Genomic DNA, 288358 nt, shown 5'->3' on the forward strand with positions numbered 1-288358 from the left:
CTGTTATAAACGCACTCAGGAGGTTAGAGCTGGCCAGTCCTAGCCACACCCATTCTTACCAGTCAGACTATCCGCTGAACAAGAACAATCATAATTCAGAATCCTAGAACTTTAGAGTGAGAGGGACCCTAGAAGAGGGTTTCTATCCTCGGCACTATTGACACTGAGGTCTAATAACTCTGTCTCTGGGGGACCACCCTGTGCCCTGTAGGATGTTTAGCAGCATCCTTGGCATTTCACCAGCAGCCAGCGGGCAGCTCCACAGTGGTGACAAGCAAAAATGTCTCCAGACATTGTCAGATGTCCCCCAGGTGAAAAAAATCACCCCCAGTTGAAAACTACTACCCTAGGCCACTGTACCCAACTCTCTCACCTCTCACACCCATAGAAAATGAAGATATTTGAATAGGACAAGGAGTAAATGAGACAGGATCTGAAAATAGCTATGTAAAGCTTGGTGAAAAAATGTATTGCACTTTATATATTTATAGGAAAAATAAATACAAAATTTTTAGGAAAATAATACATATTAAATTTACATAAAAATTCTAAATAAAATTATTTTTGAAAATTTAAATGAGAAATTTGAACTTACTTTCACTGACATACCTTTTTATAAACAGATTATGTTCAAAAGGCTACATGCAACTCTGATCAAAACTTTTTGATGGGGCTCCTGGGTGGCTCAGTCGGTTAAGCGACTGCCTTCGGCTCAGGTCATGATCCTGGAGTCCTGGGATTGAGTCCCGCATCAGGCTCCCTGCTCAGCGGGGAGTCTGCTTCTCCCTCTGACCCTCCTCCCTCTCATGCTCTCTGTCTCTCATTCTCTCTCGCAAATAAATAAATAAAATCTTAAAAAAAAAAAAAATTTTTAAAAATAAAAAAAAAACTTTTTGATGATGATCACTTCAAGTCCTTAGTGATCTCTATCAATAAGAAACTTCATTTGTACAAGTAGATGATAAAAATTTTAAAACCATTGTCTACAGTCACTTGAAGATTTGTAACTTTTGAAATTAAAAAAAACTACTAGTTTATTCTTCTCTTATACTGACAAACCAGTGTTTAAATTTCTTATGATAAAGCAAAATATTTCAAATTCAAACTTCTACATATCTTGTATTTCAAAATAATAATCAAAAGCTAATTAAATACATTGTAAATGCATTATAAAAACAGTTGTCCTGCAGCTAGCATGGAAATCCCCAAACGGGTTTCTTGTCCATCAGCTGCACATGGACAGGAGAATCTGATGCATGTAAAGACAAGAGATTCTGGGCTACCATTTATTGCTGGGCAGACCAGAAAGCCCCACCATATCTCCCCCTGATCTATTCCCCCAGTGGCTGCATCTTGGGCTGAGCTCCAATCCCTGGGCACTTGGCAACAAACTCCATACTGGTCCTCAGACTTTGTCTAGGATGGTTAGTGGTATGCCCTGAAGCTGGCGGCTGAGATGCCCAGGCCATCAAGCACCTTATTGGCTGCACTCAGGGCATCAGATAGAACGATGCATGGTAAATATGGCTCATTGTGTTTTCCCTGGGAACTATGAGGGTGGCCCTTAGACTCCTGCACTGTTCAGATCACTCCCCCAAAACCTGTGATGAGACTTCTCTTGGTTCGAGACACCCAACCCCAGAGCCTCAGCCATTCCACACACAGAGCGTTCTGAGTGTTGAGAGACTCACTAATTCAGAGCATCCTTAGAATCCATTTGTGGCACACGGTTGTGATATGGCACGTAGGCTGGGAAGCTCTGCCTGGTCCTGGTTGAGTGTCCTGTGGCCCAGAGAAGAGGTGTGACTCATTCCAGGTCCCCCACTAAGTTAATGACAGAGCAGGGACTGGAACTTCACTCTACTGGTTCCTGGCACCACAACCAGTGAGATCCTTCATTTCTTGTCCTTATTTTTTCTCCCCTTCTCTTCCTTCTTCCCACTGACTCACTCACCACAAATTCCTCATGTGCCTAGTCTAGTAGTCATAAACATTGGCTTGTACCACAGAGAGGGCAGTGTTTCTTAAGCTTTAGTGTGCATAAGAATAAAACTTCAAGAATGGGTGTATTTTACTGCTGTATCTTTGTGAAGAAAGTTGAAGCAAGGAGAAGGGTGAAGATTCACAGTAGGAAGCATGAGGCAGTATTTCCATTATATTCCATCTAAGTTCTTTGGTTGAGTCTTATGCCAAACACTAGATCTCGGTGACTTCTAAGGAGAGATAGTGACCTAAAGTCTACAAATATGTAAGAATTAAAAATAACAGATTAGCTTATTTGATGAAAGTCCAAATACCTGCTAAGGCTTCCCTTGTTTTGGACAACCTGATTGGATTTACTTGTGCCAGCCCCCTACTCTCTGTACTCAGAAAAGGTGATGTGGGTAGACATAATGTGCTAGTGGGCACCCTTCTGCACGTAGGGTGTGGAGGGCTTGGAGCACCTCTCACCAGTGACAGCAGAAGGGTTGCCCTAGGAAACCACATGGTAGAGTCCATCATTGTCGGCCCAGAAGTGGGCTCATAAACACATTTTTACCCTGAGTTAACCCTTTATCCTTTTCTCCTCAAAACTCTTTTACATGAGTCTTATGTGTGTATGTGTGTGTGTCATATTATATTACTATACATGTGTTACGTGAGTGTGTTTGTATGAATGATTGCTACCATTCTACCAATGTGAAAAGCAAAGATTAAGAGTTCCTGGCATTCACATCGAATACTGTGATGTATTTATATATATTTTTTATTTGATCCTCATAAAAGCTTAATAAGGAAGGTAGAGTTGATATTATTTATTTATTTATTTATTTATTTTAAAAATATTTTATTTATTTATTTGACAGAGAGAGACACAGCGAGAGAGGGAACACAAGCAGGGGGAATGGGAGAGGGAGAAGCAGGCTTCCCGCAGAGCAGAGAGCCCGATGCAGGGCTCGATCCCAGAACCCTGGGATCATGACCTGAGCCAAAGGCAGATGCTTAATGACTGAGCCACCCAGGCGCCCCGATATTATTTTTTAAAATATTTGTTTCTTTGTTTATTTTTATTTGAGTATAGTTGAGACACAACATTACATTAGTTTTAGGTGTACAACTTAGTGATTTAACAAGTTCATACATTATGCTATTTTCATCACAATTATAGCTACAAGCTATCTTGATACATCACTATTATAATATTGACTACATTCTCTATGCTGTGCCTTTTATTCCCATGACTTATTCATTCCATAACTGGAAGTCTGTATCTCCCACTGCCCTTCACCCATTTTACCCATCCCCCCCACTTCCCCTCTGGAAACCATTAGTTTGTTCTCTGTATTTATAGGTCTAATTCTGCTTTTTGTTTATTTATTCATTTTTTAGGGTTCTACTTATAAGTGGAATCATATGGTATTTGTCTTTCTCAATCTTGCTTATTTCACTTAGCATAATATCCTTTAGGTAGGTCTATCCATGTTGTTTCAAATGGCAGGAGTTCATCATTTGATGACTCTGTAATATTCCATTATTTGCATATGTGTGTGTGTGTGTCTACACATACACCACATCTTTCTTATCCATTCATCTATTGACAGACATTTTAAGGAAATGCAGTTTCAGAGAGTGAATATGTTGTGTAACTTTGAACAAATTATTTTTCTCTTCTGAGCTTCTGGATTTTTTTTTTTTTTTTTGACCTATAAAATAGGGGGATTGGCATGGTCAATCTCGTGGTAACAATATATCATAATTGGCCCAAATTACACAGCTAGAAAAGGACTTTAACCCAGGTCTTCTTTCTCTAAATTCAGCATAAGTCTTCTAAATACCATGGCTTATCAAAGAGGATGACACTCAGAGCAGGTAACCAAACTCTTATAAATCTTGCTCTATGTGGGGTAATAAGTCAAGAAATACTCCTACACTGCTGTCCCTCTGAGAGCCAGGATTGGCTGTGTGGACCAAATCTCCCCCATATGATCATGTGTTAGGGCCACTCTGAGGAGGTCATCTGGCCCTGGATATTCCCTTGAGCCCACATGCTCAGAGTTTGAGAGTCAAGCCACAGAGCAACAGCCTCCCTGGGGGATGGTCCTCTAGGCCATAGCAGGTCAACATGAGCTTGCTGGAATTTCAAACCAACCACATCTGCATCCACTAGGTTTTAGTTCCAGTTTTTCTGCCTCACTACTTTGAAAATGAGCAAACAGTGCCTTCTTTGCAACACCCAACTGCCAGATATCAATCTTGGAGGGCATGGCAGAACAAGTCAAGCCTGTGAGTTAGAAGCCCTCATCCTAGTTCCAGATAGCTGTGTGACCTTGGGAAAGTGATGTGACCTCTTTGAACCCTGGTTTCCCATCTTGAAAACAAATACGGTTGGTCAAATAATCTCTGAGGCAGGTATTCTCAAACTTGTAACAGGCATTAAAAGTCACTTGGGGGAGCTTATTAAAATGCATGCTTGTAGGGCTCCTGGTCCCAGTGATTCTTATTTAGTAGGTTGAAACAGGACACAGGAATCTGAATTTTTAACAAGCACCCTAAGTGATTCTGCTGGAGTTGGTCTGTCGACAACACTTTCAGAAATACTGCAGGGCTGAGGGTCCTTCTATCTTGTGCTGTGTGGATTATCCATCTCCCATCGTAGCTAGCTAATCACTAAGTGCTGGTGATTATTCAAGACAAATGTCTGCTTCATTCGCCCCTTCCTTTCAATCCCACAGCAATGCCAATTTTAGGTCAGGATGTTGGCAATGACTTCTGATTTGAATTCCTGCCTCTGTTATTCTACCCTTCATGCTCTCCCATTACAGTCTGCTTATATTCCTAAAATCTTCTCATCGAAACCATGCGGTGGCTGTTAGTTGTCTGGAGGATGAAATCGAACCCCTTGATCTAACAGTTGTCTCCAAATCCTTATCTTCTCTGCATCCCTCATAAGAACTTACTGCACGCAGAGTTTGGCTGCTGGAGGTCTCCTGAATGAGCATGTGTCTTCACCACCATGCCCTTTGTTGATAGCTTGTCTACCTTCTGATGCTTTTCCCTTGACCCTTCTATACCCACTGTCTAAATTCTACTCATTTTTTGAAGCCGAGCTTTAAAGCTTACCTCCTTTATAATGTCTTCTCAGACCAGCCCTCTGGACTGTGAGCTCTTCTTTATTCCTGTAAATCTAGACCAATACCACAACATGACCACTTTAACTTTTCTGCCTACACTGTGTGTTTGTTTATCTCAGTAGCTTCACCTCGAGCACCGTGGTGTCCGTTAGTGGTTACGCATTTCTGTGTTTTCTGAAAGCCTTTGCACAGAGTAGGTATCCAATCAGATTTACTGCACAGTCTTCTCTCACAGAAAGCCTTAACTAGTTAAGCAACAAAATGAATACACGCTTGAAGGAGTTAATTAACTTCTGACATTTTTCTCTGTTTGCAAAATAGAAGAACCAAAACAGGATGCTCCTCATCCCAGGATGTTATAAGAAACCATTTTTAAAAATGAAAAAATGTTGACTAAGAAACAGAATGAATGGGTGCACCTGTCTGCTCAGATTAAGAATGCTTCCTTTAAGTAATAAGCCTTTTTCCCTCTGTGAAGGATTTCCTGACATCCTCAGACATGCTTGTTATTGTTTATAATAATGGCATGTATTGAACGTTTCAAAGAATCAGTCTTTAGTACTTCATATATGTGATTTTATGTAATTTTCACAACCACCCTATTAGTAATGATTAACTTTATTTTATAGGTGAGGAAATTGAAGCATAAAAGATGAAATAATTTAGCAAAAATCACCAGCGAGTGTCAGAACTGGAACTTGCACCTAGGTCAGTCTGATCCCAAAGCTTAGGCATGTAGTCATTGCATTATCCTGCTAACCTAACATCCTGCTGACCTGACATCACAGACCCTTTCAGTTGTTGCTTGTAGGCTAGTCATCTGGGTAGACGGTAAATTCTTTGGAAATGAGCTGTGTCTTTAATGTCTGACACATCATAGGCGCTCGGTGAAAGCTGAATGAATGCAGACTGGAAGGGAAGATAAGAATGAGGCAGAGCCTACAATATGTCCCAGCCAGGCGATCATGACAAGTGTTAATAAGCAGCATCAACCATATGGGAGGCTGAGGAGGGAGGGAGCCCCTCCAGCTGCCATAAGGAAAGGCTGTGTGGAGAGGTGACCTTTGAGATAGTAAGATCCCTTACCCTAGCGTCCCTTCCTTGATACTTTTGACCTGAACAAGCCCTTGATCAATAATCAATATGGTATTCACAGCACAGGGTCCTAAACCACTTAATTCAGATGATCTGTAGTCACTTGGGTTTTTAGTTGCAAACACAGAGCTCACCCTAACTAATTTAAGCAGAAAAGGAACTTACTAAGGATCTTAGGGAACTCACAGAATCTCCAAGGAGAGCCAGAGAATCCGGGTTAGGGGCTATTCAACTAGAAACAATGCCCCAGACCTTTTGTGGACAAGGTATTCCCACCACTGCCACTACTGGAAACAAACACCTTGGCTCACATTGATGATACCAGACTGAGACTGTCTGAATCTCAGCCAACACTGTCCCTCAAAGCTGGACACTGCAGCCACCCTCTTCATTAAAAGATGGTGTTAATGGGATGCCTGCCTCACCACCTTGCTCTCTCCCTAATCAAAGAGCATGAAGTTGCCGGGGGAAGCACAGCTTTTAGTACCGACCTCTGGACTTCATGAAACGCTGGGAAAGAGACTTTGGGCGTTTAACTCAGGTGCAGCAGAATTCAAAATGTAAACCATTCTCCCAAATGTGGGAAGGTAGTTCAAAAGACGTTGAGGGGTTCCATGAGGTAGAACAGATGTTAGTCTATTGTAACAGCACTAGTAGCTGAGACCTACAGAGCATTTACTATGTGCCAGGCATTCTCCATACATCTCCTTCCTTCCTTGCAAAAAATCACACAAATGCTAATACTAAAACCAAGAACACCTTTGCACACAGGCAGATTCTAGGCCCTGGAGAGGTTAGCTTTTAAGGCCCTACATCGAAGGTGTTAAATTCTATACCAAATTATATTAGGGGTCTCTGCTACTTCCCTGAACTTTCTCTATCATAACACTCTTCTTATTTTATTGTTCTTAAATATTTGGTGACTGCCGTTTTGGCTAAATGCCGTGAGCATACAGACCTGCCTGTCTTGTGCACTGTTCTCTCCCCAGCACCTGTTATATTATTCATTCAGTTAGCAGACACTCAAGGTGCACTATGTGTCTGACACATTCAAGCATTCACCCAACAACAATGCTTTGCATTTGTCTAAGGTGCCAAGCACTGTCACTAGGTGTCAAGGGTCCCGTGGGAACAAGGCAGGCAAGACTGCCTCGGGGAGTTCACAGTCTGCCTGAGGGAGACAGACAATCCACAAATAAACAAGCGTATAAAATAACTCAACACGGAGGCGCCTGGGTGGCTCAGTTGGTTAAGCATCTGCCTTCGGCTCAGGTCATGATCCCGGGGTCCTGCGATCGAGCCCCGCATCGGGCTCCTTGCTCTGCAGGAAGCCTGCTTCTCCCTCTCCCTCTGCTGTTCCCCCTGCTTGTGTTCCCTCTCTCTCTCTCTGTCAAATAAATAAATAAAATCTTAAAAAAAAAAAAAACCTCAACACGATAAGTGCTATGCAGAAAAAGAAAGTAAAGGAGGGGATAGAGAGTAACGGGGTGTGGTGATGAGGAAGGCCTCTTTGAAGAGATGGCATGGAGGAGAGGATGATCCTTAATGAAGATCTGGGGGGCCATGCGCAGGTGGTGGGAGTAGCAAGTGCAAAGTCCCTCGGTGGGAGTCAACTTGGCCTGTTCTGGGAACAGTAAGGTCAGTAAAGCTAGAGCACAATGATTGAAGGGGAAAGTGCTTAAGGATGAGTTCAGAGAGAGTCCGGGCCAGGTCACATACAACCCTGAAGCCACTCCCTGATAGGAAATTTGGGTTTTATTCAAGACAAGGACAGCACTGGAGGGTTCTGAGCAAGAAAGTGCCATGATCTAGTTTCAACCAGATTACCGCAGAGGCTGAGTGGAGATCAGCCTGGGAGGAGGGCTAGATTCAAAACAGGGAACTTGTGTAGGTTATTTTAGCAGTAGAACAGGGGAGAGAGAACTTGCAGTGTGCTGATGGTATAGGAAAGAAGTGGCTGGGTTTGGGGGTCTGTTTCCAAGCTAGAGCAGAAAGGTTTCCTAATGTCTTCAACTGGGGCGGGAAAAGAAAACTGACTTGAGTAGCTGGGTAAATGGAGGTCCATGTCCTGTGATGCAGTAGATTGGGACAGAAGAAGCTTTGGAAGAAAAACCTAGACTTCATGTTACTTTGGACTTGAACACTTTGAGAGGCTTATCGGACATCTGAGTGGGGATGGATGTTCGGAGGCACTGGGTATATAAATTGGGATGCCAGGGGCGAGGTCAGGACCAGATATGTGAACTTGGGAGATGTGAGTATTCAGGTAATGTTTCAAGTCTTGAGACTAGATTGGATCACCTAAGTTAGAGTTCAAGAAACACTTGTTAAGTATTGAATGGGTATTTAGTAACAGAGATCAGGCTGAAACATAGGTCTGATTCAAAGCCCTTGGACAATGCTTTTTCTGAGCTTTAGGACAGGAAGAGGAAACAACTCTACTGAAAGGAGAGAGCGACTGATAGAGGGATAGAGCCACTGAGAAAAAAGGAGTAGAAAGAGGAGTGCCAGAGAGAGCAAAACACAGGAAAGGGAGAGGACAACAGGGTAGTGGGGAAAAGAGGGAAAGAGCCTACAGTTCTGGCTGGGGCTCCTTTCATCCTCCATTTCTGTACTTAGAATCACCCTCTGCCCATTGAATGCTTTCTTTGGTTTTGTGGACTGCATTTTCTAAAATTATTCACGGAACTCACTCTATACATCCTCTTGGGAGCCATTTATTTTTATTTGGTATCAAAAATAGCTATCTTTTCTTGAGAAATTTAAAACGAATCCTGAGAAATCTAGGAATCCCATAACTGATCAGGCTTCTTTTTATGTGTCGGTACTGGGAATCTTAGAGCCTCGTGAGTGGTATTTTTGTATGACCCTCATTCCAACTCTATTTTATGCCTCAGTCATGTTTGTCTTTTTTATTTATATGTGCTTCTTGTTTAAGTTTCTTTGCTGTCTTTAAATATCCCTGACAGCTATATTAACTGCTTATATGGAGCAAGGCAGGAAATAACGAACAAATTCAGCATCTTAAAGAAACTTCATTTCAAATCATCTGTTCCATTGCCCTTATAAACTCACTTGTCAGACATGTGTCTCAACTTCTGGTAGAGAAATTATGTCACTCAGATCCATCAAGGGACTGTGCCCCAAGTTTCTGCTTTTTCTTCCTTTTCCCAGAGGAGGGAGAAAATGAGCTCAGTTCTCCTCCCTCCAGGCATCCGATGAATGAGGAGTAGGGTTAGCTTAACTATTTATACCATAAATAAAAGAAAACCAAATGTTGCCAGCACACTTATCATCACCAGATTGTCAAATCTAGGCAAACTCCACTTTTATCTGGGAAAAAAAAAAAAAAAAAAGGCCAATGCAGTTGCTTGCTTTAGCTTTGTAGCAGGGATCTCAGCTTGATAGTTTAAGTTGTACTTGTCCTAGGATACAGTTCCAAACACATATGGAGAGCAGGTGGTTTGGCCTCGAAATGGTATGTCTACATGAAGGAACACCTCCTGAGCCGAAGTCAACTCACATCTGGAATGGAGAGGTCACCATGCTCCAGAAGCAAAGTCATGTCATGGAGTCTTTGGCATTGGCCAAGACAGAAGACATCACTGCTACAAGGCTTAATGAGAAAAGAGGACAATGGTAGCCAAGAGTGCTACTGAAGGTGGCCACTGCCTGGGGACTCCCAGAATGAGCAAGGGAGAAGCTGGAGGTGGCCAGAATTATTGCAGTAGCAGGTGGGAGAAGAGTCCAAGGAATGCTGTTTTGATACAGAGTTGTTGAGACCCAAGTTGATTTAGCCTGGAGAAATTCTAGTTAAAGGCTATTTTTAGAAAGGGTTGAACTATTAATGGCTTAGAGAATGTTTATCTAAATCTACTTCTGTTAGCGTCCATGAATACTAGAGTAAATTTCCTTATAATGCAAAAGAAGCCTTATGAACTCACTGTTGGGAATGCTTAAGTGTATACAGGAGAAGGGAGATGCTATTTCCAGTCATTGATCAGTCATTTGTGAACATTTATTAGGAATTGATTACAAGCTTCCACTGTGCTTGGGGCAGATCTACTTACAGAGAAAAAGGCGGTTGTCATGGAAACTGCAGATAGCTACAATCCCCTTTGGACCCGAATGAAGAGTTAAAGCCCTCTGACCAAATTATTGTCCCTAGCCAAAAAGCCTAGAGGCTTCAAGACTATTCTAATACTAGACTTCTGGTTTTGTGCATAACTCTCCCACTCTAGTTCTGAAATGTGCTGTGAAATCAGGCCCTTCTGATAAAGAGGAAGATCATGACTCAAGCAGGCGACACAGCCTTCAAGGTCTGTGCTGCCTTTTCGGAGCGTGCAAATCCACTCTTGTCTTTGCATTTGCCTTAGCCCAGCGTCTGCAACAGAGAGAGCAAGGGTATAAGGATAGAGGCATCTGATACATCAGATGGACTAGGGTGAGTTGATCGTGTAATACTTCTCTGTTTGGTTTGCACTAGTCACCTAACCAGATCCAGAATCTCACAGATGGATGGCAGAGACTAAGGAAAATGAGCTTGCCTTTCCCTAAAGTTCCTGCCATCTCAAATTCCAGTGCCACTACTTAGTGATGCTTTGACATGAGGCAAATCCTGAAGCCTCCAGAGCCTCAGATGCCTCCCATGTTAAATGGGGATATCAGTTATTAGATCACAGAGTTATTTGAAGAACAAATAAGAAACTGCATGTGAAAAGTTTGGGTTTTTTTTCTTTTGAATATTAGGAATTAATGGTGCCTTCATTTAGTTTCATGGAAAGAGGTTAGTATCCAGTTTGGGGCTATGTTGCATTTTTAGAGCTTTGTGTGCTCAGATTCTGGCATAGAGCCTGGTTTACTGTAGGGATTTAGTAAATGTTTGTTGTTGAAAAAATGAGAAAAGGTTGCAATTGCTTTGCCTGGAATCTCTTTGATAGTTGATTCCAAGAATTGGAAGGGAAGACTTGAGGTCATCTGGTCCATGCCTCTGCCTCTGACCATATAAGAGAGGGAGTTCAGTATAGAATGAAAGTCATGGAGACAAAAAGTAGAGCATAGGAAATATAGTCAATAACATTATAATAACGTTGTATGGTGGCAGATGTTGACTACACTTATCATGGTGAGCACTGAATAATATAAAGAATTGTTGAATCAATATGTTGCAAACCTGAAGTTAATATCGTAATGTATATTAATTATACTTCAATTTAAAAAGGAGAACCAACGAATGTGTGTGATGGGCATCTAAGGCACATATGGCAAATATTGCCATTTTAACTGATCTTTAAGGTAATTAAAAATTTCAAAGCATGGTTACCTTAATTTTCTCATGTAACTCTCATGACAATTGAAGTAGTCAAAGAGGATCATGGACATCATGTCAAAGTTTCAAGTGAAGAAAATGAGGCCCAGAGCAGTCAACTGGTTTCTTGACCATCACTCAGATCTTATGTACCAAGAGTGGTGCCAGAGTTTATTTCCTTTGACTCCTAACTGGGTACTCTATTTATCAGATTCTGCTGCCTCTCAGACTTGGACAACCTGCCAAACAACACAATGACAATGAAATAAACATCATGCTGGCAGTCTTCTTATATGATGCTCTCACCGTGCAGTAAGAGCATTGTTACTGAATAACACTGTGGCATTGTGCTAAATAACAGAAACATTTTGTCCCTTATTATCACTTGTATTCTACAGATGTGGGAAAGGGGTGGTGGAGGTGAAGGGGTAAATAATGCGCCCATACTCCTGCAAAGATGGAGCACGGACTCCAGGCCCGATCTGTCTGCTGTCAGTCTGGGCGTCCTCGGAACTCTTATACTAAAGACTCTCCGGTTTGGAAGGATCTTAAAAGTAGTTTGGCATAACCATCCATTTAGTCCTTCTCCCATGTGCCCCTAAATGGCTCTTTGTGTGTTTTGCTTACAAAAAGAAATCAATCACCCTATTTCCATGGGCAGCCTGCTCCATTTCAGGGCAGTTCTCATGGCTATATCACCAAAGGGAGAGATCTTTATTCTTTCAGCAGCAGATACAAGAACATTTTCACAGGAAAACATGTTGATAGCCTCACTTGAGGCCAATCTAAGCCTCTCAAGTTCTGGGAGTTGGCTGGTGCCGCTTTAGTGAAAAGGACCAGGGGATTGCATAAGAGGGGATGAGTTGTTACTCCCTGCCAGGAGAATGAGAATATCAAAAAGGGGGAAAGGAGGGAGGGAGGGTAAGTAAAATGGTGGCATGCTGTGTGCTCCTTCATATATCCCCTCTTTATTCATACCTTCCCCCCCCCCCCAAAAAAAAAATCTGCGAAGTTTATAAAACCCTAAAACATGTGTTTGGATTTTTATGGAAACCTTTGAAAAGGTTGGCCTGGGGGACTCCCAAAGGAATAGAGACAGTTTTTATACTCAGGGGAGCTGCCGATATGAGTGTAATGCCCACAGAACTGGCAAATGACTCTGGGAATTAGGCTCTCCTAGATGGTCGAATGGGAGGGTGTGTGAGCTCTAGCTAGATCTCAAAATCCAGGGAGGCCTCAGCTGATGCTCGTGTCACAGTTAGAAGACTTCTCCAGATCATTGCACTCATGATTTTTCTTTCAGCTGGATTGTTCCAAGTAGAGAAGAGGCAAATTAGTTCAGTAGACTCCTGACACGCAAAGGAGATACTTCTCAAGTCCTCATCTTCATGAATATTACCATAGCTCATGATCTGTAAAGTGAGCATAATAATAGCTCCTCAACAGAGCTCTTTGTGAGGATTATGTGAAATCATGTATTAAAACTCCATAGAGAATCTGATAACTTGCTTTTCATAGGGTTATCCAAATTGGTGCCTCAGTGAAATTTAAAAATGGTGGCATGACATGGTCTTTGGAGGGTAGCTTGAAAATAACGGAAATGTCACATATGAACATTTCTAGTGCCAAGATTCACCTGTGTCAAACAACTTATTCCAAGTATCTTCCATATTCCCTGGGTTTTAAACCCTCAGGTCTTGGCATGTCAGCTATCAGTTTCACACTTAAAAAGACGAATGATCCCGAATAATGGTGCCATTTTTTTCCTGCCAGCTTTTTCTTCCAGCTAATAACGATCTCATCTCTGGAGCCAAATTCCCCCTCCTACTAATTACTATTCAGGAGCAGGTGGTAACCATGATTACATCCCCACTCCTTGCATTTGTTGTCAACGGCAGAGCTAAAAAGGGATGTCTCACTGTAGCTGCAATGGTGTTGAGGACCAAGGGAAGAGCTGGGATAAGAGATCAAAGCTTGGCTGGATGCCAGGTTTGTGAACAAAGATCATCTTGTTTTTGTCTCCAGGGGATTTGTGAGAGGTAAGAGCTTCTCTTGTTTGATCAGAGAACATGAATCTTACCAGTAGAGAGAATGAGGGAGATTGGGATCACAAATAAATCAGGGGAATGACAGGGTGGTCGCAATCACATTGTAAGCATCCATTGGTGAGCTGGAATTTCGAGTCTGCCCATTTATACCATTTACATGAGCCCCTGACCTCTCAGCATGGGACGATGGACTCTCCTTGGAAAGTGACCAGTTCAGGTCCCCTAGCCCTCTGAAGATAAGACAGGGGAAGTGATGACAAGAGGGGAGAGGCTGAGAAATTGCATTCCCAGGATGATCAGAGAGGATTAGCCGAAAGGCTTGGGAATGTTATTTCTTGCAGGAAAGACATTGCATTATCTCAGAGCCATCTGGTGGCAGCAGGAATGAGAAGGGGGAAGAAGGCTCTGAGCAGTCGTCACGTAGCCATGTCTTACTGCTTACAGACGCCCACGATCAACCTATTTCCTGACAGAAGTGGGTCAGCTAATAGCCTTGGCTCAGGAAAGAATGGAGCTTCAAGGAATAAGGGAGCGGCTCTGCAGAGGCCGTAGGATTCCTCTAGCAGGAAAACTTAGGAGACACTACTCGAAGCTTCCTGTAACGTGGGCCAGGTCTCCAGACCTGCGGAGAGTGTAGGGTGCCCTTGACCTTACAGTGCGAGACTGATCTGGACTCAGGGGGGCTGATCGTCTGGGAACCTGAGCGTAAGATGGCATTCGCGGTAAGCCAGGTTTCAATCTGGCCTGCATATGCCTTTTGTTTGACCCACAGTGATGATTATAGGATGGTTGGATTAGTTCCCAACTCTTAAATACCAAGATATTTCATATAAGATGCAGATTTCTGGCTGCTCTTGCAGAATGGGAAATCTGGCAGCCCTGGGCACACGTTTTCACATGGCTGTATTTGGCTGGAGCTGTGTAGCCACTGGCCACAGAAGCCAGGGAATCACCCTCCCCTCCCACATAGTCTCCACGCATTCACTTCACTCCAAGCCCCTGTAGACATTTGTATTTGTGACTCCTGCTTTAACATGCAACATCAATGAAGACAAGGAATGGGAGCATTTGTCCCTATTGGAGCTCTGTCCCTAGCACATGTCTGCACAGTGCTGGGCAGTGCACAGGAAATTGATACATATTTATTTACTAACAGTGAATGAATACAGCCCTGTGGAAGCAAAGCAGATCTGCATTTAAATCCAGGCTGTGTGGTCTTGGGTGAGTGATTGAACTTTCTGAGCGTCTGTTTTCCTCATTTATAAATTAGGGATAAAAACACTGACCTCATTGGGCAGTCCGAGAGAAAATGTGAAATGCTTAGCGTGTTGCCAGCACATAGTAAGCATCCACTAAATATTTGCTAAATGGCTGAAACAATGTTTAGTCACAAGGTTTGACCCATGGGCTTCCTTTGTTGGATAAAGTAGAAATTCATTTCATTAAGCATGCATGGGAATTGCGATGGGCAAGAATCTCAGATGATGACCAAAATAGCAGTTCCCATGGGGTGAGGGGTTGCTGTGCAGGAAAGATAACTTGTTCCTCAATTTCATTGTTGATGATCAGAGCTGCAGCGTGATTTGCAGCCGTGCGGAGGAAGCTGCCGGGTGAATTATAGGGATGGAGGTGGGGGTTGTGACTACAGGCTTTGGAGACCAAGAGGTGTGTCATATGTGCCAGGTGCTTGGCTAGGCTACTAACTATGTTTGAAACCTCTGTTTCCTCCATTAGAAAATGAAGGTTCTAATACCCCCTGTATGGGGTTTGATCTGATTAGTTAGTGTAAGACTCCATGTAACATGCGTAACACATTGGCTAGCACCCAGGAGATGTTCAGCAAATGATATATTTATTGGTATGAAAGGGAAAACACTTTGAGGCTTATAGCCCCGAGTACTGTATTTGTTCCATAGCCTTACTGTGTGATCCAGAGCCATCTACCTTCCTTCCCTAGGACTCTGTATCCTGCAATGTGAGAGAGTTAGCTTGTGTAGTGGATGCTGTGGAGTACCACCCAAAGCCCCCTTCAGAAGAAAGGCTCTCAGTACCCCCCGGTGGCTGGGAGGGTTGGCCACACATGGACAGCTGATGACTGACTTCCTCTTGGAGAATTACTCTCAGCCAAAGGTAACTACCTCATCCGAACCTACAGGCTCCCCCCCCACCCGGGCCATGTAGAGGTACAAAGTACAGAGAGGCTAATTTAGGACCCCTCTGAAAGACCAGCCCAGCTTCAGACTCTCACGTGAGATCAGGTGGATCCTCTGTTTCACTGTAATTCTACCTCTCCCCCTGCTCAGTTCCACTTCTCTCATTCCCTTATAGATGTTGCTCCATGAGCACTCTCCAAGAAACATCTGGGTACAAATCCGCCTCACAGAGGCTGTTTCCAGGTGACCTGACCAATGGCAATTTGGGTGATCTTAGTCAGTTTCTCTGAGCTCAACATTTTTTGTCTTGCTGTATTTGGGTTAGATGACAAGAAACTGGGATATATTACAGAGGAAGATCAAGGTTATCAGGAAATCTTTAATATAGACTCTAGAGAATTCTCTATGAAAATCTCAAAAATAATGTGGGAGTAAGGCAAATATTTTCTAGAAGGACATGAGGATTCAAGTAAGTGGCAGACCTCATCTCGTGCAGCTGATGTGAGATTTTGGAGCTTGAGGGACACATAGTGCAGATATGTCTCTATCAGATATGCCTCTCCGAGGTCTACATAGAAACACGGAAGAAAATTCCTGCCTCAAGCCTAGAGGATTGATCAAGGTTTCTTCTCCAAAATGCTATGTGTAGGTTCTGCTAAGACTGTACCGTCTTGCCAGCAGGAGATACAGGCTTTGGTAGGTGCTGCCTCCAATCCAGAGAGAGGAGACTGTGAGAATCATCTGGAATGGGAGAGCCTGCCCAATCCAGCAGCACTAACACTTGCTGTCTGTTCTCTCCCTAACATGAGGCATTTCTACACCAGGAATGGTGGGGGGAGCCTGGTTTTTTTCTGCGGAGGAGTAGGCATCTTGACCCATGCAGGATGATCCCCAGATGTCATTTCAGTACCCAAAAGGGGAGAGTGTGCTCAGCCCCTCCAAGAACAGTGTGTGCAAAAGAAGCCACAGCTGCGTCTGGTATTTACACATACTGTCGCTAGGGACCCAGTGCTCAGAGTCATGAGCCCTCTGTGTGCTGCAGAAGCCAAGGTGTGGAGCCAGAAAGCTAAATTCGTCCTTCACAAAGACTCCCAGGAGAGGGAAAACACCCTGACTCAAGTCCTGGGAGGCCAAGGGATGGGGATGGTTTTTGAGTCAGAGCAAATGAGCAGAGGAGGAAGCCCTTCCTGCAGGACTGGATAGAGAGTATCTGCCAGAGATTTCTGAGGTGTCCAAAGGAGTTAAGGACATGTCTTGGAATCGGAAAACTGACTCGGCCTTGGGCGTGCTCTTTAACTCCTTTGAATGTTTCTTTCCCTTTCTGTAAAATTGGCATGATAGTAAGAGTTTTGGCTTCACAGGTTGCTGTGTGGCCTAAGTGAGGTCACGTATCTAGAGGATTTAGCTCAGGCCCTAACCCTCATCCCATACCCCCTTAGCAACTGCGATCTTTATCCCCGTTCTCCCAGCTGGCTAGAGCTGAGAGGTGGAGGTGGAGGAGTCTGGGGTCTCGGGGCTTTCAGGTCAAGTGTCCAAGGAGTCAGCTGAGGAGCCCCTGTAACATGCAGCGACTCATGCCTGGGAATGCTCTGGCTTCCTGACAGGGTAATCCTCCTACATTTAAAGTCTGAATCAGCATCATTGACAGAAAAGGACTATCTTTCATTTTCAGTATTCCAAACTAGCTTCTACTAGTCCCTCTTGATTCCTGTGGGCATCTAGGTTAAGTTGGCAGAAAAAACCAGCAGAGTTGCTTTTCTCCAATATTGATGCTAATATTACAACACTTTTATTTGTTGGGTGCTTGCTATGTATCATTTCATTGTTTTGTGTCTTTTTTTTTAAAGTAAGCTCTGTGCTCAACATAGGGCTTGAACTCAGTACCCTGAGATCAAGAGTCTCATGCTCTACCAACTGAGTCAGCCAGGTGTCCCCATCTAATTTTTAAAATATAATCTTGATGTATTCCTAAAATGTTATAACAGATATTTATTTATCACAATACACTTATTTTATGGGTAAGAAGTGAAGGAGGAAAAAAGAAGCAGCAATACCAACTCTTAAACCATAACTGTGTGTCTGGTGTTGTATCATCTCCTTTAATTCCCGTGCTCACTTCCTCACATGGACTGAAATCCCATGGAATGGAGATGCTGGAACAGAAGAAGAAAATTAGGGTAGAAGCAATGTGGTGGCAAATAAAACTTGTTCATGAGTACATGCAGGAAACTACCTGGGGACTCCGAGTCACTGGAACACGCTCTCTGGGACCTAGAGGTCCTCATGAGCAAGTGGAGGCAAGAGCTAGCCATGATGTATATTAGAGAATCCTTCTGAACTCTCTCCTTGTCAAATGTTTGGTGTTTTGTTATAAAACACCTTCTATGTCCTTCTCCATATCTCCGGGCCAGGATTCTCCCATGCCAATGAAAACAAACTTCAACTCCTGCCATTGACGTGTCCTTGATGTGGGAGCTCACCTCTTTAAATACAGGTACGGGGCTGTGAAGAGAAGGACCACCCTTAGGGTGGTCTCAGGATGGCAGTGAAAAATCCAGCATTGCCTGTGAGAATCCAGAAGGACCTCTTTGTGAGCATTTCTCAGGCAATTCCTGGGGGGTTTCCAGAGCCTGAACTCCCTACTAATGCATTCCATTTCTGTGGGATAAGCCAGGACTTTCTCAGATTTCTCTTGCTCTGGAGAGGGCCCTAATTACCTGCCTGCCTCTCTTCCTTTCTCCCTCCTCCTCCTCCTTATTTTTCTTTTTCTTCCTCTTTTCTTCTTTTTTTCTTCTCCTCTTCCTCCTCCTCCTCCTTCTCTTTCTTCTTCTTCAAACACACTTACCTCCAAGTCCTGGCTTTACCACTTTCTATGTGCCCTTGTGCAGGTTAACCTGTCTGAACCTCAGTTTCCCTTTCTAAAATGTGTGGAGTAATTTCCAGCACCCCTTTAAGCCCTAAAATCAAATTTAACACCAACAAAAGTTAGTTGGGCTGGAAAGGTGCACTTTCTTTGGGCCTCAGTCTTTCCAACATGGAGATAGTACTGACCTCATAGGGTAAGAGGATTGGATGGAATAGCTGCCCTGAGCACACCAACCATGTGCCCAATTCCGCTGTAAGCTCTTTACATGTGTTAACTCACTGTATTCACACAGTATCTCTGTAACAAGACATTTTATTTTCTTAGTGTCTTTACTGATTTTTCTAACTTACTGACAGTTTTTATTTGCTTATTTTAAACTAAATTCTATCACTTCCTATTTTTGACTTATCGACAGCTGCAACACAGGTGGCTTCTCAGTCTTCATTCAATATATTCCTTAAAAATATATTGTAAAGGCTATGGCCAAAAATAGAACACTGATGGTGCTAAATCTTCGTACATTAGAACATGAGGGAGGCTTTGAAATATATGAATGACTGATGTCCACTCCACACAAATGAAACCTGAATCTCTGAGGGTAGGGCCACATACTGATGTGTTTTAAAAGTTCCTCCGTTTATCCTAACAGTTGGCCAGGACTGAGAACCACAACCCTACATCATGAGTCTAGGGATACTTGTCTAGACTAATAAGCCCTGAATGACAGTGAGTAAGGTGGTTATCAGCTATGACCCTGTCTTATCATTGTGCCCACCCTCCTGCAATGAACCGAGATGTCCAATCTCCCCCTAAATTCAGTAAACATTATTTCTGGCATGTTCCTGATCGGGCTACTCCGATAACCCTATCAGACAAGTTCTGGTTGCTAGCGAGCACTGTTTTCATGCCAGAACGTTTAGAAATATGCTCTTGGGCTTTGCCCATATTAATGGCACAGGTTTATCATTTCTGAAGCTCAGCTTTTTGAAAATAAGAAGTGTTGCCTCTTTTTCAGTTTTCTAGGACCTTGCTCCCTACTTGTCAGAGATTATTAAAAAAAAATCATACCTGTGAGCTTTCTCAGCCCTGTGGGTTCTGATTAATATGTATTTGGGGGCTCAAGACTCATTAAAAATTCTTTATGCTCCTTTCCTGTATTTCTTGTCTGTTCCAGGTTATATTCATGTGTCATAAGTTATCCGTTCCACAACTGCTTGTTGAATAGCAATTCTGGGCCTGGCACCGTGCCAGAATGCCGCAAGCCACACTAACCTTGGGAGGACCTGGTGTGGGAAGCCCACTCAGCTCTCTCTGAAGAAGTCCTCCTCACAAATCCTCTCTTCCTCTTCAACATCCCAACCCTCTTACCCTCTCGGTGTGTTTGAGTCAACCCATCGGCTCCTGATCCCTGCCTTTCTGCCAGCCCCCTGGGTGGACACTGCAGGGTCTAATGTCTGTCGGGTCAATCTTGCCTCAGTTTATGTCCTCTTACTGCTGAGGTGAACGGGCCACTAGCCCATTTATTAAACACGGTAAATGAAGGAGGAACACACACCAGCCCACTTGGTCGCTTCCATAAAAGGCACTGCACAGCATTCATTCCTGAAGCCAAGTTGTCTTCTCCAAAACATTGCTCTGTGCCCTGGAAGTGTGAGTCAATGGAGCCTACGTGTGGGCTGTCAGCTCCCCGTGCTGTATTTGAACAGTACGCAGAAACCGGGTCACAAATCTGTCGTGAAAAGGTGAAGTAAATTGCCCTTTCTGTAGTTTCCTTCCTATTCACTTTAAGGTAAATTTCAATTTTTGTCATTCCACAAGTATGCTTCCAAATTTCCTTTACATGCTAAGGAAGTTTATTATTATGGAGTCTGTAATGTGCTGGATTGTTTACCATTTTAATTCCTAGAATCCTCACAAACCCCTTTAGGAAGATACTGCTATGTCTATTTTACAGCTTGGGAAGCTGAGATTCTGACTTATTAAATAAACTGCCTAAGTTCTGACAGAAAGCAAGTTGCGATCCAAACCCGGGTGAGTCTGGAGTCTGAGCCACTGTGCTTTCTGCGGCCTCAGTCGGAACAGCTAGCTCCAGGCCATCCTAGGCCTACGTCATTAATGGACAGTGATACTTATTCCCACTGGATCCAGATACACCCACAAAGTCCTCAGCACCTTATTCCCATGGCCACTAATTACCCTTCAGAGTTGGCAGGCAAGTTGAAGACTATGTGTCATCCTTTCATGATATGATGGATACTGTTGTAGTAACCATATCCTAAACAGAATTTTTACAGCATCTATCAAAACTCTTAATTTTTAAAACTAAATCCCTTTCCATTTTCTTAGAACTAAGACAGATGCTATGTGCTCACCAGTGTTTTATATACTCTGGTTCCTTCCTTTCTTTACAACTTCAACGTGAATCCCTATCTCCCTCTTTTTCTGTCCTCTACACACAGTGGGAAACTTTTAGTTCCTTAAATCGTCGATTCTCCCTTCTCCCTCAGGGCCTTTGCACATGCCGTTCCTTCTCTGTAATATTTATCCCCTCCTTCCTTACCTGGTTAACTTCTCTCCTTCCTTTAGACCTCTTGAGCCCCAGTTAGATCAAGCCAGACCCTCATCTATCCCTTTGGCATTATAGAACTTTCTTTCATGGAGCTTATCATGGTTTGGGAATGTGCATTCATTGTGTCAATATGTAATCAATTCTATCACGTCTCCATTTACTTCCATAGCCCCAGTGTGTGGTACAACGTGGGCAAACAAATAAACAACCTAATTAAGTACAGACCAATGTCTTGAAGTTTCAAATCAGTACAGGAGTCCCCTGAATTTCCAGCTTTCTTTATATTTAAAATACAAAATTTGAAATATTAACCATAATAAATGTGCAGAGAACCTGTCAGGAAATAATGCATTTGTGAAATGAGGCAACACTAGTCAGATGGCATCTCCCCCTTCCCTGACTTGCCCCATGTCACATGCACGCACACATGTGCTCTCTTGCTGGGCTGCTCCATTTCCCGAAAGGCGGTGGGCAGAGAGATGAAGGAGAAGGTAAAGTGCTGGAGTCAGGCTGGGGTTTGAATCCCAGCCCCAATACTCTGTTGCTATGCAACGTTTGTCCTGTGACTTAACTTCTCTGTCCTTCAATGTCCTTGTTTGTAAAATCCCTCACTCATAAGATTGCTGTGGAGATACAGGAGGATAAGTGAATCTGAGGCACCTGCCTAGCAAGGACACTGCCTTGTATAGGAATTCTTCCTTCCCCCAGAGTACAGTACATACTTGGTAAAACAACAGTGCATTTCTTCACTCAAGTTATATGATTAAAATAGCTGATATTATGTCATGGCACATGGTTCTAAACATTCCTCCCATATGAGCCCATTTAAACTCGCAAGAGCCCTAGAAAGCAAGTTCTAGGACTGTCAGCCTCATTTTACATACGAGGAAACGGAGTGTCAGAGAGATCAAGTAACTTACCCGAAGTCACACAGCTCATCCTTCCTGGGACAGGACTTAGACCCAAACAGTTGCTTTAAGCTCTTAGACCATACACGATAGCATCTCTTGGCCAGAGAATTAGCAAGAAATCATAGGCAGTGAGAAGATCTTGGGCTTTGAAAAGAAAAAAAAAAAAAAAAAAAAAAAAAAACTCCCGGTTTCACTATTCGCCGGGTGACCTTGGCCAACTCAATTCTTTCTTGTCTGAAACAGGGATAACCCCCCCTGCCTCCGGGGTGAGAGCCAAGACGGATAAGGAATGTAAAAACCCCTGCACACACTGAGCTAAGACCAATGTTGGCTCTTTCCTCTCATGACAACCAGGCTGGGCAATTTCTCTTTCTTTTATAAAAGTGAAACCTTTGAGTTTCCTCACCAGTAACCTGGGCACAGTAAAGAGAACTTTGGCGCTTGAGCTCTCGAGTTTATCGGACAAACCTTTGTTGACATTGAGCCCACACAAAGCTGGAAACTCCCAGAGGCATAACTGCACAAGCTCTGACCTGGCACAGATTTCCCCTGAATTCTACAGAGTTTCAACACAGCTGAGGCTCTTGGAGAGCAAAGCTCAAGGTTCCGGAAATGCAGAGCCCAGCCCAGGGGAGGGGGGCTCTGTTCCTTTGAGTGGGAGAGGGTCTCGGTGATTGAGTTTAGCGAACAGAGCCCAGCCGTGCTGCCCCTGCCCTTCAGAACCATCATGAATGTCTCTCTGGGAACCTCCTCATACAGCATCATCCCGAGTGCTGGTTTTCTTTCTTTCTTTTCTTTCTTTCTTTCTTTCTTTCTTTCTTTCTTTCTTTCTTTCTTTCTTTCTTTCTTTCTTTCTTTCTTTCTTTTTTTTAAAGATTTTATTCATTTATTTGAGAGAGAATGAGATAGAGAGAGCATGAGAGGGGAGAGGGTCAGCGGGAGAAGCAGACTCCCTGCCGAGCAGGGAGCCCGATGCGGGACTCGATGCCGGGACTCCAGGATCATGACCTGAGCCGAAGGCAGTCGCTTAACCAACTGAGCCACCCAGGCGCCCCCGAGTGCTGGTTTTCAAAAGAACAAAAGAAATTTCCAACATTGGCCCTTTGATTGCCAAGAGTCGCCTTGCTCTGTAAAGGAGAAGGATCTGCCCAAGGTGGCCTCAGGACATAGACGGAGCACTCTGAGCCCTACCAGAAGGGGTTTGAGTCTGCAGAGTGCCTCCGTCTCATCCCCGAGAGAAAAGAAAGAACGGCTTCCACGTCCTATGATGGTTCTGCGGATGCGGTGGGATGGTGAGTGTTTGGAGCTCCAGACAGGGCCGGTCCTTTGTCAGCACTCAGTCGGTGGGAGCGGTAGCTGTGCTCTGCCAGGAGTGAAGCCATTTGCCCTCATCACTCAGCAACCTAAGTAAATAAACTGGAATTGGAACTAAAATCTCCAAGCATGGCAAGCCCAGCTCTATCCTGTCATATCTGGCATGTGTGAGCCTCAGTTTCCTACCCTGTAGAGTAAAAAGGCTGAGCCATGTCAGAGTGTGGTAGGATGCGCCGTGTGAGGAAGCCCCCGCCTTCCGATTCACTCCACCCCATGTGATCTGACCTCGTTAAAATAGTTCCCAGCCCCTCATCCCTCTGGATTCTTTATACCCTGACAGGCTTCCTCCAACCCCAGAAAATCCCTAGGGGATAGACTCACACACAGATTTTTCTGATCAGTATTTTCCCCTGAGTTGCCATGTTTTGCTGGGCAGGGGACCCTGGGCGTGGCATCTAATGGGTGCCTGTGACCCACAACAGTCCTGAGCCCAGGGGTGGTACATCTGGCTGTGTCCTGGTCTGGGTCACCATGGCCAGTAAAACAAGGGCTATGTTCCAGGTCTGCAACGACGGAGGGGCGAGGACCCCTGTTCCCATGTCAGCATGTGTTTAGGTGAGGGAGGCTCTGAGCTTGTGGAGATTGGGGCTGGGGACTGCAACACAGGCTGGTGGGACAGACAGGAATTTTGGAGGCGAACAGAATTCTTTTTCTGCCTCAAGTTAGTTTAGCATCTCACACAAGTGACTTCACTTCCCTGAGTTACAACTTATCTGCCAGTGAGAGACCTTAATGCCCTCCTGGGGCACCTTGGGGAAGACTGAGAGGGTAATTAGTGCAAAGCATGAAGCAGAGACTCACAAAGCAGCTGTTTCCTTACCCTTTTCCTCACTCTTTTAATATAAATGCAAATAATGGATCTGGGTCCCAAGTAGATGCAAAGAGAAGGAAGAGTTCATAATAATTCAGTGATATTTGTGCTCTACGCAATATATCCTTTTATCTTCTCCATAACCCTGTGAGGTAGGCACTGCTCATCCCCATTTTACATGTGAGAAAACCGAGTCTTGGCAAAGATAAGGATCTTGCCCATGACCGCTAGGAGGTGGTGGAGTGGGACGTGAACGAAGGCTCCCCACCACCCAGGCGGGTCCGTCATCCATGAACTGAGCTGGCAGCTGTGCACCAGGCCTCCTTTCAGCATTTCTGGAAGACTTTTCTCACAGCTGAAGTCTCTTCTCAGCAAAGTTCTGCTACTTCCTCTCCAGGGTTAGCTTTAGCTCAGCCTCAGCCTCACCCTTTTCGTTTGAAACCATAGATCTCCTGTTAGCTGCCCACTGTCCGTCACATGAGAGGAAATGGACAGCAAGGGCAGGAATATGGTCCCGGCAATCCAGACGCTCCCACAGAGGAGGTCCAGGCTGGCTGGGCCTGGGCCTGGGGGCAGCGAAGGAATCTGGCTCTGGTCCCCTCCAGGGTGAGCTTCTAATTCTCTGCTGGGCCAGCTCGCCCTACTCTTGGTCATTGCTCATCCTGTCAGGGGCTAGGCCCTGCTTTGCTCAGTTCCTGCTCCTTCCTTCCCATTGCCTACTCTGCTCTTGACTTCCCACAGCCCCCCTCTGCACCGTCTTTAGGGCATTCTGTAGTCCAGGCACGCTGGATGCCATCACCTCCCACCCTCAGGCATCCCATGCTGCTGGACTACTCATCGTGCACGTCAAAACTCTGGGCCTTCCCACACACACTTCTCTGTTTGCCAAGCCTTCCCATTGCTGCCCTCTCTAAATGGCACACTCCACGTCCATCCAGACCACAGCCACCACACAGCATGACTCTGCCGTCCCCATTGTAGCCTACGGAAATGACACCACCACCTCCACCCACAACACATACTTTTGGTATCAGGGCAGAAGTGGAGGACCATGGTCTATTTGGATGTGAGATGGGTAGACTTCCCAGGTTCCCTCAGTTCCTTCAATTCTGAAATATGTAGGGAGCCTCCCAGGTTCTGGGCAGAGGAATTCAGAATCTGCTTAAGGATTTTGGCAGGTGAGGGTTGCCGTCTTGGGCAGCAAAGCCTCCACTCTCTAAAGCAGAAATGGCCAGAGCTGAAGATGAGTGGAAGAATTGCCATTGGCCTTCCAAGTCCCCAAGAGTACCATAGGCAGGTGGGTCCTCCTTTTGCATGACTGCAAAGGGATCCTCTGAGATAGTCCGGGGTTTGGACCCACAGCTGCTGGCCTTACAAAGAACACTTGGCCTTTCCAATCGGCTAGCCTTTTGGGGTTTTGTTTTCTTTATCTGAAAAACAAAGGAAATGGGTCAGGTTCTCGCTAGTGCTCTTTCAAGTGTTGACATCCTAGGAGCTGGGGATGAAGTCTCTTAAGCATGTTTTTTATTCTTTTTTCTTTTGTGATTATAAAGTAATGTGTTCTAATGGTGGAGTATGTGGGAAAGTGCAAAACACAAGCCAGTCAAAATATGTTTTACATATTTATTACATACTTTTCAATAAATATAACCCAACTAGCATATATAATTAAATATTATTCAAAAAATTATTTTAATGGCATCGTAAAAGCCCATCGTTTGTCCTTATGTTGTTGGACATTGAGACTGTTTTAAGCTTTTTTTTGCCAATATAATTAATACTATAGTGACTATTTACCTATAAACCTACGTGTATACTTAAATCATTTCCTTCCTCAATTTCAGTTAAAAATAGAATTACTAAATTAAAGAATTAGAATCATTTTTAGGCTTTTGCAGTATAGTACCCAAATCACTTTCAGAAGACTTGTATTAGTTGATACTTCTCCCAGAAGTGAGTATGTGAGAATGTGAACGTGAATGTCACTGGAGTATTAGGTTTGATTTTTTAAGATAATTTTGTCCACTTGAGAAATGGTTTCTCACTGTTACTTTAATTTGCATTTCTTTTGTTAAGCTAATATTTTTACATAATAATTGGCCACTTAATTTCTTTTTTAAATAAACTCTCTATGAGCCTCACTAATTTTTTTGAATACCCATCTTTTCCCTTTCTTATTGATTTTTGAGAACCTTTATTGATTTTGGGGAAGCCTATCATAGAAGGTATTATATTCCTCTCTTTTCATATATGTGGCCTATATTTTCTACATTTATTGCTTCCTTTACCTTGGTTTATGGTGACTTTTAACACACATATTTTAATATTTATGGAGAAAAACTGATCAATCTTTTCTTTGAAGTTTCTTTCTTTGTTTTTATGCTTAGAAAATCTATCTCTACCTAGAGATAAGGTAGTCTCCCATAATTTCATATAATTCACTTCTACCTTTAACTCTATAACCAATTTAAATTTATTTGTAAACAATATAAAATGAGAATCTATTTTTCTCTAATAATAAATACCTCTAGGTTTGAACAATATTAATCAAGCCTTCTTTTTAAAGATGATTTGATATGATATATATGACACCACACATTAAAGACCCATATATAGGAAGTTCAGTTTCTAGGCTTTCTGTCTATTACATCTGTCCATCTTCTTATCCTGTAACACTGTCCTGTGCCACACTTATAGCTTTACAATTAATTTTAATTACGTGGAAGTTCATGTTATCCATAATTTGTTCTTTCAAAAGATCTTCAGCTGTTCTCATTGTTTTGATTATTTATTTATTTATCTTTTAAAGATGATATTTATTTATTTGAGAGAGAGAGAGCCAGGGTGAGGAGAAGAGGGAGAGGGACAAGCAGACTCCGTGCTGAGTGTCGAGTCTGATGTGGGGTTCAATCCCAGGACCCCGAGATCATGACCTGAACTGAAACCAAGAGTTGGTCACTCAACTGACTAAGCCACCCAGGTGCCCCTACTTTGCTCTTTTAGATGAATTTTGAAATCAGTTTGTTAAATTCCCCCCCAAAACTAGCATTGATTCTTTTTTGAAATTACATTAAGTTCATTTGTGAATCTGAGGTTAATTTATATCACTGGGATATTGAGTCTTTCCACCCAGGAGTAGAGTCTGCATTGCCACTCGGGAAACTCTATCTTTATGCCCTTAAGTCTCTGTTTTTCTTATAGTTCCGGCCTGTTTTCTCTTGTCTGTTTCTATGTTTAAAAATTTTTTTTTGCAGGCGCCTGGGTGGCTCAGTCGTTAAGCGTCTGCCTTCGGCTCAGGTCATGATCCCAGGGTCCTGGGATCGAGTCCCACATTGGGCTCCCTGCTCGGCAGGAAGCCTGCTTCTCGCTCTCCCACTCCCCCTGCTTGTGTTCCTGCTCTCGCTATCTCTCTCTCTGTCAAATAAATAAATAAAATCTTTAAAAAAAAAATTTTTTTTTGCTATGTATTTTTAAATATTTTGCAATGTGATCATATTTTTTATTACACTTTTTCACTGGTTATAATTTCATACTGATTACTTAGCATTAAATAATCAGTCAATGATATTGATTTAGCTTTTGGTGATAGCAGACAAATCAAGTGTATATAGCATTTCTTTCTTAGTGGTGCTGGGAAGCAAGAAATACACTTTATTCTTGTTCTTCAACCACATCCACTCAGCATGCAACACTATTCATTCCTACATATACTGAGTACCTCCAGTTTGCTCTGTGCTGTGCTTCACAGTGGGGCTCAGAAACTTTCACCTCACACTCACCTTTCAGAGTTTGTCCTTCAGAGTCCTCTGCCCCCCTTCCACCAGAGTGAGAGGTTGGGTGTGTGTATTAATAACACTTCCTGGCAGCCCCATGATGCTTATTTGGAGGCTTCCCAGAATTGGCAACGTGGGTTTCCATTTTAATTAGCTTCTCAGGAGGTGTTTGCACAGCTCCTAAGACAAATAAGCCTGCTTTGGAAGCGGGAAGCCCAGTGCATAGCGAGCCTCGTCTCCTGAGTAAAGCTCCCTGGAGCAATGTTTCTGGGAAGGGGGATTGAAATTGTGACTGGGGAAATGGAGGATTTGGCTCAGCTCATCCTTACTACAGATCAGAGGCATGGGCTATTGCTGGAATGGAGTGAAATGCTAAGCCATAGTGGAGACCTAAAAGGAAACAAAATCGATAATACTGATCCTGTTTTTATTTGAAATTTCATATGTTTGCAGCTTTTACTTTCTGCCTTAATTTTGACTTTTTGAAATATTTGGTTAAAATAATTATTTTTATTATTTATTTTGTATTATTAATTTGTTATTTACTTATATTACTAGGGATTTTTTGGCACTCCCTTAAACTTTGCACCTGAGTCGAGTGCCTCACTCTCCTCACCCTAGTCCTGACCCTGCTGGAGATGCCTCTGTCGCGAATTGAATTGTGGCCCCCAAAAGATAGGCCCACCTTCTCGCACTCAGAATCGGTGGGTATGCCCTTACTTGGAAAAAGAGTCTTTACAGATATCATTAAGGAATTCAAGATGACGGTCTATCGGGGTTGGGCCCTAAATCTATTGACAGACATCTTTAGGCAGAAGAGGAGATGACACAGACACACAGAAGAGACAGCCTCGTGAAGACGGAAATAGAGATGAAGTTATGCAACCACAAGCCGAGTAGTGACCAGAAGCTGGAAGAAGCAAGGAAGATCCTTCCTCAGAGCCTTTGGAAGGAACATCGCCCTGCCAACCACTTGACTTTAGCAGTCAGGCGTCCAGTCTGTGAGAGAGTAAGTTTCTGTTGTTATAAGCCACCACGTTTGCGATCCCTGGTTCCGGCAGCCCTTGGAAACTGTTACAGCCCCAAAGTCACATGTGTTGGTGGAAAGGTTTGTAAGCCAGACTGAGGAGAAACCTCCACCCTTGGGTCCCAGCTGGAGAAGCTGCAGGTGTTCCAAAGTTTGGAGAGAGAAATACAGGCACAAAATAAAAAGTTAAAGACAGTTTCTGGTGGGTTAAATGTGTGTGTGTGTGCGTGTGTTTAAATTCTTGTTGATTTCTCAAATATCTGAGTACTCTCTATTTGTCAGCCCCTTGTGTTAGGCAGTGTGGGGCTCATGCACACATGAGCCCATGCTTGCCAAGCACAGACGTGATGACTTAGATCAAATATTAAAAGACAGAACTAAATTGTGAAGCAACTGCAAAATTCTAATCAGCTTTTCCCAGAATTCTCACCATATTTCTCCCATCTCTCAAAGAAACCTAGAAAAAGCTCTCTGTGATTTCGTAATACCCTCTGTTTTCTGCCAGCATGGTACTTTCCCCACTGGGTGGTAATAACACATTCTTTTTATTTTTTTTTTTAAGATTTATTTATTTATTTTAGAGAGGGAGTGCATGGGGCAGGGTAATGGGGGAGGGGGCAGAGGGAAAGGGAAAGAGAGTCTGAAGCAGACTCTGGGCTCAATGCAGAGCCCAACACAGGGCTCAGTCTCATGGCCCTGAGATCAGGACCCAAGCCAAAACCAAGAATCCAAAGCTTAACTGACTGAGCCACCCAGTGCCCTGGTCATTACATTCTTACCTGCCTCCTTCCCCCATGAACAGTGGGCTCTGTAAAGTTAAATATTGTCTTTACAAATCTCTATTTCTCCAGGAACTTCTCTTTCAGTCTCTCTCTTAGTCCCTCTCTCCCTCCCTCTCCCTCTCTATATCTATATATATCTATATATAGCTGTTTTTTAGAACAGACTCCAAATGATTTTTGAGGAAAACAATCAAGGCACCCATCCTTGGATATGCCCAGTGAGACCACAAAAATTTTAACTTCGAAGATTTTAAAAGCAGAAATTCTCAGAAAACAACAACAAAACCAGGTAAACAAAAAGAGAGGGTAGTGTGGGTAGTGGCTAAGCTCACAGACACTCCACGTTCTTTTGTTGAAAGGACTGAACTCCTGGGTTTGTGTCCTGTCTCTATTCTGTATTAGCTCATCCCCTAGCTCATTCTTCTATAAAATCAGGCTCATAGAAGACCTGTCTCAATGGGCTTAGATGGGTTATTAGATGGGTAACTATATGTAAAGCTTCAATACATTTTAGTTATTATTATTATTCATTGAATATAAAACTTTGAGCAATGTAGTATCCTCATGCATTCTCCAAAATGCATTGGTAACAAAATGTACTTCTGGAGAAAGGTGTTGAAATGATACAAAAAGTTGTTAGCTTTAAGCTGGATGAATGTCAAAGGTTTGCCGCCCAAAAGGATGACATTGGTTCTATATGAATTGATCTGAAGATTTTTTTAATACACACATGTAACAAAAAGCCATATAATAACACGCTTCCATTTCTTCACTTTCAATATTTGTACTATAGCTGTCATTCATTTTACTTTTACATATCTTATAAGCTCCATGCTATATTATTTTCAGTTTTGCCTAAAGAGTCTGTTATCTTTTAAAAAGGTTTTTTTTAATAAGAAAGAAGTATGTATTTAATGGTTTAGTTACCATTTCTTGTGTTCTTCATTTCTTGCTATAGGTCCAAGTTTCCATCTGTTTTCCTTTCTCTTTTGCTGGAGAGCTTCGTTTAACATTTCTTATAGTGGGAGTCCATTGGCCATGCTTTCTGCCACCTTTTGTATGTCTGAAAAAGCTTTGGTTTCTCCTTCATTTTTGAAAGATATTTTCACTCGGTACAGGAATCTTGGTTAAGAGTTTTTCTTTCAGTACTTTAATGATGTTGTTCTATTGCTTTCTTGCTTCCATTATTTCTGACAATAAATCTGTTGATATGTTTAATCTTTGTTCCTCTGTACATAACATGATTCCTTGCCCTGTCCATCACTCCCTTGGCTGCTTTTAAGATTTTTTTTGAATCACTGGCTTTAAGCAATTTGATTGTGATGTGCTTTGATATAGTTTTCTTCAAGTTTCTTGTTCTTGGGCTTCATTGAGTTTCTTAAATTTTAGAAGGGTTTTTTGTGGGTTTATCATTTTCATCAAATTTGGAAATTTTCCAGCATTTATTTTTTAAAAGATTTTAATAAACCTCTCCCCCTCCCTCAGGGACTCTCACTACACATTATTAGCTCCCTCGAGTTTGTCTCAAAGGACAATGTGACTTGTTCATTTCTTCTTTTTTTTATTCTCCTTTCTTTGTGTTTCATTTTGAATACTTTCTATCACTATATGTTTAAGTTCACTAATCTTTTATTTTATAATGTCTAATCTGTTATTAATCCTACTTACTGTATTTTCATATCTTTTTTATTTTTCCTTACAGTTCAAACATTTGGAATATAGAATATAGCTCCAACAGTATTTGGAATATAGCTCCAACAGTATTCCTACCTCCTAATTCTAACATTTCTGTCAGGTCAGAGTCAATTTTACTTGACTGATTTTTCTCCTAATTATGGGTCATATTCTCTTACTTATTTCCACGTCTGATAAATTAGATGCCATACATTTTGAATTTTACCTTGTCAGGTGCTAGATAATTTGTGTTCCTAGAAATATACCCAAGCTTTATTCTGTGATGCAGTTAAGTTACTCAGAAACAGTTTGACCCTTTTGGTCTTGCTTTTAAGATTTATTAGGTGAGACTATAGCAGTGCTCATTCTGGGCTGATTATTTCTTCCCTGAGGCATTGCCTTCTGAGTACTCTAATACCCCATGAATCATAAGATTTTCTAGTCTGGATGGTAGGTACAGGCACTCTTTCTAGCTCTATGTGAGCACAAGACACTGTCATCTCATCCATTCTAGTACTTATTACCCTTTTCTTGGGTTGTTTTCTCATAGATGTGTGCTCATCAGTACTCTGCCATATACTTACGGGAGGCTTTCTGTGGACCTCTGGAGTTTTCTCTCTGTGCTGCTCCCTCCTTCCTGGTGCTCCACCCTGAGAACTCTAGTTGCCTTGTTCTTCTCTGACTCTCAGCTCAGAGAGTTGGCTGGGCTCTGCTTGGGTTACTGTTCTCTATGCCATAACTTGGAAATTCTCTCAGGAAAGTTTGTTGGGCTCATCTCACTTGTTTCCTGTTTCTCAGAGATCATTTTCCTTTGTTGACTAATGTCTAGTGTCTTGAAAAACATTGTATCCTATTTTGTCAGGTTTTATTATTTTTTTTCTTTTGGTTGTGTTAGGCAGGATAGTAAACCCAGTTCCTATTTTTTTCATATTAGCTGGGAGTCTGAGACTGATTTTTCAATTTTCATATGTCCCAGCCCCCTGCTAAAATCTGATTCAGAATCTGTATTCTGGAAAAGCAAGATGTTTTGATGTATACTCCTAGATATAAACCAGAGAACTAGATCTTTGCTATTCAAAGTGTAGTCCATGTATTAGCAGCATCAACACCATCTGGGAGCTTGCCAAAATTGCAGAATTTCAGATCTCATTCAAGACCTACTAATTCAGAATCTACATTTTAATAAGATACCCAGTTGATCTGTATGTATGTTAAAGTTTGAGAAGTGCTAGACTGCCCAATTTCAAAGTTCCCTTCTTGCTCTGAGTCCTGTGTGCCTCTGAAATGCATTACATGGCTTCTAAGAGAGCAAGGTACACTGTGGAAAAGTTGTAGTATGGTAAAAGTATAAGTTTATAGAGTAGGTTTGTCATATGAACTGCAAGAAATCTAACAAAGGGGAAAATGAAAGTCCTAACAAAGGGCAAAAAAGAACAAATACTTAACCTACACTATTTTTGCAATTATTTGATTAATTTCTCTCTATATGGATTATATATTTCTTTTTTACTAATCTATATTAAGAGCCTAGACAGTGCTTGGCATATGTCAAGCACTCCGTAGTTTTTGATTGACTGACCAGCAGACTGAAAGGTTAGATGCACCGTCAAAGTGGGTATTTATATGCCTCTGAGGACAATTTAGACACAGAGAGCTCAAAAGGGGAAGAATAACTTGACTCAGAGGAGATGGTTCAGACTACCTAAGAAACATTAGAATTCATGAGAATTTGGAAAAGGAGGGTCTCAGAAAGTTTAGTCAGTAATTCATAAGCAGTCTTTATAATTGGGGAAGTGACTAAAGGAACTGTAATTCCACATAATTACCACCAAAGAGGAAGAGCATGTTGAGGAGATAACAGGTGATTTTGGAGAAAGTGATTATGCCAACTCCAAATTTACAATAGCTGAGGAAACAAGCCCTGGGGAAGCAGCTTTATATATAAAAAGAGCCTGCATTTTAGGATTGTGCAGATCTCAGTTTGAGTCTCTGCTTTTAGACTGTGCAGTGCAATGACTTGAAGCACTTTCTTAGTCTTCTCTGGACCCCTATCTTTAAAACAGAGTTGGAGATGATTATGATGGTGATGATGAGCAGTAGGGTTGCTGCTGGGCTGGTGGCACAGAACTTGCATGTCGAGGAGTCCTTTGATAATCAATTGCAGTGATGACTACAAATGGATGCTATAACATCTATAAAGTGCTACACAAATGACCATTACTCCTGGATCCTAGGAAGGAAATGAGAAAAACTCATGTGACTGCACAAAGATGTGCTCTGAAAAGCTCAGGTAGTAAAATAATAGGTATAAAAATGGTACGAAGAGGAACGGCTTCCCAGAGGGAATGCAAAAGTTTGGGACCATTAACAAAAGAGGCGGGAAGGCCACTTGATGAATGTGAGTGTATACTTAGTAAGAAAACAATAAAAATAAGGTAGGTGAAAAACTGCTGAGGACAACAGAGGCTGTATTCACAACTCTGATGGAAATCAAGTCAAAACACACACACACACACACACACAAGCAAAAAAAAAAAGAAAACATCAAGGAAGGACAGGAAAGTCTTACAGCCAATAGTGTAGAAGTAAAAATTCACAGGAAAACTCTACCCATAATGTTCACTTCCTATCATCTCTTTTTTTCCTATCTTTCCATCTTTCTATCTTTTCAGGGAGAATAAGGTTCAAGATGAAGAGAGGGAGAACAAATGGCCTTCAAGCTGTAAAGGGGAGAAAAAACAGTCAAATAGAACTCCCAACATCCAGCCTCCCATCTCTTGCTTGAATTTCCCCCTTTACATCAGCCCAACAAGTAAAATTTTTAAACAAACTCTAGTATCTGAGGATTCACCACATCTTTAATCAGATCGTTTCTTCTTTGCACAATAAGAACAGTTAAAAAATCTAGTTTGTGTAAATGCTGAGTCCAAACAAATCTTCCCATATCTTCCATCGGCCTGGGTCCCACCCTTAGTGTAATTAGGATCAAACAAATTTTCTTTTTATGTAAAAATTACTTCCATATTCAAAGATTGCTACCATTTCCCTTCTCCAAGGAGAGCTATCACTTCTTCAGGCTTAGCACTCTTATTTTCCTATAACAGTTGGATAGTTGAATTTCTTTAGCATCCTCTGAAAGTGTTTTCACTTGATTTTAAGCAAATGTTCTTCCTAGTTAAAAGAAATGGTGAGTGAGAAAGGGCCAATGCTCTTTGGTTAAAAGAAAATCAAAGATATCAGAAGGAATTCTTTGAACTTCCCTCTACCGAATCCACTTAAACCCGTTCCCCTCCTTTTCTGGTATATTGGAGAAAGCGACCTTTCTTCTAAGGAGAATTCTACTAGTGCTTTGCACCACACCACTTCTGCCTTCCCAGGCAGACATTATCAGTGATCCCACAGTCTTTCTTCCCTCAGTCTCTCTCAACCTTCCTCTTCATAACTGAGTTTCTCGTCTGTTCTTACTGCCTCCATTTTTCACCTCCCCTTACCCTTTATTCACTGAAAACTGGCTATTGGGCCATCATTTTACTGGAAATGATCTAAGTTCACCAGTAATATCCATATTTCTAACTAAAGTAAGTGTTTTTTCTTTTTAATTTTACTTCATCTCTCAACAGGATTTATTATAGAATACTTCTTTCTTAAAATATTTTCTTCCTTTAGCCTTCTTAGACACCAGATTCTCTTGGCACACTCCTAGTTCCTTTACTTTGGCTTTCTTAATCTCCTTTATAGGCCCAACCTTTTTATATTCTCTCATTAAATAACAGAGATCCTCAAGGGTTAATCGTACCCCCAACCCTCTTTTCTCCCTAGATAGCTAGACTAGATCCCATGGCGTTAAGTACCATGTGTATGATCTATGGATACCTCCCAGCCCAGGCTTCTTTGCATTCCGGACTATCATATTCAGTTGTCTCTTTCACATCTGCTTGGATGTCACAAAGACATCTAAAAATCAACATATCCAAAACTGGAATCATGCTCCCTCCCCCTTCCCCAACTAGTAGCTCCCTGGTATTCCTTTTTTTTCCCCCAGAAACTGACTTCACCACTTTCCACTTGTGCGAGCCAAAAACTTGGGATTTATTCTTTAGTATTTTTTTTCCTTTTTTCTTCTCTAAATCATCCATCACCAAGATCTGTAAAGGTAACACCTAAATAATTCCACATCCATGCATTTCTCTCCATCTTCACGGTCCCACCTTAGTTCATATCATTCTGGCTGGACTACTGCAATCACATGCTAACTTGTCTTCCACAATTTTTATCGTCCTCTCAGGATCTGCCCTCCACACCGTAATTAGAATGACCTCTCTAAAATTCAAGTGTGATCTTATCACTTCCCTGCTTAAAATGTTTGGGGGGTTCTCATTGTATAAGTAAGAGCAAAATTCTTAAAATTCCCTGTGAGTTATAGCTTGTGCCTGCCTCACCAGGCTCATTTCTTATTATACCATAATCTCCAGTCAAACTGGCCCTCTCTCAGTCCCTCCTAGGTGCTTTGCTCCTTCCTGCTACAGGACTTTGGCAAACATGGTTTTTATAGTCATAAAATGCTGCCTTCTCTCTTTCCTTATAAATTGTCTGAGGTGACTTCTTCTAATTATTCTCATGTAACTATATTCCCATCCTTTGGAGAAATTCTATCAGTACCGAATAACACATTCACTTTTTAAAACTTTAATTCTTATCTGTCTCTAACTGCAACTTAATTCAATGAGAGTAGAGCTTTTCTCTGTTTGCATATCTCTGTATCCCCGATGTCTAGGAGAGTACCTGGCCCACAGTATGTACTCAATCAATGCTTGTGGAATACATGAACATCCGGATGGGCCTCAACAATACCCTTTCATAGCTCTATGTGTTCTTTTCACGTGTTCTTCCTTTCTCCTGGAATACAGCCCTTCCTGCCCTTCTTCTCCTGATCCTTTTGGTCTGTTGACTGCTCTTATATCCTTAAAGACTCAAACTTGAATACTCAACCTGGTCTTCCTAAGAGAAGTGCGTCTGTTATTCCCCTCCAAAAGGAGAGTGATGTGCTCTGGCCTTTGTGTTCTTTATGCATATCTTTACTTTAGCATTTCTTACAATGCTTGAATATTTTATTTGCATATCTGTTTTCCTATATCCTCCAGTACATAAGGAGCAAGAACTATGTCTTAGAAGAGTGTCTGCAAAATATTAGGGACTCAATACATGTTTACTGAATTAAACAATGGTAGGTGCTCAAGAACCATTATTTGAAATAGTAGATAGGGTCCCTTGTCCTCCTTGACTGCTCTATTGACATCCTTTCTGAAATTGTATATTTGGTGGAAAAGGGCAGTTTTCTTCAGCTAGAAGGAGATAGGCCCTTAACCAAGAATACACAAGTACCATGCTCTTCTGCTAGACTTGCCAAATAAAGCAAAGAGGTGTTAGGAGAGCATCTCTATTCTTTAAGTGGTTTCATGTTTCTAGGCATATTATTTACCAGTGTACTGAAAGGACTTACCAATGTGTTTTTTATTCATAATTGCTGATCTTTGAGAAATCAGAGAGAACAAAAAATATGTCATAAATCTGGGTGTGTGTGATAGACAAATATTATCCCAACCATTAGAAAGAAAGATAGAATCTAGTACAGATTGTCAAGCATGACATCAATTGTCTGAGAAATTCTAAAACAGATTATTAAGGTATGGTTTGTAGGTCATTTGGCAGAGGAGTTTTCTAAGATCGAGTCATGCTATAATGGTCTCTTTTCTCAGTTAGGGTTAGTAGATTGTACCACGTAGGCAAGTGCTTTAGACATGATATGTCTCAATTTCACAAAAGCTTTTGATCATGTTTTTCCTGATATGTTGGTGCACATAGGTGAATTTATAGTTGGGGCACACGGATTTATAATGGACTCACTGCCATTGCCCATGGAACACTGACTAATGGACTGATGCTGATCTGGAAGGCTGCTGGTGACTTAATACATTTCTATTCCTTGTCTTGTCCTGGTTAACATTTTACTAACAATGTAAACGAAAATATAGAATACATGATAATCAAAGATTTAGGTAACAGATCCTAGGGGGTGGGTCAAAGCTAATGAATTATTGGAATCATAATTTAAAATTATTTTTAGGCTAAAAACAATGTATATTTTAGAATTAAAATGAAAAATATAAAGATTTTTCCCATACATATGCATTGATTTACTAGCCTTTCATTGCATGCCTGAATGTGCTAGACACTTTGCATAAATTATGTCACTTAGTCTTTCTTAATAATCATTTGATATGGATATCATTCCTCCATTTTACAGAAAAGAAAACTGAAAATCAAACAAAGTGCTTTCTGTAAAGGTCTTAAAAGTGGTGCTGCAGCTGGTATTTACACACAGGTCAGTCTGACACCCCAGCTGAAAATGCTCTTCCCTATACTCCACTGGTTTTTCAGATGAAATGTATCAGTAAAGTGTAAATGCTACACTTAGTTGAAGAAACCCAATGCTGTGAGTGCAGAATGGAGGAGATGTGGTTTCACAGTCGTTCGTGTGAAAAGGTGTGAAGGGTTTGTTTGCCTGCAAGCACCTTATGAATCATCAGGGTGAGTCACTGACTTCTCCCCAAATGAATAAAATCTTGGGCTATGCAACAGTGCTCAGAACAAAGAAGGGCAAGAGTCATATTGTGCTCTACCATGACTGAAATATGGTGCTTGCTTCTGGGACACTCAGGATATCCTAAGAAGGCACTGTTAATGTGAGCAAGTCCAGGATAATTTGACCAGAATGACAAATTTAAGTCAAATGAAATATGGTTGAAGAAACTACAATGTAGCAAGCATGTTACCTCTAGCTATATATAGTTAACATCTGCTAATGTGTACTGGAGGCCAGACGCTAATCTAGAAGTTTTCAGCCATAATTCATTTAATCCTCAAAATAATTTTGACATAGCTTTTGTTATCATCACTTCTGTTTTACAGATAAAGAAACTGAGACACAGAGTGGTTATATCATGCTTCCTGGGGTCACATAGTCACAAACTCTGAAAGTTTGGCTCCTATCTTAAACTGGAACAAGAAATTAGAAGAGGAATTATATACATTATTTGGCTACAGAAAAAAAAAAGTAAACGAGAGAGAATGCTCTAGAAGAGCACAGTTGGATTCCATCTCAAAAATATTGTTTTACAATATCTCAAAAGAATTTTGCTGAGTTCTCTATTAGTAGAAGCTTTCAGTCAGGCATATTTTTGAGGGATTTGCTGCACTGGAGCAGTGTAGGCTAATATGATCTACATGTTTCCTTCTGTTTCCTTGAGCTTATTGGTGTCAGCATGGCCCCATATTGATGGAGTGGAATGTGAGCATTTATCTCCCTGGAATCTTGAGGTATATGTAGAAAAATCTAGATTAACTAGAGCAAAATTTACAGAACCCTAAATTAATCAAAAGATATTGCTACATTACGCTTTTCAAAGACAGAGGTGATTTTTTATAAAGATTTTATTTATTTATTTGACAGAGAGAGAGAGCACAAGCAGGGGGAGTGACAGGCAAAGGGAGAGGGAGAAGCAGACTCCCCGCTGAGCAGGGAGCCCGATGTGGGGCTCGATCCCAGCACCCTGGGATCATGACCTGAGCCGAAGGCAGACACTTAACCAACTGAGCCACCCAAGCGCCCTGACAGAGGTGATTTTTTTAAAAAGTATTTTAATATTCATTTATCCTTTCATCCATAAGAATATACATCCAGACTATAGAGTACGTACCATATGTAATGCTTTAATCTGATCCCATCTTTAGTTGTCTATTGCTCATTCCATTTAATTATGAGAAAATTTAGGCTCAGAAAATTTAAGCGATGACCAAATGCCCGCAATTGGGAAGGGGCAGAACAAGGCCTGTAACATGGATTTATCAAAGCTTGCCTCCCCCAGCATACTCTATTCCTTCCCCAGGAAAATCAAGTGGATGGATATAGTTCACAAATAATTTCAATAACATGGTTTTCTTCCTTGTTTCTTCAGTCATTCCCTCAACAAACATCACTGGCCACTCCTTTCACTTAGGGCCAGCATGGTGTCGTTGGTGGTGAGGAACACAAAGATTAAAAAAGAAACAAAATGAAAAACATTGTCCTAGCTTGGAGGGGCTCAGTGTTGAGAGGGAGACAGATTTGGAAACAGATCATTGCAATCCAGTGAGAGAAATTAAGAGTCAACTTGCCTGGAATGTACATTCTTTTCATCTTCCTATTAACTGGGTCTTCCTGTAATCAACATCCATGTTTATTCAACAAATGTTTGAGCATCAACTCTGTGCCAGGCATGGTGCTAGGCATTCTGGAAACAGAGACCAAAGCACCAGACCTGCTCCCTGCCCTCACAGAGGTTACAGTCGCTTGGTTTCGGGCACTCTGGCCAGGCTCTTCTTGAGATTTCCATGTAGGAAGCTAGAGAACATGGAGACACATCTTACTTGAAAGTTAGGCTAGAAGTTGATGAAAAAGACAATAATAGAATAAAAACAAAATTAGTATTGAAAATAGCTATACTGGACATGACATACTGTATCCCAAAGCATCCAGAATGGCCACTTTTGTTCTTTCCCCCTGTGTTGTAACAAACCACTTTTTATTTATTTTTATTTGTGTGTCTCCACCCACGCGCACTCCAGAGCCTGCACTCAGGACACTGAGCTACAGAGAGATGTGAGAGCTGCGTTGGGTAAAGCAGGAGATGCAAAGAGGATTCTCAAGCACCAAAAGGGCCTGGTAGAATTGTTCTATCAAAGACATGGAGAGGAGTTCATGCCCTTGAAGTGATGGGGTGAAATTTGAGGGGAAGGCAAAAACAGGAGATAAGATCATTACCCGAGAGCCCAAGTCCTAACCACTGAGCAAAGTTAAGCATCAGTGCAAATCTGGCAAAGGACATGGGCAGGGTTGAACCATGAGGTAGGGAAGGCATGGGAGCCATAAGGAAACCCTTGAGCTTTGCTTTCTCTTCACTTACCTCTCCGAAAGTTTGTGAGTGAGACCTCCCATTTTTACTGGGGGAAGAGAGAATAAGATGGAGAAAGGTTCTTATATCTGAATTTCTCTTGGGAGAGCAATGTATATAATTGCATAAAGAACATATCAAGAAGCTCTGTGGTTTTGAAGGGAGAGTTCCCCAAGTCATACCCCATCAACAAAAGATGAATGCTAAGTGTGGTGCAACTGCCAGGAAAAATAACTGGTTTTGCTCCTGAGAGGGTGGTTCAGTGGGTCTGAGGACAGAGTGAAGGGAGAACAGGGAAAAGGGCAGCTGTGCAGCCCAGAGAGCAGCGTGTTGTTGACAGCGACCTCCCCAGACCCAACTGCTGCTTCTGTAAAATTCTATAAAATTACAAAATGCTTGGTGTGGGCAGATCTCTTGAAGAACCTCCTGAAGAGGCCACATTTTGGGTCAGGGGTGATTTGGGATAAAACAGATTTAGTCCACATAGACAATTAGATAGGGAGCCTACTCACTGATAAGTTTAGTAGGACTTTCATGACCTCTGCCCTGAACTTCAGACTCATATACCTAATTGCCTCCACAATACCTCCACTTGGGTGACCAAAAAGCACCTCCAACCCACCCAAATCTGTTCCCCTCCAAATGCCCCCCATCAGAGGAAATATTCCTACCGTTCAAAGGGCTGCCCAGGCCACACTCTTGGGATCTTTCTCACTCCTTTTCCTGTGCTTCCATTTTCAAATCCATCAGCAAGTCCTGTTGGCCCGCCTTGAAAATATATCTCAAATCTTCCAACTCTCAACTACCTCTACCACTGCTAATCTTGTCGAGTTCCTGTCACTTCAGAGGATGACAGCAGCAACCTCCTAACTGGTTTCTCTGATTCGGTGTTTGCCTCAGTATAGTTTGTTCTCCTCACAGAGTAATCTTTAAGAAATGCAGGTCTGATCATGTCAATCTTGTGCTCGAAGCCATCCGATGACTTGGCGAAGTCCTTACAAAAGCCTTACAATTCTCTGTGACCTGGCCACCAACTTCAGTGTCCACTCCTCTGCCTTACCTGGCGTTCCTTCTGCTCTTTGAAGTTGACAGGCACACTTTGTGTTTGCTGTACCCGGGTCTGCACCATTAGCAAAGAGTGAGGCTGGGACTCTAACCTGGGCTATGGAACTCCAGAGCCATTGTTCTTAAACTACTGTCACTTGCCAACCCCGTGGCACATATCACACTACCCAGTAATGTAGTATTTATCTTCTTGTTTCCTTGGGGTCTTTCTCTCCCACTAAAAAGACAAATTTCATAAGGGCAGGGACTTTGTGTGTTTTGCTCATCATACTGTGCCTGGCACATAATTGGTGTTCTATAAATATTTGTGGAAGGAATGAAGTCTTAGCTGATATCCATATATAATGGCTGACAGTGAGGCACTTTTTATGCATTGTCCACTAGGCTTCATAGCAACCTCATCAAAAGGTCACTATTATGTTCCTCATTTTAATGAGGAGGGAACTGTGGCTTGAAGAGGTTAACTGTTTGCCCCACGTTACACAGCTAGGAAGTGGAAGAGCAGGGATTTGAACTGGGGTCTGTTCACCTTCAGAGCCTAAGCTCTTAACCCTTGGGCTATGTTTTTCCTACTACCCTAAGCTTCTTTCTCTTCTCCATGTGACACCTAGTTACACCAAGGAAATAATTAATAATTAAATAATTAATATGTTTGAAGAACTCAGAAAGACCTTAAGAAAACAAAAATGCCTTGGTATAAAGCATTAAACTTTTTATAACTGGGTAGCACCTGTTAAGACATATAGGCTCTTCCTCTATTTTAGAGAGAAGTTTGAGGTGCAGAGAAGTTGAATGGGTGTCTAAGGTCCCCAAACTCCATGATGTTGACAAAAGACACCTGAGTAAGGAATTGGGAACTCTTCTGGTGAGTAACTGTGTATTATGGCTTGAATTATATCCTCCCTCAGATTTCTATGTTGAAGTCCTAACCCCCAGTACCTCAGAATGTGACTTTATTTGGAAATAGATGCAATTAGTTAATTAGATGTAATTAGTTAAAATGAGGTCATACTGGAGTAGGGTGGGCCCTTAACCCAATATGACTGGTGTCCTTATAGAAAGGGGAAATTTGGATGCAGGCATACAAACACAGAGAACGCTGCATAAACATGAAGGAAGAGATTAGGGTGCTGCATCTACAAGCCAAGAATGTCAAAGGTTGCCCCAAATTATCAGAAATTAGGGGAGAGGCATGAACAGATTCTCATAGCCCTCAGAAGGAACTGTCCCTGACCCCACCATAACCTTGCACTTCTAGCCTCCAGGACTGTGAGATAGTAAATTTCCACTGTTTAACACCCCCCAACTCCCTCACCCTCCCCACCCTGGTTTGCAGTACTAGTTTATGGCGGCTCTACAACATTAATACACTGTGTGATCTCAGGCAGGTCACTGGCCATGTCTGAGCCTCAGTTCCTTTGTTTATAAAAATAAAGGGGTAGACCAGATGATCTCTGAGGAATCTTTGGTTCTAAAAGTAGATGGTTTCCGGGACACCTGGGTGGTTCAGTCGTTAAGCGTCTGCCTTCGGCTCAGGTCATGATCCCAGGGTCCTGGGATCGAGTCCCACATCGGGCTCTCTGCTCCTTGGGAGCCTGCTTCTCCCTCTGCCTCTCTCTCTCTCTGTCTCTCATGAATAAATAAATAAAATCTTTAAAAAAAAAATTACATGATTTCCTTATTCCAGGACTCAGAAACCAATACATTTTTTTAAATTAATTCATTAGTTAATTAATTAATATAAGAGAGAGAGAATCTCAAACAGACTCCCAGCTGGACACAGAGCCAGATGCAGGACTCAATCTCATGATCCTGAGATCATGACCTGAGCCGAAATCAAGAGTCAGACACTTAACTGACTCAGCCACCCAGGTGCCCCTTCCAACACCTTTTTTTTTTTGGTTTAAAAGGCTTTAGGCATGGGGTTGCATTTTACCCTTGCATAAAACCACTTGATTCAGTTCAGTTTGACAAATGTGTATTTGTTCTAGATATTGGATTGGGCATTGGAGATTCAACAGGGAATAAGATCCAGCTTCTGACTTCAATGAGTTACAGTCTTTTGGAAAAGACATAAACCCAACTTCAACATATAGCAGGTGTTAATAATTATAATATTTCTCAGAACTTTATGTATATCAACTCATGTAATTCTTGCATAACCTGCTATAATCTTGGTATTACTATAATTATCTTTATTCTACAGATGATAAAGCTGAGGCACAGGAGAGTTAAGTGACTTGCCCAAGGTTACACAGCTAATTACACAGGTAAAGCACAGGATGTTCTAGGAGCTCAAGTAAGAGTCTTTATCCCAACCTTGGGGATCAGGGAAACTTCCTGTAGGAGGATACCTGATCCAAATCTTGAGGAATGTGGGAGAGAACCAGCTTGGAGAATTCTTCACAAGGGGTACAGGATGCATACAATGTGGGTTTATAAAAGGAATTTGCTAGCTTTCCTGCCCCACCTGGGTTTTACAGGTTTTAAAGCTCATGATCATTGATTTAATCAATCACTAAGACACAGGCTCGGGCTCGGAGAAGTAGCAGTGGAATGGTGGAAAAGGCCTGGGATTATTACCTCCACCTGACAAATTAATAATCCCCATTTTGCTGAAGCCCAAAGAGTAGGTGAATTGTCTAAAGTCGTATGGTTAGTAAATGGAGGAGAGAGGATTTAAACCCAGGCCACTTGGCTCCAGAATCCATGCAATAAACCACCCTCCTTCACCTGAACCCCATTAGGCTTTGTTCAGTGGACAAGAACGTCCCAGACTTCCAACTCATGTCAAAATAAGCCTGTGGGAAAAGGTCAAGTGAAGGCCATCTTCTGGAACTCTGACAGTTCCTGACTCTGTAAGTCAGCCTTAGGCTCCTACACATTTTGTTAAGTACTAAGCTATCACACTCAGCCTTGGCAGAGATGCCACAGTAATTTCTGCTTCTGCAGTAGTTCCCTGCCACTAGGAACACTGATATGCCATCATAGATACGAGAATGGTTACACTTATGGCCTATGTTATAGAACCAGATGATTAACTTTCTTTTAGATTTATCTTCGTTGTGGTTTTCCTGAGAACAAAATTATGATTTTGTGGTCTCTAGGGCAGATGGTGAGCAACACAGCAGACTGCAAGCTCCTGGACTATAGAGCTCTATCTTACTCATCTCTAAGGCCTGGTCTCATCTCTGTACCTGAACCAGCACCTGGCCATGGTGGGTGGACAATATCTGAAGACAGTCATAGTGAAAGAGATTTGCTGTGGCCTGAATGTTTGTGTCCCTTCCCAAATTCATCTGTTGAAATTCTAACTCCCAAAGATGATGGTAATAGGAAGAGAGGCCTCTGGGAAGTGTTTAAATCATGAGGGTGGGGGCTTCATGAATGGGATTACTGCCTTATAATAAAAGGGTCCAGAGAGATCTCTAGCCATTTCCACCAAGTGAGGAGTCTATTTCTACCAGTTATGATCCAGGAAGTGGGCCCTCACCAGAACGTGACTATGCTGGTACCTTAATCTTAGACTTCCCAGCCTCCGGAATTGTGAGAAATAAATTCCTGTTGTTTTTAAGCTGCCCAGTCTGTGGTGCTTTACCATAGCAGCCTGAACGTACTGACAAAAGCCTTAGCTCCAAGCATGACTCTCTCTTCAGGAGCGATAGCTCTCCACTCAAATTGCACCTGGGGAAAATTTTTAAAATCTGGTCCCCAGGGCTCTTGGGAATTCAAACAGAATCTAGGGGACCCAAACATTAATAATTTTTTTAAAAATTTATTCTCCAGGTGATTCTTATTTGCAGCAAGGATTAAAAAACATTTCCCTGTAGAAAACATACCTGCACATATTTATAAATATTTATAGCTGTAGACTTTATAAAAGTCACACCTGTGACTATGCTAACCAATTCACTTTGTCACTTAATCTGTAAGAGCTCAGGGATGGGGGTGGAATCAGAAATCAGGGATGGTAGCTAAGTACCGTAAACATCAGCTCTACAACCGGCAGGCAGACTGGTTCCGCAATGTTGGCTCATCTTGTCTTTGTAAAGAAATTCAGGAAATTTAGTTTCTTGAGTGGAATTCTTCTAGAGCAGACCCACTTACTAGTTCACAAACATTTCCCTGTGGTTAAAATATTACGTTACCTGCTGATTCTTGTTTGTGGCCTTTCACCACACACACACACACTTCTTAGGATAACATTTTTTATTTTATTTTTTTAAGATTTTATTTATTTATTTGACAGAGAAAGACACAGCGAGAGAGGGAACACAAGCAGGGGGAGTGGGAGAGGGAGAGGCAGGCTTCCCGCAAAACAGGGAGCCCAATGCGGGACTTGATCCCAGGACCCTGGGATCATGACCTGAGCAGAAGGCAGACACTTAACGACTGAGCTACCTAGGTGCCCCAGGATAACATTTTTTAAAGCTGATTTTAAAACTTCAACAGAGCATTTAAGTATTCTGCCTATGAAATTTATAAAGCTCTTTCCAGAAAGAAAAGCATAACCATATGACCATTAGGAGACTCCATGAATCATCGAAAAGACCATGAACCAGTGCTCTGTCAATGGTGCTTGAAGATGACTCTTTGGACCTCAGATTCTTCATGTGTCAACTGAATCAGTGGGACCATTTGACTACATGAAGCTAATGTTCTGTGATGCTATGATTCATTTTTCTGGAGGACCCAGCCAAGTTGGAGATTCCCTTGGTTTATCTAGTGGATTAAACTTTTCAGATTCTTACAGTGGTTTTGTTTGCTTTTCTTTAACCACCTCCCGCATCACTGAGCTGTGTGGATATTTGCTAAGAACATGTGAAACGTTCCAAGCTAGGGGACTTTTTGGACACAGATTCTGAAACTTCAGTTGAGAGGTTGGCCAGGCAAAGTGGTTGGTTTTCTCTGTGGGGTAGGGTAGGAGAGAAGAGAAAGAAATATCTGCTTTTAATAGGTCAGAACTAACCACAAAATAATTGGGCCTACAGTCTAATCTAATCATGCTTTTGTTTATTCACTTCATATAAAAGTCTCTTACGAATGCATCTGAGCACAATATATAATAATAATACTATAACATACATTGTGAGAAACTTTTGAAAACAATAAAATGTCCACCTGAAATATGCAGTGTAAATAGACATACAAACCCATTGGTCATGCACATTTGTGCCATTTCTTTAACTAGTGAGTTACAATGCTGAACTGAAAGCTTGGAATATATTTTACAAATGGGAGACGGAAGCCAATGAGAGGCCTAACAAGTGTTATCAGAAGCTTCACATTTGCATAATTTACTATATCAGTTCACATTTTATTATAAAATTCACATTGTTTTATTGTTTGGTTGTTTTTTTTTTGTAATTAATTGGAACATGACATTCCTGCTTAACGGCTGGCAGGAGGCTTTTGCTTCAAAATCAGTAGTTTGGGAACACTTAGAAGAACCGTCTGTGAGCAAATGTAGTGTTGCTGTTTAAACCAAAGCCACAATGAGAGTAGAACCCAGTTATAACCCAACTCACGCGGACACAGATTTGGATAGAACATGGGTGAAAACTACATCCCCTTGCCCCCTACCCCTATCAAACTATACAAAAGTAAAAGCTCAGTATAAACCATTTAGTATCGAATGTGAGAATCCTATTTCCAAAACTGGTTCACAAAGGGGTTGTGCAGTATGAGCAACTCCGACAGGGAAGAGGGCAGACCTTCTGAATAAAAGCCCACAGATGTCCTCACCGGGGAGGGGGTCGTATGTCTCTCTTAAGCGATTTCCAGGTTATATAATACACCATACAAAATGTTACAAGAAAAGTCGCAACTCTTAGGCAGAGTTTTCTACACAAATGTAACACCACCATTGGCAGGCAATGTTAGATATATAAATTAATAACTTACAAAACATTACATTATATACATGAAGTAATAAATATACTGTTATAAACAGAAATGGAGGTGTTAGCGCAGAAGGCAGTTCAAGAGAAAGACGGCAGCATCGAATTGGAAACGGTGTGTCACTGGGTAGAGAACGAGGGGGGAGGGGACAGGATGGGGTGTGTGTGCGGGGCCCAGTGGCTCAGGGCTACGGGACACAACATGGCGCACTGCCTCATCGAGCTGAATTTTACACAGACTGTTATTGGGAATGACATGACTACCCCTTCCTACCTCTTAGTTTGTTCACTTTTATTCTGTTTGCAGCACAAAAAGTGAAGTTCTAAGAGGAGAAAAAAAATACTGCTGTAAGCAGGCAGACAGAGATAAGTTATACGGGCAACTGTGAAGCTGGATGGGACCATAGGGGAAGGAAGTAGAATGTGGTTAGAAGCGTATCCTTTCTATTTGCAAAAGTAACTGTAGTAAAGTGAAAGATATTGCCCAAGAAAGAAGGAAGACCATTTTCTTTCCTTTTTTTTCCCCCAGAAAGAGTCAAAAAAGTTTATGTCAACTTTGAACGCTTATCTGTGTAGAAGTTGATACTAAACTCTAGGTATTCAACAGGCATTTTAAAGACGTGAAAATGTTTTACAAAAAAGGCACACAGGTTGGCAGACAAGGGGACAGGTGAGCAGGTTCATAAATGAAGTTATTAATCAGTCAGTTCAGTCACTAGGGGGGACAGATTCCCAAAATTTAGTGCAGAAAAAAATCTCTCAGTTTTGTGTCTTCCATTTTCAAGCCATTTACTCAGGATCTGACCTTGGCCTCCAGTACCAGATAAAGCTTCAGCTCTCCACTAAGCTTGCAAACAAGGCAAGTCAACCGTGGGATTTTCTGAACTGCTGTTTGCTTCATGGTCTCGCATTCTGGCTCCCAACTCAAGTAACTGGAAAGGCCACATGGCCCTTGTCCCGTGCAGGCCTACGCCCCCATGATGGGCTGGCCCTACTGTCCAGCTGGCATGCTTGGTAAAGGTGGAATGTTCATCTCCACACGGAGAAGGCAATTATGTGTCAGTCGGGGACTTGTCTTCTGCCCCAGTGTCTCCATCAGTCTCTCCTAGCGAATCCCTATGGTCAGGGTCAATCACACAAAGTGTCTTTGTGCTGCTGAAATAATTGTGACCCTCTCCCTCTTTGTCAGGGCCTTCGGAATCCTCCTCTTCAAGGGTCAGTTCAAACTGAAACTTCTCCATCAGACCTTGACAGTCTCTGTTCTGCTCGTCCAGCGGTGGGGAGGGACTCTGGGGTATCATGCTCTGATACCAGTTCCTGTTATCTTCTAATGTATCCAGAATGTCCTGGGCGTCAGGCTGCACCAGATCTGCCCAGGTCTCCCACAGTGGATGCACGATGTAGTCAATGAAACCAACCTGGAAAAAAATAAGGTTACATGTCGATTATTATGACGGGCTCTTGAAAACCAAACAAGTTGTTCTGGTTTCTAGGCAAAGAAAGAGGCACAACAAGCTAAGAGAGATCAATAATGATGGATTCCCCTATTTGAGCACATACTATACGGTACACCATGCCCTGGATGTAATATATACATTATTGCTCTTACGTCCGCAAGGTAAGTATTGTTACCCACCCTTTACAAAGGAGGAAGCTAAGACTCATTGAGATGAAATATCTTGTCAGAGATTATAGAGCCGGTAAGTGGTAGAGCTGGGACTTGGACCCAGCTCCGTCTGATTCCCAAGCCTGTGTTTGTCTCACTATAACTGACTACTTTTCATCTTCTGTGTGCCAGATAAGAAGTCTGGATGTAACTCTGGTTGGGAATGACTTTGTCACTACTTGGATTCTGTGAGTCATTCTCCGAAGAAGGAAGCTCCAGGTCTAATGATTTCTGACTCAAGATTCTTTCCCTGATAGATTTAAAATATGCTGCCATTCCAAAATGAAGAGGAGACAGCCCCTGATGACTGAAATTTCTCAAGTTCCGTGGAATGCTTTTGTTTGTAGACGACTTTGGTAAAACATCTGAATATACTTCCAGTGCCTAAACAAACAAATTTCCCCTCTGTGGACATGTCTGCAATTGTCTTAGATCCACAGGGTACGGTCACTTCCATCAGGAGAAAGGAGGGAAAATAAAAACAATTAAGCAGTTCCTTTGCTAGTGTTCCTGTGAATAAATACGAGGCTTATGGCTCTGTTATGGTTTACACAGGGGCTATGCATCCTGCATGAGCTGGCTCTGTGGCCTTATGCTGACCTCTCCATTGTCAGACAAACAGGAAACACTGGGGGTGGGGGCAGGTTGTGAAAAAGAATAGGCACTAGTTGAATGAGGGAATGGAATTCCCCTGTCCTGGTCTGGGGGACTGGAGAGATGCTGGGTCCGGATGCAGAGGTAAATGAGCAAGAGCAACGTATATGCATCCATGGGACATGATACAGCTCTCTTTCCACACTACTGGAAACCTTACCTTTTTTTTTTTTTTTTAAGATTTTATTTATTTAATTAATTAACAGAGACAGAGAGACAGCAAGAGAGGGAATACAAGCAAGGGGAGTGGGAGAGGGAGAAGCAGGCTTCCCGCCAAGCAGGGAGCCCGATGTGGGGCTCGATCCCAGGGCCCTGAGATCATGACCTGAGCTGAAGGCAGTCGCTTAACCAACTGAGCCACCCAGGCACCCCTGGAAACCTTTCCTTTAACAACATTCTGGTTTTTGGCAAATCATTTTTTTTTTTTTGGCAAATCATTTAATACATCAAAGTTCATATGTGACTCTTTTATATCTGTATCTACCTGTATCTATATATTTATATCTATCATCTATCCATCTATCTATCACCTATCTATTGACCTATCTATCGTCTATCTTCTCCTCCCTGGTGCTTCCCTAGTCTTAACATAACTCACACCAAAGTCAGGGACATCTCTGATCTGCACTGGAACTTGACTGCAGATGATTCAGATATTTCTCTTGCTTCCACCCACTCCCTTTTCCTTCTTTATGTGTATTTAATGGATTTGAGAGACTATTTTCAAGGTGTTTTCCAGGGACCTGAAAAAACAAGCTCAAGGCAATGGAGAAAATGGAATGAGATGAACACCGTGCAATCATTTCCTTTCTTCATTTGCTTTGCTTCTGCTAAATGCTCAGAACTTTTTTGAACGGTAGCCTCTAGTTGCTTATTTGCTGGGCCCTGGGATGAGAGAGCTCTACAAATCCTAACAGCACCTAGTCAAGGGCTTTATTGCCAGATGACTCAGACAATGCTTGCCAGAGCCCATCTGCGGGAAACACCAGAATGGACCATGATGTCATGGCAACAGGGAGACCTGCTACAGTGATGGAGAGGGAAGAGCTCTGGGCAGAGGGCAGCTGGGTCACTTGGGAGCTGGTGAAATGAGCTAAGGGGACAGCTTCTCCACCTGATGCATGGGGAAAATAGCTGTTGTGTCTATCTCACAAAGCTGTGTGGGGGTTCAAACAGGACAAGTTCTGGGAAAATGTGTGGAAAACCACATAGAACACCATATAAATATACAACATCACTGTTGATAATAACTGGGCATTATTTTAATTAATTAATTAACTAACTAATTGTTCAAATTAAGGCTTTAGGGGATTTGAATTGGCCCTGACAACTGAATGCTAGCATGCATTTTTATAGCATATTAGACTTTTAGAGCACTTTCACAGATTTTAAACTCATTTGACTGGGTTCCTTTAAAAAAAACAATAAAATAATAACTGCAAGGGCACTTGGGTGGCTCAGTCAGTTAAGCGTCTGCCTTGGGCTCAGGTCATGATCCCAGGGTCCTGGGATCGAGCCCCGCATCAGGCTCCCTGCTCAGCGGGAAGCCTGCTTCTCCCTCTCCCACACCCCCCGCTTGTGTTTCCTCTCTAGCTGTCTCTCTCTGTCAAATAAATAAATAAATAAATCTTTAAAATCATAACTGCAAGGGTACTTTGCATTGATATTATAAGTATATGTAAGTTTGGGGGTAGCAGGTAGCAGGGAAAGAGGATAAACACTAACAAAAAGCCCTCCTCATGCTTTTGTGATAAAGACCTGGAATAGCCTATAGACCCTCTCAATCAGGACTATATGTTGCCCTGAAAAAAAAATAACATTTCAGCAGGCCCTGAAGCCTTTGTAGGGCTATCGATACTTTCCAGTATCAGCTAGAAGTATCTGAGGCATTTCTGCATCCCCCTGCCTCCAGCATATTGTCCCCAGTCCTCGGCACGCAGGGAATTTGTAGCTTTGGACACAACCCAAAGATGTCAGTGTGTCCTCAGAGGTAGAGAAGCAACCTTGGAAGGGGACACGGGAAAGGGCGTCGACTGTGAGGTAGAAGAGGTATGCAGGATGAGATTCACCCTTGGCCGTGCACTTGATTATGGAGAGACAACAGACACAGGGCGGAGGAAGCAAGGATGAAGAGTTGAGCTCCTGGATAAGGACAGGGATAAGAGAAATCTGGAGGGATGGGGAGGAGGCAGCAGCTCTGAGTTCAGTCAGCTGGATTTGCTAAGGTCATAGGCAACTCTCTTAAACTGCTTGAGAATACAGAGACCAAACTTCGATGAGTTTCTGAGTACGGCTTTGCCTCCACCCTGTGAAATTTAGTGTAATGGAGAAGGCAAATGAGTCACAAGTAGAATGGAACTAAATGGGTCGTTGCTTCCTTATAACCTCAGGAATTAGCTAGAACCCTCCAGTTCTAGAATCAGCAGAGCTCACAGAAACTTTGAAAATTTCATATTAGATACCTGGGATTTTTCCACAGAAGCCGTGTGCTTGTCGCACATTGGGCTAATCTCCATTCCCCTCTCCCGCTCTTTGTCGCCCTGCTGGAAAAATTCCTCCATGATGCGGTCTGTCCACTGCCGATACAATTCCAAGGACTTGGTGGGGTTGCTCAGGTCTGCACAGTGTACCATGTTGCGAAGGACCTGGAATCATCGAGTTTTGAAAATCCCATAAAAGACAGTGTAAATACTACCAGAACATCTGATGCCTCTTGTACTAGTACATTTGGTACCAAACCCAGGAACATTTTAGTTGCATTATAATTGTGGTGTGCGCACCAAAAAATGGAATTACAGTGACGCTGGCCAGACTTGCTTATTTACCATTACAGGAGTCCTGCAAGGGAAAATGTGTGTCTTCTCAGATTGACAGTCATTGAATGTAAAAATTGGAAGGGACATTAGAGGTCAAATGCTACCATCGTTTCCCTTTCCCAGTTTGGAAAAAATGCAAAGAATTACTCAAAGTAGATGTCTTCATATTTTCCACTTGTGGAAAGAGACCAGCTGATGGCAGTTTGTATAATCAAAACAGACCTAACAGTCTTCAAGTCAATGGGATTTATATCCAAACACGAGCTTTGGGGACCAGCAGTCACGTATCCCCTATTACAAATGAATTTTGCCATTTATTTTTAGAACTCAGCAATTCAATAAATAGGGTTATGTTTTTCTTGATAAATTCGAGGATAAACTTGAATGTCCATTTTCCTTAGCTTGTTCTGAAAATAAGCCCAAGTTGTAATAATAACCAGATATGAGACTAACTGGACTGATGTTTGTTTTCATTTTTTAACTGTTGCTTGGTTTAGTTTGGTTTGGCTTTGTGGTAAATCAAAGGCTTTCATCAAATACCTGTATACGATCCGTGTAGTTGTCCAGGAGAAGAACACCTGAACTTGTAACTTTCTTTGTTTCTACCATTGTCTTCAGATCTGCCAGCAGACTCATATGTTTGGACATATCCGTTGCTAACACCTAGGGTAAAAGGAAAATGAAACTCTCAGGAAACTCAGTTTATCAGAGAGAATGGTGTTTCTCCTCCTGAGAAGGGAAAGGTAAGTGAAGGATGTCGAAAGGAAGTCTTACCATGTCGATAACCATTTTCCTGAGCGTCTGGCGTTGCTTCTTGCTGAGATTCTGGAAGATGTCACAGTGTTCTTCCTGCAGCAGTTTGAAACCCACAGCAAGGTGATGGTTTTCCAACACAGATTCATCATTATACATCAAAGCGAGTTCTGAATCTGATAAACAAGGAAAAATGATGACTTAATAAGGAAGGGCTATAATTCCAATGCTGGCATGACTTCAGTGTGAAATCAGATCCAGTTCTCTCCAAATGATGTCAGGAACCAAGATTCACATGTCATTTCTCATCAGAGAAACAGTTGCCCTCTTCAAGGGGGAGTAGTCAGTTTCCAAGCAAAACATGCTTGTCGTAGATATTGGTGCATAAGCTTTCTCCTTGACTAAAATTCACGGTATTTTAAAATCCTTTTTCTTCTTCTTCATTTCACATGAAGAATTTAACATTAGGTAAGTGCATTTCCAAGCAACTAAACCCTATTTTTATCTCAGTTTGTAATTTCCTTTATGTCTTCACACATTTTGTGCTTTGGGAAGGAATAAACGGAAAATGCCACTCAACTTTATCATATGTATTAGCATTTTCAAACTATTTCACTTTTTTATAGATTCCCCAGTCCTGTCACTTGTGACTTTCTAATTTTTCAAAGATGATAATAGTGTTGAGTGTGAGATTTTGTTTTATCCAAATAATTTAGCTCTTTGGAGCTTTCTACAAATATGGCAATGAAACATTAATAATTTTTTAGAACAATCTTGATGTCAGAGTTTCCATCCTCTGGCCCTATATGTCAGAAATAGTAACATCTGTACCTAAATGACAGCTTCCAGCCTGCCATTCACACAGAAGAATCACAGACATCTTTTGTTAGGTAGAGCCCTGGTCTGCACTGGAGACTATGGTCAACAAATTCCAGAAGGAACATTTTCTCTTAATAAAGAATAATAGCCAAGTGATGGCGAGAGGTTACTCATTGCAGATGTTGTCACTCATATACCATTGTTTTAACTGCGTTCTTCATGTTACATCCTCAGAATACGTGGTGGGATATATGAAGTCATTTCAGCACTCCTGCCCTGTTCACCTGTAATCAATCCCAGATCGGCAAACTGGCTTTCTATGTTCTAGTGTTGTCGGTGGCTGTAACAGAAAGACCACTTTTTTCTGTGTGAAGCTACCTGGCCAGTATATAGATTGATATGTGACACACACTATGCCCGCTGATATAATCCAATAGCTACGTAGTTGCCTGAAGTTTCTATTCTTTCAGTAGAAGAACAAGGTTAAAAATGAATCTACACCACATCTAGATTATTCAGATATTCTTTTTTTTTTTTTAAGATTTTATTTATTTATTTATTTGACAGAGAGAGATACAGCGAGAGAGGGAACACAAGCAGGGGGAGTGGGAGAGGTTGAGAAGCAGGCTCCCCACAGAGCAGGGAGCCCGATGTGGGACTCGATCCCATGACCCTGGGATCATGACCTGAGCGGAAGGCAGTCGCTTAACCGACTGAGCCACCCAGGCACCCGATCATTCAGATATTCTGATGATAAAGTAGGACAGGGACTCTTTTATAGCAAGGAGCTCAAACATTTCTATAAAACCATCAGCACTTGATGTTAATGATGACCACAACTGTATAGCCAATATTCTCAGAAGAAAAAGTGCTGAGATTTTTAGCTTTTAGAAATAGTGCACTAACTGAGAAAATTCATGGATTTTCATTAGCATGGATACTAAACATCTTCAGCATGACAAAATCACTGAGTATAGCTTGGGATCCTAAGACTGGACCCGCACTAAATGTCACTGAGGTCATCTTCCCTACTATAGACCAAGCATTCCAGTGCTTTCTTTGGAGTCTTATTTCTTTTTGGAGGTTCCCATGCTCATTTTGGCCTTTCTCCTCAGTAAAGAGGGACACCAGTGGGTCACCATGTTCTATGTGAGAGTCCCGCATAAAATTGAAAATCATTATCACGTTATCCCCAAGCCTTTTTTTGTCTTTACTGGATAATCCCACATCTGTTAGTCTTTCCTCATGTATTGTATTTTCCAAATGTAGAGTACTTTTTATGGCTCCCCTCTGACCCTTTGCAAGTTCTCCATGCATGACTGGACACAGTATCCAGGAAAGGTCTGACCAGCTTGAGTGGAATGGAAGGATTACCTCATTATTACCCTTATTATCATCCATAATGAAAACATTACGGGGGAAAAAATGAAGCAACGAATCATACAATTATCTCAAATGACTGTTCCAGTAGTGAACTCACTTGTGTTGATGAGAAACTGGTTGGAGACTCCAGGGTGATCGACGTCATGGATAGCAGCTGCAAAAATGGCGGCCAGAATTTCCAAATCGGTGAAGACGGCCTGCAGAACAAAACGAGCACATTTAACTCTATGTCCCATTGGCCTATCCTGCTTATTCAGTTTCATATTAAAGTATCCCGTTTCATTCTTGTTGGGAGAAGGATTGTTTGCTGATGTGGTATAATGTCTCAATGCACTAATTAAATGTAGATTCTATCCATCATCATAAGGTCTAATGTGAAAGGGATGATGGCGTAAGCCCATGCCCACATCGAGCTTATAGGAAGGCATTAGCACCATGCTCATGATGAGTGATCAGGTGGGGCCTGATGTTTGTTTCCTGGATCAGGTGTACGGCAGAATGGTGCTTATGTAACACGAGCACATACAAGTCAAAAAAGAAAGTCAGACTGGCTCTGCACTGAGATACAACAACATTCATGTTTTCAGGCTGAGTAACTTAAAGAAGAAAGGCTAAATTCCAAACTCATAAGACTGGCAATAAATTATTTCCCAAAGCTAAATTTGTAGTGTGATCAGAAGCTTTCATATATTCATTCATTCATCCACTCCTTCAGTTCCTATGTGCTAAATGTTTACTATGGGCAAGATCTGAGAACTTGCCTAAGAAGTGAAACCTAATGCCTCACTGCTCCACTCCTTCATGCCATGTTGCGAAGCCTCTTCTGCCCCATCTGTACACGATAACTTAAACCTAGCATTTGTGTAAATATACATTCCTTCTGACTAAATGGTCTTTCTCTGGCTGTAATGTCTGTCCTCATCCTCTGTGATTACTTACATCTTCTGATCCTTCAAATGCCAGCTCAGTGTCCACCTCTCCCGTGAAGGCTAACTGCTCAAGGACACGTTGAGCTCTCCCTTCTCTAAACACGTGTGGCCCCCAGTGGTCAATTTCCGGCTACACAATAGGTATCCTATCAATAACAGAGGGTAGTTGACAAACAGTGTTGACCCACTCTATAATCCTTATACAGAACATACAAATAATACTGTTTCTCTCCTTCAGGGGATAAAACAGCCTCAGCTCCATCTCACTTTCCTGACCTCTTGGATTTCTTTTCTCAGGAAATATGGAACCCAAACAATAGAGTTGTGGCCAGTTTAATCTTTTTTCACCTTCCAAACTGAACCTGTGAATATGGTGGGGCTGGATAGGGGTTGGCAAGTCCCCTTCTGTAGTGAGCCTACACATTTTGGAAGAACCTAACTACCGTTGCTGTATGTCAAAGAAGAATATGGGCTGCTGGGCACATTACCGCTAACACTGGTGCATGGAAATGCATTAATCTACTAAGGAAGGAGTCAGAGCCACCTTCTAGCAAGATGTCTAGCAAAATGGAACACTGCTCCCCTTTGCTTCAGCATTATTAATTCTAGATATTCAGTTCTAGATATTCAGTTACTTTTTCTTCAACCCATAGAATCAGTTTTATGAATTCTTAGGAGACTAAGCCTATGGATGCTTATTCCCAACAGGAACTATATAGGACATTTTATATTATATTTCTGTGCTATCCTTCACAGTGTTTGGGATGGTGTGGGCAGTTAAGATCAGTATATGCATACTTAGGATAAACTACATACTAGATGCTGAACTGGACACTTACTAGATACTGGAGATGCAAAGAAAAATAAAGGACCCTGGGGGCACCTGGGTGGTTTATTCGGTTAAGCGTCTGCCTCTTGATTTCTGCTCATGTCATGATCTCAGGATCATGAAATTGAGCCCCGTGTCAGGCTCTGCACTCAGCGGGGAGTCTGCTTGAGATTCTCTCTCCCCCTCTGCCCCTAGCCCCACTTGTGTGCACTCTCTCTCTCTCAAATAAATAAATCTTAAAAAAATAAAGCACCCTGGGGCGCCTGGGTGGCTCAGTTGTTAAGCGTCTGCCTTCGGCTCGGGTCATGGTCCCAGGGTCCTGGGATCGAGTCCCGCATCGGGCTCCCTGCTCCGCGGGAAGCCTGCTTCTCCCTCTCCCACTCTCCCCGCCTGTGTTCCCTCTCTCGCTGTGTCTCTCTCTGTCAAATAAATAAATCTTAAAAAAAAAAAAATTAAAAAAAAATAAAGCACCCTGTTAATTACTTGATAATTAAACAATTTCAATCATAAGAGACATTAAGAGAGAGTTACTCTGATATTCAAAAGCAGTGTACGTAGAAATGCCATTCATTTTTATTAGCAACCCAATTTATGGATGCTACACATAATAAAGAACCAGTTCAAACATGTGCAACTATTTCTGTAAATATGTTACATGTTGTATAGCACTTTGTAAAAGAGGATGGGCAGGTATGCAAAACACATCATAACTACTCACATCTAATGCTGGCGTAGAAAGAAGAACATGGGTTGACTGGGCTACATCAGCAGCGTGTAGGCTGTTATGATATGCCACATCAGAATGGTAATGGTCTTCTAAAGTCATCATGTAGGTTACAAATGTATCAGATGAGATTTTGAATGTCTTTAGGAGGTCTCTTTCCTATGTAGTAAAATGGATTAGAAAATACATAAGTCGATGTCCAAAAATGAGGAAAAAGTCAAATCAGGAAAATAAACTGGGATGGAAAAAAAATCATAAAGAGCCATCGAATTCAATAAGCAATACTCTCTCCTTTCACTCACCTGGAATATGGCATACATGATGCATGTGAGGGGCCTATTGTGTGAATATCCAGCCACATTGAAGATGTTAAGGCCCCATTTGTTCAGGTCTTCCAGCTCCTGTAATCAAAATCAGCGGAATTTAGGAATAAGGCCAGTTTGTTAGCATGCCTCATTATTTTTATTTTGTTTTTGGACAATGGCTGTCTAAGTCTTTAGAGTGTCTATTTAGAGTGTTCTAGTTGCATGAAAATTTGAAAATGGAATGGCCTAGGAGGTTGGGTGTCCTCTTCATTGTAGTTACAAGTTTCTGTATTTTTTTTTTTTTTTTTCAGAAAAGAGAGAGTGTGTGTCTAATATATAGATTTAGTTGTTGACCTGTATTTGCCGCACATCAGTCCTCAACCAAGTGGCATTCAGAGGTAGCTGCAAGTGGCTAGGGGTCCCTCTAGCTCCATTTCCCTGTCTCTCTTCTTCACGGATCACTGGCCCAGTAGTAACAGCTAGAAAACCATCTTAGGGGAACTCCTTTGCCCTTTGGTTATTATCACAAAGGGCCCGGTCGGGGAGACTCAGTTGCTGGAATGTGCGGAAGTCAACCCTAATTTAATGTAAAAGGTCATAAAGAATGCCAACCATGGATTATTCTAGCTTAGAGCTCTTGGGCCCACAGATAGACTTGGGAGAAACATTATTCAGTCTTGCACTGTGGGATTATTCCAAGATTATCTGATTAAAGGAGTAATTTATTCCATTCTGAATTCTTGCCCAGAATAAGGGATCTAGGCTCTCTCCAGAGACCTGCCCCTTGCTCTAATTGCATCTCTCAGAAAGCCTCACTGAATGTCTGTTTGCCCATTTTCTATTGTCACAAGACTGCAAGGACCTTAGTGGTCACCTTAGGCAGCCCCCTAGGGGAATGTGTGAATTCTTTCTGTGCCTTCCTCCACTGGTAGGGTTTGGGCTCTGAGTCAGTGCTGTCGACCTCTCTCATTTCTTCTCCAGCTCTGCCAATCAGTGCGGATTTTCCAACTAGTCTTTGGCATAGAGTCCTGGATCTGTCCTCTGGGACAATTCATTCCTGTCTCCTGTCGCCTGCCCTGTGGCTTCTCCCAGTGTGCCTCTGGTAGGATTTGCACTCATGAGGAACTTCCATTTACAAATCCAACTCTGAATAAAAAAATACAGCTCCTTTGTTGTAGGAAAGGGTCTTGAATTTGGTGCCCAGCAATGGACAAAGAGGCCACACCAGGCTTCCTATCATATAATTTAATCGAAAAGCAACAATGATCACTGTTCTTTTCTAGTAGATAATTTTGAGTGGCCACCTGCCGTAGGGCAAAGAGCTGCACGCACACTCGACCGCCCCGCTCAGACAAACCTTGGCCAGATGATCTTCGTTTTCCGTGTTGACTCCAAAGCGTGAGATGCTTGTATTGTTCAAGCTTGAACTATGCATTAGTTTTTTCACACCGCTTATCTGTGTCATGAGCTGTTGCTTTTTCTTCTTCTCTCGGTCTTTCTGGGTAGGAGATGGAATCTCCACATCATTCTGCTTGTCTGCAACAAGGAGAAACATTTTTCAGCCCCTGCGTGCCAGTGAGAACCCACTGCAAACCAGTATCCAGAACAACTTCCAAAGTCCTGTGCTGGGTTTTACATCTTATAAAGGACTATCCTACATTATCTCACTTGATCTCCAGGACCATCCTGTGAGGTTGATGGGAGAAATAGGAGAATTTTTTTGCTTCTTTTTATTGCTAAATAAACTGAGGCCCAAAGGAGTGAAGTAAGTTGTCCGAGCAGGACAGGTAAGACTCAATCCTCCACCTTCTATCTGCAGCGTAATTTAGAATTACGTTTCTATATTTTCAAGGTAGGGCATCAATATGTATATGCAGATGTTTTTAATTAAATAACTTATATGTCTGTATAACAGAAAATATTCATGCAGCCAGGCCCAGGTTAATAAAAACAGGCTTTATGTTCTACTCTTTTTATCATATTTGTATTTTTTTAATTAAAAAAAAAATCCAAACAACTTTAACTGGATATAACTTATCATTTCGGTTTAGATGAGCAGTCTGTAAGTTAGAGAAATCAATGGTTTGTAACCTTCAAATAATGACTTTAAGCCTTGGCTTATTACCGCCATCTGAGGTTCAGAGGAAAAGGATATCAGTTTTACTTCATGCTTTATTTTTATTCATTCTAATTAATAATAAACAATGCCTCTCGCTTGTCACAGACATTAAATTGATTAAAACATTTATGCTTATTAAGTATGTATGCTGATCTCATTTAATCATTTAAAGAATTCTGCTACGACAAGGTAACAGCAGAGCTGAGATTAGCGACGGAAACATCTACCTTCTCACAGAGGTTCTCCCCTCTGTATCAGGCTATCAAAAATATCAGCAACCAAATATTCCATTTCACTTCACAGGGGGCTTCATCTTGAGTCCTTCTGAGACGTGCATTAACTCTTGCAGGCCCCAGGGATGACTGTGAGTGCCCGGAGGCAATCATTTATTAAACTGCTTTAACAGCTCCTTCACTGAACTAAATGACACCCTGTGGCTGAAAGAGTTAATGCAGCTCTCAGAAGTTCCTACGTGTATCTCTGCTTGTTACAGTAAAAATTAGGACAAAGACAATTTCTCCATTAGAAAGTGACATGTTTCCAGATGGCATGCTGGGACCGAGACTATTTGCTTTCAACTCTTGCAAGATGGTGGCATATGTCACGTGTTCTCCCCAGAGACCTCCGCCTGCTCTCAGGGCCCTGTGGACAAGGCATCAGAGCAAAGCAAGCACAGGGAGACAGAAGCAGCTCCCTGGCTGGACACCTCACTACCTGGAGCAAGGCTATTCTCTATCCCTAGCATCCCTGTGTTCTCTTTAGGTGCCCGCAAACTCTGAGCCTCATCAGTCTATGACTTTTGCCTAGTGAGGAATCTTAGTGGTCATTTCAATTAGTTTAGGGGTTTCCAACCTGCCTCAGCATCAGAAGCACCCAGGGAACTTTAGAAAAACACAGATTTATGAGCCCCACCCAGCCCTACTGAATCAGTATGTTTCAAAAAGCTTCCTAAATGACGCTGATGATCAGCGCCAGGTTTGGGAACCAATAATAATCCCACACTCTCACTTTTCAGATGAAGTCAGCAATTTGTCCAAGCTCAAAGGGCGACTTACTCAACAGATATTTATTTTGCAATTACTCAGTTCCAGACACAGTGACTTAATAGCAGAGAACCCAGGCCTTGAGGTTCCTGTTAAAAATTTCTTTCAGGTCTCACAATCTCTGGCAAAAACCACTATATATTATATTGTTTCTGACATCACTTTTCTCTCTGTCACTTCACTCGTAATAATTATAATTTCCTGCTAAAACGAAAGGTCACAGTAGCCTCTGTCTTTCCCGACTCCGTTCTTTACCATCCCTCAGGTCTGGTTATCTAAGAGGCTGTCAGATTCCCCTAGGCCACTGCAGATAGAGAAACCTTTAGTGGGCCTAGCGGCTCTGCCCTGTGTTAACTAAAGATTCCTTGCATCGGCCAGTAATTGAGCTGAACCACGACTATGTCTGGAACATTACAGTAAAGAAGAAAGCCATTATTCACGGACAGCACCAATTTGACATTAATGGGTGTTTCCCTATACAGGCAGGCACTGAAACAACTGATGGGTTTCCCTATTCTGAATTTCCTCTGTTAAAAGCGTAGCCAGGGCATTGCGGAAATAACCTGAAACACAGACTCAAAGAATCGCCATAAACACTTAGTGAATTTACATTCCCAGAATGGTTATAATATAGTGGGGAAATAGTGGGCCAGCATAAATCAAAGAAACAAACAAACAAAAAAACAAATGCAAAATATGGTCACGTCAAAACCCTGTTAATGGCCTAATTTGAAGTGCTTTTCTTACTAGAGCACAGCGTTTAATCATGCAGACTTTCTAAATTCTTTCTCCTTGCATCTTTGAAATTCTATGTTTTAGCTTTTGAGACATAGTCGGGGATTTACAAGAATGAGTCTTCTCTGTTTGTAAAAATACTTACTAAATTATAATACTATATCTAAATATTTTGCTTTGCCTATGCTCCCTTCCTGCAGATCCTGCTTTACTTCCTCTGGGGCCAGCCACCTGGAGCTCATTTTCATGTAAGAGCATCAATAGGTGGGTTGCTTTGGTAAATGGACTCTTGCCTGCCTCTCAACTTGTCCATCTAGACACCATCCTCTTAGATGGAAACAGCACAAGTTTCCCAGCTCCTTGGAGTAAGGGATTCCCTCCTTCCTGGATGACACATTTTAACGTTCAATGACTCTTATTGCAAAAATGCTCTTTAATTTTAACTTAAAGCACTAAGGTCTTCCCATTTTTTGCTCACTGAGATGGTTACCGTGCTCTGGCAAAATTCTTTTATGTTACTGGGAAAGGTTAAAAACATATTTTATTTTTAGGTCCAACAATCATGATTCCTAAAGATTTTTCCCCAAAAGAATATAGCTATTACTTGAATGTCCTTTAATGTGATTTTCTTCTATATGGTCTGAGTTTCTAACAATCTTCTTTCCTAGTTAAAGTAGTAACAGGGTATTTAGGTCTGGGAATCAAGAGAGCAAAGCCTTAGTTCTGGCTCAGGGACATAGTAGCCAAGTAATCTTGATTAGGTTACTTTGCCCTTCTGGGCCTGTTTCCTCTCCCATAAAATGAGGGAATTGGATGACAAGGCCATTAAGGTCCCTTGTGGATCTGACAGTTTATAAAGAAGGCTTCATTCATGCTTCTCCAGGAATATTCCTCCAGGAATATTCACCCCACAAAATAGGATTAAGAGTTCCATGTCTTACATTTGCAGTTTGGAAGCAAGGTCTTGTTCGTTTGTTTGCTTTTTAGGATTACCCAATTGCAGGCCTACAGCCCATTATAGAGAATCCAGACTGCCAGGTATGTCTTAGCAAAACTGATCAACTCAGTCCGTATCAGAGTCACAGTGCTCTCCTTGTACAGATGAGGTAACTGATGTATCTTTTGTTGATATGAGGGATGTTTTTTCCCTATATTTTTCCAAGAATATTTAAAATTTTAATCTGTCTAATCTGTTTGATCAGGGCTACCTTGTGCACACACACACACACACACACACACACACACACCCTCCTAAGGCTGAATCTCTAAGAATTGAGATTCTAACACGTTCCCCAACAACCTGTTCTCGATAATTTAATTTTTGGAATAACGAGAAGCCAAAAGATTGGCTTTCCTCAAGAGATGTGCCAAACAGCAAATGAAATATTCAAGAGAGCGTTGACGTTTGCCTGTTCTCGAGATACACAGTGTTGACCCTGAGAGCTCATCTTTATTATCTTATCAGCTTTCTCACTTAATAGCTTATGATGATAAAAAAGAGATCAGTATGCTAAGCTAGTCGTGCCGTCCTTGGCAAGCTGCAAGTCGCTGGTGAAAGCTGCTACAAGCGCACAGAGTTGCCTCCGCCCGGTCTTGGAAGACAAAGGGCTCCTGTAGCTTTACCCCAGTCGTGAGAGTCTCTCCCAAGACACAGACAAGCCCTGGCATTTTAAAACGCAATGTTTGTGAGAACACAAATGAGTTCTTGCACTACTCGACTTTCTTCTTCTCTCCCACAGTCGTTAACCTGGGAAATATAAGACTCCCAGTTTATGAAAAAGAATTGGGTGTTGCACAGAGTAGAGTACATCTGAGAGGGACAGTGGAAGCTGTCTGTCTTCAAAGGAACGAAGGGGGGATGATGGAGAAGAAAAGGATCGGTATATAACACTTGCTGTTCAATTAGATTCTAGCTGCCTCTTGGAGCTAGGCTATATGAAAATTCTCCTTCGTTCCCTGACAAAGGTGTTGTAACTGCCACTGGAGAAAACCAGGTGCAGAAGGCACCCACAGAGGAAACAGAAAGACACTTGTTCATCGTACCCCTGCCCATCTGCGGCCGGGAAATGCCGTGAGCTCTGCACCAGGCTGATCAAAGATTGATCGGCTGACAGCAGCAACTGCTTTGGAATTAGAGAAACAAGATTGATTTTTTAAAATAAAACCAGAAGACGTGTGTGTTGCCATAAAGCCCTGAGGCACATGGTCATGGATTTAATGATGTATCGCAATGCCAAAAAAGAAGGGAGGTGTGATGTTCAGCTGCAAGAATGTGTTGGTTCCCTGTATGGTGGAGTTCTGTAAATGGGCATAATTCAGCAGTATTTGAAAGTCAACAGAATCAGAATCTAAATGCTACCTATTTATTTTAAAGTACAGATTTGCATATTCTGCAGGCCTTATTAAAGAACAATATAATCCAAATAGGTTCACTATACAGTAGAATGGCTTTAAACATGAGATGAGAAATCCCGAGTAATCAAACAGGACTTGTGACAGTAGCTGAGGATCTCTGATGCAAACGTGTTCTGACAGTGTCATGTGTTAAATACCAGCAATATGACAACAGAGCACAACAGATAAAAAGCATCAGATTGGGAAGATAATGATGCAGCTTGCAGAAAGCCACATCTTTCAGAGATGTGAAGATTCTTCTCTTCCCATTGATCTTTAAGCAATAACTTAGCAAAGCAATAGTCAAATTACTTCCAAAGCTAATTCCCATGGCCCAAATCAACACACCGTTATTCTCCAACCATATCTCTTACAAACCACCTAAGAGGAAATCCTTTGCTCCAAGTCCAGTTATTGGAAGAATGTAAAGAATACCACATCAGAGGAGCCAACAGACTGGTCCCTCAGGTTTAGATGTCTGGACCCCCACCCTGACCCCATTCAGAGGTCTTGGCCAAGATGGAAGAAGGTGGATGGATAAGGGGTGACCTGAGGTACATAGAAATACAATCAGCCTATAATAACCTCTGTCTTTGATGTCATTCTTTTCTTTTTTTTTTTTAACATCTTTCTGCTTATTATTATTATTTTTTTTACCTTAAATGTTGTCCTTAGTTCTTATTTGAAATGGCTTTTTCTGTGACTTGACCCCATTCCAAACTCATATAGGGATGTTGCTGATGGGTTGCAGAGATTAATAGGGAAAAATCTCAATTACGGAACAGATTTCCCAGTTAATATCTTACCTAAGAAAGTATTTGAAATGTATTCAGAAACCTGGTTCCCTGATCGGCTCATCTCTGAAAGGTGTGTCAGCTCCCGGTTCAGCATTCTTTTGAACTGTGTATGAAGAAGAAAAATGTATTAATCACCTAAAAACTAGCAAATGATCACTGTAGATGTTTTCAACTTTACTACGAACCAAGAGATCGGAGGAGCAGATACCATTAAATAAATGATTCTGCTTCTACAAAACACCCCTTTAATGCGAAACCATTCCCATGTCACCTTAGGGAAAAAAGAGGTTTTCTTGAGATTTCTTAGAATTAACATCTGATTTCTTCTGAAGATGCAAACATAGGAAAAGGAATTTTAATAGAGGTCAAGATAATTGCACTTGAAAAATGTAACAACTCTTAAAACACATTTATTGGAAATTAACTCGAAAATATTACTTGAGAGGAGATTATATGTGAAAAGTTGAAGAGAACACTAAGGGGAAAAAGAAGCATCCTTTAAAAATCCTCGAGCCGCATAAAAAGAATTGGATTAAAATACAGCAAAGTCTACTTAAATACGATGTAATACAGCATGCCTTTATACAATAAGCAGCCTCCGTGGGCTAAGGGACAGCACAAATTAAATCATTACAGATGTTTTTCTACTTCACAGAAAGCACACAGATGTAAATGTTTCACATTCTATCAAAGATATATAACAGAATCAAATTAACCCACCTTGATGTAACCCCAAGATACAGATAACAAATAGTTTGCCTCAGGCATTTTGGAATGCTCTCCTTGCCACAATCCACAAATCCCTTTGAAAGAATTCACTGTGCTGAGAGAGCACCCCCGAAAGGACCGGGAAAGCCGAGCAGATTCAGTGGTAAAATAATCAGAACTTATAAAAGACAAAGTCTCCAAAATTTAGGGCATTTCCTAATCCAGACAAAGCCCATCTTCGCACTCCATTCTTACAAGAAGCCTATGCTCCCTGCTTCTTTCCTGGCAGAGAGAGTAATGTAATCAGGAATTGCACGAAGGAACAAGAGCCTGTCTAAATGTATTCAGCTGGCTGGTTTGCAGCACTTATGAATTATGAATAGTCCTGGTGGCCGAAGGGGTTTCCACTCTAGATTAGTCCTGCTCAGCTGAACTCTGCAAGGAAGGAGCGATTCTTCTTTCCTGAGGGGTTGCCAGACTGGGAAGCACAGCCATCTTTTAAAAAGGAGAAGATTAAAATGGAGGAAGCCCCATGAATATTTAAGTAAATCTGAAGTCAGTACCCTCCCCCATTTCAACTAGGTGTTCTTAACCCTCTCTCCACTGCAGACCATCCTCCACACAGGCTCAGTCACGCTAATGGTTTCAGAGGGATGGTGCATTTGAGTCATTTACTCTCTCAACATTTTTAAAAAAACTGAGAACAGGTTAGAACTGTGCCTGTCTTCAGACTAGGCTTTCAGACTACAAAGATTTTTTTTTTTTTTTTAAAGCTAGCTTTTGGGAGGATTTTTTGCACACTGACGGCGTGTGACAATGCGTTCAGCCATCCTTCACAATGAAACAAGTGGGAATAGAATAAACTTCTTTCATTTAAAAATTACTTCATTTGCAGAATGCAGTTCTCTCCACTCCATCAGCTTATTAATATGCATATTAGATTGCATTCGACAAGTGAATTAAACACGTTCGACCTTTCGATCTAGGATCCAGAATGTGTTAGGAAATGTAAGCTGTCATTTGCTGCATGAAGGGTGAATTATCTGGGTTATGAAGGATTACGCTGCTTTGGTATTTGAGTGTTAAACATCTAATTCATGTTAGTAATATTTAGGAGTTAAACTAAATTTTATTTCATTTTAGCAATCTAGGGCATGTTGAGAAAAGTCATTCCCTTCCTGTAGACTCAATCTCTCTCCCTCCCTCCTGCCCCCCCTGCCCCCTTTTCCTTGTCAGCCTCAGAGGGCACAGGCAAGAGGAAAGGCGAAGAGGAGAGTCCCACCGCAGAGCTTCCCAGGCCCATCCCACTCCCCTCCTTCTCCCTTCTCTCCGTTACCCCACCCTTGGACTCTCAGAAGTTCAAGTACAGCATGTTAAAGCCAGAGCAAAGCACCATGGCAACAGCCCCCACACGCAATTGGCTCCCTTTCCTGTGAGGCTTTCTCCTTTCAAATGAGCATCCTGCACCAACAATGGCTTCACTTCAAGCATCCAAGCCCCCGTCGTGCCACTGCCTGAGCCCAGGAGACCAGCCTTTCTAGCTGAAGGCAACGCAGCTTAGCATTGTTGCCTGCTGGCTCACTGCACAATGCATTGTCCTCGGAGAGGTTCTGGGGGAACCCTGCTTGCGTCTGTGTGTTTTCCCATGACACACTATGTCAGTAACAATAACCAGGGATGTCCAGATCAATTGTCTCGGCTAGTGTGTTTTACTGATGGAACCTCTATGCAGTTTTGAACTCCAGGTGAACCGCGTAAGTTCCAAATTATTTATTTTTCAAGACAAACCTGCTTGGTCATAGGGGCCTCTCATTTTTACTTCTCAAAAGTCAGGCACTTACACTAAAGACTTAGAAGCCGGAAAAGACAGGTGTGTATGCTCTGATTGATCAGCTAAATTTTGGCAAAGAGGGAAACTGTACTTGGAGCACTGCAAAAATATCTTGGAAAAAAAGCAGAGACCAATGATTTCTTTAATTATGTCTCTGCATAAGACTTAGCCAAATGTAACATTCAAACGCTCCATCCTCATTTTGGTTCCTTTGGTCGGTAAAATATTTAGGAAGATTTTGGAGTCAATCAGGTTTGCACTAGTTCAAATAAAACCATTTTATCAGGTATTTGATAAATATTTTTTGAACATCTAAACTATGCCAGGCAAAGTATTAAAGATAGAGAAGTAAAAGAAAAACAAAAAACACCAAGAAAACCAACAAAAACAAAAAACAAAACAAAACCAAACAAACACTCTTTTAATCAGCTCTCATCCTAGTAGGAATAGTCAGATATATTAGGGCATGTTAGTTGACCACAACAGTTTTTTTTTTGTTTTTTTTTTTTAATTTATTTGAGAGAGAGAATGAGATGGAGAGAGCATGAGGGGGGAGGGGCAGAGGGAGAAGCAGACTCCCCGCTGAGCAGGGAGCCCGATGCGGGACTCGATCCCAGGACTCCGGGATCATGACCTGAGCCGAAGGCAGTCACTTAACCAACTGAGCCACCCAGGCGCCTGACCACAACAGTTTTAATAGTCTGGAGAGAGTGGGGCCAGTTCTTTATTAGTCATATTGGCCCCTGTGCTCAGAATAGAGAAGCAGGTAGAAATTCAATAATAAAAGGCTAGGAAGGGAAAGACTTTTCTCCTTCCTTTCGTTCTAAGACCTCCCATGGCCACAAAAATCCTGTTGGGATACAGTGTCATTCAGTCCCAACATGGGAGCAGGGCAAGTGGCTCTCAGCTACAAGGCTGAGAAGAAGCCAAACTCCTCATCTTTCCTGCATTGATTACAGAAGCAGTAAGCTATATAAATAGTGACAGATGAATACCACCTCCCTCCTGTTCATGCCTAAATTGCTCTCCTGTGAGTCTGTTGCTACGGGCATAGCAATGCCACCAAAAAGCCAAGTCATGCTAAGGTGACCATAAAGAACATATCATGATGAAGTATGCATACAGAGGTCACTCAGGGTCAGAAACTGACCCAATCCTAAAACGCTGCTTAGCAACAACCATTGGTTTTCCTCCTCCATAAGGGAAGGCCCAACCACACTGACCGAGGCCATCACTGCTCTCATCCAAAAGCATTTATGAAGGGCCCACTTATGCTGGGCAGCAGACGGGAGCATCTTTTCTTTTCCATTCTAGCAAATGTAGAGGACAATCAGTATGATTAGTGCTGGCCTATGTGATGAAACACACCAAGAGGTGGAAGAGATAGGAACTGTGTTTGAGGTTAAGGCGGAGGAGACAGTTGGACTATTTGGCTTAGTTGGATTTTCAGGGTCAGACCCCCATATGAGAATTGTTTCTGTGGAGCCAGAGATAGCCACAATGTAGTGGACAAATCCTGACTGTCACAGTCAGCTCTCACCCACAGCCCTTTGAAGTCACCTCACCTCTCATATTTAAATGAAAATGATGCATGGTTTTCGGCTCTCAGCCTTCCAACCTGCACCTGTCATGATTCTATGACAAGTTCCCTGGCCGTCTCCTATAGACTGGACACAATACTTACCAGCAACTGATATTTCCCAGAAAACAAAACACTCTCAATACTACTGAGAAAAACACCCCGAATGGGAAATGCTTCAGTCTGTAAGAATAAGTCACCAACAATGGAAAAGAAGCATTTATAATGTCTCCAGAGTTTGATATTCTAAGACTCTTGCCATCTCTTGCAAGGTTGGGTGTTCAGTCTAGATACGAAGGTAAAATAGCTCCTAAGTGAAACCGTGTCCCAAGCAGTTATGGGATTGAAAGGGAATGGACATTATTTATTTTGTCAAATGCAGTAGAGAAATGCACAAATAGGAGCACACTATTTCAAAGATAAATATGTCTTTACTACCTAACGTACACAGATCCTATTTTTCTGTTAAGAATCTGCCTTCACAAGAAAACCCTGTTAGAGCCTACCTAGAAATAATGTCCCCAGAGGAAATGGCCCAAGCCCCTTTTGAGTACAGATGAGGAAAATTTGTGAATGGACCCTTAGTAACACAAATTCCTTCAATGCTTCCTTAAGCTGATGCCCGCCACCAGATTTGTGAACACTGCTAGAAACTGCAGTTCTTTTTTGAAAATGGACCAGGATATCATTCTCTATAAATCCTTTAATCTTGCTTGCCTCGAATATATCTTCTCTGTAAAATCACACGCGAATGTTTTTGGACAGGTTATCTTTAATAGTGGGAAGTCATTTAAAATATAGAGTAGCCAATCCGAAATTCAATTACGCTTGATATGAACATTGTGTTTTATGGCTTCAATTTTCCTTTACCTTCAGTGCTACATACAGAGATTATTTTCTTCTGAGCCAGTTTTTTTTGTGAAACGATGGAACACTTCCTCATTCTTCTAGCTTTCTCATGAGAGGACTGGTTTGAGCTTTGTGGAAAGATCCACAAGCAACTTAGGAGCTCTCTTGGTAAAGAGGTCTTAGCTACACTAACCACACGGGAGGCGTGGAGGAGGATCTCAGAGATTGCTCCCAGTTCTAAAACCTGGTAGTTTTATATTTCTAAGAATAAAACAATTCAGAAGAGTAGTCATACGAGGGGCTAGTATCAAGCCCATAGAACAGCTACTTTTAAGACTCATCTGGGCTTGTGAGGGGGTGACCTGGATGTCACCGAGGAGTGAATCTTTAGTGACCCACTGTATCTTCAGCCCATCAAAAACTAGATAAACGGGCACTTTCCTCTCATTGGTAACCTCACGCTGAAGTCAGTAGGTGAAAACTGTGTGGATTTAAAAAAAAAGAAAAGAAAAGAAAAATAAAGAAAAAAAAAAAAGGAGCCAAAGAGAGGAAGACAGCTTCAGCAGTTACCCTTGTGGGTGGCCGTCTACGCAGGAGCCCATCTGGGAGACAGGCGCCTTATTGTGTGGGACCTTCCTGTTTTCGCAGTATGAAACAACTGCCCAAGTCATTAAAGTCACAATGACTTTATTAGGGACTGCATTTTGACTCATATTTTACACTTTGTTAGTCACAACTTAATCAGAATTCCTGGGCATCAGGAAAGCAAAGGGGCTGAAAATTCTTCCTCCGAATGCTAGCGGAGGTAGAGGGAGTTACAACAGCTCAGGGAAGGTGCACAGCTCAGGGCAACATGCGCGTCAGGAGGGCTCGTCTCTGTCTCAGTTCTGGCACGAGCTCCATGCGTGATCTTGGGTAAGATAAATTGACTTTTGGGGACTCAGGTTGTTTTAGCGATGGGCACAGTTTCTTTAGTTATAAAATGGTTAATTTTGAAGGTTCTTTCTGATTCCAAAACATTGCTTCTTTCATACCCTTATTTTCACATGGAAAGAAGACCCAAAGAAGTGGAGAACTCTAATTGCTAAGCACCTACACTTTTCTTTGCAATATCTGATGTAAACAAAAAAACAGGGATATACTGTACTTTCTCTAGAACCCTTTATCAAACTCACGATTTCCACAATTCTTCACATTTCAGATCATCTGACAGTGAGGGTCCCATCTCTTGTTTCCTTTTGATCTTTCCCTGTCTATCATCTCTTTGAAACTTGATGTCACAGTTGCGTTAATGACCTGCTTATCATATTTGAGAGGGAAATGAAACTGAATTGAGTGAGTTGGTAACAGGAATCAGGATGGGAGAACATGCCATTCGTTGTCCATTAACATCTACTACACTAGACACCATAGTTCCATGGTGCTCCATCCCAGAAAACAAGCTCTGCTGTGTGAGTATCTGGAGCACATCGTTGGTACACCAGGGAATAAAGTTAGGTCATCCTAACTGCCCATGTGATACATCAGAACAAAATTCATCTAAACACACCAGAATTGAGTGATTCTCTTCTCAACTGCCCAGTGATGTAGTAATCCACAACAAATATAGATTGAAAAACAAGCAAGGACTTCTCTGGCATATTCTGCAACAAAACATTGGAATTTATGATGAAGCTAAAATTGAATAAACTCCACTTGCTGCTTAAAGGACAAGTTACCTGCTCCGGTGACATTTTAAAAGTCGAAGAGGGACAGACCATTAGTGTTTTCATACACAGAATTGAAAAACAAGAAAACAAAACAAAACAAAAAAAAAACCAAAAGAATTTAAATACAACACTCTACAACTTGACTGTAGGTCTTGAACAGCCCTCAAAATTATTAGGTGTTTCTTCCTACCTATCTATCTATGCTCTTTGCCGCTGTCCATTTTTCTTAGAATTTCTGAAACTTTTCAAGAAGAGATATGGCACACATTATTGGGACACTAAAAAATTGACCTCTCCTACACCCAAACTAATTCCCTTAAGAATGTTTCGAGAAACTTCTCATGACTTAACATTCCCTTAATTCCAAAAGTTGCTGCAGTGACACAATTAAATAGATACTATATTTATATTCAAAGATGTATTGAAATTTTAGATAAACAACATTTTTTAGTATAAGTGTGTTCTAGAAATTTCATGTCCCAAATATCCCATAAAGAGATTGGATTTCAAAATCATATACTCACATTGTGTCAGGTTTAGAGGTATTGTATATTTTTAGATAATTGAAAATGTTCACACTTGTTCTTTTTGACAGAGGTCTTCCCTTCTGCTGAGAAACCCAGCAACACTGCATCTGTTACTGGAGCTTCACAATTTCATTTTATGTATTTGAGTCTTTTCTTTTAATCTGGCTGTTAATAGAAATAGATTGCAAAAAAAAAAAAAAAAGAGGTATGTTGGCAAATCTGGGGTGCTGGCCTGAGAAAGATAGCAAAGGCCTTTCTTCAGCAGATAACATAAATCACTGCAGCAACTGAGAAAAGGCAAGGAATCAAGGTACACTATTTAGTTACCCTTTTGTTTTTGCATTTAAGCAATCTATCATTTTTTTCTGTGCATAATGGCTAATATTTAACCTCAAGCTTCTAAGGCCGGTTCTAAGGCCATGGGGTGTTAAGGTGATTCCAAAGCAGATGACTAAGGTTTCTGTTGGACCATTTCATGGCCAGAAGTTCTACAACTTATTATATTTTTTAAATTAGAAATCTTAACCATGGATCAGACCCACAGCCCATCCAGTCTAGTGTCCTCTACTGACTAGCTAAAAACAAGACCTATGCCTCAAGACCTTCAGATCTGACTTGAAAGCCATTGACACAGAACAGAAAAATCACCCCCCAAACATGTGCTTTCTTTTCATAACCCCAAAAGCATTGGTCATGATTCTCCTTAAGAACTGATTTCCAATTTTATTCTATAACATCTCGGTTGTTTAAAATTTTGTTTAAAATAAATATTACCTTATTAGAATTCTCGATATTTTTGCAGCTACAAAAATCTACCACAGCTTGTTTTTGAGATTACTACTCTACCCCTTTAAATACATCATGTGATATGTATTGTGGTTAATATTAATTATACTGATTATTGCTAACTATGTTCACATACCCTTTGAGATAAGAGACAATGTGATGCTTCAAAGCCTGCTGTGGAAATCACTGCTTCTGGATTAACAGTTTCCCAGGGCTGGAAATTTATAAGATCAACTCTAGGGACCATCTAATCAATAAAGGAAACCCACGGGCTACAGAGACATATCATTTGATTCCCTGAAAACATATACGTTATCTGTTTTGGCATTTTGGTACTCCCTACACTAGAATTGAGAAGAATCTGCCACATGGTGGAGGCTAGAACATATTTTTAAACTATAAAGGATGAAAACAGTGATCTTATCTAATTTTATTCTATAAAAAATTATATCGTGCATTTCATTTTCTTATTATTAGCTCCCACAATTTAAAATAGATGGATGAGTGCTCTGCACAACAATGCACCCCAGGACGTATAGTTTGTCGGTTCATGGAAGGCTTATAAAAGTAGTTTCAGAGTTGGAGGTGTAGGTCATACATGACGTAGAGGGGGTTCTGGTTATAGTTGGCCTTCCCAGGGAGATCTAACAGCATAGAGAGGACTCTAACAGCAAACTCAACATCATACTAGCATGCCATCAGATCAGATGAGCATCCAGCTGAGTCTGGAAATAAAATACTCATCTGAGAAACTTGGCAAGTCACTGAACCTCTCAGAGACTAAGTTTTTCCAACTTTAAAATGGGAAAGTTAGAAATAATATATGTAAAGGGATTGGCAAAGTGTCTGTAGTACTTGTCCTTTATCCCACAAGATTTATACTTGAAGCTGATGTTTTATTTCTCAGTTTTGTCTCTGAATTTAATTTAATTTAAGAGAGTGGGGAAGTAGGGCAGAGGGAGAAAGGGAATCTCAAGCAGGTTCCACTCCCAGTGTGGAGCCATCTCAGGGCTCGATCTCATGACCCTGAGATCATGACCTGAGCCGAAATCAAGGGTCAGATGCTCAACTGACTGAGCCACCCAGGCGCCCGGTTTTGTCTCTGATTTTTAAAAGAATCTGAGCTTATGGTCCGGTCTTCACATGGGTTTGCATTTGGGTGGAGCTTTCAGCTGGCTCTCTGGCATCTAAACTCTTCTTCTTGTTGAAAGTAGCTGGTATAGGGGTGCCTGGGTGGCTCAGTCGTTAGGTGTCTGCCTTCGGCTCAGGTCATGATCCCAGGGTCCTGGGATCGAGCCCCACATGGGGCTCCCTGCTCGGCAGGAAGCCTGCTTCTCCCTCTCCTGCTTCTCCCTCTCCCACTCCCCCTGCTGTGTTCCCTCTCTCGCTGTCTCTGTCAAATAAATAAATAAAATCTTTAAAAAAAAAAGAAAGAAAGTAGCTGGTATAATTAACTACAGAATTCCCACAATATGCTACTGTTGATGTGACGCAGTACTATGTCATTTTGATTACATGACACATAAGTTACTCATAGAAGTTCTGGCTCTCTGGTTGACGTTTAGATTATTCACCAGTCTAAGGCGTGTAAACCAGAATTGCCAGAAAGATAGATGAAACCCGTCAAATGAAACCATAACTCAAAACAGCCTGGTGTTAAAACTATATCATTAAAAAAAAAGCGTATTCTGAGATCTCTCGCTGTTGCTAACTCTATCCATTCATGATTCCATGACTTAGCCAATTTCCTCAAATTAAGAGACTTTGGAGCTCTTCGTGTATGAACAAAAGCCACGAATGGGCACAAGTTGCCTGACACAAGGATAACTGCACCAAATATTCATTTTGCTCAGGTTGCCACAGCTGAGGTCCGTCCAGTAACACATCTGAATTAATTGAATATGTGGCTAGGAGAGCAGTGAGAGGAGTATCAGCAATATGTCAGGAACAAAAAATATAACCAGACAATGACAGAATGACTAAACGGCTACACTCCAGACAAAACAGATATTTTGAGTGGCTGAGTTTCAGACACAACATGTGCTCATAAACATGTTCCCAGCTGAGTGTACATCGCCAGTCTCTGAAGGGCTTAGATCCTTGGCCACAGGATGCAGACTTTCCAAGAAAAAGGTAAACCAAATGCCCCAATGCTGAACCAAACAACAGCGATGTGCTTCACGTTTTTGTTCATAGGAAGAGCGTTTGACCCTGATGGCTTTGTTCTCTAGTGTCTGACTCTGAATTTGGGAGAAGGCTCAGGAGCAAGCTTTTGCAGCTTCTGAGGGTAGTTTGAAGAGTCACTGCAAACCAGATGGGAGTTTTTCATTCAACGGAACAATTAGAAAAATGAACTGGGCGTGGCAAGCACCTGCACGGAGCACGGTGTAGTGCAATAGGAAACAGGATTCCTGGGTTCTAATGGATTTGCCACTAACAACATCATTGGTTGTGGACAAATTAGATTACATTTCTAAGCCTCATGCAAGGGATATTTATTTGAATGTCTACCATGTGTCTAGAGGTATTCTAAATGCTGGGACCACTATGGTGAACAAGGTAGACACAATTCATGTCCCCAATAACCTTACAGTCTAAGAGAGGAGATGAGTAAAAACTAAGTTCCACAACAGAAAATCAAAATCATAAATTTGTGAGAGCCAACTGTAAAACCCACAAGGTACTGGGTTAGGATAATTAGAGAAGTTCTCTCCAAAGCGGTAACATCTAAACTGAGGCCTGAAAAATAAGAAGGGACCTGGATTGAGCTCTAGCTTTCAAATTCTATATAATTACATGTTTTGTTACCAAGTCATATAAGAATATAACAAATTGGCCTGTGGATTTCCCTTTAATTTTTATTTTTATATCATTTGACTTTGGAGCAAAAATAACAAGATTTGATTCTAGGGCATCAGCAGTGAGTAGCTGAAGGGCTTGGACAAAACAGTAATGTCTTTTGCATCCTGTTTCACACTGAAAAGGGATATAGTAATACTTTCCTCCTGATGAGCATCAGAATGAGATCACATAGGGAGAGCTCTGGGTAAGCAGGAAAGCCCTCTTCAGGTCTGTTTCCTTACCTTGCTACCTTGGATCTGGGCAACACAAAAATAACAAACAGCTATACACTTAGAGAAAGTGGCCCTTTATTTAATGCTCTATCCCAGGACCATAGGGAACTTTGAGAGCAAATAAGCTTTAAAGTGAAGAAAGAGGCCTTAAAAATCCCTACATCACTCCATAACTAATGTTCCCTCAGGCAGAATCAGAGTTCTCTGGGAAATGCAGTCGTGGATCGCAGGGCTAGATTTGAAAAGCAGTGATCAAAACAGAAAAATCTTTCCTGAGTTCTTCCTCATTAATATTGCCTCCTCTTTTATTACCTTTATGAAAAAGGGCTCATATTTTACTCATTTTAACCCAATATATTCTCTTGCTTTAAAGGAAAAGAACCCATTCCTGTCCAGGGGTTCATGTTTATATTTATTTTTGGCAAGGCTCCTACTTAGGATTTACTAAGGGCTCTGAAAGGTGTTTCTTGAAAAGCAATGTATGGCCTTTCTTAGTTTGAAAATTATTCTATGCCCCATCTACAATGCAGCATTAGATAATGAATTTATCTTAATACCATGAACATATAGAAGGAGAGTATTAACAAAAGAATATTTTTAATTATTGTAATCAAAATTAGATAAATTCTTTGAAATTAAATTATACTGATTTAAAAATATTTTAAAAATCATACTGGTAAATCCTGATGAGATATTATCAGGTAACCTTCCATGCAATGGGTAAGAAAGATGCAAATTAATTTTGTGCAACTAGATCCTGAGTGTGTTAAAATACAGGAGGGAAAAATTCAGTGACAGCTCACCCTGTCACAAACATAAATGATGTACTGGACTTGGCCAAGTAAATGCGGATATATTTAAATCATTCCGACTCAGTTACAGAATGGAACCAGCGATAGCAATCAAATGGATAAGGGGCTGAGGCAGGGAGGGCACTGTGCCCTCTCAGCTGGGTAGATGGGTAGCATCTGGCTGGCTAAACTGACCTGTCTGGGCTATGAGTGGGCCATCTACAGCAGCAGTTGGAGACCATTCAACAGTGATCTATCAGAGTCCCTAGCTTTTCACAATCAAGTGGGCATGCAAGAGTATACCCCAAATTCATATTACCACTGGATAGTCTCAGCATGTGCCATGAATTTAAATTTAAATTTTTTGAAAATACTAAAAAATATTTCCATCTTTAATATCATGCTGTATCTAGTAGCAAAGTCATTACCTGTCCTAGTAGCCATCAAAAGTCCTCATGTCAACACATTTCTTAAACGACCAAATCAAGAAGAATTTCAGAGAGCTTTTTAGAATAGGACAAACCCCAAATCAAGTGCCACCAACTGACAAAGCCTTCATTTGTTTTTCGCTTTTCTCCTGACCATTAGACTGAAACAGACCTATGACTCTGATAATTTTTGGTCTTACCACTCTGAGCATACATGGGTTCTTGAAACATTCGAGACCCGATTACAGGCCTCAAGAGCTTGCCATCTGGAGTAGACATAAAGAAAACCTCAGAGAACTAAAATATTAGTTATGATATTAACCAGTAAGCTAGGTAAGAGGATGATTTATGAAAATCTGATCAAAGTCAGGGTACCTAAGTGAAGATTTCAAAAAAAGAAAGCCAAGAAGTGTGGCATACCAGGAGTAGGTTCATAGTATAGGCCTGATGATGTATTTGAGCCAAAGGGAAGTCTTTAAGGCAATGGAATGCCAAGAAAGGGGGTAAAGGTCTGTATTTCTTCATTCTCAAGTTATCATAAAACTCTTACTTCTATTCTTTTTTTTTTTTTAAGATTTTATTTATTTATTTGAGAGAGAGAGAATGAGAGAGAGCACATGAGAGGGGGGAGGGTCAGAGGGAGAAGCAGACTCCCCGCCGAGCAGGGAGCCCGATGCGGGACTCGATCCGGGGACTCCAGGATCATGACCTGAGCCGAAGGTAGTTGCTTAACCAACTGAGCCACCCAGGCACCCTCTTACTTCTATTCTTAAGCCAGGTTTTCTATAGATCTTCTGACACCAAGGGAAGAGAGGAAGTTGGAAGTCTACCGTTTGATCAACTGGAGCTACTAAAACTTGAGTATTATTTCGATTATGTGAGGATAAAAATGTTAATCCTGGCTGCCTTTGTAAAACGAGATTTTCTTTCCTGATAGTATACATATATTTTGATGATATATACATGTATTTTGATTCAGAAGTTAAAACAGCAAAAAGTGAAAAAAAAAAAAAAACCAGCAATGCCAAAAGCATTTAAAGTAACTCATTCCAACTATATCCTTCTGGATTTTGAGCACACAATTTTCAGGAATACTAAATTAGTTCTCTTTACTTGAAGTGATTAAGACATGTATAGCTTTTACCCAAGAAAGGTAATGAGAAGGACAATGAGAAGGTTAAAAATCAATGCAACTAATAGAGGGACTGTGCCATGTCTTTCTTAAGTGTAATCAGATTTTTGCTGAAGATGAACAGCAAATGGGATTTGTAATCAGACCCGTATCTTACTACCTTAATCTTCCACTAATTAACCTTGTGACTCTGGAAAAGTCATGTCATAATGAAATTATATTTCATTTAGATTGTGTTTTACATTTTACAAAGATCTTTGGAGTACATTAGATATTTAATCCTCAATTTTTATCATCCTCATCTATAAAACAAGGTCTTCAAATCTATGATATCTACGGTTCCCTACTGGGTTTAAAGTTCTAGGATTTTGTTTAATACAGCCATGTGACACTATAACTGGAAAGAATATATTTCGATCTTTCTTCTGGCTTGACTTATCAACTTTCACCATCCGTACTGACCAAAGACACTACATGGTCACCAAATTACCACTTCACTTCACCCTGTCTGATCAGCTTTAGCGCACAGCCTATATGGTTGAGTTGGAAAGGTATTTTTATTTAATGACAACTTCTCTTTTTACTGTTTTCCATTCAAAAACAAGTAATTAAAATTTACCTTTAGATGGCAAATGACAAAAACTCTTGTCCTAAATCTACATTTTTTAAAATGGTTTAATCACTTTTATGACCAGTATCTGTGCTCAAATTTCCTTTTTACAATAGCTGAAGGTTATAACATTATGCACTATGCTGTTAACAAAGAGTGAAAGGAACTTGGCCATTTAAAGTTTTTAATGAACATTTTCAAGATCACCATATTTTGAGCAGCTAAAAAATATAAAGAAGTGAAATTAAGCCGTGAAGATGAAATTTATTTTTAATAAATTCACTAAACTTCAATTTCTGAAGGTTTTAGGTTTCAAAAGTGGTACATTTTTAAACTACAAGTAATTAGCAGACAGAAACACAGGACTGATGAGCAGAAATGCATGATTTATAGCCTTTAAATGCTGCTCCATAAAAAGAAAAAGACTATCAGGTACTTCTTAAAGAGAAGAAGATTATCAGGCACTTCCCAAAACAGAAACAAAAGAAACAGAAGTTTTACTGTCTTCTTCATTTCTAAATAATTTAACTGTCCTTTCTTTGTGGAAACACTTGGCTACTTTAAAGTAAATCAAACAAAGGAAGTTACAGTAAAATATCCAGGAGACTAAACAGTTTGGCACCAGTTGAGGGAAACATCACGTACAAATGGGCAAGACACAGAGGGCTGGCAGGTCCCTGAAAAATGCTCAAGTGGAGGGATGTGCTAGGACGCACATCCCTGTTGGCATAGTGCCTTCCAGAGCGTGAAATCTATTGACTGCGGCACAAGTCTGCCCTCGTAGCTTTGGTTTGGTAAGTCCTGGCTTTCAGAAAGCTGATGTATCTCCACTTGCTGAGCACGCTTTTGCTCAGAAGGCAAATTTTGGGAAGAATAGCACAAGACTAAGCTCCACCCTTGGTTTTTCTTCCATAGAGAGCAATGGCACCAATTTTGGAAGCCTTTTAGATTAGGACACATTTGAAAAGAAAAATAAAAGGTAAGAAAGAAGTATAAAAAAATGTGAAACAGACGTCTATTCCATTAAAATACTGTTATTCTATTTTTTACAACTAGTGTTCTGGATTTATATTTGATACTCCAAACATAGTTGTCAGATTTTTTTTTTATATGGAGAGAAAGGGTCCCCTTAAAATGACTTATTTATCAGATTTTGATAATATAATCTTGTCTTACCAGCTAGCCAGGGGTGCAACAATCAAAGGTAATGTGCCCTGACCTCACTCCTATTTTATTTTTAGAGATTTGGTCACCTGGGGCCTTTCAAGTGAAGCAGTAGAAAGACTGGGGTGAATGGATTAGAACTCAGTGAAGGAAATGGTTCTGTAAATATCAATGAAAAATATTTAAATTAAGAAAAGTAGATTAAAAATCAAACTTCTTACAAAGCACTAAAGTTTTCAAAGAGTAGAACTTAGAACACTCAGTTACGCTCTCAATAATACAACTTATTTTGTCACAGAAAGAGTAACTGAAATAATGCCAGATAAACAAACAGCTTAATCTTCTCTTTCTTCTTTGTTGGAAGACAAAGTCTAATGCAGACAGTCTATATCTTACCGCTAGGAAATTTCCCTGTATTAATTATTGCTACTGAAGCATTCCTCCTCTGTTTCATGGTCTTGGGGCATGTATTAGAAAGGACATAATGTATGATGAAATTGCCCCAATTTTTTGGATGATAACTTTCAAAAAAAGAACAGCCTCTCTCTGTTTTCTTTTTATGTTGGGGAGGGGGGTAAAAAGGGAATTTGGGGGTTGGTTGTCTTTTAAACAAAACTTCACTGTCTTCTCTTAGGCCACGTTAGAGAATTTGGGAGCACAAATAGATCCTGAATTTAGCAAACAGGCCCATAAACGGCAGCAGATTAGTTTAATACTGTTATTTACATTTTGATGAGTGCTTTACAACCATCTTCTATAACTACGGTTATTCTCCTCCCTCTTATCTGTTAACAGACACTGCTTCCCAGCTGGGAAGACTGAGTTTAAGGTTATTAATGGCTGGTCTGGAGGCCCCGAATATGGTAACTGCAGATTAGGATTCTGAACCAGACCTAAACAAGCAATGATGGCCAGAGTCAGACGAATAAGACTTCCCAGAGATGACAAAATTCCCTTGTAAAAGTTATTAAATACCTCTCTGTTTCTATATTTATCTGTGCCATCGGGATCATTGATGATGAGTCAGATGGCCCTGGGTGTAAATCCTGCTCTCTTCTTTACTTTAGGCAATGTAATACAACTCTTCAAACCTCACTTTACTACAGAATGGAGATAATAATAGTATGTATTTCCAAGAGTTGCTGAGAGTATTCATGACAGAATGTAGGTAAGGGGCTTAGTACCATATCTTCGCAGATAGTAACACCTGTAAAAGTAGTTTGGCTGTCGATGCTTCCTGTCCCAACAATAAATGCGAGAGCTGCCGGAGACCATGGAAACAGTCTTCTCCAATTCTTTTGTTTTGTAGATAAAGAAAGGCAAAAATTCCAAATGAATTAACTGTTTAAGATCATATTCCTAAATGGAGGCAGAGCTAGACTTCAAACTCATGGCTTAGTCTACCTAGGCTCTTTTCCCTTTGCTCCCTCCAGTTCTTCTTTTTTTTTTTTAATATATATATTTTTTTCTTTGACAGAAAGACACAGCGAGAGAGGGAACACAAGCAGGGGGAGTGGGAGAGGGAGAAGCAGGCTTCCCGCGGTGCAGAGAGCCCAATGCGGGGCTCGATCCCAGGACCCTGGGATCATGACCTGAGCTGAAGGCAGATGCCTAACGACTGAGCCACCCAGGCACCCCTACTGCCTCCAGTTCTATATAAATCTGAGAGTGAAGAGAGAAGAGTTGGATCGAAAATGTTCAAGCGCCCCACCTGGCTGTCAGAACTGATTTTCCTTCCATTCTTCCCTCGAATCCAGCTCACCTTTAACACTTGAGGGGCCACATACATATGTCTGAATAAAGATATAAAGCTAGCTCCAACACTCCTACCTCAACAGACATCCCTTCCTAGCAGCTCGGAAGGGCAGCGTGAAGTACGAATTCTTGAGTTCCTTGGTTATGGCAGTGCAGGGGGACCTAGCTCCGGGACCGCATCCTGTCCCATTTCTTCCCCCAAGGAACTCATGCGCAGGCCTTTGTATACCCTCTGCTACCACCTGCCTGTCCAAGCTCCTCCCACACACTTCTTCCAAGCCCAACTGCTGCCTCTTGGCTACTCTTTGGGCCTAAGGGCATGAGTCCCGGCAGCACATCCAGGAAAGAGGCCTGCACAGGTCCCGGAACAGGGTCCAGAACCATTGGGCAGAGAATGTAGGGGGTCCAGTGGATGCAGTATGGTCTGGAACGGGCACCACAGCTGCCCCTGGGCCCCCCCACCCCCCGTCCCGGCTCCTCACCTCCTGAAGCAGAGCGCAGCTGGAGGAACAGCCCAGGCTAAGGCTCTCTTAAAGCAAAGAGTCCAGGAAAAGGACCCCTCTTGCCCTAAGGGTGAGAATGCTCTAGTCCTGTCATTTAACCTTGGGCAAAAGTAGAAGTAATCCCCTCCAATGATTGGTCACCTGCCTATCATCTTTCTGACATAGCTCTGAGATGAATCTGTTGACCAAGAAGATCTATTTCTTTTTTGGTTCTGCTGGACCCAACATTTCCCTTACTTATCTATTATTCAGTTAGATAGAAAATGACTCGCAAGTGCAGGGCAAACTGCCCATCATGATCACATTCCAGTATCACGCAGCTTGAGTCCCAAGTGGCTCCAGGCTGGTAGAATCGTATGAGTTTATTCCTTCTCACCCAAGAGCGCAGGCAATTATTGGCCTTTACTTTCAATACTCCAGTACAGACACACCTGAAGAACCGGAAAAATAAACCTGTGTAGCCAGAAGGACTCACTTCCCCTGTGATGGTATCTGCAGTTGACTTCATGATACCTTCAAAGAAAAAGGATCTTCTATCTCCCGTTCTTATCTTATAGGTTTCCTTAGCAAACATGGACTGAAGTGCTAGGTCCTGAGGCTTCATTCTAAAGAGACTACTGATATTATGCAGGACTGCTCTTTTCAACAATGAAACATCCATTTTCACGGAGAGGGCCCCAAACCTTTGTCCTACACATAAAACAGCCCCAGGGCAAAGCTAGTCAAGAAAGAACAGGAGAATGGAGAGTGTTTGTGGCGGAAGTCGGGACAGTGACAAGTTGCTTGAACACAGCTCCTCGCTGAATACCACAGCACGTTCATCTTTTGAAAAAACCTTCAACATGGGGCGCCTGGGTGGCTCAGTTGTTAAGCGTCTGCCTTCGGCTCAGGTCATGGTCCCAGGGTCCTGGGATCGAGCCCCACATCGGGCTCCCTGCTCAGCGGGAAGCCTGCTTCTCCCTCTCCCACTCCCGCTGCTTGTGTTCCCTCTCTCGCTGTATCTCTCTCTGTCAAATAAATAAAAAATCTTTTTAAAAAAAGAAAAAACCTTCAACATGCTGGGTACAAATGACGCCTTTGACACTTTCACCTGAAAAGTTTAGGCGAGAGACTCTTTCTCAGTAGAAGCTCCCTGTCCTTGTCAGTCACCACTACGCCTCCCTGGGGTTGTTTTGTGCCAGTCCTTCCTCAGCCACTGTTGTTGCAACTCTGTACTCTTCTGACTGAGTCTGTCAGGAAGGAGACAGGAAATTCTAGTCACCCGCACAGCAGCTGCGCCATTCCTCCTATCCTCCTCCAATGACGTCGGTTGGCTTTGGTGACACGGGGTCAGGAACTGAGCCACAGTGAAGGTCAGGAAGACAGGTCAGTGTTTATGCCGTTGCTGGGCTGGGGATCCTGCTGAGGCTATTTGCTTTCTTCCTTGCTATACTGTTTCTCTTTCCGTTCCTCTTTTTATAATGCAGAGCCAAAGCATCCTGTTTTGAAAACATCTAACTGTTTGGCCACTGAGGAGCTCATGCTCTGATGCATTTCGCTGAGGTGTAAGACAATTCTAATTCAGTAGGCGATGAAAGTTGAAACAAAAATTAATGAGCAAGTCTAAGAACGCAATCTGTCGTTACAGAAAACAGTTCTAACACGTCTAACTGAACTTGGGCTGCTGGCGGAAGGTTCACTCGACATCCTTTTCATCTTGCAAAACAATGTCATTACCTCGTAAAACTGCTGAATTTATTTCATCTTGTAATTCTCAGGGAAAAATAACCTACAGTATTAATCCACCTGGCTGCATCTTTCTCTGTGATCCTGGAATTCCATTTGGCCTGTGGCCAGCATTAAGAAACTGGGGCCCAGGAGGAGACTAGGTTTCTATAGGTCACAGAACAGTTCCTTATCTCTCAGGCTCTGAAACATACTTGGGAAAACCAGTTATAATCTGAGTCACAGTTTTCTTCAAAATATAAAAGGGTTGAGGAAAAACAATAAACACACAACCTTACCCAGATGGGGTAAATATGAAAGACTGCTTGCTTTTCCTCCACTGGGCACAGTCAACTCTCTACCATTCACAAGGTCCCAAACACCCCCCACGCAAAACATTGGCTTTCCCATCACCACTGTTGAGTAGGTAAAAACTCAGTAAATCACCCAGTTGATCAAAACTAAGGGCATATAATGTTTGCAGAGATGTAGTGGATGTTATAAAGAAGTCATCATTTATTGAATCTTTACTACCCAGCAGGTGCCTTGTGGAGCGTTTCAGACTCATTATCTCATTTAATCTTCACAGTGACCCAGTAAAGTAGGTATCACTTTTATCCCTGTTTTCCAGATGAGAAAATTAAGCCTTAGAACAGTTAGTTAAGTTAGCCGAGGTCAAGTAGCTAGTAAATGATAGAGATAGGATTTGAACCATGATCTTTTGACTCCAAAGCCCATGCTTTTCACATACTTCCTATATGGAACATCTTCAGACTCACTTCCAAGTTTGTAACTCAGAGATTTGCCATGGCTCCTTTGTTCAGTGAGGGGAAACAGAAGATGAGCAGATACAACTACATAGTAGTGATGATGATGATGATGATGGTGATGATGTGGGAAACAAAGGCAGAAGAAAAATTATTAAATTTCCTTACTACCTAGAGCCCACTGACAAGTCCTTGAAACAGGCAGAGTGACATTCTTCTAGGGACTCAACAGCCTCAACGTTAACACTTTGCTAAGGGCAAAAGGCAATCCTAGCCCAAACCCCACGTCAATTATATTTTTAAATGGTGACTTGGAAGGAATGTTCAAATAATTTCAACCACATTTGAAATTAAATGCAGGACTGTATTTTTACCACAAATAATTAAGTTCCCCCCCCAAAACTGATATAGATCAATTTCTTTTTGGTGGCCACAAAAATATTCTTATTATATTATGTTACATGTGCCATGGATTAAGCTTTATTTATGAAACAATTATCTAGATAATCAAGATTCTGGGGGGAAACATGGTTGCTAAGTAAAAAGAGAACGAGATCTTTTACAAATGCAACTGACTTGAGCTGTCAGTTGAGCACTATTCATCCACTGGACAATTGCTTTGCCCTACAACCTTTCCACTGTAGGTGTAGAAAATAGGTGCATGCCTTCTACTTAAGCTAACTGTGTCAGCGTTAAGGTTTAGCCCTCTCTTTAGGGTTAGCTCTATTCAACTTTCATTGCTTCCTGCACAGGACACCATAAAGGAGGAGCGGAAGCCTGAAGTGATTGGAATTCTCACTAGGACCTACATAGTCCTTGGTCTCAGAGCCTTATTGACCATTACACTGAATATGAAAAGTTTTTTAAATAAATTTGCAAAACAGACGATGTTTAATTTCAGCACTCCAGACACAAACCTGGTTAGAATCTACAAGGCATCAACACTCAAAATGAAAAATAATGACAATTTGCAGTTTCTCAATGAGAATTCTTTTTCTCCCCTGTAGTTAGTTGGCTACTTTATCTTAGCAACTGAAGAAGAAAGTTCAGCATGTCTTTTATGGTGAAACCTGCTGAAAAACTACCCTTAAATATTGGATCTACATCTCCTATGGGTATCAATGCTCACAACATGCAGTAAATAGAGGATCCGTTAATGCTCCAAAGTAGGCTAAAGCATGTGTGAAAATCTTTCTACTTGGAATCCAGTGTGGTTTGGAGAAGTTACACAGTTAAGCCCTCCTCATGGGGAAGCAGTTGGTTGAGATTTTCAACAGCCTGGAAAATCCCATTTCAATTGAGAACTTCAGAAAAAAAGTCAGTAAACAGTTAATCTCAAAACTTTTCTTCTTTTTTCCAACTTGAATCTAAACTAAAATTTGAGAAAGAGACTTATTTCATTTTTTGCCCTTTCGTTAAGCAATAAACAAGAATAAGAAGAGTCTATCCCCCCACCCCTAGCCCCCTTCAAAACCTCCTAAGGACACAATGCTCCCTCTGCTCAGATCCTTTGAGCAAGAGCCAGTAAGCCTTGATAGGAAGGCGATACTTTTAACCCCAGGAAAGAGGGAGGAGGGACACACATTCCCTAGTGAACCTTGGGGCTGGAAAGGGCACGTTGGCAGGTGTGGAGCAAAATCTTTTCCCAGCCCCCAAACCATAAGACAGTAAGACAATACCTCAGGCTAGGATGATTGGGCATTCTTAAAGTGTGTACTTATAAGGGTACAATGTTAAGGTTTTCCATTAAAAACGAAGCAGTAAGTATATACATATATGCACACACATCATATATATTTATAAAGTTAACATTCTCCAAGGGGGGGAAACAAACAAACAAAAAGCAACAACTCTCACTACATAAATTAGCACTCTAAATCCAGGCGTTAATTAAACAAATGATATAATGATAGATAATTAAAACTTCCATACTAAGTTTTGTCTGGGGATTGTAAACAAAACTATTTCTTTGCAGTACGGGTGGAACTTAATTTCAAATAATTCTACTTTGAAAAGCAGCAAACTTTTAGAAAATAACTTTCGTTTTTGGAGATAAAGTATATTGTTTCTTTTTTTTTTTTTATCTCAGGTCATGCCAGCATCACAAAAGGAATGTTAGGAAATCCCAGAATGTCCTTCTGAGAAGAATTTCAGAATTTATAAAACTTCAGAGCAAACCACTCTCTTCACTGATCTATGGAGGTCACGTTAATTTCTTGTCCAAAAAAAAAAAAAAAGGTGTCTCTCACCTGATTGCAATGCAACATGTTATCCACTTTACCCTGTGAATTCATTCAGATGTCATCTTACTGATAATTGTTTTTTTAAAAAAAGGATTTTCATTTGTACACAAATAAGCCTTATAAGCACCTCTCACCTTAAACATACTCCCAACTACATCAATTAACAAAGAACTTTGGTTGCTGGGAATTAAAGCACACGGAGGATTTTTAACTTCTGCCGTAGCATCCCGACACAAGCCAAGTGTGGCACTTGGGGACAGAATCTTCAGAGGCAGCTCAGCAAACTCATTCTGACCGCGGGCGTCCTCGGATGCACCTCTGCCTCAGGCAGAGGCCAGGGGAGCCCAGGGGAGCGGGGGAGCTTTCAAGAATAAACCGGTCATCTCTTACCTTGTTCGAAGCCATCTCACTGACAGAGCGGTAGGTCTGGATGGTCTCTAGCTGGTCTAAGCACCAGTCCAATTCCTCCAGCGTCTCCATTGCTAATTTTTGATAAGATTCTTCTGCAAACAAACACACAGGCATGTAGTTAGGCTGGAGCGGCTGCAGGCTGTGCATAGCCGAGTCCCCGCTGCCGCCGCTGATCCCGGAGCTACTGAAGGTGGCCCCGTGCTCCTTCATTATTTGCGCGCCGACTCCTTCCTTCCAGCTCTCTCCACCAGGAGAACGAATCACCGCGGTGCTCTGCCTGGGACGGCCGGTGCCAAGTTTTCACCGCCCCCCCCGCCCCCCCGCGGGGATGAGGTGTCCGCGATCTACCAAGAAACTTCCTCTGAGGAAGGAGGCGGGGAACCATCTCTTAGAAGCTCATCTGCATACATGTGTCCTAAAACTAAAGGCAGAAGCAGTTGAGTTTTCTCAGGCTCTCTTGCCTTAGTCATCCTGGGGCTCTTAGGGTGCGTGATGTCATTTCTGAGTGTTTGCAGTCTGGAGGAGAAATGAGGAAAGCATTTTCTCATTTTGCTTTTCTTCTAAATGAAACACACAGTCGAAAACTTGGAGGGGCGGGGGGCAGACAGTTACGTTGGGAGGCTAGGCAGTCATTCATTCCGGGGAATGTGTGCCTGCTGGAGTAACTTTTAACTCAGCAAACACTGACCCACACAAGCAAGAGGTGTAAGCTATTCCTCCCCTCTTCTGAATCCCTCCTTTAAGTAAAGGCAAAATGAGGTTTCCCTGATAAGATGCGGGTCTAAGAGAAACTGGAGTTTTACATGAACACGTTTATTGGCCAGAGTAGGCAGCTCTTGTTATACTAAACAAAGCTAAAACTTCTCTTCTGCAACTGCCAGGATCACAGGGAAATTCTGAACCGGACTTTCAGGTGGAGCCAGATGAGAACACTGCAGATTTTCACTTCGATTAAAGCCAGGAGGCTTTGATTTGTGGATGTGGGACTCAAGACTTTCTGGAAGTATTTCTTAGTGGTTCATTCAAAAAATATTGTTTTTAAGATCATATTTTTTGCTGGATAATAAAGCTCTTCTGAATGGTCACAACATGTCATTCCGTACCCAAACGTTTGTGAGTCTAAACTAATACTCCAGAGTATTGACTTAAGAACTCTATGTTAATAAACACTGAATTAACTTTATAAATGCTGGATGAATGAATGAATGAATGATGCTATAGACAGTGATAAAAGTCAGTCAGACTCTCCTGCATCCATGCCTGATTTTGAGAGGAACAACATTCATTAATTCCATCAAGCTTTCTGGAATGCAAGCACACAACAGGCACTAATAAAATTAAAAATCTTGTATGGAATTCTATTATAGAGAAGACTTCATACATTCCTGTCAAGTTTAGAATGCATTCTTCCCATGTTCATACAGAAATCCGAGGGAGACCACATACCCTTTTATTATTACTTGACATTTTGTGTGTGTGACCCTCACACTTGAAGCAGAAAAGAGAATTAGCACAAGAGAGACCCCAAGGGACTGGGATCCTTGTCCACAGATGCACATTTCAAAGAATCTCTCAAATATGCATACACCTCAGGATAATGTGGGGTTAACATTCAATATCCTGTATGTCATATTTAAAAAGCCACAAAACCACGGGAGGTGACTTCCTCCATTTTTTTCACACTCCTCAAAAATATGCAGACAAGAATTGACGTGCTTTTAGTAACACTCGTTTCAAGCCAGCCTTACACATACCTTCTCTCCTTTCCTCCTCAGTCTTGCTGGGCTACTTCAACATGCAGAATCTTGTCACTTACTCTCTAGTGTGTCCAAAACACCTTCCACTTCTTCCCAGGAAGCTTTTCCTGAAGTGCCAAAACTCTCCCATCCCACTCCCAGCCTCATATCAAAGGAGAAGTCCAACCACTTCCCGATTACTTGGGCTTTACTACCTTGGTGTCTTCCGCATCACAACCTGTGGTTCTTGGTACCTAGGATGCTCTGAGCCTTTTGAATGGGTCAATATGCAAAACGACTGTAAGATGATCTATCCCATTTCTCCTTCATAGAGAGGAGAAAAAGGGATCCAATTTCCACTCAGGGTTGACAACGGAAATATAATAATTATGGCAGCAGAAGCACTAGGAAGGAGGACTTTGCAAAGATCCACCAATGAAGGGTTACCTGCATAGCTCACTCACGGTCTATGACCCAGAGCAAGCACAGGAGAGCTCCTAGAATTGATATAGTAGTGACATGCCCGTGACTGGCCAGTGGATGTGACAGGCCCTTACTCTACTGCCCTTTCTTATTGTGGTCAGCTACAATATTTCTTAAGTGAAAGTTTTTGAAGTTAGTGTTGAAGTTAATGAGGAATTTTTCCTTCTCAGATTCTTAATCTATAGTCAAGGCTTTGTGTCCCATTTTAGACCCTTCTTATCCCAGTAACTAAGTCAGGAGGCACAGATGTCAGTGGGCTGAGTGTATGGGTATCGAACTCCTGCTCCTTCTAGGTACAGACAAAGGAAAGGACCGGTGCTGCTCAGGACTGGCCTCCACACTCTAACTTCCTGGCTCCAGCACCAGAGCCAGATCAGGTGCCTACTGGATACACGGTAAATTCGCAGAGGAATGGAGACCAAAGTGCCTGCCCAAGCAGCCTGCAACTACTTGGCTATCTAGAGGCTGGATGGTGCATCTATAGTACTATGGAAAGAGTAAGAAAGCTTTGGAGTGAGACTCACGCATTTTGAGTTTCTCTTCTACCCTTTACTGTGTGATCCTGGGTCTCAATTTCCTACATCTTAAAATAAGGATAAGAATACTTATCTCATAAAGTTATAAAGGGATTAGAGATAGAGTATATAAAGCTTCTGGTATGTTAGCCAGTTCTCAGTAGATGATCAATACATAGGAGCATAACTATTAATGGTAATCAAAACAACACAGAGGCTTGGCATTTGGGAGTAGGGATATTGTGTTCCCTCAGGCATAAGCATACCATGAGGAGAGTGCAGACCCTCACAGGCCCCCAAGCCCTGTATCTGGTGACTTAGGGCAATACACAGGTCACAAGTTACTGGGGTACCCCTATCCACCAGCTGCCAGACTGATGTGCTGTGCCCCAGCCAGGGGCAGGCTCTGGGGAAGTTGGACATTTCCCTTCCCCACAGTACTGATGCCTCACTCCACAGCAGATAGTTGGCTCCTAAGGATGCCACAAGCTCTGCTTTGGGGCATACTAGATACCTAGATCAGGGTAGGACAAGAGGCTCACTCCCACCAAGACATAGCCTTGTCTACCATGGTACAGCCATGCCAGCCCAGGCCAGGGATGGCTGCTATCATGCCCCATCTGAGACTTTGCAAGGCACACATGCCCAACTCAGACCCTCTCTGCACCTGCACCGAGGGCCCCTCTGGGAATGGATGGCAAGAGTAAGGGACTCTGGATGAGTTCTGGGGTGCCAGGGATCAGGGAAATAGATGGCTGAGAACACGTCCAGGGGAGGCAGGCAAGTAGCCAAAAAAAGGTGGGGCAGCATATGAGCCCAGCCTCCAAGCCACTGGAGTATACTCTATTTTCCCCTCAGACTTCACTTCCAAACACAAGATCAAAGATAAAATTATTTCACGTTTCAAGACAGCAGTGATGGGGCCCTGCTGGATGTGGGAACCACTCTACATCTTGCGCAGGTTGCATGTCCATGAAGATGGTCATTTCCTGTCTTGCAAAATTGGCTCTGAGAAGGAACAATGCTTAATACCACAGAAGCAAGTCTCAAGGGACTAAGAGCAGGTGATGGGACCATGTATGGTCATGGGGTTGACCCTACTGTCACAGATTTCCAGAGGGACAAGGAGAACCAACCTCCTATGTGTCCTTCCCCCTAACAAGAGTGGCAAAGGGAGATTAACTTCCTCTTGTAAGTCTGGTAGGTGTTGCATTTGACCCTGAGAAACAGGAAGAGAGAATGGATAAATAATTATAGTTAATATTAATCTGGTAATAATATGTGGCATTCATAAAGTCCTCTTCTCAAAGGAGCTCTAAGCACACTACTCATTTATCCTTGCGACATCTCTGATAGCCACTGAAGAGGTATGATTATCTCCAACTTACCTTAAGGCACAAGCCAAGAAGTCAGAGGTTAAATTACTAGAGCAAGATTCCTGGCAAGACCATATCTTGGTCTATGAACTAAAGGATTCAGCTTCGCACGAAAAATGCACGAATCCCTGAAAATGCTGATTTAAAGTGGTGTCTTACCCTTGGGTATTTTCTATTTAAAATTGTGTAATTGCTTTCTTAAATGTTGTCACCTTCTTGAGTCTCTTCCCCTTTCTGCTGTATCTAACACAGGGAGTAGTACAGGGAGGCTGTGCAGTATTTACTCAGAAGAGCTGGAATGGTTCTGGTCCTTCCTCTTGCTTCAGTGTCTGACCTAAGGCAAGTTACCTGAGTGGGCTGAGACTAAATTTCTTTATCTGGAAAATGAGGGTTAAGAAGAAGACTTACCCTAATCTCACAGGGAAGGCAGAATAGGAGAATGCACACAAAACCACACTGTCGACCTTTAAGTATTGTGCACATTTTGTAAATATCACATGTATGATTACAGATGGGATATCGGTATGTTAGAGAAAATTACAGAGAAGCAGAAATTTGAAATGACAAGAACGTCACATTTTTACTAAGATCACCATTATTAATGTGCACGTATGTCTATGTATGTGCATGGAGATCATATTATACAAACTATTGAGTTACACTCTTTTTTTCAGTCAATGATGTCCCCTTTTCTGTTTTAACAGTTTTCCAATTCAGCTAATAGTTAGCCCACATTCCAATTTCCCCAGGTTTTTTTTCCCCCTCACAAATCCAGCAGAAATGTGTGTGTGTGTGTGTGTGTGGAGAGAGAGAGAGAGAGAGGTGTGTGGGAAAGGAAAGACCCAGAGATGGGATGGGAAAGGGTAATGAGAAATCTCAGCCTGGCCACGAAAGGGCTAGCTCCTCATAGCTGGAAAACATGGAAATAGATTTTAGCAGTAAAGAAGTTAGTGGCCCCGCTAGTAACAGACCTCAGGTGCCCTAAGAGTTGGCCCCACACTCAGTGCAAGAAAGTGTTATTATCCCACTGATCTCTGGGAAAAGTGGAGACAGAGGCCATTTACACACCTATATCATTTAAACTTTGAAACCCTATGTATCATAATTCTTAATACAGATGAGAATTCAGCAAGTGAGAGCAACACATTATAGCCCAAATATAAATTTTCTACAAACAATATCTCAATGCAATTTTTTATTGAGGTATGATTGACATACAAAAAAGCTGTGCATATTTAATGTGTACACCTTGATGAGTTTGAAGATAAGCATACACCTGTGAAGCCGTCACCATAAACAATGTCATAAACTTACCCATCATCTCTAAAAGTTTTCTCCCTCCCTCAGTGTGTGTGTGTGTGTGTGTATGTGCGTGCATGCGTGTGTTATGAGAATATTTAACATAAGATCTACCCTCTTAACCAATTTTTAAGTATATGACACATTATTGTTTACTATATGCACCACGCTATACAGTAGTCTTTAGGACTTACTTTCATATCTGAAACTATGTACTTTTTGACCAGCACCTTCCCAATCCCCTTTCCCCCAGCCCTTGGTAATTACCAGTCTACTCTCAGTTTTTATGTGTTTTACTATGTTAGATTCCTGATTTAAGGGATCATTCTAAATGCAATTTGAAGATAGCTCCATATGTATCAGAAACATATCCATCAAGTCATTCCACTTTCTACCCAAAGATAGCACATAGAAAAGAAATGTAAGTAACCTCTTATTTAGCTGCCTCACATAATCAAATTCTTCCCAGTAGCAAAGGTGGTAGTTATTTGCAAGGTTGTATAGTAGTTAAATCAATCAGAACCACTCCACATGCAACAACAAGGATGAATCTAACAAATATAAATGTCAAACAAAAGAAACCAGATATTGCAAAGTACATAAGAATGGGATTCAATTTATATGAAGTTCAAAAGAGGCAAAAATGAATCTATGATATCAGAAGTCAAGATATTAGTTACTGTGGAGGGCTAGTGACTGGAAGGCACTTAGCGGGGGAGGGCTTGGTAATGGTCCCTTTCTTGCTCTGACTACTAATTACATGAGTGTGTTCATTTTATGAAAATTCACTGACTCCTAACACTTGTGATTTGTGCACTGTTCTCCATCTTTCTGATTTTCCATGTATGCTTTCAACAGATAGTCCCATCCAGGGAAGCCCACTTTAAAAAACAAAGAACAGGATTTCTAAAAAGCACATATTTCCTTTCCTTTTGTTGAACTATAGCAATGGGTATCAACAGAATTTGAATAAATCTAACACAGCTGAAAAACAGCTCCCCCAAATATGTTAGTTTATATTGCATAGGCCAGGATGCTCCTACTAACTCAAAATTCAGTGAAACACATGGGAGTCTGACCCAGACGTTTATAAATCCTGATGGTGCCATTCATTTACTAGCAGTGTAACCTTAGACAAGATGAGTATTCTGACTATGCCTCTGTTTCTTTACCTATAAAACAGGAAGATGGCATAAACAGCTGTGAGAATTAAGGGAAGCAACCCATGCCAAGTGTTTGATACAGTGCTGGCATGTGTTAGGAAGTTTTGTTGCCCCCATCCCCCCCATCCCCAACCCTCTCCCTGTTCCTGGTCACTTTCCTGGAGGCAGATTGCCACATATTTGATAACTGAGTTGGGTGGAGTTTTGGTCTGGCCCTAGGGAGAGAAGTACGTGTAAGTGGCCATGAAATCCTAAAGTGTCCCTCCCACTGTCTGACCTCAGAAAGACCTGCCTCTTGGTTAGGTTAGAGTTTGTTGGTGTTCACTTCTAAAATACAGACCTGGCCTGATATATCATTCTGCTTTCACCAAATCCTGACTGATACACCAGATCAGTGGACCTTCAGATGTAGTTTGTTCATTTATTCATTCCACAAAAATACATTGAGTATTTGGTATATGCCAAGACTGATGCTAGGGGCTGGGTGTTACCGCAACGAACAAGACATGGTCCATTGCATTCAATGATTACATAAGAAACGCCTTTCCCATTCTCCAAAATGGTCCATCTGTGGAACTAGGTGCCTTAGCAGCTTCCTCCCCCGTACCCCCTGCCCCAAATGTATACAATGCCTTGGTGAAAATTAGAAAAATGTGCCCTCTCTTGGCAGACATAACCCTTGGGCAGAAAGCTTGGGAAGTGACGCATGGGCTGAATTTCAGCTCTCTCCATCACTTGGCTGAGTACCTTTGATCAGTATCCAAACTACACCATGCCCTTACGCAATGGCCCTGTGGCACACGAATATGGGGGCAAACCAGCATGGAGCTTTCCCCCACATGACCGGGAGTGCTCTGTGAAAGCAGAGCACAGAACACAGAGTCACAGCAAAACCGACACTTTTAACCTCAAAATAAAGCAAACCCTTGACATTGAAAAGGAAAGTATCCCAAGACCTTCCCTAGCTCTTAATTTGTGAATACCATAACTGAAATAGCATTAAATAGGCCTCTATAAAATAGCTTAAAAATTTAATTTGATAGACTAATTATTACCCTTAAATACAGTTTTTGTTTTTGTGACAAAACTTCTAAAGCAAGGGCTCCACAGGAGGAAAAAAATATTAAAGAAGTCCTTCATCAGGAAAACTAAGGAACCACTCTTCTGATCCTTGGAAGTGAGAAGGGTGTATTAATTGGATGCTCTGTATTCAGCTTATGACTCTAGCTTTAGCCACAAGCTTCTAACCCTGTAGATGTCCTCTCTACGCTCTTTGTGCCTTGAAGTTAGCAGGCTTATTTCATTCCTCTGTTGCCCCTCACAGTGCAATAAGTATTTGTTAAAATGCAAAACAGTTTCATACATATGGAAATCAGCCTCTCTTTATTTCAAGGTATTAAGTTGTGGCTATTGGCCTATTTATTTAGTGGTCTTGGTTATGATTTTTTTTCCCTTATATTAGCAATACCTTTCTTTTCATTGTAGGTTCTTATGTCCAAAGGTATTTCTTTTCTTCTGATGAATAGCTGGTAAATGAAATGTACCTGTGTTAGAGTGCAACATTTCAAGAAGGCATGTTGCTTTAACCTTGAGTAAAACGTTCTTAGAACAAATCACAGAAACTGGAGGACATTTATACATTCTGTAACACAGTTCCTCCAAAGGCAGTTTGTAAGCCCTATGTGGCCTTTCTCTTGGCAGGACTTTGTCAATGTGTCTTTATAAATACAGAACTTTGCAATTGCATATGACAGGGATTTCACTGTGGGTGGATTCATGGAAGAAGAGGTTCACTGCCCTCAAGAGAAATAACAGTGAAAAGTAGGTCATTTTGATGCCGATTTTTTTAGCAAACTCCTCTAAGACTACAAGTTAAAAAAAACCTCCAATCACAACTAGCTTTTGTACATATAACTTGACAGTTTACCAAGTACTTTCACTTGCAAATCTTAGTTTTTCCTTGAAAAATAAATCCCAGGAGATAGAAATTATTATTATGCAGTATTATTAAACATTTTCCATTATGCATGTGAGGAAGTTGAGGCTTGTTGGTGTTTAATGATTTGCTCAAAGTCATCCAACGAGAGAGAAAGAGAGAGAGAGAGAGAGAGAGAGAGAGAGATGAGATGAGAGATTGAGAGGAAGGAGGGAGGGAGGAGGAAGGGGGACAGCCAGCAGGGAGGGAGAGAACCTAACTTCTCTGATTCTAAATTCCATGGTAATTTTTACTAAGCCACGGGGCCTGTTATAAACAAATGGCCCAACTTTTTCTTTCACCCAGGTGGACTCAGACAGGGCAAAACTGGTTCTGATGCACCAGTCTCAAGCTCTATTCCCTTCTGCCCCACCTCCCCTTCTTCCAATGTCCTTCCCCTTACAGAAACCTGCTCTTCAGAAGGACTCTGACTTTGGCATTTACTTACTAACGGGGATCTGTACACATCTAGGCAATAACACGCACCATCAATGGGAAAGAGTGCTCAAGGAACTTCATTGTCCACCTGTATTAGTGTTAAAGAGCAGTGACACAAGAAAGTGATCAAAGATGGAGGTAAGTTGCTATCCAAATATTTTTCTAATACATTAAATATATGCAAGAAATATTTAGGAAGAATATACAATAGTGGTTAAAAGCTTAGTCTTTGGAACCAGACTGCCAGGGCTCCAATACCACCACTTACTGTTACCTAACATTAAAGAAGTTACTTAACTTCCCTATGCCTCAGTTTCCTCCCCCATGTAAGGAGAATAAAAACAGTAACTATATAATAGATTGTAGTATTTAATTAGTAAATAAATGTGAAATGCTTAGGACAGTACCTGCTGTATTGTAAGTACCAGATAATATTGGCTATTTGTTGTTTGCTGGATATGATACAATAAATAATGAGTCGATTGTTAAAAAGTGTTTTGAGTAGATTTGACACACAATTAGTTTCAGGTGCACAACAAGGTGGTCCAACTTCTCTAAAGGTTATGCCATGCTCACCACAAATGCAGCTATCATCTATCAGCATACAGCACTGTTACAATATCGTCAATCACATCCCCTATGCTCTGCCTTTTGTTCCTGAGATTTAGTCATTCCATAACTGGAAGCCTGTATCTCCTATTCCCCTTCACCCATTGCCCATCCTCCTCACCATCTCCTGCACCCATCATTTTATTCCCTATATTTACAGGTTTGATTCTGGTTTTTGTTTGTTTATTCATTTGTTCTTTTAGATCCCACATATGAGTGAAATCATATGGTATTTGTCTTTCTCAGTCTGATTTATTTCACTTAGCATAATACCCTCTAGGTCCATCGATGCCATTGCAAATGGCATTACATCCTTTTTTATGGCTGTGTAATACACACACACACACATATACACACACAATATATATACTATATATACACTATTATATATGCATGCCTATATACATACAAATATATATATATACACATACATATACACACACACACACCAACATATATACACATCATATTAATGAATAGATTCTTTGAGGGACTATTATGTTGTAGGCTCAGCAGGAAACTCTAAGGATATAGTGGTAAATTTTATAGACATTGGTTTTGCTTATTTTAAGCCTATATTCTGGCAGAAATAGAATATTACACAAGAACTTACTTAGTTAAAATTGGGAAAGGAGCTAGTAAGAAGTGTAGATGGTCCTAAGAATTTGCCACAGGGATAACAGGGGACCCAAAAGTCTGAGGAGCAGGGATGGGACACAGGGAGTTCAGGGAAAGTTACACCTTGAAAGGTTATGAGATTCAAAGGAATAAGAATCGAGTACAAGGCTGCCAGGGTGGCTCAGTTGGTTGCACATCTGGCTCTTGTTTTCGGCTCAGGTTGTGATCTCGGGGTCTTGGGATTGAGCCCTGTGTAGGCAAGGAGTCTGCTTGAGATTCTCTCCCTCTGCCCCTCCCCAGATGGGTCTCTCATAAATAAATAAATAAATAAATAAATAAATAAATAAATAAATAAATAAATAAAATCTTAAAAAAAAAAAAGAAAGACTTGGGTACAAACAGGAAAGAGCATTCTAGGCAGGGATAATAGCAGGGTATGCTCACCGAACTGAGAGCAGTACCTGTGGCAAGAACACAGAGAGAAAAACTGGTATTAGAAGTTTAAATCAGGTCATACACAGCCAAGGAAGGCCATGGAGAGGACTTTGGACTTCGTTCTGGATTCAATGGGAAACCTTTTTGGAACTTTATCAAAGGAGTGGCCTAGCCAAATTTGCATTTTAAAAAGATCACTCTACCTGCAATTTGGAGAATAAACTTGAAGGCAGGAAAGGAGGCCAGCTAAATTGTATTTAAAAGCCCAGAGTCTGGAGGAAGACAAATAGGAGTTTGATTTCTGGCTCTGCCATTTGATTTATTAACAGTGTGAACCTGGACAAGTTACTTCATTTCTTTAAGTCTTCATTTCCTCATCTTTCCCACAGCATTGTATATCTTTCCCACCAGGTTGTATGCGGAGTAAATGAAGTATCCACATCAAAACACGCAGCAGAGTACCCAGTACCTCGTAAAGTATTCATGCCAGTGGCTAGTAGCATTATTAATTTTATTGCAGTAACCTATGCAGGGGCTGGTGTGGCTAGAATTACAGAGCAGTGGAGATGGAATCGGGTAAATGGGCTTGAGATGCTCACGAGTCGCAATCAGATGGCCTCTAGGAGGGTGGTATTTGGCTGGTGACCAAAACTCCCAGTCATTTCGGCTTTTCAGGCCCAGGACATGATTTTCGCCAGTGTGATTTGACTTCATTCTGTTTATATTAGTCCAATTCACAAGAACATGTTGAGAAGAGACCAAACGATCAATTTACAGAGAGTAATAATTTATGGGGAGTTTTTCATGTCATCTAGTCATTCCACATTCCTTGACATGGGAGACCAATTTCTATTCATAAGATTGCTTGGTAAGCATGAAATCAGAGCAGGGGGGTTAGTCGGATGATTACGCTGCTTTCCTCAAGCCTGATACACTCAACTTCACTACTGAGGTAGACTGTAGTTGTTTCTGCTCTATCTGAAGTACCCTTCCCAGCTTTATTCACCTGGTTAATTTTTACTTCTCTTTTAGGAGTCAGTCTAGAGTTATCTCTACAAAGTTTTTTAAATATTTAAAGGTTGGATTAAGCTCCCTTCCCTTCCCTTCTCACACCCATTAGATAACCTTCTTGAGAGAAGGGAACATATCTTTTGCCTGATCTTTTATGCAGCACAGCATCTATTGTCTAGTAGAAGCTCAAAAAATATTGTTTGCACTGCTGACTTGCCTAACATACCAATAGATGGGATATCGATTAACCAAAAGGAATGGGGCCTCTGCTACTGAACAATATTAGAGAAACAATGTCAGGAATTCTTGTCCTTGGCACTCTTTTTATTAGTCGTCAAACAAATCATCTTCTTTTTCGCTGATTTTTCAGAGCAACAACAATTAATGGACTCTACATTTCTTTTGCATTCATATCTTGATTAGATTTCTTGGTTGGTTAAGTTTGTTGTTGTTGTTGTTTTTTAAAGTAGGCTCCAAGCCCAACATGGTGCTTGATCTCATGACTCTGAGATCAAGAGTCACATGCTCTACCAACTGAACCAGCTAGGTGCCCCTAGGCTGGCTAGTTTTAATATGGGGGACATTTAAGGAGACTTCTGCAAAATCACATGCAGAACTTGTTATTTGACTCTCACTGAAGAGCGGTATTCAGGCACCTTACTGATGGTCTCTGCATCAAGCAATTCTAGAATTCCAAATATTTTGACAACTGTCATAAGAAAGATACAAGTAAGTTCAGAGGCAGCACAGATAGATCTTAAAGACATAGGGGAAAGGGAGATCAAGACAGATTTGGAGGCCAGCTAAAGAAGAATGGATGGAATTCTGAGAGATGAAAAAAATGAGGTAAGGCAATGAACAGCATGAATAAAGGTATAAAATTAGAAACACACCACACCATTTTGTTCTGTTTGGGGAGATCAAATACAACAGTCCTATTTGGTTAGAACATTGGGTTTTAGTAAGGGAGTAGAGTAGAATAAATTTGCAAAAGTAGAGTGGTCAGGGCAATCTTGAAGAACTTTTTACACTAGACTAAGGTATCTGATTTTACTTGTCAGGCAATGAAGAGTTATTGAAAATTGTTCAACAGAAGAATGGCACACACAAAGTGGCTTATAAATATCTTAATACTGTTTTACAGTTGTGCAATGCTTTGCAGTTATAGATTTCTTTCATATGTACACTCTCTTTCAATCTTCACCATACCTTATCAGAGAGGTATTATTGTCTCTATTTTATACAGGAAGAGACTGATGTCCAGGGAGTTTTAGTGTCTCACTCCAAATCCCGTAAGTGGTAAATGCAGAACCTAGAGACTTGAATCTAGGCTTTCTGACTCTAAGTTCAGTGTTCTTGCTATTACTATGATGCCTATGTGAAAATGAATTATTGATCTGATAGCAGTAAATTGTAAGGACTACAGGATGGAGTAAAGAATAAGCACTCGATAAATTATAAATATCATGATTATTACTTACAGGAAAAGTTAGGACTTAAGAAGAAATGGGGTCCCAAACTGTAGAAGGGTTATTTATACCTTAACTTTATTTTTGCCTGTAGAATGAAAGTTGTCAAAGGAATTTCAAGAATAGAGAATAGAAGCAAAGGTTTTTGCCATTAGGAGTAAATATGGTAGGTGGAGAACAAAAGAGGGCTAGAAATTTTCCTGCCTCTCAAGACATTATTAGCCAAATCTCTTTCAACTACCTGCAGGAAAGCCCCATTCACCTGGTGTTCTGCTGGGTGATTGCAGAAAGCCTACTCCATATAGCCTTTTCTAGTTGACAAAGCACTTTGAAGTTTGCTTATTTTCTTCTGCAAACAAAGCCATGAAAGTTATCCCCATATTTGCGAATGAAATCATTGAGGCTCATCAAGGCAAAGGGACCTGCTTTAGAATCTGGAATTTCTGCCTTGTCCAACATGGGACTTGCTAGTCATGTGTGGCTACTGAGCACTAAGACTTGGCTAGTCTGATGTGATATGATATGTCTAGTCAGTGTGCATGGGTAATATACACACTGGATTTCACGGACTTTGGGTGAAAAAAATCATGCAAAATAGCTCAATAAGTTTTAATATTTGGTTACATGTTGAAATTACAATATTTTAGGTATTATTAAGTAAAGTACATTATTAAAGCTAATTGCATCTGTTTCTTTTTATGTGTTTAGTAGAAAATTTAAAACTATGGGGCTTGCATTATATCTCTATTGGACAGCACTGTTATAGATCATAGCCTATAGCCAGGACTTGAACAGCCCACATTCATAACCCCACAGATGCTTGTCTTAAAAGAGGTAGTAATAAAGATCATAGTTAACATTCATTGAGTGCCAGTTGCACTTTCTAGGCACTTTACATTCATGAACTAATTTTATCTTCATCAAAATTTCATGACCTGAGTATTATTTTATTGTAAAACACAGAAATTCAGTAACTTTCTCAGGGTCACAGATTTAGTAGAGTCAGAATTCAGACTTAGGCAAGTCTACCTCCAGTGCCATTAGGAATGCCTCCATTGCTGCCTGTTTGCTAAATCCCGAGGAGACATTTGGATGGGCTTCATTTTATTTTAATCTGAGAGACTTTGTATATGATCTCATTTAATTTTTGCAACAACCCCATTAAGTAGTTATCATGCCTATTTTATAGGTGAGCAAACTGAGGCTCAAGAGGTTACACAGTCTGCCCAAAATTATACTGGATCCATGCTGGAACTCAGTTTCTAATCCAGCCTGAATCTAAAGTTGATACTTGATCATTATGCCGGTCTCCTAGGGGTGATCTCCAGGCTAAACCTTGAAGTACTGACACTGTCTCACTCCAGGGTAGCCTTTGGCAAATTATCCTCTTTAGAATTGGTCCAGATGACCTCCATCCTCAGCCAGGTTTGGTGATAATCACCCTATCTGAATCTTTCATTTTCAATATATTTTTTTTTCCTACAAGTTCTGCCACCTCAAACTCTCCTGGGATCTGATGAAAAACTTTTTTTTAAAAAAGGGAGGGAGGAAGGAAGGGATGAAGAGAGGGGGAAGAAAGAAAAAAAGAAAGAAAGAAAAAAGAAAGAAAGAAAGAAAGAAAGAAAGAAAGAAAGAAAGAAAGAAAGAAAGAAAGAAAAGAAAGAAAGAAAGAAAGAAAAAGAAAGAAAGAGGGAGACCAAACAAAACCAAATGAAACCAAATGAAACACAAAAACAGTATTCCCCTCAGGCAGTCTCCAGTAGGGTTGACCATTCATTTCAGCAGGGTCCTGCTTCTTTCAAATCTGATCATCATCTACCCCCAAATGCGGGCTGCAATGATTTAATTAAACAGAGATAATCATAGATTTCAGAGATAGAACAGCTGGTCCTCCTGAAGACATTCTTAGAAACATCTAAGTAGCCCAGGGCTGTGTCCAAAATGAGATGGGTGGGGATGTGGGGAGTGCAGGTGTGGTGGGGGGTGGGAGGAAGGAACATAGACCGAGACTTACAGCCTCTCCAGGTGATTTATGGAGTTCTGGATGTGAATGAAGACACAGAATGAATAAAGTCAAGCAACTCCTTTGGGGGTGGGGTTTGTGCGTGTGTGTATGTGCATGTGTGTGTGTGGTGAGAAAGGTTAATAGTATGATTTTTGCAGCCTTGTTCAAAGGTAGACAAGCCGTTGTTTTCTGTGACAGATTTGGAACTTCTAACTAGCATGCATCGAAATATAAAATCAGGTCCCAGGTTTCATGGCAACCCAACCTGACACAGCAGCGAACAAAAGTGGGAGAATATAGAAGTCCACCCTGTATGGCACAGCCAGCTTGGCTTCCTTTGGCCAATTTCTCCTGATTTAGCAGTACTTCCGCTCTTGCCCTCATTTCCCCTGGTTTGTAAACTACGTCACTTCACTGAACTCAACTCCAGACTGTAGAAAAACAAAATTTTGTATTTCAGCAGTGGTTTTCTTGGCATCTCTACCTCTGAAGAATTTCATGTAATTCTAACTTTCCCTTTCTATCTTTGAAAGACGGTCGCTATAAGCTCTGCTTACTCTCTCTCTGCTTCTTCCTTTCTAATGGGATGTCCAATGCAGTATAATGCAGCGTCTGTGTAACTGTGATTAAAGATTCAGTGTTTGGTTTAAACCAATATTTACCAGTGAAATCCCGCCAACATAAATGTGCAGGCGAGGTAAAAAATATTGGCTTAAATCAATCTCCCCCTGAACACACACATACAGACAAGGACTGTAAATGTTTCATGTGTCACTTCTGACGTCCTGGCCTCTTTCCTTCAGCTTCATGCATATATCAATGTAACGCAGACTCCGGCGGAATCCAGATAATAGGTTCTGACAGTGATTTTTTTTTTTGAAGTTGTTTCTCTAGCCAAGGTTTGTTGTTGTTTAATTGGTTTGGTTTTGTTCTTGTATGGTGGTTCTTCTGGCACCACCACACATTGCCGTGGCATCTCGTTTAAAAGGTTTCCTTCAATTATGAGACTTTGTAATTACTCGAAATAGGAGTAAACAAGGGAATTGCGATCGTTTAAAACACAGCTTTAACTACCAAGCTTAATGTGGAACCATACAATCGGCATTTTGAGATTAAGTCCGTGTAGGCGAGCGATTGCTTTAATTTAGCGAACATTCACTGAACTGAATTTATTCACTGACTGAATTTACTGAATGAATGAATTACTGCTACACTTTGAATGCATTTCAAATAGTTGTAGTTTGGATTAGAAATTATTTTTCTGAAACTGAATAACCCAGGCAGCCAGCAGACAGAAGGCCCCAGCGGGCACCTGGCAGCCTCAGGAGAACTGGAGAGGGTGGAGAGGGTGGAGAGCGAGGGAGATTTTTACATGGCCGAGGCGCAGGACCAAGCCCTCGGTGAAAACTGAATTGCAGTTCCCATACCGCACTTCCTCTTAGGGAGGGAGGGCTGGGTCTCAGATGAGGAAAGCGGAATGACTCATCTACAAAAAAAGGCCACTGAAATTTGCTAATGGCAAGCCCTGAACGGTACCTGGCAAACAGCAGGCACTTAATACTTGCCTTATAGACAGGCAAAATAAAATGCAATAACCTCCGTCATATATGGGGGTTGAGTGTGGAATGTTCCAGTCAGGGCGTAGGGGCAAAAGAGCAATTCTATGTCTCGTAGTGATAAAATCCCTTTTGTTGCTTTCTCTAACTCTGAATGCTCAAGAGCCTGCGCACCAAAAACTGAAGGACCATGGGAAGGACAGATAAGACAGTTATTGTTAATTATAGCAGTAATTAATTAAGAGTCGGCCTGAAGAAAATATCTCTAATCTTCAAAATAACCTCGTGAGGTAGATTGCATTATCATTAATGTATAGAAGACAGAACAGGTGGGAACGGAGATGGGCAAGGTGGCTTGGGCATCTGGACTTAATGGCGGGCCCCAGTGGGGAATACCCAGAAGTACAAGACACAGTCATTGCCATGCTGAAGGAATGTGTAGTCCGGAAGGGGAGCAGGGATGCACAGACATAGAATGAAAACAGCAAGGACACACCGTGGGCTGGGCATCAGACCACTGGAGAAGAACCGAGAGCTGCAAAAGTGTGCTGGACTATGAGCAGAACAGGTGCTTAATACATGTTTGTGGAAGTGCACTGAACTTAATTAAGAGCCAGGTAAAGGTAATCTTAGAAGGAAAGACATGGAATCCATACTGAAATGCAAAGCAGTGGGAAGACAAGGCTTACTGAGCAGTGGGTGTTGAAGAAAAATGGTTAGAGAGTCAGAGTGGGTCTAATTATGAAGCGAAGCAGAAGAGTCAGGACTACTGGAGACTCTTAAACAGAGGAGACGCATGAGGAAAGTTGGGATTTAGGACAATTAAGCCGGCGGGACTTTATCAGATGGTTCTCAATGGGACGGAGCTAGAGTTAGGGACCCCAGGAAGATCCTAGGGCAGGGATTTAAGTTAAAAACAATGCAGGCTAGAATAGATGGTGACAATAGGAGGGAAGAAAAGAGTTAAATTCTAAGCAATGCCTGGAAGAAAAAAAGATGTATCTTCATAAGAGATGGTATATACAACATTAGGGAGAGAAAGGTGTCCAAAATTGTCACCAAGGTTTCTAACCCTATAGTGGGACATAAGAACAGAACCAGAGACAGATGTGAGGGAGTTGGAGGATGGGGAGGAAGAAACATGGAGTTTGGTGTGATTCCCATATTGTTAGAAGGATTTGGGGTGGGTCTCATAAATGGTCAGAATTCCAGGCATGGATTGCCCCAAGGATTATAGGCTAGGGATTGTGAGTACATACTACTTGGACATGGCTATTGAGGACATGTGTCTGTCTTCTAATTGGTTCCTGGAGAAAGGTCAATAACAAATTCATTATTCCCCTCGATTATCTCACCAATTCCTTATTTTCCTCCACTCCCTCTTCCCCCATTTCCTCAGTCCCCAGTTGCTACACAGTCAAAGCAATGCCATGAGTGATATATGTCTTGGATGATTTCCAGCTCTGCAGGACACAAACCTAATGCAGGAGATTTCTCTATCCTCAGGATCGGCAAGGAACCAGGCCAAATGCTCCATAGTGGAGAGAACCATTAGAGCTGGAGGGGTCTTAGACACCCGACTCCTTGGTTCATAGGCAATGAGACCAAGGCCAGGAGATGAGACTTGACATCTCCAAGATTACACAGCCTCCATGTAACAGCAGAGACCAATTCTGAATTTTTACAGAACCTTTTGTTATTGCCATTATATTATGCCTCATCTCTGACTGGCAATATTTAAAGTACTATTCAATTAGACTAATATTTATTGGATACAAAATACATCAGCCCCTACGCTAGGCACAGGGGATACCAAGAAGGGTAAATATAGCAGTCATTGCCACCGAGGCACTTACAGTCCCGAAAAACTGTTTTGATAATAGGAGTAGTTACTTCTCCTTGGGTAGGGGTGTTGGGGAAGGCTTACTGAAGGAAATTATGCCTTGGGAAGGTTTTAAAGGATGAATAGGAGCTTGCCTGGCAGAAGATAGAAAAAGAAGGTAAATGCATTCTAAGCAAAGGGACCCTCATATATCAAAGTAAAGCGACAACACAGTATAGTGCTTGGAGTTACTGTAAGGGCTCAGTAGTTCTATGGTATTGAGGGTAGAGGAGAGGCAGGCAAAGCGCTGCTAGGAATATCAAAATATTAAAGGGGGGGGTAGGGGGGTGGGTAACATGAAGAAGATATCCAGAAGTTCCCTGAGTGATGTTCTATAGAGGTATTGTCACAATCAGAGATAGATGTGCTTCTACAGAGAAAAGTCAGTAAACTTTTTAAAAAGGCCAGACAGCAATCCTTTTAGGTTTGTGGGCCATATGGTCTCTGTGAATATTCAACTCTGCCTTTTAAGCACGAAAGCAGCCGCGGACAATACATAAACAAATGCATGTGGCTGGGTTTCAATAAAACTTTATTTGCAAAAACAAGTGGCTGGTCATGGGCCATATTTGCCAAACACTGCTATAGAGACATCCTGAGATCTTGATGTCACTCTCAGTATTTGTGGTAGACAGAACAACGGCCTCTCAAAGATGTCTCGGTGCTAACCTTCACAACCTGTGAATATATTATCTCACATGGCAAAGGAGAATTAAGGTAGCAGATGAGAATAAGGTTGCTTATGAGCTAACTTTAAAATAAGACGACTGCTTCGGATTATCTCCATAGACCCAGTGTATAAAGGTCTTTGTGGAAGAGGGAAGCAGATGTGTCCGTGTCAGAGTGATGGAACGTGAGAAAGATTCAACCAGCCATTGCTGGCTTTGAATATGGAATAGGGCCAAGAGCCGAGGAATGCAGGCAGCCTCTAGAAGCTGGAAAAGGCAAGAAAATGGATTTTCCTCTAGAATCTCCAGAAAGGAATGGCCTTGCCAAAACCTTGATTTGTGTTGTTTTGAGCCACAAAGTTTGTGCAATCTGTTACAACAGCAATAGAAAACTAATACGATACCCACGTGAGCTGAAACTTCTAAACATTGTGGAGAAAGCTGAGCCTCCAGAGTTAAGAACGCAGGTTTAACATCCATTTAAATGCTTCATTTAGATGAAAAGGGTAGGTTAAAAAATTCTGCATTTGGATGTGGGGAAATTAGGCAATGCTTTCAGGGAGCTGCTATAATAAGGAGCTGCTTTCACACTGAAAAGGCTTTATGGCTCCCTGATGGGGTATAAGAGGCATTGAAACAAAATTTCTCTTTATTTGTGTTTCTCCAGGGGCTCTCAGACCTACACACTTGGGGATTTATACCTAAGGAGAGAGATGGTCCGGGCGTGGGGGTGAAGATGAAAGTCCCAGAGTAGGTCCCCGTATGCGCGCTCAGAGTGGGGAAGTGGGCTGCCAGGAATCAGCCCCTGACTTTCTCTTCCGCTGGCATCAGGCCACCTTCTGCCCGACTGCTGTGCCACGGTACCACTTACGTCATGGGGAATACAGCTTGCTGCTTTAAAATGTGTGTTATGAGGGAAATGAGAACACGACGCTGGTGACATTTCACAAAGGAGGGAGCATTCCAAAGACAAGCTCGGGCAAGCCTGGCATGCATGTGCTGTTAGGGGCCACTTCAGAAACCACGGCCGCTGGGCACTCACTGAGGTAGGTCGATCGAGGTCCAGGGCCCCTGCCCAAAAGATCTCTCCGACTACCTGTCATGGTGGGGGGCGGAAGCCATGGGTCCTGACCTCCCTTCCATGCTGTAAACATCTTGAAGGCGGAGACCTCCTCACAGCAGCTGACACAGTGCCTTCTACTCCACAGACAGGCATCACCACAGACAGGTGGCTAACTAATTATTAAGCAAAATCAACAAGACAGAGAAGGCGGATCTTGTCATAATGATGATGACACTCAACAAATTCAGAAAGGCCATTTTAATTTACAAAACATTCTCACATACATGGTCTCAAATTATCCTCCGAAGGATGCTGTGAAGTGAGTATTTGGAATCCCGTTTTGCTGATAAAGAGAATGAGTTTCACACACATTGAGCGACTAGTTTAACACTCCACAGCTAGCAACTGGGAAGTGGGGCCTGAAGCCAGGTCTTTGGTTTCTTGGGTTGGAGCTCAGCCGTATCACACAAGGGTTCCTCCCTCCCTCCTTCCTTCCCTTCTCTTTCTTCCTCCCTCCTGGAAACATTGAGTATCTATTACGTACCAGACGACACCGCCCCAGGCCCCACAGAAACAAAACTAACCAAGACGAGGTTCTGCACCTGAAGAAGATTGTATTTAGTGGGGGAGGCAGACACATCAATGTGCAAATGGAGATGCAATCTAAGGCCCTGACTGTGTGTGCCAGGCACCATTCTAAGGACTTCACATGCTACCATTGTTGAACACCTTAGGAGGTACGTACCACCTTTCCTGTTTTACGGATAAGGAAACGTAGGTTTAGAGTCACTGGGTATCTTGTTAGTTGCAGCCAGGATCTTCATTCCCTGCTGATTCCAGATCTCACTCTTAGCCTCTCTTCTGTGCTATGTCAACAGAAGCCCTGGTACAGCACTCTGCACTGGGGCAGTGAGAGAGCCAGGGAAAGAAGGATTGGCTGCCTGGCAGAATTAGAGGACGCTTTCTGTCGGAAGTGTGCATTCACAAACACCGAAGCACAGAGAAATGAACCAGGTCATTTAAAGATGATCTAGTCTAAGCTGATCCTCAATTCCAAAAACTGAGTAAGAGAATTAAGTATCCTAGAAACATGATTCCATTTAAAGATATTTTTCAGGGTAACTATTAGGTGCAAAGCATTGCCCAGGGGATTCCGTGCAGATTCAAGTTCATTCAAACATTAACTCTTAAGGAGATAATCCTGCATTTGCACTGAGACAGTGAGGGTGAAACCACCTCCCAAGGGCAAGTGTTCTGAACTGAGAGTGGAAGATTTGGGTTCTCGTTCCAGGTCTATCGTCAGTTCACCCTAGACAAGCCCCTCAGCCTCTCTGAGCTCCATTTCTTCAGCTGTGAAAAGCAAGTGTTGGAAGAGATGATGTCTTGGGGTCTCTTTTAGCTCTGATGTTCTATTATTCTAAGACTCATCAAGGAAGTACAGGGAAAGGGCTTACGTGGGAGAGTTGGGTGGGAAGGGAGAGAATAGTTCACCTCTTCAGAAGCCCTCTTACCTGAGATGCCTTTGGCACCTGAATCTTGCACGTGCCCAGCAGCCACCTGACTCGAGCTGCCAGAGTCCCAGGCCTGCTCACTCTGTTCAGCCTGGTAAGGGTTCCCCTAAACAATGAAACCATAAAACAGGTACCCAAGAGGTCCCGGTTTGTCAGATGCCTTGCACGTCAGCAGCACTAAGTGGCTGCTGGAGGCATTGATACTATTAACGATTGTTGTTGTTATTAGAGAATTCCAGTAACAAACACCATTCATGGGGAGTCTTCTATGCACAAGGTGCCACGAGGAGCGCTTTCTTAAAATTATCTATTTCTCTTGGCAAATGTACTGAGTGTTCTTATCTCTACTCTACAGATGAATCTGTGGCTCAAGAAGGTTAAATACCTTGCCTGAAGCCATACAGTCCTAGTATGTTCTACCTTCACTGTCTGACTTCAAAGGCACAGCTCTTCATCCTCCTGCTACACTTTGTACACCTGTGAGGCTTCCAATCTGGGTAGTCTTCCTTCACTTTCACCTGCAATGAGCAACTGAAAAGGACATACACCCACTAAGCATCATATCATACTCACAATTTGCAAAGTGCTTTCTCCTGTATCCCATCATCTCATTCTCATAGATGCTGGAGAGCTAGAAGGAGCATTATCTCTATTTTATAGAAGAAGAAACTGACTCTCAAGGGAGGTTGAGTAATTTGGAGGTGTCTTAAACCCACTTGCCATACCAATCACATACTTGTCTACATTTCTGACCACTCTGCTACATCATTTTTCAGAACATTATGTCTTGTGTCTTAAAGTGTATCCAGTTATTTATATTTGCATTACAGAGTGGTTAACAGAGGGCCTTCCCGGAGAGATATTACCAAATGGCAGTTAGTATTTCCTTAAATCTTCTTCCAGGACTAAGTGTATATCATTTCCAAATAACTAAGAATAGTTCAATGAATCCTAAAGTTTCAAACCCTCATAATGATGTAATTTTCTTCTTTCAAAATACCGGTACATTCATCAAACCTCACTCTCTTTACTGAGTTGACAGGGTATACGTGAGCTACATAGAACATTTGAAACTTCGAAAATATCAACACCAAATTGAATTTCTTCTGCTTTAGATTCAGATTTGATTCTAGCTCAGCTCCAAGTAACTGGATGATATTAGACACAAATCGCCCTGGGTCACTTTTTCCTATGAGTAAAATGTAGACTTGTCAGATTTCGTAAGAAACAAACAAAGAATCCAGTTAAATTTAGATTTCAGATGAATAATATATATATTTTTAGTTCGTATTTATAATTAGTCCTTGTACTAAAGGAGTTGTTGTTTATCTGAAATTCACATTTAAAGGAGCATCCCATATTTTATCTGGCAATTCTAAAAGAGAGAACTGTTCTTAATCATCTCCTAGGTTTTCTACTACAACATGCTATGTTCAATGGCATTTTCTGAGAAAAAAAAAAGATAAATGTGCTATTCCCTTGGCTCATAATTATTTTCCCCTGGATCTCTGCACTCAGATTTTAGCTCAATGATAGATTCCTTAAGCCCTTCCTGACTCTCCTAAATAAAGTAGCACCTTTTTATCCTTCCATCTGCCCTTTCCAGTCACTCCTTATCCCATTAGCTTGTTTTGTTATCATTATCTGAAATGATCTTCTTCACTCTTGTGGGCACATGTTTATTGTCTGTCCCTCTTGTCACTAGAATGTAACCTGCAGAGGGAAGGCTCTTTACTGTCCTGTTCATTGCCATATCCCCAGCACCTAGAGCAATGCCGGGGCACATGAAACACTTAAATAGCCAAAAAATATCGTAGGTGCTAAAAATGAGTTTTTTGACCAATGAGGGGTTAAGGGAGTCTAAAGAAAGAGAGTGGAGTATGGGAAGGCTTCTTGGAGGAAGTGGGATTTTAGTAGTGCTATAAAGCAGTGGTTTGGGGGGGGGGGAGAGTGGGAGTTGCCTGAATAAGCTTAGCAACATTTTCAAGCTATACCTGTCCCCACCCCCACCTCCCACCCCCCATTATCAGAATTTAGGGTGAAAGATGAGCACTGTTAATGTCAAAGGCTTCCCAGATGACTCTGATATGACCCTTCTATCCCCAGTTGGGAATATCTACCATAAAGAATGTGTGGAATTTGGTTAAGCAGAAAGCATTAGGAATGGTGTCATTGGTACGGAACAATGTGAGTTGAGCACAGAGAAGAAAAAGTATCAGGGGTGGGGGCGGGGGGGCGCGGGTATGAAAGCACTGCCCAGATCAGAGCAGAATTGAGGAGTTTGTGCTTCAGTCTGTAGGCAACAGAGAACAAAGTCGGGATTTTTCAGAAGGAAATGAAATTGTAAAAATGAGTCTGAGTAGCTATAATTTCCACCTGGGTCAGGAAACTATGGTGTACCAAACTCAACCCGCTGCCTATTTTTGTAAATAATGTTTTACGGAATGCAGCCATGCCCATCTGTTCACTATTGCCTGTGAGTCCAGCACAGTGCCCGTAATGCTCATCCCTTGTCAAGCTCTGTATGCCCTTTAAGATTCTTCCACTGCAGAAATGGCCTCACTGCCAAGGTTTGACTAATTCATGTTTTCTGATGATTAGATTAATACATTCATCAATTCCTAAATACTTCAAAGGATTTTGTATATGTAAGTACTAGGTTAAGTGCTGGATTTCAGAGTTAGACGATTTGTGAGTCCTAAGCCTTGCTCTTCATCTACCACATTTATCATATTCTATCTATATGTGGCTCCTATAACATACATCAGTGGAACTGCAGGGTCTTTGAACCTGGCACAGACTAGGAAGATATAGTTACAAATAACCACATAGCAAGTTCAAGTCTCTTTCTGGAAACTGGTATCTGACAGAGGATTGGCAGGAAGCTTGGTTCCTGGCAATAGCACGAGACACAGAAGCAGTCTGGGTGTCATGGCTAAGTTTCCCAGTAAATCCAAAAATATCTGCTCTTACCTCTTTCCCCATATAGCTACACAAACACTAACCTCCATCCTTATCACACTTCTCGTCCTCTTTCAACTCTAAGTCTTCTGGGAATGACCTAACATTTTAGGCAAATGGCTGGTTCATTTCCTAAGTACCTCCCTCTGGAAACAGTACTGTCCTAGATGGTTTTAAAAGAGCTTTCAATCTCCTCTGACTAGTGCTGACGGTAATGTGGGAGCAAAATTCCCTTTAAGCTACAGTAGATCATGCAGCATCTATTCAAGAAATATTTATCCAGTTTATCGTGCTAGGGGTTGGGGTTACAGTGATGAAGAAATAACCACTAGTGAATGACTTAGGAATAATTAATCTTAGCGCCTAGGTAGAGTTTATGTTTCAATATAGGCAATTTAATTACAATGGTAAGGATAGAACGGTGATAATCACTGGGAGTCAAGAGAACCTATAGGACGGTCACCTAACAAAGTCTTGGGGACTTCTTGAAGGATGTTGCGTCTGAGTGATAAAATGAAGGAATTACTAGATGAAGAGGAGGCTGGGGGAGGGGAGCCGAAGGCAAAGTTCTAAAGGCCCAGAAGGAGAATGATATCAGAGTCCTGTGTTAACAGTATGCTGTAATCAGTTGCCAATTATCTGAGTATAGCTAAAATGCTTTATGGTCGGTTCTAATCACTCTCTGGTGTATTGCAAAAGGAAGCAAGGGCTTGGCTTTTATTCTACTTTTTATATTACCACTAGATTTTGTGTGTGTGTGTGTGAATTCTGGCCATTATTTCACCTTTTAGCATATCAATTTTCTGATTTGTCAAATGGGGCTAAAAATACCACTTGCCCTCTCAGGACTTTGCAGGGATCCAATGGCACAATGTGTGGGAAAGTGCTCTGCAATCTCTAAAATGCAAGGGATTATTATTCTAATTCCTGCCACCACCCAGGCCACTCCCTGTTTCCACCTTCCACTGCCCATCCAGATTTGCTCAGCAAATGCAAGCTCATTTCAATGTCATCTGCTTACAATAAATCAAATAAGGTGATCAAGAGCCAAAAAACAGTTTTTAGATTCTCCCACACTACACAACATGAGAGCCCATATTGCGGTCACAGATAACAGTAGTATGACCATCAGGGAAACTTAGCAGACTGAGCAATCTATAATTCTTTTTGTTCTTCTTGCTCATTTGACAAACATGGAAACTGGTGCAGGGGAAGGTCTCACGAATGGCACCCAGCTAGGGAGTGGTGCTAAACAGGGTCAGGTTCGTTTCTATCACCTCCTTTCTCCAAAGCTCCTGGGTCCTTTCTTTTCTGGTCCTTCTCAAATCCTCTAGAAACCAGTATAGACACAATGCAGTACGATCTGCAAGCAGGGTAGTTTTCCCCATTTTCACCCGGTGAAGCTGTGTTCTAATCCCTCTCTGCTTCTAGGCTTACTGTAACTGACTAGTGCAAGCCTCAACGGCTTAGGAGGCTAGTGGCCACCTTCCAGAAAAGTTGATTAGCTGGATGAACAGCAAGTTCCAAGCTTCAGCAGGAGGTTTCTCTAGTGTAAAAGTCTAGTGAACATGTTACTTGTATTTCTCCCATCGCAAAGTCATTCCTTAGGAGAAGTTCAGCAGCAATCCCTGCAAGGAAAAGGTGCTTGTGACTCACATGGATGGAAAAACCAAACTTGTCATTTGGGAAAGGAACTCGATTATGCCCAGTGGAAGGAAGAATTACAGAAGAGATTCGTGACCTAGTTTCAGGTAGTATTTAAAATGAACTTTAACATTTTTATTTCATACTTGTATCATGAGGTCACACGAGTTTGCCAAAATTTCTCTAATCTCTGCTTTGTTTTTAAAAAATAAGGGGCAGGCAATCTGGTATAGATAAAAACACCACCAAACAAAACAAGCAAGACAAAAACCAAAAAGAGCACTGTCCTCTTGCAAGAAGAATGGGGATCCAGTCCCAGTTTTATTAGTCACTAGTGTTGAGGGTCTTGGCACGTCACTAAACCTCTCTGGGACTCAGCTTCCTTCTCTGTGACATAGAGATAACATTATGAGTTCGTTTACCTCAGGATCAACTGGAGCAAAGAATGACAGCCCCAAGAAGAATGTGAAAGTGGCTTGAGGATCATGATTTCTGACTCAGTCTCCCATAGCCCAAAGGTCTTATGGGGCTGGGAATGCAGCAAGCCCTCAGGAAATACTTGCCAGTCAAATGGAGAAGTTCTACGATGGGTTCTTAAAATAAAGGGAAGAGAGTGTTCTGAAATTCTGAAAAATTACCAACTGACAAAATTCTGCTTATTCAATCAACATTGGTAGACTGATGAGTGTTGCAGCTGTGTGAGGTCAAGAATAGACTCATAGTTTCTACTGTGGTCCACTCATGAGCAAACACTTTTCTTCTGTTTCAGAGAATCACAGTCAATGCACACATATGCACACATATACACTCAAGCATGTGTGTCCATACTGACTCTCTTTTACTAGGGAGAAATGGAGCCTATTGGTAGTATTACTAGTTTGACCTTTGGAGTTCACCCACCTAAATACTATTTATCAGTAATGCCATGTTTGGTTGAGGCACCCCTGTCAGAAAGTTAGAAGACCAAAGAATAGGCCATTTATGAAGAATATATTTGGATACTAGAAATGGAGCTGTACATGACCAACTGTGATTGTCCAATCCATCCAAGGTAGAGAGATTGTCCTGGCACTGAGTTGCTTTCCGAATAGAACTCAGACCTTCTGGGAAATCAAAAACACAAAGCAGGGTAAAGGCCTTGAGTGCAGGGTCCGGGTCATAATTCACCTTTGAAGTCACAGCTACTCACAAGCTGTAGGCATCCAATAAATGTTTGATTGAATGTATTAATAAGTGAGTGACTGGGCAATGGAAGGAGTTCTGGACTCAGATCAGGGGATGTGGATTCCAGCCCACACTCTATCATCAGCACTGGGAGCATAAGGAAGTCATTCTAAATCTGCCCCTCACCTGTGAAATGAGAGGGTGGAATAAATAAGCAGCTCACAATCAATAAAGTACAGTGAATTAGCAGATCTCTTAGCTGGGAGATGGTGCTACAGTCTCCTCTCCATCATACTGTAGTTTTCAGGCTGCCTTGGGGGCAAGGAGAAGTGATGTCCCAGGTTGCAGCCAGCAATGCAATCTGAGTGCTGACCAGGCTCCCAGAACTACATTGATAATATTCCCTTCTATAGTCAGTATCTCAGGAAGTCTCACGATGAGGGAAACTAAAATCACCAGAAAATAAATTTATTCAAGAAAAATATTGGCTTCGACCAGCCACTCTGCTAATTGCAGGATAAGTCTGTCAACTCTGAGAATGAAACAGGACCCTTGAAAGTCTTCTCATGTGGAGACAGAACCAAGAACCCTACAGAGAAACAACCCGCCGGATGCCTGAGTTTGTGCAATAGAGCAAATGGCCCCAAGATGCATTTAGTTGGATTTTAATATTCATGCCTTTATCAGTTTATATCATAGTATATTATTTTCCTTGTAATATTTTCATTCTGCAATCAAATTTATTATTATTAAAAAGTACTATAGGAATGGCTACCAGGAACACAGTGCTTTCTACTTCACTAAATGTTTGCAGATCCGTATAAAAGACATTTCAGGCCATAGCAATGCCCTCTGAGGAACCATTCAGGGTAGAAGATGGAGAAGATGATGTCTCAATTCTACTGTGTGGAACCTTTCCTCAGTTTGTCTGGGAATGCTTGTAAGGTGGAAATCTAGATGATGTCATGTGCAACATTCACCTGAATGGCCACATAGAGGTTGAACTGGAGTATTCTGAGACTGTGTGGTCAATGGAGAGAGCATGAGTTTTGAAGGCATGGGTTCAAATCTGAACTCTGACTCCTAGAGTTGAGTGACTTTGGACAGGTGACTAAAAAAATTTTTTTGGGGCGCCTGGGTGGCTCAGTTGGTTAAGCGACTGCCTTCGACTCAGGTCATGATCCTGGAGTCCCGGGATCGAGTCCCACATCAGGCTCCCTGCTCAGCAGGGGGTCTGCTTCTCCCTCTGCCCTCTTCCCTCTTGTGCTCTCTGTCTCTCGTTCTCTCTCTCTCAAATAAATAAATAAAATCTTTAAAAAAAAATTTTTTTTTATGGGCAGTAGTTTACTTATCTTTAAAACGTATGCAATAATCTTCCCCATAGTTTCAGTGTGGATGTAAAAGACTGGGAAGCACCTAGCACATAGTAGGTGTTCTATAAATGTTAACCCTCTTTTTTTCTCCCGAAAGCTCTGCCTTTCTGTGGTCTCCTCTGTTCCTCATCACCAAATCCACTAAGTGAGACCTATTGGCTAGTCAGGCAAGCTTCTCCTTCTTTCAATTCCACTTACCAAAATGTATTCTCTTTCCCCCAAAATATATTCGTCCTCCTATTTCTAAAATTTTAATGAAGCCCCACCAGCCTGGTATTACTATAGTGACTTAGGGGTAATCATAAGTTTGAGAACAAAAGTCAATGTGAGAATGAAAGTGTTTTAATATATCATTCTGTTGATGAATTTAGTAAGATATTAAATTAGCATAGTATCACAGGATGTACTATTCTTTTTAATACATGCCCTCTTAGTATATCTGAGGAATTTATGATAAGGCATACACTTTGAAATGATACCTAAAATTCATTCACAAATGAGTAAAACAGATTTTGGCAGACTTTTACATACAATAGAGTAGGGAATAATAGGACAACCCTGTTCTTACCATGTGAACTATATGGCAAGCAACCACAGTGGCTAACAATCTGGATCATTTAACACTACTAACTAAGAGATTCTGTGGCAAATATTATAATCAAGTGGATTTTGAATAGATGCACGAAGAAGTGAAGGCTAGGTGAGTATATGCTTATGAGAATTCTTTTCATTTGGATGGACTATAAAAATGAAGCAATGACATCATTTATTTGTCTTGGTTTGTGGAAGAGTTTGAAAATTGCTTTTTAAAATTTGTTTCTTTTTTTTGCTTCCTAGTAGAAATGAGAGATGTCTGTAAGCTGATGACATTCGGAAAACCTTAAAACAATACCTTTTTTATGTGGCACAAGAAGTGACTTATAAAAGTACTGAAAATGGGAAAAGCCTAAGATGAGACCTTGGAATACAAACATCCATTCATGAAATGGGAAACAGTGAAGGACATTAGGTAATAATGGATTTTCCATCCTTATGGATCTCACACAAAACCTCTGTAGAGGAAGGGAGGGAAACAAGTCTAGGAACACTGAGAAATACAGTCATTTTCCCCAAGACCCTGAATCAGAATCTGCATGAGTCTAACATGTAGTGAATGGCTCACGGATATATAACTAGAAGAGAGAGACAAGGAAAGAAGCAAGAATCAAACACCCGTACATGAAAACTCAAAAAAAGAACTGAGAAAACCCCACAAGATCAACTCTGAAATGGCTAAACTTAATTCTAGCCTAACGGCATGAAATACAGCATTCTCTAGGAAGACCAATGTTTCTACATGCATCTTGAGTCAGGGTCTTGGAAGTATCACCTCATGGGTAGGAGCCTAACTTCTGATTAAAGGACTTATAAGAAATTATTATGCACATCATGTGTATTCTAAGGAATCATGTACAAAACTTGATAAGAAATTCACATGAATCAGAGCTGCTATAAAGTGTTGAGAGCCTATTATGAGCAAAATAGTCATTGATACAAGTATGTGCCAGGGACTCTTCTAAATCCATGACAATGAACCAAAGTGACAAATATTCCTACCTTCATGGAGCTTACATCCCATTATTTAACATCTGCACAATTCTAACAACAGCCATAGATGTTATTATTCTTATTTTGCAGGTGAGGAAACTGAGATTTTAAAAAAGTGAGTAACTTACCTACAGTGACAGAGCTAGTAACTCATGTGCCAGAATTCAAATCCAGCTCTGTGCAGCTTCAAAGTCTCAATTTTTACCTGCTTTGCTACGCTATCTTCTATAAGCAACAGAAAATGGGTTCTAATGAGCATTAACACATCTACCACAACTCAGATGAGTATTCTCGATTAAAAAAAAAATACTTTCCTATTTGCAGTAAACAAACTACAACTTATAAGGAGGCGGATACTCAGTACCAAGTGCCTACCAGTAGGCAGGATCTCATTCAACCAAAATGTATTAATCGGGTACAGTGTCAAACCTTAGACCACTTCTTAGGGATATAAATTAGACAAGTCTAGGGGGGAAGAAGAACATATAAATGGATCATCATAAGGCTGAAATAAGATAAGCCCAGGATGCTCAGGAGAGTACAGAAAACAGATCAATATAGACTGAAAGGAAGGAATGTTGACCTCTGCGTTGAGTTTTAGCCAGCAGGGGTGAGCTTGATGAAGAAAGGGGAGGTGGAGTGAGAAAATGGTAAAGTGCTTTGAGTAGAGAGGCAGAATGATATGTGCAGGGATGTGAAAGACAGCATGGTGCTTGAGAAAATGCAAACATTTCAGCATGAGGGTGAATTGTGAGAGAGACGCTCCTGAAAACTGGCTGTAGTGTATTTTAGCAATGTGTGTGTTTAGAGAAGGTTGCACACAGGATGGAAATTGGGGGGCACATCTAGAAATCTAATAGTGAGTTACAGAATCTATTTCATGGATCTTGGCCAGTATTTAGTTAAAACAACAAAAGAATAAAATAGAATAAAAAATATCAAGTATACCATATGTAGTAAGGTATTGTTTCATAAAACACACACGTATGTTAGGACTGAGTCTTGATGTTTAATGTATGTCTTACTATGACTCATGATCCAAAAAGTTTGGAAAGCACTGATCTATCTGTACCTTCCAACAGGCAGATTGTTCCCTTTGGACTTACTCAACAGGGCTCCCTTGGGGGGACCTCCTATCTATTTATTCCTGTCAGGAGAAAAGAGAGGTTGCTTGGAACAAACATGTCCCAGTTTCTTAAAGATTTTCCATATTCCAAAGTCCATGATCTAATTCTAAATCTCAAGTGGCTATACAGATAAACTACAATGACCAGGGCTATTTCTGAAAAGCTATTAATATTTCCATTTTGCAGAAGTGAGACAAAATAGGCACACAAAATAAAGCTTCAAATGACTCTAAGAAAGTCTGGGGCCCGTAAAAAGTTCTCTGTCCCAGCTATGTTTTCCACCAAATGAATCATCCAGGTACAGAGTCAATGCATATGAGTCATGAAACACACCCTATGTCGTATCTCTCTCTTCTTTTCCTTTACACAGGGATTTTCCCTAAAAATTACTTTTGGATTTTATTCCTCACTTTTTTTTTCCTAAGTCCAGTCAATTTCTCCCAGTCAATTTCTTGCCAGTTTCTCTGCTTTTTTATGTTTTCCTTGATGGTGTTTAATCTTGTTTCTCTTCTCTTTTGTCTGATCATTCTGAATTCATAAAAAAGTTCATATACAAAGAAAATCCATATAAAACATGGCTTTAAAAGGAAAGAACTTAAAATATTGCTGTTTCCTTTAAATTTATTACTTAACTGATTGCAAAGCACAAGAGTCAAAGAGAAAGTTAACAGAAGTAGTTTAATAAATACCTCTTAACTAAATTATCTGGCTAATTTAGGCCATTAAGATACTGGAGTTGATAAAAACAAGTCAAAAATTGACTTTGGGCCTAAATTAATTAGACTTGGTCAATATCAGTAGAATTAATCACACATTTGTCTACGAATCAACAATCAGAAGTCAAAGTTGGAAATGACAGATCACCTCTCAAGCCCTAATTATTTACACTTCTCGAAGACTATATCTCTCTTCTCTGAGCTATAAAAGCATCAGTTCTTATTGGGAGGAGCTTTTGTAGAATCATAGACTTCTTGAACTTGAAAACAACCTTAGAGATTATCTGGTCCAGAGTTTCTCAATCAATTTTATGAGGTTGAGAACATAAAAAATTATCACATGCTTGGTCCTCATGCAGATTCAAATGGCCCTTTGGTTGGGAGTCTATGCTTTTTATATCTCTACCTGCTAAGAAGTGTTTGTCAATCTCTTATTTCCTGTGGTTCCTGAAAATATTTTTCTTATATTTTTTAAATGAAAATGTAATGTTGAATTTGCTTTATTAAACTATGTATAAAACTCGGGACTTACTGATGCAGTCCAACTCTCCATTTTAGAGACCAGGAGAAGGAATCCCAAAGATGGTAAATAATTTTACCCCAGGCTCTGTTCTCCATAGACCTGGTACAGTATGTACAAAGCACATAGCAAGGTCTGATAAATAATCTATTCAACCATTTTTAAAATGGCCATACAGGCAAAGAGTGAGCAAGGAAGTGAATGAAAATATTTTTCATATTGAAAAATATGAAATAATTCATATGTGAAATAATTCATAGTGAAATAATTCACTGCGTTACAATCTCGTGGCTAACGTTTCCTGGGGAGTGTGATTTTCCAAGGGACTGCAGAATTTGTCCTTAATTTCGGTTACATTTTAGTCACTCTGCCGAGAGCCCCATAGCAAATAGCTGCTGCACGTGAGGGGACACTTGTCTAAGCAAGTGGTGTGAAAACAAATGTTGCTTTGTTTAGAGCAACTCAGTGTCTTCTCTTCCTCCCTGCTGAAACTCAAGGACCTTGGAAAAGGTCATTTTATGAAGTTCTGGTGTGTATATGGGTAAACTTGAATCATCATATGTCATAATCAGAACCACGAAGCCAAATGCCATGAACCAGATTACCATGTCATCCCCAAATAGGTTATTATGGCAGGCTGCTGGGTCACCAGGATACTCTGGCTGGCCTTGTTTTTCATCTTACTCCCGGGGAGCTCTGGACCATTGCTAACATCATAGCTAAAGTCATTGGAAAAATATCTTAAATTCATTAGAAAGGACAAAAGGACAAAAGAAATACTTATTTCACTTTTTAAATTACATAGAATTAAAGTATCTGAGACAGTCTCAGGCACAGATCACCTCTAAGAAAGTAGAAGGAAGGGGGATGTAGAATTGATTAGCTGAGTAATTTAGGCACTTAATAAGGAGAGAAGAGTCTATTTTATATAGGACAGATATTTGAATTATAAATGTTCACTGATTACAGGGATCAAAATTATGGGATACTTGTTAAGTTTCCAGCTCATTCCATTTACTAACCATAGCTACTATTTAATGAGTATCCGAATCCTGGCAGGCATTTGGTGCTTTCTGTGCATTTTTCTGTCATTCCTGCAATAACCATGCAAGACCATTCACTTCATCTTTCAAACTGGTAAGTAGTAAAGCTATGATTTGTATCCATGGTTATCTGCCTCCAGATGATGACTTGGCTTTCAAAGACTCTAGTATCCCTCCAAATCCTCATTTTGCCTTTTAGTAGCTATGTGACGTTGGGCTGGTTACTTAATCTCTTTCCATCTCATTTTCTTTATCTTCAAAATAGGGTTAATGATAGTGTCTGCCTAAGAATTCGTTATAAGTGAAATAGGCACATGAAGCACTTAGTTGGCATAGATTAGGCATTTAACTAGCTTCGGGCTTTTGTCATTATTGTAATGATAGCTTACTATCAGTAGATCCACAAATAACCTGGACAGTTGAGATGCCCAGATACTGAGACTAAACTTTTCTTACTGACCTCAATTATCTGGGAATTTGTGGTAAAGATCAAATCTCAAATCATAATTACATGGTGGGAAAAGATCAGGTCATCGCCAGTGCTTAGGGTCCAAGGAGCTCAGCTTCTGCTGTGTCACATGTGTCAACACGTTTGACTTCAGGGAAAATTGTCTTAGCGTAGGTCAGCGGGCTTGCAAAAACCAACAACCATAAACTCTTTAACAGGCTGGTTGCTCTGAAAAGAGGAAATCTGAATAAAATCCGTAAGTTCTGTAGTCACTCCCAGTGAATTAGTCCTTTATTTTGAGAACATGGGGGAGTAGAAACCAGTCTCAATCTAGTTGAAAACAAAGCTTGTGTGTTTTGTAAGTAAAATTTATAGAACGGTAGCAACATATGATAACATACTGATATGCGAAATAGTTTGATCTGGCATGGACGCTCACTGATTTGTTACTGTAATGTACTTGTTAAAAGAGCCTGGATTCTGGAGTTAGACTTCTGGAATCAACTCTTGGCTTCTCCACTTTTTAACTTCCCAGTCTTAGAAAAATTATTTAATCTCCTTAAAGTTCAGTTTTCTTATGTGTAACAAAAACCTTATAAGAATATCAACCTCACTGTGTTGTTTTAAGGATTAAGGGAGATATTGCATAAAAAGGCACTTAGCCCAGAGCCTGATCAAAGAATAAGAGCTTAATAAAATGTTACCTATTGCTACTTGTTGTCAGTCTAAAGCTTTGTGTGTCAAGTAAAAGTTTTGAACCCCTTGTCCATTCATGAGATCTTGGCAATGGGAAAAGCTAATGGTGATTTCTTGGACAGAGGAGATGTCTTTGACAGAAATCTGGCAAGCTGTGAGGTACAGCAGGACAGAGAATTGAGTCTGGACCTCTCATATGTATAAAGCTCAAATGTGGCCAGTCAATTTCTATCATTATCCTGATGGGCTACTGTAGTTCATTCTATTTATCATTCTTTTGTGGAGGCCATGGTTTCTCCCTCTGAGCTGGGGCTTAGGGGATAGCAGGGTAGGAGGAGGACTCCTTGTGGCCATGCCTCCAAAGAAGCTGCAGAAATATTTATCAAGGGCTAGGATGCTAGTAGGGGATACTATTATATTTTATTACTCCTGGCATTGGAAATTACTCCTGCTTCCAAGTTAAGTATCAAGGCAGGCTACTAAAGTACGATTGCTGAATGCTGTAGAAAACCCATTTGGATTTTGTGTTAGATTCACTTTTTATTCATGATTTCAAATCTCAAATAAAGTCTCAATACTGCCTGGAAGTCCCACTGAGAACTTTCTGTGAGACTACGTTCTATCTTCTCCCTTTTCAAATATCCCATCTGCCTCCCCCTCCACAATTTAAATCATCAGATGAGAAAGAACTCTCTCAGTTTTGATTATGTGTACAAACCCATCTCATCAGATTGTTATAAGGATTAAATGAGTTAATAAATGAAAACTACTTACAGCATTACTTGCCACATAGTAAGCTCTCAGTAAATATTACCTATGATGATGATTATTATTACCTGTGCCTAAATCCATTTCCTTCTTCTTCCCTCTTTCACCTGAAAGGGTGTCCCTGCCCCTGACAAATGCCAAGGCCTCAACCTACTTTCTGGATCCCACTGTCCTTTACTTCCTCTAGGATTGTTCCTTTGATTATTTCCCCTCTCTCTTCATCAGTAACTTCTCCTTCTCTCTGGATTTTTTTCATCAACATAAAAATATGATTTACTATCCTCAAGTGTTCAACCCACTCTGAATCTGGCTTCTATCCTTATAAGTCCTTTAAATCTGCTCTCCTCAAGATCATCAGTGAATTCTGTTGTCAAAACTGGTAGTCACTGTCTATCCTCAACTTACTCTAACACAGCTGATGGCCATTCTTCTCAACCCAGTGCCCTCTCTCAGGTTCCACACTTCAGGGTTTCCTCTTAACTCTCTAATCATTCCATCTCAATCTTTTCCCCAATCCTGTCCTTCTCTACTGAGTATCTAAATGCTGTCACTTTCCATGGACATGGGGCTAGACTTGTATTCTCCCTCTACATTCCCACTCATGCTCATAGGTTTATGTAAAATGTATGTGCTCTCTCTATCCCTATACTCTGAAGAGTTTTAATCAGGAAAGGATGCTGTATTTTGTCAAATGCTTTTTCTACAACAACTGAGAGGACCATATGGTTCTTCTCTCTCCTCTTATTAATGTGTTCTATCACATTGATTGATTTGCGAATGTTGAACCACCCTCGCATCCCAGGGATAAATCCCACTTGGTCGTGATGGATGATCCTTTTAATGTACTGTTGGATCCTATTAGCTAGGATTTTGTTGAGAATTTTGGTGTCCATATTCATCAGGGATATCAGTTTGAAATTCTCCTTTTTGATGGGGTCTTTGCCTGGTTTGGGATCAAGGTAATGCTGGCCTCATAGAATGAGTCTGGAAGCTTTCCTTCTGTTTCTATTTTTTGAAACAGCTTCAGGAGAATAGGTATTATTTCTTCTTTTAATGTTTGGTAGAATTCCCCAAGGAATCCATCAGGCCCAACTCTTGTTTTTTGGGAGTTTTTTGATCACTGCTTCAATCTTGTTACTGGTTATTGGTCTATTCGGGTTGTCTATTTCTTCCTGTTTCAGTCTTGGGAGTTTATATGTTTCTAGGAAGGCATCCATTTCTTCCAGGTTGCTTAATTTATTGGCATATAGTTGTTGATAATAATTTCTAATAATTGTTTCTATTTCCTTGGTGTTAGTGGTGCTCTCCCCTTTCATTCATAATTTTATTACTTTGGGTCCTTTCTCTTTTCTTTTGGATAAGTCTGGCCAGTGGTTTATCGATCTTATTAATTCTTTCAAAGAACCAGCTTCTAGTTTCGTTGATTTGCTCTACTGTATTTCTGGTTTCTAATTCATTGATCTCTGTTCTAATTTTAATTATTTCTCTTCTAATGCGTGACTTAGGCATCATTTGTTGTTTTTTTCTCCAGTTCTTTAAGATGTAAAGATAGTTGGTGAATTCAGGATTTTTCTGTTGTTTTAAGTGAGGCTTGGATGGCTATGTATTTCCCCCTTAGGACCTCCTTTGCAGTATCCCATGGATTTTGGACCAATGTGTTTTCATTCTCATTGGTTTCCATGAATTGTTTAAGTTCTTCTTTGATTTCCTGGTTGACCCAAACATTCTTGAGCAGAGTGGTCTTTAGCTTCCAAGTGTTTGAATTTCTTCCAAATTTTTTCTTGTGATTGAGTTCCAGTTTTAAAGCATTATGGTCTGAGAAAATGTAAGGAATAATCTCAATCTTTTGGTATCGGTTGAGACCTGATTTGTGACCCCGTATGTAGTCTATTATGGAGAAAGTTCCATGTGCACTCGAGAAGAATGAGTATTCTGTTGTTTTAGGGTGGAATGTTCTGTAAATATCTATGAGGTCCATCTGGTCCAGTGTGTCATTCAAAGCTCTTGTTTCTTTGTTATTTTCTGCTTAGATAATCTGTCTACTGCTGAGAGTGGAGTATTGAAGTCTCCTACAATTAACATATTATTATCAATATGACTCTTTATTTTGGTTAACAGTTGGCTGCTCCCATGTTGGGGACATAGATATTTACAATTGTTAGATCTTCTTGTTGGATAGACCCTTTAAGAATGATATAGTGTCCTTCTGTGTCTCTGACTACAGTCTTAAGCTGAAAATCTAATTTGTCTGATATGAGAATTGCTACCGCAGCTTTCTTTTGAGGCCCGTTGGCATGGAAGGTGGATCTCCATCCCTTCACTCTCAGTCCGGATGTATCTTTAGGTTCAAAATTAGTCTCTTGTAGACAGCATATGGATGGGTACTGACTTTTTATCCAATCTGCAACCCTGTGCCATTTTATGGGAGCATTTAGGAGCATTTATGCAAAGTTCTGAGATACACAATGTCTGAATAGACTTGTCCTCAGAGAGTTTACAATTCAGCTGATATGTGGACAGTGTGGGATTTGGATTTAAGGGTTTCTTAAATCTTATCCTTAAATCCAAGACTTATGACCTTTCCATGATCCTATTCTCATAGAATTCGATCAAATTGTTGGGTTCCAAGATGAACCCTCAAAGAACAGGTGGTGGAGTTGGGACAGCTCTGAAAGGCTTCCCTGAGGAGGAGGGCATCACTCATCACTTAGTGTTATTTAAATGCTTAAATGTTTCACAATTAAGTATCATCTCCATCCTCACTCACTGCAATCTCCTTGAGGACTAGGACTCTAACTTAATATTGCTCACAGTGTTTGGGACGGTGCTATACACATAGCATCCAATGAAGGCATCTTGAATGAGTTGTGACTGGTTGGGAACAAAGCTAGCAGTCTTAAGTTTTGCTATGTGTAAGATTTCTTCAAGCTTATTCAAATTCGAACACTTAATTACCATGGCAGACGTACACTAGGTTTTCTTGGCTCTCTGGGGACTGTGACTCAAAGAGTGAATGCCATAAAACCAGGAGGTATTCTGAATTTTCTCCTCACCACAAGGCCTAGGTCCTCTGCACTTCCAGATTCAATATTGTCCTCCCTAGGGAACCTCACAGCCCCATCCGCTGCCACCAAGCCTTCTGGAACGGGGCGTCCTGCCTTTATGACCACAAATTGTCTTGTGTTTATGTTGCCAAAATAGGCAAACTGAATTCCCACATTTTTTTCACTAGTGCAATGGGAAGCACCAGGGCCTTGGTCCCAGGAAATGATGAAAACCCAACCCAGATGTATACAGAGCAAACAGTGCTGTTTGCCACGCTGTCTTGTTTGTTTTGGAGGAAAGTGGATTTATTAATAATAAAGTTTCACCATGTGGCAAGCACATCTGGGTTACAAAGCATCAGTCATAGAAAGTAACTCAGGAAAAACCCCATTAAGTCACCTAGTCCTGCATTTGCCAAGGCTGTAGGCTATGTTTCTGCCTTTTCAGCTTTACCAGCATTTCAGAATAAAAGGTAAGATGTTAAGAGTGATGTCTCACCTGTGGTTCCAAATTACCATTAACGATGGTGCTCACGGTGGGAAAATGGACAAGAAAACACACAAAAAATCTCAACTCCTCCAAGTTTCAATTCATAGCCCCGAGTAGGCTGTTGCCCCAAACTTGACACAGAAAGAACACTGAGGAGGAGACTTCAATTCACAGAAGCACGTGGTCTCCAGTGGAGACTCATGGGCAGAGGAGAAAAAAACCCCTACAGTTATTTATTTAACACTTATTGATTTAACCTTCTGGCTGGGTTGGGTTGTTGGGTTTGGTTTTACATCCAGAATTACAAAATTTATGATGGGAACGTGTGTCAGCTGTTTACTGAAGGAAAGAAAGACTTCTGTTCTTTGTCTTCTCTCATAATAGAGCCAAGCGTCCCACCTGGTTGTTTGGAGAAGTTGAAATATGTGAAGAGTAAGAGCATAACCCTAGCTGGGCTTCCTTTTCTACATCTTCTGTTCTTTCCTCCGGAGAGTAAGCTACCTGGGCATGATTCTCGTGCCTCCTGCCTGGACTGCTGTATAGCTTTTACTCCAACTCAAACCATCTGGCCAACAGCTGCCAAAATCAGCATCAGCTAAGATTTACTGAGAGTCAATCACATGCCTGCTCTGTGCATACTGAGATCAAATATGTATCTTTTGCTTAATTTATTTGCCGCAACCATGTTGTAACATAAGGAAGGGGACAGTATGGACAGTGGCCAAGGGCATGGGCTCAAAATCAGGCAGAAAGAGTTTTCAATCCTAGCTCTACTATTTCCCTCCACTCAGCTTTATTGAGCTATAATTGACATATAACATTGTATAAGTTTAAGGTATACAATGTGATGATTTGATACACGGATATATTATGCAATGATTACCACAGTGAGGTTAGTTAACACATACATCACTCCACTTTTTTTTTTTTTTTTGAGAGCGAGAGAGAGAGGGAGGGAGAGCACACATAGTGGGGAGAGTGGCAGAAGTAGAGGGAGAGAGAGAGAATCCCAAGCAGTCTCCATGCCTAGCACAGAGCCAACAGGTGGCTCAATCTCACAACCCTGAGATCATGATCTGAAACAAAATCAAAAGTCAGATGCTTAACCGACTGAGCCACCCAGGTAGGTGCCCCTCCACTACTTTTTAATGGAGGCTTTGGAAAAGTCAGTATCTTCATCTGTAAAGGGTGAATAAGAACAGAACCTACTTCACAGAGTTGTTTTTGTTTTTAAAATAACTTTATTGAGTCTTATTTTACAAAAATACACCTTACTTTTTCAAGTGTAGAATTCAATAATTTTTAGTAGATTTACTAGGTTGCTAGGTTGTGCAACCATCACCATAAATCAGCTTTAAAACGTTTTTTATCACTCCTCACGCACCTTTATGATTAATCCTGTCTCCTGCTCCTTCCCACATTTGTCTTTATCTCTTTGCTTTTCCTGGATAGGTCATGTAAATGAAACACAATTGATGATATCATACCATATATGGTATCTCATGTCTGGCTTCTTTCACTGAGAAGAGTAGTTTGAAGTTCATCCATATCATATGCAGGATGTCTTCTTAGTTTGTTCCTTTTCACTGCTGAATAGTATTTCATTGTATGAATATAGTTTCTTTCGTCTATCCATTCATCAGGTGATGGACCTAATTAGGTTGTTTCCACTTCTTGGTTATTATAAATAATGTTGCTAAGAAGACTTACATTCAAGACTTTGTGTTGGATTTATGTCTTTAGTTTTCTTGCATAGACACCAAAGAGTGGAAGTGGTAGGCCATATGGTACATTTATGTTTAACATCTTAACTCACAGAATTGTCCAACGCTTAGACATTACATAGAAATGGCCTCACCCAATGCCACCAGGAATAATGATCAATGAAAATTGCTGTTGTGATTGTTGCTGCTACTCTTTTGTGGGACGTTTCTACTTGTTTACTGTGCAGGTGAGGAGGTTAAAATAAAGCTCAGAAAGGTTACCAATTCACTCAAGACCACACAGCTAATCGATGGACAAACTGGAATTCTCTCTGATGTTTTCTGACTCCAAGCCTAGCATCACCTACTACCACCATGGCCAATACCACACTAAGCATCCTGAGGAGCACAGCTCTGCTACTTTAGTCCCCTGCAGAACAAATACCGCGGGCACCTCACTGCATAAGAAATAAAAATCTTGATTTGTGTGCTAGGTATACAAAGCCTCCTATTATTTTCCCACTGATCTTTCCTGCCTGATTTCCTACTGCATACCTCCACCCTATCCTCTCTTCATGAATCCCCCAGGATGACTCTCATTCCAAAAACTCAGCCAACACTCTTTGGGCTACTATACCTTTGTTGGAGCATGATCTGAGTTCTTGAATAGTATTTCTCACTTTTGCCTTATGAACTTTTACCCATCCTTCAAGGCAGAGTTCAAGTCATACCTCCTATACCTTCTTACTTCCTCATCTTAGTGACTCTGGTTAAAATTAACCTGTATTTTCCTAAGGCACTCAGTTATAATAGGTACTCATGAACACACTGACTTGAGCTGAAATGACTGAAAAAAGGGGGGGAAAAAAACCTCAGCTGTGTAACGAATGACCTAGCTATGAGAAGTACTAATTTTTAAGAATTCAACAAAAGTCATTTGTAAAATTCCCAGGTATAGCAACACAGTGTTACTTGTTAGAGAGCACCTAGGGTAGAATCCTGTTCCTCACTACCCACCTTCCTCTGTGTACCTAGAACACCTTATTTGTGCTTTAGGCAAATTCTTATCACACTGTATTGTATATCCATTTATATTTGTCTGCCCCACAAGACTGTGAGCTCCTCCAGAGAAGAAACCGTGTCTTATTCATTTCTGTATACACATTGCCCAGCACAACGCCTGATTCGTGTAATGGTGAGTATTCACTTGATGCTGAATGAATGAATGAGAGGGTTAGTGAATGACAGAATGAGCTGCTCTCTCTGTCTGACACAGATAACCCATTAAAAGTAGGTAGTACTCTCTTGCCTGACATCAGAGTTCTAAAAGAGGTTTTTTTCTTTAAAAAAGATTCTAGGGGCACCTGGGTGGCTCAGTCGGGTTAAGTGTCTGCCTTCAGCTCAGGTCATGATCCCAGGGTCCTGAGATTGAGTCCCGCATTGGGCTCCCTGCTCAGCGGGGAGCCTGCTTCTCCTTCACCCTCTGCCTTCCGCTCTGCCTATTTGTGCTCTCTCAATCAAAAAAAAAGAAAAAAGAAAAAAGAAAGAAAAGATTCTAATCTTCCCATTGGCCTACTGTTAATTCCACTTCCTCCAAATGGCTATCTGAATAAGTCAGTAAGAATATATGTAGAATATTTTCTTCCCAGTTCCTTCCTTTAACTCTTTCTAAACAAGAGCCACAAAAAAAAAAAAAAAGAGCGAGGAATAGCTAAAGAGAAAAATTTTGCAAATTCTGTAAGCTCTAAAACACGGTGACTTTTCTTAAGTAGGTGGTCAGATTCTAACAAGGATCCAGCAGAGGCCTTGCATATAGTACAGGCATTGTAAATAGTTGTTAAATAATTGGATCCAACAAACATTTATTAAGTGCCAATGAACAAGACCCTGTTACAACCTTCTAAGACTCCTGGTGTAAGTGAGTTACCCAACATATATAGTGGTAACAATAATGACAACTATGTATTCATTCAGTCATTGTTCTATGGCTGGCACTATTTCAAGCGTTTTTATATGAAATAACTCATTTAATTTTCATAATAAGTCTAAGAGGAAAGTATTAAAGATGAGAAGATGAGGATGAAGAATCTGAGGTTTACAGAAGGTTTCAGAAGTAATTAGTGTAATAAGTAGTAGAACTGGGACCCAGGCAGTCTGGCTCCAGAAACTCCCCATGAGAATGCTTCTAAGCTTCAGTGAGGGGCCATGTCCCCTCCATTTCTGTTTCCCCAGCACTCATAACCACTCAGTGACCATTTGCCATTAAACTGTGCCAACTGCAAGGCTGACAGGGAGTAGGAAAAGAATACAGATACACTGTGTTACGCAACAATAATATGGCCTAATGTCAGGGTAGGAAAGGGTGGAAGAAGCCCAGGTTTAGGAGCCAGACCAGAGACCTGGGCTTGAACTCCAAATTCACCAGTAACTAGCTTCGGGGTTATTTCTTCTCTGACAAAAAATTATCCACCCCAACACCCACACACTCACCATTTCTGGGCCAAGAGCCATTTTGGAAATTTGAAGGCTCTGTAAGATTGGATTCTACCCGCAAAGACTCAAAACTAATTCAAAATAAAGATGACTAAGTCTGAGGTTAAAAGATTTACCTCAGGTCACACACCTGGTTGGTACTGGTACTAAAATTTAGTTTCCCGAGTTCCAGCTCAGTGCTCTTTCGTTTAAGTCACAGAGTTTCACTTGAGGTAAAGAAGTTGAACAAAACACCATCAGAAGCAAATTATTCAAAACGGGACTTTCCAGAGCCAGTCTGGAATTGGACAGCTGCCTCCTTGTGTTCAAGAGAGGCACACCCCAGTTTCACTACAGATCTGAAATCTAACTCTCTCTCCTTGTGATGTCAGAGGCTGGGGACATCTTCTAAGCAGTGAGTAATGCTCTGGAGATAAGTCTCCCACTGCTCTGCTACGTCCTAAAAATTCTCTCTTGCCTTCTTTCCCTGTTGGGATGTCCTACTCAATACCAAAAATACCTCTCAGTGAAGGGGACTTATTCCCGGAAGAGAGAAAGTCACTATCACCTCCCTGTTGGCTCAGTTCTTTCCCTGAAAGGCTTGCAGCACCTTTTCTTTTAAATTCTCTACAGTTCTAGAATCTGGAGAGAAGAGTAGATTAAATGTGGCACAGGAAAAGGAGGGCACTGTCCAGAGAACACTGAGTGTGGTTGGAGCAGTGGGCGCAAACATGACCTCAAAGGTGTGCATGTACCTTGAATAGAGATGGCTGTGTGGACATCACCTATAGAACTTTATGTGCTTAACAGCACAGAGGACAAGTGCCAAGTATCTTTGGAGCCAAACAAGCCAGGGCTCAGATCTTAGCATTTTCACTCACTAGCTGAGTGTCTATATTAGCAGCTGCCCTCACCGGGGCACAGTTTCATTGGTTAAGAAAAGCGAGATAATAACTTCTTAAAGGGTTGTTGATGAGGACAAGATCTCGTTGTAATTCCTAATAGCAAATCTCATACTTAGCAGGGGTTTAATATTATGCTAACGCTTCTCCCCCATGTTTTATGGTTGAAACAAACGTTTTAGAGTGCATTCTTTGGAAACAAAGAAAACACTTTGGGGCAAGTATAGCACTGAAACTGATTTGTCCAGCCACTGTTCTATCATAGAGGCTCATAATGCAGGGAAAATCTCAGAATTGGCTGAATCTGCCCTTCTTCTGAATAAGAGAATCTCATGTTAAACTTTCTACATCTATCTAGACGTGCTCTTCCAACAGGGCACGCGGAATGAACCACCTCCCAGGGAAACACATTCCATTTTCTGCCAAATCTCTAGAGGGCTAAATGGTTCACTGAGGCAAAAATGGTCTCCACTACAAATTCTACCCAGTGTAACTCTGCTCTTTTCCCTGACAACACAGAATGGTGAAAAGGGCATGTTTCCCCAACATGGTTCCCTGCTAAAAATCGGAGTGACTCCCCTCCACAGAAACCTGAGGAGTAGGGGGTAGTAAGTAATCCCACCAACAAAATCAGAAAATGAAATAGAAGGAGCACATTCCATTGTTGCAGTGAAAGAGGAGGTAAAGGTAAGTGTTTCTACAACTTCAGTAAAACCACTGACTCAAGATCAGGAGAAAAGGCAGGAATTGAGGTAAAAAGAACCAGCTGAGATGTCAATGCCTTGAACGCCAGAAAGAGTCCATAGTTGGTTCAGTTTAATAATTTGCTGAGAGCAATTCTTTATCAAAAGGTAAATGAGATGAGGAGGAAATTGCACCTTGAAGGCAGGATCATAGGTGTGAGATGTTCCAGACAGAGGTGGTTATGGGAGCCACCTGCCTCACAGGTAAAGTACCCAGGGATCCCCCTGAGATGTGGACTGCAGAGGTGAGACCAGAAGCTGGGCGCTGTGGTGGACACGAGGCTCTGTGCTCAGCAAAGGGGCCGGAGGTGTCATCTCTGATGTGTGCGTTCTCAGTGGCAGGAACACAAGATGCAGAGAAAGCACGGGCGTGAGGAGGTTTTAGAGTCCATGTTTGTGAAAGAGAGTGTCTCACGGATGACCTAGAGAATGGGGTTGACCTCAAATTTCCTCAAGAGGGTATGAATGTTCTAGACCCCCTTCTGTGGAAACAAGTACTATATACATAAAGGGGATGCTCACCTCACTCTAAGATATTTCTGGCTAAATCAACCTCTTTTTGAGATATTTCTCCCCACTTAGTTTGCAGTAATAGGTTGTGGTCTCCAGACACAGGGCACAGAATGACTGGCATTCTTGTAGAGCTGAAGCCCAAGATTTTCTTTTCTCTCGCAGCTGCTCAGCAGAGAGAATGGTGAGAATGTGGGGCCTCTGTGGTGTCACCAACATTTAGTAGGTGTGTCGCCACTGCTGGGGACTGTCGGGGTGTTCAAAATACAAACAAGTTGCCCTTGTGGTCTTTCAAACCATCATATGGTTTTCAAAACAATTCTGTGAGCTGGGAAGAATGGCTATTTTACCGTGTTTTGAAGTAAAGTCTCCATTAGTCAGAAGGAATATAAAGATTTTTATTCTCCTGGATCTTATATTTTTTTATTTGTGTAGGGCTGGGCATAATTCTGGTCTGATACCCAGGACAGGCTTATTTATTTGTTGGTTGGTCCTTTTGATGATTTGTTTTATGTGTCAACTTGGCTAGGCAACAGTACCTGGCTTTTTAAACAATATTGATCTAGGTGTTGTGAAGATATTTTGTAGATGTGGTTAACATTTATAATCAGTGAACCTTAAGTAAAAGAGATCACCTTCAATATTGTTGGTGGGCCTCACCCCATCAGTTGAAGGTCTAAGAGCAAAAACAAGTTTCTTGGAAAAGAACAGATTCTGCCTCAAGACTGCAGCATTAACTCCTTCCTGAGTTTCCAGAAATTCAAACTTGCCAGTCCCCACAATTGCATGAGCCAAATTCTTAAAATAAATCATAAATATATGTATATATATTCTCACACTGATTCGGTTTCTTTGGACAATCCTGACTGATATGGTCTGTATCTCCAGGTAGCTTTCACTCTGCATTTTTATTTCCAGATGGTGCAAACTCAAGATCAGATTCTGAATCTTATTCAAGTTAGCACTTCCCTTCTCCCCTCCATGGTAGCAGGCCATAATAAAAATGTTTAGCTTATGGAACACACAAAACCCCAAATAAATGGATGAACATATGCCAATGGCATAACGAACAATTATGTTTTTAAAAATCAACACAGGACATGTATGCCCCAATACCATATATAAAGAGTGGGCCATTGTTACAATAAGCAAGACTAATTGTAGAAGGCTTTCCATAGGTAAGTTTCTGAGTCAGATTAAGAGGCCTGGAGGGAAGGTGGTTTGGAAGGGTGAGGGGCATGGAGAAAACAGCCAATCAGAGGGAAGCCTAGAAATGATCTCCAGGTGAAGAGAGACAGACTGGTTAAATTTGCAATGAGAGAAGAAGAAATAACCAGCATGCATGCCCACACACACACACACACACACACACACACACACACACACGGCAGCCAACTGGCACAGGGGCGATCTGAGGGACTCAGTGTTTGTCAGGACAGGCACTCTGCATGGAGATGTAGAACAGTGGTTGCCACTGAAAGCCTAAGACCCCCCCAGCGATGCAAAGCCATGGAAAGCCTCTCCCAATGCTTATGCATCACACTGAAGGTGTGGGTTTACTTCACAGAACTGAGCCTCTGTTAGCAATGCAGGATTGAAAAGGAAGCCACAGTGTCATGCTCTTAGTCTGCGGGACTGTCCTCCAAAGCCAGCAAATGGAAAACTCTGGAGGCTTCACCTTCGCCTTCCAGGCAGATAGTCATGTAGCCTGAGGGAATGCAGCAGCTCTTGCAGGAGCCCAATTTTCTTTTTGTGCAGATGGCAGTCCAGATTGGCAGCACAGATCTTGAGACATATTTTTGTCTCATGGACATTGTTTCAAGTTCCCCAAAGCTAGAGCAGTGGGGCAGTTGCAAAGTCATTCGGTTTCTCTGTCCCCATAAGCAAATTTCCCCTCATCGGAATCTACCCCCAACTCAAAGAAGTCCGTTTTTCTTTCTCTTCTTTTACTTACATTTCATTGCACTACCTCTCTTTCACTGTTCATTCTTTTCAATGATGTTTTTCTTTTTTTTTAAGATTTAATTTATTTATTTGAGAGAGAGAGACAGAACACAAGTGGGGAGAGGGGCAGAGGGAAAGCGAGAAGCAGACTCCCCGCTGAGCCCCCCATAGGGGGCTCGATCCTGGAACCCTGGGATCATGACCTGAGCCGAAGGCGGATGCTTAACTGACTGAGCCACCCAGGCACCCCTCAATGATGTTTTTCAATAAATATTTTTTGAGCACCTGCCCTGTGCCAGGCACTGAGTACACAGTGTAGAGGTGTAAGTAATCAAGAAAATGGGCAGTTATAATACACTAAAAAGTATTAACATTTATCTAGTGCTTTCTGTGTGTGGCATTGTGCTAAACCCTTTACATATATTAAACTAGCTCTCACGACGATTCTCTGCTGAAGGTCTCATTATTATCCTCATTGTACATATGAGGAAATGAAGGCCCGGAGATGTGGAATTACTTGTTTATAGTCCTACAGAAAGAAAGGAATAGAACCAGGACTAAACTCAGCCAGTATGGATCCAGATCTCGCCTGCTTAGCCACGAGGTGGATGGAAGGGGCAGGTGCCGAGTAGTGTGCAAGAGAAAGCACATGTCCCTGGGAGCCCACAGGAGGGGCCAGCAGCCCAGACTTGTGGCCCAGGGAGAAGTGCTGTATTTGAAATTCAAATCAGATCACATCAATCTTCTTCTCAAAATTCCTTCATGGCTTCCCACATAATTAAGAATAAAATTTACACGTTTCATCCATGGCCTACAAATGCTCTGCTCAACCTCGTCTTTCTCAGCTTCTTGGGCCTCGCTCTTCACTACCACCCTATTGATCCAGATCTCAGGCTGGAGCACCTGGAAAGTGTTACTTACTGTCTCTACCCACCCAGCTCCCACTCAGTGTTCAGGTCGCAAATTCCAGGTCATTTACAAAGGCCTTCCCTGTCCCTTAATCTACATTAATTCCAATAATAACTAATGATAATAATAACTAGAGCAAACGCTAAATAATACTAGATGGTAGGCAGTACTCTAAATGCTTTACGTATAACAGCTTACTTAAATATTACAACAATCCTAATGGTAAGTACTAGTATTCTTCCCATCTTTACAGGTGAGGCAATATTATAGTATTCTGTACGTTTCTTCATTATAATGATCAAATGTGTAATCTTGTATTTATTTTCTTAATATTTCCTGGGCTACACGGCCCACGAGGTCAGGCTCTAAATTCTTTATCTTCACTATTATATCTCCAGTGTCTAACACAGTGTCACATATACAGTAAGCATCTAATAGACATTTATGGAATAAATTAATAAACGAATGATGGGCATGTATGAGACACCTCTTTTAAGATTTACACATTTTTTATTACTTACAATAAAATGGATAGGTAACAAAGGAATTAAAGGGAATTATTATATAGTAATTATGAAGGCTGTAGGTAATTCAGTATGTTTGTTTGCTCTCCTGTTGTGAAATGCTCACCATCCCCCGTTCCGTCAGTTATAACTTCCGAGGTTTATAATGGGGGTGGGGCAGGGACAGCGTGGTCTAGACTAGAGGAAAGAGCATGTGTTTTTCAAGAAATACAGACCTAGGTTTCAGTTCTGACTTTGTCACTAATTATGTGGTTTTGAGAAGACCCCATGTATTCCCTGAGCCTCCTTTTCTAAATCTGTGAAATCAGGACAACAATCTGCAGGACAGTTCAGTGTTGAGAATTAAGTGAGATCATGCATGCAGAGTGCCTAGCCCAGTGCCTGGCACATATCAGGACTTGAATAACTTCTAACCAACTGAGCCACCCAGGCACCCAGGACTTGAATAACTTCTAGTTCTTTTCCTCTACTGCACTAAGAGGCAGGCAGGTGGGCTTCTGAAATTCTATGCTTTGCTAGGCAAGCAGTACTAGCCAGACTAGACCCTAGAAACATGAAGTCAATGCACAAGTCAGGGGGTAGGGGCAAAGACTGCGGTACTGACCGGGCTGCCTCCACGGATCAAACGGACTGGATAATTGCCATGGCCCCACCTCACACCATGCACACAGCCAAAGGGGAGGCAGGAAAGTAGACAAAACTCCGAGGCGTGACGTTTGGTACTTGTCAACAGCTCTGGCTGGGAGTAAGTCAAGACAATAAACTAAGAAAAAGATCCAGTGAGTTCTGTTGCCTGTTCTCTGTTTCAAGGGGACAGTCCCTGCTTTGTTTCCCTTCTCTTGGGTGAAAGACTGTTCCCTGAAATGCTTCTGGCTTCCGAGAACAGCTCTAAAGGCAACTCCATAAAGTGCTGGCCAGGGGTTGATCAGAAGCAAGCAAGCAGAATTCACCCTGCCCCCAAGGATCATGTGGTTTGGGGGATGCAGGCGGGAAAAACAGGGAACTTAGAAAGTTCTCTTCCTTCCTCCTTCATTTCCCTACATTCATGTTTATCCTTCTCTAGGCCAACCCTGACCTCCTTCTTTTCTTCCTCCCTCCCAATAAAGGGAAGAGAAAGAAACAGGTGGGTAGGAGGGGGCCTTCCCATTCTCAGAAGAAACTGAGAGAAGGCAGAAGAGCCTTTCCAAAAGAAGTCAAAGCCCTCCCCTAGGCTGGCCTCTGCTAGTAGGCTTTGTCTTCTCTCCAAAGGGAAGCTCTGGACCAGCTTCCGTTGCTCATCTCTGCTGAGCTCCCTGAGTTGAAAAGCCTGTATCTGTGCAGGTAGGTACCAAGCCCTGAACACTGTATTTAAATACAACTGTAATGAGCTGTGGAGCTGCAATTATTCTATCCTATAAAGCGAAGTCCTCTCACGCTTATGCAAGAGAAAGCTCTCAGTTAACTATGATCCAGTTTATCAGAGTCCTAACTGAGCGTTCTCTGCAATCTGTCTTTAGGAGAAAGAGCCATCCTGTATGGTGTCCTACCTTCAGCTCCAAATGTATTTCCATATAATCAGATTTTTATGGTTTCAAGGAAAACCAATCTTAAGCTTCAAAGACAGCTTGCCTTCTAGATTGTATTCCTATAAAAGGGAAGTAGATCAGAACCTTTTAGACAGATCTGTCACAGGACTTTCTGTTTTGGTTCCCTACTTATGCCAGCAGGCCTGGGCTCTCAGCTTTCGCACACTGACTACCTGCTATGTGCTGGGGGCTGTGGGAAGCATGTTGCATAACGTGATTAATAAGATGATACTAATATTGTCACTTTTCTAAGTGCTTTTTGTATGTTCACACATTCAATCCTTACAACCAACATAGGAGGTTTGTAAAATTTCTATCCAGGTTTTGGAGATGAGGAGACTGGGACATGGAGAGGTTAAATCATCTGTCCCAAGGCCACATACTAATGGAGTTGGGATTTGAAAGGGGCAGTCTGGCTCCAGAGTCTTTACTTTTAACCACTACATGCATACCTTTTCTCATTTAACCCACACAGCAATCTTACATGATAGAATATTAAAATGTCCACTTTCTAGACCAAAAAAACCTGAGTCTCAGAGAAGTAATTTGTCTAAGGTATTGGCCCACGGATTCCCAGCCCAGCTCAATTCAATATACTAATTGAGGACCTACTTTGTGCGAGGCACTGTACTTGGCACTAAGAGATAATACAGAGTAATAAGCTAGTCACATTGAGTCATTTTTTTTATTGTATTTATTTTAACACTGCCACTTTTATCATATTTATTTTAACACTGCCTGAATAATGGACGAGAAAGGCTTACTTCCAGTGAAAAAAAGTTACATGTAGTCAAGATTAGCCAGGAATGTCAGCATTGTATACATGCCTGAGAACTAGAAGATATTTAGACAAGCCAAATATGAGTTCTCATATCCTTTCTGATTCAGGCATGGGCATATGCTCATTTGTACTTGTTCAGTCCATAAAGATTTACTGAGCATCTACTATATTCCAGGTCATGTTCTATAAATTGGGGATATAAAAAAAAACATTAGTACTTAAACTTGAGACAATCTTAGTTTAAAAGGGAATAAAATTAAATAAATAAATACAGCATAATATGGCAAGTGCAATAATTGAGATTTTGAGATAATAATAATTAATAATTGAGAGTAATTTTGGATGAGTTGCAGGGAGCACATACAGAAGATGGCATATATGCTGAGTCTTAAAGGATAAGGAATGGACTTTTAAGATGGGAATAAGTAAAGGAATTAGTATTTACTAAGCATGTGCTATAGATCAGAATCTGGATTGAGACTATGTATTTAGTTGAATCCTGACTCAGAATCCAAGAATCAGTGAGTGGAAAGAACTGGTTCACTTGACAATGGAAGAATATCCCTGAGCTGAATATGTGAGTGATATTTTTGGGAAAAGGCAGCCCAGACAGAGGGAACCGCATGCACAAAGGCAGAAAGGCAAGAAGAGCCTGGCATATTTAAGGGACAGTATGTTCAGGGCATCTCTGCCATCAGCTGTGCGTGGGGCTTAAAGTGAAAGATGAGAACAAAGAAGGAATTAGGAGCAAAATTCTGAAGGAATTGGTAAAAAGTGGGGATCCTGTGTTGAAGGCAAACGATAGCCAGCTAAGCAAATAACTATGACTGGGTTTTAGAAGAGTAATTCTAGTACCAGGATAGAGGGTGGATTGCAACGGGGAAGGCCCGAGGACAATAGATCAAGTGGGAGGACCAACATAATGGTCTAGGTATGGGGGGATGAAGCACTGAACTAAGGAGGAGGGGGTAGGGGGTGATTAGAGAAACAGCTACAAGAATTGACTGTTGGAGGTGAAGAGAGAGATAAAGGATGGACTCTGAAGCCACTACTCAGAGCCAGGAATATAGGAGAAGGAACAACGGTGGAGGGGGGATGGATCCAGGCCTCCAGATGAACCAAAAGGGGTTACCAACGGTGGTCAGATGTCTGGCATTTATGTACATACTAAATAAAAAAAGAAAAACAAACATATATATAAATATGTGTACACACACACACGAGCTGATAAGCAAATGGGGCAGTGCTGGAGTAGGGGAGCGCCGGTTAGAAAGGGAGATGACAGCTGAAACCAACATGGTGGGTTCCGATGACCAGATCTGAAGAAAGCTGTCTGCTCAAGATGGCTCCCTAACTCTGAGCCTGGGAGGGAGAGGCGTCCAGGTGTGAGGTGAATCTTTGGCTCTGACTCCTGGGGCTGCCCAGGTAAACAGAGCTGTCAGAAATACCCAGAAGGAGACAGACGTTTCCTGAAGGGCTCTCTCCCACATGCCTGGGAGCTGCATGACCAGGCTTGAGGGAGGCAGCAGCTGGGGTTTGGGAGGACACAGGCACGTGGGCAGCCTCCTGTTTCCTGCGGCAGCTCTGCAGATGAGGCAGCTGGAGAAGTGAATCTTTCTCTCTAGCCTCCTCCTCCACCCTTTGCTTCAGAGCCCCGCTGCCACAGCACTGAGCGGCTGCATAAAGGTTGATTCATAGATGAAGGGCTGTGGCCACCAGCGGACAGAAGTGGCAGAAAGAACGAAGTGGTGCGTGTGCTTGTGCGTGTGCGTGCGTGCTCAGAAGAAACCTTTTATGCAGGGAACTGTATGTCAAACACAGCCTCACTGGCAGACAATAGTGGTTTGCCCAGACGATTTATGCCACCAAATAAACATCAAGATGGGCTGTGTAGAGCTAAAGGTGAGACACGTTTTCAGAAGTGGGGTGCCACCCCTCACGGTCTCAAAGACAGGAGATGCTTTACACACAAAACACCGAGGCAACAATATCTGGGCATCGCCTGAGCCTACTGTAACCAAAGAGAAAGAAAGGCCGGAACTAAAATGCAAAAGAAAAAAATAAACTGTGTTTGGAGATAGGTCTGCTACAGTGTAAACTTTTCCCTTTCTCTGGCTTACTGCTATAGCAAAACCTGATGGTTGTCTTTGTAAAAAAAACGTGTCTGTATCTAGGTCCCTGGCAGTGATTTGCCTCTGGGAGGGCCAGCAATCTATTTAATGACTCCATTGACGTCAATAGCATAACTGAAATACTTACTAACATGCATGATTCCAACTTTCAGGGGGGGTGCGGTGGGTGGATGGTGTTTCTCAGCAGCACAAAAACATGAAGTGGAGTCAACGCGGAACGGACTCAAGGCTTTAGGCAGCAAGTGGGAGATTAGATGCTGCAGGTTTCATTGGTTCCATTGAATAGGAAGAAGCAGTCACACTAAATTTAGAAATTAATTTTGAACCAGTGAAATAGCCATTAATGAGCAGGGCTCTATTTCTGGCAATGTTTGCTCAAGGGTAACGTTTTAACTATTCACACTTTAGTTGACTTGTCAATGTTTTTGCAATTACCCACACTTAATTTTAGACATACATGAAATAACTGCAGATCAATATAAATAGCTCGATGTTGATGCTCTGGGGTAAATGTTCAGAAGAGGGCTATTTTAGACAAAAGCAGTTCTTATAAAACAACCGTTCGGGGAATTATTCCCAGAATTACCAGGGCTTTTCTAGTGCATTTGCCCTATTGTTTTGTATGCAGGCTGCTTAAACACTCGAGGTGAGTCATTAAGGCAATTATCCCAATAATTCAGGCCACAGGACAATCAGAGCACTAATGAAAAACTTCTCTGATATTTCTAGTTTTTTCTCTTATTCCTTCCCTTTCTTTCTTTCTTTCTTTCTTCTTCTCCTTCTTCTTTTCCCTCTCTCTCTTCTTTTGGTTATCGCCCCCCCCACCCCCCTAATCTCTCCTTTGTCTTGCGTGGCTGCGGCCTTTGGGAACACAATTGATTTTATCCGTATTTGTCCCCAGTGTTGTAATCCTGCCTCAGAGTTCTTGCTTAATGTAGAAGCCAAGCAAACGTCCTGCTTATGCCAGGCTTCATTGCCAGCCATCTGACACAAGCCACTGCTGTGGTTCTCAGAGAGCCTTTTACTAGTGCACACACAGTCCATCTCTCATCCCAGGCCCGGGCGGCTCCGGCAAAGAATGAAAACTCAGTCAATGTCATGACTTTCAGAAATTCTTAGAATCCAAGATAACTCTCTGAGCCCCTTGTCCATTCCTCGAACCGACCCTGTGTCTGGCACACCCCCATGAACTTTCAAGGGGATATTCATAATCAAGTAAAGATATAGGAGGAACTCATACTGAGAAATAGGCTTCTTAGCAGAAAGCCCCTTCTTCTGCTTTATCAACTAGTAAAGCATTATTTCCTCCCCCTAGAATGGCCTGGACACATAAGAGAAGGGATTCCCGTGAGTACTGAAAAAAATTAATTAAGTCTGTTTCTCACTTAGGCCAACCTATTTCAGACATACTGGAAAGTCCTCTGTTATCACATCTTATTTCTCCATATACAGGCTTTTCTTGAAAAACATCTAATTGACTGGTGTTAAAAACCACCTTAACACCACCATAAACTAAGGCTTTGGAGACTCAGGCTGGGAGAGACTCTGGGTCTGCTGCAGTCTGGCCTGAAGTCCTCAGGCAATTTTCTAATCATCTTCGTGGCATGGTTTGCTGTCATTTCCAATGACCCATGGACGTGGAGGGTTGTTCTTCATGTCATCCGACATGTTATATTGGTGATGCTCTTGCTCAATATGTTTATTGTTAAATTTTTAGAACAAGAAGATTAATATAGACTCTCCCACCATACACATCAATTCACCTGCTGAAACATTGTATATACAATATATATTACCAATCAAGTCACATTTATATGAATCAGAGGTGCTGGCCATTAAAAGGACTACTTCTGTAATCCTTTTGTAAAGCAAAGAGTCATTTTGTAAAGGCAGTAAACACTTGATGATTTATCCTTTCAGGAAATTCTTGCTTCCCATGACATATCTGTACTCAGTATTGAAAGGCATGCAAAGGCAAGGGATAGAATGGGTGGGAAAGTGAGACAATTATCCTACACACACACATACACACACACAGTCACCTGCCCACTCGTGCACACGCATACCCACACACACACATTGATTTTCCTCAATAATATGTTTTTTTCTGTTGAAAACAGTTTGAGGCCTGAGATCCTAAAAATGACTTCCAGTTTCCATGTTGAATGTGTACAGATGATAGAAGCCTGCCTTGTTTTGGAGTGCTCTTTCTTCTATGTTTTTCCTCTTTCTGTTCCAATCCTGATGCAGCATGTAGAAAAGGCCTGGAGTTCCTGCTTGTGGAAAGGCAAAATGCGAGAAAAATCGAGATGTTCACCACACTCCACAGCATTAGCATTTTCAACACTCTCGGGAAGATTTGGTGCCTCTTTCTCCTTAAAGCAGGAACATATCATTTCCATGCTGCTATACTTTCTGCATTTTGAATTCTCAATTACTTTACTCTGGCTTTGCACTCAAAGTGCAAAAATGCCAACTTTTTGTATTTAATTCTTTTTGTCCAAAAACCCACACGACCTCACAAATACATATATATGCTGTTATAGCGTGTGTTTCAAACCTCTTTTCATTTAAATGCAATAGCTGATGTTTTTTCATAGTAAAAAAGCCACAGTTGAACATTTTTCATAGCCATAGAGATAAAAATATTAACTCATTATTAAAATTTAATTTATGAACAGTTTTCTTCAGATAAACTCAAACTTTATGCAGTTCTGGCCAAATCAAGATTTACTGTCTTCCTACTACGTGAAAATAGCCATGCAAATGATTTTGATTGATAAAGAGATGAATAAGGCACAGCTCCTGCCCTCAAGGTGCTCCCATGCAAGAGACACATTAGCCATGAATTACAATATAACCCAGGATGGGACTGTTGCCATAGCACACAAAAAGGAGCAATTACACTGATTTTCTAAAAAAAAAATTGGGATGTCTTTGCAGAGGAGGGAAATTCGCGTTGTACGGCGAGAGCTGAAAAGAGTAACCTTGGTTAAACGGCGAGAAGACTAAGCGATTTGCTTTAATTTCCCCCATGAATTATTTGTTACTGATTAATTTGTAAGAGCAAATGTACCAATTTAACCATGGGTTCTGACAAGCAGCTTTTGAAATGAATTGCATCCCCTTCATTCAGATGCATGACAAAAAAGCCTTTTAAAAAATATTTGGCTTTTCTCTTTCTCCCTCTCTGTCTCTGTCTCTCTCGTACACTTGCTTTTTATCCAAGAACAGTTACCCAAGTCAGTCAGGCTTTCCTAACAAACTGGATTGTTGCTAAATGTGTTTACATGATCATGGGATTCTTGTATCTTTTATTATAGATTTCAGTGGAAATACATGAGTTCAACTTTAGTGATAATAAATGAAAACCTGATATTATCATGAAAAATCATCCTTTAAAGCAGCACTCCAGCTTTCAATTCTGTTTGCTCTGAGCTACTTATTTTTCATTCCCTTTTAAAGTTTCTATTTAAACACATCTCTTTGTCACATGCTGTTAAATATTAAAATACCAGGAAAAATCTGCCTGACTTATTTAAGCTGATAATAAGAACAAAACACAGGATGTGTGTGTCCTCCTTCCTTTTCTGGCTGTGGTTAAGCGTTAAGGAGATTTTGAAACCTATAATTACGTAATAATTGGTATCACTACATTCTCTTCCCGATGAAAAGCCAGAATTTTTGTAGTTTGCCACAAAGACAGACAAAAACAAATTGCCTAAGTGGTATTGTCATTTCTTCGCTCCATTGTTTTAAAAGAATTTAGCAAAAGAATCCCTATGCCAAGCTGTAGTTACTGTGCCAATAATCACAAAACGATCTTTCCAACAACATCTCTGGCTAATGAGCTAATTTATAGAGCCATAAATATCACGTATTCTCCTAATGTTTGTCAGTATTTATTACAAGAAAAAGAAAACAGTTTAAATATTCAAATTGATGTCAAAAGCTTCTTAGTGCATTTGACTAACAGAAATGTGAGCAATGGTGTCTCACGGGTAAGCTAATATGATGAAATGATAGGAGTTCAAAACCACCTCCTTTGATCTCCAACTATGTAATACCGGTTATATGTTAAAACACTCTATTTAGTTTCCTTTTATCTAAAGGAAATAGTACATCAGCACACCATGTTTTTAAAGCCCCTGGACGGAGTACTATTTTCTTCTGTTTCCTATCACAAGGTCTAGAGGCAAACTTACTTTTACTTAATATCTTCCTTTCACCTTGATTCTTGTTCTCAATCTTTTTTCTAATAAAAATATTTTTAAAAGTGTGTACCATAAATACTTCTGAAGCCAATGAGCCAATGGAATCTATGTTTTTGTTCCTTTGTTTGTAGAAGTTGGGCTTTTATATTATTCCCGTTACCCTCGTGGCTGTGAACACAACATACAAGGAAGGAAGATCGCTAAGTATCAAGCAAAGGGAATGGCGTAGCTGGAAAGAGAGAAGTGTTCAAGGCAGTGCAGTTTGGTGTTAGGCGGTCTCAACAGAGCTCATCTGACTTGTTTCTCCTGTGGTTTTACTCAGGTCCACTGCCACACTAGTGGGGACAGATTCAAGGTGGAAAACTCCATTTTGGACTTGTAACTGGTTGCATCTTATGTCAAGTACAGTTACTGTTCGATATATCTCCAGGGGGCTCCTTCAGGGTGGCCCTGCCCCTCCACACCTCTCAACTCCCCATGGGAAGCATATGCATGGCACTGAAAGATGAGATGTTGGGTTTCTTAAAACACACACACACACACACACACATACACATTTGAGGAACAAAGTTGGATGACCTCCAAGGGAAATGATTTGTGACCTGGAAAAGTCTTTGGTTTCACACCTGGAAAGGATGTAGATTCAAGTGGGACCTATAGCTGACGCTAGGAGGAAAACCACTAACATACCCTGTGGGATGCTCAGGCCAACCTGGGGGCCCCTCAGGGCCTTTGAAATCAGCTGTCCTGGCGTTTATGGGGGCCAGCAAGCCGAGGTGAAGTTGCACTATCAATAGAGCTCCGCCTCCTGCCTCCCTTCTGGGAAGCCCTATTACCACACATCCATCACACCCTGAAAACCCCGGCGTGCACATGATGGGAAAAATAGTCAAGACTGCTTTTCATTTGATTTTACATGGAATGAAGGAAAGCTCCACTATGCCTTTGAAAAAAGTCACCAGGAGAATTTAGAGGGCCACCATAAGCAAACCAGTTCTATTATCTTAAAGAAGTTTCCGCACAAATGGCACCTTGATTATTTTGAAACATGGAGCCAGGACTCATGAGGCAGCTTACCTTGCAGGTTGACTCTGGAGACAGGTGGCTGACTAGCAGCAGCTGGGGACCTCCTGTGGAGACCAAGAGGAAAGAAGGCCTGAGTCTTTGTATGAATATCACCTCCATGTTTCCCTCACCCCAACCCCCGGGATCACTGCGGAGTTTTCCAGGTCATAATGAGCTATCAAATGACATAACGCTATCTCCGGAAGGTGATGTCCCAGAACACTAGTAGATGACTGCAGCCCTCTCACAGCCAGATGGCCTGGAATTTCCCTATGCACAGCCTCCTGGAGGCTCGGACTCTCCAGGAAGGAAGTCGTTTACTCCAGGTCCCTAACCAGCCCCTCTGTTTCAGGTTTCACTGTTCCAGGGGGCCCTCAGACAATACGCTTGCTCAGGAATAATACCAAATGTCAAAGTGGATCCCGATTCCTTTGGCAGCACTGCAGCAAGTCATGCCAGAGGAGCCCTTAGAGACCAATCAGTCCAGGCCTCCCTTTTGCACCTCAGGAAACTGAGACCCAGAGAGATGAAGTCAGTTGCCAAAAGTCACGCAGGAACAGGAATCCAGTTTCCTTAACCTCTGGAGTGGTCTTTTTGCAGAGGAACTGGGCATTATTCTACATTATAATAAGCCTGCTGATGTCAAGAGTCCAATGAAACAAGCAAACAAATGCAGGCTCCATGAATACTGGGCTCCACCTTTTGTTTTTTGTTTTCCTTTTTTTCCTCTTTATCTCCTAATCCCGCCCACCGCTGCTCCCCACCCCACCCCCGCCGGTTTTGCTGGTCTCACCAACCTCTTCATGCTTTTTAGAACTTCTGCTTAGCACATTACAGGAGAGCTTCCCCCAAATAGTCTAGAGCAGTGGCCCCCAAACTGTAGGGTCATCAGAATCATCTAGAAGGCTTTACTAAGACCCACGGCTAGTCCCAATCTCCAGGGTGTTTGACTGAACTGGCCTGGGGTGAGCTTGTCCATTTCTAAAAGTGCCCCGTGGTACTGATACTGCTGGTCTGGGGAGCCCATTTTCGGAACCACTGGAATAGAGGGCTGTCTGCCCCATGACAGAGCAACAGGATATTAGCAATAAGCAAGAGAGGGAGACGCTAGGCCAGTCAGTGGTTCTCAAGCATGGATGAGTATCCTACTCACTTGGGGAGCTATTAAAACCATGATGCCCTTCCCCATCCCTGGAGAGGCTATTTCAGTATCTGGGAATCTGTATTTTTCACATAAATCTGTGAATTCTGATGCACAACCAAGTTTGGGAAGGAAGCCACGTTCTAAATGACAGAGAACGGCCTGCAAGGATATTGTGAAGAAAGGGTCTCCGTACTGGGATGGCCACAAGTTCTCTTCGCAGATCTGTAAGTGCACCAAATCCATCTATGATCTGTTAGGGGCAATCTAGCTTCTAGGTAGCACACCTGATAGCTGCGGGCTCTGATGGACAGGGATCGCACTTACTGAACATTTACTAGCTAGGTCATCCTAGGCAAGGTACCTTTAAACCCTCTGTGGCCTGACATTTTCTTGTGTAACAAAGTAAGAACGATCGCCCTCCAACAATCACTTTTTTCCCTACCAAACATCATGCTAGGTACTTCTTAGCTTCCACTGGGAATATAATCATCTCATTTTCAGGAGAAGGAAACTGAAGCAGAGGTGAAGAGGTTAAGAAACATGCTGAAGCACCATGGTTTATAATTGGTGTAGTTGAGATTCAAAGCTAAGTCTTTCTGAATCCAAAGTGCATTCTCTTTTCGCTATTCCATCTGCTGATAACACCTGCAGTCATACTGAGGGCTGTTTTTCAGGAAAAGTAAGAGATTAAATTCCAAACTCCTTAGCTTAGCATTCAAAGTCCTCTGCTCTTTGGCCTCAACATACTTTTCCCAGCTTATCAGTTGGAATTCCTGACATTTCATCTCAAACCATTGACTGGCTGTTTGATTTCATGTATCTTGTGCTTCTCCTTAATAGCACTTTAAAACTGTAATTAAAATAGACACTAAGTAGTGTTCAATACAGAACTCTGTAGTTTAAATATAAAATTTATACAGGCAGGGAACAGCTTGTTTACTACTGGATCCCTGGGACCCAGGATGGTCCTTCATATGCCAAGCATTCAGTGAATCCTTAATGAATGGAAGAAGGAAGAAAGGAAAGAAGGAAGGGAGGAAAAAGGAAGGAAGGAAGGAAGGAAGGAACTCATACTTTGCCCAAGCCAAACTTGATCGCTTATTTTTCCTTGGACACGCGCTATCCCTTTCCTGACATTGCTCAGGCTATTCCTCTGAAAGGGAACCTCTCTCCGCCCAAATCCACACTTGTAAATATCACCTACCCTTCTGTGATATTGTGATTTAGAATAAGAAATGTGTATTTGATCTTTGTCTTCATTCCTACCACAGAGCTCCTAAAACTCTTGGAATTTGAAGAGAGTTCTAAAAAGTGTGCTTTGTTAGGTTAATGAGATTTATGGAAAGCCTCTAGGTAACCTAAGGATCGGGGCTGACTGCCAGGGGAACCACCTGATTAGAAGGTTGGCACTTTCAGCCCCACCTCAGACTCTGGGGAGACGAGAGGAGCTGGAGACTGAGTTCAGTCATCAGTGGCCAATGATTTGATCAATCTCGGCTATGTAACAAAACCTCCACAAAAACCCAAAAGGACTGGGTTTGGAGTGTCTCCAGGACAGTGAATGTGAGGAGACTGAATCTCTTCCATTTGGCTGTTACTGAATTATATCCTTTTATAATAAACCAGTATTCTAGTAAGTAAACTGTTTCTGAGTTCTGTGAGCCACTCTAGCAAATTAATAAAACCCAAGAAGGGAGGTCATGGGAATCTCTGATCTACAGTCAGTGGGTTAGAAGCACTAATAACAAACTGAACTTGCAACTGGTGGCTGAATTGGGGAGAGTCTTGCAGGACTGAGCCCTTAACCTGTGGGATCTGATGCTATCTCCAGGCAGGCAGTGTCAGACTGAATTGAATTTTAGGGCACTCAGCTGGCGTTAAGGGAAAATTGCTTGGATGTGTAGGGAAAAAATCCACACATAGGAATTGGTGTCAGCATCGTACCTTCAAAGGTGAAATGCCATTGTCTGCAAAGGATGCCATCATGTTAGCTAAAATGGACCCCTCTTCTAATATCCCATGGTGCTTTGTTTGTACCTTTAGGGTTATTTCCTCCTGTTACAACTCATATGTGCACATATTACCCCTACCGCTAGTCTGTGACCCCACTGAGGGGGGGATCCGGTGCTAACTTCTTTCCGTATATCCTCTGTAGGCCCCACCAACCTGCCTCACAAGTAGTGGGCACTCCATAGATGTTGGTGAACTGTTGATTGAATGAACCCTTGATGTGACAATCATTTGAGAAGCCAAATACCACATGAATGTTTTATCTGGTTTCCTTTTCCTCTACAGTCTCGGTTCTATATACCACTCACTATTCCCACAAACCCAGCATGTGCTCACATTACTGGGCCTTTGCATATGTTTTGCTCCACTCACTATTTTCCTCCCTTATAAGTGGCAGACTCCTTCCCCTGCACAAGGAATCCCCTCAGCCATCACTTCCTCAACTGTGCCTTCCCCACTGTGAGTAGTCACCCTCTGCGTTACTTGTGGCTTGCTGCCCTTGCCCCATTCTAGCACTGCTCAGACTGTCTTGCAGTTCCTACAGTTCCTATTTTCTTGTCTGTCTCCTCAACTCACCTGTGAGAAATTTAAGCAAAGACTGGATCTTGTTTATTTTTGTAACCTTGGAATTGGCAAAATATTTGTTATGATAGAGGTATTCAATATGTATTCACTGGATTAATAACATGCTGCTAATAATTTTATTTTACCTGTCTTCCTGAGTTCCAAAGAAGGCTTTTGTGCAAGGAGACATGGAACTAGGGGACCCTAAATGTTTGGGAATCTCTGCTTTCTTCATGGTTTGGCTACTCACAGCACCCAATTATCCCAATGACTTCTTGAAAATGACACAAATTACATAAATGCCTTTGTCCCAGGAGTTAATTTTGAAAACTTAGCTCTTATTTAGAGTTGTTCATTCAGATAAGCATCTGTGTGTGTAAGCTTTGCAAAGGCAAGAACCATATTTATTTGACTTACCACTTACTCCCAAGACCTGGTGCAAAGAAGAGGCTCAACACACATTAAATGAATGAATGACTTCTAGAAGCTACATTATTGCTTACAGGGCATGAGACTGCCAATTAGAACCTGTCAGGAGTGCCAGAAGAAAATGTCATTGGTTGCCCAGTTTCCAGTGGTCCCTAACTTACACAAGAATCATAAGAAGTTATATGCCTGGATTAAAGACAGTGAAATTAAAAGGGAGGATAATTTGGCCACAGCAGTTAATATTTTATAGCCCTGGGGGTGCCTGGGTGGCTCAGTTGGTTAAACGACTGCCTTCGGCTCAGGTCATGATCCTGGAGTCCCTGGATCGAGCCCCGCATCGGGCTCCCTGCTCGGCGGGGAGTCTGCTTCTCCCTCTGACCCTCCCCCCTCTCATGTGCTTTCTCTCTCTCATTCTCTCTCTCTCAAATAAATAAATAAAATCTTAAAAAATATATATTTTATAGCCCTGAATAGCACAGTGGAGAAAGAACTGGACTATGAATAAGAAGACAGGAATCCTAGTCCTGGCTCTGGCACCTTCCAACTATATAGCCCTCAGCAACTCACTGAACCTCTCAGTTTCTTCCTCACTTGGGGAAAGCAGGCGGCAACTAACATTTACTGCTAATTTACAATGTGCCAGCTCCTGTGTGAACACTTTTCCATATATTTCCTCACTTACTCTGAGGAAATTTGGCTGGGTTCTTTCCCCTCTGAATGCTCACGATTTTATTATTCTCAGCTAATTTAAATCCCATGCCAAAAGACATAAAGCAATGAAAGATACACATTGAAAACAAAATTAAGTGGTTATTAATTCTTTCTCAAAGATTACATGCATGTTGATTAAATTATGCCTTTGAAGAACGTTGAGACAGAGATGTTACATGATTTTCTGATAGCCATTGGTAATTTCGGCGATGTTAGAGGCACAGTTGAATGATGGGGGACACCTTTTTGCTCCCAGCTGCTCTATGCCCTGGTTATCAGACTAAAGAATGGTGGGCATTCTCACTTGTAAGTGATTTCTCCATCAGCTGAAGCCAGTAAATGCTTTAGGGATGCTTATCTGAATTAACAGCTCTAAATGAAAGCCGTATTTTCAAAATTAACTCCTGGGACTAAAGAAATAATAGGTTTTAATTTGAAGCCAAGAAATACAGGCCCAATCAAGCATCTCTCAATGGAACATTTCATGGAAGTGCAAGGAAGTCACCTCAACAGAAACTGAGATTTTCACCCTTTGGGTGGTAAAGCTCAGGCAGACAATGAGCCATTTTTGTGCAGAGCAAAGAGCCAAAAGATAAAGGAAATCTTGACTTATGAGAAGTATAGTTCTATGTGGGAGTTCCTTTTCATATAATAAACCACACTACCCAGATGTCTCAAGAAAACCATTCCAAGGACAGAATTATTGCTTAAATGTTACGTTTAAGGCAAGGAGTGTTACTCTGGAACCCAAGTCAATGTCCCAGAAAGCAACTTGTGAGCTCCATGAATCTTACAGTTTCAGTTGTTAAGACAAATGAATATGTGGGGGAAATGCTCTCAGATGGTGGACCCATTTTTCTTGTCCTCAGTTTTCTTTCTTTCTTTGAGGGTATTGACTAGAAATAGGTTGGAATGCATTAAATGAACACTCAGTTTTCCAATCTTCCCCTGCTAAGCTGCTTCACTTGTAGCTAAAGCCCATCATTCAGTTCTCAGCCTGAACTGGACAGGCAATCTCAATTTCTGGTGAAACTCTGGTGGTGCATGTGCCCTGCCTTGAACTTTGGTTAGGTGGTGTTGGTTTCAAGAAAATACTTGAAATCAATAAGAGGATCAACTCTGTACAAATATGGGGATGATTCTGAGAAAGATCATCAGATACAACTCTCCTACTGCTCCTACTGCTGGTGATCTATTCGGTTTGGTGAGTGTGGTTTGGTGTGGACCAAAGGTGATGCAAAGGGCCATGATTTGGAGAGTGGTCCTCAGCCACAGTGTGAGAATGGACTCTGGGTCAGCTCTGTATGTGACAATTGTGGTCTTAGGGTACTCTAGTTCCTGAAGGTTTATGTGTCTCAAACCCTCAAGGCTGTGGAAAGACCTGATTTTCAAGAAAGTAGCTTGAGCTGACATAGCCTATTATTCAACACGGTTAGGCTGAATGCCCCCGTAGTTACAGAAAAATAATATTCAGGTTGCTTGCTAACACACAGTAACTGAAAACATCCCCTACCCCTTTGCCCTGGAGCCATGCAGTACAATGACCTTGAGTCATGCTAAACTAAAGAAGCCTTTGAAATGTATCCTTATTAATCTTTCTTCCCCAGTTCCTACCTCCATCATCTCTTGGTCCATGGCTTCACTCCAAATATTTTTTTAAAATCACTTATTTATTTATTTTGAGAGAGAGAGAGTGGGGAGAGGGGCAGAGGCAGAGAGAGAAAGAGAGAGAGAGAGAGTCTCAAGCAGGCTCCACACTCAGCGAGGAGCCCGATGCAGGGCTCTATCTCAGGACCCTGAAAACATGACCTGAGCTGAAATCAAGAGTCAGATGCTTAATTGACTGAGCCACCCAGGTGCCCAATTCACTCCTAATATTTTAATTCCTGAAAACACTCTCCTAGCTCATGTCTCTGCCTTTGGGCTCTCTGACCTTCATCCATTCCATAAATTCTTCCTAAATGACTCTCTGTTAAAAAACCTTTAGAGATTTCTTCCCATAACCAAAAAGACTTAAGGGGTGGAGTGAATGCAAAGATGTGAGGTAATAAAAATAGAATATATTGGTCCCTGCTCCCAATTTCTGACACAGAGCTCCTAAAACTCTTGTAACTTCCTAAGTGACAAGAGCACTAGGAGCATCTTTTGTTCTAATGAGGAAACTCTGGATGGGCTCCTAGGAGGGGCTGGTCACCAGAAGGACCAAGCCATGATTAAGGGCTTAGAATTTTCAGCCCTATCTCCCATCCAGAGAGGGGAGAGGGGCTAAAAGCAGAGTTAATAATTGATCATGTCTATGTGATGAAGCCTCCATAAAATCCCAATAGCATAGGGTTCAGAGAGCTTCTGAGGCTGGTGAACATACCTACCCTGGGAGGGTGATGCCCTCCAATCCCACAGGGACAGAAGCTCCTATGTTCAGAACCCTCCCAGACTTCACCCTAGGTATCTCTTCATCTGGCTGTGCATGTGTGCTTTTATCATGTCCTTTAGTCAACTGGTAAAGGTAAGTAAGTGTTTCTCTGAGTTCTGTGAGCCATTCTGGCAAATTAATTGAACCTGAGGAGGGGCCTGTTGGAAGCTGCGATCTGTAGGCCGTAGGTGAGAAGCACGGTGACTGACATCTGAGTGGGAGGTGGTCCTGTGGGACAGAGCCTTTAATCTAGGATCTGACGGTATCTCCAGGTAGATAGTGTCAGAACCGAGTTAAATTGTAGGACACCCAGCTGGTGTCCAAGACTTGCTTGTTGTTGCGAGAGCAGGGGACCTCCACACATTTGGTGACCAGAGTGTCAGAAACGAAGTGTTTTCTGTTAGGGAGACTCACAGGGAAGAAAAACACAGGAAGAACTGGGTTTTCCCCTACATAGGAAGAAAACAACTGTTTTTCCTTACAAAGTACACTGCAACGAGAGTCAGGATATCAGGCTTCAGGTCTGACCCTGCTCTTCACCAGCAGTGGTGAGTTCTTGTGCAAGTCATTTAATCTCCCTAGGCTTTGTCTCCTTGTCCACAGAGTGGGGGCAACAACACCTGTCATATATAGCATTTATGGTGATTCTAACTGAGATAATGGATGTGAAAACTCCAAAGTGTTACACTGTCTGGATTCAGCAAGAGAAATGTAACTATCAATTATAATAGCTCACATTTACAGAGCACCTACGATGTGCTAGATGCTGTTACAAATGCTCTATAAATATCAACTCATTTCATCCTCAGAACAACTCTATTTTATAGATTGGGAAACTGAGATGTAGAGAAGTTGTACCCAAGTCACATAGCTGTAAAGTGGTAAGATTGGGTTATGAAATCAATAGGTATGGCCCCAGAGGCCCTAGTCTGTACAGAAGAAAAGGTGGGTAAAGGGAAGGAATCTCTTCTGAAAAAATAATTTTCCAAATAATTGGTGGTCTTTCTCCAACAATTATTTATTCAAAAATTTATATGTGTGATGAATATTTATGGCACATACACTATGTGTCAGGCATTTTGCTACATATTAGAAATTCGAGGAAAAGTAAATTTAATTCTAAAGGGGCCTCAAAGGACATGCAGTCTGGTGGTGGGCAGAGACCCATAAACGGTGTGATAAGTTTGGGAGAGTGCTCTGGGGCCACGGAGGGGCACTCAGCCAGGCTTGGTGGGGTCAGGGGAAGCATTCTGGTGAAGGTGATACTACAGATGAGCTATGAAAGACAAGTAGGATTTAGCCAGGCAATCACTGGCAGGTGAAGAGAGACGTTTTAGGAAGACAGAACAGTAAGTCCATAATTAGGATGGAAAATAGAACATGCAGGGAACAATCAGACCACAGTTGTTAGGATGTGATCCCATGTGGCCAGAGACCCGATCTGATTATTCACCACCATATGCTCTGGCACTTCCTATTTGAATACAAGCTTTGAAAGGGCAGAAAACTTGTCTGTTTTGGTCACTATTATATTACCAGTTCCCAGTAAAAGGTGGTGCTCAACAAATATTTGTCAAACACATACATGTATGCATGGATGAATAGTATATACTAAATAAATACTTCTTGGGTGAATCATTTAATAAATGAACAAACAGGGAGTATCACTACAAAAGAGGCTGGGAAAGTCTCTAGGTTCATGTATACTGCATCAAATATAAACCCAATCAATTATCAATCAAACTAACTTGAGTTGGATCATGAGGTGCCTTGGGTGCCATTCTATGATCATTGATTCTAGGACCTGCTGATAACCTGTGATGATCTTTTAAAATGCTGGATAGTGAGCTGTATAGCACTTAGACTCACAGATTGAAATGATTTTGGAGGAGAAAGTTATGTGAGAATATCGAGTTCAAACCTTTCATTATAAAGATGAGGAGACCAAGGTTCAGCAATGTTCATTGAAATGACCAAGGTTATATAGTTACTGGGGTGGGGGGGGCAGAGGAGAAGATAACCCCAGTCTTATTCATCAAATTGCATGAACCTGTTTATATAGTATCAAAAAAAGGCAACTTGGACTTGAGCTTTTTGCTACCTTTAATCTTGCATTTGAATCTCTGAGTTCATTAATAGCTATTCCAAAAGAATTTTAGTAGAATTTATGGCTGTTACTGATAAGTATTCATACTTTCCAAAGTAGTAAATGTAAATGTCAACAAAAATCCTCATCTCACTCTTCCACTTGTTGAACTCCTACCGTCTACTAAGTGTTAAGGGTACAAAGATTCACAAGATCCAGACTAATTTCTAATGTCTTACCAGTTCTAAAATACTATGGTGCTCCATCCTATTTTCAAATTTCATCGTGTGTCCTAACTTAGTTTGCAGGGCAAAGTTCCATGCAATGGTATTTTTTTTCCTTCTTTTTAATGTGGCTCAATGTTTTTGCCTTTATGGAAGGGATTCATAACTCCACAAAAAGTCAATGCTTACTTGTTGGATGCTCCATGAAGGTTTGTCAGTAGAGTAAAGTTGTTTCTCACACTCCGCAAGCTGGCGAGGACCTGGAAGGCCAATGATCAGGACAGTTAGGAACGAAGGGAGACGAATGGGCAGATTCAGAGGCCACACTTAGAAACTGCACCCAGGGGCAGAGGGAGAGTGAGCCAGGGCCAGCATGATACATACCTGGGCAAAAGGTGTTACAATCAAGTCATCGCCATGTCTGGTGAAAGAGAGAAAAGAAACACGTAAAAATGAATTTGAATTATAACTAGGACATATAAGCTATAATATTAAACCATATCAGTTTTAGCAACACCAATGTTACACAAGTCCTTCTACCTGGATATAAGGCATGACTGATCTAGGCATAAACGGGAACCTTAGGAATTTGAAAGAACAAAATACCAGGTTCATGGCTCCTGGGCTTATGGTGACACCGAAAAGCACTTGAAAGGAAGCATATATCCTCAGGGTACATTCCCATTAAATAGCAGACCCGGAGTACTGTAATTCAAAGCGACTTGGTTGCCAGAGCCAGGAAATTCAAAGGGAAGGCTGCTCACAAGCACACACAGAGTTGGAAAAAATGGCATAACAGTCTGGATAAAGGTTAACTTTGGATTTCCTGGCTTTTGTTGATTTGAACCACAGCCTTAATGCCATTTAAACACAGATTTCTGTCTGGGAATCCCATTACTTTTTGTTTTTAATATAACTTTTTTTTCTTAAAGTACCCAAGGAAAAGCTTTTAATAGGAGTGTACAGACTGAGCCTACTATTACCATATCACTCTTGCTCATTTTGTCCCAAAGATCTGAGTAAGCCATACCTAGTGTTATGTAAATCTATACTTAGGAACAGTCAAAAGTATGTTTTCAGAAATGCACTCTCTCTCTGGCACATACTTCAATAAATCTACCTAAGCCCACATTCAGCAAGCTCTCCATGAAGTCATTAGAAGACACATTGTCGTAGGCTGCAGACACAAAATCAGGCCAATTTATTGTTTGTGAATCGAGACAGCTGCATAGAAGTTGGTTGACAACGAATTTCCTTCACTGTCTGATCTTCTCTGTCCTCATGATCGCCATACATATATGGCACCTTATTTGTTTATAATGTGAGCGCAACCAATGATTATTAAGCACCTGCCCTGTATCAGGCATTATAGGGACGTAGAGACGCAGAGCTGAACAACACATACGTCCATGTGGGCCTCTTCTCTAACACGGGCTTTTACTTTCAGGTCTTATTTAATATAATACTTTGCTTTCTACCTTTGTCTTTAGCTGGAAGTCCCCCTTCAAGTCACCCTAGTCAAGTTCTTGTGCATCTACTTTGAACAATGACTATAAAAAGAATACTGACGAGAGCATTCTTTGCTCCCGCACTAAGCACTTTATGTCCATTATCTCATTTAATTCTTATAACAAGGCTTAAGGCAGGTACCCTTAATATTCCCATTTTAAAGATGATATCAAGGCTTGGAGAAGTTAAGCTACTGCTTAACGAACACATAGTAAGCAGAAGAGCTAAGATTGTTTGATTCCAAAAATCTGTGCTTTTAACCATTATATTACCTATTTTATGGTGACCCTGCAGAGTTGGCATATTGAATTATACAGAATCCATGACCCACCCCCCCACCCCCCCAATTACAACACTCTAGGGGAAACAGAAAAAATATTCAAAACACCACAATGGATACAGAATGAGAAACACAAACCCTTAATAGGGAAACTTAGTGGGGTGTAAAGGAGAGGTAATAATTACAAATTAGAGGAAGTAGGGCAGGCTTGATTGAATGAACGGTTTTGAGATGAACGGTGAAGGGCAGGCTCTCAAGAGCACAGACGGTAGATGCCACCAATGAGAGAAATGGCAAGAACAAAGGCACTGAAATGGGAAAGTACTGAACAAGCTGACTGAGATGCTTGGTGGCTGTTTGGGCAGAGTTGAACACATTAACTAGAGATGTTTTTAGAGGATAAGATTGGAAGGTGCCCCACGCTCATGGGTGGTATGGACCACGGTTGTGGAGGTGGCGCTTAACTCACAAGGAAGAAAGTTGCTGGTGAAGGTTTTGAGTGAGATAGGCAAGCAGAAAAGTGCTTTAGAAAGTAAAATGCTATGGACACCAAGAGACAGACTGGAGAGAGGACAGAGCCAGGAAGAATGGTTAGAGGGATAATGCAGTCATTCAGATGAGAAGACATCGGTGAGGCAGAGGAAGCAACAGGAAAAGACAATTTGAGGAGACCCTAAGTGTCTTGCCAAGGACTCAGCATTTAATTGGCTAAGGGGTCATAAAGAAATACTATGTCAGTTTAAAAAATGGGTGTGTGGGAAAATAGTGAAGTCATGAGCAAAAATAAGAAAGTAAGGAGAACATGGGGGAGGAGATATGTCACTTTCCCACAAGCTGAATTTTAAGATCCCCACTGATATCCCAGTGGAGACATCAAGCAGGAAGACTGAAATATGGAACTGGAGCTATACATTTCAGAGTTACCTACCACAGTGGTAAAACTAAAGGAATGGCAGGGAGTGGCTTCTGGAGGGGTGGGGGGGGATAGAGAGAAAGGGAGCCCAAGGTGGAGCCTCAGGATTCTTGGAAAAAAGCCAAAGGAGAGACTGAAGAAGGCCCTGAGGGGAGCAGTTGTGATAAATGCGGGGTAGTGAACTGTACCGAGAGTTGCCCCTCCCCAAGGCATTTTCTTGAGATGAACTTTACATGGTGAAATAGCTTGCTATTTGTTCAGATTTCTGCTATGAAGTTCACATTGTTCATAAGGCATCAGGGTGAGTTGGGGATGTAAGGTAATGGAGTTAAGAGTTAAACAGGTCATCTAAGGCTCCTGGATTTCAGGTTTAAATACTCAGTAAAAGCTAAACATATAAATAAATCTCATACATATGTAGCACCTAAAGCTGATGAATTGTTGCATGCATGGGGAGTTACTAAAATGGTACAAAGTAATGATTAAAGGGAGGTAAACACTAAGGGGGCACCCTGTCAGCATGACTTTATCATCATGGAACTTCTGGAGTTTAGGAAAGCAGAAAATTCAGAAGCAAGAGATGGACTTGCAGGTCCCCAGCGTTGGTTCCCTTAAAGGATTTGAATGGCAAAAGCTCATGCTGTACAGCAGGTAGTAGCTGCTAGAGGAAAGAATCAGACAATTTACAGGTAATTTATAGCAAGTATAGGAAAGAAACAAAACAAAATTCCTATCTGAGTACAGCCAGAATATTTATGAAACTATTCTAAAACTTTTAACCATAATTTCATATATTAATGATTAGAATAAGATGGCATGGAAATAACAAAATTAATCACGATTAATTATGAAAACTGATGTCCTTCGTTTCCCAAACCTCTAGAGAGGGCAATGCCAGATGTTCAGAGCCATGGCACAAGCGACATCTAGTGACAAACTCAGCACATTACAATTTTGTAGACTGATCAGTGACGAGAACTCCGTAGGTCTTCGATTGAGTGTAGGTCTGCACTAAACAGTGAAATGCATTTCCGGAAAGCAAAAAGCCTACTTCCTTCTGCTATACCCTCTGGATTCCATTAATTTTGTCTTTCTCTGTGTCATACCTACACATAGGATTTTACTTGTAACACTGACTTTAGTCTGTCTTACAGAGTGACATATACTATTGCAGTCAAGAGCACAGATATTGGAGCCAGACAGCATTGGTTTGTTTCTGAGTTGCACAATTACTAGCTATGAGACATTAGATAACCTCCCTAGGCCTCAATTTCTTTATCTGTAAAGTGAGGTGTTGTAAGAATGAAATGAGTTATTACACATGTACAACTCTTATAAGCCTTGGCACATAAAAGCATTTGCTCATGTAGTTATAGTTATTCTTATTAGTAATAGGTATCATTATTATTATAATTAAAGAATTGCATGTCTATCTTCCCCACTGGTGAGAACTTTTTTGGGAGAGTCATATCTGCCCCTATTGCAGTCAAGAGAACTAATATTGTACTTTACAGTTTACAAAGCATTTTCACATACATTATTTCATGGGATAAGAGAATGTTCTTGACCCTAAAAAATGGCTTAACCAGCTATCTTGTTGGTCAAGCCTGAAACCTCCCCCACAGTCAGCGACCAGACCCTGCTTATGCTAACTTGCAAATATTTATTAATTGCTCGCTGGATCTTTTCTAATGTAGTTCCCTACCCTCTATTAGGTGGATTACCAAAGCAGTCTTCCATTTGGCTCTTGGACACTAGTCTTTAGGCTTGTCCACTGTACAAACCACTCTTTACTGTAATCAGAACTATCTTTCAAAAACATTCATCTGGTTATGTATTTTCCTGCTTAAAAACCTTTTAGTAGCTCCCCACTAATTTCGTTCAGCATAAAGACCAACTCCTTCGGATAGGTGCTTCATGATGAGGTTCCTGCTTACTTCTCTAGCCTTGCCTCTCACCACTTCCTCATCCACTCACATTCTCTGCCTCAGCTGCACTGAGCTGTGCTTCTCCATAATGCTTCTGACAACTAGAGAGTAGTTAGCACGTAGCCCTTCTTCCTGCATAACCCTCTGCCTGGCTAACTCTTCTGGCTGCTCAAAGTGGGCTACTACTCGCTTGAGTCCTCTGCATACCTTTCTGCGACTGCCCTTATTCAAAGATATCAAAATTGCCTATAGACTTAACTCATCCTTTAGCTGCCTTGAAGACACAGAAAATGTCTTATTTGTTAGCAAGTGCCTAAATTTAAGTTTTTGTTAGAAGAAAGAATGAATATGATCCTCATAACAGCTGGGAAGGTAGGCAGAGCAGAGATTAATATCATTATTTTTATTTTTCATCTTCATTTTGAGTCTGTATTTATACTAAATATCCCTATGATTTAATCATCCACACGCCCTGGACTTAAGCCTTGGTTCCCCATTTATTAGGCACATTACTTAACTTCCGTAAGCATCAATGTCTTTGTCTTTAAGACAAGAAAATTATAGTACCAACTCAAGTAAGATTATGGGAATTAAATAAGTTAACAGATGTACTTTAAATACTCCCTAGCACATAGAAAATGCACTTTTATTTTACGTGCACTTTTATTTACAGATACTTTAGACACTGTAAAGGAGATTCAATGCCAAAGTCATGATGCTAGTAAGCGTGATGGCTGTAGGTCTAACTCAAGTCTTAAACACCACATTGTACTTTTTTGGTAGCCCATTAATAAACTGGTCTTAAATTCAAGTGAGCAGTTATTAATGCTTTCCCTCTTCGTTCTTAGGTCTTATTTCCCTTGAGTGCCCTCTCTAGAGACCATTTAGTTCTCACACAAATGGTAGCTTTAAAGAGCTCTTTGCCTATATAAGGCTTTGCAAATGGGGTGACCAAATGAAGGAAATATGGATCTTCCCTCCCTGTGGATTTGCAGGTGGACTGTCAAAACTCCATCCTGTTCAGGGTGGTTCCTGCCACAGTTTTGAACAACGTAACTGGTCTTACCAGTTTTCAGGACTTCATGTTCCCATTGGGAAATCTGTACCTCTGTGTACAAAGGCAATTACGTTAGAGATGACTATAACACAGGAACAAAAGAGAAATCAGCAGAGTATTGCCACATCTAAGAAAGCATATGAAATTTCCTCAGGGGACCCAATGATGATCTTGTTTTCTTTACTAGAAAGCCTCATTTCAGTCTCTCTTTTGTTGCTAAAAGTTAAAGCCCATTTTCAATTCACATTTTTACTCCTAATATCTTCTCACTCACTCTCCCTGCCTATGTTTCCTCTTACTCTTCTGAAAGTGTTCAGATGAGAAATGTGGAAAAGCTAGCATAGTCTCTACCCTGGGGTTTAATACAGACAGAGGAATTACACAAGTTTTCCTACATAAATCCATGATGGCGCTGTCCTGAATATGAGGAACTCCTGAGCAGGGAGCGTCCCATAGCCCCCACCCAGTGGCCTTCACATCAGGACTCTAGACCTATCATTGTCCTTCTTTTTCTTGGCTCCATAGGTAGAAGGCAGGAAAAGTAGTAAGAGGCTTGGGGGGTGCTGTTCCTCTATTCATTTCAATTCACTCTGAAGAGTAAGAATCAAGTGAAATACTTGTTTTTAAAGATTTTATTTATTTATTTGACAGAGAGAGACACAGAGAGAGAGGGAACACAAGCAGGGGGAGTGGGAGAGGGAGAAGCAGGCTCCCCATAGAGCAGGGAGCCTGATGTGGGGCCCGATCCCAGGACCCCGGGATCACGACCCGAGCCGAAGGCAGACGCCTAAGGACTGAGCCACCCAGGCTCCCCCAAGTGAAATACTTTTGAGAGCATTACTTCAGTGTAGTTCAAAGCTACTTGTGTGAAACTGGACTTTCCAACATGGTCCTGATAAAATGAAATACTGGAAAAATATGGATATTATTCAAGCTCCTCTTCCTAAACTGACAGATATATAAAAGTTTTACTGGAATGTTGAAACATTTGCAAAATAAAAAATTGTGCCATTTTTATTCACTCAAAGATTTTAATAGATTCTATTATCAGTATCTTTGTTAGGGTGATCTTATGTTGCCCACTGTGTTTTCTTGGGAAGGGCTATTCTTTATTATGAAAGTGTGTCCTTTCTAAATTTTTTTTCCTTTTAATTCTAAGAAGTATTTAAAAAAAAAAAAAAAACAGTGAGAATGATACTAGACAACTTACATATACAATTCTTATTTGCCTAAATCTAAAGTTGGCAACGCTACGTAGGTTCTAAGTTAGGGGGAAAATTTTGCTGGTTGGTAAAATTGAAAAGAGGATAAACGGTGAATATTAGGGACCCTACATGCAGAGTCATTCAGAATTAGATGTCTCTTTTTAGAGCTGTAGAATGAGTTGGACTGTAATCTCTAAGGTCTCCTCAAGTTCAAAATTTTCATAACCTTTGGTTCTTAAAAAAATCATCAGAGTTTAATCTGAAATTCAGTTGGAACCTTCTGGGAAGCCTCAGAATGACCCTGACACTCATCATGCTGTTTGGCAAGAGTTTGGGGAACTGTGAGCTGCCTTCCAAAGCTAGTCTTTTACCGGTCAAACGCTATGTGAATGAAGCTCTAATTACTTTCGGCTCACCCCATTTCCTATGCTCTCCACCTACGACGTCTAGAGAGGTGTTTCTCTTGGTAAGAGAGGAAATTCCAGGTAGACTCAGCCAAGCACTCATGCCAACCTTGGTCAAAAAACATCCTTGGTTCTACATGATGTGCAGCAAAGTGGTTACCTCTCCTCCAGCCTCAGGCACCTTGACTCTGCACTCATCTGTTTCCTACCGGGTGGTAGAGATTCTACTCTGCAGTTTGAAGAACATAGGCAAATAGAATTGAAAAGTTTCGAATATGGTCAGTCTTAGCTACGTCATGGGATATAGCATGGCATACAGTCATGGGATGGGGCAGTTTTCTCAGTCTCTCAGAGGCTCACTTTCATTATCTATACAGTGGAGATAACAGTGGTACCTACCTGAGAGGACTGTTGTGAAGATTAAAAGAAATAACACATATCTCAGGGCTGCTGGCCCTGTGGTAAGCACTCATTAAATGTTTCCTTCCACTCCGTAGTAGAGTTATGTGGGTGTTCCTCCTACCTTTCTTATTAACTATAGCCTCCCTGAGAGCATGCAACCTTTCTGAGAATATCTGTTTTTAACTCATTTGTGATTTTTCCACTGTTTTGTTAATCTTTTATCCCCAGAGCCTAGCACACTGCATGGCACATAGGAGAGATTCAGGAAGTATTTGCCAAATGAATGAATACATGAATTTTGGCCCATCCAATGATTGAGACATTTTAGGCCAGGGGTGCATCTGTTAGAATTTGTTGGCAGAAATGCCCTGGGGAATCCTTTCTCACTGGTAGCTTTTAAAATGTCCCCTGCCCCCTTTCATAAGAGAGTGACCCTCTTTAACTTCTTTCCCAACAGCACAAGAGAGCCCAGTGGAAATTTCCAGGCTTTAGGGAGCTACCAATATTTTTATAACATACAATGTTAAAAACAATTGTACGTGTGCCCAGAAATCTTTTAAGGCATGAATTCTGGCATCCAACTTTATTTGGTTTCAGAAATTTAATAAACGAGTAATAGAACCCGTCATTGTTCTTTAAAAATTAGAGATCTACAATTAATAGCAGCAAAACAAAAACATCAGCTCTGTTTAATAGGGTGCTGGAGTGTGTTGTGTCTCACCAAGGAGCCAGGCAACAAGTGGGCACTGAGTTAAGGTTCCAGAGAAGGGACACAGACATGTGTCTGGATGACAGCTTATTAAAGGTCACCAAGCAAAGACCACTGAGAAAGGAGGCATGTCCCCAACTACTGTTTTTCTTTTTCACCATAGCCTCATGCAAACTGCACATGCTATGGAAAATTCAAGTATGATTTGCAAAAAGTGTTAACGTTCTCAACCCATAAATGATTCAACAGTTCAGGAAATGAAGCTGAATGACAATTTAAAGGAAAAAAAAAGGATCAATAACAGACGAAAACTGCACACTGTGCCTGAGATTTTCATACCCTTGGAAAGCCCAGCGACATATTTCTCATGCCTGTAGAGCACTAATGTCTTTTAAGGATCATCATCATCACCTCTGCTCATGTTCACTGTTCTCCTCCCTCCTTCCCACAGGTTAAAGGGAGAACAGTTGTTGTTGCTGCTGTGACAGGTTAAAGGTGAGGTAAGTGTGAGACAGGGGCTACCCGGGGCTAGTACTTACTGCTCGCTTGGAAGTGAAGAGTTTCGTGACATCGCCTTTGGTGACAAATCATAGTCGCTGTCTGATCTGTAGAGAAAGGACTCTCTGCGCTGGCTGTGCCCGGGAAAGGTGGCATGGAGCACCAACCCGGAGGAAGAGCTGGCCTGGGGGTCCAGGGGGCTCCGACCTGGGCAAGGGCCATTTTCCACATCAAAGCTTAAGAGAAAGCAAAAAACGCTGGTCACATAAGCATGGAGGAGGACATCAGACGCACAAACATGGAGAACCAATGTGTGCCAGGCATCTTACATAAAACTTTACATTGTACGAATATTTTCATCTTCCAGACAGCTCTGAGTTGTAGTCATTATTATTCTCATGGTGTACAAAGGAAACAGTCCCCCAGAAGTCCAGTCTTCAGTGAATAGTGGAGGCAGGATGTGAACCCTGGAGCAAAGCCCCATGGCCTTTCAGGGGCAAGAGCAACTTGGACAAATTCAGAATAAGAGCCAACCATAAAGTCATTTGGTGATAACAAGCAACTCCAGAGACAGCATCCAACACAGCTCTAGATGTCAGACGCCAAACTATCACTTAAATCAGTCTCCATAGCTGGGAGGCTTCTTCCTGCCATAAATAAACATCGCGATCTCATTAAAGATACAATATGCATATTTCTCAATGTTTCAGGAACACAGTGCTATCCTGAAAACATTCACTGGCTGTTTAGATGGGAGGCCCAGTCTGAGACTTAATATTCATATGCAAGTTTAACCACAGAAAATGATTTAATTAATCTGATAATGTCAAATTACCCTCCAGGTATGCAGAGGCTTTATCCCTGGAGGAGGGTCTAGCCACTGGCTCCAGCACAGGAGAGCCATTAGGGTTTCCAGTCAGTCGGCTCACCCTAGGAAGGTACCCTCAATCCCAGATTAGTCGAACAAGCTCTGATCAATGAACACACTGATGCGAGCAGTGGAGATCTTGTCTCTTGTCCTCTCTCTCTCCCCAGCCTGGTATCAGTTAGGCACTGTGTCCTTCCCACGCTCTCCATCATCCCCTATGCATCTTCCTCGCATGCACTACCTCCCGTTGCTTTAAACTGCCAGGAACCCTCTTGCCTACCATTTCTCTAGACCACTCACTGGTCTCCAGCTACAGCTCTGCAGAGAGGTACTGAAGAAGGTATGAAGCTGGGAATGTTCTCTCCTCCGAGCTAGACCACAAGAGAGGGCTTCCTTCACACTCATCCAGCTGCCATCATTTATTTCTATACTCATGGTCTTTTCTTTCACTAGTTCTTACAACCCGCTGTCTTGGGGTGAATTTTGCTTATATTTCTCTAGTTTACAAATTGCTTTCTGATCTATATGATTCCACTTACCCCTCATTACAACCCTATGAAGTATATAGTATGACCACGCTCTACAGTTGAGGAAAATGAGGCTTAGAGAGATTTTAAATACTTGTTCAAGGTCACATGCTCGTACCTTGTAGGATGAGTACTGGAAGACCCAAGTCTTCCAATTCCTTTCTCTACCACCCCAGACTTCTCTAATCACAGCGTATCAGAATGGCTTGCTGGCTAGCTGAGTACAGTTTTTCTTCTGAATTCAAACAAAATTTGTGTTTGGTATGTAGAGAGTCAGTAAGATTATGAGCAGCCTTGACTGTTATCTTGAATGAGGACAGGAGAAGCAGCAAATTACCCTGAAGCTGTAGGTTTCTTTGAGACAGGAAAGAAGAAATAACAGAATGCAAGGTTATAATGCTTCCCTGGAGACCATTCTGAGAAGCTGCTTTTAGCCCACCTACAAACACCAGGTGTCTGATAAGAAGCAGCGGGTGAGAATCTCTGGTTAAAAGGACAAGAAAGAGCCATAACAATCCAATATGTATTTGGACTTCCAAGGCACCAGTGCATCGATTTTCGCAGCAGGCTAATGGTCTGGGATGGGGCTGCCTTTCAAAGACTGCAGGCAAGCAGGCAGGTGGGCAAATCACTCACACCTGCTTGTTTCTCCGCCTGCCTAGAGACAGAGCTATGCTGTAAGCCAGCTACATTGCAGTGAGTGAAACTATAATGAAAGCTGACTTGCAAACTTTCCTTGGGGGAGATCTATACTAGTTGCTGGCGAAATAAAGAGCTCCTTTGTGGAGAAGGGCTCCTTTGTGCCACCCAGATCCTGTACAACCGGTAGGTCCTGACGTTGGCTCTGAACTCTTCTTAAGGACAAAGAGGGAAGTTCTTAAAAGGTGAACATGGCCCTACAGAAAGCTTAAGAGTGGGCACGAGCTTTGAAGTTTCATGTGCACTCATGTTATTCATTTGGGATGTATCTGTTCAGCCTTGATGGATATTAAAACACTGAAATACTTTTGTAACAGTTGGCAGCCAGCCGTTGCCCCAGGCCCTCCAGAATTTGCTGGTCTCCCCCGTGATGCAGTAACTAAAGGGTTGGTGTCTGGAACAGCAGGGGTCTCTAGGTTTAGCCCTATGGCCTGCGTCCATTTAATTGGTCAGCGCCATGCAGTAGCAGTCATTAAACATTATGAATGCGTGTTCCTGTGCTAAAATATTAGACAGGCACCAAGTGGGTACGCCGACCAAAGTCTTAGAACTTTTTCCACTGAGAGTTTCCACCAGGCCTCACTCTGCCCTATGTTCTGCTAGAGGCATTCCTGGTGGGCAGAAAGTTTAAGCTCACAAGGCATTACCCTTAAAGTGGATGTCACAAGGCATTCTGTCCCCAGGGTTGGTATATATAAGAGGCTTGGTCCTACTGGGTAAGCAGGGACTAGACCTAGACACCAAACTCTCTCTGTACTGTTCCCTTTTGTTTTTGTTTTGTTTTTCTTCATTCTTTACCATGCCTAAACTTTAAACTCCTAGAAGAGCTTGCTGGAATTCAGAAGAAGCCAGGGAAGAATTCTGGTGCAAAGAAGCAGTCTCAGTGAGACAAACGGCCTTTCATATTCCCTGGGGCACTGTTTCAAAGCAACCAACACAGATGTACAACTTAGGAACAAACATGAATCACCAACCAGACACCAGCCCCAGTCACAGCAAAATTAGCAGGCAGACATCACAATACATCCCGCAGATCCAGGGTGGGAGGAGGGGTGTGGGCAAGGGGAAGATTGAGGACAGACTTAACAAGCAAAATGAATAGACCACACAAACTGAAACACAATTAGGGAGAAAATGGAATCTGAAATATCAGAAACAAACACATAAATGGGGATAATTCATTTAGGATGAATTATGTGGGATAAATTTTTTGCGCCTGCCTTAATCAGGACACACATTTCACCTTTAGGCTTCTTTGTATTAAAAAAATCATCATAATACTTTTATATATTAAATAAAACAGACAATAGAGAAAAAAATACCACTTTTATTAGTTTAGTATGTTTCCTTCTGCAAATTTTTTTCCTGTAGACTTGGATCATGATTTTTTTGTACAAGTATTTTCATGTACTGCGGTTTCTGAAATAATCATTTTCCAGGTCCTGGCACTTAATGGTTCACCCAGACACCGTACCATACTTTCTTAAACATTTTCTTTACTGTTGGCATTGCGCTTATGATCTTAAATAATATTATAGTTGATATCTTTGAACCTACAGCTACTGTAATATTTAGATGAGGTCACTCAGATATTTCAGATTAAGAGAGGATGTCACTCGTGAATTTCTGAATATTTCACTGTACTTCCCTGGAAGGGATTGTCCATATCCAGCATGTGGACACAAACAGTATTACCTTTCCTTTAGGTTCGGAGAAAGTCCCAGAAACGGCTCTCTCCTGTCCAGGATTCTGCATGCTACCCTCCCTCATGATTCTGCCTGCTTCTCCCTGCCTGGGCCAATCGCCGTGGGCTGAATCAATGGCTCCTTGTCTAAGACTGAATATTTCAACAACGTTCTCCTGCTTTGTATCTAGAGTCTCAGCTTCTCGAGGCCGTGGTGGTAGCAGGTGACCCTGGGGGTAAGAAGCGGCGCTCCCGGAAAAGGGAAAGCCCTTCCCGTCAGTCTCCAATAAGCCACTACCTTCAAACTTCAGCTCAGGGCACCTCTGCCAGGAAGTCTTCTCTGACAGTGCAGCTCAGAGTTTGGTGTAAACACATGTTCCTCCTCTGTGCTCCCCTCGGCTCCTTGACTGCCATACTTGATCACAGCACGTGCACCTCTCTGCTTAATTCTCTGTTTAACTGAGTCCCACTAGATTCTTATGTCCCGGTGAGAAGGGACCCGATATATTACTCACTTTTGCATCCCAGGCATCTGGGTCAGAGCCTTGTAAATAACAGATCCTCAAAAAAATGTTGGCCGCACTGATTAACGAATACTGCGATTTACTGTGAAATGTTTCTCCTCTCCCTTCCCTCTTCCTGCCTGCTTACTCTCCTCTCGGTTCCCACCGACATGGGCTGTTGTTTCTTTCAAATGAGTCTATAGAGATGTGGCAGTGCCTAATATTTGATCAGCCTTATAAGGCGATGATCTAAGAATACAAGGAAAATGAAAGGAAACAAAACAAAGCAAAAGAAAATGAACTAAAACACATGGCTGTGTTCTCCCTGAACGAACCAATCTTGCATCGAAAACACACTGCCTGAGATATTTGAGATGGTGACCTCTACACAAACCCCATCATGGGAAAAGCCCCCCTATGCCACTTTGTTTGCCCTCTTCAAATCTCCTTCTTTTTTAATAAAAGCGAGAACCTTCTCTGCCCCACACTTTCTCTGCTGGAGGTTTCCATTCCCGAAGAATCCATGCAAAGCCAGCCCCAAAGTGGTGCAAAGAGGGAGCCAGCAGATGGCAGAAGACGGCTACAGCTTCCTCCCAAGGAGGCACCTCCCAGCCTCCAGTCAGAGCAGGTGGGTCTGCGTGCCAGTCTCGGAGGGAGAAATGTGACTGAGGCCTTATTCATAAGCCTAGGAGGAAAAATCAGGGATAAAGAACAGAACCACAAGGTATACATGAAACCTTTTATTAAACTAAGAGAAACTCTACTTCCAAGAATTCAAGCTAAGCCAGGTGATTGCAAGAATTGCCTGCAATTGTTTCCAGGGCTGTTGCTTCCTGACCCCCAATTACCTGCACACACCCCAATTTCTGTGACAAAAACTCATGAAGCAACCTCCTAGGAATAATTCGTTTCTGAATCAGAGGAGACTTTTTCAACTCAGCCCTTCTCAAGGGGAGTCTCTGGCTTATTCTGATAAATAGCTCCACTGTAAAGATCGTGAGCTCTCCAAAGGAGGTTTAAGCTCACAGGGCAGCATAGTGGCTCACCACCATTTAGGGAGAGGGCCCTGCAGTCTCAATTTTGCTTTTCTTTTTTAAAAATGTATTCATTGAGTATCGCGTACATCCCTCAATTTTTACAATTCAGGAAGGCTCATTCTCTTCCTCCCATTTCAAAGACGAGGAAAATGGAGCCTCCAAAATGTAAAACTTCATTTGAAACATTCTGAAGTGTGATCTCCTTTAATGACACCCAGCAGTCTGTGCCCAGGGAGCTCTCCTCCATGTCCCCACCACCCTTCTTGATGCCAGAATCTGCCACGCTGGATTGTATTCCTCTGTTTACCCATCTCTTTCACTCCACTAGACTGTGACCTTGAAGCAGGGGCTGAGCCTCATCCATTCTGTATTCCTGGGGCCTAGAAGCGAGTCTCACGCCAGAAGGCATATAACCAGTATTTGTTAAACGAATGTGAGGATCTCACAGTTTATATTTCTCATCTGACAAAAAGCTTCTTCTACTTGGAATAAAACCTCTGGCAGGTGAAGACTTCTGAGAAGTCCCTCGGTGGAGTTGATAGTTCCTCTTTCCCCATTCTTTCCCACCTCCCTGCAGTATCCCAGGAATGGCATCCTGGGAGTTTTGGCTTTTGAGAACTTTTGTGTCTATGTTTGTGTATAGAATGCGTGTGTGTGGATGGTGGTGGTACATCTGTGAGAAAAATGCCAGGTTTCTTTAAAGTTCTGTGGGAAAATATTTCCCACAATTGGACTTGGAAACTAACATCTTCAAATGTTTGCTTATAGTTTCGATAAACATACTTACGTTGGCCATCAGCTCAGCGTGCTATCTGGTCCCTGCAGGTGGGGAAGCTGCACAGGGGTGTGCATTTTTACCCCCAATGGCAGTGACCCACCTTTATATAATTAAGGCGGCAGGCTGCTGCCAGGCCTGATTTTTAAGGAAGGACTTAACTGTGCAAAATCACAGCCAGCGTGATGTAGAGCCCATGGCCTCGCTGCAGGTAGGCAGATCTCCTCTGGCCATGGTTACAGCATAATGCGGTTCTGCCTCAAGAATTCAGTTCCAAAGTCTGTGACTTCCCTCCCGTAGAAGAGGAAGGAGAATGATGATGTTGGGCTCATCTGAATTCTAGAAGCGGCTTCCCACTGTTTTCTTTTCTTCCTAGGGGCTTTGAAAATGACATTCATGGCAATGATCCAAAATTGCTTTCCCCACAGAGAGGTTTAACCAGAGGTAGCTAAGTAATGCTGAAGAGCTCTGGGATTCTGAAGATCTGGCTTCTAGTTCCTGCTCTGTGGGGAAAGAACTGGAAAGAAACAAAGACGCCCCATACTCTGACTCCCACACCTTAGTCTTTCCCCCCTGAAATGAATGAAGAAAAGAATGAGTGAAGATCTCAGAAGATCTCTGAGGCCCCTCTGAGATTAGACATTTTGGAGATAGAAGAAGGATTGGTTCTCAAGTGCGGCCTGATGTGATTTTATATTGTTAATGATCATTCATTCAACTCATTCATTAAGTGCCCACTATAAAATAAGGCACTGTTCCAGGCCTGAGAATACCACAATGTGCAGGACAGACAAGGTCCTTGTGGGGAGGGATGGACAATAAATCAATCAAATAAGGTAATATCAGATAGTGATAACTGCTTTGAGGAAAATAAAACCTACCAGTGTGGGAGAGACTGGTATGGAGAAGAGTGTTTCTTCCATTTGGGTGGTCAGCAGACCCACTCTATAAACCCCAAAGGTGGTCTCCTGCTATACACCAGGGCACGCCTCTCCCCCCACCCCACTATTTTTCCCAGATGGTGCACTTGGGTTGAGATCTGATAGGGGTAGTGGGAAGGCTGTCCTTGGATTCTTTCCAATTTCCACTTCTGCTCCCTTTGTAACCAAAGACTTTGGTCAGATGATGCTTGTGTTTTAATTTGGTGTCATTTATTAAGCTAGTGATTTAATTTTCCTCCTGCCTGCTCCCTTTCCGAGCTGAGTTAGTTGCTCCATTGTCTCATATAGCTAGACATATATTGATATCTATGTATCTCTACCATAGCACTTGTCCAGCATAATTATTAGTGTCCTAGTCTGCTCCCCAAAACTGCTGTGTTCCTCAAGAACACAGAACATCTTTTTCATATTGTTTTTAGCTCATTGCTAAACACCATGTCTGTCAGAATATGGGTACTTAATAAATGTCTGACGGATATACCAATGAAGGAATGACTGATCTGGGACCAAGGAACTTTTACCAGCTCCCCTTGATGTACTTCTCCAACAAGACGGGATGTGAGTGGTGTGGGGACACCGAGCTATCTTCTGCTCTCTTCTCTAACTGACCTCTAAAAAGCTAGTTCCACAAAGAAGAACCTGGGGTTTGCTATCAAATATCACCTCCAGCAGAGGGCTGGAATACCTTCCCTGGGGTACTGAGCCCAAGAGAAGGCAAATGGTCCTCTTTGGCAGCAGTCATTCTCATCCCTTGGTGTTGACGGTATCAGAGATCGAAGTGCCAAGAATGAATATTCCTTTTAATGTTCCTTTGGTAGAAAGCTTTAATTTTGCTGAGGAATTTATGTTGCAACCCCTTTCTTTCACTTGTTGTTTCAGATCCTTTCTTGGGTTGTAAACATTTCACAAAAGAAATGCATAAACAAAAATGTAATACCAATACTTCATTTTTCTAATGATTTTATGTGAGTGTCATATTTTTAAAAGCTTTTCTTTTCAAATGCTAAGGAGATTATTTTAATGTGCTCCTTTAATAACTTCACATTGTGTTGTTCCTGTGTTATATGATTTGATGCACAAGGAAAACAGGAGCACAAGATTATTTTAATGTGCTCCTTTAATAACTTCACACTGTGTTGTTCCTGTGTTATATGATTTGATGCACAAGGAAAACAAATGTAAACAATCTTACCTCGTAATTACAAGAACGTTATTTCTAACAAGCTTACAAAGTGCTCTGTCAATCTGTTTCCAGGTAAAAAATGATTTTCAGAAGTATGAATGTTATAAGGTAAGTGTACGTTTCTTTACATGTTCTAATTATCAACCCAACTCTCAGACTTTCATCCACTGAAACCTCCTAAGGGTTAGGATGACTCTTAACAGTAATGGTCACTTTCTGTAGGACAGTGATTCTCAGGAAAGGTAGGGGTCCCCCCAAATGATAATAGTTTTGGGTGAGAATGTGTTTTGTACGTGGACTTTATAAAGCATGGGGGAGGGCAGGGCCCCAAGATTGAGAATGTACTACTCTGTGGCGCTGCTACTCTACGTTGCACTTCGGGTGTACCAATTTCCCTCAGCTCAGGATTTTCCAGCCTACGTTTTCCATCTTTTCTAAAAGATTGTCATAGAAGATATTCAAATGGTCTCTTTTTTTGTTTGTTTTGTTTTTTTTGTTTTTATTTTATTTTTTTTTATTCTTATGTTAATCCCCATACATTACATCATTAGTTCTAGATGAAGTGTTCCATGATTCATTGTTTGTGCACAACACCCAGTGCTCCATGCAGAATGTGCCCTCCTCAATACCCACCATCAGGCCAACCCATCCTCCCACCCCCCTCCCCTCTAGAACCCTCAGTTTGTTTTTCAGAGTCCATCGTCTCTCATGGTTCGTCTACCCCTCCGATTTCCCCCGCTTCATTCTTCCCCTCCCGCTACCTTCTTCTTCTTCTTCTTTTTTTTTTTCCTAACATATATTGCATTATTTGTTTCAGAGGTACAGATCTGAGATTCAACAGTCTTGCCCAATTCACAGCGCTTCCCAGAGCACATACCCTCCCCAGTGTCTATCACCCAGTCACCCCATCCCTCTCACCCCACCCCCCACTCCAACAACACTCAGTTTGTTTCCTGCGACTAAGAATTCCTCCTATCAGTGAGGTCATATGATACATGTCTTTCTCTTTTTGACTTATTTCATTCAACATAATACCCTCCAGTTCTATCCACGTCGTTGCAAATGGCAAGATCTCATTCCTTTTGATGGCTGCATAATATTCCATTGTATATATATACCACATCTTCTTTATCCATTCATCTGTCGATGGACATCTTGGCTCTTTCCACAGTTTGGCTATTGTGGACATTGCTGCTATAAACATCGGGGTGCACGTACCCTTTCGGATCCCTACTTTTGTATCTTTGGGGTAAATACCCAGTAGTGCAATTGCTGGATCATATGGTAGCTCTTTCAAATGGTCTCTTAACAGGTATTAAGTATTCCCATTTATATGTTTGTAGCCCTGCCAAAAAGAAAACCTGTTAATTAAATAAAATATTTATTTACAAATATTGTGTCAGCTTCCAGTAGCTCCAACGCAAGTGAAATTCCCTTCAAGAGAAATGATCCTGATCTGGGAAAACCAGTGATGGCTTCCAGGAATTGTTGCCATCTGGAAATGAGTTCTAGAATTCTGCTTGATACATAGTTAAAATATTATTGATAGGTGGTCACTTTGCTTGTTGGTATATGTTCCAGTGATGGGGGACACATTAAGCTCACGAGACATGAATTTCACTTTCGGATTGATTTCATTGTTTATGACTTAGGCCAGCAAACTTGAATTAATTTTAGTCTTTTGTCCAAACCTTCCCCACCCTCATCCACTTACTCAACCAGTCTCGCTCACTGTGGTAAATGGACCTGCCATCTACTCAGTTGAATGATCCATGATTGATCTCCTTCCTCAAATTCCCTTCCTCTTCTTCAGTTGGCCAAGAAGTTCTATTCATCCTACAACAAAACTATACACTTCATTTTTGCTGCCACCATGATTTCAGTGCATTAAAATCTCATTTGAACTAGAATAGCCACCCTATGAATCTCCCTGCTTCCACTTTCTCCCCCATCCTCCAAACTCTTCTCCATATAACAACAAGAGAAATCTCTTAACATAAAAATCAAATCATGTCATTGCATTTCAAATAAAATCCAACCTCCTTACCATGGATTACAAGTCCCTATATGATCCAGTCCCTGCCACCACCCCTCCAACCTCATTTTATACCACACTCCCCTCTGCTAAGTGTGATTCAGCCTCAGGGGCTTCCTTTCTGTTCTAGGGACTTCCCAAATCCTTTCCAATCTTAGCGGTTTTGCATGTGTGTGTTTTGTTCACTAGTATATTTTATTTGCTTTGAACACTCCCTGGCTCACAGAAAGTACTAAAGAAATATTTGTTAAATTAATAAATAAATGCTGGTTTCCCTGCTTGTTGTCTCCTCTAGTCTTTGCATGGATGCCTCCTTCTCATTCTTTAAGCCTTGGATTAAGTTAGCTACTAAAAAATAAAATAAAATAAAATAAAAAATAAAATAAAAAATTCCTTTCCCAACTCATTATTTGTGGAGGGCCCCTTATCTTCATAGCACCTATTTCAACTTTTTGCTACCTCTATTTGTAAGCTCATTATTTTTTAATTGTCTTCCTCTGTCATAAAACTCTAAGCTCCATGAGGGTCATCTGTTGTATTTACCAATGCATTAACTAGTGCCTAGCACTGGGCCTGGGACATACTGTTAGTTCTGACTAATGTCTGTTCAATAGATTAATGAAAAATAACTGAGTGTATAAGTGTATTAAACACTAACAATCACCTCAGTGATTCCTAGCAGATCCATCTTATTGCTATTTGAAAATAGATACTTCTTTATTAGGAGAAGAGTTCATTTACTGACTTCCTGTCATTGGGACAGCTCCCATACTAATCCTAAGGAAGCTCAAATTTAAAATATCAGTTGATTTAAAAACTTGCTATAGCATTTGTGTGTGTGTGTGTGATTATGACTTGGGCTTATTTCAGAAAATGAGACTAGTTTTCAGATCAAGTTTCACAAGCCATTGGCCTTTCAGAGAGAGCTGCAAGGAGGTGCTGAGGTCTACGTGGAGGCTGCATCCCCAGTTCTAGGGGTTTGAAATGCCATTAGTTAATATTTCAAGAACTTCATATTTTTAAAAATAATTTATACTCTCTTGAGAATGAATAGGCTATGCATCTTTTTGGTGGAGGTGGGGGGCTGGGAGGAATGGCAGATTGGTTTGTTATAGATTCAAAAAATAATCATAAAATTGGAAATCATTGCCTCAGCCTCCGGTCTACTGAGCACTTAATAGTGTTTTACATCAGTTAACATCTGGCCTCCAAATGTTGTCAGTCTTAAACACTGAATCTGCAGACAGCCTGGCATTTGAGTTTTAAATGTGTTCTTTTGGGAAGGAAGGTGGGGTGAGAGAAGGGGGGATAAGAGAAAGTACAGGTGGAAAAATGAGATCCTAGAATCTTTTCTCCTTGACTCAGGCAGTAAAGCTAAAAAAAGTTACACATTTTTTCCTCACAGGTATGGAGCACTTACAATGTGCCCGGCCGTGTATTCAGTGTTTGGTATATATTAACTTGTTTCATTGCTATAGTCACTCTGTTGGGCAGCTGTTCATTTTATTCTATGGATGTGAAAACCCAAGTTCAAAGGGTTTAAATAATTTGCTGAAGATTACTCAGCTATTAAATGGCGGATCTTCGATTCAAACCTGGAAACCCAGTTTGATTGTATCCGTTAACAGATCAATCAACTCACCCACATCAGTAAACATCTGCTCAGTCTTTCCTCTTGTGAGCGTAGATAAATTTTCATGATTGTATCTGAAACCAAGCCTTCTGTTCTGAATCCTGCCCTTTCTCCCCTAGTCCTAGACTGTGCTACTGCATCATCATTTTCCATTTTGCACATTAGCAAACAATCAAACTGTAAAAATTTCTATCTAAAACAAGTCAACCCACAAACAAAAAATAACCACCAAAAAGACTTCCACCAGACATATGAAAGTTGAAAGAATTCATCACCAGCATACCTGAAGTCTCAGAAACATTAAAGGAAATCCTTCAGGCAGAAGGAAAATGATACCAGATAGAAATCAGTATCTATACAAAGGAATGAAGTTTTTGGTTTCTTTTAAAAATCTCTTCAAAATACAACTGACAAGAAGAAATAAGAAATAATAACCATGTACTGTGAAGTTTATCATGTACATAGAAGTAAATCACATGACAGACAATAAGAGCACACCGGCAAAGAAGGGAGAAATGGAAGTATATTGTGGGAAGGTCATTATACTATATTTGAAGTGGTATAATATTGCTTGAAGGTAGACTGGGATAAGCTAAAGAGTTACATGAGAAACACTAAAGTAACCATTAAAATTAAAAAAATGAAGAGCTTTATCTAAGGAAATAAAAAAAGGAAGCATAAAACACTTAATTATCCAAAACAGCAGAAAAGGAGGAAAAATCATAAAATGGACAAACAGGGCAAATAGAAAACAAATAGCAACATGGTAAATATAAAACTGACCATGTTAATAATCCCTTTAAATGTAAACAGCCTAAACACCACAATTAAAAGGCAGACATTTTCAAGATGGATAAAAAAGTATGACTCAACATTAGGCTGCCTGTAACAAGCCACTTTAAATATAAAAACACAAGTCAAAGGAAAAAGAGTGGAAATATATATACCATAATAACACAAATCAAAGGAAATCCAGAATGACTATATTACTATAAGAACAAGAAGATTTTAAAACAAAGAATATTATCAGGAATAGAAGGTCATTTCATAATGATAAAGGAGACAGTTGGTAAAGAGGATATAACAATTCTGACAATTTATGCACCAATATATGAAACAGTTTCAAAATACACGAAAAAAAGAAACAAAAAGAAAAGCAAAAAAGGACAAATAGAAAAATCAAGATGTATAGTGTCAATAATTGATAAAACTAATAGAAACCCAATAAGGATATAGAAAACTTGAACAGCGCTATCAATTTAACCTAACTGACATTGATAGAACACTACACCTAACAGCAGCTGATGACACATTCTTTTTAAGTGTACATGGAACACTCACCAAAACAGACAATATTCTAGGCCATAAAATAAGTCTCAATAAGTTTCAAAAAATCCAAGCCATACAAAGTATGTTCTCTGATCAGAGTGGGATTAAATTAGGAGTTAATAACAGAAATATCTCTAGTAAAGCTCCAAGTGTTTGAAACTAAAATTCTAAATAACTCATGGGTAAAGACAAAATCAAAAGAGAAATTAGAAAGCATTCTGACTGACTGAAAGTGAAAACATTACATATCAAAATCTGTGGGATGCAGCTAAAGCAGTACTTATAGGTAAATCTATGGCACTAAATGCCTTTATTAGAAAAGAATAAAATAAATGACCTCAGTTTCTAGCTTAAATTAGAGAAATAATAGCAAATATACTTACCAAAGTAAACATGAGGGGAAAAAAGATAAGAGTGGAAATAAAATAGAGGGAGAGAAAGAGAGACAGAGAAAGAGAGAGAGAGAGGGAATCAATGAAGACAAACAGGTTCTTCATGTAAACACTGCAACTGACAAACTTCTAGTCAGATTTACCAGGAAAAAAAGGGAAGATGCAAAATAAGAATATCAGGAATGAAAGAATAGACATCAGTACACATTCTAAAGATATAATAAAGACAATAAGGAACCATTATGAGCAACTTTATGCCAATAAATTCTATAACTTAGATGAAATGGCTAAATTCCTTGAAAAACACAAACTACCAATGCTCACTGAAGAAGAAAGAGGTAATGTGAATGGCCTATATGAGAGATTAACATGAATAGGCCTATAAACCTATTACAGAAATTGAATTTTTTAAAGTTTAAATCATTCTCACAAAGAAAATTGCAAGCCCAGATGGCTTTTCTGGTGAATACTGCCAAAAATTTAAAGAAGAAATAATACTAATTCTACACACACCTTCAGAGAGTTGAAAAGGAGGGAATACTTTCCAACTAATTGTTTAAGTCAGCATTTCTCTGAAAAGAAAAACTACAGATCATTTTCCCATAAACACACATGAAAAAATTCTTAAAATTATAGTAAATCTAATCCAATAATATATAAAGAGGTTGACACATTATGATCAAGTGGGGTTTATCCAAGGAATATAAGGTTGTATAACACTCAAAAAACAATCAATATAATTCACCATATTAATATTAGAAAAAACTATGATCATCTTAGTAGATGCAGAGAAAAATATTTGACAAAATTCAATATCCATTTCTGGTAAAAACTTCTAGAAAACTAAAAATAGAAGGGAAATTTCTCAGCCAGGTAAAGAGCATCTATGAAGAAGCTATATCTAACATCATACTTAAGAGCGAAACACTGTTACTGCCCCTTGAAATTAGGGAGAGTAAGAATGTCTGTTCTCACCACTTCTACGGAACATTTTACTAGAAGTTGTAATCAGTATAGTGAGGGGGAAAAAAAGATATAAAAGCATCTACACTGGAAAGAAAAAAGTAAAATTGTCTCTATTCATAGAGGAAATGCTTGTATATGTAGAATATTCACTGCAGCTTTGTTATAGTAAAAAACTGAAAATAATCCAAATGTTAACAGGTGAATAGATGAACAAATTGTAGTTGCATTCATACAATGGAATACTGCTTAGCAATAAAAAGGAACAAACTATCAATACCTGCAACAATATGGACTAATTTCAAACTAATTGTTCTTGGGTAAAAGAAGGTAGATCAAAAGAGTACATATTGTATCTTTCCATTTATCTAAAATGCTAGAAAATAAAACTATAGTGACAGCACATTAGTGATTTTTGGGGGGTAGAGCGGTGGTAACAGGAGGGTTGGGAGGAATTGCAAAGGGAAACTTTTGGGTTTGATGGATATGAATTATCTTGGATGTAGCAATGTGAGAGTATGTGTTGAGAGTGTGTGCCCAAATTGTACATTTTAAAAAGCAACCATACTGCATGCCATTTAAACCTAAAGATTTTTTTAAAAAAAGATGTGATTACTTCTTCCTATCCTCAAACTATTGCCTGCTTTCTTTCTTTCTTTCTTTTTTTCCTTCCTTCCTTCTTTTTTTTTTTTTTTTTTTTTTTTGCACTCTTTTAAAAGCAGAATTCTTCAAGAAGTTTTTACTTGCTGTTTTCACTCCCCCAACATCTCTGTTCTTCTCAGCACACTATATTCAGGATTTGGTCCACAGCACTTCGTAGGAAATCCATCTTGTCTAGATCATCAGGGTCCTACATCTTGCCCAAACGAACGGTCAGTTCTCAATCACCATCTTTCTCAAAGTGTCAGGAGCATTTTACACATTTATCCTTCTCCTATTTTGATTTTCAAGATATTACCTTCTCCTGGTTTTCTCCCTATTTCATTGGCCTTATCCTAGGGCTTTCATCTCTCCCCAGATTCTACATGTTGGAGAATCTTGGGACTCAGCTCTCAGCCCTGTTTTCTTTATCTATACTCATTTCCTAGGTGATCTTATCATTGCGTTTATCATGGTATAGAATACTGTCTGTTCACCAATGACTCCCTAATGTGTTTAAAACGATGACAACTACAGGAAGAATATGATGAATGGTCAACAGGTTCATAATCTGACTAGATAGAGCTGAAAACCTCAAGAACAGCCAAGGCAATTTAACAAGTAAAAGCTTGAAAATGTGGGATGAATGCCAGGTGCTGTCACAGAGGCTCCCAGACTGTGCTTTCCAGGGGATTCAAAACACTGTCTGCCCTGCCTTTGTGCATCACTGTCCTCAGCTCTGGTGGTAATTTTATGTAAAATGCATCCAATTTCTATAAAACTACTTAGCATTGATTTTGCATCTGAAGAGTTTTAGAAACGTCAACATTCCAAAAATAAATGGTATCATGATTCTATTAGAGCTCAAGCAAAGTCTCCAAGCTTCACTGTTCTTTGCCATTATTTTTAGAAATGAAATCTTCCTGTAATCTAAGTCGATGCCTCTGAGCAGGTCACAGCTTGCCCTTCATCAGGGTAGGCAGCCCTTCTTTTCATTCCGTAAAGGTGGGACCAGTCAATCTTAGGGGATGACCTCCACATTACAGTATCTTTTGGGAACTATGAGGATTCTTTACCTCACACTTGGCCTTCATGGAGAATGAAAACCCTAAATCACTAGGACCAGCTTTAGCTTTTCTTTCCACAGCAACCTTTTCAGAAGAGGTATATAGCATCAGTGTTTTGAAGTGAACAGAGAAGTCCTTTATAACTAATATGAATTCATTTTCTTCTTCAGATATCAATTCCTATTCATGCCTTGTTATTTTGGAAAGAGCATTGTTCCTTTACAAATCCATCTTTTCAATAACAGAAATAATGATTGCCTCCAAATATAAGTAGTTGAAGAAACCCATTTGCAAAGTACTTTCTTCCTTTCAATTGCTTTTCCTACAATCCTGTCTTTGGACTGACTCACTCACATTTAAACCAGTCACTTGAAGGACTGATTTATTTGCTAGAGATGTCCCCTGAATATTTTGTCTCAGCTCTGTCAATAATCCCATTTCCTCATTTTATCTTCTCACAGCCAATTCTTTCAACATAGATTTCCTCTTTAATACTCAATTATGTTAACTTACTGGTAAATTACTCAAAGATCCACCAAAACATCAGTTTCAGTAATCAAAAGGACAGAGGGCTCTTCACAAGGTGTTTTTGACTCAAATATTTCTGACTCATGGATGGATGTACTATGTTCTGTGCCACCTCAATAATGTGGCATTACTTGGACAAATAAAAAACACCACCTTATGCAGCCTAGCTGTTTCTTGCATGTTTTCTTCGCAATTTTATAAGTGAGTCACTTCTTCAGTATTCTTCAAATGATTTTTTTTTTTAATTGGCAGCACAAAACACAAAGTGTAATCTAACTCTCCTATGGCAAAACCTCTAATGCATCACTACTGCAGACAGAAAAAAAGTTCATATTCCTCTGTCCAATAGTCAAGGTCCTAAGGGTGTGATTTGAAAGGGTGTGCCCTTGACCTTCTAAGCATATGTGCTAGGATCTCTGATATATACTCTAACAAAGCTAAAATATACACTTTCCCAGAGTTATACTTACTTTTGAGTTAAACTCACTTCTGTTAACGCTCATCCTATTTCCTCTAGAATATCCTTTCTGACATTTCCACAAATCTAAATCCATGTGTGAGCAAGGGACAAGGTGGGGGATAGAAAGCACTAGAATTAGGGAGAATTCAGGGGCTCTAATAGGGGAGCAACTGTCTAGATACTGTTAAGCTGCCCTGTGGGGTCAGCCCCATTAAGAAATACCTAGAGTGACTCAAAGGCTTCTATATAGAGAGGGAAATGATTGCCCTGGCAAAGATCTGCTTAGAAGCAGTTTAATGTAATGCATCGGGTCAGGCAGAGGCTTTGGAATGAGGCAGATCTGGTTCTGAATAGAAGCTCTGCCATTTGCCAACTAAAGGGCCCTGGATTTAACTCCCCTAAGCCTTAGTTTCCACATGTGTAAGACAGTGATAGAAGAGAAAGCTAAAGGCCTGCCTTGAGGATGAAATTAAATAATATGTGTAAAGATTTAGATGTTTGGCTCTACAATTCACTAGTCCTGTCAGTGCAGAACAAATGCAATAGAACAGAAATGGCAGTATGCTTTAGTTAGACAGAGGGCCAGAGATTTTTACCTGCCCCCATTCCTGAAATGGAATTCCCCAAGATCTGTAGATATCACAGAGCAGACCCAAAAGTTCTTGTGCGGCCCTGGGAAGCAGTTGAGGTGTGGAGTAGGAATTCCCCTAGGTCTGTGTGGGAGTGCTGGGCCCCCTGTAACAGAGGCTCTGGGGAGGATGGCCCAAAGCCAGGAGGCTGAATTGAGTCTTGGAAGATCAGCAACTCGGGAAGAGCCAAACTGTGGATGACAGGCACTGAACTGGCTGCCCCAGAGGCTCACACAATCTTTGTCTCCTACTCTGTTTTGAAGATAAGAGTGTCCAACTGACAGTTTTGGCCAATGATATGTAGGCAGAAATCTCTGGGGAAGCTGTTCCTTCCCAAATCTTGGGTCAGCCACATGAAATTTACATTTTTGTAGGTTAAAAATAGTTGAAAGTCAGATATTTCAACCCAGAGAAGACAAATCTTACTCCCTAAGAGAACTCTATCCTTTGCTCCTTGTTCTTTCCTCTTTATTTTTCTGTTTGGAGCGGGGGACTCAATACACAATGAGTATCAATCTAATGGCTTTGAGGATAAGTACCATGGTGGCAGAAAAGATGATAAAAGGATCCCGAATCTCAGGACAGCAGTGAGTGAGATGAGGCCCTGGACTACCTACCCCTGAAATTCTTGTTGTATAAGACAAACACAGTCCTAACTGTTTAGCCACTGTGGTAGGTATCTCATTTGCAGCTAGAAACAATGCTAATTGATGCCATGGTGCTGAGTTAGCAAGCAGAGGATGGCTGGACCTTTCCTGAGTGGAAGAACGGACTCCAGAGAAATTGGCTTCAGGCAGTATAATTTCTCTGGGGATGACCAGCACATGTGGAGTAGAAATAAACCTTATGTTGTCTTAGAGGCAACATAGTACGAAGCCTTTCCTGGAAAAGACAAGAAGGGAAAAGGAAGGGGAAGATAGGGAAGGGAGGGAAAGTTAAAGGAGAGAAGGGACACAGTACTAGGGAAGCTGCAATTTTAAACAGATGGTAGGTTAGCAAAGATATCTGATGGAATTTCTGGGATATTTGAGTGTCTAGCTAAGGAAACAGGAAGTGAAAAGGTCCTAAAGGCAAAAACATGCTTGTGTATTTGAATATTAGCAAATAGGCTAGTGTGGCTGGAGCAAAGTGAGTGAGGGAGAGAGGAGCAGGGGATGAGGTCAGGGGGCCATTTCTTAGAAGTCTTCCATAAAGCATGTGTGAGAAAGACAGGGACCAATGAGAACTGGAAGGCTTTATACTTGAGCAATTAGGATGCCCGGGACGCCATCATCTGAGATGAGGAAGTCAATAGAAAGATCAGATTCTGGACATGGGGGTAAAGATTAAATCATGTTGAGTTTGAGATGACAGACATCAAAGAAAAGATGTCACATAACAGCTGGATATAAGAATCTGGATATAAGAATCTAGAGAGAGACATATTTCAGGCTCATATGAATGTTTCCTAGATTGATAAGTCAGGGGTAGTCTGTGCAGATGTGCACATTTTTCAAAAAGTGAAAAATAAATTTGTGTTTTCATCCATCTGTTCTCAGTCTCTTTCCTGTATATTGATATTTAGCCAATATGGTTGATGTGAGGTGTTTGGGGAAGATGAGGTGAAATAATGTATACAAAGGGCATATCTCAGTATAGATACTCAATAAATAATACCTAATATATATTGTGTACTTATATTTTTCCAGAGATTTTGTTAAGCACTATGCATAAATCCACTTATTTAATCTTTATAATCAACTGATAAAGTATATAATATTTTAAACTCATTTTATAAATGATGATACCATGGTTCAGACAACTTTAAGAATCTTGCTCAAGGTCACAGAGCTGGTAAGCAGAACAACCTGGATTCATACAAAGATCTTTTTATTCCTGACCCAATGTTCTTAACCTACATCTACTCTAGCAGAGTTACAAACTCAGAAGCCCTCCGGGGTAATGTAAATTTATGCAGTGACTCCTATATCCAATGCCTATTCATAATTTACACATTAGTGTCTAATAAGCACCTTAGACTCCACATGGCCCAAACAGAATCCTTTATTTTTCCAACTAAATGTGTTCCTCCTTCATTCCTTCAGTTTCCCACATCAATTAATGACATTGTTCATCTGCCTAGTTGCTTAAGCCAAAAACCCAGGAACTGGCCTTGATTTCTCTCTTTCCCTCATCTGATGCATCCAATTCATCAGCAAGGCCTAATGGCTCTATTTCCAATATTTATCCCATATTTGTATAGTCTGTTCACATTCACAGTTCCAACTGTCATTTCAAACTACCATTATCTGGATTTTTTTCAGTAGTCACTGGTTTTCTTATTTCTAGTCTTGGCCCCTAGAACCTATTTTACCTACAGAAATCAGAATAAACTTAAAAAAAAAATAAACCAGACCATGCTTTAAAATTTTCTACAGCTGTTCATCACATTTAGATAAAATCCAGCATCCTTACTAGAGCCTATAAGATTCTCCCTAATCTGTTCTCTGCTACCTCATTTTAAACTAGTCTCCCTCTTATTCATATTTTTTAAGACTCTATTTATTTGGGAGAGAGAGAGAAAGAGAGAGAGAGCAGGGGGAGGGACTGAGGGAGAGAGTCTCAAGCAGACTCTGCACCGAGTGTGGAGCCCGACACGGGGCTCGATCTCACAACCCTGCGATCATGACCTGAGCGAAATCAAGAGCTGGCCGCTTAACTGACTGAGCCACCCAGGCGCCCCTCCTTATACTTTGGTTGCACTGACCTTCCTTTTCCTTGAACAAAGCAAACTCTTCCTGCCACAGGGGCTTGCACTTGCTGTTGACTCTGCTTACCTTCCTCTGTCCCTGGTTCTTCATATCATTGAGGCCTCAGAGCAAATATCATCTCAGGAAGGCCTTCCTAGTCCACTCAATCTATACTATCTCCTCCCACAAACACTACACATCACATCATCTTATTCTATTTGCTTCATTATTTACTTGTCATTATTTGAAATTTTTTTTATTAATTTATTTCTTTGCTCATTTTTTTAAAGAAAGACTTTTTTCTACTTTAAATTCAATTAGCCAACATTTAGTACATCATTAGTTTCAGATGTAGTGTTCAATGATTCATCAGTTGCGTATAACACCCAGTGCTCATCAGTCTCTCTCCCCTAGAATGTAGGCCTCATGAGATCTGAGATCTTGCCATCTCTTGTTCCCTGCTATATCTCCAGGGCCCAGTATAGTGCCTGATACACAGAAGACCACCAACAAAGATTTGTTAAATAAAATTCCTTGATTATAAGATAATGGGGAGTAATTGTTGAGGTCTTAGTGAACTGGATGCATCCTCAGCTTAAAGAAATGTAAACCTAAATTTCTTTAAAATACTTTGTTGGCCAAATCAAAAGGTCTGTTAGAATTTATAATCCCTGCACTTCACCACTTCACCTCCTGACCCACCCTCACTAATTCCATAAGGTTGAAGACCTGAAAACTCACAAACAGAATGACACTGAATTTCAGTATGCAAATGAGCAACTTCTTCCCAGCAAAATATTTTCCCCCTAGATCTGTAGTGATTTCCCCAACAGAAGAAATCATTCAGCCACCTAGTTTTTCTTTAAACATGACACATACAGTGAATGAATTACTTCCCCTTAGTGGGAAGTTTATTGATGGGAAATGTTACAAATCTATGAAAAAAAATTTGTTTTCAAATGAAAATAAGAGACTAAAACCTCCAATCACCAGGAAAATGAAGTAAAACTGGAGACTCAAGACCAGTATGAATTAACCTAAGTTAAACAGAGGGTGATTTTTAAGAGATTTCATAGCTAGGTTAAGCATCAAATAGACCTTTTCTGGTAGCCAGGCCCAAATACTCAGGTTATAGTTTTTAAAACCCAAATCTAGATTAATCCTGGCTGGAACTGTACATGTCTTGCTTCAAAGCCCATCAGAAGGGAGCTGGTGTATCTGTACCCAAGGAGGGAGAGGCCTTCTTCACTTAACTCAGTTCAAATCCACTTGATGAATGTAAAGGAACTCATTTCACTCAGGGTCTCACATTATAAAATGTGAGGGTAGAAAAATATTTAAGCTAACATTAAGAAGGCAGTAGTTCTCAGAAATATTATGTACTGAGTAGAGTAAGATGAGGATTGATAATGCACTATAGGTTTGGAAAAAGGGAGAATACAGATGATGTGGTTTCTATTTGAGGATAGTTTGCTAAAGCCTGATTGAAGTGGGTTGAGGTGAGAATGGGAGGTGAGAAAATAAAGACAACCTTCTAAAAAGTTTTGCTGGGAAGGGGAAGGCAGATGTGAAACAGTCATCGGCGGGGGCCTGTGGAGTCAATTTGGCTTCTTTACTGTCATGCTCGAGTGTCTGAGAGATGGAAGAAATGATGATCAAGGTGAGGGAGGAGAAATACAGGTGCAAAGTCCTGGAGGAGGCAAAACAGGATGGGTTCCAGGGTGCAGGGGAGAGGCTAGAGTTTGGGAAGTTACATGAATTAGCTCTCCTGTGATTTCTTCTATTGTCTCAGTAAGAGTGAGATAGATGACCTCTCCTAGGAGAGAGGACCCGGCATGAAATAGTTGTTTTAAGAGAATAGGAGAGTGAACTGACATGAAATACACAGTAAAATTGCTGAGTAATACCGACCACTCATCTGAGATTTGCAGTCATTAATTTAGAATGAGCTCAAGGAGCATGGCTGAGTATTTTTCTCCAGTCATGTCCAGCTGCTCTGTGCTGAGGCTGAGTAGGTTAAGAGTTGGTCTAACCAGTTCTAAAATGTGGCTGGTGAGTAGGGCAGGCACCTAAGGGTATTTATAAGGGAGGAGTTTTAATGTAAGCCCTGAAATCTAAGCTGAGTAAGGAAAGAGATGGGGGCTATTTGGGAGAAGAGTTGAGGGAAGTAAGGGACAGTGAAAAGGTGATAGGGTCAGTGAATTGGAAGACATCATGGGGTACAAATCTAAGCAGTGAGAAACAGAAAGAAGAGCTGGAAGGATAGATAGTAAGAATCTTACAGTAGGACACTTAACATCAAGATTTCAGAGATGGTTCAATCATTGCTAACTAAAAGATCTAGAATAAACGGGAGAAAAGATGCTTAGCTGGCTTGGAACAAAAGATTATTCAAAGTGACAGCAAAATAACCATAAGACAAGAGTACTGAATAGATCGTCTGCATGGATATGGAAATGATACCAAATGATGACACAGTTTCCTAGTGGAGAGAAAGAGTGAGTCAGGTGCTGTAGTATTCAGTGAATTAGAAAAAGTGACCCAGAGGGGGATGGATGACTACACCCAGGAGGGATAGTGGGTGGTATAGTCTGATGGCATGTACTTCAAAGGAGCCAGACTTTTGCAAAAGAAGGGCAATAAAATGGTCCCTAAGTAGCAATGAAGAGTAAGGACAACCCCTCCTCTACCTTAGGTCCTACAGTGCATAGAATATGGGAGAAAAAAAGGGTAGCTATCTCTTGAGAACAATGCAAGGGTAGCTCAGTGGCCAAGGGAGAGCCAAGTGTCAGTTACAGCAAAGAAAGGGAACAATCACCTGAGAGACGGAGAATGCAGGAAATCTTGATTCCTAGACCAGGGGTCCCAGCAGCATCGTGGAAAGTAACGTTAGAGGAGATTAGTTTATATTAGGGGATGTGTCGGGCCATTTGGACCTAAATGTCAGGGTGACTATGGGAGGTTTGGACTACTAATGGTAACTGAGGGAAACAGGAATGTAAGAAAGGAGAGAAATGTTGACAGAGGGTGGGAGGATCATAGGGAGGAAAGGAGACAAGATTTTGGACCTTAAGTTCCTCAAGTATCCTATCTGTTTGACTATCAAATCATAGAATAGGAGAGATAAGGAGGAAAGAACATAACATATAATCAGGAGACTTAGTACTACGTATGATTCTGTCACTTAATTGCTACATGACTTGAGAGAATTTGTATAATACATTTAATCCTAAATTATTTACTCTATAAAATAGTTATCATACTGCATATCTCAGGGTGTTGAGGCAAAGATTAATTGTATAATATATTTTACTTTTTTTATAAAAAAATAGAATACAATGGATTTATTTGTTTGCCAAGTATGCATTTCCCATTTTTAACAATATCTCAGTTCGCCATTAAGCAATTTTGCCTTCCCCATTAGAAAAAGTCAGCTGACATAAAAAGCAATCAGAGACCCTACCAAGACCAAACAAGGATCCAGAGTATAATCCTGGCTGAGTTAAACAAGATGCCACATCCTTAGAATTTAAATTCCCCCTACAGGGACAAAGAAGTTAAAAATGGCCAGAGTTCCTTTCCTTCCTAGTGGGGTAGTCTTTATCAGATGGTTCTGGTTGGAAGGCCTTTTGCGGAGGGGGGCCTTTCTGGAGGATCCTGCTCCTTTTCTCCAGAGCTGCCTTTATTTTTGCCTATTTCTGGGGCTGGCTCTCCAGGCTTCCAACAAGTTTAGGAGCTCGTGATATCTTTTCAATAAATTCCTATTTGTTTAAGTTAGTCACAATCAATATCTTTGTAAGAAACCAAAGACCCCTAAGTGATATATTAATGCATTTTATATAAGTATTGTCATTGCTACTTCTAATACTTATAGCAGTGAAAACGATATACCTGTTTACCACTTTAGACATAAATAACCAAGGCTTAACTGGAAAAATAAATGAAGATACCAACTTCATTGCATTCCCTAGAGCCCTGGCAACATTTTCAACCTATTCTCCTTCAAGGAACTATCAATTCCAATCAATGTTATTACCCATCTCCAGAAAGCTCATGGCAACAATTTTAAGACATCTTTCTAAACCTCTAAATTTGCCAAACCAGTCACAGTAAATCCAAGTCTATGCCATTAAATAATTGTAGCACTGGCAAAGGCAGTTTAAGAATGTGAGTGGGGAAGGATAAATCACAGATAAAAAGATAAATTAGCTATGTGAAAGAGCAATACTCAAGAAAGGAGCATGCATTCGAATTTATAATGCAAAAGGCTCCACAGTCATCATCCATCTTAGCCTGCACGCAGAATACAAGGCTACTTTGCAATTTCAATAATCAGTTTTGATAACTAATATCCACATTAAAAGCCCCTCAACTTCATACTGCATTAAGAGGATGCTAATGTGTCAGGCTCCTGAGTGTCTCTCACTTTATCCTCTGCAACTCATGAAGAGACAATTTGGAAACTTTAAATGTTTTTTCTCCCTAATGGAAGGGAGATGAGGCTAAGAGAAAAGTACCTGAACAAAGAAGTACTGAATATAAATCTAGAGCTATAATGCTTTGAAGTAGAAGGAGATCAAAGAACATTCTTGTTAACGGCTACTCAGCTCTTTTCTTACTATGGTAAGTAAAACATCCAATCTTGTGAGCTTTTTAGCTGCTTAGCCTCAGACCACCTCCAGGACTCCAGACATTTCCTGATCACCTACTCCCTTCCTTTTACTCAGTTTGTCCGGTAGTCATTAAGTAACCTTTGCCATCCCTTGGAACTTTTCCTCTCGAATCTGGCTTGGAGTATATAGCTTCCTCAGTCCCAGCTCCTCAGCCCCATGTTGCTTTGGAAGGTAAGTAGGCAGGCCTTTCTAATTTTAAGAGTTTTGATGCTAATCACTAGAGAAAAATGTCCAAGAATCACAGATATAACAAACTAGAGAAATGATAAAGTTTCCAAAATTGTACGAAATCTGTGGTCTCTGGTCTTTCATTTCTAATTCCCTTGCAGACGTGGTAACTGGAAGTCCTACTGTGTTCCTGTTCTTTGATTTTGTTATTAAGGATGAGGATCATCTCCATCCCCATCCTTTGCCTGATCCCGCTTCTCCACAAGGTTATGTAAAGTCCTTCTGCAACAATAGTCTTCTTGTCAATGCTTGACCTACAGATGCCAACTGTAATTTTTGAGAGTGTAATTTTTAGCTAATGGAAATGAGATCATTGAGGAGTTTGATTTGGATAATTTGGTCTCTATATTGCAATGTCAGATGAAGTAACACCTCTTCAAATGTCACTGCCCAGCCCAGAAATCATTAAAACACCTTCACCATAAAAATGGGGTATAGAATCCAAAGGTAAACCAGAGACAAAGGAAGGTTTAAATACTGTGCTTTGTGAGTTTCTCTGGATTTCAGTTTTCCCCATGACTTGGTCTTCACCATCACAGGAAGAATAGAAACAGCACATTTTGTGCCCACAACTGAAACCACAACTTAGGAAAACACTATTACATGTGAAATGATTTGTGTCAACTATAAAATCTCTATGATGGTTTACTAATCAGTTTTGACCCCTGTGAAACTTCTCTGGCACCAGGTCAAAGCAATGGATTCTTAGTAGCAGCCAAGAAATCTGGGTGAGAAACATGTCACTTACATTATGATATATTATGTGTCTTCTTGTACCAGCTACCGATAGCTGCCATTACGCTGCCATTGTCCCTGGGCCATGTTCCAAGAGAAACAATATTAGAGGAATAATCTTCTAATGACTTATCTTTCCTGAGCCTATATTTAAGAGAGGTCAGACATGACTAACTTCTGCGCTTGTGAGAATGGGGGTCCTTCATACTGACATCCCCTGAGAGGTAATTTGACTTTATTTACTCAATCTGAGGAGACAGAAATACTGATGTTATTAAATGTCGTTGTCAGAAATGGTGAGCATTAGTAAATGCAATGAGAGCATGACTTCTCTATAAGAAAACATAATTGAACCCCATAGTTAAAAACCCCCCAAAACAGATTTTTTAAAAGATGCCCATTGATAGTCTTAAAATTCCAGGTAATCAATCAACCAAAATTTCCCCAATTCTATCAAATGCCAGGACTTATGCTAGGTGTTAAGAGTGCTAACATGAATAAATAGCAACCCTGTTTGCAAGAGCATTGTAGTCTAGTGGTGGAATAACATAAACACAAGGATCTGACAGAAGATTTCCTCCAAGATCACAACAGTTCTGGAGCATAGGGAAGAGGTCCCACAGCAGTCATGGAAATATTAAAATTTGGCGCACTGGAGGTAGGGTGGTAAGCATTGACATTAAAAAAGACTGATTGTCTAGGAGGATCATAACTTTTTGGCAAAGGGAAATATGACCATTAAGGAGAAGAAACAGCAGTAATCACGAAGCAACAAGTATGGCTAATGAGTTTATCTCTGTGTCTCCACCCTTCACACTTTCCAGACAGTTAAGAAAGAGATAGAGAGAGGCTTTTGGGCTTGTTCCACAATGGAAGCCTCAGGACCACTCCCAAACCCCACTCAAGGAAGCCAGTAAATTCCTCTCTTGATGGCTATGTTATCGGACTTTGTGAGGATACTTTCTCTATCATTGCATTTGAGATCTCAGCTGACCCTGACTGGGAGTATCCTAGTTTCCTCCTTGTCCTCCATCTGGTGGTTAGGAGCTACTATTTTGGATGCACACATACATTTCCCATGCACTGGATAGTATATCACTATCTAATTGCACCCAATAGCCTTTACAGAGTGTTTGGCATGTTTTTACCAAGCTATTGTGCTTCCCTCAGTGTTCTCCCTGCCCTTAATTTCACCCCCATCAATCCATCTGATAAAATGTTGTCAGCTTAATCTTTCTATAATCCATTTCTAACTAAGTTGCTTCCTTCCTCAACATCCTTCATTGTCTTCCCATTGCCTATCAAAATCCTCACCAGCCAATAAAAGTTCTCTATAATCTAGCCTCAAACTGTACTTTCCAGGTGGACATTTTTCGTGTTTTTCTTCTTGAACCTCAACCAGCAATGACACAGAACTTCTCCAACCCCATGTGTACAATTCAGTTTCTTGCCTCTGGATTTTGCCTGTGATTCCATTGCTTAGAAGGAACTTTTTCTCTCTCACTCTTCAATCCCAGCCATTATGCAAGGCTTTTTTCAAATGCTGCCTCCAGAAAGTTTTCTCATAATACCTCAAATATATTCTATGATTTATATGCATAGTAGCCTCTGAATTAGTTTAAGGATATTCAATAAACAACTACCAGTGTATACCATACTATTCATAACACTTAAAATTTAGACAGTTATCATTAAGCAATTCTCTGTATAATTGGAAGAGGGAATATAAAGAGTTTTTTTTTTTAAGATTTTATTTATTTATTTGACAGAGAGAGACACAGCAAGAGAAGGAACACAAGCAGGGGGAGTGGGAGAGGGAGAAGCAGGTTTCCCGCAGAGCAGGGAGCCTGATGTGGGGCTCGATCCCAGAACCCTGGGATCATGACCTGAGCCGAAGGCAGACGCTTAACGACTGAGCCACCCAGGCGCCCCAGAAGAGGGAATATAAAGAGTTAACAATCTAATTTTACTCAGCAAATATGATTGCTGTTCCTACTTGATTTCAGGCACACACAAAGCTGTATTTTTCAGAAGTTCAAATGCAATTTCCCCTTAATTTTATTTTCTTATCAGGGTCACATTAGAAGCAATATAATTCATTTTCTCTCTGGAGTTGGAAACACAGTGTCAATTTTATATCCTCATCATTGGTTATCTTTTGGAAAAAAAAATGTACCACTAAAGTTTGAGGATGAGGGTATAATTTGTAAATAGAAGAGAAATAAAATGGAATCATACAGGATAGACTCATAAATTTAGGTTTAAGAAAGTCTAGTGATTTCACAAATTAGCTGATAATCTGGTAACTTGAGAAGTTACAAACATCATATTTTTCCTTATCTTCTAGAAATTATACCAAGTGTGTTGCCATTAATTACTACTGAAAACATGGCCAGAACCTCTCACCTCACTCTTGTGTTTACATCGTGTAGGGAGAGCAATTACAGACCCACACAATTTTAGAGAGTTGGATCTTAGAAATCAGGAGTGACCCAGTGGTTGTCTACCAGCACTCCTTGGGGACTTCTGAGGGTGAACCTAGGTGGGTTTGGGATCCAGGAATATACTTAATAGGACCCCAGGGGTCTTCTCTCCAGGCTTCACTAATTTTATTTAAGTTTCTAAGTAGAACCTTATTTTTTTACGGTTACTATGGTTAAAACAATAAGTTTGAAACCACTAAACTAGCCCATTTCTTTTATTGTCCAATGAAAAAACTGAAGCTCAGATATTTAATGGGTCTTGCTCAAGGTCACACAAAGGGTGAGTCAGAAAAGTACTCAACAACTTAATGTCTATCCCTTCATTTCAAAATACTCCTCAAAGAAGTCCACAGAAACAATTAATGGATGGATAGGTGGTTGGATGCATGGCTATAGGGAAGGATGGATAAATGATTGAGTGAATGTATAAATGTGTGCATGTTATGACCATTTGATCCAGATGCATCCATGCTGAAGTACATTTACAGTGCATGGTAAGGAAACAGATTGGTCATCAGAGGTCTTAGTTGCAAATCTCAGCTCTGCCATTTATTAGTTATGAGAACTTGGGAAATTTTACAAAATGGAGTTAAAATATATTTCCATTATGTTTATAGTAAGGAGTCAATTATATATTGTTCAGAAGATCCCAGGTGTAGCTTCAGTACCAGAAATGTTAGTAGATAATAAATAATAATTGCATGACAAAACCCAGGGCCTTGACAGAGAAACAAAATTTTTAACTAAATAGGATTTTAATAAGAAGTGCAAAACTAAGCAAAACAAAACAATAAATCAAACCAGATAAACACCCCAAATAGAAAATAGATTATTCTCCAGTTCCTTATTATTCCTTATTATTTCTCCATCTCCACTCTGTGATCTATGGGACTAGGATCCTTTGCCTTCTAACTTTGTTTGAATTCAGCCAGTAGGAGACACCAAAAGAGGACAGACAGGCAGGAGGACAAAGATGTCTGTGCATTTCTTTTCTTGTTCCTTCCTGCTTGGTACTGCAGTTCTGGTGGTGGCTGCATATTACACTTTACCAACCCTGCTTCCTCCTCTTACTCCTTCAGGGGTCTTAGGTTACTAGCATTAGCAAACACTTCCCTCTGTTGCAGGTTCTTCATCCCTTATGTTGGTTCCCTTAACTTTGCCTATACTTCTGTAAATAAACCTTTATCAAATTTTATTCAAAAAAAATTTTCATTCAGAGTCCCAGATAGATAGGCCTTATAGTCCCTGTTAAGACCATGAATGCTACACTGTTGGGGTAAACATTTAATGATGAAATTAAATAGCCTCACAAGGCCTTCAAAAATGAATAAGTTGAACTGATCCAGTGGATTAAATGTAGGTACCAATGACACACATGGGCAAGAGTCTGGAGAGGGTAAAAGGAGACCTTTGCAAACCACTGCATTCCTCCTCTTCTACTCAATGACTTGCCTTATCTTTTTTTTTTTTAATATTTTATTTATTTGACAGAGAGAGAGACAGTGGGAGAGGGAACACAAGCAGGGGGAGTGGGAGAGGGAGAGGCAGGCTCCCCATTGGGCAGGGAGCCCAGTGTGGGGCTCGATCCCAGGACCCTGGGATCATGACCTGAGCCGAAGGCAGCCACTTAATTGATAGAGCCACGCAGGCACCCCTACTTGCTTTATTTTTCGTATTGAAAGAATAAACTTGAAGCAAATGAAGCAGGTGGGATGGTATTTAAAAAAAAGTAATTTGAGTTCAAAGCTTTATTCAATCTCAAATGCAAAGGGCCATGACTTGTCCTCAGTTCATCTTGCTGCACAGAGGTAATTGGGCTGAGGTTAAGAACATGTTGTCCAGAGAGTCATAGTCAAATCCAGAAAGAACCGGGCAAGTTAATGACTATGCTACCTCCAAGCCTAGCTTCCTCTCCACACAGCCTGTGGCTGAAATGAGTTGTTTCAGTATCCCTTTTCCTTTCTTCTCATGAACATCATAAACTAACTAGTTGGGAAATGAACATGTCACATTCTGTCCCTAGTTAATAGCTGACTATGCTTTGAGATATTTTCACGGATGTCTTAAGAAAGCAGGCTCATAGTCAAATTGCATTGCCTTCTTTAATTATCTAGTACATGCTCTTGTTAAAAGTAACATATTGCATTCAAAGACTAATCTGCTAGACATACTACACTCAGCTCAGGGTTTTTTGCAGTGTGTCATTGCTAGCTCTCTCATTTCCTTGGCATTCCAGTCCCAGGATTTTGTCCCATGTACCATCCTAGAAAACTCATGTTCTTCAATGACTGTCAAAACTATTGCCTCTACAGTGAACATACTTGTTAGTACTTGTTAAGACTCTACCCTTTCCATGGACATGGTTCCTATGACCTGAAATCTGTTGAGAGAGATCTGTGAGGCCTTTTGTCTGCATCTTTATATACTGCCTGTGCTGAGCTTTCTACCTCGTGGGCTCTGTCTACCTGTCAAAATACCCCATTGTCTCTTACTAAACTTCCCTCACCGGCCACAGCAGGTTTCTGTTGCCTATCACTAGAGTCTAGACTTTCTGCTTTCATCCTTATCTACTGCTGCTCTTACTTTTTAGCCTCTACACCATGACAGTACCTGTTCTATTCTAGGAGGTGTGCCTATTTCCTCCTCCTGACCTTCCCATTTACTCCTTCAAGTCTGGCCACATTATGAGAGAGGATCATTTTCAATTTCATTTAGTTTGCACTGAACTGCCCTAGCCAGTTGACTGGATCCTGAATTTGTCATAATGAATCAAAGGTACTTATCATAATTTAAAGTAGTATCTTCTAATTTGTTAGTAGGTTTTGGAACTATTCCAGACCTGAGCTAGAATCCTGGTTCTCTTGTGACCTGGAGTGAATAACCTCTCTAATTATAGATTCTAGATCTTCAAAACTTAGTGAAGATGATGCTCAGATTAAGCAAGGCATATTTCATTGGCTTTAAGACACTGTTGATTTTAAGGCATATTTTTGGAAAATTAAAATTTAAGAGAAATGCACAAATTAGAATTGATGCAGTAACGTATGTTCAACACTTCAGCTCAGTACCTGCACAGGAATAAGTGCCCAGTGGATAGGTATTCACTTCTCCTCCTTTGTCTTTGTGACCTCCCTTCAGTCTACTGTCTCTTTCCTCTTCAAAAATCAATGAAAGTTACAAAACAACACCAGAAAGGAAAGTAGGGAATGAATAAAAAGATTTATTTTTGCTTAAACAGAGGCTTTTTGTCACTTAAAGTCTAAACATAGCAGTGATCCCAAAAATACTGTTTTCTGGAGAAAATGGTTGTTCTGCTTTTAGAACTAGGGAACATTTCATGGACCAAGAATAAAATAAAGTTTTTCACTTAAGAAAACAGGTATGTTGCTTAACTTTCATCATATTATGCCCAAGATCATAGTATGTCTCTTGCCACAGGTATGTTTAGGGTGACATTTCATTTTTTAAATACAGAAATAATGTTTTTGCATAGTAGGCATCTGCATGTATAGCAGAAAGGCCTGTAAAGATAATCAAGACTAGATTACAGGGAACATTTTGATCATGACAATTAGTTCAGACTTTTCTCTTAAAAGTGACGGTGGGGGAATGGAACGATTTTATGTAGAGATGAATGAGATGATCATACTTGCATTTCCAAAGAAATCATTCAGGGCAATGTGATGAAGGACTGAATGAATGAAAATAGAGGTACTCTAAATCTACATTGGAGCCCAAACCACAAAGGGTCTTGGATTTCGAGGTCACGGTAAGTGCATGGTGGAGGAGCAATGGAGCAAAAGCAAACTAACACAGGGAATCCCAGCACACATGTATTCCCCATCAAGCAGGAAGAAGGAAAAAAAAACTGACTTTGTTATATACAGTTGTTTATTGCCTTAAAATTCAGGTTTCAAAGAAAAGATCCTAAAAGGACAAAAAGCACTAACTATGTTAGGTCAGGTTGAGATACTCAATGAAAGGTATGATTTTGTGATAGTAATGTTTATAGTGCTTAAAGTTCCTATAAAAACAGAAACTCCACAGGTACATGTAGCAAGGATCTAGGGATTAAGATAGCCCAGGGAACACCTGGATATCAGGCCCACGTACCGAGTCTTATTTGCAGACTTAATAGGCATCTTAGGGGAAATATCGAAAGCGGTTTTAGGACTAATGATTTCTAGCTGGAAGAAAAGGCCTGGGAAGGTATTCCCTGGGAGGGAATTCTCTGAATCACTCCAAATAAGAACAAAAGCAGGGTATCTTGGCCTTTCTTGAGCCACTTATTTATGTTTGGTGGACAAGATTGTACCATTGAATGTCATCTAGTCTAGTCTCAAGGAGCTTTCTACAGCTTTCTCAGAAAGATTTCCTTTAGAGAGTTAGTGATGTATATGAAAGAGTGTCCATGGAATAGAGGCTAATTAATCATAGAGTCTCTAGGGCTAAAATAAATAGGCAGAACAAATTAAGAACCTTTCCGATTTAATTAAAAAAAAATCCTGTCTGGAAACCAAAGCTTGATTGATATATCTTCAGGGCCCTCCATTGACTTTGGAAGCAATATAAACCATATTATTGTGTTTGGTCTAGACTTACTGACCAGTGACTTGAAAGCTTCTAGCTTTAAGTACGGTCCAGAGCAAGAGAAGGCCTTTCTGCTGTGCTTTGCCACAGTACATACAGCTCTGCCAGTTGCTCCCTATTGAGCTTATCCAGTGATGCTCTAAGTGTTGGTGTAGGCTAGGAAGCTATATGGAATCTACAGCATGTCTCGGAAAGCATATCATGATGCAGGTCTCCAGGATTTGGGTCAACTCAACAAATATTGGGAACCTAATATGGGCCAGAAACTGTTCTAGGTGCTTGCAATATGTCAGTGAATATAAAAGAGATGACATCAAAGAGTTTACATTCCAGTGGGGAGAGAAGATAATAAAAAATAAAAACAATAAATAAGTAAGTTAATTTTATAGTATATTAGAAAGTGGTAAGTGCTATAGAAAAGAGTAAATAGAGTAGAGCAAGGTGATAAGGATTAGGAGGTGGGGTGGGGGGAGCTGAGAATGTGAGACTGAAGCCAAGGCTTGAGGGAGGTGAGACAGTTAGCCCTGTGGATATGGAGACGGGGAGATTTAAGACAAAGGCAGCAGCCAGAAGAGGTTTTGAGGCAGGAGTGTACATATATGATGTTTGAAGAATGGCACAAAAACCTATTTGGTTGAGAGAAAAGAGTGAGAAGGAGAGTAGAAATTACAGAAGTAGAGGTCAGGGCCAGATCAAATAAGGCTTTTACTTGGGTTATGAGAGAAAGGATTCAGTGGTGGCTCCCTAGGACCAACTTCAAGCAGATCCTGTGACATGAATATTGAGGGAATCCAAGGAATTTTCTGGATTACTTTCTGATGCCCATGTCCAGTGGTAGATGGCAAGAAAAGTTTCTGTCCTATTCAGGATCTCGAGGATTAGATCCATCAAGAATAAAGATTTGAGTTCCCATTTTGGGTAAAGATATCAACAAGCTGAGATACAGGCTGAAGGCTTATCAGGTAATTGGGTACAACCTGTTTAATAACAATACTATCTCCTGCCATGCACTAAGGAACATCACGAAATTGTGATGACATCTTCTGAAGCTGTCTTAAAGCTAACATCTGTTCTGCTCAGAAGTTTGTGTGTAGGGTTACTAAAAGCACCATGGTCTGCTTCTACGTACTAGTGGTGGAACAACTTGGACAAGTTACAGAGCTCCCTAAGCTGCAGTTTCTTTCTTTATAAATCAGGGCTAATTAAAGGACCTACTTGAAAAGGTTGCTGAGAGTATTAAATGAGATGATGCCTGGCATAAGACTTAGTGGAGTCTTACTTTATTATTACTAAACCAATATCATGTACCCCAAGGTACAGCATTACTATTTCATTGGCCTCAGATAGAAGCATGGATAACTCATCTATAGGCAGAAAGGTAGAGTATTTGAGTGCAGATTCTAGTAACAGGGAGTCTGCAGAAGGCTTTTCTTATTGCTTCAATTCACTCAATGAGTTGAAAGGATCATCAGCTGAGAGTGGGAATGGGTGAAGCTGAGAGTGGGGAGGGTTTGAGGAGAGGTGAATGCGTAAAATACTCATCTCCAATTTTAAGAGAGTGAATGGACTTGAAATGTATAGTATGATTGCCTGGAGAAAAGTCATGCCTTTTACACAAGTAAAAAGTTGCATCTGACTAGTGTCTGAATCTGAGAAGAAACTAAATCTATAGAGCATGTAATATCATATTTACACCACATGGGATTCAGGTGACTATGTGGCCCGGGATGTCTATCGTGAATGGTGTATCTGATCTTCCTACTTTAAAATCAGGCATGCCCTGCCCTGCTGTGCTCTGTTATGAGGAAAAGTACTCAAACAAGTCTTGAGGTCTCAATTAGAAGGCAGGGGCTTTGGGCCCACACCTCTAGGGTGCAGGCTCCTGCTTTCTACTCTTTCTCTGCAATCCATATCAAGGGCCTCACTGAAAGTTTCTTAGGAGCAGCCTTCTGAAAGCAACCAGGAAATAGAATAACTAATTATGGCTTTATATCAGGAGTGGAAATGGAGAGTCTAGTGTCAGCAGCTGTGACAGTGATGTCACCAACAACAAACTGGTTTTGTTACGTGACCTCGGTTGTGGTCCTGGCAACTGCCTAGCTTTCCTTGTTCTGCCTGTTTGCCAAACCTTGTTCTGTAGGTTCCTGGTGGTTGCATGAACTACCTCATATCCTTTCCATAAAATCATCTACTTTTTATGGGAGCTTGGAACGAAGAGGCCTGATTAATAGATACAGTGACGGAATACTACTTGCATGAAGTAAAAAGATCACTGACCTTAAAAGCAACATAATCAATCAGAAAGACATTGCAATGCAAATGGGAGTTAGCGTAAATGCATCATCAAATACCTCAGAGAAAAATGCTTACACTAAGCATGGGTTTCAGAAATTAGCTGGAGTACACGTTATGTTCCATGAGATCAGGCTTGTATGAAGAACAATTAGAGCACCCTTCAAGACAAATGCAGAGTTCAAGAAATGTTTTGTGATAATGATGCCCAGGAGCCAATAAAACTGGGATGTGAGTGTTCTTAGCAGCGTGATTCATCATAGCCTCAAACTAGAAACAACAATATATCCATCAGCAGACAAATGGAAAAACAAACACAGTATAACAATATAATAGAATACTATTCAGTAATACAAAAGAATTGAACTACTGATATTGGCAACCCATGTGTGAATCTCAGAAAACATTATATCAACTGAAAAAAAGCAGACTCAAAAGAGTGTATACTGTATAATTCCTTTTATATGAACTTCTAGAATTGGCAAAACTAATCGGTACTGAAAGCAATCACATCCATGGTAGCTTGAGGCAAAGGTGGTAGGGAAAGACTGCAAAAGGTCACAAAGCAATTTACAAGATGGAAATGTTGTATAGCTTGAGACTAGTGGTGGTCACTTCAATTATCATAAAAACATTACACATAAGGGGCGCCTGGGTGGCTCACTGGGTTAAGTGTCTGACTCTTGGTTTCAGCTCAGGTCATGATCTCAGGGTCAGGAGATCGATGAGCCCTTTGTTGGGTTCTGCACTGGGCATGGAAACTGCTTGAGATTTTCTCTCTCTCTCTCTCTCTCTCCTGCTGCCCCTCCCCCCACCACATGTTTTCTCTCTCTCTCTCTAAAAAAAAAAAGAAAGAAAAGAAAAGAAAAAACATCACACTTAAAAATGTGCATTTCATTGTATGTAAGTTATACTTCAACAAAGTTGGTTTTAAAAAATTACGTGTGGCTAGGTACAAATGTATGGTAACATGAGCTCTGACTTAACAATCAGCATAATCTGGTGTACACTTTGAAATCAAACAGCTGAGTCTGAATCCAGGACATTCCATTCATCTATTACCTATGTAACCTTGAATAAATTACTACAGATTTTAGAAAATTGGTATCCTTCTATATTTTTACAGTGAGGATTATAGGAGAAACTGCCTAACATGTAGTAGAAACTCAAGAAATAATGGTCTCAATAAGCAACTGAAGTGGACCATGGTGCTTTTAGTAACCCTACACACAAACTTCTGAGCAGAAAGCAACTCCTTTCTTGGAGACAAGAGATTGTCTATGGGACAAGAAATCATCATTAGACTGAATTTCCACTATATAAAATACACATGAAAAGAAGCCTAAAGCTTACGAGGTGCTCTGATGTGAGACTAAGGATTCATATCTGACACACCTATTAAGCATAACATAAATCTGATGAAAGATTCCAAAATTGTGCATGGTTGGAGCATTTCCTTTGGAATCAAGACAGTCCTGGTTTGCTGCTATTTATTAGGGAAGGACTTTGGGCATGCAAGTTCCTTTTCTAAGCTTCAGATTTTCATCTGTAAACGGGAGTGTATAAAATACCTCAAAGCGTTGCTATGAGAATTAAATGAAATAATACAAAGCATTTACACAGTATTGTTTTGTAATTGTTAAATCAATATCTTTTCTACATTTATTTAACTGATTTATCCATTATGGTACACTTATTATTTGTAATAGCTTTCCTCTAAATAACATATAGAGTAAGTCTTGCTTTCTAGTATTTTAATGACTTTGGAGGAGCAAGAAAGTATGTTGTAGGAAATTAATAGTTTTATTGTATGATTCCAGTTATAACAATAAGCTTACTATGTTAAAGCATATTTTAGGCTCACCATACCTACAACTACAAAGAAATGGGAATCTTCTGAAGAGGAAGATTATCAGAGCTTCTCTTGACAATTATCTTAGGAATCATCCCAGAAGAATCTTCAAGCAGTTAAGCACTATTAACAACTTGTATGGCTACCTCTATCTCTGGAACTGGCAGGTGCTGGCTAGAATAGCTTGCCTGAAGTAGATGCTACCTAGACCATAAATTCTTTCAGGTTTAATTCATCTTTCTATCCCTAGTGCCTGACACATAGTATATACTCAACAGTTGTTAGGTGGGTGGGATGGGTGGGGAGAGTAAAAGCAAATAGTACCAATAAGAGCTTATATAAAAGAACTTGTGCTTGTCCTCAAGGCCCCTTTCAGAGAAAATTATGGGAATGATTAGTAACCATTTATGAAATGGTTAGGAACCAAAATGACAGGAAATATTGAAAAGAGCACACCTAGAGAGCATGGAACATGAGCAACAGAGGCTACCTAATTTATACAGGAAGCAGTTATAATTAGTGGAAAAATATACTGTGTGATTGTGAAGATAAGAGTCCTCCCCTAGGATTTATTTAAGATTGGTGTAAGTAATTGAACCATGCGAAAGGTAAAGAAGTCACATTTTAACACCTAAGAATCTACACTATTAATTGGTAAAATCGAGTATGAAGAGGATAAATAAGCTGAGACCAAACCTTATCATTCTTTATGCAACTCTGAAGACTTAATTTCAGGATACAAAAGTACTCGAAGAGTATTTTGTAATTACAAACCAATAAGAAAATCCATCCAGGAGGAATAATTATATAATTTCTGCATGGCTTCATTGTGCGAGGCCTAGAGAACGGGAATAAATAGATCCCTCTATCATTATGACTGCTGTAGGCAGTGACTCACCATTACAAATGGGACCACATCCTAGAATAGTTTTCTGTCCCTTTGCGTATCATGTAAGAAATTAAGCAGACTATATTTCCAGTTACTTAATAAATTTTTAGAAACCCCCAAACCTAATTCAGTTTTGGAGATTTTTGCCAGTAAAACAAGATCAGCAATAGAGTGAAGCTATTATTAAAAATACAAGAATTTTCTGCTTTAAAATGTTTTTTGTCTGCCTTAAATTGTTCGTCTTTACTGGTGGGAAGTTAATTTATATCTTTAGTGACCTGTAGTTTCATAAATATTTATAGTAGCAAAATGCCATCTGTGTAAATAATTGGGGTTTAGTTTCTAAATTCTTGAGACTGACACTATAAATCGCATTAAGAAACATTTCACTTGCTCCAATCCTGCTGAGTTTTAATAAATGAATATTATAATAACCTCATTATAATCTGCATAATATTAATAAATGATGGCACTGAGAGACTACAGTTTTAACAGATAACAAAGAAGCAACATGATTATAAAAAAGTTATTCTAAAAACAAAAATAAAAACCCTTAATCTTTTAACCCTCAATCTATCACCATATGGATTGAGAATTTGTAAATTTTTGCATGATAAGTTATGTTTATTTACTCAGTTGCATTAGTATTTCCAGCAAAGCTTGTGGCTGGAGAAAAAAAAAAAAGTAGGGTTTCCTTTCAGTACAAGCCTTGGTAATCTTTCACCAAAGAGCCATCTCAGCCTTCAGTGTTTTGTTGAGGAAGACAAGAAAACAGTAAAAGGGCAGCAGTAAAGGAGTGAGTGGTGATATAATCAGACAATCTTATTAAGCCATTCTGCAATGCAGAATCTTGCTCATGTTTACCCTACAAGCCCCCTTCAGTTTCACTTACTTGTTCTAAATTCACATGCTAGGAATTCAAAGACAAATGGAACCAGGCCCTGGGTTGGAGGACCACGTAGTCTCTGAAATTTCACATATGATTATATGAGGTCTGGACTCTGCCACATGGGACAATGGTGACCCTGGTAGATTCCAGCTATACTTGGACTGTCTGGCCAGATCCCAGTTCTGCTCTTTGCCTGTGACAGACCCCTAACAAGCATATTACTGAAGCAAGCCAGCTCCTGGCAACATGAATGAAGGTCATTATAATAGGTGATATTATATGAGAGATGAGATATGATACATCTCATAGTATCATTTATTATTAACCCACCTAAAGGATTTTTGTTAAGAGGAAAGGATTACAGAATGCTTGGTATACCTAGAATGCCCATCTTCAACTTCTTGCTGCTTCCTCCATCTTCCCTTTCAGGGTTACCAGAACGCCTCCATTCTTTTGTTACCAGGCTACATCTGGGATGAGAGGTTGGAGGGTGGAGCTGGGCTGCATCATCCCGTAGAGGTTCTGTTTGTGCTCCAGGCCAAGCCGCCTCCTGATGTTGACCATTCAGGGACACAGAAATAGAAGTCCTCTGAGAAACCAGTGGAACCCACTCCATACTTGGATTTCACTCCTATAGTGTATATTACAAGTTTCCCTGAAGGAAACTAGGTGGGGAGGAGAAACGAAAAGAGGCTCCTGACAGAAAATACCCATGTGTGAGGATGCCTGGCAGTGTTGGCCATGGTGAGGAGCAGCAGAGGTTCTGGGGGAAAAAACAATTGTGCCTAACCATTTGGAAGCCATTCAACTTCCCCCCAACCTCACCAGTGTCCTGGACGAGTTTACAAACTCCTGACTCCTGGCATGTTGCTTCAACTCCTTTTCCCTTTACCCCTATAATTACTGTAAGTGTCTAGAGGGGCCCCAGCAGGAGGACAGATACTATTGTGTAAAGGACCACCTTGAAGAACAACTGAACAGAATTGGTCTGAGTGCAGAGAAATACCAGCAAAGGCAGTAGGGAATGGACTCAAGGGAATACGATTTGAGATCTGACGAGAAAGAACCATTTACTAGTTGTATGACTTTTCTGTTTCCTTTTTTTTCATATGTAAAATAGGGAAATTAATAATAATGCCATGTTTCCCAACAGCTGTGATGATCAAATGAAATATCTATGAAAGTATATTACAACCAGTGGCACATTGTAAATACATTAATAAATATTATTCCACAGTGAGAGTAAGATTATATAAAGATCTCGACAATAATAGAGCAGTAGATACATGCTACCCACTGTGATTGTTATTTTGCGGTTATTATTGATAAAAACAAGCCATGAATGAGAATATTAATGCTGAAATATTAATTGGAAAAACCAAGATTAAAAATCTAATAAACAGAACGATCTTAACAACATTAAAACAGTACATAAGCTTAAAGGGAAGCCAGAAGAAAATCTATCAAAATGTTATCAGTAATTATCTCTAGGTAGAGGAATTATAGTTTTAAAAGGGAGATTTACTGCAATGTTTGCTCAGTATCCTTTTTTTTTTTTTTTTGAGGAAATCTGCCCCTACCCCTGGCCTATTTAGGTGCAGTGGAAGCAACTATGTTCTGTCCTCACACTACCTCATCCCAGCTTGGGCCGTACATGATTGGGCTAAGGATGGGCTATGTAAGTTGGGCCCATGAGTCTCCTTCTAAAGAGTCTAGGTATGGAATGGAGAGAGAGTGTGATAAATAAGCTCTCTATATAACAAAGGCATAAATGCTAAAACTTGGGAGCTTTTTGCCCATGCTTTCTGTCATGTGGGCTGGAAAAAGACTGGTAAGACACAGAAGGAGTGCAGAGAGGAGCAGAGAGAGGCCACATTAAGTCCTAATGGTCTTTGAAACTTTGGAAACACCTGCATTCCTGTCACAGTTTCTCCAAGCTACCTCATTATCTGTACAATACATATCCCTTTTGGCTTTACCTAGCTTGACTATGGTTTCTGAGTATTTCCCCAAATACAAAGAGATTTTTTTAAAAAATACTTTTTGTTATTTTCATAAATTTCCATATTGGGCATAAACTCCTTTTATAACCAGAAAAACCATATTTTAAAAATAGCTGTGTACATGATGAGTGCATGTAAAGATAAGATGTAGAACTTTAACACCAGCTATTTTGCAATCGTTCAGGAGAGTGGATTTGTAAATCAGGCATAATAAATGACCTCCACATCCAGGACTCAATAGGAAGGGGACCTGGGGCTCACTGGAGAGTGTTAGGCACTTGGTTTGCTCCTAAGTCTCCAGATCCAAATTAACATTAGTAACATTAATAGTGTATTAATACAAAGCCTCAGCCTACTTGATCTCCACTTACATTCTTCTTGCAACTGAGTACTTACTTGTAGCAGTTATGAACTTGGTCCAAAAAAGCTCTTTGTGAAGAAAGTACTAAAAGCAGTATGATTTCTTTGGCCTGCTCTCTTTATTCCATTCAAGCACACTAACTTGCCAACTTAACCGAAATCTGTTCCTTCCTATTGCAGTGAAACAGCAGTAAATTTTGAACAGAAATATACAGCAGTAGGGTCTTCCTTTTCTTTCTCAAATTATATACTAATGCACTTCAAATGCTCTGAAAATAAATCCCAAGTTGTTAGGGACTCTAAATTTTATCATATATTTCTTATTTGCCTTAGCCTTCCATGTTAAATTAGTTTATTTTTTATTTTGATCTTTTGAGAGAAAAAATGAACTTACACAAAATATGGATTCCAAGTCCCAGATAGTGGATTTTGAAGAAACCAATGCTCTTTTGGTTTTGTATCTCCCTCATCAGCACATAGGAAAAGAGTAATGGAGGCTCTTTATTGTCATTTCACTGGCCTATCTATAGACTATCTCAATTCAGCTTTAACTGTGAGAAATGCCATTCCTGAATATTCTACTTAATAAAACAATACATATGATGTGTGTCTCTGGGTGATTTTTTTTACTCTCTCTAATAAGTGGAAAGACTGCTGCTAGCTATGAGATATTAACATCTATAAGTTATTTTGTTTTTTTATTTGGGAGAAGTGAGTTGATTTATCATCTATTAGAGCCAAGATTATGGCTCTAGGCCAAGCACACAATTAGATACAGTCCCTTTCTAAGTGCAGAAAACATGGAGAAAAAAATAAAAATACAAGTTCTTCACATATATTTTTTATTCCAAATAAAGAGATCTAATTTAGGCCATATGTGGGAGAATCACAAATATCTAAACTTTCCAGCTCCATAATTATATACTAAGAGTGATATTCCTATTTGATAAATTCAACAGACACTGCAGTGCCACAAACAGATCCAGATGCCAATCTCTGAAATCTGATTTAGCAAAACAGATTACTTGTATGATTTCAGATTTCTATGGTCTTTATTCCCTTTTTGTTGTTTTCTTTACCTTGAACTCCTGCTTAGTGTTCTTTTGTTGTTGTTGTTCTACTTTTCCATTTAGGGACAAACTTTCTCACCAATCAAGACAGCATGATCTTCATCTAAAAAAGGAATGTGGGGGGGCAAAGTGCCTCTAGAATTTTCTTGTGTTCATAATGAGGCAGTTGATATTTTCCCTACAGAGATATGTTGGCCTAAGGTCTATATCGCTGTGCAGAAGTCCTTCAGGTCTGAAGTTTTGATGCCAAAACAAGACAAGGGCCTCAACCCTTCAGGATTCCAGGTAGCATCTCTTTGAGGGAGTAGCAATGTCTGAATCTCAGTGCTGTAGACTGTTGATGCAAGAAGGCTTTGGGTAACCTTCTCTCATTTTAAAGATGAAGCAGTTAAGGTGCAGAAAAGTAACTTGCCTAAAGTTACCTAACTTGCAAAAGAGCTGGCTCCAAACCTAGGACTCCTGATTCCTAGTCCAGACTTTTTCACCATGCTACTTGGCCTTGGCAGACTGTCATCAATTTTCAATTTTTAAAGATATAATTTTTTTGAACTTAGTTCTTTAAAAAGAAACACATTCTCAGAGGTTTATAGCTTTATGTCATTATCAAGTGATCAATATCACTCTTGAAAAGAAATTCAACAAAATGTTTTATCAAAGAGTTTCAGCCTCTTCTTGCAGGGGTCTCTTAAGACCATTGCGCATACTAGTTTTGTCAATCATATTAATAGCCATTCCTTACTAATGAGATGGGCAAAGGAGAAGGAGAACTGAAGGTGGAGGAGGTAATAAAGTTACCAAGAACCCAACAGTGCCAGGAGTCTTAGGAGCTAGGTAACATATTTCCAATTTAGGGGCGCCTGGGTGGCTCAGTTGTTAAGCGTCTGCCTTCGGCTCAGGTCGTGATCCCGGGGTCCTGGGGTCGGGCCCCGCATCGGGTTCCCTGCTCCGCTGGGAGGCCTGCTTCTCCCTCTCCCACTCCCCCTGCTTGTGTTCCCTCTCTCGCTGTGTCTCTCTCTGTCAAATAGATAAATAAAATCTTAAAAAAAATTTTAAAAACAAAAAAACATATTTCCGATTTAAAGAAAAGAAAACTAAGGTTAGAGGGGCTGAGTAACTTTCCCAAGGATCTACTTGTATGACAGACCTAAGATCTCTCAATCACTTTGATTCCAAAGCTCATGTTCCTTGAGTCAAATATTTGTAAATCAAGTACAAAGACAGGGAAAGGTGCTCTTTAGAAAGATCAGCATATTACTTACAGACACTCATTTCTACTTCCCTGACATAAAAATTTTCCCTATATTACTCCTCTGGCCCTTTGGCAATGTTCCCCATGGAAGAAGGTCAAGTACTTAAGAAGACTCCTATTAGTCATGTTGTTAATAAATAAAGCAATGTTATTTAAACTTCTGGATGCTTTTGTCAGTCAAAGATATCACTGATTTTCTCTCACACATAGGGAAATGTACACAAGGTCATGGAAGTCTTGGAAAAATATAAATTTTTCAGAGTAGCTCTGCTCTCCTTGTGCCAGGGTGACTTTTGATGGGCTCTGGAAGGTCACCTTAGTCACATTTAATTTGTCATTCTCAGATTGCTCACCAGGGAAAACTAGTCATTAAGCTCCAAGCAGTTAAGTCTTGTACCACTGACTATTCATTTTAGGAATCTAAAACTTTCAGAAAAAAAGTTTTTAAAAGATAGGCAACAAATGGATAACAGAAATGTTTCTGGGAAGATGAGTGCAAATCAAAATATGGTTTAATTTTTTTTAAATCTAGTATTAATACTGACTCTTTAAAAATTAATAGCAATGACTCACAGTTACATAGAATTCAATAGTTGACCAAATATTTTCAGATGTATACTCTCATTCAATTCTTACAAGGAGCCCTTCAGTAAAATTCAAACATTCAGTGAGTGTTAATATATATAATGAATTGGGCTAGGCTCTGGAGGTACCAAAATAAATAAGAATGGTCCTTTCTTATCCTCAAGGAATTTGTCATTTTTATTATTATCATCTTATATAACATAGTAGGTAAGTAAAGCTCATAAAGAAGGAGATAGTTGTCCACTGAGTCCAGTTACATCCAGGACTGAAGTGGGAATAGTTTTGATACCAAAATTTATTCTAGTCTTACTACACCAAGCTTCCACTCAGCATGAGAGTAGAAATTTAGAGGAAAGTGACCACAGTTTTTCTTTTTAATCGTCTCCCTTAATTTATTAGTTTTTAGTTTATGACTTTTGTAAATTTGAGATTTTTAAGGCAATGTGCACTCTTATAATCACTCATGCTCTTAATACAATGCTTCCTATTTATATTGTTAAAAAGAAAAGTTTTCACCATATGTTTGCTTAAAGAGAAACAGAGTCCAAGTTGTCATGTTCATGCAATTCACTGGGTACAATAACTAACTATGTATGCTATATTTATTATCCTGGGAGTCACAGCTGAGAAGATGGAAGACTTGAGGAGAGTTCAGATGTGCAAAAGGAAGGTAATTAAAATGTTGGCCAAAAAGAAATTATGAAGAAAGATTCAAAGAATTTGGCTTTAGGATATGAGCTGAATAACGTCTTGATAACAATCTTCATGTACACGAGGAGTTATTATACCAGCTGTTTTTTACCTCCGAGGACGGAAGAAAATGAATTCAAACTGCAGCCCTTGAGATTTAGGGTAGCTATGAAAAATGATTTGCTGACAGGTGAGATTGGCAGTTAATGGAATAAGATACCAGGCGAAATTGTGGAATCTCCCTTAAAAAACAAAAAAATATTTCTAATCTCTATAGTTCAAATGTGACATGGCTCCAGGCAGAAAGGTGGACTAGATAACTTCCCAAGGTTCTTTTCAGTTCAACGACTCTATCACTCTGATGATCTCAGCCACCAAAATTATCTTGCCACGGTGAAAGCCAGCTTGATGCCAAAATTCATAGTACCTAAAGTCTCCTTTTTACTTTGCTAATAGTTCCATATAATCATTTAGAAATAATAACCTCAATTTATGGTTTCCCTCCAAATGTCAGCTAGAATCAATTTAAAGGTGACTTGATTAATGTTCCTAAAGGTTAAAAGGCCAAATGTAGGACATTGCTAATATTTCAAAATCTGTTACCCCTCTCACTTATTAACTTTCATTTTAATCCCAAACCATGTAGAATCCCGTAAAGATTACCATTATAAAGCTCTGAGATGATAATATCCTCTACAATTACCCCCAAATCTTTCTCTCACCAAATTAAGTTGATTTAGGACTTTAGAGGTTGCTCAGAAACAAATCAAACATAGCAGAGGGATAGGAAGTATGGTAAAACCAAGATATTCCATCTAGTTCATTTACTTGACAACCAAGAAATACGTTTATGATATTTAAGGAATTATGCAGGATCATACAGATTAGTAAAATATGAAGTTGAGAACAAAGTTCAAGTCTTTTGGCTCCCTATACAGTAGTGACAGTTTTATAAAACACATTTTTCATGTCAAAAAACCAAACTAAAGGTAAATTAAAAAAATTGTGTTTCAAAATATATCCAGATACTTAAAAGACTGGACAAAGAACCTGAAATTCCTTTTCTGTGGAAACATCTCACTCTTCTCTCTTCACTATAATGAAATCAAATATCTTCCTCCACTGACAGGTATTTTTAAGAGTCATTCCATTAATATGTGGCTACCATATTCTAGTACCGTACACAAATAAAATGCATATTTTCTCTAATGGGTTTGTTATATACTAATTGTCAATTTTCCATAACTGTAAAAAAATAGGCTTTGGAGGCAGAAAAATGAGTTAACTTGATTTTACCAACTCTTAATATCTATCTGACTTTGGGGAAGTTACTGAACCTTTTTATTTCCTCATCTGCAAAATGAAGGTAGTATTATTTACCTAGATTGACTGAGATATTACTATATGTTAAATACTTAGCACAGGCCTGGCAAACACAGGTGCTCAGTAAACTATAAATGCTGCTTCTATTATTATTAATTATTATTACTATTATTATTCCCATAAAGTTATCCTAATCAATGATGAGGGATAAAGCCTTTCTATTAGGCATAAAGAATAAAAAAGCTTTCTTAGGAAAATAACACTTTCCCTCCAAAGCCATATTTCCATTGTCAAATGAAAGTTCAGTTGAAGTGACACTTCCTGCCTTTCCTGAGGACCTAATATATGCCAGAGGCTCTACTAAGTGTTATGGGTACAAACACGAAAGAAAGAATCTTGGCTTCAAGGGTTTCATGGTCCAGGGTTGGAAGAAATATATGAACAAATAAATATAATGTGACATGACACAGAAAGCAGTAAAGAGAGTATACTGAGAGGATGGAGGAGAATGGGGAGGGGTGGTGGGTAGAATTTAGAAATGCTTGTCAGAAAATCCGATCAGGTAAATGGAAGGGGGTTCAAGACAGCACTGTAGGAAGACTATGAGCTCACTTTCTTCCATGAACACAACAATTTACAGCTACATATGGAACAATTTTCCTCTAAAAAGGAGCTAAGAACTATATGAATAGTACAACAAAAGACAAAAGAGATGAGTTGAGAAGGGACAGAAGAGGCAGAGATGTAGCCTTGACCCAAACCTCACCTCATATGCAGTGACTCCACAATTAGGAGAAATCCCCTAAATATGGAACTCTCCCTCAAGGAGTGAAGGCATTGTGCCCCACATCAGGCACCCCAACCCTAAGGGCTAGCACTGGAAAGATGAGCCAACCAAATGTCTTGTTTTGAAAATCAGTGGGGATTAAGAGAAGAATAATCACTGAACTATACGGAAAGAAGAGCATACTTTTAAAAATCTCATGTGCAAACCCATTCACCCTGAGATCCAATACAGAAGGAAGAGATTGAAAGCATCTAGACCTTAAGTGAGGGAGACTTACTAATTTTAAAGCAGCTACCAGAGAGACAGGAACCTATAGGGACTTTATCTAAAAACAGAAAGGCTGGAAGACACCACCTTTGCAATCTCATTCTAACTTACTGGTGATGAAACTGATGGAGGTTATTTTTCATGCCCTCCCTCTTCCCTGCTAACACCAAAGGTTGCTCTGCCTACTCTCCCTACTGACCACCGCCTCTCCCCCCTGCCCAGACTGGGTTAGGCAAGTGCCCCACACCCTGACCACCCCACATAACACCCAAGCTACAATGGGGCCAGATGAGTTCCCTGAGCCTTGCCCAACCTGTGCAAAGATTGAACTGCAATGGGCCAGACAAATGCCTTGAACCCAACTCACACCACTCAGAGACAAAGCTGCAACTGGGAGGGACAAGCAGCTTGAACCCTGTGCTGCCTGTGACAGTGGCCAAATTGCAACCAGCCAGGGGAGTGCCCCAAGCTCCACCTCTCCAGCAGCAGGCTCAGTCCTACCATACCCTGCAGGCACATGCAACCCACACATAGAGTGCCTGGCTCTGGTGGCCAGGGGAGATTGAGCTTCTGGACAACACAAAACAGTTCCTACACAAAACCACTCTTTCAAGACTGAGGGAGGTAGCTGTTTTGCCTATTACAACAGACAAACACAGAGAGACAGGCAAAATGAGAAGATAGAGGAATATGTTCTAAACCAAGGCAAATTCCCAGAAAAAAACCTTAATGAAATGGAGCTAAGCAACCTACCTGATAAAGAGTTACAAGTAATGGTCATAAAGATGCTCAACAATCTTGGGAAAAGAATGGATGAACACAGCAAGAACTTCAACAAAGAGATAGAAAATATAAGAAAGTACCAAATAGAAGTTGTAACAAATGAAAAATACACTAGAGGAGTTCAACAACAGAATGGATGAAATAGAAGTACAAATAAGTGAGTTGGACAAAGCAATGGAAAATACCCAGACATAAAAGCAAAATGAAAAAAGAATTAAAAGAAGTGAAGACAACTTAACTGATCTCTGAGACAACATCAAGTGGAATAACCTTTTCATTATAGGAGTCCCAGAAAGAGGAGAGAGAGAAAAAGGGCCAGAAAAATTATTTGAAGAAATAATAGTTGAAAACTTCCTTAATCTGGGAAAGGAACCAGGTATCCAGGCCCAGGAAGCACAGAGAATTCCAATAAGGTAAACCCAAAGAGAAACACACCTAGACAAATTATAATTAAAAGGGTAAAATGTTAAGGTTATAGAAATAATCCTAAAAGTAGCATGAGAAGAGTAGCATATTATGTATAAGGGAAACCCCATGAGGCTATCAGATTTTTTTAGCAGACAGACCAGAAGGGAGTGTAATAACATATACAATATGCTGAAGGGGAAATACTGCCAACCAAGAATTCTCTACCCAGCAAGGTTATCATTCAGAATTGAAGGAGAGATTAAGAATTTTCCAGATAAGCAAAAGCTAAAGGAATTTATCATCATTAACCAGCATTAAAAGAAATGTTAAAGGGACATCTCTAAGCTAAAAAGAAAAGGCATTAATTAATAATAAGAAAACATACATATGTAAAAATCTCACCAGAAAAGGTAAAAAAAAAAACAATAAAGGTAGTAGATCAACCACTCACAAAGTAAGCATAAAGAGTAAAAGACAAAAGGAGTAAAATTAATTTAAAATACTATAATTAGTTAAGGGATACATAAAGTAAAAAGATGGAAAATGTGTCATCAGAAATACAAAATATGTGTGGGAGATTAAATATGAAGCTTTGGAATGTGTTCAAAATTAAGTTGCTATCAAGTTATGGAAGCTATTATATACATAAGATGTTATATGTGAACCTCACAGTAATCACAAAGTAAAAACTTATAATAAATACACAAAAGAAAAAGAGAAAGGAATCTAAATACAAAAATGAAGGAAACAATCCAACCACAGGGGAAGAGCAAAAGAAAAGAAGAAAGGAGCAGAGAGGAACTATGAAAACGTCCAGAAAAGAATAAACAAGATGGTAACAAGTACATTCCTATCAAAAATTACTTTAAATGTAAACAGACTAAATGCTCCAATCAAAGGACATAGGGTGGCTGAATGGATTAAGAAAAGTAACAGGACCTTCCTATATGCTGCCTACAAAAGACTCACCTCAAACCTAAATATACTTACAGACTGAAAGTGAAAGGATAGAAAAAAGATGTACCATACACGTGGAAATGAAAAGAAAGCTGGAGTGGCAATACTTATATCAGACAAAATAGACTTTAAAACAAAGATTATAACAAAAGACAAAGAAAGACATTATATAATAATAAAGGGGTCATTCCAACAAATGTCACAAATAACATTTGTAAACATCTAGGCATCCAGCATAGGAGCACCTAAGTATATAAAGCAAATATTAACAGAAATAAAGGGAAAAATAGACAGTGATACAATAATAGTAGGGGACTTTAATACATTTTACCCTTACATGAATGGATCAATCATCCAGACAGGAAATCAATAAGGAAATATTGGCCTTAAGTGACACATTAGATCAGAAGGACTTAATAGATACACAAAACATTCAATTCCAGGGCAGCAGAATAAACATTCTTTTCAAATACACATAGAACATTCTCCAGGATAGATCATGTGTTAGGCCACAAAACAAGTCTCAATAAATTTAAGAAAACTGAAAATGGTTTCAAGCATCTTTCTGATAACATGGTATGACACTAGCAATCAAACATAAAGAAAAAATAAAAAACACAAACGTGAAGACTAAACAACATTTTACTAAACAACTAATGAGTCAATAAAGAAATCAAAGAGGAAATCAAAAAATAACTTGAGACAAATGAAAATGCAAAGACAATGAACCAAAACCTTTGCAATGCAGCAAAAGCAATTCTAAGAGGGAGGTTCATAGCTATACAGGTCTACCTCAAGAAATAAGAAAAATTTTAAATACACAATCTAACTTTACATTTAGAGGAAGTGGAAAAGAAGAACAAAGCCCAAAGTTAGAAGGAAGGAAAAAATGGAGACCAGAGAGGAAATAAATGAAATAAAAACTAAAGAAAAAATAAAAAATAAATCAATGAAACTAAAAGCTGGTTCTTTGAAAATATAAACAAAATTGACAAAGTCTTAAACTAGACTAAGAAAAAGAGAGAGAGAGACCAAATAAAATTAGAAATGAAAGAGGAGAAATTACAACTGACACCACAGAAATACGAAAGGATTGTAGGAAAATACTATGAACAATTATATGCTACAAAATTAGACAACCTAGAAAAAAAAGCATAAATTCCTAGAAACATGATCTTCCAGGATTGAATAGGAAGACATAGAAAATCAGAATAGACTGATTAGTAGTAATGAAATTGAATCAATAAAAATAAAAAACATGTTACAAACAAAAAAATTTCTCAACAAACAGAAGTTCAGGTCCAGATGGCTTCACAGGTGAATTCTATCAAACATTTAAAAAACAATTAATGTTTGGGGCACCTGTATGGCACAGTAGTTAAGCATGTGCCTTTGGCTCGGGTCATGATCCTAGGGTCCTGGGATCGAGCCCCACATCGAGCCCCACATTGGGCTCCCTGCTCCTCGGGAAGCCTGCTTTTTCCTCTCCCACTCCCCCTGCTTGTGTTCCCTCTCTCGCTGTCTCTCTCTCTGTCAAATAAATAAATAAAATCTTTAAAAAAGTAAAAATAAAAAAAAACAGTTAACGTTTATCCTTCTCAACTTATTCCAAAAAATTGGAGGAGGAAGGACTATTTTCAAACTCATTTTGTGAAGCCAGCATTACCCTGACCTCAAAACTAGATAAAGACAATACAAAAAAAAAAAAAAAAAGAAAATCACATACCAATATCCCTGATGAACATAGATGCAAAAATCCTCAACAAAATAAATTTAACAATACATTAGAAGTAGCTTCCAAATAACCAAGTCTGATTCATTCCAGGGATGCAAGGATGCTTTAACATCTACAAATCAATCAATGTGATATGCCACATTAACAAAATAAAGGATAAAAATCATATGATGACCTCAATAATGCAGAAAAAGCATTTGACAAAATTCAACATCCACTAATGATAAAAACTCTCAACAAAAAGGGTATGGAGGAAACATACATCAATATAATAAAAGCCATATATGACAAACCCACAACTAATATCATACTCAATGGTAAAAAGCTGAAAGCATTTCCTCTAAGATCAGGAACAAGACAAGAATGCCCACTCTCACTACCTTTATTCAACATAGTATTGGAAGTACTAGCCACAGCAATTAGGCAAGAAAGAAATAAAAGGCACCCAAATTGGAAAGGAAGAAGTAAAACTGTCACTATTTGCAGATGACATAATACTTTATAGAGAAAACCCTAAAAACTCCACAAAAAACTATTAGACTAACAGATTCAGTAAAGTCGCAGGAAACAAAATTAATATACAGAAATCTATTGCATTTCTGCACACCAATAGTGAAATAGTAGAAAAAGAAATTAAGAAAACAATCTCATTGACAATCACATGAAAAAGTATAATATACCTAGGAATAAATTTAACCAAGGAGGTGAAAGACCTGTACTCTGAAAACTATAAGACATTTATGAAAGAAATTGAAGACACAAATAAATGAAAAGATATAAAGTGCTCATGGATTAGAAGAATCAATATTATTAAAATGCCCATACCACCCAAAGCAATCTACAGATTGAATGCAACATCTATCAAAATACCAATGGCATTTTTCACATAAATAAAACAAATAATCCTAAAATTTGTATGGAAGACAAAAGACCCTGCACAGCCAAAGCAATTTTGAGAAAGAACAAAGCTAAAGCTCCCTGATTTCAAACTATACTGCAAAGCTAGTAATTAAAAGAGTATGGTACTGGCACAAAAATGGACATGTAGATCAATGGAACAGAATGAGAGCCCAAAAATAAATTCACATTTATATGGTCAATTAATCTATGACAAGGAAAGCAAGAACATAAAATGGAGAAAAGACAGTCTCTTCAATAAAATGGCACTGGGAAAACTCAATGGCTACATGCAGAAGAATGAAACTGGACCACTTTCTTACACTATACACAAAAATAACCTCAAAAAAGGACTTAAATTTGAGACCTGAAACCATAAAATTCCTAGAAAAAAATAGGCAGTAAGCTCTTTAACATCAGTCTGAGCATATTGTTCAAAGATATGTCTCCTCAGGCAAGGGCAACAAAAGCAAACTGTACAAAGGAAACTACATAGAACTAAAAAAATTTATACCATGAATGAAACTATCAACAAAACAAAAAGGCAACCCACTGAATGGAAAAAGACACTTGCAAATGATATACACGAAAAGGGGTCGATATCGAAAATATACAAAAACCCATACAACTCAATAACAAACAAAACAAAAAACTTTAAACAAATAAACAACCTGAGTAAAAAATAGGCAGAAAACCTGGATAGACATTTTTCCAAAGAAGACATACAGATGGCCAACAGACACATGAAAAGATGCTCAATGTCACTCATCATTAGGGAAATGCACATCAAAACTACAATGAGATACCACTTCATACCTGTCAGAATAACTTATTCAAAAAGATAAGAAATAACAAGTGTTGGTGAGGATATGGAGAAAAGGGAACCCTCATGTACCATTGGTGAGAATGTAAATTGGTGTATCCACTATGAAAAACAGTATGGAAGTCCCTCAAAAAATTCAAAATAGAACTACCATATAATTCAGCAATTCCACTTCTGAATATTTATTCAAAGAAAACAAAAACACTAAGTTAAAAAGATGTATGTACCACTATGTTCATTGCAGCATTATTTACAATAGCCAAGATACAGAACAATTTAAGTGTCCATCAATAGATGAATGGATAAAGATGTGAGGTGTGCATATGTATGAGTGTATAAAATGGAATATTAGTCAGCCATAAAAAAGAACAAAATTTTGCCATTTGTGACAACATAGATGGACCTAGAAGCTAAAGATTAAGTGAAATAAGTCAGAGAGAAAGACAAATAGTGTGTGATTTGATTTATATGTAGAATCTAAAAAATCAAACAAAACAGACACAGATTCATAGTTTCAGAGAATAAACTGGTTGTTTTGAGAAGGGAGGAGGTTAGGAGGATGGGGAAAATAGGTGAAGAGGATTAAGAGATACAAACTTCTAGTTATAAAATAAATAAGTCACAGGAATGTAATGTACAGCATAGGGAATATAGTCAATAATATTGAAATAACTCCATATGATGACAGACAGTAACTAGACCTATTGTGGTGATCATTTTTTATAATGTATAAAAATATCAATCACTGTGTTATATACCTGAAACATATATAATACTGTATGTCAATTATAATTCAATAAAAATAATTAAGAATTAAAAACAAAATAATTCATAAACTAAATTAACAAAAAGAAAGAAAATTTGATTACTTCAGCTGAGTCTAAATTCTAAGCAACTAGATGGAGGTTCATGATCACTAAACAGTTTTTTTTTTAAAACTGAAATTTTCTTCACAAAAAGAGGTCACTGGTCAAAAGAGTCACTTATCTATCTCATCCTTATTCATTTGGGCAGAAAGGATCACAAAATAAAAGAGACTTCAATAGAGAGAAAGAGAGAACCATTTTAGCCACCACCCAGGGCACATGCATATACAGATCAGTAACTATTTGCTGTATAAGCCTTTTTCAGTAAATCTGCATTTTATTGGGGGTAATCATCAATGTAAGTAGGTAATTTTATTATCATCTTATTTTCATCTACACACTCCTCAAAGCATATTATCCGGGTGATGTTCTCAGTTCCCCACTTCAGCTATCACACGGATTCTCATTCTTAACTTAACAAAAGTCAGGCACAGTAAAGGGTTCATTATCAATATCCTCAGGGCTTCTATTGACTTGGTCATAACCTAATTATGTGGCTAACATTTGTTTGGATGTGTCATAAGATTCTTAATGTCTGATCATTTTTAAATACACATGGTAACTTATTTATAATGCTGATTAAGGGATACATAGGAAATGCTGAGACTTGTGAATACATAGGAAAACCCATGCTCTATGTAATAAATCACATATAAAGAACCTCAAGGAAGATGATTAGATGTTTAAACTGTTAAATGCTTAAGACATAGCTCCCCAAACATATCAGTACACAACCCTGAAGTGAACCCTTCCCCATTAGGAACCGGCACCCTAGATAGTAGTTTTAGTAGATCCCTACACAATACCTAATATCATTTTTCATAATGTATCCTACATTAGAATATAAGCAGAAATCACAGAAACAGCAAGATAAAAGACTATGTGACAAGGTAAATTGCAAACAACATAACTTTGAAATAACTTTCCTGAGATTATTTGAAAACATAATCAATATGAGCATATTTGACTCTGCTTTAAAATGAGAAGTAAAGTGAGAAACAATTTACCAGATTAAACACTCTGAAATATTCATACTTTGTTAGAATAAAAATACACACACAAAAAGCCACTCACCACCACAAATGATACTGTCTACGTAGCACTTGATGCTTTGCCAAGCATGTTTCCGTACCTCATCATATCTGAACTAGATGGTATCCATGTGAAGTGTTTTCATAGTGCCATAAGAAGGATAACTTTGTAGAGAAGTGCACTTTTAGCTAACAGGCTTTGGGGCATGTTCTGTCAAGCAGAGAAATTTCCAAGTCAGCATCAGCTCTTCTTCTATTCAGCATGACCTGTTACTAAATGCTGTTAGTTCTAGCCCCATAGTACTTGGTGAATTTGTCCCCCCCTTTTCCATTTCCTCCTTTAGAGAATGAAAGAACAATGAGGCAGGGAGTTTATCAGTCTGCTACCAGCATATTCTCATACCCAGAATAGTGCCTGACAGGTAGAAGTGATCAACAAATACTTTCAAACAAATGAATGAATTCCCATAGCCCCACATTACCCTATTTCCTCAAAACTCCCCCACCCTCGATCTCTATGGAACCTCCTAATTGGTATTATGAACAAGATTTTCTATTCTCACATGTACCTTATACATGGCTGCTTAACTGATTACACACCAATGGTTTTACTCCTTAGATTAAAGCATTCATATTTCTTTTTATTATTACAAACTCCTCATCCTGGCATTTAAAGTCTTCCATCTTTCAAGATCCCAGCCTTCAGTTTCAACATAAGATCCCTTGTATCATTCCTGTCACGCCTAGGACCATCTTGCCTATTCGTCTCTGCTCATGCAGGTCCCCTGGCCCACAATGGCTGTAGCCACCATATTTACCTATTGAAATACCACCAGTCCTTCAGTATTATGTGAAATGCTACTTCATTCAAGATGTACTAATCAGATGCCATCACTTTGTCTCATGCAAATCTCTTATTCTGTCTTGTAATAGTTACATACAGAGCCATGTCTTTTCTTCAGTATTCTAAGCTCCAGAAGGTCAACAACTATGTCTTACGTAGCTTTGACTCTAAAGTACCTACCACATGTAGTAAATGGTCAATACAAATTAGCTAAATTGAAGTGATTCTAAAAGGTAGGTTATAGGATCAAGAAATATCCACCTCCTTGAACATACGGTGAAGAAAGCGGAGGATGGATACAGAGCTCCAAAATTTGGGGTTTGAGCTCTGCCTTTTACAAGATGATTAACTCGGGCAAGATTTTAATTTTTCCCTTTAGCCTGCCTGAAGCTCAGTTTCCTTATCTATAAAATGATGATACTTGTATTATCTACTGTACAGGGTTATCATTCAGACTGAAATAGAAAAAATGGAAGTGATAATGCTTTGTAAACTTTAAAGTGTTATAAAGATTCAGTTTTCTTTCTTTCTTTCTTTCTTTCTTTTTTTTTTTTTTCAAATCACACACCATGGACCTTGTTGGCTGAATAAGAAACGAAAGCTATTTGGTAACTGTGAGTCTTTTCCTGTCATACCTGGTGGAGAGTGAGGAAGAGGTAGGACTAAGAAGAAGGGAGAAGGAGAGCATTCTTCTTCTGCCAGCAGTCTGATCACCCAGCCTGAGGAAAATTAGCTTTGAACATCTTCTAACATTAATAAACAGCCAAGTCACTAAATTGCTATGGGACAGCATTTAGGAAAAAAAAAATTCCCTGTGATAAATGATTTTGAGATTTACAGTTTATCATACATTTAGTGTAGTAAGCTGACAAAGCAGCTTTAAAAACATCACCAAGGTTTTGTTTTCCTCCTCTGCTTCCTCCTGTGTATTTTCTCTTTGCTAAATTCATTAAAAAAAAAATGAGAAAATACTTCCTTGGAAAGACTGTAATTCTACTCTGTGATCATATCCTTGTCTATGGATATCCCTCGTCTGAAACTCAACACAAATGGCTGTGTGTGAAGAAAGAAGAGGAGGAAACAGCACCAGGAACTGGCCTGCATGGTTGGAGTAGTCCTGCCCCCGGGGAAGGCTGTCCCCCAGGCCACTTTCTGCTTCAGACAGCCCCGATCTGAGAGACGAGCTGGATGCAGGTTATGTTATCTGAGAACCCTGGACAAATGTGGTTCATTGTGATGTAATCTGATTTTAGAAGGGCTTACGCAATTCGCATTCCTTGTCAGAGGCTTTCCCACATTTCTGGATAGCTGATTCCATTTTAATAATTTTTTTTTAAGCACAGGGAAGGAGCAAACATCAGTCCATTATCTGAGAAAATATAACAGCTACCTCTTTGGAGTGAGGGCTGGGTTATGAATCAGTGTTGTTCTGTTTCTTCATTTCATTTATGTGCAGGTTTACTAGACACTCTGGACTGGTTTGAAACCTCCCAATGACGTCAATGGGGCAGAGAAATTGGAGCAGCGGAGACAGCTGCAATGCACCAAGTCTACTGAGGTTTTATTCTTTTCTCCCAGGGTGACATCTGAGACAGATATTATCAATCAAGCCCTCCTGGCTCAGCATCAAATCAAAGGCACTTTATCATTCAAAGCAGTAAAAGCTGCAATTAGATGATCTGCTCAGCTTTTTCCCTAGGAATATCTTGTTCATTACAATTAATAATGCAATTAAAACTTAGAGAAAAGAATGCTTACTAAAATATTTAAATATTGACATTTTCCTTCACTGTTTAATTGTCAAATTATTAAAGATCACTCTTTACATATATTTTGTATAAAAAATTCAAAACAATCAAATTACTGCCTCTCTTGAAATACTAATAAAAAGGAAATGGTAACTTTAACCAGTTTCCAAGAACTGTCCAAATATCCAGGAAAAAAATACATATATAGCAAAGCTTTATTATTATTTAGAAAACAACAAACAACAAACAACAACAAAAGGCAGGGAACTAGTGCTCCGTGAATTAACATTTCTTCTTAACAACACTCAAAGCCAAAAAGAGGAAAGCAGAGCCTACTGCTTTTTTGTTTGTTAAGCACAACGTATTATTTACTGACTCTTCAAGCATCCTTCTTAGGAATAGTCTTACTTGCCTGAGTATATAATAGCATATTAAAATCTGAAAAAAAAATATAGCACTTAATCTAATTATACAGTTTTAAAGAAAGGTCTCTGCTCTGTCTCTTCTCTTCTCTCTCTTTCTCTATCTTTCTTTTTTTTAAGGGGGAGACTTTAAACTTCTAAAAATTCCCACAACTAATCATAACAAATCTAACTAATAAATATCCTTAAAATGGGTTTTTGTTTTCAAAGTTACCTAGGAGACCCAAGCATAGACTACTCTCACCAGAGTAAAGAATATGAAGAATACTTTCTTGCCTCTCCCTGCCTTCTACAGTGTTTGTTGGCAAACAATGCTGGTGATAAAATAAACATAAAGCGGAGGAGAGAGAAATCTGGGGGTAAAAATAAAGGAGAAAATACCAACATCAATCTCAAGGCTATGTGGCCAAACTGAATAGGATCCAAAACCATTTAGTCTAGAAAATCAAACTGGCCAAGAACAAGAAATAAAGAAAACAATACTCTTCAACAATTGTCTATTATCCACAAAGCAGCATCTATGTTATTACATCAGGTAATATTATATATGATGTATATTGTTGTAACTTAATAACAGATTCCAAAAATAGGAAGAGCTATGATGCAGGAGACTTACTTTTTCAATGAGGAATAAATGAAAGAACTAAAAGTTTAGGTTAGCTAGAGTAACAAACATTTTGCCAATCAGCCATGTTTACCCAAGGTAGGGTATTGAACATGCTCTTTATTATTTGGATTTAAACAGTAAGATTCTTTTTTCTACCCCCTTTCATTCATTTAGCTGTGAAACAGACAATAAATCATAGCTAAAGCTACCAAATATCTTCTACATTATTTACAAAGCTGAAATTCCTAACTGATCCAACCCTAAAGTTTTTCCAGCCACTGGACTCATCTTTCCTTTATCCATTCCCTTTGGTCCATATAATGGTAATAATGTGTTGTATCCCAGCTCCCAGAGAAATCAGGTATATATCTTTGCATTACTCTGAATCTGCAAAATGATAATGAAATGAAAAGACACATGAACAACCACCTTGTAGATGCTCTAAATGTGATAGATATTATTTTAGATGTTTGCTTAAAAATGTGTATCATTGTGCTTTGGTGCCAAGTACTATGCTACGCAGTGGGAACACACACACAAGTAAATCATATGAAATCCACAGAGTAAACCAAGCCAGCAACTTGAGAATCATTCTTCCCTCCCACATCTAATCATCACTACCAGTACCCATAAAAGCAAAGTAAGGCTCCCTTTCACAGCTGTGTGAAATCTGTCTTATCAGCCAGTGGTCAGTGGTCTGCCAAACCTTGCCATACGGGTCATAAACAAGCAAGTAACAGCTCAGGTAGGTAACCAGCCCAGACCTTTTACCTTTCTTGAATTAGTTTCCTCTTCATCTGGCCAGAGATGACCTAGTTTATGTCATCTTCGTCTCTTTCCTAGATTACTCCAACAGACTCCTAACCAGTTCCCTTGCTTTGAACTTTACCGATAATATCGCACTTTTATTTTTTTCCAAAGATTTTCTTTATTTTAGAGAAAGAGAGTGCATGAGTGAGCGGAGGAGTAGTGGGAGAGAAAGTGGAGAAGCAGACTCCCCGCTGAACAGGGAGCCCTACAAGGGGCTTGATCTCAGGACCTGAGATCATGACCTGAGCCAAAACCAATAGTCAGATGCTTAACCAACTGAGCCACCCAGGCACCCCAAGATCATACTTTTAAATGATAAATCTGGCCATGCCATTCCCTACTTAAAAGCCTTCATGACTTCTCAAAGCTTTTATGAAAAAAATCTCTTTCTCAGCATGTCACAACAGATCCTGTATGATAGGTGGCTTGACTACCTCTCTAACCCTATCTTCTTGATGGGTCCAGAAGTACCCACTCACGTTGCTCAGTTTCCCAAGCTCACTGTACTGTTCCACATTTTCATATATTTTCTGCCCTTTAGCTCCACCTGCACTTCATAATTCCCACTAACACATGCTTTTATTATGATAGACACATAATTGCAGCACATTTATCACACACAGATCTGCTTCCTCCCTACTTGAGTGTGAGCTCCTGAAGAGTACGGTTCACTTCTGTTTCCCTCAGCCAGGCCCAGAATGGCATTGTGTTTTTGAGAAATGACAAAGGAATCAATGAACATTGGTATCTATTATTTCAGTTGATCTACCTTACAAAAGAGATTTTAGAATCCTTTCTGTGGGACAGAAATGGATCTTCAGACGGTCTCTTGGGCAGTCAGACCCCATTTCCTCTCCCCCACCTCCAGACTTGTTTCAATTGGGAATCAGCCCTGCATCCTCGAGCAATGAGAGAGGATACTAGAAGTTCCAGAATCAGGGTTAGAGAGAGGCATTTAAAATCCACACATTGTGAGGGTTCCCAGTTCTTCTAAGGGGTGCATAGCTGACCATTTCAATCCAAAAATTGTAGTGAAGCCAGAGATAAGAGCCTACATCAACCCATGCAGGAAGTTGATTAATCATTTACTGACAACTACACTTGTCCAAATGACCTGAGCATCCTGGATTGTTTACTCATTCATTCAACAAATATTGATTGACAACTGTGTCATCCTAGACATTGCAAATTTAATGGTGAGCAAACAGGTTAGCTTGTACTTAGCTTTTTTTTTTTTCCTCTTCCATACATTTTTGGTATGTGAGCAGCCCATGAAGAACGGCCCCTTTTGTCAAAAGGTAGAATCTCATTCTCCATGCCATACTACTGGGTCTTCTCCATGTAATTCCTGTCTCTGTGTGCAGTCTCTATCATCATTTGTATTCTGTGTTCCAACCCGCCTCGTGCAGTCCCACTATCCATTGCAAGACAGAAGGGGAAAGAATCACTGCTCTCTAAGCATGTACAGGCACCTAGATAGTCTAGCATTGGCCACCCACAATTTGATGGTGCTTTGATGTTAACAAAGAAATATCTGAGTGAGTTGCCCTAGTAAGGTTGGCGAACACTAATGAATCAGTGGCTCTGAATTAATCAAAGCAGTGAAACGTGAAGGTGGATTTTTTTTCTGACAGATGATTGACCTGCAGAGACCAGATATTAAGCATATATGCTTCATTATCCAGATTTAATTTTAAGGTCCTTGGGGGTCTTTGCCTTTTTACATCAGTTTCAGCACACACTATAACTTATATAGTGCCTTCTTGCCCACGGTATGGGTGCCATAAAAATTTGTGGATTGTTGTTTTCATAAGCAACCAAAATATTTTTTTTGTCAAGAGGACCAAATATTTCTAAGTAAACTAGAAAATAAATATGATTTTTCTGTTTATAAGGCCACAAAAAATTAAATGTAGTCATTAAATAAAATTTAAATATTTTTATAATAATAAGAACATTTAAAACCCTGTCATTAGCAGTCAAAAAATCAGTACTTACACAATTGGCTTTATCATGTGGTATGAAGAGCAAGACTTTTAGAATCATACAGACCCAAGTTTGTATTCAGAATCTGTTCAGAGGGCGCCTGGGTGGCTCAGTTGGTTAAGCGACTGCCTTCAGCTCAGGTCATGATCCTGGAGTCCCGGGATCGAGTCCCACATCGGGCTCCCTGCTCAGCAGGGAGTCTGCTTCTCCCTCTGACCCTCCTCCCTTCATGCTCTCTCTCATTCTCTCTCTCGCAAATAAATAAAATCTTTAAAAAAAAAATTTTAAGAATCTGTTCAATATTTGTTCACAAAAATGAGTAAAATGATTACACTTAAACCCAGTTTATAATCCATTTTACAGGGATTATAATACTTAACTAATAGGTTGTTATGAAGAATAAATGATTGTGTATAAAGTGCCTTAAACTGGCATAGAGTAGGTATTTAATATTTTTAAATGATATATTTTCATCTATTTTGAGGTTTTTATGGAGGGAAGAGGAAAATTTTACATGGTAATTCCAGAATATGTCACCAATCATGAGCTCTTTCAAGTAATATGTAAGGGAATAAAAGGTACATCTATAATCTCTTCCTTTTACTGTCTTTTTTTTCTTTAAGCAATGGTAGGCACTCTGATGAGACTTTACAGTATTTTTAAGTGTGAACTATAATTCCGATTCTAGGACTTGTCCTTTGTATCTTAGAAAGTGATTTTTGACTATGTGACTGAAATTTTTGTGTTTCACAGCAACATATTTACCCAAGCCTGTGATAAATCTTCCAAATCTTTATTTCCTGAACCATCATGGCACTCTACCTTTAAGAATGCCCACAGGGTATTCTTGTTGCTTACTTGAAATCAACACTGAGGGTCTATACTAAATATCTTTAAATGGGGTTTAATTTATTTTTATTTATTTTAGAGGGAGAGGTGGGGGAGGGGCAAAGGGAGAGGGAGAAAGAATCTCCAGCAGATTCCCTGCTAAGTGTGAAGCCTGACACAGGGCTCAGTCTCATGACTCTGAGATCACGACCTGAGCCAAAATCAAGAGTTGGATGCTTAACTGACTGAGCCACTCAGGCGCCCCTCTCGTTGTGGTTTTGATTTGCATTTCGCTGCTGATGAGCATCTTTTCAATTGTCTGTTGGCCATCATTGGAAAAATGTCTACTGGGGTGTCAACTATACTCAAAAAAAAAAAAAAACCCCACAGTTTTTTTAAAATAAAATAATAAAAAATAAATAAAATGCAGTTTTATTTTATTGCAAAGAAAAAATGATTAATTGTGAGGTTAGCTATAATTAGTATGTTTCTTTGCATACCATCCACACTCAAGTTTGGATAATACATAAATTCAAGAAAAATTTTGCTAGACATAGAACTATTTTATGTGAATTGTTTTACTAAGAGCTGATTCAGTAGGCCTGGTAACTCAAAAGCTAACTTTTAATTAGTTGATGTAAATAGTCTTGATAGAAATATTAATTTTATGACTTGATTATCTTTTAAAATGCTTAATTTCATCTGTGCTAGAATCATCTAGATAATTTGAGGAGTATAGTTATTTTTCTTCAATCTTCCAATTAACAGAAGAAAATTAAATTACTGTGTTGCTGTAAGAAGGAAGTCTTAGACATCAGACTAACTTACTGTGATTGGCACAAGAGAGCTTACTACAGGGAGCTGCAATTTAAGGGAGGTAATATTCCAAGAATGGAAGTTGCTGCAGCTTTTAGACAGTGCCCACACCCCACAGCAGGATGACACCTGTGGTTTTGTGTGTGGGACCCTGTCAGGTCATTATCCATCAGATTAGCTGTCTGCTTCTCTGTCCGTGACCTCCAATCATCAAATTTTTCTTTGTTCTCTCTTCAGACTGGAAAACCTTGCCTTTGTTTCATTCAACTACGCAGTGAAAGAAGCTACCTTTTTACAGAGAGGAAATTCTTAGGAGCAAGCTAACATCCCTTCTTGCAATCAACTTGCAGGGTAATTTTAGGTCTTCTACTGCTCTGTACCTCAGTGATCTGATGGTCTGTACCATCTTTGTTTAACAAGCTTATATTACTACATACTACGTAGCTTCTAATATTGAATAAGAGTATGTGTTCCTGGGGCGCCTGGGTGGCTCAGTCGTTAAGCGTCTGCCTTCGGCTCAGGTCCTGGTCCCAGGGTCCTGGGATCGAGCCCCGCGTCGGGCTCCCCGCTCCACGGGAAGCCTGCTTCTCCCTCTCCCACTCCCCCTGCTTGTGTTCCCTCTCTTGCTGTATCTCTCTCTGTCAAATAAATAAAATCTTTAAAAAAAAAAAAAAAGAAGAGTATGTGTTCCTTGTTGGTCTTTTCTTTCCTGGAAACAAACAAACAAACAAACAAACTTTGCTTGACTTTTCAAGGAAATAATTTCATGAGAAAAGTTTTATTCTTCTTCTCTAAGTTTGGGGCAAGTACATTCACACTTCTTTTGCGCACCTCTGACACCTAGCTTCATGCTGAGCACGGCAAACATGTGATGACTGATAGATTCCTCTGACTTGGAAGTGTGTGCTCTGCTTGAGCAGGCTGTATGCAGTTCCTTCAAATAGCATAGGAAGAAAGAAGTCATGTAATTCTTCAAATATTATATATAATTTTCTTCATCAAAGTAGGCTCACAGGCATTCACTCATACTGTTTGTTCTATGGCTAAAGTCTCAAGGGAAGGATAATGTCTACAGCACAGAAAAAACATGAATGCACTTTTGAAAGTTTGAGAGTTTATATTCCAGCTAAATAAAAGTCGTTGACTGAAATGAATTTTTTGTTTGTTTGTTTTGCTCTCTGTACCTCAGTGACAATCAGTAAAAGATAATGTATTTGAATTTTTGTGATATTCAAAATTTACTCGTTTCTTATCTTCATCAGGGACCTGATCTCTTTTTTTCTCATGTTGGCTTTGGTAATTTTAGTATGCGTGCTGCCGAAGCGAGCACTGTTGCTTTGGTAATTAATGCAAAGGGCCGTCTCTGAGCTAAAAAAAAGTATCCTTTACAACAGAATTACAGATAGGATTGGAACTTAATGGTTGTCAAAATTAGCTCTTCAACAGAACATTAGCTTCTATAAAGTGTTTAACAGTGACGAATACACTCTATCAGGCTTTATACATTTTTTAACTATTATTTCAAAAAACAAACAAGTATTTGCTCAATTTCTGGAAATGTTTACAAGTCTATAACTTAGCTTCTAATATGATTGCCATGGAAGCCAGCACGGTTTTAGGTTAAGCCCATAATCCTACCTGCTAAACATACTAAATGTAGGTATGGCCTGCTTTAGGGAATCATGTAGCATACATATATATAACACAAAAAAGTTGAGAAGTAAATTTACTATAAGAATAATAATTCTCATGGCTAAGAAGATTTCCCACAGGATTCCTTAAAACTAGTTTCTCTAGTGCATTTAAGTGATTGTTTATATATAATTAATCGACATCGGTGTAATTGAAAATGTAGAGTGCAATTTTATTTTCTCACCTGAATTTACTGTTAGCTGTAGGTCAATAAGAAAAATAGGTGTAGATAAAGTAAATTAAAAAATATGTAAGAAAGTGAGGTCAATTGGAAAAAAGATAAATTTGCATTTAACTCTGAAGGAGTTATATAAAAATAGATAAATCTTTATCACAATAGAGGGCTTACAAGGATACTCTACGTAGGTTTCTAAGCTTTTAGCTGTTGAACCTTGAAAACATTTTACCACTTAAAATTCAACAGTCTAATTGTGAAGTTCCATTTTCATCATTGCAAATTCCCATCTAAGAGTTGACTTAGCCATTGGGTTACCTCAAAGATTACAGATAAACACAAATAGACTCTTCTGGGCTTAGTAGCACTTGCCTGAAATTTTTTCCTCCAAAAATAGAATATAACTCTACCTCTGTGGAAGTCCCCAGTCTCTGCCTCCAGGCTGGCCCCACACAATGGCTTCCATCTTTCTGGCTTTAAGACTTTTAATGGTTGGTTTCTCACAGCTTTCAGGATAAAGTTATAGCTCCTATGAGGGTTTATGCAGCCAACCCTGTTTGTCTTGAGTGTTTGTCTCAAGCAATCATTTCCCTTCTTAAGATTTGAAACACCCACAGTTTTTCCCAAAATGAGTCATGTTAAGCTATGTTATGCCTGGAAGGTCTTTCTTATTCTCTGTCTAGTTATGTCCTACTCATCCATCTGAATTGTAGTTATGGGTCTCCTTCTTTATGCCCCAATCTTATATAGATATACCCAAAGCAGGCTTTGAACACATATATTATTGTTATTAACACACTGATTTATAATCCTTGATTTATTTGTGGCTTTACTCTGATGGTTGCACAACTTTGGATCCCAGAAGCCTAGCACAGAATCTAGCATTATAGTAAAGTACTGAGTAAATGTATGTTCAATTTCAATAGGTAAGTGGAATTTTTCAGAAAGTTGATTTGAACAGCGTATCATTACTTTAAAAAACCTGGATTTTTAATGAAATGTTAACCAACTTAAAAATAACCTTAAGGTAATGAGATGAGGAGTTAAAGAGGCTAATTTTATTGAGTTGATTCTTTGAACCAGGCATTGTGCTAAGTACTTTTACATTTCATTTAAATATCACCATCAGACACATAACATCTATATTACTTTTCATATTTCATGTTTAAAATGAACTAAGTATTTATTGAGTTATTCATATGTGCCAGTAACTTTGTTTGGGTGATTCACATCACATCATTTAATTTTCACAATATTTCTTTTTTTTTTTTTAAAAGATTTTATTTATTTATTTGAGAGAGAATGAGAGGGAGAGAGCACATGAGAGGTGGGAGGGTCAGAGGGAGAAGCAGACCCCCTGCTGAGCAAGGAGCCCGATATGGGACTCGATCCCGGGACTCCAGGATCATGACCTGAGCCGAAGGCAGTCGCTTAACCAACTGAGCCACCCAGGCGCCCCTAATTTTCACAATATTTCAAGAGAAGCATTACAATTTCACTTACAAACAAGAAAATTAGCACTCAGACTTGACAAGGTCAGACAGTTGGTAAACAATGAAGCTGGGATTTTCACTCACAGTGATCTGGTACTCTAGGCAGTGTTTGCTTCATGGAAACATCACATCACCCAAACTGTTTTCCAGAGGTCCATGAAGATATTAATAGGTAGTTCACTTCCCCAAAGGTTTTATGGTTACATAAGTTTAAATTACTTTTTCCTTTTTAAAACATAACCTCTTTTTAGTTGTACATCACAGCTCTGAAACCATCAGGAGAATTGCTTAACTGTCTAACCAAGTGTTTTCCAGTTTTCAGAAACCATCTCCTTTTTATTTTTTTTTACAAACCACTAAAGTTCTAACCCAGGACTGCCTTCAGTTAAAGTTATATCAAAATGCAATAAAAGGTGTTCTTTTTTGACCCAATTCTCTCTTGAATTCCATTTTTTTAATTTATTTACTTGAGAGAGAGAGAGAGCACAAGCAGGGGAAGCAGCAGGCAGAGGGAGAGGGTGAGGGAGAAGCAGGCTCCCAGATGAGCAGGGAGCCTGATGTGGGGCTCGATCCCAGGACCCTGGGATCATGTCCTGAGCCGAAGGCAGACACTTAACTGACTGAACCACCCAGGCACCACTTGAATTCCATTTTTGATGGGAAGAGTAAAAATTCTAAGTTTCTTTTCCTTTCATGTCCCCCATATTTTCAACTGATCCTAGAAAAAAGTGTAATCAAGAAAAATTGTGGTCTGATTCTTGAGAACTAATTATATTCAAAATTAAGAGTAAGAGTACTTTGATTTTCTGATTTACTCATCAACACCCAAAGTATTTGTTGAATGAACTGTCAGAAGCCTGTGCTATGCACTATGCAAAAAAAATTATGGCAGCCGTAATTTCTGCCCTTTTAGAAGCACTGGCATTCAGAGCAGTTAGAAAGTTCAATAATCCTCAAACAAGCAGTGCCTATGTTTAAAATGTATGCTCACATTCCAGTTTTGATGCATATGTAAATCTGGGACTATGCGGTGACACAAGGGTAAATCCACACAAATCATTGTTTGGTTCTAGTTTATGTCATCCATTGTCTCCCACCTACCCATAATTCCGAGTTCCTCACTGTCTTAACTCTCAAAATGAAGACACAGTTCACAGACAATAGAAATATTTAAACAATGCAAAGTATTTACATCTCTCACATAGCTCTAAAAAAATACTCAACTATTCACTAAGCACATAAAAATAAATATTGGAGAGTGGTTAAAAAATCTTTACAATTTACAGTAACTGCTCATTAGCTTATATTTCTTTTTTGTAAGAGTCTAATATAGAAAAGCTTTTTAAAAATAGTCTTAATCCAAGTTGAGGAAAATTTCAAGTCAAGAAAAATAAATATTATTCACAAATATTACCCTGGCCTGAGGAATCAGTTTATTCTTAAAGAAAAACTCCACTCAATGCATGATCTACTTCTAGAATTTAAAAAAAGATAATCTAAAGAACTTTTAATATATGAATACATTCCAGTACTGTTCATAAAAAATCATCGAATTTTATGAAGCATAACATGGTCTTTTTACATATCTTTAATTTCTTATGATTAAAATATGAAACCATATCCCAGCCCTATCCCTGAACTGTCAGATAAAGTTTGTTTTTCATAGCATTTACAACACCTACCATATCCATGAATGTCGCCGGGGAAGAAGCAAATCACTAACATGCAACATCCTGAGGAACTGGTGCTCTATCAATATCCCACCACTCGGGAACTTAGTTTATTTTCATTAATTTCCTTGTGTTCTTGCTGCCACATAGTTATTGCTTAGCTCCTTGTCCTTTGATTTTTCTTTCCGAAGGCATGCCACTTCCCACTGCAGAGTAGATATCATTTTCAGTACGAATACAAATGACTTAGCAATCAACATGTAAGCATTCAACTGGAACATCATCAGTAGTTTCCTTTAGATATCAAATGAGAAAATCGATTTGCAGTCAAATCTGAACAATAGCTCCCATGGTGTGTGTAGCATTTCTTCCAATTTACCTCAGAAAAGGGAAGAATTTGAGTTTCCAAAATTGTTGAAAAATCTCCCTTTAAAAGTATTCTCTGTTTTCTCTCTCATTTTGCATTTTCTCCTCCATGTCTGGTGATATGACAACATGTTTTCGGGTTTTCTGTTAACTGAAATAGTGATCAGATTAACCAAATAAAATTCTCTCTCCTTCTACCTTTTGTATCGTGTTTGGAGCTATCAAACCTCTTGTCTGACTCGTTCTGCCTTGTTTAGTCCATTCGGAGCACGATGAAAGAACACCTAACACACGGGGTCAGATTTCCTGAATGACATATGTTAGACCACAACAAAGGAGAAAACCCCGGAGAGATTATAAGTCCTTTTCATCACAGGAGATTACAGAGTACAGAAAATGTCTATGTTACACAAAGAAATAACAGTGTGACTGGAATAATGAATTCAACTATGCCCAGGTTTGGGACCAATACCCCTGACTGCTCTGAAATGCTGGTATGTGTTTAAACTTCCACCACTGGCCCAGGAAGAGTGGCCTCTAAGCAGATACAATAGCCCCTGAAGGCCATTGAGATCATCATTAATACAGCACAGCAGTAACAGGTTCAAAGATCCTCAGATCCCTGAAGAACTAAAGGCATATCCCAGTGTGACAAATTATACCCCAAAGACACTCAACAGAGAGGACAAGGGTCTCAGCCTTCTGAACCTCTGAGTAGAATGTGATCATTGCTCTGGCTTTCACTGACAAACACCAGTTTACATCAAATGAGAACACATGTCTGAATGGCTTCCCCTTTGTCGCTTGTTTTAGGACTTAGTCTTATTTATCACCCTTCTGGATCCTTATCATCATGTACTTTAATTGGATCTGTGCTCCTAGAAGGGATACCTGGTTTCTCTATTTCAGATCTGCCTTCACATTTCAACCTTCAACACCTCACAGTGTCTCAGAGAAGCCGACTCATTTTATGCAATGGTAGCGACAGGTGTTAAAAAAAAAAAAGTACACAGACCATCAAAACTTAAATATGAAAACCAGTTTGTTTTAATTGGACTTCCTCTTGTATCCTTGTCTCTCTACAGTCTATTTTCAAAATAGCAACCAGGGTAATTCTTTAAAAACCTAACTGAGGTCACATCATTCATTGGCTGAACACCTAATTGGTCCCCATTGCATTCACCGTGAGAGCCAAAATCCTTACAATAATCTATGAGTCCTTACAATAATCAGGGAGATGATGAAGATTATAATCTTCATCATTTCCCTGACCCCACTGCTCATTAGGCACCCCTTCCTCACTCTATTTAAGCTGCAGTGGCCCTTTACTGTTTCTAGAACATGCCAGGCATGCTTCTGCCTCTGGAATTTTTCAGTGGATATTCTCTCAACTTAAAAATGCTCTTCCCCAGTTTGCTCCATGGCTTTTTCCCACACTTAAGTCACTGCTCTAAATGTCACCTTGTTATTGAGGGCTGCCCAGATCACCCCTACTCTACTCCAGCACTCTCAAAAGAGTGTTTTGTTATTCCTTGTTCCTGGCTTTGTTATTTTTGCACACAGCACTTATCACCTTTTAGCATATATCATTTATATATTGTCTGTATGAACTATATCTTCCCACTAGCATATGACTCCATGAGAAAAAAGATTCCTGTATTTTTTCCACTGCCTTACTGTCAGTGCCTACTTTCATGCCAAGCATAAAGTAGATACTCAATAAATATTTTTTGAAAAATTAATTCATTAATTAATAAAAACAAAGTCCTGTCCATATGCTTACAGCTAAAAAGAAAGAAGATAGTTGGCCTAGTTTATAATTCAGTAAGAGTATTTTCATGAGAATATTTTGGGTCAGGATGAATGTGTAAGTACCTCTCCCATAGGAAAAGGCTTTATTTTCCCTTGTGGTTTAGAGAGCAATATAATTGTTGATAAGCATTAAACAGAAAAGAGGGGGCCATTAGTGAATGTGGTTCATTTAATCCAAGCAGGCAACGTGATGCTTTTTGGGAAAGCTAATAAAGGACTGCTTTTAGATTATGAAGCAAATATAAAATTAGCAAAGGCTATCTGGGAAGACTCGATAAGGAGAATTTTTAAAGATGGCATGTGGCTAAATTACCACAACAACCACAGCAAGAAACTATGCTTTTACTCTTAGAAACAGAAAGGAGGCACATTATGTTATTTTTCAATTCCATAGGAGTATCAAAAAGTTTAAGTTTCTTCTTTTTTAAATAACAGCTTTAATTCATTGAGCTATAATCCATATGCTGTAATATTCAACTTTATAAGGTATCCAATTCAATATTTTTTACTATACTTGCACTTGTGCAACCATCACTGCTACCCAATTTTTAAACATTTTCATCACCCCCAAAAGAAAACCCATCTTCATTTATCCCTCCCCTAGCCCATGGAAACCACTGACCTACATTCTGTTTCTATGGATTTGCCCATTCTGATCATTTCATAGACACATAACCATACAATACATCGCTTCTTTCACCACATTTTCAAGGTTCATCCATGTTGCAGCATGGATCAGTATTTCATTCCTTTCTATTGCCAAATAACATTCCATTTTATGGATCTATCACATTTTGTTTATGTTGATTGTCATGAGTGGTTTCCACTTTTCGGCTATTATATGAACAATGTTTCTATACAAGTTTTTGTGTGGATGGGTTTTCACTTTTCCTGGATATATACCTAGGAGTGAAATTGCTGGATTATATGGTAGCCCCATGTTTTACATTTTGAGGAACTGCCAAACTGTTTCCAAAGTGGCTGCACCATTTTACAACATCATCAACAATGTGTGAGGGTTCCAATTTCTCTACATCCTATCCAACATTTGTTATTGTCTGCCTTTTACATTATAGTCATCTTAGTGGGTATGAAGTGGTATCTCATTGTGGTTTTGATTTGCATTTCCCAAATGGCTAATGATGTTGAGCATATTTTCATGTGGTTATTGGCCATTTGTATGTTTTCTTTGGAGAAATGTCTATTCAAATTCTTTGCCCATTTTTAATTGTATTATTTGGTTTTTTATTGTTGAGTTGTAAGAGTTCTCTATATATTCTGAAAGTAAAGTCCCTTACAAATATTTTCCCTCATTCTAATGGTTGTCTTTTCACTTTTTCCTGGTGTCCATGGAAGCACACAAGTTTTTGATCTTAATGAAACCCAAGAACACAGTCAATAAGATATAGTGGTAGTGCGTGGATTCAAATATAAGTTAAAGAAACAGCCTGAGAAACACAGCTTGCTCAAGGTCACTCATCTAAAGATCCCAGAATCAAAGCCCAAACCTAAGTCCTCTGACTCTATTATTTCATGTGCAGTGTGTCCTACTGCCTATAACAGATATTGTTGGTCTTTTCATAAGAGCTGAACTACTAATAGCAGAAATTCCTCCAGATAGGGAAAAAAGATTGTACATATGGCATACATTACTCTAGGATAATGTCTACAAAATGGTTCTCTTTTGGATTTCTATTAAAGCATGTGTGACTGATGGAGTGAATCCTGGCTTTCAACTGAGAAGTCTGGGCAACATCAGGAAATAAATAGAAGGAAAACAATGGCAGAGACTTACATACTTATAGACAAACACATCTCAGGATTTGTGCCTAAAGCTCATGAAGTGGAAAAGCAACAGGGAATAATTGTTATCTGAGAGCACAAAGACACATAGGCTGTCTATCAACAGCTAACAGCATGAGAGACACAAAACAACTTCGCCTGAGCAGTCTGTTTCATTTGGTAATAAGTCACGCACCAGTGCTGAGTAGAGACCTTCCACAGGCTGGCGCTGATTATCTGAAGTGTGATGGGCAGCTAGATAGCCTTTAAGTACTTAAACAGGGCAGCCCTTATTTTATTTCACTAATTTTAACCTCATTAGTTTTAAATGACATTTAAAAAGTTATTTTGCTCAAAACACTATTTCAAAAAGATAAATGCACCCCTATGTTAACTGTAGCATATTTATAATTGCCAAATTATGGAAGCAGCCTAAGTGTCCATGGACAGATGAATGGATAAAGAATATATATATATATATATATATATATATATATATATATACTCTGTCTAATAGATTATTATTAAGGCATAAAAAAGAACGAAATCTAGCCATTTGCAACAACATGGATGGAGCTAGAGAGTATAATGCTAAGCAAAGTAAGTCAGTCAGAGAAAGACAAATACTATATGATTTCACTCATATGTGGAATTTAAGAAACGAAAAAAATGAGCACAGGAAAAAAAAGAAAAAGACAAACCAAGAAATAGATTCTTAACTATAGAGAACAAACTGGTTACCAGAGAAAAGGGGGGTGGGTGGATGGGTGAAATAAGTAGTGAGGATTAAAGAATGCACTTATGATGAACACTGAGTAATGTACAGAATTGTTGAAACACTGTATAGTACACTTGAAACTAATATAACACTGTGTGTTAACTATACTGGAATTAAAAAAACAGTACAAACAAAAGAAAGTAAAAATTATTTTGCTCAGGAACAATTTTACATGCTAAATGTGAAATAAGTCATTAAAGTACTCTATAATAAATGTGTCTCTGAATAAAATCTTATGGGATGAAGAATTTGAAAAGTTATTTCCAAGCCATCTCCTTACATAAGTATTTCTTAGATATAAAAAATTAAAATCTATACTTTCTGACTTAGAAATAATAAAAACAGTACTAATGATTAACAGTAGTAAAAAGACATTACTCTTACTTATTACTATTATTAATAATAGTAATAATAGTAGTAGTATTAAAATAACAGTGATAGGTGATTAATAATAGCACTAATAATTACTTTTATACAGTACTGTGGAATTTCCAAAGTGCTATCACATATATCATTGCATTTAATCCCTATCACAATCTTCTGGGAAGAGTATCCTTATCTCCATTTTATAGATAAAGGAATCGAAGTCCAGATTCAGTCTCAACAATCATCAGTATATCAGATACTATGCCAGATATTGTTACCCATGCAGTATTAGCTACCACTCACAACACTTTTGAGAAAAGTATTGTTAATTCCATGCTTCAGATCAGTCTCTGGGAGAATTACAAATTGCCCAACCCTATAGCTAGTAGGAGGCAGTGAAGGAATTTGAGCAGAGTTCTTTGTAGTCTAAGATAGTGCTCTTCTAGTAAGAAACGATAGTTCCTGAGATAATGTTTATAAATGAAACTATGTTTGACAAAAAGTTGTCATGGTAGTTATGTGGATGGGAAGTTGTATTTTGTTTCTGAGACTCAATAAGAAAAACAACAACAATAGAAATAGTTCACATTCATTGAACACTTACTATATCTCAAACATTGAGTTAAGTTAGCACTTTGAGCTTGCTGTTATTTAATCCTATAAACAACCCTATATTATTATCTCAACTTAGGATATTGAAAACTAAAACTAAGAAAAGTTCCGTAAACTATCCACGACCATACGATGGCTGATTGAGTTCAAATCACATTGAATTGGGTCTTTTGTTTTTTACAGAGAGAAACACAGTAGATAACCCATCAATCTATTATCCTAATGACTCCTAATCCTTAACTCATTTTTCAGTTTATCTAAGGTCAGACACCACGTCATCCATACACTGTAATCAGAAACCAGCATAGACTGGGCAGCAAGCTGAGTCCACAGTCATGGAACAGAGAGAAGCTAGCTGGTTTACCCAAGATCTCATGCATACTTTAACAAAATTTACCAGCTCTTTTAGATACTAGTCCCAGATAATGTGTCAGCAGACTATAAAACAGCCTCTCTCCCTTTCTTGGAAGCCAGACTACTAGATTCTATGTGTGTGTGGGTCACGAGATTGGCAGAGCAAAGTATGCAAGCCCAGGAACCTGTGAAGAACCAAAGAACCACCAAAGAACCTTGTGAAGGCATAGCTTGTCCTGTGTATTAGTTTTCAGAGATAAAGTGAGAGGGCAGAAAATCCCTGGAGACTCAAGACACCTCAGCACTGACCACTTTGTACTACAAAAGTTTGGAACTTCTAAAGACCCCCATACATAAACACTGAACAGAGCACTTTTTTTCTTCAATAGTCAAAAGCTTTTGGGTTAAAACTAGAGCCATTTCTGCACCACAGACATGCCATAGCCAGCTTGGTGAGCACTCCGCCTGCTCCCCTATTCTTTGCTGTAGCAGCAGCCCTGCCACAGCTGACAGGCACATGCAGCCCACACATGGGACACCCTTTAAATGACTGGATCTGATGGTCAGGGGGAATTGCACTTTTGGCCCCATGGGCCATCTCCTACACAAGCCCACTCCTTCAAGACTGAAAGAGGTAGTAGTTTCACTGATTACATAAAAACAAACAGAGTATCAGGAAAAATGAGGAGAAGAGAAATATGTTCTGAACAAAAGAACAAGATAAAAACCTCAGACAAAACCCTTAATGAAACAGTCTACCTGCTAAAGAGTTCGAAGTAAGGGTCATAGAGATACATACCAAACTTGGGAGAAGAATGGATAAACACAGTGAAAACTTCAACAAAAAGACAGAAAGTATAAGAAACTACCAAACAGAAGTCACAGAGCTAAAAAATACAATAAGTAAACCAAAAAATACACTGGAGGGCTTCAACAGTGGAATGGATGAAGCAGAAGAATGAATAAGTAAGCTGGAAGATAAAACAATGGAACTCACCTAGATAGAGCAATAAAAAGAAAAAAAAACTATTTTAAAAAGTAAATATACCTTAAGGGACATATAGGACAACATCAAGTGGAATAACATCTGCACTACAGAAGTCCCAGAAGGAAAAGAGAGAGAGAGAGAGATTTATTTGAAGAAATAATGGCTGACATTTTCCCCAACCTGGTAAAGAAAATGGACATCCAGGTCCAAGAAACCCAGAAAGTTCTAAAGTAGATGAATCCAAATAGATCCACACTAAGAAACATTATAATTAAAATGTCAAAAGTTAAAGATAAAGAGAGAATCTTAAAGCAGCAAGAAAAAAGCAATGTGCTGTTTACAGGGGAAATGCCATTAGGCCATCAAATTTTAAAGCAGAAACTTTGCAAGCCAGAAGGAAGTAGCCTGACATACTCAAAGTCACGGTGAAAGACAAAAATTTCTAGTAAAGAATGCTGTACCTAGCCATGTTATCATCCACATTGGAAGGAGAAAAAAAGAGTTTTTCCAGATAAGCAAAAGCTAAAGGAGTTCATCACCACTAAACCACTCTTATAACAAATATTAAAGGGAATTCTTTAAGCTGAGAAGAAATGGCAGTAATTAAAAACAAACAAAACATACTGGAAAAGATAATATACAGTAAAAGTAGTGGATTAAGAGCTTTATGAAGCTAACAAATACTAAAAGACAAAGGTAATAAACTTAACTAAAGTACAATAATTATTTAAGGGATACATAAAATAAAAAATGTAAAACATGGCACCAAAACTTAAAACATAGGAGGGGGATAAAAATTTAGAGTTTGGGAATGGGTTCAAACTAGAGTTGTTACCAACTTAAAATAGACTGCTATATACATAGGACAATATATATGAACATCACAGTAATCACAAAGCAGAAGCTTACAGCAAATGCACAGAAGAAAATGAGAAAGAAATCTAAACATAACACTAAAGAAAGTTATTACACCAGAAGGAAAGAGGGAAAAAGAAGAACAAACAGAATAACCACAAAACAGAAAACAATAAGAAAAATGGCAATACATATATAACTATCAATAATTACTTTAAACATAAATGAGCTAAATCTCCAATCAAAAAACATAGAATGGCTGAAAGGATTTAAAAACAACAACAATAACAAGACTCATCTATACGCTGCCTACAAGAGACTCACTTCAGAAGTAAGGGCACAATGACTGAAAGTGAAGGGATAGAAAAAACATTTCATGCAAATGGAAACAAAAAGAAACCTGGTGTAGCTATATTCATATCAGACAAAACAGACCTTAAAACATTGACTGTAATAAAAGACAAAGGGCATTATACAATGATAAAATGATCAAGTCAGCAAAAAGATATAACACTTATAAATCTATATGCACCTAACATAGAAGTATCAGAGTATATAAAGCAAATATTAAGAGACCTAAAGGGAGAAATTGACAGCAATACAACAATAGTAGGAGATTTTAATACTCCCACTTACTTCAATGGATAGATAGATCATCCAGACAGAAAATCAATAAGGGAAACTTAACCTTAAATGACACATTACATCAGATGGATTTAATAGATATATACAGAACCTTCCATCCAAAAGTGGCATAATATTCATTCTTCTCAAGTGCACACAGAATATTCTCCAGGATAAATTACAATTTAGGGCATAAAATAAGTCTCAATAAATTCAAGAAGACTGAAAGATATTAAGTATCTTTTGCACCCACAATGGTATGAAACTAGAAATCAGTTATAAGAAAACTGGAAAAACTACAAAAATATGGAGATTAAACAACATGCTACTGAACAACCAATGGTCATCAAATAAATTAAATGAGAAATCAAATGAGAAATCAAAACATACCTAGAGACAAATGAAAACAGAAACACGACATACCAAAACCTATGGGATGCAGCAAAAGCAGTTTTAAGAGTGAAGTTTATAGCAATACAGGCCTCCCCCAAGAAAGAAAAATCTCAAACAACCTAACAGTATACCTAGAGGAACTAGAAAAAAGAACAAGCAAAAGCCAAAGTTAGTAGAAGGAAGAAAATTTAAAAAAGATCAGAGCAGAAATAAATGAAATAGAGACTAAAAAGACAATAAAAAAGGTCAATGAAACTAAAAGCGGGTTCCTTAAAAAGATAAACAAAATTTACAAACTTTTACCTAGACTTATCAAGAAAAAGAGAGGGCTCAAGTAAATAAAATCAGAAACAAAAGAGAAGCTACAACTGATACCATATAAATACAAAAGATCATAAGAACAACATACATGAAAAAATTAGAAGACAACCTAAAGTAAGTGGATAAATTCCAAAAAACATACAATCTTCCAGGACAGAATTATGAAGAAATAGAAAACCTGAATAGATCAATTACTACTAAGAAGATTAAGTCAGTAATCAAATACCTCCCAACAAACAAAATTCCAGGACCAGACAAATTCACTGGTGAATTCTATCAAACATTCAAAAATTTGATACCTATCCTTTTCAAACTCTTCCAAAAAATTGGAAGAGGAGGGAATGCTTTCAAACTCATTTTAAAAGGCCAGCATTACCCTGATACCAAAACCAGACAAAGACACCACACACAAAAAAAGAGAAAATTAAAACTAGAGCCATTTGATGAATACCTACTTGACACTGATAAATTTTACCCACACTGGAAGTGATGATTGTCAAGGGCTTTATATGGCTTCTTCCTAAGAAGCTTGTAATTTTGAAACCCTTAACTCCACTGTAAAGATAATGGAACTAAAGATCCAAGAGATTAAGTTACCTGCTCAAGGTCACAAAACTAGTGGGTGAACTTGGATTCCAGCCCAGATATACTTGGCTCTGAAGCCCTTGTTCCTTGCACTCTCCAAAGCCTGAATAGAATGTCAGTCCCACCACTAGTTAGTTGTGTGTCCCAGGATAAATCATTTATACCAGCAAGCCTCAGTACCTTCACGTTTAAATGCAAACTATAATAGAGCTGCTATAATGATAAAACATAAAGAGGTAAAATATAAACAATACTACTACTAACCTCACAGGTTGGTTAGGTAGATATCTTAAATAGGTCATTTGCATAAAAGCACCTGGTAAACAATAAAATACTACTAAATATGAATTTAAAAATAATTGAAACTTCTGTAGAAAGGAGATTCTAAAAAGATGAATTGAAAAAAATAAAAAGATGAATTGAGTATCTTATTCAAAGAATTGAGCGTTAAAACAGAAATGCATTGAGAGTAAGATTATCCTTTAGATTTGGGCAAGTGTCAAAAGACATCCACAGGGAGCAATTTCCCTGCACCCAGTCTAAGAACACATTCCAAAGAAAACAAAGGCCAGTCTGTGTGTATGTGTGTGTGTTTCTGTTCAGGTTTGCATGCCTGTGCCTGTTTGTGCATGTCGGTGCTGAAATGTGCTTCACTGTACCGATTTTATCTCTCAATGTAATCATCTATAGAGCTCCAGATGTTCTGTAGGAGTTGCTGAGCACCTAATTGGAATGCCAAAAGAAAGGTGCTTATAGCATGTTTCCAAAATAATGTGTTTCCGAGATTTGGGAGTATATACTATAATTTCCAACGAAAAAAAACCCCGTCTTTTCATCTTTCAGAAGATGGTTGTTTCTGGATGTTTTTTAATTCCTTCCTGACAGTGCACACACATCCTTCAGGATAGAACTCTGATCTGTAAATAATAACATATTGATGCTCTGACAGTGCCACTCTGTAGTTATTGTTGCAGGGCTGGAAGCCAACTTGGCTCCTGATCATGAAATCTGACTGAAGTGCCTCCTCTTGATGGCTCTTTGGTTTTTGTATGTGAATAAATCTTAGAGGCACAGTCATATAATTAGATCTTCAGAGGCACTAAGAATCAATTTGACTTTAGAAAACTTTCCATGAAAAAAAAAGGATCTTGGAGGTCATTGAGTCCAACTTGGTCATTTTACAAATAAGAAACTAAAGCAGATGCTTCTGTGGGGTCACTTGGCTAGCTAGAATTTTTTTTTCTAAAACTATATTAGATACTTGTCTCCATTAAAACACAAACAAATACAACAAGAACAACAAAAAGCCTAAGCCGGTTGTGTCATGTTTAACTGTGTGCTGAGTGCTAACTCCTTTAGAGGGGTGGAAAGGAGTGATAGAAGAGTGGTGGTAGTTAGAAGCCCACAGACCTGAAAATTCAAGTTTCATTGCCACTTAACAGGTAACAAGTAATTTAACTTCTCTGTACCTTGGAGTTTATATCTATAAAATGGAGATAATACACTGTACTATTTAAGGCTCCTGTAATTGCAAGTCCCAAATATCCAAATAAAAGAGACATAAGTAAAAAAGAGTAAAGTATCGGCTCATATAATGAAGCCATTGGAACAACTGAAAGAGTAGAAATAGTGCCAACTTCAAGGAAGGCTAAAGAGAAAGACTCAAATGCCTCTATCTCTGGTGTGACTCTATTCTTTACACGTCAAGTAATTCTCTAAGTCTCTCTCCTCCTAGTGGGACATGGTCATAGGCCATGACATATATAGCCTTATGATTAGAAGGAAAAACACTTTTCCTCTTTAGTGCTCACTGTAAAACTCCTGTGAAAGAACTTTAATTGGGTCTTCTTTGGCCACGTGATAACATCTCTGGCCAGCAGGTGGGGAGCTATATGCAAAGATCTTATTAAAACATCCAGTGTTTAATGAGAAGAGGTATTTTCCAGAAGAAGGAGGCTATTCAGGACAGAATTATAAATGTCTGCTAAAAATGCCTACCTCAGGAATGTAAATATCACATGAGATAACAGACTTAAAACGTTGGACACGTAGTGAGTGCACAACAAATGGCAGCTGCCCTACCCTACTATAAATCTTCTTGAACTAATTTTGCATGTCTTCCAGGCAAGGGTGGGGGAAACAATGAACTCTTGGGTAACAAAGACAGGAAAAGTGAACGTTTTTAAGGTAATTCTACAGAAGAAAAGAGAACACAACCCTAGTGTGCCAGGCCCTGGGACAACCAGGCAGAACCTTCAAGATTATTTAAGTCTGTCTCCAAGATCCTATTACCCATGATAATGATACTTTATATGGAGATTATCTGAAGTGGCTTTAATAAACTTGCTTTTCTTTCACTCTTTTGGTTTCCCTGGGTCAAAATTTAAAAATCTATTAGTTCCTATTTTTTTAGGGTGGTGTTCCTTTACTACTCTTGGCTCTGTACCTAAATCGACACAATGGAGCATTAGTACGAGAGGACTCTGAGCCAGTGGAACGGTGTCCATGTCCCTATCATAAGCCTACACTGCAATTACCCAACCCAGACTGCAATTACCTAATTGTTCTAATATGATACATACCCACTTATCTAGAAGAATCTGAAATTGAGATTCTCAAAATGTTTCTTCAGAATATTCTGGAGATTTCAAAAATATGGAAAGATGATCATGTTTTACTTTGCCTTTGGATCATGGAAAAGACCATTCAGCCTCTAGTCAAAAAACTTATATTCACAACTCATACTCTCATTCAACAAATATCTTTTGAGCAATAATAATACAACACTCTTGAACTTATATTCCAGTGAGGAAAAGAGGGACCATAAAGAATGAAGCAAATATATAATATATTGACAGGTAAGTAAATAAAGAAAAATAAAGTGGGTCAAGGTACAAAAAGATATGGAATGGTAGGAGAGGTTTTCCCTTTGAGTAGAATCAGAGGGAATTGAGGGAGTGAATCATGGGAAATGTGATAGAAGAATATTGGAGACAGGGCCAGTAAATGCAAATGCAAATACCCTAAGGTAGAAATAAATTTGGACAGAAAGGTGAGATCTAGATCAAGTAGACCTTACAGGTTCTAGAAAAGACTTTAAGTTTTAATTAGAATAAGAAAAGAATCCCACAGGATAGTTTTACATATAAAAGAAATACTTTGGTTGCTCTAAGGAAGACCAACTACAAAAGGGGAAAGAAAGGAAGCAGAGCCCAGACAGAATTGTATTCCAGAAGCTGAGGTTGGTGATAATGGTGGCTTTGCCTAGATTAGTAGAGGTAAAGACAGTAATAAGTAGTCAGATTCCAGGTATATTTGGAAGGTAGAGTCAACAGGACTTACTGATTGAGGAAATGCTGAGCCTGAAGAAAGAGAGGCATTAAGGATGACATCTAGGTTTTTGGTGAGGGCACCTGGTTGAGTCTAGCACAACTTCCCAGAAAGGATTAGAGCAGGATTTTCCAGGTATCTGCTTTAGGAATGTAAGCCTGAGATGCCTATCTAGAGAGAGTTAAGAAGATTCTTGGATATACAAGTCTGGAGCTTTAGGGAGAGAACTGGGTTGAAGATATAAATGTGGGAATCATCAATTTGCAGAAAATATAGAAAAGCAGGGTCTGGCACCTTGGGAGTGAGTAGACAAAGACAAGATGAGAGACAAGAACTGAGCAGTGGGAAACTTAGGTAGTTGAAAAATTAGTGGAATATATCATGTCTGAAGCCAAATGAAGAAAAATGGTTGAAGGGGGAGGTTCCTAATTACCTTGATAAAAGCATTTTCAGTGGAGTTGTGGGGATGAAAATCAGATCTGAATTAAGTGAGGAAAGAATGTCAGATGAAAAAGTAGAGACAGTGAACACAGCTTTTGGGCTTTGCTGTAAAAGAGAAGACATATAGGGTTTGTTCCTGATGTGGAACTGATGTCCACAGAGTGAATCTTAAGGATGGAGAATGTTTGCACATTGAAGATAATGGTCCAGTGAAGATTGAGAATTAAAGTTTAAATAGGAAAATGAGTGTGAATTTGTTTTATGAGTTAGAAAATGCTATACAAGTTTCAGGTGTTTAATAAATTGATCTTAATGAACATTCACAATCTAACCTCTAATAACCCACATCTCGCAGAACATTTTACTGTGTCCCTTTTATAAATATTTATGATGACATCATAAACACTCTCCTGACTATTTCTTGTTTGTGTTCAACTCATAAGAGATGCTTTGTTAATCACAATAATAGCTATTGAATTTGAAAAAGGATGAAATTGTTCATTTACCAATGAACTCACCCTTTTAGTTTCCTTTCACTCACTCATTCCTACTGGATCTGAAACCAGATAAAAACACAAATGCCATGTTTTAATCCACTCTAACAAGAACATATCAAATGCTTACTACATAGAGGTAATCATAGGTTTTGTGAGATTTACACATTAGTAGATTTATATCATTTAGATATCAAATCTTATCAACCTGTCTCTTAAAGTCATCTTCACTTCATCCCATACTTTGCATTTCTACTGATTCTGCCATGTGAAAAGGCAAGGACATGGAATAGCGTAATGTATTTCATGAATGATGTTGGCTTTGTAGAAGCATGAAGTACAAGAGATTGAGCAGGGGTAAGAAATAAAGCTAAAGTACCATATGATCCAGCAATTGCACTACTGGGTATTTACCCCAAAGATACAAAAGTAGGGATCCGAAAGGGTATGTGCACCCCGATGTTTATAGCAGCAATGTCCACAATAGCCAAACTGTGGAAAGAGCCAAGATGTCCATCGACAGATGAATGGATAAAGAAGATGTGGTATACATATACAATGGAATATTATGCAGCCATCAAAAGGAATGAGATCTTGCCATTTGCAACAACGTGGATGGAACTGGAGGGTATTATGTTGAGCGAAATAAGTCAAACAGAGAAAGACATGTATCATATGACCTCACTGATATGAGGAATTCTTAATCGCAAGAAACAAACTGAGGGTTGCTGGAGTGGGGGGTGGGGTGGGAGGGATGGGCTGACTGGGTGATAGACACTGGGGAGGGTATGTGCTCTGGGAAGCGCTGTGAATTGGGCAAGACTGTTGAATCTCAGATCTGTACCTCTGAAACAAATAATGCAATATATGTTAAGAAAAAAAAAAAGAAGAAGAAGAAGGTAGCAGGAGGGGAAGAATGAAGCGGGGGAAATCGGAGGGGTAGACGAACCATGAGAGACGATGGACTCTGAAAAACAAACAGGGTTTTAGAGGGGAGGGGGGTGGGAGGATGGGTTAGTCTGGTGATGGGTATTGAGGAGGGCACATTCTGCATGGAGCACTGGGTGTTGTGCACAAACAATGAATCATGGAACACTTCATCTAGAACTAATGATGTAATGTATGGGGATTAACATAAGAATTAAAAAATTAAAAAAAAAGAAAGAAAGCTAAAGTAGGCTATAAATATCCTCATACTAATTTGGATAATAAATGCTATTAATAATTTTAAGCAGGAAACATCGTGGCTTGAGTTGTATTTCAGAAAGATCATTTTTTTTAAGATGGATTAGAAGAGGGTAAGAAGTAGATATCAGGCGCTTTATTTAGCCATTCATTCAATATTTTGAGCACCTATAGGATGCCAAGAAGTGTGCTAGATTCTGGGGATACCATCCAGGGAAGACATAAATAACTCTGCCCTGGTGGCAATAATTATATTACATATACATTATCATATAAGTGTGTAAATATAATATGATATAAATGTATACTATAATATAAATAAATAACCTACTGTTAACTGATAGGTACTTATAATATATGACCAACTCTTGGTTATATTAGGAAAAATTAGCCAATCTGTGGATCAACCCTGCTAAAAATTAATTTGAAAAATATATTTGTGGAAAAACTATAATTAGTATGAACCAGAGGGTATATATTTGGAGGCATATATTTTTGAATCTGAACAGTCATGAGGTAGTGGGGGTCTGGGGCAGTCATGATAGGTCATGTGAAATTGTGAGAGAGTAGAAACTATAGGTAAGCAGAAGACATGAGAAAAGAGAAGAGACCTATAGGGCAGGAGAAGCAAGAGGAAAATGGAGCAACCCTACAGAAAGAGGAGACATCATTAGAAAGAGAGAGGGAATGAGAAAGAAACAGGTAAGAGTGGACTCAGGGCATCTTGGTTTCAGAGTTGATTTTAGCTCCATCTAGATGCATCTTGAAAACTCTAGCCCTATTACTTGAGAAAACTTGTGTACGTCTGTATTCCTGCAGTCAAAAGGACTTGGGAAAAACACTTTGTTGGCAGTCTCTACTAGCTTATTCTTTGAGCCAAGGCAAAGGATAGTGGATGAGAGAGACATGTGAAGAGGTTCGTTCTCAGTTCTTGCAGAAATAAAAGGTAGTGTGAAAGCATTTGTGCTTTCATAAATGAAGCATGTGTAGCCACCTTTATACCACAAATGCTTCCAGAAAAACTCCTGGCAGCTGACAGTGCTTTAGGTTATGTATTGTAGAACAAAAGAAAAGAGTGTTTAATTCACAAGGTCTTTTATTCATGAGTGAAACCAGAAAGTGGAAAAAAGCAAAGAGCAGGATCAAGGATGGCTCCAGGGACAAATTGGTTTCCCTAAGGCCCCTTTTCTGCCACTTCCTACCCTCTGCCCTTGAATTCCCTTTCATTAAGCCTGCCCCCAAATGTGTGCAGGGCTCATTCTATCAAAGGACCACCTAGTCATTCCAGGAACCCTTAGAAGGTATCCCACTATGGCTTTGGTATTGAGCTAGATGTTGGGGTCACAGAGATAAACAAAAAAACTCCATTCCCTTAAAAGCTCAGTCTAGTAAGAACTTGGGTAAATAAAATAGATAAGTAAATAATAGAGAACAAAAAAATTGTGCTGTGGGGCACCTGGGTGGCTCAGTCATTAAGTGTCTGCCTTCAGCTCAGGTCATGATCCCAGGGTCCTGGGATCGAGCCCCGCATCGGGCTCCCTGCTCAGCGGGAAGCCTGCTTCTTCCTCCCCCACTCCCCCTGCTTGTGTTCCCTCTCTCGCTGTGTCTCTCTCTGTCACATAAATAAAATCTTTAAAAAAAAATTATGTTGTAACAGGAAGAGAGTGCAGAAGACCAAAGGAAATAACCCTAACTCCTCTGTGTAGTGGGAGTCTTACAAGGAGGGCAGTTTAGCTGTCTTGAGGAGGAAATGGTACAGAAGCAAAGAAAAAACGGAACGGAATTTGAAAAAGATATCAGCATATGTTTTTAGTAATTCCTCCCAGGTACATTTGCAGATAAAATAATTCTGGGGCGCCTGGGTGGCTCAGATGGTTAAGCGTCTGCTTTCGGCTCAGGTCATGATCCCAGGGTCCTGGGATTGAGTCCCTCATCGGGCTCCCTGCTCAGCAGGGAGCCTGCTTCTGCCTCTCTCTCTCTCTCTGTCTCCCTGTCTCTCATGAATAAATAAATAAAATCTAAAAAAAAAAAAATTCTGAACCAAATGAGTGGATTCCCAATAGTGGCATATCAAACATTATGGCATCTTTGTAACAGGTATTTTGGGATCAGTTGAACTCTCTGATGCCCTCCAGAACATACTACATATACTATTCTTTTACAGGTTTTATGAAGACAGAGCTTTCCAGCCCACTACAAGCTGGCTGTCCAATGTTTATATGTAGAAGTATTAAGGTGAGGAGGTAGAGGGGAAAGTTCTACTTCAAAGGCAGAAATTAATTCAGTTCAACAAATACTTAGGAGCATCAAAATTTTACTTATTTGCTTCCCTCACTAGCCTATGAACTCTCAGAGCACTGAAACTTGTCTAATTAATCTTTATATTCCTCAGCAGCTAGTCTAGGACCTGGCATGGAGTAAATACAAATATTGGTGCATGAATGAAAGCTCTATAATCTGTAGGAAACATAGAAATTAAAAACAAAACAAAACAAAAACCAAAAAATCATGAAGTTCTTAACTGCCTCAAGCCACAGAGAAGGGGAGATGGTCACCATGAATACATTTTAGCATAATGCAAAGCACAGCAAGGTGACTCTGCTACCAGGAAATCTGTTGGGGGTTCAAGAGAGGGAGAAATGATATCTAAATAGGAAAGCAGTCAAGATTTGGGAAGGCAAATGACATTTGCATAGGGTCTAAGGAAGAAGACAAGGAATCTGATGGCTGAGAAAAGGAAGGAGAGAGACTCTAGACAGAGAATAGGGGAACTAGCAGAGGCACCAAGGGGCAGGGATGTACAGAGCTCTTCCAGAGCATGATTAGCAGTCTGGTGTGGAGCATGAGTAGGTAGGCAAGTTGAGAGGTTGTAGAGAGGGGCAGGCACTATGTGACAAAGGACCCTGTGATTATTAGTTTTATGTATCAAGTTGATTAGGCTACAGTATTTGATACTTAATCAAATGCAAATCTCTGTCTCTGGGAAGGCATTCTGTGGACTGAAGTCAATGATAAGTTGACTTTAAGTAAAGATTACCTCAAATAATGTGGGTGGGGCCTCATCCATTCAGTTGAAGGCCTTAAGAAACAGTTTTCCCAGCAAAGATGAAATTCTGCCTCAAGACTAACACCTGCTTGAGTTTCCAGCTTGCTATTTTAGACTCAAGGCTGCAACATCAGCTCCAACCTGAGTTTCCAGCCTGTCAGCCTGCCCTACAAATTTTGGACTTGCTGGCCCCCACAATCATGTGAGCAATTCCTTAAAATAAATCTCGTGTGTGTGTGTGTGTGTGTTTTGTTTCTCTGGAGAACCCTGACTCATAGAGACCTTGAACGTTAACACTAAAAAGCACAGACCTTGCTTGGGTGGTGATATACTGCTGTTACAGAAAATGCTGTCACTCCACCTGTTCACCGAAAGTGCTCCTCCCTTTGAGGACCCCACAGTGCTACTGACTTTCCCGTATTCCAAGGCATTTAAGTAAACGGCTCTGGGGATTTCTTCCAGATACGGAAAACAAAGCTTGTCACTGAAAAGCTTCTAAAATGGATTTCCCCTCCCTTGTATCAAGCAGTGTTGTTATGACCACCAGAATCCCCAAACAGCTCTGTTACACCAGAAATTTTCAAGTGTAATTATGTTTCAAAACACAACAGAATTGTTTTGTATCTTCAAAAAGAAGTATCATCCAAATAGATCTTTATCATTTCTATTTTTTACAGCTACTTTGAGGCTTTTACGGTACCTTTTTACTGAAGCGTTCAAAATGTGCTGTTGATATTATAATATTAACTTGTCACTCAGCTGAGTTAACTTCAGTGAACATTTATCAGTGTCACACCAGGTGCTGTGACAAGCACAGAGAAGTATAATAACATCTCAGCAATACAAAATGCTAGAGGAAACTCATTCAGGATAGCTGGGCTTCTCTATTAATTCAACAAATATTTACTGAGTGTCTACTATGTGACAGGCACTTTGCTAGATTTGGCATAAAGAAATCAAAAGTGGCTTCTGCCATCAAGGGATTTAGAGTACACAAAAGAAGCAAATTAAGAAAAAATGCCCATATTTGTTAGATGTTCTTCACTGATATTTTATTTCAGGACATAAAAAGTCTTTTTTTTTTTTAAGATTTTATTTATTTGAGAGAGAGAGAATGAGAGACAGAGAGCATGAGAGGGAGGAGGGCCAGAGGGAGAAGCAGACTCCCTGCTGAGCAGGGAGCCTGATGTGGGACACGATCCCGGGACTCCAGGATCATGACCTGAGCTGAAGGCAGTCGCTTAACCAACTGAGCCACCCAGGCGCCCTGACATAAAAAGTCTTTATTGTGAAGGTGACACTTAACGTGCGTTTTTAATAATAAGTAGATGTTTGTCAGTTACACAAAACTGAGGCAGTGAGAGAGCAGGGATGAATAAAGGCATAATTTATTCTGGGGAGTGGGAGCTTCATGAACAAAGTTATAAAGTGAGAGAGGCTTTATTTCTGGGAAACTGAACATAATGGTTAATTGCAATTATGGTACACACTTAACATGGGGCCTGGAAGAGAATAACTATTATTGTCATTACTTCATCATATATGATGCTTATAGTGTGACAGAAGTTATGGCAAGAGATGAATGAACCTTAAGAGGTTAATCAAGTTCCACACTAGGAGGCATCATGAGCTAAACTAAGATTTATTTATCTATCATCTATCTATCTATCTATCTATCTATCTATCATCATCATCTATTTATATTCAAGTATAGTTGACACACATGTTACATGAGCTTCGGGTGTACAACATAGTGATTAGACAAGTTTATACATTATGCTATCTATGCTCACCACAAGTGTAGCTACCATCTTTTCCTATGCATTGCTATTACAATATCATTGACTATATTCCCTATGCTACCTTTTATTCCATTGATTTATTCTATTCATTCCATAACTGGAAGCCTAAATCTCCCACTCCCATTCACCTATTTTTGCCCATTCCCCTACCCACCTCCCCTCTGGCAACCATCAGTTTGTACTCTATATTTATAGATCTGATTCTGCTCTTTGTTTATTTGCTTTGGGTTTTTTTTTTTTTTTCTTTTTAGATTCCACATATGAGTGAAAGTATATGGTATTTGTCTTTCTCAGTCTGACTTATTTAACTTAGCAAAATACCCTCTAGGTCCATCCATGTTATCTCAAATGGCACAATCTCATCCATTTAATGGCTATGCAAATATTCCATTATGCATGCGTGTGCATGTGTGTATGGTATCTTCCTTATCCATTCATCTATTCATGGATACTTAGGTTGCTTCCATATCCTGACTATTGCAAATAATGCTGCAATAAACATAGGCATGCATATATCTTTTCAAATTAGTGTTATTGTTTTCTTTGGGTAAATGTCCAATTGTGGAATTGGATCATATGATATTTCTACTTTTAATTTCTTAATTTGAGATTAAATTTTAACATGCAGGCAATGGGGAGTCACTTCAGCTCCAGCTAGCTTGGCTTTCTGTTTTTGAAAAAACAGTCAAAGCCCATTATATCTTACAGTTTTCTCTGCCTATAAATCCCTTGACTCACAAAATATCCAACAAAGAAAAGTCCAGGACCTGTTGGCTTCATTAGTAAATTCTACCATTTAAAAAATTAACACAAATCATTATCAAACCCTTCCAGAGGAAGAAGCAGAAGGAGGAGGAGGAAGAAAATGAAGGAAAAACAGCTTCCAACTCATTCTGTGAAGCCAGTAATACCCTAAACCTAAAACCAACCAAACATAACACAAGAAAAGAAAAATAAAGGCTAATATCCCTTATGGATATAGATGCAAAAATCCTCAACAAAATACTAGAAAATTGAATCCAGCAACATATAAAAAGTACTAGACATCATGACCAAGTGGAATTTAACCCATGAATCCAAGGTACGTTTAACATACAAAAATCAACTAATATAATACATGATACTCATAAAATGAAGGCTAAAACCCAAGTGATCACCTCAATAGAGACAGTAAAAGCATACGACAAATTCCAACACCCTTTCAGGATATAAATACTCAACAAACTAGGAATAGAAGGAAACTTCCTCAATCTTTGAAAAACCCACAGCTAGCATCATATTTAACAGTGAAAGATCAAATACTTCCCCCCTTATTATCAGGAAAAGACAAGGATGTCTGCTCTTACCAATTCTGTTCAACATTATACTGGAGGTTCTAGTCAGAACATATGAAAGAGAAAGAAATAAAAGGCATCATGATTGGAAAGGAAGAACTATTTCTATCTAGCGATTACATGTAAGTGGAAGATCTTAAGGAATCTACTATAAAACTATAAGAAAAACTAGAAAACTGAGTTCAGCAATGCTGCATGATACAAGACCAATATACAAAAATCAATTGTATTTCTACACCTTAGCAATGAACAACCTGAAAATGAAATTAAGAAAACAATTTCATTTACAATGGCATCAAAAAGAATAAAATATTTAGGAATAAATTTGACCAAATGCTATGGTCTGAATGTTTGTATATTCCCAAAATTCCTATGTTGAAATCCTAACCCCCAAAGGTAATGCCTTTTAGTAAATAAGCCTTTTGGGAGATGCTTAAGTTATGAGAGTAGAGCCCTCATGAATGAAATTAGTGCCTTATGAAAGAAGCTGCAGAGAGACCTCTAGATTTTCCACCATGTGAGGACACAGTGAGAAGGTACATGCTATGAACCGAAAGTGGGCCTTCACCAGAAGGTGACCATGCTGGTGCCTTGAATTTGGACTTCCAAGCCGCCAGAACTGTGAGCAAGAATTTCCTGTTATTTATAAACTACCCACTTGGTGGGATTTTGTTATATCAGCCCAAATGGACTAAGTCACCAAGGAAGCATAAGACTTCTACACTAAAAACTATAAAACATTGCTGAAATGAAAAATAGAGAATTAAATAAATGGAGAGATATCCCATGTTTATTGACTTGAAGAGTTAATATTATTAAGATGACGATACTCCCTAAAATGTTCTACAGATTCAATGCAATCCCTATCAAAACACCAATTACCTTCCTCCCCCTGCTTTGAACAGAAAGAGAAAAGTTGATCCTAAAATTGATACAGGATTACAAAGGATTCCATGGGGAAGGTGGTGCAAATTCTTACATGTGTGTGAATGTATTCATTTAATGATACAGCTATGATACCCATCCCCCAAAAGATATGAAAACATGTTTATTCTCATTTCTATTGTCTTTCTGCAAGACTTGGCAGGGTTATTTTGGTAAAAGGCAAATAATTATAGCCTCAAACGATAGAGTAATACCAAATCATTAGACACTTGTTAGGACAGAGCTCTTACTACAAGTCAGGCTTTCTCATTCTAGTTTCTCTTCCTGAGTGATGTAAAGCATTTCCACAAATAACTCCAAGAAACAGAATAAAGTAGGTAAGAAATGCCCTCCTGGAAGCACTCTATAACTGCCATCTATAATTTGCTCATTCATCCTAATGTCTGAGTGAATCCAAGCTGACAAGAAGATTTACTAGATTTAGAAAATAGCATTTACTCTGACCAAGGCATTTGAACCAGAAAAGGCAATGTGATATGTATGGACTCTTTTACCTCTTCCTTGAAACTGTTTGGTTATTGAGAGGAAAGTGTCAATGTAGGCATTAGTAAATTGTGTCATGGATGGTGCATAAGTTCCCTCTCCAAATTCTGTCATGAGCTAACAATGTTGTCTTAGGCAAGTCAACACTCAACCTCAGTACCACCCTCTGCAAAATGGCTGTATTTCCCAACTTACAGGGCTGTTGGGAGGGCCAAATATGATAGATACGGTTGATTAACAAGAAATATTTATTGAGGATCTACTTTGGGCTATGACAATGGGAACATAAAGAATTTATATTTTTTTATTTATTTTTAAAGATTTTATTTATTTATTAGAGAGAGAGAGACAGTGAGAGAGGGAACACAAGCAGGGGGAGTGGGAGAGGGAGAAGCAGGCTTCCCGCTGAGCGGAGAGCCCGATGCGGGGCTCGATCCCAGGACCCTGCGATCATGACCTGAGCTGAAGGCAGACGCTTAACTACTGAGCCACCCAGGCGCCCCAGGAACCTAAAGAATTTAAACATGGTCTTTGATTCAAAAAAGCTCACAGCCTAATCTGAGTGCACTTTCTAAAATATGATATATTGATCAAATATAGATACTATTTTATTTCCATTCTTCCATTGTTCCTTCCCACACAAATTGGCTAACTTGTGCTTCTTAGGCTGTCCACCTATTTTGTGGCCGATGGCCAGCTCATTGGTGTAGCCATACACAGACTGTGAAACAATATGGACTCAGATCAAAACAGGTTGAATTTCCAGGTTCTGAAGTTGCAAACATCTCCTCACCAGAGAAGTCACCTTTTGTGTTTACCCATCGATTTTAGTGTACAGTAGGTGCACGAAAGTACAGGATTTTAAACATGGTGAATTTTTCGGGAGTATTAATTTTCTGCTGTTGCAAGCAATTTATTTATTCTATTTTTTTGGTTTAAAATCATTTTAAAACTGCTGATCCAGTAAATAAGCTGAATCAACATGGTTGTTGTAAGCAATTTAAAACATGACATAACATAATAATAATAAAAAAACAACACGATTTCCATCCTAAACTTAGAATAGAGACAAAATTTACATGAAATTTTAATATATAACCTTGAGTCCCTAGGGAGAACCAAGCAGACTACCAAAGTGTATAATACTAAGATGGGCACATTTCAAGTATCTTAGCTCAGAGCTGTGACATTTGTGTAGATCCTGTGTGTGTGTGCTGTGTGTGTGTGTGTTGTTATTGCACAATGTCAGGGCCACCATTCACATAGATTTTGAATTGAACAGTGTCCTGGAAGTTGTACATAGTGGTAATTCTATTTAGCTACTCATCCAGGGTAAAAGTCTTGGTATACTAAGTCCATAAAAATCATGCTGCCCAGGATATAGCCCTCTCCTAAGTCTTTTTCAGGATAAGTAGTTTGGGGTTTGGTTTTGTTTTGTTTCGTTTTTGTTTTTGTCTTTACTTTGTGTGTGTGTGGCCTAACATGTGATCTATCCTAAAGACTGTCCCAGATCCTTTGGAATAATGTGTATTCTGCTGGCTTTCGATGGAATGTTCTGTATATATCTCTTAGGTCCATCTGGTCTAATATGTCATTCAAAGACATTGTTGATTTTCTGTCTGGATGATCTTTCCATTAATTTAAGTGGAGTCTTAACTTCCCCTACTACTATTGTATTACTGTCAATTACTTCCTTTATGTCTGCTAATATTTGCTTTGTGTATTTAAGTGTGTCTGTGTTAGGTACATTGATATTTACAATGGTTATAATCTCTTGTTGGACTGAGTCTTTTATCATGGTCTCTGTCTTAACATCTATTTTGTCTAATATAAGTATGGTTACTCTAGGTGTTTTGTTTGTTGGTTTGTTTTTGCTTCCATTTGCATGGAATATCTTTTTCCATTCTTTCACTTTCAGTTTGCATGTGTCCTTAGGTTTGAAGTGAGTCCCTATAGGCAGCACATAGATGGGTCTTATTTATTTATTTTTTTAGCCATTTAGTCACCCCATGTCTTTTGATTTGAGCAGTTGGTCTATTTACATTTTTTTAAATTTTTAATTTTTTTATTTGGGTATAGTTGACACACACTGTTATGTCAGTTTCAGGTGTACAACATAGTGATTCAACAGTTTATACGTTATGCTGTCCTCACTGCAAGCAAAGCTACATCTGTAACCATACAATGCTATTACAATATCATTGACTATATTCTTTTTTCTTCAAGTTTTTATTTAAATTCTAGTTAAACATATAGTGCAACATTGGTTTCAGGAATAGAATTCAGTGATTCATCATTTACATACAACATCCAGTGCTCATCACAAGTGCCCTCCTTAATACCCATCACTCATCTAGCCCATCCACCACCCACCTCCCTCCATCAACCCTCAGTTTGTTCTGTATCTTTAAGAGTCTCTTATGATTTGTTTCCCTCTCTCTCTCTCTTTCCTCTTGCATATGTTCATCTGTATTGTTTCTTAAATTTCACATATGAGTGAAATATGGTATTTGTCTTTCTCTGACTTATCTTGCTTAGCATAATACTCTCTAGCTCTATCCACGTCATTGTGAATGGCAGGATTCCATTCTTTTTGATGGCTGAGTAATATCCCATTGTTTATATATACCACCTCTTCTTTATCCATTCATCACTCAATGGACATTTGGGCTCTTTCTACAGTTTGGCTATTGTTCATAATGCTGCCATAAACATCGACGTGCATGTACACTTTTAAATCAGTATTTTTGTATCCTTTGGGTAAATACCTAGTAGTGCAATTGCTGGATTGTAGGGTAGTTCTATTTCTAAATTTTTTGAGGAACGTCCATACTATTCTCCAGAGTGGCTGCACCAGTTTGCATTCCCACCAACAGTGCAAGAGGGTTCCCCCTTCTCCACATCATTGCCAACACCTGGTGTTCTTTTGTTAATTTTAACCATTCTGACAGGTGTGGGGTGGTATCTCACTGTGATTTTGATTTGTATTTCCCTGATGATGAGTGATGTTGAGCATCTTTTCACGGGTCTGTAGCAATCTGGATGTCTTCTTTGGAAAAGTGTCTATTCATGTCTTCTGTGCATTTCTTAATAGGATTATTTGTTTTTACAATGTTGAGTTTGATAAGTTCTTTATACACTTTGGATACTAACCCTTTATCAGATATGTCATTTGCAAATATCTTCTCCCATTCCACAGGCTGCCTTTTTTGTTGTTTCCTTCACTATGCAGAAGTTTTTATCTTGATGAAGTCCCTATTGTTCATTTTTGCTTTTGTTTCCCTTGCCTCTAGTGATGTGTCTCGTAAGTTGTTATGGCTGATGTCAAAGAGGTTGCTGCCTGTGTTCTCCTCTAGGATTTTGATAGTTTCCTGTCTCACGTTTAGGTCTTTCATCCATTTTGAATTTATTTTTATGTATGGCATAATAAAGTGGTCCAGTTTCATTCTGCATATTGCTATCCAGTTTTCCCAACACCATTTGTTGAAGAGACTGCCTTTTTTCCACTGGGTATTCTTTCCTGCTTTATTAAAGATTAGTTGACCATATAGTTGTAGGTCCATTTCTGGATTTTCTATTCTGTTCCATCGATCTATGTGTCTGTTTTTGTACAGTACTATACTGTCTTGATGACTACAGCTTTGTAATATAACTTGAAGTGTGGAATTGTGACGCCTTCAGCTTTGCTTTTCCTTTTCAGGATTGCTTTGGCTATTTGGGGTCTTTTGTGGTTCCATACAAATTTTAGGATTGTTTATTCCAGCTCTGTGAAACATGATGGTAGTATTTTGATAGGAATTGGTTTAAATGTATAGATTGCCTTGGGTAGTATATTTTAACAGTGTTTGTTCTTCCAATCCATGAGTATGGAATGTTTTTCCATTTCTTTGTGTCCTCTTCAATTTCCTTCACAAGTGTTCTCTAGTTTACAGAATACAGATCTTTTACCTCTTTGGTTAGGTTTATTCCTAGGTATCTTATTACGGTTTTGGGTGCAAGTGTAAATGGGATCTATTCCTTGATTTCTCTTTCTGTTTCTTCGTTATTGTTGTATAGAAATGTCAACAGATTTTCGTATATTGATTTACATCCTGTGACTTTGCTGAATTCATGTATCAGTTCTAGCAATTTTTTGGTGGAGTCTTTCGGGTTTTCTACATAGAGTATCATGTCATCTGCAAAGAGTGAAAGATTGACTTCTTCTTTGCCAATTTGGATGCCTTTTATTTCTTTCTGTTGTCTGATTGCTGAGGTTAAGACATCTGGTACTATGTTAAATAGTAATGGTGAGAGTGGACATCCTTGTCTTGTTCCTGACTGTGGGGAAAAGGAACTCAGTTTTTCCCCATTGAGGATGATACTAGCTGTGGGTCTTTCATATATGGTCTTTATGGTGTTGAGGTGTTTCCATCTATCCCTACTTCTTTAAGTTTTTTATCAAGAAAGGATGCTGTTATTTTGTCAAATGCTTTTTCTGCATCTATTGAGAGGATTATATGGTTTTTATCCTTTCTTTTATTAATGTGGTGTATAACATGATTGATTTGTGACTACTGAACCACCCCTGCAGTCCAAGAATAAATCTCATTTGATTGTGGTGAATAATTCTTTTAATGTACTGTTAAATTCGATTTGCTAGTATCTTGTGAAGAATTTTTGCATCCATATTCATCAGGGCTCTTTACTTTTATTATCCTTTTTAATTGGGTCTTTGTCTGGTTTTGGAATCAAGGTAATGCTGGTCTCATAGAAGGATTTTGTAAGTTTTCCTTCCATTTCTATTTTTTTGGAACAGTTTCAGAAAGATACATATTAATTCTTTTTTAAGTGTCTGGTAGAATTCTCCAGGGAAGCCTTCTGGCCCTGGACTTTTGTTTGCTGGGAGATTTTTGATTACTGATTCAATTTCTTTGCTGGTTATTGGTCTGTTCATATTTTCTATTTCTTCCTGTTTCAGTTTTGGTAGTTTGTAGGTTTCTAGGAATTTGCCCATTTCTTCCAGATTGCCCAGTTTGTTGGCATATAATTTTTCACAATATTCTGTTATGATTATTTGTAATTTTGTGGTGTTGGTTGTGATCTCTCCTCTTTCATTCGTGATTTGATTTATTTGGACCCTTTTTCTTTTTGATAAGTCTGGCTATTAGTGTTTGTTTCTGTATCACCTATTTCTGCTCTAATCTTTATTATTTCCCTTCTTCTGCTGGGTATAGGCTTTATTTGCTGTTCCTTTTCTAGCTCCTTTAGGGTAGGCCTGTATTGCAATGTACTTCCCCTTTAGGACTGCTTTTGCTGCATCACAAAGTTTTTGGACTGTCATGTTTTCATTTTCATTTGCTTCCACATACCTTTTTAATTTCTTCTTTAATTTCCTGGTTAACCCATTCATTCGTTATGTTCTTTAACCTCCATGTATTTGTGGACTTCTCAAATTTTCTCTTGTGGTTGACTTCAAGTTTCATAGCATTGAGGTCTGGAAATATGCATGGTATGATATCGATCATTTTGTACTTGTTGGGGGATATTTTTGTGACCCAGTATGTGATCTAGTCTGGAGAACATTCCATGTGTACTTTAAAAGAATGTGTATTCTGCTGCTTTGGGATGAAAAGTTCTGAATATGTATGTTAAGTCCATTTGGTCCAGTGTATCATTCAAAGTCATTATTTCTTTGTTGATTTTCTGCTTAGATGATCTTTCCATTGCTGTAAGTGGGGTGTTAAAGTCCCCTACTATTATTTGGGTGCTCCCAAGTTGAGGGCATAAATATTTACAATTGTTAGATCCTCTTGATGGATAGAACACTTAATTATGATATAAAGCCCTTCTTCATCTCTTGTTACAGTCTTTGTTTTAAAATCTAGTTTCGCTGATATAAGTATGGCTACTCTGCCTTTCTTTTAACATCCACTAGCATGATAGATGGTTCTCCATCACCTCACTTTTAATCTGCAGGTGTCTTTAGGTCTAAAATGAGTGTCTTATAGGCAGTATATAGATGGGTCTTGTTTTTTTATCCATTCTGATACCCCATGTCTTTTGATTGGAGCATTTAGTCCATTTACATTCAGAATGATTACTGAAAGATATGAATTTAGTGCCATTATGTTACCAGTAGAGTTTGTGTTTCTGGTGATGTACTCTGTTTCCTTCTAGGCTTTGTTGGTTTTGGGTTTTTCCCCCCACTCAAAAAGTCCCCCTTAATAATTCTTGCAGGGCTGGTTTTGTGATCATGAACTCATTTACTTTTTGTCTGGGAAACTCTTTATTTCTCCTTGTATTCTGAATGACAGCCTTGCTGGATAAAGTATTCTTGGCTGCATATTTTTCCCATTCAGCACGTTGTTTATATCCTGACAAATCTTCTGTGGGCAGATTTGCTGCGAACCTGATCTGTCTTTCCTTGTAGGTTAAGAACTTCTTTTCCCTTGCTGCTGTCAGGATTCTTTACTTGTCTGTGTGTATGTGAATTTGACTATGATATTCTTGGCGATGGCAAGCTTTTGCTGAATTTAATGGGGTTAACCCATCCCCCCACCCTCCTCCTCTCTAGAACCCTCAGTTTGTTTTTCAGAGTCCATAGTCTCTCATGGTTCGTCTCCCCCTCCGATTTCGCCCCCTTCATTATAGCATTTTTAATTTTGGCCTGACAAGATTTTAGTTCTTTTATCTCTGCAGATAGGGATGGATTCTCTAGTGTCTTCTATGCTTTTTTCAAGCCCAGCTAGTGTCCTTATAATTGTTGTTTTAAATTCTAGTTCAGATATCTTACTTATATCTGTACTGATTAAAGCCCTAGCCATTACTTTTCCTTCCTATTCTTTCTTTTGGGGTGAATTCCTGTCTTGTCATTTGTCCAGAAAAAAAAACCAAAAAAACAAAAAAACTAGGTCCTGGGTGTGTTTTGCTGTGCTTGTTAAAAGAAGCTAGATCCAAAAATTTTAAAAATAAAATAAAAGTACAAAATATATACGTAAATAAAAATTTAAAAAAATAAAAATTTAAAATGAATTTTAAAAATTAAAAATAAAAATAAAAAGGAAGCTAGGTCTAATTTCCCTTAGAGCTGAAGCTTTGCAGCACTCTACGATTAGTAGACTTGGTGCAAGTGAGGTGTTTGTACTGGTCTTCTGCGGGATGGGCCTGCTGGGTTGATTCTCAGGTGGACTTACCCTAGTGGAGATGCACCTGGAGGGCACAGGGGGGCGGGGCTTGGTGTAAGCAGCTCTGGCCTCCACTAGGAGGCGCTGCTCTTTTTTTCTCCCTGAAGACTTTTAACTCTGACGGATAGGGTGAAAATGGCGTCACCCTATTCTCTAGCCTCGGAGCTGAGAGTTAGTGCCTGCCACTCTTCAGGAAATCCTCACAGAAGAGCAAACAATCATTCCTCTGTGTCCCTGGCTTCCATCAGATACCTGCCTTCACCCTGCCTGTGTCTGAGCTGTTTTATATCAGGCACCCAACTGGGTTTTAAAACTCCAAATTTTAGGGACTCCCATGGTGCAGACCTGCACTGATCCTCTGGAGGAGGGTCTTGCCACACTTTTCCCTTTTGCTGGCCAGTGCAAGGAAAGCAGTGGCATGACCGTGCAGCAGTTCAGAGTTTATGGCAAGGCAGAGCAGAGAGCTGGCACCCAGGCTCGCTGTCCTCAGCGGGAGTCCCAACTCCTACGCCTTGAAACAGTGCAAACACGTTGGTGCCATCCATTCCTCTTGTGACCCAGGGGATCCTCAACCACACTGTCCACTCCCAGGTCTCTGCCCCCTTCCCCACCTGAGCACCTTTAAGCCAGGCACAACCTGGCAGTGGTGGACTTCTAAAACTTCCGATCTTGTGCTCTGCTGCTTATAATACCTTGCCGTAATCTCCATAAGCTGGGGGCCCTCCCCTCTGCAGCACCCACAGTTCTTATCTCCCCCAAATCTCCCCTCCACACCTCCTACCAGAAGGTGGTCACTTTTCTACTTGTAGACCTGCAGTTTTGTTCTCTCAGTCCTCAGATTGATTTCTTGGGTGTTCAGAATTTGATAATTATCTAGCTGTGTTTGAGTGAAAAGGCAAGCTTAGGGTCCCCCTACTTCCCCATCATCTTAATTCCTCCCCCCTCAAGTTTCACTCACTACATTCCTTATCCTGTACTTTTTACTCCCATGATGTATTCATTCTAGAAGTGTAAGCCTACATCTCCCATTCCCCTTCACCCCTTTTGCCCATCCCCCACCTTCCCTCTGGCAATCATCAATTTGTTCTCTGTATTTATAGGTCTGATTCTGCTTTTTGTTTATTTTGTTTGTTTCTGGTTTTTTGTTGTTTTTTAAAGATTTATTTATTTATTTATTCATGAGAGACAGAGAGAGAGAGAGAGAAGCAGAGGGAGAAGCAGGCTCCCAAGGAGCAGGGAGCCGGATGCGGGACTCGATCCCAGGACTCTGGGATCATGACCTGAGCCGAAGGCAGACGCTTAACTGTCTGAGCCACCCAGGCACCCTTTTTGTTGTTTTTTAGATTCCACATATGAATGAAAGCAAATGGTACTTGTCTTTCTCTGTCTGACTTATTTCACTTAGCATAATACCCTCTAGGTCCATCCATGTTGTTGCAAGTGGCACCATCTCACTCAGAATGAATAGTTTTAATATATTCATGTTATTTTGCCGTGAGCAAAAAAGAAGGATAAGAATATCTGACAGCAGGTATTAGAAGTTACTTGCAGAAATGGGGGGTGGACTGGTTGACCTGTCAAATGTTTTTCTATTCTTGGTGACTTTTGTGAAACAAAACAAATATTGCAGTCATCCAGCTTTCACATAATTTTCAAAACACACACACACAAAATCTTAATAGCAGGGATCATTACTCAACGTCACAGAACTCATACTATCACTCTGCGGAAATAATTAGGAGAAAAACACTTTTCTGTATCTGTCTGGAAAAGCACAACAATCCACTGTGGGGAGCAAAGTAGCAATGAAATGGCTGGAAAGGCACCATTTACATCTTATCTCATCCCACATTTCTTAAAGGGCAAGCAATAATAAGGCATAAAAGCTTTTGTGGAGATCAATTGCCATCATCTGAAGACCACAGGACTACTACTTAAATAAAAGACATGGAAACAACTTCCAAAGGCACCTGAGACTAAAGACCTCAAAAGACACTGCATTCATCATACAAAGATGATGATGAGGTGCCTTTCTTCCCATGACAGGCCCAACTCTTGTCATATATGAGAACTAACAGCACCTCAGCATATGGTTATACACCTGGGCTCTCTTATCCTATTTGTAGTAAGGTCCAGATACCAGGGCAGAGAAATAATAGCCTTGCTCATTGTACTGTTTGAGTTATACTATCTACAAGATTCTCTTGGACTCTGATACCATTAAAACTATTTGGCTTCCTACTAATTAACCCTCCATGCACTTTCTGCAGCTCTTGCATGTATTTGCTCTGGAAACTGCTACCTACCTGTTTCCTTTTTTATGCATGCGGGCTCCCAGGAGCTTGAGGGCAAGTAACATGCTACTCTACTTTGTTTTCTCATCACCTATGGTGTCTGGCACACAGTAGGTAATCAAAAATGTTTGCTGAATATCTGGAAAGGAATGCATCAATGCTCAAATTAAAGGTTTATTTTAGGATCTAGCAGTCAAGTTTGTAGATTGCTTTTTGTGGTCACCAGAACATTATCAGGTATAAAGAGGTTATATTTCAGGAACCAGTACATTCTATAACCTTAAAAGTTAGATATTTGGGGCGCCTGGGTGGCTCAGTCGTTAAGTGTCTGCCTTCGGGTCAGGTCACGATCCCAGGGTCCTGGGATCGAGCCCCGCATCGGGCTCCCTGCTTGGCGGGAAGCCTGCTTCTCCCTCTCCCACTCCCCCTGCTTGTGTTCCCTCTCTCACTGTGTCTCTCTCTGTCAAAAAATAAATAAAATCTTTTTTTTTTTTTTAAGATTTTATTTATTTATTTGAGAGAGAGACAATGAGAGACAGAGAGCACGAGAGGGAGGAGGGTCAGAGGGAGAAGCAGACTCCCTGCCGAGCAGGGAGCCCGATGCGGGACTCGATCCCGGGACTCCAGGATCACGACCTGAGCCGAAGGCAGTCGCTTAACCGACTGAGCCACCCAGGTGCCCAAAATAAATAAAATCTTAAAAAAAAGTTAGACATTTGTTGGGGTGCAGTGGTTTTGAAAAGGAGAGATGGGAGGCTCTGGAAATTCACCAAAGCAGAGTAGCCATCCGTAACTATACTGGCATAACTGGTGTCATTTATATGTCTCCCAAGACGGTCTATCTTCAGCTACCTAATTTATTTTCCTTTAGAAAGACACTGACTGTGCATTACCTTAACTCAAAATTACCAGTGACAAAGTACCATGGCCCCTTTTCTTCTGTGTCACTAATATATCAATAGCTAATTCAAACTCCAAATTGTTGGTGCAGCTGAAAAACAATAATTTATTCTATATTTGAATTTCAGAAATTTTTAAAAATCATATTTTTCAAATTCGGCCTATTTATGATAAACTTTGACACCCTCATTTCATTCTATCATGTGCTTCCTAAGAGGCCACATCATATACATTTTTGTATCCCTGGAAACAACACAATGCCTGACACATAGCAGATGCACAACAAATATTTATTTGACTGATGTATGGATGGATGTTCTAAGAAAGCACAATGGTTCAATAGAAAAAAAGAGAGAGAGGGATTGAGGGAGGGAGAGGGAGGGAAAACCAGAACCCTTTGCAAAGTACTGACTTGAAACAATCAGGAAAGTTTCCTTTTCTCCATCATCACAATTCGTAGGACTTAAACTCCCAGTCAGAATCACTCTTGCTTATTTGGTCAACTATTTTTGCTTTTACCCACAAGCCATCTTTACCAATTAGGATTGAATTTAACTGCATTAGTAGAAGTCTGGCCATAGTGGTGTAAGCAAATAAGTTCCTTTTTTTCTATAACAAAGAGCCTGGCGTAGGCAGCCCAGAGCTATTGCTTGAGAACCAGGCTCTTCTTCCTGCTCTATCATCTTCAGTGCAAGACTTTTGTCATCCTGGTGATGATATGATTTTGCATCAATGTGAGTTGAGCAGAAAGAAGGGCACACAGCAATATGAAAAAGACAAATTTCAGTTGTGTCTATTCCCTTTTAAGGAGCCTTCTACAATACCAACTGAGCTACTTCTGCTTCTATCTCAATGGCCCAAACTAAGTTACATAGCTTTTCCTGGCAACAAAGGCATTCTGAGAAGGTTGTGATTTTATGTAGGTATTTTGCCTTCCAAATTAGAATGAGGGCCCTACTCAAAAGGAGAAAAGGAAGCATGGATATCAGTTGGACACCTAGCAGTGTCTGCTACTCGACCACCCATCCTAGAAGCACCCTGGCTAGCAGTCTTCTGATTGCACTGCCCCACTCCACTCTACCCGTCCTGTTAGTCTCACCTCCCTCAATTACTCCTCAATGCTTTGATCATAGTCAGATTGTTGCCCTGGATTCCAGTCTAACACCTGATGTTGATCTACTATTCCTATTTCCCCCGTCTCTGCTTACTGATATCCTCCTTATTTGTTGAGGCTCCACTCAAAAGATATCTACTTAGTGAAACCTCCCTAATTCTCTTGATCAAAATCAATCAGCATTTTGGTGTACTAATGGCCTAAGATATATAAGGATATAGTTAACTATGGGTGGATCTGTTGCCCTTATTGGAAGGAAAACTCTTGAGGATAAGGGCTATGTCTCTTACCGTATCTCAATGTCTGGCAAAAAAGATAGATCTTCAATAAGTATCTTTTATACTGATGACATGCTCTTCTTGATTCTTCAAGCATTTTCTGTGCTTCTTATACTAATCTACTTTCTGGTTCTTGTATTGATATTCTCACACTGCATATACTGCCTTTTATCAGTGCCTGTTATAACACCGACCCAAAATATGGACGTGAGCTGAACTGTTCTCTCCACCCAAGTTTATTCTCCATCTAATCCACCCATGCTGGGAGTAGAGTTTTCTTTAGAGATCTTTCCTGGTGGCCAGTGTGAGTACTGAAGGCAACCTTCAAATGTTCTTTCTTCTAGCTCCTCTCTGGACTGAAGGCTATGTACACACAAAAATTACCAGATGTGGACAGATGTCAACAAAAGAGTGAAATACAGACATTACAATATCATTAAATCAGACTATGATCCTGGAATTTCATATGGAATTTAAAGGTTGGCCCACAATGCAAATGCTGTGTGTACAAAACTAACAGTAACTTCAGTATATTTCTTATTTTTTGTGGAGTTCTCCACACACACATACAAAAATTAGTCCAGAAATTGTTTCTCTCTAACAGTAAGATTATTTTTAAAGCAGGAGTTCTTTTAAATGAACTCTATTGTGCTTGCTTCCTAATGCTGTTCCCTGTTTAAAAAAAAAAAATCTGTACACACACACACACATAGTCAGTGTGTTGGCATACTGCAACAAAATTCAAGTTTCTCCTATGGTTTTCTTTATTAGAAAATATTTACATACTGAACTCCTGGCAAAGGATTGCAGCTTTTCTAATTTTGGAGAGAGCCCAGTGAAGCAACATGTAAACTGGCAGAGGTACCATCCTTTGGGGACATTCTGAGAGGTTACTTAGAGTTTTTTTCCACTCCCCTGCTGTTTTCATGACGCCTCAGGAACATAATACATTGTGCTGCTTTCCTAGTTCAAGCAACAACTGAGCTGGGAGGGAAGTCCACTGGCCACATGTAGCACCACCCAAGATGGGCTGGGGAAATGTCACCCTAAACACAACTGCTCAAAGAGCCCTTCAAGCCCTGCCTCTCACAGGCCAGAAAGGATTACACAGCCTATTGTGACTTCCCCCAGTCGCAGGGAGATGATCCCCACTCCCTGCTCCTAAGAGACCCAGAGCTGGGTCTGAAAACAGAAACCAGTAATGAAAGTTATATCCCAGGGCAAATCACAGACACATTCTGAGATGCCCCCTCAATCTCTCTTCTTTTGTTTTCTAATTCCCTCGCCTTTCCTTTATATCCCATCCTCCACCAAACTGGGGAATCATCCAATCTGAAAAGATACCAAAAATACCAGAAACCTGAATAAATAAATGACTTCTAAAGACTTGTTCACTAAAATAAAGTCCTCTCCAGGAATCCCTGCTCAATTCTTTCTGCCCTAGTTTAGAGTAAGTTTCTTTCCTATGTATTCCCAGAGCTCTTCACATGCACTGCTGGCTGCTAGCTCAGCATTTACCACAATATATTGTTCCAAGTTTCTCTCAACCAGAATTCTGAGAGCTCTTGAGACCAGATCCTATGTCTTAATAACCTTAGCATTCTCAGTGTTCAGGGCACTACAGGAAACAGAGTAGGAGCTCAATAAACATTTAATAAGTAAGTGAAGGTACATTTATATACACATATAAAAGCATATGTATATACATACTTACATACACACATACATACATATATATATTTAGCTCTGATTAGATTGATATATTAGACAACCAAACACTAGTAAAATTCGCATCTGCCAAAGCACAGCATATGTGAAACCACTGTATCCACACAGAGACCTAAAACGTTAATATGATGTTTTTAAATATATCTCACAAGCTTCAAAACAGAGCTCTAAAATGTAAGTGGGTGGCAGAAGTGGGGAAACCAACTGCCACAAAGCTAATTTTCAAGAGAGCAAAATGTATGTGAAATTATATTTGAAGTAGTAGAGCAAGAGCAATCTGCAATACACCTACTCCTCCCAATGAAAATGCATCTTTCGTATATATAAGACTTAACTACAACTTTAATAAGCACACATATCACATTTAAAAGCGCTGTCATAAGTTAAATACCCTCTTGTACTCAAATATATCCAGTCCCTGAAAGTCATGAGAACTTTTAAAGATGGATATTTTTAAAGTTGGACAAAACAAACATGAGGATTCCTATAAACACTACAAAAACATGACTGATTTCTGCATTTCTGCATTATAAAACAATGCTGTTTTACTTTTTTTGTATAGTACAAATTGAGATGTTGAAAAAATTTGCAATTTTTTCTTACACAATTAAAGAATCTTCAGCTCTTTTGACATTTAAATTATATTTTATGCGGCTTATGTAATGATGTGTCATTCTTTGCATTTAATTTGTAGTTGTAAAAGTTGCATTGAGTCCTTTGTTTCTTGGTTCTCTATTTTTAAATCTGAGAATCTTTGCTGACCTTTTTCCCAGTCCTTGGCCCTCTCTGAGGCAATTTCATCAAGTGGCTGGTCTTTCTGAGTTTGCAAGATCGGCATTACATAGGGGGTGTGCCAGTTGGGGCAAATTACATGTTAACAAACTGCTTTTCACCTTTCACATCATTTTATCTGATTGAAGACAATTTAAAATGAGCATTAAGATCAGTCATTAAAATGAAGAAGTACCTCTTTTCAAGGTGTTTACCATTCCAGTTGTTTAATATATTTATCTATATACCTGTCATTTTTCCTAGGGATAAAGCCAGTAAATTTTAATGGGTGCTAAAGAGCTTCCTTAGAAGTAAAAAGAATCAAGGCCCTTACCCACTTACTTTTTTGCAGTTCAATGTTACTATTATTTACCACAATTTGTTGAGAAGGTTCTAACTTAAATCTGTTAGCAATAAAGGTCCCAAGGGGGAATTCACCTGAAAGAAGGGAGTTTACCTAGTCATCTGGGTTATATATGCACATTAAAAAAAGGTCAACTTGGACTAAATGACTATTCCTCTTTGATCAATTAAATTAAACAAACACCTGTTAGTCCAAAATATTAGTAAAATGTGTGCCAATGTAGATATAGAGGTGAGTAAGGTATGGTCTGTAATCCAAGAATTCTGAAAACTCCAGCATGGAATATATTGAGTGAAGATGCAATGAATATTTGGTACATGGAAGGATGGGTGGATGGATGGATATGAATCCTCTGCTTTGTCTAAAACCTAGCTCTTGCCTTTCTTCATTTTTTTAATGAAATGTAGTATGGATATAATTTTGATGGAACCTCAGAGTGTTGCCGCCTATTCTCAAGCTCTGTCTATTTTTACCTCTCTCAGATTCGTGAGTCAAACCATTCTAATCCTACCTGCCAGGCAACTGAGTCCATGCTGAGCTCTTAGATTTCTAATTGCCTGGACTAGGCATTTTGCAATTCGTCATGCCCTATATTATTGCTTTTCTTGTATTGTTACATCTTCCTGCCATTGATCACTTTATTTGTTAAAAACAACCTTGTTTTCCTTCTCCTTTCCCCCAAAAAATAAGCCCCTCAAGAGCAGGAACTATGTACATTGTAATGGATAAAACTGGGTGCTGGAGATAGACTAGCCTGCCTTTGTCATTTAATATCTGTGTGATCCTATGTAAGTTAGTTAACCCCACTATACTTTGGTTTCATTGGCTAAAACATGGAAAGAGTAATAGTTCTCCACTTTCATTAGGTTGTTGTGAGAACTATAGTCATTTATACGTGTAAAATACTTAAAATAGTTACTGGAACATAGTAAGTACTGTTAAATATTACCTGCATATTTAGTTTCCCAGCATAGCACCTATCATAAGATATGACAGAGGACAGAAGATACTCAGTAAATAATTGTTAAAGTTTAGCTATGAAAAGGAGAGAGGAAGGGTGATAAGAGATTTTTTTTTAATTTTCTACTTTTATGCCTTATACTTTGGTAAACATAAAACATACAAATCTCTTAAGACTCTCAAGTGTCAATAGCCTAACAATCTGGAGACTCCTGATACAGTCCAGACTCTGACATTAGCCACCTGGGTGACCTCAAAACAAGTCACTGAAGTATTCTGAATCACTGTTTCCACATCTCTTATGTTGGGCATAATAATACCCTCCACTCAGCTGAATCTCTCTAATTTCTAAATGAGTGGATTAGAATGAGTGACTCAGATCCTGATTCATCACATTCAGCAAAATAGCCTTACCCCCTACCATCACTGAGAAAACTAAAGTCATCATATGTGACCCCCTTCAACTTTCTGCTGCCATGAACAAACAACATCCAAATGCATGCTGATGTAACTCCCCTCCTTTTTCAGAGAATGAGATATCATCCCTCCTTCTAATTAGCCCTAACCTCTTAGCTATGCTCTTGAGCTCCTTCTTTCCTATACCCCATGAGGTCATGAAAATGCCTACAGGAGGAATAATCAGCTTTAAACATCTGCCATCAGTCATCCTCTCTCTTTCCTGTATCTTCAAATCATCCCTCACTAATGCCTGCTTTCTCTCAGCCTGTGAACATGTGTATGTTTTTCCCATTCCAAAATCTCTACCTTGACCCTGCATCTAACATCTGTTCTCTCCTCTTTCATCCAGACTTCTTAAAAGCCTTCATTGTTTCCCTTTAACTGGATCTGCTTGAGGTAATGATTGATCTCCTAATTGCTAAATCTGATATTTTCTTATGTTAGTCCTTATCTACTTACATATATTTAATATGGTATTTATGCCCTCCTTCTTCTAACTCCCTACTCCGTAATTTCCTTGACTCCTTACTCTTGCAGTTCTCTTTCAACTTCTATTCCATTGCTTCTGTCTCTCCCCTTCTCTGCCTCTCTTCACTTTCTGAATGATGTTTTCCCCCAGAAATCTGTCCCTCTTCCACTTATTTTCCCTTATGAGCATTCTTGCTTGGGGGAGGGGTCTCATCATTTCCATTAAAACTTCTAATGAAATGATTCATACATCTTTGAAATAGGACCTAAAAATGCGGTTCATTCTACCTTGGTTTTGGTTGAGGCTCCAAGATAACGGATGTCAGGTAGTCCATGCTCCTGAATAAAGTGCTATGGCACCTGAGCAGAACTGGAAGTGTGGAGCATATGTTAGATTACTAACACATTTTCACAAAGAGGTACTGTAGAAGTGAGGGTGGGGAGAGGCTAGAAGCAATCAGCCAAAGGAGACACACTACTAGCATGGAGGGATCCCAGTCAGTATAGCTCAGTATATAATTCTTCAATGAGCCCACAAAAGTGCCCATGGGAGGAAAAAAACTGCCTTGAAACATCTGAAAGAACCAGACAACTCAAAACCATATTATATTGGTACCAGCCAAGAGAGAACTTTCCTGATCCTTGTATGCCCAAAGGGTGGGAGGGCAGAAACTTTAACTTAAGATGGCAATTTGAAATTTCAGCTACTACATGAGATCGAATATTATAATTACTAAAATAAGACTATTTGGGAAATTAAAAGTGACCAAAAGGCTCTATAATCACTGTCTCTCAAGTTGCATTTATTAAGCATAATGAACACATCTATATTACTGGGACAGACTCTTCTCTGAGCTCCATGTTCATGATCCTAACATCCAACCATACATTTTCATCTGGATGCCTTAAATTATATCTGTTCCAAACAAAACTCATTCTTGCCTAAACTTGTTTCTACCTCTATATTTTTTCTTAATCATTGGCATCAACCATCATTGATTCCCATATTTAAGTCAATATCCCCAAAAGCCAAATCAATCTCCAAGTATTGCTCTTTACTTTACACTCTACTCTTCATGCTATTGTGCTGATTCAGATCTTTGTCTTTGTCATTGCTCGCCCTGGACTCCTGGTCTAACCTGTCACTCTGACTGTGGTCTTGAGATCTCAAATCGACTACTGACCCAGTGAAAACCCTTCACTGGGGTTATTTAAAATTAAAATCTGATGGCAAGAGATCCTTCAGTGATGTCTCACCACCCAAAGAATTAAGTCTGAACTCCTTATTAGAGTAATCTGGTTTTTAACTACCTCCTCCCTTTCATCACTAGCTACATGCTGTTTTAAGTTGTATTAATAAGGGGTGCCTGGGTGGCTCAGTCGGTTAAGCATCTGCCTTGCGCTCAGGTCATTATCCCATGGTCCTGGGATCGAGCTCCACACCGGGCTCCCTGCTCAATGGGAAGCCGGCTTCTCCCTCTGCCCCTCCCCCTGCTTGTGCTCGCTCTCTTAAAAAATAAATAAATAAATAAATAAATAAGTCTTCAAAAATAAGGAAATAAATTGTATTAATAATTGTAATTGTATTAATACCGCTGCGGCAGTATTAATATGTATGGATCCTCTGGTTCCACCAACGCACACCAACACCTGGGTGTTCGCTACTTCATTATCTTTTATAACTCTATTATTGATACCTTGGAATGTCTTTCTCACCCATCTTCCTCATACCACCAAATTCTTCTTCATCCTAATGACTCAATTGAGGTATCAACTCCTTCAGGAAGCCAATTCTAGCACTACCCTCCAATAGACAGACTGTGTGGTTACCTCTCTTATGCATGATATGACATAGTTCTCTCTACAGATAGTGCTTTGCACTGTGCTTTTCTGTCTATTTATCTACCTTCTTGACTAGACTATATTGCTGGGGGGAAGTGGTTATATTTTATTTATCAATATAGCTCCAAAGCAAAGTTTTTGGCACATGTCAAATATGTAACAAACATTTTTGGAAAAAAGGATGGGATCGTATAAAAGCTAGTATTTTACAAACCTCCTTCCATCATAGTATTTCATTTGAACCTCAGAAGAAAATTATGAAGTGGATATTTTTATTTCTATTTTACAAATAGGGAAACTGAGCCTTAGATAGTTTAAGCAACATGCTAACAACCACCAAGTGAATTAAGTGTATCCAGGGATATACATCTATGTCCTCTAGGACCAGGATCCATGTTTAGCCCACTGAAGCACACTGGTAACTTCGAATGCTGACCCTAAATGTATATGTGAAATAAGGTATGACGTGTCTGATAACATTAACAGGAGCTTCCTCTAGCCCTGAAACACCAAAAAGAGAAGAATCAAACTACAGGAAAAATAAAACAAAGGGCCAGAGCTGTCTGAGTGTGGATAGAAGAGGTAAAGGGCCGTGTACCTTTGAGAGCTATGCTGCTTTATATATCACTTGAATCTTAGTGCATCCTAGTATTAAATAGAGAAGTTTTCTAAAATACCACATAATTGCATTGCTTATCCAAACTAACTCCACAGTGCCAACTCTGTAACTTTCTGCCTAAGACAATGTTTCTCAGGCTGAATCAGATTATATTTTCTCAGGAAGCCAGCAGAGTTCTGGCATGACAAGAAAACTGTTCTTTTGGTTTCAACATACTCATTTGGATCTCTATCTCAATTTTGAAAAGATTTCCACTCTTTAGTGGTAGATTTAGGAGTCTTCCCCCCGCTAGGTTTTGTCTATATGATATTTAAGATGACCTACGTTTTTCTCTCCCTGCCTTTTCCCTGTTCCCTTATCTCTCATTAAAGTTAAGAGGTAGGCATTGAGCTCATTGCCCCAGTTGAGGAATGGGGAAAAGCAGAAAGCCTTTAGTATGGTAGATAATGGGAACATAGAGAGGCCTCAACATCATCCACCAACTCTCTTCAACCCTGCCTCCCCCTGAGTTAGGTTCCTGAGAATAGAGAGGTCCTCTCTGCTCACCAATAATACCACCAGGAAGGTGGCAACGCCCCCCAGAAGGGAGAAGGCTTCTTAGGGCTTCTAGGCAGATAGCATGAGAGGAAGCCTTGGTTAAGATTCCTGAACCCCAAGCATGGCAAGGAGGCAACAGAAGGCTGCCAGATCTAAGTGAGCTATAAGAATAGGGACAGCAGGTTCCTTCTCATGGTCAAGTTAGCCTGTAGGTCCAATGACCAGAGACAAGGCTGTCTGTCCTACAGTCATACTTGGCAGTAAGACCAGGAGTTGTGAGTCATCATTGAGGGTGAGAACCCCAGGAAGACCTGAGCTTGAGTTTTCAACCAGTAAGTAGAGTAGAGTAGATCTCAGAGACAGAAGTTAAGATACGTTCGTAAAAGAGAAGGAAGCAGTATTTATTGCATTTCCAAGCTTACAAACTGAGATTCATAAATAAGCAATAATAATAATACACAGTGGATTTCTCCAGATCCCTGATAGTGATATCAAAGCTCCCTCTACCGTAGAGGAGATTAGTAGGATCACCTGGGCCTTATAATGTTGTGGGGCATTATATTGTGAAGAAAATGTAAATAGCACCACAGGAGAATGGAAGGAACCTCTCCACCTCTGTATCTGAGTCTTTATCCCCAAGTTTCCTCCTGCTCCTGCCAAGTTCTTCCTGTTCACTTTAAACAAAATCACAAGACTGCAATATCAGAAGAGATTGCTGGGACACCTTGCCTTTAATGCCTACGCTCTAAGCAAGTAACTTAGAGGCTAGTTGAATCAACTCTTGTATCCAGCTGCTGCCCCAGAGGAATAGATTTTCCAAGCATATTTTCCACCATATGCTACTGTTGCCTCTGAGCTGTATCTGAATCTCCCTAGTCCTAAAAAGCCTGTTAAATGAGTTGGATGACCTTAGTCTTCTCCTGTGCTTGAATCACTGCCAGAGCAAAGAAGAGCATAAAATACAAATGCACACACTCCATCAATGTACTGTATCATCCCAGGCTACTATCTAAGGTTGCCCTATGTGATCTGAAGACAACACAAACAGTCTGCCTGTGGTATGGGATTTCAAGGCAATGAGAAAAACAGGGGGAGAAATAAGAAAGAAACATTCCAGTCTTACAGACTCAGCAGCTTTTCACTTCTATCTCCCTTTGAAGCTAAATGGCCAATAAAACAATTCTTTTTCTCTTTAAGAAAGGTCAGAGTTTATTTCTAGACCTTTCTAGCACCAAACAAAGGAAGAACAGAGAAAAGCCAGCATATTCGCATCACTATTCATTCAGCCTTATACTCTGCATTTGTCTCTGTCACAAATCCGGAGTCCCACCCCATGTCAGGCACTGCATGTGAGCCATCCAATCCTAAAGACACTCCTACAAACTAAGTCTTATTATTCCCTTTTACAAATAGGGTGACTGGGACACAAAGGATAACTTCTGGATAGAAAGAAACAGCTGGAATTTGAACTGAGACCTGACTGAAACATGGCCCCTTTACCACCTAACACTAACTAATGCTGGAGTGGCTCTTGAATATACCCACATTTTTCAGGGCCACTCCGAGTCAGAACAATCTTATAAAAAATACAAATAAGGTCATGTCGTTCCATTGCTTAAGACACGCCAATGAATTCTCATCATACTCAGAACAAAATGGAAATTTTCCATTATGACCTATAATGATCTGGTCCTCGACTAACTTTAAAGCCACTGCTATACTCATCCCATCACTTCTTCCACTCCAGCCATCCTGTCCTTTTTTCTTGTTTTTCAAAGTTCCCTTCCTTCCCCCTGCAGGGCTCTGTGTTGGTCTGTTGCCTAAAGGTTCTTTCCACAGATTCTGAATTGGCTGATGCCTCACTGTTCAGCTGTCAGCTCAGAGTGGTGTTGCTTACATATTTATTTATTTACTTGTTGACTGTCTGCGTAGCCCCAGTATAAGGTCAGGGAATGCGAGAGGGACCAATTCTCTCGTTGTTCTAGCCCCATTGCTTAGAACAATGTCTTGGATACACAGTAGCTGCTCAGTAGATATTTATCAGCAGATTTAAATTTGTTATTACTAGGGAAAATGGCAATGTTAAATCACCATCCTTTCACTGGTTATTAATATATATTTGGCACTCACAAAATATTGACGGTTAACATTGGCATGAAGTCTGATTTTGTCATTTTCATAGGCAACATAAAAATAGTGTTTAATATGAACCTAACTTTCTCTAATATCCCCAGCTCTTTTAGACTCAGAATCTGTTTTCTGTTACCAATAGGTATTTTTCTTTTAACACCATTTCCCATAAATATTTTAGGTTGTTTATAGTTCTTTATTTTGACTGTCCGATTTTTTGTTACATATTGAAAATAATAAGGTTAAATAAGTATCTGCTAAGTGGAATTGACTTCTTAACAAGATCCCAATAAAACAAATGATGTAAACATATGTTTCCTCTTGGTGACACTTTAAGTTTCATCCGTTCACTAGCTCCTACTCGCTTCTTGTTAATGGTGACATTTTGACCTATCTACTCCGCCCTTAGAATTAGTTCTGTGCAACCCTTTTGCCCAATTCTGAGAGCATCAGACCACCAGTCGGGGACTGAGAAATTAAAATGACCTGGCAGAGGCTTATTTCCAACCTTAAACCCCATTTCTAATTGGTGGCTTTTACAATATCATGATATTTGGACACGGGATCCTGACTCCACCACATATGGGCTATGTTGGTTTGTGTGACATTAAAAAAAAAAAAAAAAAGCTCCCTTAACCTCAGGTTCCTCATTCATAAAATGGATCTTCAAGAAATAGACTCTGAGTCTTCAAGATTTGTGTGCAGGAGGTTTGTAAGCCAGTGCTTTTACAAACATCACATCTCTGAGGAGTAAAGGAAATAGGACTGGACAGAGCAGGTGAACTGTGATACTGCTCCAACAGAGGCCTCAGCCAAACCTACTGATGCTCTGGAGCTATGGTGGCCCTTCATGGATGTCCCCAATGGAGATGAGCTGTTGAGCCTGATGCAAGAAGGTGTAGGACACTGAACAAGGCAGCTGTCTTTGGTTGAGAGCAATTCTTGATAGTGAATCATGCAAGAGCCTTCCACTGCCAACATTTGGGGGCAGATGAGAGTGAGTGCTTAGTCATTAAGAGTGGTCTGGGTAGTAACCCTAGCATCCATTACATGGAGTTAATCATATTTCTTTGCCACATGTCACATGTTATCAAATGAGATCATGTGTGTTGAAAGTATCTAGCCTAGTCCCTGGCATTTAGATGGCACTCCATAAAAATTTTCCTCACATGAATGAATGAAAGAAAAGTGAGTAAATGTTTTACTGATGCCACATCTTGTTATCTGTATCTGTTATTTCCTGTGTGCCACTGTCTGTCATGTGAGTCTCTCTTTCATAAAGTATGTGACTATACAGACTAAACCTTTTAGAGAGACTCTACTGGGCCCACTGGGTCTCCATTTTACAAACAGATCCATTTTCCCATCTTCTTTGGTTGGCTGACTATACTTTTGAATTATAGAAAAGACCAGACTAAGTGGGTTGCCTTAGAAAGCCGTATATTGGACCTTTGAAGACAAAATTTGGGGAATTTTTAGTATCAGGTTAGGCTGACTGGAGTCTGATCTTTCACAGAATTAAAAAAAAATCACTTCTATTTTTTAGACTCTAGGAATACCTTAGCAAGGTGATATTTTCTAATGATTTCATATTAGCTGGCTCATATAAGAGATTTGCAGTAGAAACCAGGCAAATGTAATATGTCTCCTAAATCAAGAAAAAGACATATCATGTGGTTACTGCTTTAACAAAGGAACAATCCATACGCCTGTTTATGGACTACTTCCATATTTTAAAGAAATTCTCTCAATAAATATACTTTTTACACGTATTAATTAACAACCTTATGAGGTAAAGGTTTCTTTCCCTCTTTATAGAGAGGTTTAAGTGACCTGCTGAGTTGCAGAATTTGTAAGGGACAAAGCCATGGCTTCTAATTTTGACTTTTTTTTTTAAAGATTTTGTTTATTTATCAGATTGAGAGAGAGAGAGAGAGCAAGAGAGAGAGCGAGCACAAGCAGAGGGAGTGGAAGGCAGGGGAGAAGCAGGCTCCCAGCTGACCAAGGAGCCCAATGCAGGACTCGATCCCAGGACCCTGGGAACATGACTTGAACTGAAGGCAGACACTTAACCTACTGAGCCACCCAGGCATCCCTAATTTTGACTATTATACCATCTCTACTCCCCTCCCCCCATAATACCACAACTATTTTGTCTTCCACTTCAAAAATTTGTCTTCTTACTATATAATTATTTCATTCCATTATCAAAGATTTTGTACTTATTATATCCCCAGGTCCAGGCTGCAAGATGAATAACACAGTGTCCCTAAATACAAGCACACACACGGGTAAGATCAACTATTACAAGAGATATATTACAACAAGAGATATATCAGAATGAACAAAGCCTCAGACTTTTGTGAGCTGAATCTACTTCTTGCAGCTTCCTTATTTGTTATTCAGTTTCAATCACTAGAATATGTAAAGCCAGGTTATTTATATGGTTTTCAAATTTCTTAAAAAGAAGCAGTCACTTCCAACTTCAAATAAATGCCAATAAAGAGTGAAGTTCTTTTTCAGCCCTCAGGGTGACAAATATCGTCCTTGGAACAAGCTGTTTCTTCTCAAGTGAACATCCTGAATACATGCTATTTAGACTCCAATATAAACATATCTTAATGGTCAGAGGAAAATCACGTTCCCCTGGAATTGTACATTTTATGATCCTAATAAGGTGATGATAATGGTTCTGTTGTTAATTTTTTTGAAATACAATATCACAATTACACTAATGCAGGATGATTTTAGAGGGAACAAAAATAAAATAAAGTGTTCCTTTGGAAAAATCTCCAGTGAGAGCTATCTTATGACACAGTATCTCCCTGGAGACTGGTTATGGAATTTTCTCGCAGAAAACATTTTATGTGATGAAAATGGAGTGCATTTGTTTCCTTGGAAACAAACCCTTTCACCTTTATTGCACAGAATTTTGAGCAAAGAAAATTTAGTAATTAGACCTAGAATCTACCTATTTTAAACTAGTGGGATTTTCAAACACATGATATTATTAGAAATAATGTGCAATAAAACCCACTTAGCTCAGTTATGGTCAAACAAATAAACCTTTACATGACTTAGAAGTATAGACATCTGGCATTCTAAACATGGAAACAGAATTACCTATGAACTCTTACACTTGAATAGCTTAGAAAATCCCTCAATTAAAATCATCAGCTGACTAAAATAATCTCAGTCACAAAAAAAGCAAAGAAAAGCCCAAGTTGAGTAAGAAAAATATTAGTTATTAGAGAGTTTCATAATGTGAAAGTCAATCCTGTGACTATTGGCAAGGAGTTTCAAGCCAATAACATCTTCTGGGATAGAAAATATTTCTATAGGGAAAGAGATTCTGCTTTCTTTCCTACAGAGGTGTCTTACAACCCTATGCTTTTTTACATCCCAGAATCAACCTCTTGGATAGACTTGAGAAGTCACATGCTTTCTTCTTTGGTATTATGCACGGTAGCCCCCCTTACCCCTGGTTTCTTTCCACACACAGCTGCAGTTACCCAAGGTCAACTGTTCTCCAGAAGTGATGTCAGAAGGTCAACAGTAGCCTTGAATCGCTATGTCACCATGCCTACATCATTACCTCATCTCATCTCATTATGTAGGCATCTTACTATCTCACATCATCACAAGTAAAAGGGTCAGTACAGTACAAGATAGTTTGAGAGGAGAGACTGTGAATACATAGCTTTTATTACAATATAATTGTTATCATTGTCTTTTTTATTTTTATTTATTTATTTTTTTTTTAAAGATTTTATTTATTTATTTGAGAGAGAATGAGAGACAGAGAGCATGAGAGGGAGGAGGGTCAGAGGGAGAAGCAGACTCCCTGCCGAGCAGGGAGCCCGATGCGGGACTCGATCCCGGGACTCCAGGATCATGACCTGAGCCGAAGGCAATCGCTTAACCAACTGAGCCACCCAGGCGCCCCATTGTCTTTTTTATTATTACTTATTCTTGTTAATCTCTTACTGTGCCTAATTTATAAATTAAACTTTATCACAGATGTGTATGGTAGAGCAAAAAACAGCATATAGAGAGTTTGCTTTATCTGTGGGTTCAGGCATCCGCTGGGGGACTTGGCACCATCTCCTGTGGAAAGACAGGGGCTACCGTACTCTGCAGCATAAAGATGAAAACATCGTTGGGGCAGGTGAAGACAGGTTAAGACTAATGCTGACATTTTACAGGATCACAGTTACTTTGGTAAAAGCAATCATATACTTCAATTAAATTCCATACTTTAACTTCTATACTTCATTTAAACACTAGGACAAAAATGTTACAGAAACGCATCCAATTTTTCCTGTATCCAGATTTTCTTTAATGAATAATTTGGGTAAGCTTTGAACATTTTACCCTGTCTTTGAAGTTCAAATCACTTCTAAGCGTCCCTAATGTGTCAAGAGAATTATCTTTTTAATGTTTTTTTACTTTGAAATAATTTTAAACTTACAGGAAAGTGGCGGAAATAGTAGAGTATTGCTGTGTACCCTTCAGTCTTCACTCAGTTTCCCTAAAGTTAACGTATTGTATAACCATAGTGTACTTACCAAAACTAAGACATTAACATGGCATTATTAATTATTAACTAAACTGTAGTCTTTATTCATATTTTACTAGTTTTTCCACTTCTGCTCATTTTTCTATTCCATGATCCAATCCAGTATCCATTTAGTTTTAAAATTTCTCTATGCATCTTCAACCTATAATGCTTCCTCCCCTCTTTCATTAGCATCTTCCATGACCTTGATACACTGAAAGAGTATCAATCAGTTATGCTGTAAAATATCCTTCAGAAGTGATGCACTCGGGGCGCCTGGGTGGCTCAGATGGTTAAGCGTCTGCCTTCGGCTCAGGTCATGATTCCAGGGTCCTGGGATCGAGTCCCACATCGGGCTCCCGGCTCAGCGGGGAGCCTGCTTCTCCCTCTGACCCTCTCCCCTCTCATGCTGTTTCTCTCTCGCTCTCTCTCTAAAAAATAAATAAATAAAATCTTTAAAAAAAAAAACAGAAGTGATGCACTCTTTGACTGTATCCTATAAGAGGGTACATGATTTTGATATATCTTATTACCAATCATATTAAACTTGATCATTGGTTGATGTTGAATTTGCTGGGTTTCTCCACTATAAAATTACTGTCTGTCTCTGTAAGAAGGATCTTGGGGGTAGATACTTTGAGACTATAGAAGTACATGTTCTTTCTCAAACCCAGTAGTTTTAGTGTCCATTGGTGGGTCTTGCCTGCAACTCTTACTGCTATGTTCTAAAGGTGACTTTCTGTTTCTCTCATTCCTTCTACATTTATTTTTTTAAAGATTTATTTATTTATTTGAGAGAGAGAGCATGAACAGTGGGAGGGGCAGAGGGAGATGAGGCTCCCTCTCATGACCCTGAGATCATGACCTGAGCCGAAAACAAGAGTCAGATGCTTAACTGACTGAGCCCACCCAAGTGCCTCTCCTTCTACATCTATTAACTGGAATTCTTCTGTAAGGAGGAATTGTAAGGACAGTTTTTTTGTTTTTGTTTCTTCAGTTTGAAAATAATAATCATTTTACTGCTTTGTCCTATGTCTTCTAAAACATTTATAAGTTTTAGAAGATCAAAGCTGTTATATTAATTTGATAGGGCAGGGATGAATATCCTCATGTACCAAGAAAAAGTTAAGGAAGGAAGGAAGGAAGGAAGAGAAAGGGAGAAAGGAAGGAAGGAAGGAAGGAAGGAAGGAAGGAAGGAAGGAAGGAAGGAAGGAAGGAAGGAAGGAAGAAAGAGAGAAAGAGAGAAAGAGAGAAAGAGAGAAAGAAAGAAAGAAAGAAAGAAAGAAAGAAAGAAAGAAAGAAAGAAAAAAGAAGGAAGGAAGGAAGGAAGAAAGAGGTTCCATAAAGCAAATACTGTAGGAAAAACTTCTACCACTGAAACAATTTATTTGTATTTGATATTAGTAACAACAGAGTCATATTAGAAAGTTACCAAGTCTTGATTATTCAATTATGTATTCAATGAGTTGCTGACATTTTGCTAGGTGAGGAAATGACCTTTATTCATGATCCAACTCAAACATCTCTTGTGAAAACACTTTCTGACTTACTCTGCAAAGTAATTATTCACCCCTTTTTATTGTCTGTTAGTGGGTACCCCTGATATTTGCTACATTTTTTACTTAAATTACAGACATCTTCTCCTTCTCCTCTTTCCCCTCCCCTCTAACACTGCAAGCTCCATGAGATCAGCCATCTCATTCCATTCACCCATGTATCTCCATCACTTAATACAGTGTTATTACATATGAGTCTTTAAATTAATGTTTAATAAATTCTTGACAGATGGATGGACGGACGGATGGATGGATGGATGGATGGATGGATGGATGGATGGATGGGTAAGTCAAAGTACCTGCCTTTAGGGAACACAATCTAGTGAGGATTTGAATTATTATAATCAAAATATGGGGGGCAATATATAGAAAGAGTCTGGCTCAGCTATTAAAAAGTCATGTGGCCATAGCAAAATCATTTTGACTTTCTGGGTTTCAATTTCCCCATCAAATTAACAGATTAGATGATTCCTGAAGTCACTTTCAACAATAATATAGCCCATCATTCAACGTCTACTTGAATATTGCTGAAATATGAGCACCTCTTTCAAAGTGTCCAATTGAATAAAATTTATAAGCAAGTACATATATTCTAACACCAGAACTTTTATGTTTTGTCTAAATTGCATCAGTGTAAAACTAGATCCTTTTTCATATTACTGTCAATCTGATAGCTTTTCAGAACAAACCAAAGAGAATGATCATTTTTTAAACTTTCATGCACTGAATAGAAGTTATATATTATTATTATTGTGATATCATTATCATTATTTGCATGTATTAATGTGCACATATGCTCAAGAACCCTATCAGATGAGGTAGACAGGAAGGGCAAGAATGATTATCCAAGTGTACAAGTTAAGTAACAAAGCTACAGACAGGAGAAAGGATCTCCCATGATCACAAGCACTGTGACTTCTGGGTACTTTAAAGGGGTATTTTGCTCTTGGCCTAAAGGCATTCACAATCCAATAGACTGTATATAAAGACAACTAGTTTGTTTTTATTTGATATTTGACATTAAAGCCTTTGAAAAAAAGAAAAAGAAAGGCATGGGAGGGAGGGAGAGAGGGAGGGAGGGTCCCCTCCCATTCATATCCCACCTCTTCACTTGAAAACTCAAGCTGAGACATTATAATTCAAATATCTGAAAATGCTGATGAACATAAATGTTTTAGGAAGCAATGTTTTAGGAAGCAAATTACACAGATATACAAATTACACAGATATACAAAGGTACTATGGAGGAAGAGCCTTCAAAATGGTGTCGAGAATGTTACATTTGTACACTTTCTTGTCAAACCTATTAGGATTTCAGTTATCATACCTGTTGGAATCATAGTTATCAGAACAGATTTAAATTCTGCTATCTTCTCTTGTTAAAGTCACTATCCTAACAAAAAAGTACCAGGAATTCTTTGTTAGACCTATTTCAAGGAGAATATGCTTACTTGCATGTGGAAACATATTGACCTTTTCAAATGTCAAGGTATGGTACACTGGATGTTCCCAATAAAGGAAAAAAGAAAAACAGATAAATGGTCAAAACATGGAAAAATCCCTCGATTTTGAAAAATCCTTAAAAAACCAAGACCCTCTCAGCTCTTACATATAAAATATGTCATATCCCAGATAAGTTTCTCTATTTCAATAAAAGAATATAAGGTGTCTTTAATATGGCTAGATTTTCTAAAAGTGATTTAAGGGTTATATTTGTAAAATTAACCCACTTATCAGTCAGCCTCCATATAATTCATTATATGGAGCTAGGTTGTAAGTACTACATGTTTTTTCATGATAACATTTGTTTTCTATATCAAAATAAATCTCTTAGTTCCAAAATGAAACATGAAACACTATGATTTATTTCTCTCCATATTTTTAAAAGAGCCCATCTTCAATGAGGACAATAATAGTAACAATAATAGCTAATATTTCCTGAGTACTTAATGTGGGCACTGTTCTAAGTGTTCTGCATGTATTAATGCATGAATATTCTAAAGAATCTTATCAAGTGAGTATAATATTATTATCCCATTTTGTAGATGAGAACACTGAGGATCAAAGAAACTAGATAGCTATCTCAGGGTTTCACAACCAGTCAGTAGTAGCACCAAGATTATAATGCAGGTCATGTGACTCCAAAGCCATTGCTCTTCACCTCTACTTTACCTTATACAGGTAGGAAGGGAGCAGCGAGGGAGAAAGGAGGAAGAGAGGATGAAAAGAAGAAGGGAGGGGAAAAAAAGGGGGTTGGGAGCAGGAAAGGGAGATAGAAAAGGATGTGAAAGGAAATAATTATTGAACTCACATTTCAAAATGGCAGATTACCTCTCTCAGTGGCCAGTTGTGAAACTCAGCTCATATGACTTGAGAATACTTCTGTGAAAGTAAAGAATGCTAACTCGCTCACATTAGACAGGGGAAGGGAAGCTGTAGCAGAAGTAAGAATGCTGTATTGCTTCTTTAGAACTGCCTACCAAGAACTGGCTTGTACCACTTTCCCTAAAAACTGCTACTAATTAGGGAACATAAATGGAAATTTTCTACCATGAAACTTAACTAGATGCAAACATTAAGCCATTTTTTTTCCCTTTTGAGCAAGAGAGGTTAAGGAAGAGCTTTCTTGTCTAATTCTTAGTTATATCCAAAGAATAAAGATAGCTCCTTTAAGAGATTCATAACTCACTGCTGCCTAATCTCATTAAGCCTGACGTTCATGTTCATGTTACATTAGATGGTTCCAAATTACTCTCTCTAGCTTATTCCCCATAACCTTCCTTAGTTCTATCAAACTGAACTACTTGTTATTTCTCAAATGACCAGATGTTTGACACCCAAATGCCCAGGTTTCTTCATGTTTGACCAAATCCTACATTTTTCTAAGTCCCCACTAAAATGTCTCCCCCCAGTACAAAATTTCCCCCTGGTGGTCCCAGTCAGAAGTGCTCTTTCCTTCCTCTGAATTCTTGTGTAACTTTGCATTTGTCTCTACACTTCTCATTTTATTCTTGAATCTCTTACATGCATGACTCAGTATCTTGCTTCCTCAGGGTAGATTGTAACTCCCCTGAGGCAGCACCAGTATCTGATCTATCTTTATGACCTCATGGTACTTGAAAGATTGATTTTTAGGGGCACCTGGGTGGCTCAGTCATTAAGTGTCTGCCTTCAGCTCAGGTCACGATCTCGAGGTCCTGGGATCGAGCCCCACATCAGGCTCCCTGCTCAGCGGAAAGCCTGCTTCTCCCTCTCCCACTCCCCCTGCTTGTGTTCCCTCTCTCGCTGTGTCTCTCTCTGTCAAATAAATAAATAAAATCTTTAAAAAAAAAACAGACTGATTTTTAGATAATGGACAAAGAGATTTTTTTTTAAAGATTTTATTTATTTGTTCGTTTATTTGAGAGAGAGAGCACGAGTAGGGGGAGGAGCAGAAGGAGAGGGAGTCTCAAGCAGACTACACTGAGCATGGAGCCCAAGGCGGGGCTCAATCTCACAACCCCAAGACCATGACCAAGAGTCAGACACTCAACCAACTGAGCCATCCAGGCCCCCTGGGCAAAGAAATTTTTAAATGAATATTTGTTTAATTTTTGCAATATACATAGCACTATTGGAGCATATACAAAATCATTACAGGACAGATATACATGTAGATATATAACTTATAACATATGAGGCATCTACAATGACTTAAACTAAATTCCACACTTCTAGAAAAAAATAGCAAGAAAATAAAGAGTTCTCATAATAATATCCATGGAGGCCCCAAACTCAAATGCCTGTAGGGATCATGGAGGTAGCATTCATGAGAGAAGCCAGAACGGGGCCTAGTGTAGGAATAATAGGGAGGATGGAGAAAGTGGGATATGAAAAATGCATACCCCTTCCCTTTCATTAGAAGTGAGATGGAAATAGCTCATTACTATGTGGGAATGCCAACCTACTGTGCCAGAAATTCAGATTTTGATGTGAAATCTTAAAATTTTTATACCCTTATAACAAACCATTATGATTATTTTGTGTTTTTTTCTTTTTTAAGATTTTATTTATTTACTTTAGAGAGAGGGAGAGAGAGCATGTGTGAGAGCAGGGAAGGGCTGAGGGAGAAGGAGACAAAGAATCTGAAGCTATGTGCTGAGCACAGAGTCTGATGCTGGACTTAATCTCACAACCCTGAGATCATGACCTGAACAGAAATCAAGAG

General features: G+C 39.9%; 1 protein-coding gene and 2 long non-coding RNA genes across 5 annotated transcripts; 2 read left to right on the top strand and 1 right to left on the bottom strand.

Moving 5' to 3' along the window:
- Positions 1-46548: 46548 nt before the first annotated feature.
- PDE4B (phosphodiesterase 4B) lies at positions 46549-147320 on the bottom strand. 3 transcript variants are annotated; one of them, XM_064589009.1, is made up of 12 exons: positions 147256-147320; positions 146864-146916; positions 87974-88086; positions 65433-65526; positions 59693-59871; positions 58333-58431; positions 58025-58189; positions 55646-55745; positions 53368-53522; positions 53134-53256; positions 52240-52422; positions 46549-48875 (listed from the first exon to the last, which is right to left on the bottom strand). In XM_064589009.1, the coding sequence occupies exons 1-12, from the start codon at positions 147303-147305 to the stop codon at positions 48510-48512; spliced, it is 1680 nt and encodes a 559-aa protein (XP_064445079.1). In that variant the 5' UTR covers positions 147306-147320; the 3' UTR covers positions 46549-48509. The 3 variants fall into 3 exon arrangements, with proteins under 3 accessions (XP_064445079.1, XP_064445080.1, XP_045753431.2); XM_064589010.1 differs by lacking the exons at positions 146864-146916; positions 147256-147320 and adding an exon at positions 88343-88394; XM_045897475.3 differs by lacking the exons at positions 146864-146916; positions 147256-147320 and having other exon boundaries at positions 87974-88290.
- LOC123859517 (uncharacterized) lies at positions 108947-127851 on the top strand. The gene is made up of 4 exons (XR_006794504.2): positions 108947-109032; positions 114365-114518; positions 117789-117957; positions 127772-127851. It is a non-coding gene; the product is annotated as an uncharacterized LOC123859517 (long non-coding RNA).
- LOC123859518 (uncharacterized) lies at positions 138330-229115 on the top strand. The gene is made up of 5 exons (XR_006794505.3): positions 138330-138414; positions 165291-165339; positions 173627-173662; positions 221860-221923; positions 228722-229115. It is a non-coding gene; the product is annotated as an uncharacterized LOC123859518 (long non-coding RNA).
- Positions 229116-288358: the final 59243 nt, after the last annotated feature.

The sequence above is a fragment of the Mirounga angustirostris genome, unplaced genomic scaffold, assembly GCF_029215605.1.
Source record: "Mirounga angustirostris isolate CCGP_5_RB_7025 unplaced genomic scaffold, mMirAng1.0.hap1 SCAF_4, whole genome shotgun sequence".
In the NCBI taxonomy this organism is placed as follows: Eukaryota; Metazoa; Chordata; class Mammalia; order Carnivora; family Phocidae; genus Mirounga; species Mirounga angustirostris.

Coding starts and splice junctions, on each gene's coding strand:
- PDE4B (XM_045897475.3), bottom strand. CDS start 88,204: ATGAAGGAGCACGGGGCCACCTTCAGTAGCTCCGGGATCAGCGGCGGC. Junction 53,257..53,367: donor GGAAAATGGTTATCGACATG/GTAAGACTTCCT, acceptor CTTTTACCCTAG/GTGTTAGCAACGGATATGTC. Junction 48,876..52,239: donor CTTCTGTGGAAAAATCCCAG/GTATCTAATATG, acceptor ATTTTTTTCCAG/GTTGGTTTCATTGACTACAT.